Source organism: Enoplosus armatus, chromosome 22, assembly GCF_043641665.1.
Source record: "Enoplosus armatus isolate fEnoArm2 chromosome 22, fEnoArm2.hap1, whole genome shotgun sequence".
NCBI classification, from domain to species: domain Eukaryota; kingdom Metazoa; phylum Chordata; class Actinopteri; order Centrarchiformes; family Enoplosidae; genus Enoplosus; species Enoplosus armatus.
The window spans coordinates 14,645,473-14,933,830 of NC_092201.1; the positions used below are offsets into that span (position 1 = coordinate 14,645,473).

General features: G+C 43.9%; 1 protein-coding gene across 1 annotated transcript; it reads right to left on the reverse strand.

Moving 5' to 3' along the window:
• Positions 1 to 5,602: 5,602 nt before the first annotated feature.
• nav3 (neuron navigator 3) lies at positions 5,603 to 187,876 on the reverse strand. The gene is made up of 40 exons (XM_070929387.1): positions 187,619 to 187,876; positions 132,313 to 132,430; positions 130,007 to 130,059; positions 113,291 to 113,363; positions 106,267 to 106,441; positions 97,941 to 98,009; positions 91,488 to 91,630; positions 89,616 to 89,621; positions 84,116 to 85,250; positions 79,264 to 79,379; positions 71,049 to 71,157; positions 61,858 to 62,268; positions 59,826 to 59,945; positions 42,360 to 42,509; positions 40,182 to 40,444; positions 38,133 to 38,859; positions 36,442 to 36,870; positions 35,529 to 35,570; positions 33,346 to 33,503; positions 32,332 to 32,526; positions 31,758 to 31,810; positions 30,441 to 30,464; positions 28,533 to 28,610; positions 23,256 to 23,339; positions 22,044 to 22,155; positions 20,949 to 21,073; positions 17,662 to 17,828; positions 17,353 to 17,421; positions 15,815 to 15,968; positions 14,049 to 14,235; positions 12,259 to 12,356; positions 12,064 to 12,159; positions 10,995 to 11,163; positions 10,547 to 10,782; positions 10,023 to 10,177; positions 9,769 to 9,840; positions 9,073 to 9,269; positions 8,726 to 8,844; positions 8,075 to 8,278; positions 5,603 to 6,234 (listed from the first exon to the last, which is right to left on the reverse strand). The coding sequence occupies exons 1-40, from the start codon at positions 187,874 to 187,876 to the stop codon at positions 6,115 to 6,117; spliced, it is 7,269 nt and encodes a 2,422-aa protein (XP_070785488.1). The 3' UTR covers positions 5,603 to 6,114.
• Positions 187,877 to 288,358: the final 100,482 nt, after the last annotated feature.

Genomic DNA, 288,358 nt, shown 5'->3' on the forward strand with positions numbered 1-288,358 from the left:
ATTAAAGGAGGATGTTGTGGTCTGGTCAATAGCACTGTATAAGGGCAGGGTGTATCCAAATGTTGTCAGTGGATATATATGCTAATTACCTAACAAAAATGACTCACCTCAGCCTATGTCAGATTTTATGTTTATGATGCAAGACTCAGGTATAGTCACTGGTTAGTTAACTACCTGAGAACAAATACATCATGGAGACGAAGTCACTCACAAGTCAGGGAAGTTGACATGAAAATTTCCATGAAACACTGAATTACAGCTGAAATTATTATTATTATTACATTAATGGGTTGACAGATACTATCTGGCTAATAAATGATTAGTTCGGGTCATTTTCCTTGATGCTTGATCCAGCTTCTCAAATATGGGGATTTGCTGCTTTAGTCTAATATGATGGTAAAGTGAATACATTTACAATGGAATTACCACTGTGGTGACCTCTGCAGTAGCTTGTATCTAACGTTTGAGGCAGGTAACCCCTCATGAAGGGCAACAGTTAGTCGGTGGTTAGACTGCACTTTAGGGATATGAGCTTAACAGCATCATTTATATTAGCTAACATTTCACTTTGCGTTACCAAGACTAGTTTAGCTCAGGAGTTTAGCAACTTCCGTAGCCGCCCTCTCCTCTCCGCCCCAAAAACGTTAGCGAGAAACTTCTCGACTAAACCCCACTTACCTTTTTACGGCACTATGAAATACATGGCGAGGAAAAACGCGACGTCAAAGACCACGAACGCCCAAAAGTCAAACCAGTAGGAGTGTTTCGGTAAAGACACCGAGGCTCCTTTAGATTTAAACATTTTTAAGTCTTCCTCAGACTCCGTCACACCTGGTCCCATCTTTGCTTTGGAAGCAGCCGCGAGCTCACCGGAAGAGAACACACAACGCGTCAAGTAGTCCTTCAAAATAAAAACCGCTAGGTCTCTGAACGTTTCGAAAGCTGTAACTCTTATTTGTTGTTTCTTCCCATTGAATGCAGGACTTTTTGACATATTACATTTAAATTCAATCAACATTTCAGTCTATCCAATCTTGAATTGTCTTAGAATATCAATCATTTGTATTTGGATAATAGCTAAACACTAGATGTCAGAAAGACATCACAAAAAGCATGTTACCCTTTGGGCTCTGGCAGTCGCTGTTTCCCCATCTGACTACACGTGACCATCAGTTGCATGCCATTTAGTGTTATCATAGATGTACTTCATGTCATTAATGTGCAAGTATTGAGGTTTTCTACAGGCAAAATACTGATTTAGCTCACATTTTACATATTACATTATTGCCTATACTTGACATTGTTACCAGGATTATTGTGACAATCACACTGACTGATTTTTAATAACAGCTGCTTAGTTGTGCACTTACGGTAATAATGACAGATGGGTGATGACAGCTCTACAGTCTAGCTGTTTGAGCACAAGGCACTGTAATATGTTGTTTTTTATCTGTATGTATCTACTCTGACCCAAGTTGTTATTTTGATGACTTCCTTCACTTCTACTTGAGTACTTGTTATTATAAAGTAAGAGTGCTTTAAGTACAGTTTTTGGCTACTCTACCCACCTCTGATGCCTTAACCTCCGCTCCATAAACTAGCCAAAAACAGACCACACGAAACGCAGTTCAACCGGACACAGACAAAAGCTCAGCATGTTGTTTGCTCGTGTGACACCAAATACCATTTATTAGGGCTTTACAAAGACTACAAAATCCTCCAGATGAGTTAAATCACTGTCTCTGTCTATTTACATGATATGTTACATACAAATGTACAAAATATAAAACATTTAAGGACAAATGTTTCACCCAAAAAGAAGAAAACTTTCTCTCAAACCAGAGTAAATGCTATGGTTTTCAACTGAGATGTAACTGCAAAGTGTTAAGTGGGAAAAAATGACCAGTTGATCATCAACACTATGGTGTACACTGTTAACGGTGTCAAAGTTCTGCTAGCGCGGGAACTAATGGCCTACATCAGGAGTGTAGAGTAGCTGAGAGGGTGAATCGTGGGAGATCTAAGCTCAGGTTTGATGGGTGTAAGTCTGGGTACGGAGCGACCTGTTACCATGGTAACTACCCCCTTACCATGCAACTACACACCCTTGCAGACGCAAGGCTGGCCTAGTTGGCCAGATATATGTTCGAAGCATCAGAGGCTTGGCTGCAGAGACACGTGTGAAGCTGAACACAGGTAGGATTTGTAGAGGATAGGATTGTCCTGAGGTTGTGACAACATGACTTCTTGGTCTATAATGGGCTTTGACTGACCATTAGCACCTGTTTGTTGTTGGTAAATGTATACAGTACGGTGTCAGGTCAGCTTCGGTGCCTCGGACAGCTGGCAAGCGCAAACGTGGCGGTAAGCTTGGGTTAAAATGTCCAGAGAGGAAGTGCTTCTGAGGAACAACAGGCATTCCTAAAGACGGCGAGGATCCAGAGAATATCATGGCAGGATGGGGGAATACCGGAAAAGTGCCTATTTTTTGTTCTGTGATTTTAGTGAGTTAAAAAACAGTTTCTTACTGTACACCGTATGCCTCCTGCATAGGCAAAACATCCAATCACCACAAGACACACACCTGTTTCTGACAGCGTGTTGAGTTTTTGCATTTCTTTTTTTTTCTCTCTGTTTTCAAAGTACAATAATTTACTCAGCGGGTTAAGCATATTGTAACATCAACAGGGCAGAATGCATCTTTGATTCACTGTGCAAGACTTAAGTATTTACAACCCACCCCGACCTCAAAGTGTGCAAAACCAACCCACTCGTTAAACAAAGAGAGGACAATCAAAATTCAAAATGGCTTCCGTCCAATACACGCATACATAACGTTAAAGGTCTCTTCTCAATGCATCCCCTTTAAAAAGCTTCAAAACATGCTCGTCAGGCTAGAAAACCCAAAACAGTTTGGTTGTGCTCCTGTCGGTTCAAGTGAGCCCAGCTCAACTGGGCATAAAACGACAACTAAAAAATACCCCACCCCTTTTTTAAATGTTTTTACAATATTGGTCAGTTTTAAATTCAAATACAGCATCACCTCTTTTTTACTTTAACTGTCAGAAACAAGAAAGGGCTGTTTGGAGGAAGAGGGAGCGACAAAAAAAAAAACCCAAAAGAGGCTGTTTTTCCGACTACAAGCAGCTTCTTTGACGTAGCAGGAAGCAGATCATCAATCATCCTTCGACATCAACGTCTCTTCTTCTCACTATAGCCAATGGGAGCAGAGGATGCCTCCCAGACATTTGCACATTTAAGGCAGTGAGAAAGCACCAGTGTCGTTTGTTCCCTTATTCGGCATTTGAAAATACTTTGGATTCTTTTCTTTTTTTTTTGGTACCTCATGGGTCCCAGATGGGTGCAGATGCTGAACAAGACGTATCAAATGAGTACTAGAAAGTTCCAAGCAGGACACTGTCGGCTTGCATCATTCAATTCAATATTACTGATATTTTGTTGAACAGTGTCATACTTCTGATTCGTATCTGCATGTGTCACAGGAATTCAGCTATTTGCAATTAAGTGTTCGCTAAGCTCTGCCCCTGTCGAGCTTTCCCTTCTCGCACGCATGCAGCTCACAATGACGTATTTGCCACTCAAAATTCTTAATTTTTGAAACTACAGGTCATTGATTTCAGACAGAGGTTAACAAAAGCAGGCTTCCGGTTTCCAGCTGATAGGCATCAGTTTTGTCGACTGACGTGATAGCTGACAGGTTTTATCAGCTGGGGCTAGCGAGCTAATCGTTAGCTCCATGAGCTGGTTGAAAATGCTCTCCTGCTGACTTTTTAATGTTTCCCGCTGTCTCGTTTTACAACAGTAATCAACAATAATGGATCTTCACTTTGCACTTGATGGCTTATGGCGTAATACCAGGCTAAAGCTTCATGTCTTTCATGTGGAAGTAAAGAAACAGCACTGTTGTTTATATGTATTGTAGCGCGGGAAAAAGTAAGTTCAGGCTGCTATTTACTTCTAACATAACTCTGCTTATGTTTGGCTGCTTAGCTTAAATACTTGTTCATATTTTCAGTATGTTTTCACTCAACGTCCCAAGAGAAAAGGCTTTTAGCATGAGGACTGACCCACGTGTTTGGCTAACACTATCTCAGGGTAACATTGGCGGGGGTTGCTGGAGTGTAAACCTCCCTGAATTCAATAAAGAGCAGGTTTTGGAAGTAGGTAAGTTATCCGATCATGCTAACGCTCGCTAATGTTAGACACTATTTAACTGACTCCTTATACTTTTGCTCTTGTGTTTTTGGTTTTGGAGAGGCTAAAGAAGACACCGCCCTCCAAACTCTTTGAATGCTGAGTATCTCTCGGACTCCATCTCCATGCACGCCACTTTAACACGTGGAGAAGTCCTAGCTTGACAGAAGTGCCGTTCCAAAGTTACGGGTGGCTAATGATTGGACAATCGCTGTTCAAGGGTCAAGCTTAGCGAACAGTCAATCGATGCAGTTCTGTGATGACCCACAGAGGGCGCTGCCTGCGGTTCTACATGCTAAGCTAAAAAAAGTGACAACAGGCTGTTGATGTGTGGAAGAAGGCCAAGAGCAACTTAATCTAACAAGCATGGTCAGCTGTGTATTGTGATGTAGTCTCTGTGTGCGAATGGTTGTGTATGTGTGTGTGTATGTGTGTGTGTGTGTGTGTGCACATTTGGCAGTAAATCAAAGGGAAACATTGGCACTCCATTTTTTTCTTCACAGTAGCAATGTGGCTGGATGACACACAGACAATGCGCTTCCGTTGTGCTTGTTGTTGGCATGCAGGGCAGCGAGGAGCGACTTGGCAGTGCCTGCCACTGAGGAGGCTCAGGGCAGGAGACCAGCACCACGAGGCTCAACTGAGGGATGTGTGCCGTGTATATGTGTGTGTGTGTGTGTGTGTGTGTGTGTGTGTGTGTGTGTTATGAAAATGTAATTATTGTGACCCTGGTTGGGCTGTAGAGGCTTTGTAAATGTCTCAGATCAACCACTTTGGTGCCATCATGGAGGTGCAGAATTGTCTTTATATTCAGAAAAGGCAAAGACACCCAAATGAGGTGACAGGGTGGTGTCCCTTAGCCCTACACTCTACTCTAACATAGTAACTTGTGAGGAGCCAGCTCAGTTAAACAGCTGGTTGTCAGACATTATTGAAGCACAAAAACATTCAGATGGATCTGTGATGAATCTCATTGTGTGCCACAACAGAAAAGCTGTTTACAGCCACTGTTTTCTAAGAGCTGAGAGCCTCCATCATGGCCACCAGAGGGCATTACAACACCTGCAAACACTCACACAATAGGTGGGGTCAGAGATCAGGGCCCCAGGGTGGCATAAATAGTGCCATGCTCAAGGACACTTTGGCAGGCTGGATTGTTGGTCACGTGGGGGCTTGAACCAATTAAAGCCTCTGATTAAAGGACAGTGTCCTCCTGCTGCCTGTGTGTGCGCGTGTGTGTGTATGTGTGAGAAGCACCTCTGTAAACAAGGAAAGACATAAACAACAGAACCTGCCCCCCCACCCCCCTCCCCCTCTGTAAACATCTGAAGATATATCTGGGATTTAAAAAAAAAAAAGAAAGAAAGAAAAATCCAGTTTTGTCACGTCAAACTCTCGGTGTTCTCTTTTTTTCTGACATGCAGATTGACACCCAAAGTTAAAATAATGTTGTGATCTGTGGCTCATCATGGCTGAGCACACATGTGATTCACTCCTTGGAACTTCAGAGGAACTACTGTCCCTTATCAGACATGTCCCGCCTACACATATATGAAAAGTTGTATTCTAAAATGTTATACATCCATTAAAAAAAGGACTAGCTGACCTAACTATTCAACATGTTTAAAATATAACGGATCCAACTTGTATGATTGTTTTATCATTTCGACCACTGAGGACCAAGTTGGCTACTGCTCTTTAAAACATACAATAATTTGATTTAATATTGCACCATTGTTATGTAAAAATAGGTGTTTTTCTTTCAAATGGTTGGTATACCATTTTGGATAATAAAACTTTTCATATATCATACATCTGTGCACTATAAAGGGGTCGGGGGGTCGGGGTCTGGTAGTGACCAAGGGGTTCGGTGTCTCCCAGCAGCAGCTGCTCTTGGTCTCATAGCGCCGACTCCAGCGAGGAGTCCAGCTGGTCGTCGTGGTGACTGGTGCTGTCGCTGTCGCAGCTCTGCGTGCTAGAGTAGTTAGCAGCCTCCTGCAGTCGTAGCAGCATGTTCATCTGAACACGCAAACAAACAAACAAACAAACAAACAAAGAAACGCCTTAATAACAGAGATTGTGGGTGGAAAACAGAAGACATACAGTATAAAGTATGCAAACATCAGAGAATCAAAGTTTTTAGTAGTTCATTTATTTATTTTTATTTTTTCAATTGTGTGTGTGCTATCTGCCTGTATCTATGTTAGAACGCATTTGTATCACTCTGTGAAGCACTTTAAACTTAAACTACTTGTTTGACCGTGTGCTCTACAAATAAACTTGAGCTTGAACCAACTTTGGTAATGGAAATGTAGTTTGTTGCACTGTTGGATTTGGTTGGTTTAGTTTAGTTGTGTAACAAAAGTCGGATGAGAAAAGTCAGAGTTTCGGTATCAAGACATAAAATAGAGACACAATATTAAAGGAAAAATCAAATAGAGACCTCAGAGAACTACTAGTGATATAAGCCTGCAGTCAGTCTCTAAAGCTGGGCATGACTTTTATTCTCACGCTGTACGGATCAACTGACCGGCCCCGATGTGGAGCTCACACTGACCACTGACAGTTCCAAGACTACATCCTCAACAATTACTCTGAGCTGTTGAACGGGCGTCACGGCTCCCCTCAAACAACAACTGATGTATCGAAAGGTTTCCCCGTGCGGTGGGAAAATTCATGACCCAATCTGTACAGTGTCTGCCCGGCTGCCTGATCATGCAGAGCCCTAAAGCGATCACAAGAACTGCGACCTGGAAAAACTGGAACGAATAGTTTGGTCAAGCGGCGAAAGTGACACCTTCATTTCTGAGTGGTTTTAACCGATGACGAGGAACCAAGGCTTTCCTGCACCTTGGGGACTTAAAGACTGGCAGGGACACAAATAAATCCCTCACCAATTCAGCTTAAAGTTTGTGTTCCTCTCTGGTGAACAACTTATGCTCAGCTTTCCAGGTGTAAAGGAATTGCTGGCTCTCAGATGTCAACATTGTAGCTCTCCCTTTGACCTTCCTTCCTGCTCGTATCAGTGAAAGAACACCTAGTGAGTAGACCAACCACCGCACTTAAAAACACCTATTAAGTCCAATGACTCGCAAACTTTGTCTTTATACGTGAACATGTGGTAGAAAGCCCTTTTAAAGCCTTGTGGTAAATCACCGCAATAAAACTGCAGAACGTCTCATCCCTGCAACAGAGCTAATGGTCTAAATAATGCACAAGTGCTGCTGCAGCTGGTGCATTGCTTCAAGTGTTCCTGAAATGAGCCCCGGCACACCTGCGAGCAAACTGGTCTCGCCTGGACGGACACACACACACACACACACACACACACACACACACACACACACACACACTTGCTAAATCAAGCTGGTTGTTTTTGGATGACTACCCTTTAATTCCTCTTGGGCTGCAATAACCCACCAAATGGAAATTAATTATCTCTCTCTTCTCTCTCACTTTGCCTCTCTCTCTCTCTCTCTCTCTCTCTCTCTCTCTCTCTCTCTCTCTCTGTCTCTCTCTCTCTCACCCCTCCCTGAACAGTTCATCCTCCTGTGTATGTGTGTGTTTGTGCTAAGGTTGTGTTCAGGAGCCTATACCACCTAGCTACTTTATTAGCTTCTCTATTTTTCATTTTTAACTTGGAAAAAGCCAAGGCAAGAGTCCTCCCGGGTTTCTATGGAAACAAGCGTCCTTGAATTGAATAACTGTATGAATATTATGTAATGACATATTTGTTTTATTGAATTGAATCATTTGGTTTGGGTGACAGTTCACATGTTGTTAAATGTCCTAAATGAGCCAGAAGCTCCTTAATGTTAGAGAATAACCACCAGAAGGGTTTTGTGTGTGTCTTCCTCACCAGTGGGTCTCCCTCAGTGTCACTCTGAGACACCTGCTTGGACGAGGCCCCCTCCTTGGACGAGCTGTAGCCTTCGTATCCCACGTCCTCCGGCCTCAGTTGGAGCAGGGACTGGCCGTCCTGCTGCAGCGAGGCGGCGTTCCACGGATACGTGTCGTTCACCCACTTGGACGGATCCTCCCACGCTGCCCTTTTGCCGTACAGCTGCGGGTGTGTCAAAGAGTGGAGGAACAGACATGTGTCAAGAAACAACACTCAAAACAGGTATGTTGGCTTTTTTGTGCATTCCCAATAACCAGCACTACGTGGTGGGTTATGTGTACAGGGACTAACAGAGGAGTCCAACCTCGTTCATGTACAGTATGAGCATCTTGTGATGTGCCAAAGAGTGGTGTGAAGTCACATAAAAATCAGAGCGTGGCCATTATCTTCTCAGTCTCATATCATGTAAACAGCTGTGCCAGTCACAGTGGTGCATGAAGAAAATGGCCGACTCAAGTAAAGCACTTGGAAGTATCAAAAGTAAAAGTACCCATTATGTAGAATGCTTTATTTCAAAAGAATTGCTGTGGCAAGAGGAAATTCATAGTGGCTGGTAACTTTAAAAATTGGGATCCAGAGAGTTCATCTTCCAGTGTTGCCAGGACGTACCTGAAGCCCTTCCCTGACGGCCTCCAGCAGGTAGGGCACCAGGGAGTAGTTCCACAGGTCAGTGAACCACACCCGAGAGCCTTCTACATCCATGGGACAGGACAGGAAGAGACGGGGGCCTGTAGGGACAAAAGAGCCCAGATGCTGAGTGTTAATGTAACCATGTAACTCACTTACACTTTGAATTCAAGCAATATTCAATCATATAATAATAATACTCAATATTTGTGTGTTCAGTAGACCGACACAGGCACCAATATTAGACACCATACAGGCTTCAGTATTGGTCGAAGCCGATACACAACAGTGTGTGTGTGTGTGTGTGTGTGTGCGTGCGTGCGACTGACCTATGGTGACATCGGAGGAGCTGTGTGCCTCCAGGAACCCGTTGAGGTGCTGCCAGGTCTTGGGGATCCAGTCGATGATCTTAATCAGGTCATTGCTGCGCATGTTCTTATGGATCTCCGTCTCTATCAGCTTCCGCCGCAGGAAACGGCCCAGGAAACCTTTGACCGGCTCCGTGTGGTTGGTGCACAGCACCCACCTACGACGGGACGGATGATCAATGGCGAAACCCGGAGCAGAGGAGCTACATGATAAATCGGCTCACCATCAAACCAGATGATGATTTCTACCATCAGAGTAAATAATACGTTTTGAGATTACTTCACTTTACTAGAATAGATTCTTATGGCCCCATGATAAGCCTCCCTCTGATGACTTTATATTTGCCAAATCGTCAGCTAGTCAAACATGCCAAGCAGAAGTGATCCTCAAGTCTATTCATTCTCATTTCAGGCTAATTATCCAAGAGATGTAATTACAGCTCTCCCTGTGGAAGAATGCCTTTAGATTACAATCAGTGAGAAATAAACATGCTGACAGAGGGATGAAGTCAAACACATTATCTGGCAGGTGAGACGATGCAAAGCAAATAGGACGACAAGTCATTTCTCTGTGGAACCCATAACGTGTGTGCAGATTGCAAACAACACACTTGAAACTGTCTAGACATTTAAAGTGTTAAAGTGTGTGTCACGAACCTGAAGTTGTGGTGCAGCTCAAGGTTAGGAGAGGAGGAAACTCCCTGGTTCATGGTCCCAATAACATAAGGGCTGGATGGAGACAAAAACACACACAATTATTATGTCCACGGTCACATCCGAGCTGCTTCACAAAATAACTGCTGTTAGGCCAGTGATGATGGACTTAATCTGAGATGCAGACTTATTCTTAAAAAAGGGTTATTTTGACATTGCAGTTATTTTAGTTAAGACTTCAGGCATTCCCGACTCACCATTTGTGGTACTTGCAGTTGAGGAAGCCGTTGAATATGTCGCTGAGGGAGCCAATATGGTGGAGGTTGTCCAGGATGACCACAGTGGGGAGCTCTGTGTCCGTCTCCTCAGAGTTGCACTGCTCTGCCAGGTTGGACAGGTACTGACGCAGGTCCTGGGGAACAAAGCGTTAATGGGTTTTCATTTGGATGCAGTAGTTTGACAAATAATAGTTCGCAGGGAGCAATATGATCCGAGTCCCTACTATCCTTTTATTTACATTAAACATATGCAGTACAAGTAATGACCAATTGGTTTTCCCCCTTTTAAAAAATGAAAGAACAAAATTGACATCTCCTTCTGTGTGCACACATCATGAGAATCTCCTCTGGGTGGTTGGAAGGCATTCTCGGAGATGTAGACTAAATTGAAGTGCTGCAGATAAGGCGAGAGTGAACGCGCCAGCAATGTAAATTCAAAGGACGATCGCTGCCGCAATGCGCCGAACAAGACTAAACTGCCGCGCTTGAATCCCTCTTCCTACCTTGCTGGAATTCTGGTCCACGTTGAAGCTGGCCAGGTTGCGCTCGGTCACCTCCTGCCCCATCTGGCAAATGATGTACCGGGCCAGCTTGGCGGCCAGGAAGGATTTGCCGGTGCCGCTGGGTCCTGAGAGGATGATGCGACGATGCTCCATCAGCAGGTTGAGGTACCGCTGGATGATGGGCTTCGGAATCAGCGTGTCAAACACCAGGCTGTCTATACTGTTCTCCTTCACGCCTAGGAAGAGGACGGAGGGAAGGAGTAGGACCGATAGAAGGAAGAAAAGAGAATCAAAATGAATGTAGTTATATTTTATATCAGACTGTTAAACAAGGCTCAAGTTAATATATACTTTTCTGCTCCAAACCACTTTGCTTGAGAGTCCAAACCTGGTTTCTACATCAGCTGTAATCCTGAAATAGAAACTCCCCGTTTCCTCGCTGCCGTACCTTTGAGGTTGACCTTGATGACGTTGTTGTCGCCCACCAGGTAGCCGCAGGGCAGCAGCTCAGGCACTTCGGAGGCGTGGGAGCGAACCACCTCGCCCATCCTGTAGCAGACGATGCTGTCTGAGCTGAGACCCAGGCTGGTGAGAGGGTCCACCCGAAACACATACTCCTGCGGGGAGGGAGGGGTTAGAGGACAGTGGGAGAAAAAAAGAACTGCACTATTGATCATGCTTTAAATATAGGCTGTGGTTCTTGTTGGACAACAAGTGTGAGTCCGTTAATCTTACAAAACAACTCAGATGCAACTGGTTTGACTTCAAGTTAAAGTGACATCATTTACGCCCAAAGCCCAAACCGGCCTCCAGGTTTTATGATGTTTCTATAATTCGATATCCCTGATGAAAGCAAAACAAAAATGAATAAATGAATATATGTACAGTAATGGAGACAGTAATGTGCAGGAGCCTTTTCATTTTTACTTAGGTTTCCTCCGATGCACCTGTCACATAATCAGCTTTTCAGAGGCTTCTTCAATTTTTTTGGTAAGTATATAATTCTCTTAAGTTTTTGGAAATCCGGCAAATTTCAAAGACAAAATCCATGGGTAGCATGTGGCATACAAAATCCAATTTCAGGCACTCAAGTGGCATAAAACGCCTATAATAAATATGGGCCTCTGTGTGGCTGTGTGGATACGGCATTTGTAATAAGAACGCATTCATTACCCTTCTCTTCTATTCGTTTCATCTCAAAAAGTAGTCACACTAATTCCTATTAAACACCTTTTTAGAATAGGCACATGACAAATCATCTACTCCACATATACAAACATCAGCGCAGAATTATCAAATTCTTGTGGGCACATGAAAATGAGTATCCAGCTAATTAACAACACCGCTTTGTTTGGTTGGTGTAAGAGCTTTTAAAATATTTTGACAAACATGTCTCACGGCAGACATTTTGGCCTGACATTGGCATGACTTACTGATAAATGGAACGCTAATGTTATCAGTTAGTGTCTGTAGTAATAGAAACCTACTCTTTGCCTAAATAACTGATATCTGTTTACCTTGAAGAGGCGTCGGATGACTCCATCCAGCACATCCCACTTGGTTTTCCCACTCACACCTATAGACCCGATCAGGTACTCCTGGCTTTGTTTACCCTGACGAGTTGTCAAAGTCATTAAAACAACAGGAGTCAGAGCAAGTAAGATCGCAGGCAGAAGGAAAACAGAAATAATGTCAAATCTACGCCCACTGACCTTGGTGGTTTTTGGCCCGCTGCTGATGGTAACCACTATTCGCACACTGCGGCCCTCTTTGCGTAGATTGCCCTCGTAGCTGTCATCTAGCAGAATATCTGAAAACAAAACTTTCTGTTAGGAAACACCACCGACTTTAATCTGCCAGAGCCTTGATTCATTAAAAACAAACCCTCACTCTGCCTGCTGGCAAATTACAGCTGGAAATGGACAAACAGACTCCGAAGTAAAAGATAGCTAATGGGTTCCTTTCATGTGATAATGACTTTTACTTTTAATCGATGTTTTCATGCGGAGCGTTTACTAGTGAGTGCACAGAATGCTAATGTAAGAACCACTGTGTGTTAGGAAATTAAATACAATCTAAGGGAGAGAGACGAGAATCCTTTTAGAAGAATGAGTCAAGGTGGGAAATCACAGGTTCATTTGAGGTATTTGTTGAGAGCTGAACATTTAGTCAGTTGGAGGTTTGGGGATTTGCCATGACAGCAGTGGGACAAAATCGCTAAGCAACCAAGGGGAGAGACAGTTCATTAACCTGGCCATGCATGTAAAGATTTGCATTCATTTGGAGTCGTGTCTCCGGCCACCTTGTCCAACATTAACTCTCTTTTAGCTCTATCTTTAGTCTCCACAAACTCCGGAGGAGAATATGTGGCTCTTTAGCTGCTAAATGCTCCACTATGTTCTCCAGCTAGCCGCCAACTTTGCCTGTCTGTCTGTCTATGGTTTGGCACTGGACAGGTAGCGCACAGTGGGCTTCTAAAGTTTTCCCTCTGAAAACAGCAGGCAAAAACAAGGCTATGCCGAGGGGGAACTGCAGCGGCAGGTGAAAATCCTCTGCGGGTTTGTCACGGCGAGCGACAGCTTTCACATGCAAGTAGTCATGTGACCCACTGTTAATCCAGTTGGACTTATTTGTTTCGCTTCCTGCCACCTTTAACCTTTGACAACAATCACAACAACTCCCACCATAGGTCTCTGTTCATTCTGTATTTTTCCCAGACTCCATTTTGGAGAAGGGAAGGGGGTACTTTGCATGCGGCTGGCTTCCCTCAGCTGAGGGCTCTGTGTTGCGGCGATAACGGCCCGCTGGCCCACTCGTCTTCCCACGCGTCATCGCTCTCGGCTCATCCCTCCATCAATTAACGAGGGCAGAAGTCCTCTGAGAGAGCTGCGCCTTCTATGTTAATTACAGGACAAGTGAGAGGGACAAAACTCTTTCACTCCTCAAACGGAGCAGGCCTGGAGAGATTGTCAGCATGTTCATGTGTGTGTGTGTGTGTGTGTCCTGCTGTGTCATGAGCCCTCGCAGTAGAGAGAGCAGCTATTTCATCATTTCATGCGGCTCCTCTGAATCATTTCCCTCCGCAAACACAATTCTCTCATATTTATTGAGGAAAGTATAGAGAGAGCTAATCCAACTTGATGCCACAGGAAAAAAAACTTCACTGCCCTGAGAGCTGCTGCAGACCATAAAGTGTGTCCTACGGCTTAACCAGACATAAGAACATGGCTCTTACAATGCCACACTTGGAGGTTTCATTCTTAATAGCTGAATGCACCTGCCAACAGCTTTGAAAGAAAAAAATGAGTCCTTCGAAAAACAAAAATACTGTTTCTGGGGGTATTCTGCTGAATACTCAACACTCCTGATTGGCCAGTGAAAGCATTCGGAGACGAATTATTTTCACCACTCCCACACTCACTGCTCGTACTTCTCAGAAAAAAACCCCCTGCAGGCTGCGAACGCTGACTTACACAAACACCAGTGCCGACACTGAACTGACCTGACATGATGGTGTCAGTGATGTTGAGGTTGTTGAGCGACAGCCCCAAGGACTGACGCGAGGAGGACGAGGACGTGCTGGAGGTCTCGGAGGGCGGCCGGGCCGTCTTGACGGGCGTGGCCGTCGGCGTGGCGTTGCCGCTGGACTTGAGGCGGTCGTTCTCCGCTTTCAGCGTCTCAATCTCATTCTGTTTATTGACAAAAGAATGGCAGGTGTTAGTGCCAGGTGTAAACAGGGCCAACAGCAGACGGTCATTCTCCTGCATTCAGGCTGGCCACTGTTGTTATTCTGAATCAGTATTATTGGAATTATGTGCTGTAAGCGGCTTTTTGATCTTCAAGGCCCTCTTTGTACTGAAGGGTAAGTCCCAGATAAGGAGCCTTACATGATCCCCAGATCTGAGCGGGGACTATAGGCTTCTGCAGACAAGGAAATCCACATCCACAAAGATCCACTTAACTGAGACATTTATGGTGATGTTCTTTGAACTTGTGCTTCTTTTAAGAATATGAAATGACGCAGCACCTCTGAACATTATACTTTGAACTGATGGGTGGCATACCAATGCAATACATCAATGAGAATTCTATAAATAAATCAAATCCGTGTATTTGCAGGCAGAACACTTCACATTGTATCTTTTTATTCGGCTTCATGGGCAGTTAAACAACTTCATCTCAGCTTTCTGATGTGTGTTCACCTTGACAGCTTATTCGACGACTGAGACAACGACAAGACATTTATTGATTGTCAGTTTTGGAGATGTTACAGCATGCTGGCTCAGTGTGCTTAGTGATAGCTGGAAAGCTAGCCTCCTTGTATCACTCTTCCAAAAAATTCAGACTTTCAGACATGTTCCTGTGTTTACGCTAAGCTAAGCTCACCGGATGCTGACTCCAGCTTCATATTTACCGGACAGACATGAGAGTGGTATCGATCTTCTCATCGAATTTAAATGTCAAACTATTCCATTAATACTGTAAGTAAAACTGATTTCCTTACTGTCATTAATTATTACATTTTCTTTTTTTGTAGTCATCTTTGCTGGGTCTAGAGGTGACTGCGAACATTTATTCCTACTTTAGTTCCTGAGATGAGTTCCTCTGGTTCCATAGTTTCTGGAACTTATGGGTTGAAAAGGGGCTATAAGGTTTTCCTGACCACCCGAGGAGAACGAAGGCCTGAAACAATATCATGAACTACAATCAAATAGCTAACCTGGAACAGTGTTAGGTGTACAGATATAGTATGAGACTCTATGTCAGTGAGTGTGTGTTTGTTTGTGTGTAAGATCAGCTAGTTTGCCCACAGCCCTCCTGGCGCCCCACTGGTGCCCCACTGGTGCCCCACTGGTGCCCTGTCAGCCATCCACTAACCCGCTGAATGCATTGTTAACTTCCTATCTGGTAGCTGTCATTCTGCAGTGCCTTCAGGGAGGAACGCACCACTTTAACACGAATAAATTGGACGGACAGTGAAGTTTTGCTTTGCTGAAAAAAACTGCAGCACAACCAAAGGTATTTCTTTCTCCATGAGATGCAAGAAGCGTATAAGCATGACTGATGGCATGGCCTTCGTGTTTGGCAAACAGAACTAAAGCCAATTTGAATTTGATATTTAGATATGAGTTCTTCACTACCATGATCTCCTGACAAATGGCTAATTCTGCACGCTGCTCCAGTCTGACCCGTGTCAAACTCAAGTAGAGGCCTCCAGGTCGGTCAACACAAGCCTGACCTGCGTTTAGCCGGAGAGTGCGATCTCACCTGCATGCGGTTCATGGCCTCTCGGATCTGGTCCAGGTGGTGGGCGGAGCTAAGCGCCTCGAGGCGGATGTCTGTGAGCTTGAGCTCCTTCTCCCTCAGCTCGTTCTTCAGCTGGAGGACGATTTCAGCCTCAGCTTCGGTGCATTCGCACAGCCTGCAACCGGGATTACACACAGGGAGTGGGGGGGGGGGGGGGGTCACCTCGAGGGTTATACCAAACACTCACACAATCTGAGAGAGAAAAAGAATACACACTTAAAGGAAACAAGAGAGCGGCAGTTCAGAGGGAAGCTGAAGTCGGCGGTGAAAACCGCACAGGCAGGTTCAGCATGGAGGTGAATGGGGAACGGGGACATTTGGGACAGTCGATCCTTCCCATTTACAATACTCCATCATTTGTTTTAGCAATCTGAAGACATGTTCCAGTTGTGATTGCCTCAATACTTGGCTAGCACGACCACTAACAACTACAGTATAAAAGTTGCAGTTATGTTTTTTGGCGTGGGATACACAGTAGGTGCTATGGTCATCATGATTCAGTTATCTTCATGATAGACAGGCAGAGATCTAATACAATAACTAGAATGAGATGCAAGTCAAAAACACAAGAATCTGTCAGCGGACATGTCCACATGCTCTGGCTGCCACACAGCACAGGGGATGTGCACAGTACTTGCATGCTCGTTGCTGGTTTTGGCGAAATGGACACATGTTGTCCCTTTATTCAGCCTCTTCAGCCTATGTTAAGTTTTAAAGATCCAGAAACTCTTTGACATGCTTTTATCTCATCATGCCCGGGTAACTGTAACTGTAGCATTTAACCAGAGTGAACACATCACCCCTGTGTCAGCCTCTTTACACTGGCTCCCTGTATGTTTTAGAATTGATTTTAAGTCATTTTAATAACTTACAAGGTACTAAATGTACTCAGTATAGCTCTGATCTTTTATCCCCGTACGACCCCACTCCCACTTTGAGATCCTCTGGCAGGGGCCTTTTATCTGTTCCAGACTCTCGGCTGAAGACTAAGGGGGACACAGAGCTTTTGAAATAACAGCCCCAAGGCTCTGGAACACCCTCCCTGAGGAAGTACGGCAGGCTGAGTCAGTGGTTTCTTTTAAGATGTACTTTTATTGCACCACCTTCCTCTGATTTCATTGGATTCTAGTTTTTATTCTGTTTATGGGTTGTGCCATTTTTCATTTCTTTATGTGGTTCGTTTTGTACTTTGATTCTTTTATTGCTGTTTTATGTGTTTCTCTGTTATGTTTTATGTGTTCTCTGCTGACTATGTGAAGCACTTTGTAACTTTGTTTTGTTAAGTGCTATATAAATAAAGATATTACTATTATTATCATTTTTATCATTATTACTGCGACTTTTCATGAACTGGACACTTCAGAGGTCTGTGAACCACAGAGATCATCACCTCTGACATGCCGAGGAGTTCGTGGCATTCAGATGCAGAAGAAAGTCACACCAACACACCCCCCACTGCACACACACTCCCTGGGAGCATGCCACACAGCGCCTATTACCGAGATCTGTGCTTGTAGACCACATGACCATTTTGCTTTTTCTTTGGTGTCCAAATGGGGGAGGACTTGCTATCGCAAACGCACTTGCTACAGCAGGTGGAGAGACGTTCAAGAAAAGGATGAGCAGAGAGGTCAGGAAAGAGATAAAAGAATGGTGAGGTGAGGATTAACAGACATTTGTGAAAACAAAACAAAATAACAGTGAAAAGAATTAAACTTAAATATGAAAAAGGAACAAAACAGCTAACTGTATATGCAGAAGGGGAGAGAATTACCTGTGTATATAAGTATATATGTGTAAAAACTCACTCTGTGGTGGAGGGCGAGGAATGCAGGGTGGCGATGCTGCCTTGCCTGTTGTCGTGCTGCAGTTTGGGCGAGGATGGCAGCGAGTCGGTCATCTCCTCCATCTCGTCATGGGCCGACTGGGATTTGGTTTTCTTCTTGCTGAACGCCTGCTTGAAGGAGCTGCGCAACTGCAAGACGGATAACACAAATACGCAGGGACGAAGACGTCAATATCGCCCACCCACAACCTCTACAGTTCAAAGAGATAAGTTCTGGTGACATCACATCCTGCAAAAAATCAGGAAGTCACTCCGTGCTGTTTCCAAGCAACGGTCACTGTCTGGTTTAGGTAAAGAGGGAGGCAAAAAGCAAGGCCGTAAGTAGAGATGGGAATAAAAGAGGGAGAAAGAGGGGACCAGGCTTTTTTAAAATGACCCTATAAATGAGGCTGAACAGGCAATCAAAATGAACAAGGGGGGCAGGAAAAGGAGAAGAGATGAACACGGGGGCAGGGCAGGGGAGGGGAGGGGAGGGTTGCCGTATTCCATGCGGACGTTTCCAGAAAAAGGGAGAGAAGAAGTTGCTCTGAGAGGGGAAGAAGGAACGAATAAGGGAGCGAAGGACGGGAGAATGGGGGAGCAACCACAGCACACATACAGAAGACACACTGGGAGCCACTGACCTGAGCCGGGATGGAGTCAGCCACCTGAAGACGCAAAACACACCCAACGTTAAGCCACACAAACACACACACACTCTCCTGCTCACTTCAACACACCCTTTTTGACACCCTGTGAGAGGAAACACGGGTGTCCACCACTTAAAAAATGACTGCTTGCCCAAAATGCTTACTGGCATGACAAGGAAGCACATTGTTAAATCTTAAAGCTGCACTAATCAATTGTATAAGGTTGCGGTTCTGAACTTAAAAAAAGCTTGTTGGGTACTTCATGCTACAGAACGACATTTTGATTAACTGAGGCAAAGTTATGACTAAGGGGCCGTGCTTGGAAAACAAATGTTTTTTATATGGTAGTTTAGTGCATTTTGTTTACGAGACCTAAAGTACAGTAAGTGGAAGCAAACAAGCTTAGACGGTAATAAACACATAAGAGAAGATGTTGCATGAAATCAACACGCTTAACAGAACACACAAACACACAGTGCTTTCATTTTATTTCACGGTTTCAATATCATCCAGTGCATTGTGGGTAAGGCTTCAGCTCCCCTGCTACCCTGAGCAGGACAAGCAGCTATAGCGAATGGATAGATGGATGGATTTTAACTTCAATGACAGTCCTCATAATTTCCGTTACCATGCATGATGTTTACAGTTACGATGTGTATGCTGAATAGTAACACAACACTTTGTGAGTCTCTGAGCGGACATTTTTGCCACCTTCCACAGGGAGGTCAGAGGTCACGTACTTCAGCAGGTCACATGCTTTCCTGCCTTATTCCAAGGACTCTACCTATTCATTATGCCATCCTTCCTGTGCCACTCTGTTCGCATGATCTGCTGCTTTTCTGCCCGCTCTTCAGGTTACGTCTCAGTGACCTTAGTTCAACTCTATCCATGTGTGCGGCGAGGCAGAATTTATGCAAATGAATAATTAATTGCTTCTTAAATAAGGGATTGATTTGTATTCATGAGCCTGACTTGAATTTTTTTTCTTGGGGGGGGGGGGGCTCACTTAACACGGCAGGCTAGGGTGTCACTCTCTGAACTTTTGGGCTGTTAGCGTGCATTTCATTTCAAGGGCAGGCGTTTTGCATTGCAGCAGAGTCTGAAAACTGGCTCGGGCTCGGCACTCTTTTGGCTGAGACGGAACTTCTAATATGTCATCTGTCTGACTCAGGGGGCCGCAGCAAATAACAGCTCTCCAGCCAGGGACACTGAGCTGCTATTGTAGAGTGAAGCAACGAACAGCGAAATCAGAGAGAAGGGCAGAGGGAGAGGAGAGAGCTTTAATGGTCGGGGATGTGCATTTTTAGATAATTTGGATTTTTGTTCGCCTTGATTTGTGGGTATTTGTGGACATAGTCCTCAGTAGAAAGGGACATACGAGACGGGTGTTGCGTGAAGCAAATGTCCGAGGCTCGATTGCAAAAGTGCATCTTGGACACAGAGCCACCTTCAAACCTTCAAACTTCCCGTTGAGTAACTGAACTCAACTCAAAAGTACTGACAGCAGACTTTTCTACTTGACACAGAGATTCAACCAGCACTTCTCCAACCTCTGGGCAGCTATTACCCTGTTTCCAAACTGAACTTCAGTATCCATGACGTCAGTGGCCACTTTGCGTCTTCCCAACCTAATTTGCATGCTGCCGTGTATGAAATTCTGAGTGTGTCTCAAGCAATAATTGCAGGGTGGTTGACTCCTCTGCCTGACCCTCATGTCAGCCGTCACCGCTGGATGGCACCTCAGCCACTCAACTGACACTGTCTCAGCACGGTAACCTAGCAACGGGGGTATGATGGCAGGCTGGTGAATGCGCTTTCCAGGACTTTGCAGATGACCTACGGGAATCAGAACATACGAACACGCTCCAACCTCAAAATTGTGGATCGTGAAGGTAAGTGACCGGTTTATAATTGGACCAACCAATTATTAACAGGCGGACTCACAAACACCGACTTTAACACCCATTTCACAAGGGATGAAAGATGGAAGGAAGAAGAATGGAAACACAAATCATAGCAATAAAAAAAATGTATTGTCATTTGGTGGAGAAATGATCATACTACTTTTGATTTGGAGGATTAAATAAAGAGGAGTCGCAACCAAACCAAGTCCTCCTGAGTCAAGCTATATGCAGGTACATTCAGAATATTCATTGGATTCTACCTTTACATTTTAGGGACTTGGCTGCAACAGTACAATAAGCTTTATTTCGTAAATCCACAAAAATGTCTTCATCTATGCGAAGAAGACATTTGATCTTTTAATGCAGACATATGGAGTATATTTGAACTAGCTTAACGGCCGCTGAATAATTCATATGAATTTGAATTAGGAGTCTTTCACCACCAAATCCCCCTCCTAAACAATGACTAGAAACCTGAATGAAAAAATATAAATCTCCAGATGTCTGCTGCGACTGAATGGAAAGGTTTGAGATGAGGACACCTGAGCTGCATAACGTGTAGGGTACAAAATGCGGGTAACGGGTAACTGTTTGCCTGTAAGATTTTCTGGCATTTTCTGCAGTTGAGCCCTTAATTTCTGAGATTTCCTTTTTTGTGTTTGTCCACTTTCTTTTCTTTGCAGCTTTTGTCAGTTTCTTCAGTTTCCTCCACCTACCCAGCTCTTCTTCTTCTTCTTTTTGTCTTCGGAGTCCTTGCCCAGGCTGCCCATGCTGGAGTGACTGGCTGCACTGTTGATACTGGACATACTTTCTGACGAGTGCTGCCGTCTAATTCGCAGGTCTGGAAATGACAGAAACAATCTTCTTTAGTGCACTGAAAAGACACACCTGCAATGTTGACGTCGTGTAAATGTTTTAGCTGGTATTACTCTCTCTTTGAAGTTATAATCCTTAACATTTCAGATACTGAGGTTTAATGCTACAGCAACTTTACAACTTACTGCGTTTACAGCGCAGCCAAACAAACTCATGTTATTTTAATAAAGAAGTCACCCACAAATTATTGCAACCGTGATCTGATTTCAGATCTGTTTTCTACACACATTTTGGATGAGTGATTGCTGTCAGTGCTAACCTCTGTGACAAATGTGTCGCATGTCCTGTAAAAGCCAGCCCGTGTTTTGCCGGTTAAACACTTGTAATGTGAACTAGCAGCAGTGGGAAATGTTGGGTTAGCATTAACAGTAACTTGATACAGCTCTGACACCGCTGTAGGAGAGGCAACGGTAAGCAAAGGGGCTGATATCAATGCGATGAAATGATGCTGGATTACATTCATGCATTGTTTCCACTGGCAATTTGTAGCCAGTGCGGGAATGTCAGACTCCGCCACTGACAATTAAAAATAACTGCATAGTGGGATAATTATTGAATGTAAATACATTGAATGTCTTTTGCTGAAAAAAATGTGGGCCGTAAATAGTATGAAAAGGTTTGATTTCATGGAAATCTTAAGAATTGTAACCTCAGTGTTCCGCTATGTTGGGGTCAGCTTGACTTGAAAAAGCAGCTACGAGGAGGTTGGATACAAAATTGATTACACATCTGATTCAGGTTGTTTCTATGACTAATCAGGGCTTCCCAAAACTGACCTATGCAGCACTTCAAGTATGAGGGGTTCAATTCCCCCTGGGGCCAATCAGGCTAAAAAAATGCATCAGCTCATGGAACAGTAAGGCCTTTAAGGCCTCAAAATATCAGATGACTTGAGAGAAGTCTGGTCCAACATCCCCTGCTGGTTTCTTCATTACCTTTGTGGAGGTGGTCAGGGCCATTGAGCGCCACCTGGATGGCGGTCTGGGCGTCTGTATTCTGAGTCTTCAGCGTGTCTATTGTCTCCCTCAACTCAGCCAACTCAGACTCCTGGAGAGAGAGAGAGAGAGAGAGAGAGAGAGAGATCGTTTTTAAACAAAGGATGACGCACCAAAAACTGTTCTTCTTTTGGCCAAATGTGTGGAAACAACACATGCGCTTCGTCACTGGAAACAAATTCAGAAATCTGGCATTGGCATGGCTTTCTCTGGAAGGGAATGAGAGGCAAAAATGAAGGGAGGGTATTATGAAGAACATAGGAGTCTCCCTGTGGACTTGCCCCAACCCCAGCGCCACCTGCTTAGAATAAAAAAAAGCTCTACTCTGTTGAACCAACACGATCAGATAGAGGGAGTCTCCTATTCTGCCTTGCCCGAAAGCCCACTGGGGGCTGCAGATAGGGTTTCTGCTTTAATTAAAAGTTGGGATGGCCTTGTTTAACAAAGACATCCCACCAGATCCCAGTCTGCTTTAATTTACAGAGGATTAAAAAGCTGCCAGGGCTCGTCAGCACTCTGTGTGTGTGTGTGTGGGTGTGTGAACAGAGGGAAGTATTCATAATTTGTGGTAGGGATATATCTTTGAACATATTGCTGCTGCTGTGTGATCAGCGCTTCAGCGCCATTCCAGCATTTCTGAAACCTCCCGTTGGTAAAAAAAAAAGTCAACCTGTAAGAAAATGGAGAAAAATAGAAGGTCTATTGATAGGAGATCAATGCTGGAGGATTTTTGGAGAATACGCTGGTTTTAAATGGATTTTGGGGCCTTAGGTTCATGGCATATGCTGAACGCTTGCATGCACATGCGAAACTGGGAACTTTTACCTGCCTGTAAAGCAAAAAAGATTTGTAGTTTAAGCAAATCAAACGTCTTTGGTTAAGGTTAGAAGTAAAGTTAGAGGAATATTCAACAACTGAAACTTCAACATGAAAGGCCTACGGTGAAAACGAAAATGTCATAAGTCAGAAACTGAACCTTACAGATAGAAATATCCATTAATCCGCAACCGCCAACCTCCACATTGCTACTTTCCACTGAACTATTTCAATGTCAAACCGCTTGCCTGCTTCTAATCATTTCTCCTCCCTGTAATCCCTTTGCCTTGGAGTTCATATACAGTATATTTCAAATTCAGGACTAAGCTCTTGTACCTTTTGTTCCGCGGTCATGGTGAGGCTCTGCAGGCGGCAGGTCATGTTACTCAGGCTCTTCTCAAAGGCCGCCACCAGGTGAGCCTGCACAGAGAGACACAAACACAGTCTTCAGCTTCAGTTGCTGTAATGTTTTTTTCCTTCGGCAAGAGCTACATTAAAATAGTGAAACATGCACACATGTAAAATACTGCTTTAAACTCCATAGATGAATATGGGCGTCTACCCATGGTAAAATAAGCAGCCAAAATGTACAATACAATAAACACAAATCATTGCTTGCCTGTGTGTAAATCAATATTTATGTTGAATGAAAAAAGAAAAGCCCTCCCTTGAAGAAAAAGCCCACACAGAGAATTAATAAGTTGGGCTGCTGGTTGTCGACGATAGCTTTGAAGAAAGTTTTAGCTGGAGCCAAAGACCACTGAGGACCAAAACGTGTGGAGAGTTTGAGTCACTCTCAGATTTCAAGGGCAAGTTCACATCGAGCATGTTGAGAATGGTTTATTTGAAGGAGCGTTAGCAGCTAGCAGCGGTTCGTATGTTGCATCTTATTGCTGTGAATTAACAAGCATTCATTTGAGCGTGCTTCAAAAACGTCTTTCTGGACTAATACCACCAAGAAAACACTCGGTGCTGAGAGAAAGACGTGGATATCACAGAGAGGGCTGCCCTCCCCGGCGTCATCTGTCACCTGAAGATGCAGAGGCGACATGCTGAAGGACGGCAAATGTTCCGTGACGTCACGCCATCTGCTCTGCCCGACCTGGTTTGTGTGTCTGGATTTGTTTGCGCATGTGTTTTTGGAATATATGTTTATGTCTGAATGTCTGGTGAGGCCTTATGTTCATGGTTGTGTGTCCTTGTGCAAACTCTGAGTCTGTAAAATCTGTGTGTGTGTGCGTGTCTGCTGCCAGCTCATCCTCCCATCCTTAGCTAGAGACCCCGAGACACCTGTCAGGCCTGGTGTGTCACAGAGAGGTGGGCAGCATGCCCAGACAGATCAGAAAAAAATGTCTGTTTAACACACACACACACACACACACACACACAGACACACACACACACACAGACACACACACACACACTCATTTGTATTATTATACTTTCGAGGACTTTATTTACAGAATTTAATTTAATTTCTTCCCAAATGTGCAATCTAGCCCCAAAATATTCCTCATCTTTCTATCCTTGTGAGGACATTAGCATCTCATAAATCTAGAACACACACACACACACACACACACACACACAGTAGCACCCTGAGCTGCCTCTTCCACTCTGTGTCCCTGGCTGAAACAGCAAAGGTCTTGACCTTTAGAAATGCCAACTGTTCCAGCTCATCTCTCCAACTCCAAATCTCTGTCCAAGTCCACCTGTGAGCTCCGACTCAACACCCCCGCTGCCCACCTGTCCGCCCCGAAGGAGGCGCTGATCAGACTGTAATGCGTCCCATGGCTGAACCATCTGTCCTGCTCCTGGGGCTCGACACAGGCGGCCACGCTTGGCCCCTGAACCCCTGTTTTTCTGACCATCGTCCTGATCCTGGGGTCTGGGGTAGAGGTTGACGGTGGGCCAAACAAGTGAACTGGACGAGGAGAAGTCATCGGTGTTGGTGTTGCCAGACACTAAAGATACGTACGACATCGTGCTCGGCCGTGTGTTGGAGGAAGACGGGCGACGCACAGTCACGACTACACTGGTCTAAGCCAGCATCTACTGCTGGGCTATATCCTTTAAACACTACAGCAAGAAGGGGAGGGATGAAAGGATGAAAGGGGATGATAAGGAAGAATACAGCCAAAATGAGGGAGGAGGAAAACAGTAAGAAGAAGAGGGAGGGATGGGGAGGGCTGAGCAGGAAGGGAGAGGCGACAAGGTCAGGGTGACACAGTGAAGGGTGAGTAGAAAGAAGAAGGAGATTGAGAGAGGAGGAGGGGTGCCTGTGTGAACTCTTAAACCCGATTTAATGTCAGTCCAGGGAGGAAAATGTTTCCCCTTCACAGGCTGAAGAAAGGAAAATACTGAGTGGTACAATACTTCACCAGTTAGGCAGCATTTGTTCTTCTTAATCCCTTTGATCGGATGTTGGTTTTGCTAATTCCGCACCGTTTTGATCAAATAAAACCAAAAACAAACACGCCGTTAATTGAAATGACGTCTGTGGAATGTACTTAATCCAACATGACGGTCCAGCAGCAAATATGTTTTTAATGCGAGTCATTTTCTATGAGAGCATGCCCAGAATATTGACACAGCCGTAACACTTCATTTAAAATCCAAATTCAATTCAAAATGATAATGATGATTATGTATGTAGCGGCACAACAAATGAGATCAGATGACCTCAATCACTGCAAAAATTCCTCACTCAAAAATGGCTCTGATGAAAACACAGGAGACGAAACGAAAACGCATTCAGCCATTGGAAGTTAACATAACAACACTTGGGCCTGTTCCACAAATCTTTTCCCCCACAAAATACCCTCCATTTCTAACCTTAAAACATATACTTTGACATTATCATAACTACAATTTTGGTGATTTCTATGGTTAAACTTTAAGGACATTTGAAAACATTTGGATGCTTGAAGATAAGGTCAAATATGCATTAAGTTGAAGTCACAACCAAAATGAAACGACCTTTTAGTGTACACACTGAGATATATATATATATATATATATATATATATATATATATATATATACGTATTAAAGAATAAACGGCGAAGGAATTAGTTTTACATAACCTCACATTAAGAAAGCAAGATGTCCTCGAAGACGTTCAAAGTGACTTTAAAAACAAGGCTGTTCTGTCTTCTTCCTGAGAAGCTGACATTTTGAAAATACCTTTTTTTTTTTTAAAGCATTTGTAAGTATGTGTGCCGAAGTTCACGAATATTGTTTAGCCAAATATATACCAATATGTTGGCTCCTGTACAAATGCATGTATTTCCACATGTGTTCAGGAACGTATATGTTTAAGCGATGTCACAGGGAGTGTATAGTTTTGGACCGTGGGTGGACAGCCTGTGAGGACATTTCTATAGACTCGCACTCCCCACTGGGAGGATAAAATGAGCTTACAGCACTGGCAGCCCACCGCGCTGTCATGTAGATACAGTGTGATGCAGCTGCAGTACAGCACAGCCTTTTTTCAAATCCCAAGCCTCTAACATCAGAGTGGGAGCACATATGGGTTCCTGTCGGGCAAGTGTTAGCATATGGCTTGGCACAGTATGGCATGAGACGGGTAGCCTTCTCCACTGCTGTTGCTGATGCTCAGTGACCCTCTTAAGGGCCAGTCAATATCAACAACAGATATGGCGAGACACTATTTTATTCAGATTGTGTCTTGGATTATATCTCTTTTTAAATACTTTTGCTACACAAAACACGAGCTACACGAGCTATACGTATATTACAAAAGATATGTCAATGTCATCAAATGATTTGGCCCCTGCAAAGCGTAAATTATTGTCCTGCCAGTAGCTTTTGAAAGCAGCTAGTATCAAATACTGTACATAATGATGCTGCATCCACTAGCTTCTACTTTACTATAACCACACTGAACTGTAAAGAAAGTGTAAGAATTCTCTGTATTTACAATGTTGTAAAACACTACACATAAAATGTGGGTGCGAACTGCCCGCAACAGCTGCGAGGTTGCTGAAGGATTCAATGGTGGACTTACGGACTTGACACCAGTGACAGTGACTTGTCTCTTCTTTAATTCAAGGCTCTAAAGTGGCTTCATCGCTGGTGTCCGGAGGTGGTGACATGTGTTATGAAGCCTGTAAATGTGGCACACTGTGAAGCACAGACAGAGCTGAGTGAGCGCTGACTCGTGTGTGAGTCACACTAGCTACACCACCAGTCTCTGTATACCAAATACACACCGGTGTTGGGCAAGTTACTGGAAAAATGCAGTCAATTACTCATTACATATTACCCACTGAAAACGTTATTCCATTGCTTTACTAATTCCTCGACAGCAAAAGTAATTTGGTACATCGTCAACAGCTAGCTTGACGTTAGCCCTGATGACTGCACAGGACAGGTCATTACTGAACGTAGGCTTAGCAGTGGCTAATGTTAGCAAGCTAGCTAAAAAGACACAACATGTGAATCGGACAACCTTTGGAGTTAGCAGAGACCAAAGCCATACCAACCCTCCGTCAAACTGGTGTTAAGGCAGCGAACCCCAAAATCGCAGGTCTGGTAAGCTGGCTTCTTTCTAATATTTTTTTCATTTTCAAACTTTCGTAGTCTTCAGCCCCAACCGGCGTTGACTCAAGTGACATCACTTGAGGACATTTATCAGACTCCGTGCAGCTCCCTCTGGAGCCAAAAAAAAGGCTTTATACAACTTTTTTTTCCACATACCCAGCAGTACTCTCCAAGACCTGTAAACAGTTCTTGATGTGTAAAATTGGTTGAGTTCCCCTTTAAGAGCATTGACTGGTGAATTATTCCACTGAGACTTTGCTGTCCATGGGAAGCTCTATGCAGAGTTACAGTACAGCTCGATGTGAGATTTACTGTTAATGCACATGACCAGAACAAACCAAAAGTTGTTTGACTGTCCCTACATAACTCTCATATAAAGTCCTGTCTTCCTCTTCCATTTGTCAACTTTGTGATCAAAGCGTCGGACCGAAGCGAAGACCCCGCCTGCCTCTACGCTTGATCTGGCACTTGGCATTGAGGGTGGTGGTGGTGGTGGTGGTGGTGGGGCTAAGCCGAATCACACACTGGAGTTTGTCAATCTAGCTGCATCTCAGCACAAAGACAGCTCCGTCTGGGGGTTGGAGGTCTCTGTATCTCACTCTGTTCCACCCACGCATGACGCTTTTGAGTCTAGATTCACTTATCCTCATCTCCCTGTTCTCTTTTGGTGCCCGTCTATCTCTATTTGATTCTCCCTGCTTGGTTGAATTCGGGAGAGGCTCCTGTTCTCGCTGAAACCCCACCGGCTGAGACAAAAGCAAAGAGACAATCCTCGCTGTACCGTAGACACACAAATGCACAAAAGAAAACATCCCATCTAAGGAAAAATCACACACACACACACACACACAACAGCAAAACCAAACAAGCAACAGCCTACATAAACGCTTTCAAACACAGAGAAAAGGAATTACTGTGCGTCTGAAAGATTTATATTCCTTCCAGAGCTTCGATAGGCAACGCTTCCCACAAAAGCTCTCTGACAGCAGGTTATCATGCAAATGAGCCGGCTGTTTTGACGGCGTCTTTTGAAATAAACAAACTCACATTGGCAGCCAGCTGAGACGTCAGGGTCGCCACCTTCTCCTGAGAGGCGTCCAGCTCCCGACGCAGCTTTCTGATTTGCTGGTTGGGGAAGAAAGTGTGGAGGTAAACGCAGAGTTAGCGCTCCCAGGAAAAGAAAACAAAGAAAATAAGACTGATTGTAATGCAAAGAGGCGTTGAACTTGCAACTCCTGTGTTGATAACTTTGATGTAAAAACTGTGCTGTTACATGGTAATGCTGTGTAAAAAAGACACTGGGGTGAAGTGTGAACACAAAGTGTGGGGGGATTACCGTGGAATTTAGGACTGTTTGGCCCTTGATTGAAAAGAGAAGAGTAAAAATTAACACTATGTCGCATGCCTCCATCAAACAGCATGTACTACATGACGTGGCTGGAGAGAGAAGTTATCACAAGCCACAGCACCGGTTGTCTCATGGTTAGACTTTGAGCAGCGAAGCAAGAGAAATGGGTAAGTATTTCTGACCGGGGTCAAATAGTATTTGCAAATACCTGATACTGTGTCTTATATAATAAGCGAAGTGCCAGATGTGACAGTTTACCAAAGTGGACAAGTACAAGAAAGGATTTGATTTCTTTCACACTGAGGATCTTCATGCTTAGTTCCAAATTGCTGCCAGTTTTCTGACATATTTAAGGACACATTTCCCTCTTGTTTCCGACACATTTCATTGACAGTTTTGACATGTTAGGAGATGAGATTTTGATTTTTACTCAGTTGAGAATTATTAAAAAACAACAACAACCAATCAAGTCCTTTTTAGGATTTCTTTTGCTTGCTGTTTCTCCTCCTCCATGCCAACACTGCTCAGCCAAGTGGCTGTTGTGTTGGCAAGAAATGTCTCAAGAAAAGGATGACAAATCCAAGTCATGTGTAGGTCACCTGTCTCAGGATGTGAAAGTAGAAAAACATCAATTGTGAGTCAGATTTGAAGGGGAAAAGAACCGGCATTGGGTCCCATGTGGTACTGCACAGTGACTGTAGTCCACCATTGTCAGTTTGCACTTAATGAGCTGTCCTAGATGCTAAACTCCACCCATCTGGCAAGGGTTAAAACAAACACCAAGGTGTATTTGCCAATACTGTTTGATCCAAACTTGAGCTTGAAGCACAAATGAACAAGTACAGAGAAAAAGAAATCAGAAATCAGAAAATCAAAGAAGAATCAGTGATAAACTGAACAGGAATGTTGAACGGAGCCAAACAAAAAAGAGACAAAGGGCAGGGCATGCAATATACATATGTATAGTGTAAGTTTTTGTAATGAGTAAATTATATAAGCCATGTAGCACAGTAAGGTTTTGTGGTTATTCATGTAGTTATGAAGTAAATGCAATAATAAAAAGCAATGCAACATGGGGTTAAACTGCTTTATTGCAGAACTAGCCACCATCACTTTTCTCATACTTATGTACTTTTTGGTTCAAACTTATCATTCATTAGGCCACATCTATCTGAACAAATATCACTGGTTGTGCTTTGATTGACTTAGACAGACTCTCATCGAATACAGATGCAGTGCAACAGAAAGACGCACAAACGTTAAGACGTACAGACACACAAAAGCAGCCAGCAGTCACCTGAAGGGCAGCAAAACATGCGTATGACATGGAGGTTGTTGACGGGAATCCCAGAAAAAGATCAGGCAATTGGGACTGAATAAGAAAAACTCCTTTTTTTTCTTCCTCCAAGCTACCTCTGACGTGCTCATGAGCAAGGCACTTAACCCCACACCCGCATCTGCAGAGCTGCTCAGTGGCCAGCAGTGCAGCGCTGCAGCTACACTGAGCAGCTACAAGGTGTGAATGGATTCTAACTGCTTGAATGTGAAGCAGGAAGGTGGTGAAGAGAAGAAGACATGCAGACAGATGGAATATTACCCATCCTTACCTCTGAGTGTGCTTTCTCCTCCGTCTGGACGGAGAGACGCATACATAACAAAAACAAAACACAAAAGAGATTATTGGCTCTGTGGGTTGTGGTCAATCCAGCGTCTTTGAAAAATGAATTAGAATACGCAGCACGAGAAGCATTTCATTGTCATTGAAGAGACATGATGAAATGGCCAACACATAGACGGAGAGAATTAAACTAAACTCTGGATAAAATGGAAAATGTCTTCGATAACCACAAAACAAACAAATGAATCTGACCTGAGGGAAAACTTTTAAACAATCTCCATAATTCATCCAGGCCTTTTCTCTGCAACTTGTCTCAGGCAGAGGTGGGTGGTAATCGATTAGATTCTCCTTATAACTAATCTGCTGCCTCACTGAACATTAAGACTGGAGTGCCGCCTGTGCTATTAGAAACCCAACACTTGTCCAGTCTTATCTGCCAAAGTTATGTTAGAAGCATGATGGGAAGTTGTATTTTGGTTCTACAGAAACAGGAGGGAGCAGACAGAAATACTGGAAGAGTGCATGTGAGATTTAATGCCACTTGGCATCACTGGGAAGAGCTGAAGGCTTTGATTTAACTCTGTGCTTGTCCCATTGGAAGAATCTGGATGATTTCAGCCTTGAAACGGTCACTCTTCTGTATGCAGCCGTTTTAGATTAGCAAAACACTTTACACCAGCAATCAGTGTTTAAAAGCACAATCTAATGTAGCTCACCGTTGTGTCAGTTTGGGTGCTGTTGGGTGAGATAACAAAATGAGGGAGTGCAACTTAAAACTGATTTTTTTTTGACCACTTGGGGGCAGTGACACAAGCTGTAAACACAACACTGACGCATTCTCGCCTTATAAAGTTGGCGAACTTGTACGCAAACAGTAGCATATTTGCACATTTAGCAGACATTTGGAGTTGTGGTTCTGGCCGCCTGGCTAATAAAAGTCTGATATTTACTCCACTATGTTCACCAGCTAGTCACTAAAACAGCACTGATGAGAGCGGTGGGACTCAACCAAAACGTTAAAGCTGCAGGTAGGAAAACCAAAACAATGAGTGGAAAGTGGCTAAAATACAAAAACAAGAGATGAGCGGAACTGCAAAGGTGGGTTATAATTCTCTGTGCGTTTGTCACTACGAGCAACTCCTTTCACATTACATGTAGTCATTTGATGCATTGTTAATATAAGAATAGTGATTGTTGCAGCTTTAACGATGAGTTTGCACCATGGTTTACTAGTTTTAGATATACAGCACAAACGCTGATTCTGAATAGCTGTAAATTTAGGAAGAAATGCAGGACAGCTACTTACCGCGGAGTACAGTGAAGATGTGCTGGAGACCAGAGACAATGAAGAGCCATGGACTGTAAGCACACATGGAGATTAATGATAAATTACTTGCTATTTGCTACAGACCATACAATATTCTACCTTTTCTAATGAACGGGACCATGTGTCAGTTCGAAAGTCATTTTAATTGCTTTCTTATTTATTCTTGATTGCCCAGCTGACTGAGATTAGCACTTGATAGCTGTGGTAACTCATTCAGATGATGTGAGCTGTGTAAAGCTATAAGAAGCCAGTGAAAAAAAACCAAACAGGATTTGCCCGTTAAAAAGCTGACCTCTATGTGGATGCAATCACAGCCTCTTACATCATCCACAAAAGGATCAAAGCGGAGCGAGCCACCAGCCAAGTCACTCACAGAATGAACACACAGTGAGAGCTCATTAAAGCTGGTATTAAAGTGCTCGATGACTGATGGGACTTTGCTTTGGTGAATGTGGCCCTAAAATTATTTCTAATGGCTTCTTAGTAGGGAGGTCACTTTTGGAACATTCATTTTAAGAGTGTATTTAAGAGCGCGTCCCAGAGTGGGTCCTACCTTCGTCAGTGCTGTCCCTGAAGGAGCCGGAGCGGCTGATGGCCCGTGGTCGATCCTCCAGGGAGGTTGCGCTGCCACCCAGTGGGTGACCCTCTCCGTACAGGTCAAAGGAGTCCTGGGCTGGGATGCTGTTGGAGCGGCTCATGCTGTTGCTGCCTGGTGGCAGGTTATACTGGCTGATGTTAGTGGGGCTCACTGCACGGAGGAAAGAGAAACACCAAAATCAGTGCTGGTAAGTTATATTTTCTCCCTGATATAGCTACATTTGTGCATGTGTAAAATGCATCAGGAAATAATGAACCATTAACAGCTGGATATGGTCGAATAATGTAGCAGATGTGCTAGGATTTTTCTGTAGATTTTTAAATTGAATCATACGGTCCAGTATCATAGAGTTTGTTTCCAAGGCAATGTGTTTACTGTCATTTCCTGTTTCACATACATTATTTTCCACACATTTTAGGAACATACAAACATTTTAAATAAAGAGCTTTAGAAATGTGGTCAAACAATTTCAAATCATGAAAAAGACAAAAAACAAAACAAAAACAAACAGCAGCTATACAGTACATATTATGAAAGAGTAAGACACTAATATTCCCAGCAGAATTGTGATGGATGGAAAACACTTAAAATATATATAAAAAGGTCTGTGTGGCTGCAGATCTGGACCATTTGGCTTGAGGTGCCTTGGTGTTCATCTTTTGTTGGTCCTTGTTGGTTTCTTTGTGTCTGTGATATTTGAATTCAGGCTGCATGTATCAAAGATCTCCTTTGATTGCAGAACTTTCTTTCGCACTCAGTTTGGTTTATTTTTAAATCAGAAGCATTCTGGGCCATTCACGAAGGCTGGTGGCGAGTTGTATAGGCTCTATCTAAAACTCTGGGTTCATATTTACACTGCCTAGTAAAATCACTGAGAGCAAATACAAAAACTGGATATTCACTGCCTGTGGACATACTATAACTCAACTATCTATGTGCTACAATTAGAGATTATTCCTATAGACTTACGCAGGTTGGAGTAGTGGTATTTTCCAGTGGTGTTGCAGGAAGCTCCAGGAGGAGACAGCGGGGACTGGCTGCCTGTGTCCTGGAGGCCACCTGTTGAATGGGACCTCAACCACTCCTTCCCTTCCTCGTGGGACGTCTGTCGGGAGGACGGAGGGTACCTGAATCCCACAAAGACACAGTGAACTCGGGGCTAAAAGAGATACATTTGGAAAATCCAAGCAGTGAAGTTCTGTGGTCATGAGGTGAGTGCAGAGCTGCATAGAAGAAGAAGAAGATGGCAAAGAGCATGCAGCCGCACCACACAGATGTTTACATGCATGCATCTACACACATAGTCACACACACACACACACACACACACACACACACAGCTTTGGCTCGAAGCTGCCAAACACACTGACACTGCCGTTCATCTCTTCTTCCCCCAGCACCAAAGTGGCTCAGCAACAGAAGGCCCCCTTATCGTAGGCATGACAATCGGCCATATTTAATCCTCTGAGGGTGATAATTGAGTTTGCACTCATCCCTTTTCAGCGCCGTCTTCCTTCCAACGCCCCCATTACTACGCTTGTCACATCTGACCCTGCTCCAGTCCCCAGCGCCTGTGCTTCGTATTCTCTCCACCAGGGATTGGGTGTCTAAGAGTGTGTTGGTGTGACACAGCAGCATTCGTGCCTCACTGGAGTTGAAATGGAACAGACTGAAATGTCCAAGGGTCAGTGTTTGACTCAGTGTACTTTAAAATGCCCATAAGCGGGACCAACATGCCTTTTTAATTTCTAAGAAATCTAAGGATCAGGCAACAAATGCTGCCTGGTTTAAGATGTGAACAGAGGGCTGTAAAAATCAATGGTGCATAAAGAAACTGTTGAGAAGTAAACACTGCAGTCTGTACTGAACATCACATCCAACAGGCATAAAGTGTAGAATAGGATCAGATGCTTTGAGCCCAAAAAGAGCATGAGCACCATATGCCATCGAAATGAAAGAATGGTTTGAAACCAGCATGCCCCGTCCAAGCCCTCTGCAGCAGCAGTACTGTATAATTGGCTAGAGAGGTTGTTCCCTGCAGAGGTTGTGCCACTGTGATGAATGGGTTATGGTATTTCTGTCTCAGTCCCTTTAGTCCCCAGCCAAATTCAAAGTATCCATTCTACTTCTCCCCCTCAGCTAACAGAGCAAATGTTATCAGGAGGTTTAGGCCATTTTGGGGGGCTGAGGAAGAACTGCTCTGTCATCTCGAACAGTGCATGAGATGAGAATCGGATGAGGATGCACAAAGAGTAGCAGACACACAGACAGACGGACAAACACATTCCTGCCTGATCATCTGAGGCAGCAGAGTTATAAATGTGATCTGGACTTCAGGATCTGTGGTATGAAATCAGATCCTGAGGCAGGAGAGAGCCATCAGTGACGTCAAAAACGACGACTGACCAAAGCATGTTAAAAGATATAACAGATGAGAATGTGTTTTGCATTTCTCTGCGTAATTTACGGCATAATGCATTCTGCAAAAAAAGTCTTAATCCACAGCTCGTCTGATTTGTGCAGAAATGTGATCCTGCAATGAGAATGCTGCATGAGAGAATCGGAAGATTCAGAAAATCAGTGGTTCCCAACCTTTTTTGTCAGTTGTACATCCACAGCCCTGTCAGATGAACTCTGAAGTCCTCTGACTTCTGTTTATTTCAACCATTTATCCATTTACTTTAACTAGTTGAACTGTTTATCCATTACTCATCAATTACATTATTTAACATTCATTTGGCAGAGTAGCAAGAGCTACATATTTTTTAGCTAAATATTTCAACCATTTATCCGTCACTTTGAGCTGTTTCAGCTTCTCTGCTTGCTTGCTTAGTTACTTCTTCCCTAGGTGTAATATCTTGCTCAATGTGAGGATACATGTTTTATTTCAATTTCAACTTCTATCTTTTGGTTGGTTTGGTTGAGCTTCTTCTTTCCACATATCCTCAAGCAATCGCAGAAGTAGCCCATTGGGGTACAGGTACCCCTGGTTGGGAGTCACTGCTGTAGACGTTGCTACACCATGCAACACGTACAACAACATGGAAAGTACGCTTGAATGATTGTTTTCATGCAAATGTATACTCATGATCTATGTGAGTGAGTAAAAGAAGAAGAGTTGAGAATGGGATCTGGCTGCAGATGTGTTGTACCTCAGTCCCTTTTTGGGAAGCGTGTTTCTGTCAAGAGGCATGCTGTTAAAACACAGAGGATGAGTGAATTAGATGAACACCAGAAAACATCTGTTCTTGTGAAACATGAGAAAATAGACTTTGGTCACATTTTACAAACTCGACTTTTGACACACACATACACAAAGACGTACACAATGGAGGAAAAAAAAAGACATTACTAATGCTTCACAGTACAACGGACAACAAATATAAAACACAGGCAATATTCAAATCAATTGTTTCATTTTTGAGACGTACAGCTGAGCTAGTAAGGGAAAAACAAACTTGTGCCCTGTTTATTCTACGTTCTGTGATGTATTGCATGCACAGTGTGTGGACAAAACAATGGAAACACCCTGATAAAGACTTCTCATGGGAATGAGCATCTGAAATGATCTGAATTCATGACGGTACTTTTTCTGGCATGGCTTTGGGCCCACAACAACTGTTGTCTCGGCTGTGTTAAATGCCTTCAATGGTGATCCCAGAAACAATAAGATTGGTAGCTGGTCAATGCAATAGACTACCTGTGGCAAAGTTGCAGATCAGTGAGTAGTAGAACTATTAGTCATAAGCTAGATGCTGTGGTATAATATAGGGAGACTGCTTCACGTCTGTCCTGGCCAAACTGAACTATATAAATACAGTATGTACTGAATTTAGATTTTTGTACATTTAAAATATTTTTTTTTGATAATACCAAAACCACACCAGACAAAGAAACTTAACTCCAACTAATCTTTGTGCTGGATTGATTTTATTTCGTATTATTATCATTATTATTACTTTGGCTTCCCCTGCATTGTGTGTCTACATCTTAGGGTCTTTTTGTCTCTGTTCTCAAATGAAACAATGAATACGATTCAGCCCAATCGTATTCCCTGTTACTCACCCCTCAGACAGGGTGGACTTGACACTGCCGGTTCGTGTAACCTTGGGCCCATGGTGGCCCAGCGGCAGATCAATGGACTCAGAGCTGGTGTGCAGACTGGTCATGCTTTGGCAGCTCAGTGTGTCCTTGCTGCCAGCTGACGAGCTACAGGCAGGCCAGGGCCGAGCGTTGGAGGGCAGGGAGAGGCCAGAGGCCGGGCTGGAGGCCGGGGACAGGTCAGTGCACAGGTCAGGGGTTTTACCGTACAGCGGGCTGCTGCCACCGCTCAGGCCGCCCGCGCTGCCCAGGCTCCCCGTGCCAGAGGAGGGCGAGTCCAGACTGGCCTGCCTCGCCAGCGTGCCGTGGGGGCTGCCCAATATTGAGGGGCACTTGCCAGAGTCGGGCGTGCCCGGAGAGCTGGGCTTGCTGCTGGCTTTGGTGCCAAACAATCTGGGGGTAGAGAGGTGGGTGCAGTCATTCAGAAATGCTCAAAGGACAAGTGATGAGCATCTGCAAGATCCATACTGGAAAATGAAGGAGTTTGGTATACTTTGGGTTTGAGAAAGTGGATTACATTGAGGTTATCTAATGTGGATTACATATGAAATTGTATTACTGCATTGGTCACACCCATCAGGAAACTCAGGGATCAGTGCAGTAGAGTGAAAAATACCAACTTTAAACCACAGACAAAATACTCAGCATACTTCCCAACACATTTATCCCTCGCAGCAAACTCCACCTCATTTCAGTCGTGCGCTCTCAGTAATTTACATCGACACATCTGCTTTCACAGCTTTGCCTGTTTCAACCCTGTGACTTTAAATAACCTAATCTGTTAGGCCACTCAACTCCGTTTGCCTCCCACATATGCTCAGACAGCCTGCTACTCATATTGTGCCTGTCCCAGTCTGTCATGGCAATCACATAAAATATATAGGTGAAGCTCTCTTGAGGGGAAAAAAAAAAAGAAGCTTGAAGACATGCGGATGAAACGGGTCGGCTTGACAGATCGGATGGGACGGATGTTTGGACACGCCTGCCGAACGTGTGCTTCTAATGAGTCAGGGATCAGCGTGCCGAGAGACTCCTGTCTCCTGTCTGTTCTGATCAAGACTGCTAAGCTGGATTTGCCTGGTCGGAATGAAAAGCCATCAGACCTTCATCTTTGGGGTAAAGATATGTTTCATCTGCAGTGGCTTATCACCTTCCACGGGGAACAATCTATGTAATGGCACCCCTTGGCTGTGCGGCCTAGTAAACTTACTCATCAATTTTCCTATGAAGGAAGCTGAAATATGATTGATTAAGTGTCTTATGTTCATTTTGCGCATCCAAACAGTATTTTATTAGCCTTGGTGAGACTTTACCACCGGATGAAATCGTCAATAAAGGCCCCTATCTGTTACAGGAGTCTGAGGAACAGCTTGCGTCACGAAAACATGGCTGTGCACCACAAACATCAGCTCATCATAATGAATGAGAACACCTTCAAATTCTGAAATAGATGTGTCGATGACATCGTCTGAATCTTTTTTAAAATAAGTTGCAGCTAAAGGCATGTGTGCTGTACTGTAAAAAAAACCCATCCCTCTTTGCTAATAATCAAGGGGCTGAAAAAGTATGCGATGAAATGCTTGATCCACGTAGAAACACACATGGTGAGGGACAAAGACAGAACAGCAGCTGTAGGCATGTTTTGTGTGTCTGACCTGCGGAACGTAGGAGAAGCAATGTCGGGGTACTTGGAGCCCGGCTGCCTGAGGCCGGATTGGCCTGTTGAACTGGAGGTGGGGCTGGACTTGGGGGAGGTGGATAGTCCTGCTGCTGTGTCCTGGTCTGACACCGCCACTTTCTCCTTGTCTGTCTGGTTAATGGTGATGGGGCTGGAGCGGTCTGAGCCCACTTTTCCGTCCCTGCGTTTGGCACCCGCTTGTGTCGCTGCCCCTCCAGCTGACTTGCCGCTGACGTTGGAGTCGATGCTGCTGGAACTGGAGCGATGCCCACTGCGCCCCGCTGCCACCCCACTGGAGGATTTGGCCGGTCTGGGTAGAGAGCGGTACTGCAGGGTCAATTTGGAGCCACTGCAGCTGAGTAGAATGCCGTCATCCTGGGGCTGCGAGCCGTCCAGGCTGGTCTTACGCACACCGCCGATACCTGTGCCTTTGCCGAGGGCAGCTGAGGATTTGGGCGCCTTGCCCAGGGTCGCTGAGCCGCTGGCGAGCGTTGCACCACTGGAGGTGATGAGGGTACCAGTGGGACCCGGGATCTTCTTGTATCCAAAAGAGCCAGTGGTTGGTGGGCGTGCAATGCCAGAGGGAGGTTTCTTACCTTCGTCTCCACTACTCTTCCCAGCATCCGAGGGTGAGCGCTGGATGCTAGCTGAACTCTTGGAAGGCGCCTTGCCCTTCTCTGAGGCCTTGGCATCATCAGTTTTGCCTGTCAATTTGCATAAACACTTATTAACACAATTACAAAAACATTACCCTCAGCAGATTCTTGGCCCAGCACTTGTTGTTATCACCTTTGGGGCCACGGAGCAAGAAAGAAAAAGGTGTGCATTTTGGCCCACAGCCAGACGCCTGCACTGAAAACCAATACTTATCTGCAACAAAACTGCTAAACTTGCTGAGTGGGCAGAACGTTTGAGGGCAGGTATCAGTGAAAAGAATCATCAAATAGTTTTTGGGCAGATGCAACAAATCTGCTGCGACTCATCATGCTCCATTCCAAAACATCTTCTTCCAAAATCAACATTAGTATAAAAGTGAAGGACATTACAGGCCTCTCTCACTGAAGGCATTTTGACAGGTTTAAGTAATACAAGTAATGATGGTTGAATTCCATTTAGCTGCTTCAGTTTCAGGGTCCTGGTGTTGTTCATGCTGGCTTAGTGGCTTACTGGGACACTTGAATAGGACAGAGCCATCGTTAATGTTATTAGTAACACCCCTTTTCCTATTATGACAAGTTAAACGTGACTGCTGTGATTAGAAGGTCGTCTTAATGAATTAGAACTATAAAGGGTCTTATTGTATAGATTATAGAGCTGATAAAAATGTTCCAAAAGATTATTTGCTTTAGGAAATACATCTGTTGGTGTCTGTATGGAGGGTTTAAGTGTTTCATGGTAAGTTTCTAAGTTGTTGGACTAAGCACATAACAGTTGATTTTCAATGCACTGAAAAGGCATTGATGGTTCACAAAGTTAGTCAAACACACGCTGATTTGATAACGTTTTAAAGAGACTGAATGCTTCTTACTGCATGAGAACATGATCATGAGTGCACACTTGTAAATGGAATACAATAAATAAGCTTTAAAGATTATTTTTATCGAAAAAAGGAAAACACAAAGGCACCACAAGTGATCCTTTTTAAAATGAAGCGTGTAGTTGTTTGTACATTCGTATTCATTCATCACCTTGGTTTGCTGACAAGGAAACTGGAGTTTTGAACTCCTGTTTGATCACTAATCTAATTTTGGCACACTTGCATCTTAATATCTCATATCTCATAAATTTCATACATAACAATAATATTTGATCTTCAAGCGTCCCGTACAATGAAAAACACCTTTTCTGTTTGGTACCTTGTGGTTTTGAATATTTTGTTTCACTGCTTTTCTACCCTGATGCATCTTGTGTTGGTTTAAAAAATTACATTTTGGGGCAACCCAATCAACCCCTCCTCACATTGAGTGTCCTACTACAGCCGATTATATCTGTTTAAAGAAACAAAACGACATGTTGCATCTCCTACCTGGTGTTTTGAGGGCAGCAGACGTGCCCTTGGTCCTGGGTGGCGTGATGCCCACCTGGGCCGTCATGCCCCTCCTCCACGAGCCCGTCTGGGACATCTGGGCTAGCGCAGCGGCCTTCTGACCGGCGTCCTCATACTGGCCCTGGGCTTGAGAGGAAGAGGAGGATGAGGAAGGCTTCCAGCGGGAGGAGCCGCTGCTGGGGTCCATGCTCGCGTCCAGCTCCTCCTCCACCTTCTTCAGGTCCTCGGCTCCGGCCCAGCTGCTGCTCACCTCCTGCTCTGCATGCTTGGACCTGCTTCCTCGCTGGGACTGGAGGGTGGTGGGTGTCAAAGGAAGCACATGAAAATATCAATAGATGGTTCAGTGAAATAATGAATCTGTGGTGTCCTGAAATGCACCAGTAGGGGAGTACCTGCTCACCACTACAGTACCATGTAATGAAAGTGCAATGTTGAGGATAAAAAAAAAAACATAAATTGCAACATGAATGCACAATAATTACCAATTTTAAGCAATTCAAATGTCTTTAAAGTTATTTTCTTGGCATACTGAAACCTATTTGGTGGGGGAAAAAAAGTCAAGATATGCTTAATAAAATGGTCAGCAACGATGTAAAATATTGACTATTTGTAGGTAATAGTCTAAAACATGCTGAAGCTCTGATCCGTTATAGCATCACTTAAACACACAGCCACCACAAAGAGATATAAGTCTCTGCACAAACAGAGCAGCAGGGTGTGTGTCTGTGTGTGAAGCCGCAGCTATCTTTGGAATCACCCATGTCCAGATCTCCTCGTTTGGGACGCATGCAAACACACCCACACAAACACACACACACACACACACACACACACACACACAAACACACACGCACACAGCAGTGATAACTAGCCTACCTTGACAGATGGCCAGTCTCCCTAGCAACACCAGAGTCTCTAAAGAGCCCAGTCTGTTGAGTATTTCATGAGGGGCCAAAGATACTTGGCAGAATACAGCAAAAGCCTGTGAGGAGAGCTGAGCAGTGGCCTTCAGTCCACTGTTAATTCCCTCAGCTGTGATTTCAGAGCTCACATACAGACTGGCCTTGAATTCATGCTAAACGAACATGCTTATCACTCGGCATTTGAAGCAACGAATTTAGCCACATCTGGCAATCGAATGTATTTATTTTTTCCATCTTTCAGTGCTCATTTTCTATCAGTTTATGTAACTGCTTTGTATACTGTCCCTTTCATGTTTTTGTGTTGAAGTGGTACTCCAGTGATTTAGTATGGCACTTCCATAAAGTTGAGGGACTCACAAGAGACAGATTATCCTCCCTGCCAAGAAGCCCACTTCTTGTTTGCAATGCAGACTCTTTTTAAAAAAAATGTCTCAAACCCAAACTGAGATTACCCTGTTGACATCATCAGAGTTATTTTTTCAAACTTCGGAAATCTCCCTCTTGAGCCACAGAAGACACTATACAAGCATTTTCACGGGCTGATTAGAGCTCCTTGTGACGAGTAAACTGAACTTCACGTGTAAAATCAGTGAAGTGCCACTTGAAGTAAGACAAAAACGGCAGAAAACAAGTGAAGTGCTCTGAGCTACATGCCAATGCTAGCATGGCAATGCTGATGTTTAGCATATGTAATGCTTACCATGTTCACCATCTTAGTTTAGCATGCTAGCATACCATCTGCTAATTAGCACTAAACCCAGAGTACAACTGAGGCTGATGTGAATGTCAGTTGAAAGTCTGACCTGATGATGGCGCCAGAGGAAAAGTCAGGGGATCACCAAAGTTAATACAGTTTATCCTGAGGGGGGTTTGAATGTATGTATCCAATTTCAATACATCTTATAGTGACGTTAAGTCTGGACCAAAGAGGTGGACCAACAGTCCAGCATGCACCCTTTTCACAGCAGGTAAACACAGGTGTTACCAATGATACTAATTAAGGTTCCGTTCCATTCGGGTCAAACAGAGTCAGGGTTCTGCTATTGTGCATGTCGGAACACTGATAAGGCTGACAATAAAAGGAACAGAGCCTTAATTATTTTTATGAATTAGCCCTGTGTTTAATTACCTGATATACCGTGTCAATATGGCTGCCTTGAAAAAGGTCTATTGCCATCCACACAGCCACGCCACTCCAAATTTGAACAACCCTGAATGACATCAGGAGGGGTACCGAATGGCTGGTGCTCGTGTCCTTACCTGCGCTCCCTTGCTTTTGCGCGACGAGCTGACAGCGGAGTAGGCGGGTGTGTTCAGATCATCGGTGCTGATGTTGTCCAATGTGTCGCTCAGGCCGCTGCTCACCGAGCTGCTGTCGTCCCAACTACAGGAGGAGAGGAATGGGGGGGGGGGGGGGGGGGATAGAGGTTGGTAAGGTCCCAGTGCATTTTTGATGTGGACCCTTCCAGTTTAAGTAGCGTATATATGTAGCAGGTGTAGAAGCAGTTCTTCTGACCTCACACAGAAGTGCTCTCAAGCACACTGCCTGCAATCCATCTGCCATCATCCTCTTCTTACTCTTAATTAAAACTTTGTTCGAAATATCACAGAAGGATGGCAGAAAAAAAAAGAGAATAATGATGTATAATTTTCTCAGTGTCCCATCACCAGACTTGTAGATGATTTGTAATTGCCCAATTTGTCTCTTCAAACAGCTGCGCTCCTTTTTTTAGGGCCCCATTGATCTGTGGGTATTTGAGTTCTTTTTTTGAGTGGAAAAAAAAAAAAGAAAAAGGCATCGGCTCATTAATCGTTAAGCTTCTCATTAGTTCTGAATGTGTGGAGGAATAAAAGGATCTTCATTAGTGCTGTCATTACTCAGCTGTTGTCGGAGGCTGACAGACACCAAGAGCCCCCGTGAATGAGGGTCGTACGGATCGAACGCCGACCATTTCCACACACACACACACACGCACACACACACACACACACACACACACACACACACACTCTGTTTAATTACAACAGAATTACAGCTCCTGCAATATGTTTCTCTAATCTGCAAACCCATTTTCATCTATCAGACACAATACATCACTTCCAATAATAATATATTAGCTCTTCTTCTTTCTCTCTCACACACACACACACACACACACATCCACACGCACACACACGCACACCCACAAAATGACAGCCAACTCCGCAGCTGTGACAGCTCTCATACCCTTGAACAGTATAGACACACACACACAGATACTAATTGGTTTCCATGCCAACATGTCAAGTCTCATCCGCATGGGTGTTTGCCTTCATGTATGTCTGTGTAGTCTGCATGACAAATCTGACTAAACATCCTTAAGAGTTGAATTTAAATCTGGATGGAAAAATGAATGAGCGGTGCAGAGGTGACACTAACAAAATGACTGGCATGCCCATCACTGTGACAGAGAACTCGGAGTTTTATAGAAACAGCCAATTATTTCCTTTGCTGGCATCCAAAAAGGTCTGTCATCAGATGTGAATTTTCAGTCTGACTGATCCCAAACACGGCCTGCTTTTGAGACAATCTTTTATTTTATTTCTTTTTAACTTCCAGAAGCTAATTACATTTTTTTTTTTTCAGCAAGTCAATTCAGGCTCGCCATCTATAATTCATAGCAGACGAGGATGAAACCCGAAGGCAGGCTGAAAATGAGAGAATAATGACTCAAAAAAAAAAGCTCACAAAAGGAGGAAGGGAGGGGAAAGCTGGAGATGTGCGCACGTGTACAATAGCTTAAGATAATGTCTTTATTGATTTTCTAAAGTTTGTTCAGAAAATCAATAACCGAAAGAGTTCTTAGGCTTAAAACACACACGCTGTTCATTCGCTATATTGCACCCTTTTATCAAATGGTTAAACAACCTATGGAAATGTAAAGGACTACTAGAGTCTATAAGCAACAATAAATAGATGGTCTATATTCACCTGACACCTGTATGAGGGTTGTAATGAACGGAGCGCAGAGCAGACACTTTGCAACCCAGTTGTCCACTGGTGCAGTGCGAAGTTGATTCCCTCTTATGTCAGATTTAGAATGAGCAGCATTTATCTGCACGGCCAAAATCTGGACCGGGTCTATGACTCATAACTGCATATAAGTGCAAGGTGCAGGCTTTATTCAGGAGGGAATATTTAGGCTGTATATAATAGGTTCAAGTTATGCAGACTGTTTTAGGCTGAGAAAATAAAACCTCCCATTTCTGGAAGTCTTTGTGTTTAGAAAAGAACAAACCATGAAAAAGAAAAGATGCAGTAGAGAACAGGTAATGGGCCATTGCGCTATTGAATATCGCAAGTCATTTCTTATCTTGCCATCCTTAATCTGTCGCTTTGAGATTTCGGTTTCCTGCAAATCAAAGGAAAAGCGTCTCAGAGATGGCTGTTTAAAGCCCGGAGTAGCTTGACATATAAAGAAGAAATGGCATCCTTGCTGTCAATCTGAGCTTTGCCGTCGTGTGTCTACAGCAGGTGGGGGGGGGGGGGGGGGGTGCTACCGGGTCACCTTGACACATCTGATTTAAAGTTAGCCCTCTGCTCTGCTTTACTTGCTTTCCTTGCCCCAGAAGCGACAGGGGAGTTTGCCCCGCACTCTGCAGCTTCCTCTGAGACCAGCCTTCAGCACATGACAGACAACAAGGGCCAAATTTAATGCTCGCAACAAAATAAATCAGTCCAAAGGGAGTTGGCTGTACTCCAAAACACAGCTTTTGCCCACAGACATACAGAAAGCCCTGTCCCTATGTATAACCATATATATTTGGCGTATAAATATTGTTTCTGAAAGCATGAAAGAGATGTGAGAGAGAGAGGTGAAGGGAGGAAATTTCGGAGAGATCAAAGACGCAGATGGTCTCTCTTACGAGTGCTGATTGCTCCTTATGTCTAATTGCACATCTCAAATATCATCTTTTAAAGTGAGAAAAGGTTCACTTTTCCCACATCACTATTCATTTCCTCCAAACTGAGACAAATTGAACTTGATAACATGGAGTGCTGCACATTTACTTGGGTAATACAAAAAGGGGAACGGTGAAACAGCACTGAGAGGACGGCTGGCCGCGGAGTCTATCATCATAATAGAAGAAAGCAGAGGCAGATGGCTGTGAAGAAGCTCATTGACTTCCAATTCTTATCTAAATATGAGACTAATCTGGCAGTTTCCCGCGACTGCAACACATCGCTGCTTCCTCCTAGGGTGGCCTCTCTAATGCAATATTGGAAATCTTCTTTCTGGAGCATCAGTCTGAACTGTGGATGATGCGATTCAAACTATTTCTTGGGTAATTCTTGCTTAATTAACATAATGAGTCCCAGTGAATAGCTCTTGGAGTTATAATCACAAAGTAAAGATGCTCTTTTGCTTTTGCATTCACTTCCATAAATGTAATTCTTTAAGCAAATTTCTATTAATAAACAAACCGAGTTAGTGTAATGGGACACAATAGAGGGCAAAATACATGCACATGATTGGCTGTGTATATTGTCTTCCCACAGCAACCACTGAGGTGCTATTGAGAAAGGCAATTAAAGGAGCTTTAAGTATTGTATCGTTGCTTTTGGTTTCTAATATATTTATACAAAACAACATATCAGACTTTGTTAGGGATAGAACGATAAAGTCCTGGACTTATTGAGACTGTTGTCTCTGGTGTTTTCACAGTCCAGCAACCTTTATAAAGACGGAGACATTGCATTCAATGTCTGACATTAAAGTTATAATCATGAAGATTTTCAGCCATTCAATGTATTTACATTTTGTAATTCCCTCTCCATATAGTGGTTTTCATTGTTAGTGGCGGGGTACGCCTTACCGGCTGCCTTTAAATTGCCTTCACAGGAAACGATGCAGCGTGTAATCCAAACTGTTGTTAATTGTATGTCATTGACATCAACCTCACTGTTTACTGTTCACTCTCCAACCGGAAAACGTATCAAACTACTTTGTAGTCAATCAAACGTTAAAAAAACGTTAGTTTGTTTGGCTACACTGTTGCTCCTCTGTCGTATTTGCTCAACGAGTGTTTGCTGCAACCAGAACTCTGGGATCTGTACTATTAAACCCCACTTGCTGTTACCACCAGCAACCACAAGTATTGCCACATCAACCAGGATCTATCTTAAAAGTTATGATTTAAAGATATAGACCGATAATCCATTCCATGGCACCAGCTCCCTTTTCCATTTTCATATAGGGAGCACCTTGAAACTCCAATCTCAAACTGGAGAAGGGTCAGAAAATGATTTCTGAAAGCCAGATAGCTCTGCACACAGTGAGGTAAAAATTGAGTCATCAATATTGATCAATGTCCCCATAAACACTGCAGATAGAGCAGGGAAAACCTTTATGATGGCACCCTCAGTGGCCCAGCTGCTCAGCAAACAGTAATGGATAACTGTGTTTGGTCTGTATGAATGGGAAGCTGGGGACTGCTGAAGAAGAGCACCCATGCTCTGAGGATTTTCCTGGTATAAAGGGTTGATGGAAACAAAAAGAACACAGGGCTCCTTCTCCTGAGAGCCCGCTTGACTGTAACTGGCTGAATATTTCATCGGGGCCGACTCCCTGGATCAGCTGCGATTGCTCCAACGGAACAGAACTGTGGCTAACCAAGCTCCTCCCCTCAGACCTGTCAAATGCACGTCACCACATCTCCAAGGGAGGGGGGGGGGGGGGGTTGCATCCTCAGAAATGGCACAGCCGAACTCAATAACCCTACAGCGAGGGTGGGTGAGCCGGACTTTTGTGTCATAACTTCTTAAATTAACAATGAGCAACAATGTACAGAGCAGAACGCCTGAGAGGAGACCGCTGTGGAGGATATTGGCTTCCCTCCCATGTTTCATAAGCGAGGCAGTGAAATGGGCAGATGGCGGGAAACAAGTCATAGTCTCCCCCTCAGAATCCCTCTGAAAACACACTGTATTTCCCTTGGGTCTTCTTGGATGGTTCTGTTCGTTGGACAAACACAACTGTCATGCCTTTGACTGTAATGCCCCACATAGAGCAACCTTGTATCAGTTGGTGTATAGCGGGGCCGGTATGGAATTGTACAATAACTAGAGTGCTATAAAAAGATATGACCTTGAACTATTTTTCAAAACCGTGGACATGTTGGGGAAGTCTCGACAGGCGAAGACTCTCCTCTTCCTTGTCACACGCTGCCTACCAGGTGAGAAGATGCGACTTCACCACCACAGAAAAAGCGTGGATTAAATGAGGATGGAAATGGATGTATACCCTAACACATTTCTTTGCAGATTCTTGCAGCATTTAGCTGCTCCAATGCTATGAATGCACTGCTGTGGCTCCACTCAACCATGCAAACATTATCTCATGCAGTATTCAATACACCAGGTCTTGTTCTTTCAACGGCCCAGAGGAGAAAATGCTATTAACAGCACGAACAAAGGACTAAACCAGTGATTACACTATATCATGGAGATAAATGAGGTTCTGGTTGATACATATTTGGGGGGAATAGTGTTGAAGTCAATGAAGGGGGGATGTCTACAGATGGGAGAATGCAACACTTACTCAGAGGACCTGTTACATCACAAAACACAGGGAAAAGAACTCACATGCAATGGCATTTAAAGCGGGAATATCATTATTATGAAAGTCTTAACTCAGTTTTTATATTTTAGCTTCAGCAAAATGTCTTATAAAACCCACCCAAACCCTGTGCATAAATTGCAAATATATTGGCAAAGACAATCAGGAAAGTTCTCATATGACAGCAATTAAAAGTAAAAAAAAAAAAACACACCTCGTGATTGACTTCCTGTTTCCTCATCCTTTGATCGTCTACAGCTCAATCGGCATTTGTGTACACATAAACTACTCTTTCTCAAAGCTAGCACGGAGAGAGGCTTCTGCTGCTGCTTGATTGACAGTGAATGGGAGGCTGAGCGTGTGGGCTGAGAATTGGATTATTGAATAAATGAACAAACAAGCTTTATTTACAATAGAGATATTACCTCTGAACTAAAGTCCATACCGAGGTATAATGAAAGTCAACTGAAATACCTTCATTGTGTTGGTAATATTAAACCTTTTCATTAGCAATTCATGCCATTCCGTCTCTACCACAAGATTATTTTATTTCTTTACAGGTCTTTATTTATCTGTTTAATGGGCAGCTTGGAGCTTTCACTGGTCGCTCGTGATGTTCATACTGTAGGAACGGAAGTCCACTTAAGTTCATTCATTTTCTATGGACCTTAATCAGTCCTGCATTCTACAGTGACTTTACCATGCCCACGTTATAACAAAGGACAACATCACTAATCACTAACTGTACACATAGCAAGCTAAAGTGCTCAACAAACAAGCAAAGACGTTCTTCCAACCACCATGACGACTACCTGTCACACACCAAACTTCTGCTTCTGGAGTTCCTCTCTCTCCCACACACATGCATACATGCTCTGTAAAGTAAATGGAAAGCGCTCATCCTCATTTGCCTGTACCATAACCCGAGTTAATGCCACTGAGCTCTTGCAATTACACGAGAGAAAACACCAAGGCATCCTCGCAAATGACTCTTCTTCCCATCAGAGCAAACTGGGGAACTGAAACATACACAGCACAGAAGAACAGAAGTTCTGTGTGTGTACAACAGTTTCTAGCTTGGCTGTCAACTCACCTCTTGTGGGATGGACGCTGCCTGTCGTCTTGTCACGGCAGAGTTTTGCTTTGGTCTGCTTTCCTACCGCGCCTCCTACCACAGGAGGCAAAAAAAAACCCCACCTGGCAGAGAAGCTGGAAGCTGTGAGACGCCTGGGAGTCCGGAGAGGAAATGGGTACGAGAGACAAAGGAAGAAAGGACTACCTCACTCTTCCACTTTCACCCCCCTTGCTTGCTGCTCCTGGCTCCCCCTCCCCTCTCTTCATCTCCTCTCCCCTCCTCACCAGGATGTGGGCCCCCGTCAGCCCTCGGAGAGGCAATCAGACGTGCCGTCAGCAGCGGGATAGCAAGGGTTAATTAAAGGAGGATGACAAAGCAGAATCCAGCCGCTTGGCTGGATGGGAGCCGACTGTGCCTCGACTTTGGCGAAAGCCTCTGACTGGAAGTGATCTCATGCATAATACGTGAGATGCTCAGAGAAGTCGGTCCATACAGCCTCGTGTTGGGACATTATTCATGACTCTCAGGCACTGAGAGAGCCTGATGGCGGGCAGTACAGCAAGAAGAGGGATGATGGAGTTGGTTTATTCCTCTTTATTTATCCAGGAAGCTTCCTGAGCATCCTAATTCACAGTCCCATAGCGATGCCCAGTATCACACCTTTATGTGCTGAGGTCTGGTGTCAAAGGACAGTAAATATCACCCGGTTATCCAGAATTTTGTTTTTCTGTTTGCTGCTCATGCTTACCACCCAATCCTTCTTCTTATTGCAATCAAACTTTTGTCTCTGATGCTGGAAATGTATATATTTTTTTCTCAGCGAAGAGCTAAAATGAACTGGATACAGGTTGAATCCCCATTGTGAAATGAGGCAGACAGCACAGCAGGCATTTTCCTTTTATTATCATCATTTCAGGGTGTCGCAGGAAGAGAAAACTCTTTTGCGCTTTGACAAAAAAAAAGTAATCAGACTTGTCATTGACTGTGGAATCCAATTCAGCCCGGCACAACTCAATCACAGAGAGGAGCAGAGTGACCTTGGAGGGACGGGCTGCAGATGTGTCGGTTGCCAAGCAGTGACAGACAAGCAGGACGTGAGCGCTGGTAAAGACGTCCAGGCTTCCTACTGCAATGCAGTCAAAGACGACAACAAAATCTTCAGCCGCTCAGCAGCGAGGGAATTCCAGCCTAGCAGGGGTTTGTTCGAGTCTACGGCAAACTGCTGGCGAATGTGAAAACAAACAGCCCACGTAAGCGCTCACAAGCCTCCGCCGCCGCCGGCCCAACCACCGACCACCGACCACCTCCTCCCCCTCCTGTGGCCTGAAAGGAGATGAACTCACTAAAGCTTATTTTTAACCTCAGGACAAACAAATACATCGTCCTGTAAACAGCATATCTGTATTTTCCTTCAAAAAATTGAGGAAAACCAACACTACTACAATGAAGTCTTGTCTTATTACTTCAGAATATACAAATGCAAGAAAAGGAGATGAGCTTGAAAGCAGAGCTGAAACAATTATTCGATCAAACAATTTCGATAATGGACTAATTGTTTAAATCATTTTTAAAGCAAAAATAACAAAAACTTCACTGGTTCCAGGTTTTCAGATATGAATATTTGCCTTTTCTTACTTTTCTATGGCAGTAAATTCAGCATCTTTGGATTTCATACTGCTAGTCGGACAAAACAAGCAATCTGAGCACGTCATCTCAGGCTCTGGGGCAAATCGTGATTGGACAAACTGTTCACCACGAAAACCGAGCATCATCTGCTGTTCCGGCCACAGGACGTCCTTTATCTTTCTCGGATTCTGGCATTACAACTTGACAGGCAGCAGCAGCAAGGTGGCAGCCCTCCCGAGCTCCTCAGCTGAGGTTTGGATCCCACCACCAGGGATCTTGGCGTGAGTCCACAATTAACGATGAGCAACTGACATCTGGCTGTGGACATAATTAACCGGCTACTGTATGTCTGTCCTGACGACTAAATAAAAGATTGTTGTGAAAGATAAATGGTTAGAAACAGAATGTACGTACTGGATATGGATTCTATTGACATTTTGTTTGGGTCATTACAGGTCTTAATAATAGGTTCCGTGCAGCTTCATAAATGTTCCTCTGCCTTCATTACACCATAACACTCGTCATTTAACAAGATTACACTTTCGTAATCCACCACAGAGTCAGGCTCCATGGCAGTAAAGTGAATTAGCAATGGTAGGAGCTTTGTCGATTCTTATCTTCACAAACTCGTTAGGCTGTCAGATGACGAATGGAGTCATATCCCTGGAAATTTTCAACCAAATGAATTGATGCAGCTGCAGCAGAAGTCGCCCCATAGCCTATTTATCCTAAAATCTATCCTGCATTAGCGCTATACACTGTTGAAGGCATCCTGACTCAATCCATCAGCAGCGCTGCAGACACATCTATCATGAATCCTATTACCTACAGACACATTAGGGTACTGCAATACAAAACTGTAGTGTCTCTACACCAAAGGCTTTTAAGACCACCCCAAGTCACGGCTGCTGGGCGCAATTATTAAAAGAATATGGCAAGAATGATTTCAAATGCAAAATGATTTGTTGATCAAAGTTCTGAGTAGAATGAGACCGACTCTAACATTAAAGGGAAGCAATAAAACAACAAGGGCTAAATGTGATGCTTTAATTTCATGCTTGTTTTTTTTCCCCTTTTTATCGCAACTTGCTGCCCATAACTAAGGAGACGCCTCGACTTTGAAACATGCAGACAATTTAATCTTTTAAATGAATTCCCAATCCAAGCAAACTCTCAGGGGCACAAACTCACTGCATCAACAGTCAAACGGGCTGCAGCTCTCCCCTCTGTAAACACTCGGCCCTTTTAACTAGACCGAACTTACTCGATTAAAAGTTTTAAATCACCAGCATGTTAAGCCTCGAGATGTATTGGAATCACTGCGGGTAATGGAGGGAACCGCTCTTTTTCTAATACAGCACTACATCATGGTGCAGTTAAGATCCACGGGTCACCTTCGAGTCCTCTTCTGACATTACGTCACAGTACTTCTAATGTATCTCTGTGGTGCAACACACAGACGTGCATTTACATGTAGGGTTTTAAGCCTTCAGGGGAACCCACACATAATCCTTAAGATACTTATGATGCATAATTCCAGGTAGAGATGCCTTTAAATCTCACAGAGGCCTTACAGTGTGAGTCACCAACATGCCATCTCTGTTTCCCTTGAATCTTAGAATAAACATGACCTCTGTAAGGCCTGGTCAACACACGTGAATACATTCTTCATGTGTGACCTCTTCGGCTCGCGCAGTATGCACTAGGGAGGGATATAAATCTCTTATTACCCTCTTATGTCACCTTTGTGTCACCTTAAGGCGAGTCATCATTGTGGCATCACCGTCACCATCATCGCCATAAATCACATGCAGTCAGACCTGAGACCTCGGAATGGCCAATTTGCACGAACAGAATGTATAATGCATATAAAGATGTTGTGTGACAGGAAACATGGAGGTAGAGACAGGAACGTCATGCACTGAAGGTTCCTGACTGGTCCCAGATCTGTGGACATTACAGCAGGTTGTTTAATAATCACATTTTTCACATCTCTTTCCTGTTAAAAACCAAAAAGTGATTGGAACACTTGACTTATGGAGGAAAGTTAGGGACTGTATGAAAATGATTAGTGGGGGGAGGGAGGTCAGAAAACGGGGAGGGTCATGGTTTTCTTTTCTTTTTTTGAGGGCAAGTTTTTTTGAGGGGGGAGATCAGGGGATTTTTGAGGGGAGAGTGTTGGAATATCCTTTTAAATCAAAGGGAGGGTCCAAAGAAAACATTTATGACACTGGGGAGGGCTTTGCTTTTAAAAGAATCTAAGCATAGGGTTAAGCCACCCCAAGCCAATATGGCAGGTACTAAGGCTGAAATGACCCATGTGAGCTGATCTAGAACGTAACCATATGGGACCTGTCATCAATCAGAGAGAAACCCAGGCAGGTCTGACCTCACCCAGCATTACCCCTTCAGCCTCGTCACCCTTGGGTCCAACCTGATGAGTCTAGGTGGATACCTATGGGATGTGGGACTGCTGCCGTCTGTGTGTGTGTGTGTGTGTGTGTGTGTCTGTCCTGCAGTCAGAACTAGCCAGTAGATGAACCTTGCTGCACCTTGAACGCCTTTAAGTTGAATCTCTTCTATATTTTAGTATCTTGTGAATTATTATTCAACAGTGGCTGCTAGATGAATTCATAGTCAAGTGGTCTCTTCTTATAAGGCTTCAACACATCAGTATTCTAATATACATATGGACATTTATGTATTAGTGTGGTGAAAACTAACAAAGGATTTCAACTTCAATAGTTTGCGAAACACACTAATTTACTTTCTGGCGAGTTACAGGTGCTCCCATTCAAGAATAGAAAAAGTAGCATCGAGAAATTAGGAATAACAAGTATAATATAACATATAATATCTTGCTTTCAAGGTGTTTGTTGGCTGATTTTGTTTCTGTTTTACCTTTGGACCGAACCAGGCTAGCTGTTTCCTGTCTTTATGCTAAGCTAAACTACCTGGCTGCTGGCTGTAGCTTCATATTTAGCTTCCCACTATGAGTGATATCAATATTCTCATCTAACTCTCAGCATGAAAGCCCATCAGCGTATTTCCCCAAATGAAATTCTAGCATTTGGTGTGGCGTAACTGAAATGTTTATTCGACAGATAAGGGGAGGGATATCCCCCATTTCGGGGAACAATTAGGGGGGTATTTAAGCGTGCACAGTACAAACGTAAAACAGGAGGTTTTCACAAAATAAAACTGAGGTTGTGTGAAAATAAGGACAAAAATGGGCATTCATCTAAGGCTGAATTCAGACCGAAATAGATGCATGATTGCTAGACCGGGTGGCTCACACTTAGTGAAACAGACATTTGAGACTTGGAGGGGAAAATATAACTTCATTCAGTGGGGCAGGATGTCTTTTTATTTCATCACTGCCCATTCTGTAACTACTTGACTTCACTTATTAATTCAGCGAGCACAGTAATTAATGAGCATATCAGCTTCCCCTGGAGGAAATTAAGAGAAATATTCAGATTTATGATAAATACAGAGAGCGGCATCCAGAATGGGAGACACAGTTGAAATGAGAGGAAAACTTAGCTTCCAAAAAATAAAAAAAAGGAAACTTTCCCTTGAGCTTCTGTGAATGAATAGAAACTAATTAGTGTGTTTGTGTGGGCCGCAATGTTTTGAGAGGAAATATATCTGTATGCAAGCACCTGCACAAGTGAGGACGCACATTTGCATGAACACACACACACACACACACAAGAGCCAGACACAGCTGTGTACTCAAAACGGCGATAAAACTTCTTCCAATTAGCATCACAGTTTGCTAAGTTTAGTCTGCGCGCCTGTGTGCTCTTCGTTAAGGTGGAAAGACTGAAAAAAAAGGGCAAACGTCTGAGAGACAGAAAGAGAGACTGACGAGTGCCTGAAAGCTTCAGAAAGCTAGAGAGCAGAAACAGGTGCAACGTGAGAGAGGATATTTTCTTCCTAAGCGGCGCCCCTGGCAGAGATGAACTACACAGAAACTTATATAACGACTGGCTTTGTCAAAAAAAAAACACCCTTCTCTTCCAAATCTCCTCGCTGCTTACGACAGCACTGACGAGCCGTGCGGCTTCACCACGACTGTCACTGCTCTGCGGAGAGTGACAGCCGGGATCCTGCTGCTCAGCAACACACATATGCACACACACACACACACACACACACACACACACACACACACACACTTAAAATGTAGTACAGGACAAGCACACAAACAAGCTCCCTTTTTGTCAAGCATGGACAACAAAACCACAACACATTCACACACACAAACTTGTCTCCAATCCCCCAAAGCTTCAAATAACAAAAAAAAACGCAGAGCCAGCTGCCACAGTCCAGCCCTCAAAGAACAGTGCCACACACACTCACACACGCACACACACACACATACACACACACACACACACACACGAGGCACCAGGATGCTAAAAGCGAGGCCCTGTTACTTATTCATGTCTCTGCTGAGAACGGGAAGCCTGTCGGTGTCAAAACACTCTCCTTGGGCGTCTTTTCTTGACAGTAAAGCCGCGAGCATGCGCTCATCTATGTTGCATGACAGGAGGGTATTTTTAGAGAGGGGCTTTTAGCCGAGGGCTGAATTCTTCATTGTTTTTAATAAATGGACTGATCAGAAGAGGGATGTTGTTGGGCTGCTCTGGGGCAGATGGTCCGTTTCAGGAAATTCTACTGTACACCTCCAAAAGTATGACACTGAGTTTCCTGAATGCTGGTGGTAAAAAGCACAGGCTCTGTGATAAAGACGCTCACATCTACCTTGAGTTCTCATCTTTTTCCCTCTACCTTCCAAGCAAAACCACATCCGAGAACATAATGCATCGCGTCCTGTACAGCGGAGCATGGACACCCACATAGCTGGTCTCATCAAGAAATGGAGACGAGCAGTGTATCTAACACCACCTATAGTCACACCAAGTCACATATAATAGAAGGTTCACTGCGGCAAACACGAGCCCACACTGTTCCGGCCCCAGATGGTCTCTGTCACCTGCTGGCAGCGAGTCTCGATCTGATGAGTCATTTAGATGGATTTCCTCAGGGGCTCTTGTTGGTTTGGGGGTAAAGCTGCCATGGGTGGCAGCCGGGGGAGTCGTTATGGACGGAGAGGAGCGTGAGGCATAATGAGCCTCGTGGGAGCTCGGTTTATGTACACAGACCGACTCCCGCTTTCTGCCTTCCAGGAACTCTCTCTACTGCTGCCAGTGTGCCGGGAGAGCTGGGGAGAGGAGGGATGTGTACTTGCGCAAGTGTGTGTGTGTGTGTGCTTGATTGAGGTGGTGCATTAGAAAGTGTGTGTGTAGTTGCATGTGTTTACTTTGCCAATTATTGCCCATAATGGAAAGGAAATGAAATGGGGGGGGGGGGGGGGGTTAATATTCAGCAATTCTTTCCTTTACTGATAAAACCCCCCCACAATCATTATAGAGTTCTGCTCAGTGAGAACCCAGCTGAACCCCTCTGCCCTGCTCTCTATAACAATGTCTAACTCTATATGCAGCTATGTCAAGTTGCCAGCAGAGAAACAGCTAGACTAGAAAAACGTTTGAAATCAGTAAAAGGCCACTGTAGGCTGTTGATGCACAGTGACATTTCTGTTACACAGTACGACAAATTATGTGTAACACATGTGCGACGTATATCCACACCGATAACCTCACGTGACACCCGCATTATTTCCAAAGCAGCTACACTTGTGTGTGTGTGTGTGTGTGAGAGCAGAAAATGCTTCACTTAACATCAACATTAAAGGCCTGGACATTTCGTAGAAGTTCAACAACTATGCAGGGACAAACATATAGTCAGTGGTGGAGAGTGACACAGTGCTGCACTTCGAGTACAATTTTGAGGTACTTGAGTATTTCCATTTTCTGCTACTTTATACTTCTACTACAATTCTACTCAAAGGCAAATAGTGCTTTTCTTTTACTCCACTACATTTATTTGACAACTTATTTATTTGACATAAAATATGATGTATTGTTATAGGTTAGAATATGATTCACAAGCTAGCAGTGTATAAAGTACTTCAAATTAGCCCCACCTTTACAATATTACACTTATTATACTTATAGGTATGTTTTGAATGCAGGACTTTTACTTAAGTATTTCTACACTGTGGTATTGTTACTTTACTTTAGCAAAAGATGTGAGTACTTTTCCCACCACTGTAGATTTTACAAGAAGACCACAAAGACCTGTTTCTCCACAGCAAAGCACGGGCCGGTTTCACAAAGATATTTCCGGCCGGTCTGTAGTGTTGGGTCAGTCCTGAGTTTGCTCTTAGATTAGTCTAATGTGAGGAAAGGCTGAGTTATTTTGAGCCTACAAAGTTAGCCACCCTACCCCCTTCAGCTAACTCTGAACTAAGAGCCATGTTTCCATGGTAACAATCAGTGACACCTGCTGACCAGTGGCACCAAATGACAAAAAGAGGACACACCAGCGTCGGAATGCAGTGTAGCCACGAGACAGTCGTGGTTGCGTCGTGTGGTTGAGGTTTTTCTGACTGTGAAAATCTCTAATAATAATCTACAACTGAGTGCAACAACTTCATATTCCCTCCCTGAGATATTGAAGGAAATGTACCTTTAAATGAGGCATTCGATAATGAGTACAAAGAAAAACATTAACTTCTACCTTTATCAGGAAATCACTCCTGAATATCGCCAACTGAAGATACATTAGAACTGCCTGTTCAAGAGGCTTTTCCCCTTTAGTCAACTACTTACTGCACTATTCCTTCTAATCCTCCAACGTTTTCTCTTGGGAGCCAATATAAAGCAGCAATTGAGCAGACACGCAAGAAAGAATGTGCTACCTTACAGAAGCATGTGTTGAAAGTGTTCATTCTGGTTAGTTTACAGGGATCATAAAGATGGCTAAATATGAAAGACATGGTTGACATCCTAGAATGCCAGTATGTGCGCATTTGAGGAGAAGAAAAGTTCTTCAAAGTCAGCGAACAGATTGTTTGGACTTGGGCCTTATCCGCTACTCATTTCACTTAAAGCCACGGGGGTTAGGTGGAAGAGAAGACGGATGCTTTGGGATAAAGAAGGAACCAATCATGGAAGGCAGATCCTGTCCTACGGAGGGAGCTAAAGCCGGGTGGAGGTGTGAAGCCCGGTGAGCAATCGCTTCGGAAATGAATTTCCCCCCTGAGCTTTGTCGTATGTCAGCGGGAAGCGACAGCTCAGCCTCTGACAATCACACATGTCGGAGGGAGGCAGGGGGAAAGCATGAAAGCTATGTGTACTTTTGTGTGTGTGTGTGTACATTCATATAGTTTTGTAAGGGGAAAATGGAAGGGAGGAAAACAGGGTTCCAGAGTTCAAATTCTGATCCAATCGGGAGCTTCATCTTAAGGGGAAGCAGGCATCGATATTTCCTCATCGCCCACCCCCGGGGCCCAAAGAGCTAACACAAGGCTTTAGCTGGGAAAAGCTACAATTTTTAGGATTTATGTCAAGGCAAGGTGAGAGACACTTCAGGCAAAATATTCAAATGCAGAGATAAAACACATGCAGGGCGAAGCTAAGGCTTGGCAAACGGAGGAGACGGTTCACAGGGTTCATATTTATTCTTATCCTATGCATCCCCTCGCCTGAGCGTCAAAGTCTGACAGGCCGATCAGCTTGAGACTGACAGGGGGGGCAGGTTAATCGCCTACTCTGAACCTCCGGTTAGGTCTGGCATGTTTTGCCGCTCGGCCGAGCGCAGATATGATCGGACTCGCCCCCGGCTGACCGGCTTGACGAACACAGAAACAGCAGGATCGTCTGGCCTGTGAGGGAATTGGATTATATATGCAGGTAGCGAAAACATCCTGTTTAAATGTGCCTCGTGTAGCCATGCACATTTGACTGATTTGCTTATCCTCGAATAGAATCCTTAAACTGAAGTCCCAGGCATCCACATGACAGTCTTAACATCCAACTACAAATAATGTGGCTAATTTAAAGCATTATAACGAACGCCTGTGTAATTCTTGAGAGCCATATCTGATTGCCTTTCGAGCCTCCCACTCCTCTAAACACTGCCACTCATTAAAGTCTTGGCAGAAGTTGAAGTCGCCACAGTGCATCAGTCGATTCTCAGCAGCCTCTCTGAAGGCCTGTCATCACAGCGTTAGCTTGACAGCTTTAAATCGATAGCACGGCTCTCCTTTTCACCTCATTTAGTCTGGGATGTCCCTGCATCAGGGAGGACGCCCGGACTATCACCTCTGAAGGACATGAAGTTATTTCCTACTTTTTACTCAGGCTTTATGTTTTGTTTTTTGTATGTTGTTTATTTCATGAGAAAACTAGACATGCTTGATGTAAAGCAGACACTGTGTTCCATGTCATCTGTCGCAGTTCGAAAGCTACTAACCCTTTTCAGTACTGAATCCTTTCCCCTCTCTCGCATCTTACCCTCGACAACTCTATATTTTTTCTCTGCTCCTATCTCTTCTCCTGACACCATGTGAATAAAATCAGGCCCTGTTCTGTGGAATGTCAGTGCTCTGTTACAGAGATTAGCGGATATTCACAAAATCCTCTATGCGAGTGTAGGGAGAAAGAAATATTTTGCAATGAAAACAAAAGCACACAGCTTTCACGTTGTCATTAAAAAAACAACAACAAGATGTACAAGCGTTTGATTAGATGAAACACTAATGCTACTTCTCCCTGTATGCAGGCTAAATGAAACGTTAAATGAAAATATAAACGTAGTAGTTAGTAAATGGAAACTACTTTCGGGACGTGGGTAAAGCAAGAGCACGGGGACAGCATGTGTGGCTACCATTAATTAAATTATGCAAATCTCTCACTGAACCTGAGACGATAATCTCTCAAATCTTCACAAAACTAAATCTAATCTCACATTAGCTAGGTAGCGGTCACAAGGTGCTCAGCTCAAATCATTCGGCTCTGAGAGAGTCTGCCTGCAGTTTTCTGCTTGGGAAAGTTGACACGGCTTCAACCTTTCCGCCGTTCTCACCGCAGTGTATACCGCTTTTCTCACGCACATGCATCACTGGCTGCAAAGTCTCGGTCTGCTGGATTTGCCCTTGCACACATCCACCTGGCTTCAGCTGAAAGTGAAAGGCAACAAACAAAAGCCACTGAAGCTAATACTGTCAAACTCATCGCCGGGTGCTCGGGAGAGGAAGACCAGCTAAATAACAAAAACCCAGACGGGAATGGGAAATGTAGACGCTGCATGCAAATTTGGATACTAAACAATGTGTTTTCATGTATCCAGTGTGTCCTTACATGACTCTCAAAACTGTGGAAGCTCAGCTAGACCTGGGTTGCGGTCCACACCCCCTGTTTATCAAACACACATCAGCAAAGCCAGCAGCACCGCGTGATTGATTGACAGACTCCATCCTTACCTGTCGATGTCGCCCTGCACCTCTTTGCTCCCTCTCTGGGATATTTCCCGAGAAGACGCCACGTCTGAGGCTCGGCCTGCGTTCCGCGCATACAGATGGAGGCCACCGTCTGTCAGGTATCTGTGAGAGGAGAACGCATTAGAGGAAGATGATGTCCGACCTCAGTCTGAGTAAATCAGTGTTTTCATTTGTTGATAATCAATGAAAAGCAACAGTTTTTAATTAGAAAATACAGTGACTTGATGGACGTACAGATTAATGAGCACTGTTTAGACTGTGTCTGTGTGTATGTGGCAGTCGGTCAATGGTAGGATTTTGAGGCTACTGCCAGAAAGCTATCAGACACGGCTGATAGGACACGGGGATCATTAGTGTTGAGCTAATTTAGCTAATAATTCAGCTAATCACCTTTCCCTCCCGACGTGTTGTTACATTTTCTGTTCTGACACGTCTTTAATCCTGCGGATGCTTTACTCCATCACTCCTCGCTTAACATCCCCCCCCTCACAGCTTGGCCCCGCCACTCTTTTTTCGGGGGAAATCTTAAGTGCATCGCTGCCAAGTGTTCACGCGTGTTCACGTGTGCGTGGAATGTGAATTGCCTTTTCAACACCCCCCGACACACACTTGCTCAAAGCATTTATTGCTATTGAGTGAATGAAGGTCAGAAGCCCACACACATGTTGTCGTGACGTGACAAACCTATGATGGCCTTGGTGGATGTCAGCAGGCTATTTGTATTAATGTACACAGAAAGACGGGCGAGGCCTTGGTGACTGCATGAATACACAGCTAACTGTGAATTTAGAATGGAATGGAAATGTATCACTGACATTCACAATCCTTCAAAAAAACAAATGGCCTTTAAAGTTGTATTTTAGTCAGTATAAATGATGTAGAAGGCCGGTCGATATTCAGAGTTCGTACAGCTTTTTAAGAGTAAAATTCAAGCACTTTTTCAAGCAATTTCAAGGTAATTAAGCCAAAAATTCTCAGACTCTCAAAGCCTTTATCGTCACGTCTAAATTATTACTATAAATGTTTACAGTTTACAGTATTCCTTTATACAGCAATCAATGCTGATTTAATGCTTGCTGTGACGCCAGGCGACAAACAGATACGACGACGGGATCGTTTCATTTCAAATATTGAAATATTTTTGGTTGGCATGAGCGACTATATATATATGAAACACCAGATTATTTTGAAAATCAAGCATTCTTCAAGGGGTATATTCATACTTGTAATTTTAACCTCTAAAGATTGCATGTAGGAGGGATAACTGGAACTTCATTCTTCGCACAGTACAAAGTAAGATGAGTTCAGGTGGTAGACGATACCCATCTATGACCAAATACTTGCCCTAACCTCAACCAAACCAAATCCTTTGCCAAACTAAAATGCTAACACCAGTTAGCTTTAGATAGTTCGCCAACCTAAACATTAGCTAAAGGGCCTAACAAGGCATAACACACGAAAGATGACTACATTTTATGAGTTGAAAGGTGGAGTTTTTGGCCGCTAGCACCGCTACAGAGTAAGCGTTTTTTATGAGAGGGCGCCAGTTTTGATTGTATCATGCACACACGAGGATTTGCGTGAATGCGTGTGAGCATGTAGGCGACACAATTCACACCTGCAGTCAGGTTTCATGCTTTTCCTCTGATCGTCGGCTGGTGGCAGTAATACGCCAAGAAATGTAGCAATGTGCCAACATAGAGGAAGACTGCTAGCAAGCATGTTTGTTAGACACGTTTGTTAGATACACAGTGTGTTTTGGTGAGTAACATAGCATGTAAACACAACTTTTGTTTACAAGAAAACTTCACAGGGAACCTTTAACTCAGGGTCTATTTTCAGGTATGATCAGCTGAAAAACACAAAATGCTAATTTATCATCTATAAGTCAAACTTTTCAGTTATATATGTGAATATAACTGTAAATTAATAATCTCAAATTATTGATTGGGCCTTCAAAGCAGGAACTCAGAATTAGTAAGTAAGCTAACATGCTTAGTATTAGTCATCCTACCCGCTGGTGATCTCATCCATCCGGCCGTTCTTCCCTAGGATGTCCCCATCACTCATGTACCCTGCCACCTCCATCTGCTTCCCTCCTTCCAGCCCTCCTCCTCCCTTCTCCCCCTGCTCCGCCCCCCTCGCCCCTGCTGCCGCTGCTCCTCGCCTCAGGGGGGCACTGTACACAAACCTGGAGGGGTCCGAGTGCCCGCTGTAGCGCCCTGTGGTGGTGCCAGCACTCGTCGTGCTCGCCCTGGGCGCAGCGTAGCTGCTGGGCATTGAGGGGGCGTCGCCTGCCTGGAGACGCGGGGTTTGCGATTGGCCCAGACGCCAGGCCATAGGGGAGGAGCGTGTGGTGAGGGCTGGTAGACTCCGCCCATTGACCTCAGTGGTTACCGTGGTGTCGAAAGTTGTTTCTAGTGTACTGTGGAGACAGAGGTGTGGAAAAAGAAAATACAGGAATTCATTCTTGATTCTTGAGTCTTGATATGATACAGCAAAAACTGAAAGTATCAGCAACAGTTGCTAACCCTCCGTAAAGGCTCAGTGTAGAAGGTTTTGGGAAAAGTGCCTCTAATGGACCAAAATGACACGTCTCAGACGTTGAAGCCAACATACCAAGTGCACTCCTGTGTGAAGGGCAAATCACTCAGGTGAAAAGATCAGTCATATTTTAGGTAGAGAGCTGTCTACATCAGTTGAGTGCCACTCAAATCACATGCGGTTTCTTCTCACATTGCTGTGTGTGTGTGTGTGTGTGTGTGTGTGTGTGTGTGTGTGTGCGTGTGTGTGTGTGTGCGTGTGACCTTCCTAAAGTGCTGTTTCTTCCAGTGAGTTAACTTGTGAAGGCTCCCATGAGAACATATGTCAGACCATCACAGTGCATCACATAGAGATGGAGAGAGCGAGAGAGAGAGAGAGAGAGAGAGCTACAGGATGTATCCATCCAACTATCAAGTGTGTTTTACAGAAACCTCAGAAAATAAAATCGGAATCAGGTGCATTTCCATCAGCAGGGTTGAAGCAAGTACATAACCATATGAAATGTCAGAAAAAAATAATTTATTAGTTATATTCAACAAAAGCTGTTGAATGAAATTAACTTTGCAATAAGAATATAGAAAAAAGGCTAATGCAAAAACAATTGACATTTTACTGTCTACCATGTCAAAAGGTTTCCAGGCAATCAGGTTTTCTAAGTTGTTATATCACAATTAGCTAATAAATAGTAGGATCAAAATGCATCCAGGGGAAGAGAGATCTTGTGTTTTGCAACAAACAAAAGCAAAATCCTAATTGATTTTCCAATGTTTGCAGCTGCATGATAGAAGTGCAGCAAGTGAGTCAACACCCCTGATACACTCATGGCCTCTCACACACTCCAAGCGCCCTGCAACTTGGCGGATCTGGAGGCAGTGAGCAAAGCATGGCAGCAGTGGCACCTAGCTTGAGCTCTCTCTGCTGGGAAAAAGAGTGCACTGCATTCACATGACGAGACGGAGCAAACCTGACAGGAAACCAGAGAGCTGCTCCGTGTCCTCTCTGTGCGGATAAGTTGCTAATGCGCATTCTAGTCACAAACATCCCTGTGTAAACAAAATGATGCTGTGTTGTATATGAATATATGTATAATGCATATTGCCATGGAAACAAGGCTAACACATACAGCAAAAGTGTAGAAAGGATTAAGGATTCACAGATGCTAGTGCTATTTCCACAATATAAATATTTAATGCACTAAAATGTAGCATTAACGGCATATTCATTCTAATGTAAATACACTCATCGTCTGCCAGCACTGACTTGATGAAGTGACGCAAAATTTACTGCATGTTTGCTGCACAGCTGCTGCAATATTGCCTTTGGAGAATTCTGTTTAGTTTAAAGACATTATTCTAAGGAAAAAGTGTGGCTGATGACGATGATGATGATGATGATGATGATGATGATGATGATGACGACGATGGTTGAAGTGGAGGACAGTAGCTGTGTGGGATGAAACACCTATTTGGATGCCCGTCTATGTATGCCGGCCTTCATTAGGTGACAAAAGCGATGCCATCTTAAAGCAGTGTCTCACACATTAAGCAGTAAGAGAGGTGTGAAAACAGCCTTGTGCCCTGAGAGTGTGTGTGTGTGTGTGTGTGTGTGTGTGTGTGCTGGGTGAGAAAGGGCAGAACGCTGAACCCCTGTGATGCCAAGTGCCAACATGAGAGGGGCAGCGGTGCCAGCCATATTCCCAACACATCTCTGTCAACACCTCCTGGGATCATAACACACACACACACACACACACACACACACACACACACACACACAAGCCCAAAGACACACACGCAGTGACATGTCAAGAGGGCTGGGAATCCGAACGAAACAAACAATCCCAATAAAACAACAATTGCTGATCTGACAAGCGATCGCAGCCGAATATGGAAATACAGAAATCAATTTGCCACGGCATGGAAATCAAAATCATTTAACCGCTCGTACACAATGTAGCGTGCTAAATCAGCTTATCTTTATCTCCAGGCGGCAGAGAGAATAAACGGAGAAAGACAGACAAACGGAGGGAGGATGTGTGCGTGTAGGTGTGTAGATAAAGGAGCGTGCAAACTGAAGGATATGGCTGAGCAGCAAGTACAGGAGAGGTGCTGATATGTTTTACTCGTCATGTGAACACACACATGTTCAATTACAAAAAAAATAAAACATTGTGTCAAGTATTGTGAATGTTATTGTTATTGAAAATGAAGACCACATTTCCCATAAACCCTGCCGCTTTTTCACGATCTTTGCTTCATTACACTATCTGGTACACAGCAGAACCAAAACCAAAATAAATCCTGACAGAGGGAGACTATCTCGTGTTTAGCCAAGAGCTCAGCAGGAGAAGGATCCATGTTGACAGCAGGGGGATTGGTTATTGCTGAGCAATGCTAAATATAAATACACTGGAACTTTCTCTCGCTGCTGCTAATGAGGTCTGAGAGTTTAACGGTTAAACACGTATTGCTTGTGGAGGTTCATACGCTGAAACTGTAATTCCGCAGCACCACTTCAAAGGCTCTCCACAAATGTCATGTATGAGGTTTGGTTGCTCCTGACCGTAGATCAGCGTTTCTAACACAAACATGTGCAATAGCAGCAACAACTAGGTTCTCTGCCAAAATAAACCAATTGGTAGGCTTGGACGAAAATGTAAGACGGAGGTCCAACCTGCCCTTTGAAGGCCAACAGTAGCAGCGACCTTTGAGAGCTCATGAAAAGATTGTAAACCTCCAGTCTACGTTTTTATACTGCTGATGATCATTTAGTAATGACATGAGATTCACGTTTCAAGTCACCACCTCAAAAGTTTGAGTGGTATAAGACTCCAGGCTGTATTTAGTGAGGGGGTCCAGATGCGGTGACTCTTCTTCTTCAGATTAAACTACTGCTGCTCAAGTCACCGTCAGCCATCTGTGAGTTGGTATCAACTTGAGTGCACTCCACACCACAAGGCTGAGTAAAAGGCTGTGTTCACCCATTTCCAACTCCCTATATAACGCACACTTGATACTTTACTCTGTAGTGAGCAGTACATTGAGATTCCAGACACTTAAGAATCAGCATTTTGCATCATGACTTGACAGGTGTAGTGTTGCTTGACTGTGATGTTCACAGGCTGTGGGGTAATAAAAACTTTTCGGCGTACGGAAGTAGATCCAACCTTGCAAAGTGAAGTGATGTGGTCCCTTAGTTTTTTCTTGTAAATGTAACACTTTAATCCCAGAGAATATCCTAGTTTTTTTCTCACCAATTTACGACTTTTCGTTTTTTTCTCAGAATATTACCCCCCTCCTTCGGCTCTGTAATTTCCTGTTTTTTTTTTAACCTACAATGGCTCTACTACGCCATCGTACTTAGACAGCCATTTTGGCATGATGTCAATTTATCTGTAATTTCTCATTTTGCTGTTGGGAAATTGTACCTATATTCAAAGAGCTTTCAAAATTGTTGAGCAATAATATAAAAAAGAAACAACCCCATTGCAATTAAAATTGCATTGAGATTGAGTTGGATGCATGTTCATATTAACATGAAAGTAAAACCAAGAGAATGAATAGAGAATGAATTGCACCACAAATAGCATGTATTCTGTTGTCACGGAAGTCATTTCGAGGTGGGTCACGCGTCATCGTTGGGTATTTGACAGCATAATGTATTCCAGAATCAAGATATCCAATTCATACACTTTGTAACTCAGCAACACATGCCTGGTGGCTTACTCAGTTACTGCTCTCCAGTGCATGTGTCTGTGAGCGTGTGAATCTGTGTATATAAGCCGTACAGTATGTGTGTGTGTGTGTGTGTGTGTGAAAGCAGTAGTGAGGCTGCCTTTGGTACTGGCAGATGTTAAACTCTACCAGGTTGAGAGCTATTCAGAGCAATTGCTCACCGCCATCACAGCGCAGATCTTCAATCTGGACCCTGAGAAAGCGCCCCCGCCCCACCGCCAACGCAACCATCTTTCACACACACACACACACACACACACACACACTCCAGTCAGAACAGCCAAGTCACTTTCCATCCTCCATCATAGACTGAAAACTCATCTTGTCAAGAAGCGCCTCGTCTTACCTTCCTGCAGCTGAATCATGTCACTTTTCCACTCAGTCTGACTGCTCTCACAAGAACATTGTCAGGGACTGAAAAGTGTCTCTGGCTCTGATCCATCATCACTGGTAAGAACTCGTCCTTTTGGTAGTTCAGGACTTTACTGCACTGTGGAAATCATTGCAAATCGCTTGGTATTGAAGCGTCAGCTAAATGTGCATTAAAGAAGGGGGAAAAAAAATGCACACTTGCTTCGGAATCCCGCACATGCTCACAAGTCGGACCAACGGCTATCTCCTCAGTTCCAGAGCAATGAATAATTTAGCCTGCCCCATTCTCTCTGTACTCCAAATGTAAACACAAAATAAACAAACCCAACGGCGCAAAGCTATTATGTTCAAAATGTCATCTGGCGGTTGCTGAATCCCCACGGGACTAGACGGGGATCCCTCAGGCCCGAGCAGACGGGGTGGAGGCGAGAGCGGGGGAGATTTCCCTTTTTCTGCTTGCTGTTTGTCCTTGAAGATCACAGCATCTTTTCACACGTGGAGCTGTTTCTTTCCCCTTCAAATGTCAATCAATACCATATTTCATTGTTGGGATAGAAGAAAGAAACAGCGGGGGGAAATTAAATGTGTTTTTTTTTTTTTGATCAATACAGATCTGTCTGTGGAGGCAACAACGCATCTGGATCATCTGAGGAATGCTGTGGATGTGAATTGAGCTGCCCATGATGGCTGCAGCGTCAAAGCAGCAAGGTCAGTTCAATGGGAAAGGGAGACGGTTTCAGGGCCTCTGAAACTGTAGCTTAACCACATAGGGCTTTTTCAACTGGGTCAGTCATACCAGGTAACGCTAGCTGCCACCGGCTTCCAGGCAATCTGTGGACTGGTCGCAATTTAATAATGATACAAACCTATAGTAGAAAGGGCACCAGACCTGTTATTTGTCACCCAAATGAATGTAGAAATCCCACACAATGGCAATGGCCACACACACACACACACGCACAAGTTGTTCACACTGGTCATGTGACAAGTAACGGCATCCAAATGTAACAGATGTCCCACATTTCACTGGAAATTCTAATAGAAATTGTTCAATTAATTGTAATATTGTCCATTTTAAAGCACTGGTCAATATTCCTACATAGCTATTCTGCTCCATTAGTATTAAAACAGCAAACACACCCTCGATTACAGCAACAACCTGCCCTTCCAGCATATTGTGTAAAAAAAAATGCAGTGGAGGAGTGCGGACTACTCGAGTAGTTAAACATCTGTGTGCGGCGTGCTGTGTGATGCTGGGGGTGACGTTTCTTGTCATCGCTCAACTGTCAGCTATTGATAAAAGGCATAAAAACACCCCCCAAAATACTTCTTCAGTTCCTCAAGCTATAAATCACCGATCAAAATCTGATCAAGTCTCTCTTAGTTCACAGAGTGTCGCATAGAGCTCGATTTCTTCTGAGGTGAATACTTCCACCGGCACATACGGGCTCAATAATAATAATGACGACAACAGTTTGTTCCATCTGTGGCAAGTAGTTAGTCGTTTGTGAAGAAAGAGGAAACTGTGGCGGCTGTGCTACATTTTTGTGGACTACATTTCTATGTCTTGACGGCTCCTGCTGGAAGTCTGAATACTCGGTCCGCGCGAACGGAGCATGAGCGGGTACGGAGAGCACAGGGAAAGATGAATATGACAGTCGTGTCTGCTCGAGCGTAGCAGCGATTAATTACTTAAGGTGCTTGAGCGCTTCATGGCTATTAGAGCCAATTCTTATCAGGGAAGAGATTAGGATGGACCTGGCCAGGCTTCTGTTATGGACAGAATTGGCACGCATACTCTGAGGCTAGCCTTACATTCACAAAATAAACATGTCCGACTCAGGCACACACCCAGGAGCCAACTTCCCCTGTTTTCCATTAAATCAAATGGTTGAAAACTGTGCAGTAGCCCATACACTATTTCACTGGGGCTGCTGCCATCTTAGGCCTAATCACACACACACACACTTGCAGGTGCGCTGTATACGACGCTAACGTGGAGGTAGGATGATGCATTTTGCACACATTTCATGATGACTGTCCTTGTGCGTCTGATGCATTTGAATGAGATTCGTAGTCTCGGATCAAACACCTCACAGCCCGACCCCGTGGGTAATATGCGGTGGTAAGACAATGGCGATGGTATTGATCGTGCCTGGCTGAGACTCCCTCTGAGGGAAAAAAAAGAAGCAGAAAACACACACACACACACATGCACACACGCACAGACTGCCATCTGTCATGGCTGTCGGCAGCTTGGTCACCATCTTCCTCTGCAAATGGGGCAAAACACACAAAATAATAGACTGAGGGAGAAGGAGCGAGACGTGCAGGGAGCCACTGCCTGGGGAGCCGACGTAAACCAATGGTTATCATTTGGTCTTGGCCCGAGCCGCGGTCTCGACGCTGTTAGATTCTGCACGTTCTCCCATGGCTCACAGATGGGACAGTGTTTAAGGTGCTGGTTGTCCATCAACTCCCCGAATGTCATTACATGTGTGCCAGCTGGTGAGGAAGGTGACGCCTGCTTTTTAAATTAAATCCAGGAAACACAGGAGGAGAAGACGGCATGGTAAAAGAGGGAACATCATTAATAATATCTCCCTGTTTGATCAGCGTGATAAACTGCGCAGCGCGAGTCAGGGATATCAACGTCCACGCTGCTTTTATTTTCCAAGGACAAACGGATGCACAAGGAAACTGACTTGGATAATTGGTGCTGAGACATAAAAACTGTGATCACAAAGGAAACTTTTTCACTGGTTTGGTCGTGACATGTGTGGGTCTTCTTCAAAGTGCGTGTCTTTTGTTTTGGCCGTGACGCATTTTGAGGAAGTTAAACATGCCTCAGCTTCTGACTTGCCACGCATTACTTCAGTGTGAAAATAGCCTTTTTGAAAGCAGGCCTACATGCAGCTGCAGCTCTTGGATGAGATGATACAACCCTGGTTGCTCTGGCTCTTCTATTTGAAAAGAGGCTCCTACATTCTGTACATTTTCCATATTTGCTTGTTCCTGTTGGGGGTCATTGACACACTAGAATCTATACCAGCAGGCAACACTACCACATTTGTTTCTTAAAGCTGCTATGACAAATATTTTCACATTTACAATGGATCAAATGACTATGTGTATTGTGAAAGGAGTCAATTATAGGGACCCAAAGAGAATTATCAACAGGCTTTGCAGTTTCCCTCGCGTCTATGGAGCGCTTTAGCATCTTTTAACTCATTGTTTTGGTTTTCCGGCGTGCAACATTATTGTTCTGGTTCACTCTCAACATCATCAGTGTTGTTTCCAGATCCAGGAGGCAGGTGTTTACAGCCTAAAAGCTCAAGAGCATTTAGCAGCTAAAGAGCCAGATATTTCGACAGATTAGTTAGCGGAGAGCAACATACACGCAACTTACATTCGCCAGGTTCATCAACGATAATATGTTACTGCTGCTAACTTACAGCTTGTTGTGCTACCCTCATGTGGCCAGAAAAAACAAACAAATGAATGAAGGTTAGCTAGCTAACACTAAATACATCTACCAAGAATTACATAGCTGGTGAGGGTTTGACTTATATGCTACTTTCAGTGACTTTAACTTAAAACCCACATTTGCTTTTCATTTGTTTCATTTGTTTTCAAGTGACCCAAACAAACCAAATACAGCAGTCCACCTTTCCTTGCACTGTTCAGACAGAAAGTGAACTATAGATGTGACTGGATCACAAGTCTCTTAAAACAGGTGTAGGTGTCTTAAAATAACCACTGGCAGCCAAATCAGTTTTCTCTGCACTTTGATTTAGTCCCGGAACAGTGTTGAAGTGAAGTTGCATGATGCCTGCAGGGAGCCAGGTTGGGGGGGTTGAATCTTTGAAGCAGGCAAATGTTGCAGTAGTGGTCAGACATAACACACAGTAACACTGATCCAATGCCAGTAAAAGTTTAAATAATTAATGAAACCACCTAAGAAGCAGATGGGAGGGCTTTTTTGGGCTGTGAGATATAAACGATCCTCTCTGAGGTGTTACATTACACTGTTGTCTCGGTTAAATAACATGGCGGCTTTAAGCCAGTGCAGAACAATTCACTTCAACCCTGAAACGTTTTAAAAAGTTTTAAAACGGTTTTAAAAATGTATCGTTCTGATTGGTGGGGCTCATTGAAAACTCCTGAGTCCATAAATAAAATGCCAGCGGAGAAGCTACAACAGACTGACTGTAAGAACAAGGAAGTGGTGGCATTAGACTATGTTTTAGGAGTGAATTACAGGGGCTGCTCAATTTTTCATGCACTGTAGCTTCAGCCTTGACAGTTTAGTGAGCTTATGACTGGAGGGTTGATGGATTGAATCCAGGACTGCCTTGGGGAAATGTGGACAGGGGACATAAATGGGAAATAACCATACTCTTGTGTCTGAAAGACTAGAATCCGGGTGTTGTTGTCCCTTTTGCCATATGTACGTAGGCAAACAAACAGCCCAACAAATTCATTGTTTGCATTTTACTTTTCTTAACCAAACACCAGACCATTTCTATAATGGCAGTGCCATCTGTGTGCCTACCTGTGGCTGATCTGTGTCCCCCGTAGACTGGACATGGTTTCTTCCAGGTTCTGCCGCAGGTCAGCGATGTTCTTCACCGTCCTCATGCGTCTTGTCTCGGGATCCTCTCCTGGAGACACACATTGTGATATGATTTACTGAGATGTTTGCACCTGCACACACACAGCAGTCGCCCACATCCACAAAGGCTACACATGCACAAACACACAATATAAGAAGAGATGAGGACATCTGACATGCAGTATTTTACTGGATGTCACTGAACGTCTCAGTAGGGAAACAGAATGATGACCGATCACGATGACAGCCAGCGTGGCTGCACGTCCCTAAACCCCATGTTGACAATTGGGAAGCCATACAATGAATCAGCCTGTCAGGCTGCACCACATGCAGTTCCTTTAGTCTAAAAAAGTAGATACATTATTCTACGCAATGCTGACATTTTTCCTTCAGGCCGATGCAGAAATGTCGTGCCATGACACCACGCGCTCTGTCAGTTAGTTCAGGACACAGTTGTGCCTGCAAAAGAAAACTCTGTCAGAGCTCCTGTGCCTCTCTGTCAGGCATGTCGGAAAGCGCTGCCACTTCAGTCCACCGTCTCCCCACCCCGCCCTACAGCAGCACAAAGCGCGTCGTATGTTCCTCTCAGTGCCTCGTTTACAGCTGAAGCGCTTGTTTCATTCAGGCATTAGGCCTCTTCTGAAGGAGAGCTGCTAACAAGCACAGGGTGGGCAACGCTGCAGAACTGCGGGCTGTGGGCGCACACCAAAGTATCTGCTTGTCTGCTCCAATTAAGCCTTTCTGTTAGCTCGTCAAGCTAGCCTATACCCGCGGGCGGGCACCACAGAATGGGTAATTAACAAGTGGCATTAGACGTAGACATGGATGCCGGTCACACTGCTTTCCAGTTTCAAGGTGCTCTCAGAAGAAAAACTCCACGGTGGAGATGAATGAGCCGGCAGATCTCGCACGACAAGGCGACAATGCGGCGTGATGGCATGATGAGTGCGAGAAGCTGTGCTCTGTCACTGTGTGCTGATTTCAGTGCTCTGAGCAGACATGCTGACAGCGAGCTACAGTGATTACAGCGACTGGGGCAAATGGGGGCAGATGGGAGCAGTGGTAGGTTGGAGGTTTGAAAAGGCCCCCCAAGCGACTCCTGTGGCGCAGCTCAGTGCCAGGAGGTGTTTATATGCCGAAATATCAAGCAGGTCGGTGTTGAAAATGAGCAGAAAAGCTAAGCCAGTTTTCCCTGGATAACTATACAATTGTAAAAAAAAAACTATTTTCAGAGTTGACCTCAAGGCTTTCTGTATACACTGTATACATTTCATTCCCAAAAAAATCCACAGTGTGCAAAATTGTGCTCCGCAGTATGTCTCTGGCATTTCTATCAGTTCTTCTTTTACAGTGAAAAAGAATGATTTGATTTGAACAGACTAACACGACACTGCCAGTATGTAGCTGATCTTGCACACTGACGCTGATCTTCCTGTTTTGGTGTATGCTATGTGACAACGCGCATTGTTGCTCACCAGGTACAATGAGTGTGCAGAAGATTGCCTTGGTGACGCCGACGCTTTGTTCAAGTCTCTTGAAAGGGAATCCTCTTTGTTGCATGATGCGATTTCTGTAGTTGTCACTAACTATCTTGGCCATGTCTGTCCTGTAGACAAGCCTATTTAAATCAAGGTTAAATCAACAAGCACAGGGTCAACTGAACCTCATTTTCATTTACTACAATTGTCTTTCTTTTGAAATGCTTTAAAACTCTCTTGAATGCGCTGAAAATGCAGGGACATCAAGCTAGAAACAGTAGCAGATGGGATGAGATTCATAGGTTAACATTGTCTAAGCACACAAGACTTTGCAATTCCAGAAACCAAATCCAAACACTATAACATCTGCATTTAAAATTTTTTTTCAAAATGAAGTCAAGGCTTCACCTCAATTATACTGTATCGTGCTGTGTAATGACCTCACAGGGTAAAGAGCAGTCTGGTCTAATTGAGGTCATGTTTTGTCTTTGCAGAGCGAACAGGCTGAAGGCCGTGTGAGGTCGAGGTGGTGCCACATGTTCTTAACCTTCTGACCCCCATATCAGATGTCCAGTCTGTGGCAGGTAATTAAAAATGAATGAGGTGCATATGATGAAACTTAAAAAAAGTACACAAAATCACAGTGACAAAACTGTGTTCACGGCCAATGCACAGAAGCTTCTGGATTTATTCTCGTCAGGGTGGAACACATCTGACGCGGCACTGAAACAATCGTGAGAGACGAACAGCTCTCCTGTGGAGCCCAGAATCGTACGCTTTTGTCATTTTTCAGTAGGTTGCAGCTGCTTCAGGAAAGGAGACCCAGCCCAAGAGTGAAATGGGAGATGGATCTCTGTTACCGCAAACTTCTTCTTCCCTTTCTCACGTTTTCCCTGCTCCTCTCCTCTCCTCTCGCCAGGGTCCCTTGGAGAAAGATCCAATTACAATCCCATTATAAAGTGACACGAGGAGATCTGGCCCTGGAGTCTCCATCATGAACGGACACTGCATGCAACATTGAGAAGAAGCCCAAGGCGTGTGTGTGCATTTATTATGTTGTTTTGTGTGTGTGTGTGTGTGTGTGTGTGTGTGTGTGAGCAATTCACTGCGGTAGAGGAGCAGAGGTCTCACCTGCACAGTAGACCAACACTTTACACACACACACACACACACACACACACAAGCCTAATATTCTAATGTTGCGGCTGCTTTTACACATGTGTAGCTGGTGTTACCATTACAGAACAGAAGGTACACACACGCATACGGGGTGCAGAACAAACGCTGCTCGAGGTAGAGTTGATACAACATAATGCAAATGACTGCCGTTTGGGACTGACGCGTTTATACACACACTCCAGCACGCACACACACACACACACACGCAGCACCAGTGGGTGCTGAAGTGCCAGTTCCCTCTCTCTCCCCCTCTCTTTCAATAATGCATGTTAGCTGGTACTGATGCCCCTCGCTCCAGCTGAATACTATTAGGGTACCATCCCAGTCATCTAATTACAATACGCACAAATGCACACACATGCATTGCCAACACACACACACCCTTGTTGCAGCATTTTGTCACAAATCAGCCTTAATAAAGCTTTGGCTGTCAGTCATCGCTATGGCAGCTCTCTCTCCCACACACACACTCATACACACACACACACACACACACACACACACACACACACACACACACACACAGATAGATGTATCCACGCGCAATTTCGTGGCCCTTGTTGCTGAGCGTGTTTCCTAACAGGCACTGCAGCACGTTGAGAGCCTGTTAATACGTATCAACGACAACTGCTCCCCGAGGCTAAAAGCGCAAACTGTCACGACAGCAGCTGGATACTTTGAGGGCCAACTTTGACGGGGTGAAAGGGTTCTTTAAAGATGTAAATGGCTGCTCTACTATCTGGATAGATCTCTAACACACACACACACACACACACACGCATATAAACACACACAGACACGGAGGCATGCATGCACGCAAAAAGAAAGAAAGAGCACCTGTATGTACAGAGTGTAGATAGGCATGCACACACACACACACACACAGGTGTAATAATAAGCTATTGATCACGTTGGCTGTGTGACTCACAGGCAGTGAGGGAGGTGTAAGTAATAAAAGCTGTGCTTTTTCAGTGGGTGAGGTGTTGGTTTTCCATCGTCTATATCTCAAGGTATTTCTTCTTTATGCTGCATCATGCCTCAACCTGCTTAAAGGACATCAGCAATAAGCAGCTTGTTGCCAAAGCTCGCCCTGCTGTGCTGTGCATTTTACTTAGCTTTATCTGCAGAGTCACAATAATCTACTGTCACAACTACGGCAAAAAAACGGAACCTCCCACGTCCCTTTCCTCTCATGTGAAAGCCCGGTTTGCACATGGCAAGCTCTCCCAAGCAAGACTTTCATAGAGCTGCTGTCGAGTAAGTCTGTAAGTCACCTGTGGGTATAGACTCCAGCTGCTAAATTCACGGTACAGCACTTAACAATGCTGCACACACACACACACACACACACACACACACACACACAGTGTGCGGACGCAAGTGACAAAAGGGATGCGTACGGATCTTTTGCCTTGTGTAAATCTTGTGGGTGAGGATGCATTAACAGCATCTGTGAGTGTGTATGAGTTGCATGAGAGTGAGGGAGGGCGTGTGTGTGTCTCACAATTTCCTATCATATAATTTCATATAATGCTAATAGCACGCTCTGAGAAATAAGTTACCCCATCATGAGGATTAAGAAAATAACCAGCTTATTGGAGGCTTTTTCTGCTCTGACATTCCCATGTTCTGCTCAAGTCTGCATTTGGAAACCTTACCAAAACTTTACATTAACATAAGTTCTTACTTCCTCCAATTTGTGGTGTTGTCATAGTAATCCTTTCATGTTGGAGGAATGTAATCCCCAAATGACTTGTTTCTATAGTATGTCACGCCTTCCACATTCATGCTCATTTCCTGGGCTGTGTTGACTTACGTCGGCGAGGTTGCGTATGCAGCACCTGCTCCAGGTCGCCCAGCATGGTGAGGATCACCTCCTTATCCAGCTGAGCCGTTCCCTCGCGAGGACCGCCCCCTGAAACCTCCTCCTCTGCCCAGTACCCGCCATCTTTCTCCTTGCCTCCACGCTTCCCGCCGCCCCTGCCTGCTGCTGGCTCCTCGTCGGAGCGCCCGCTGCTGCCCTCTTCATCTGTCCCCACCTCCTCCCTGGACGTCCGCGCCGGCTCAGTCCGTGGGTGGCCGCTGTATGACGCCCGCTGTGGCCGCCCGCCTGCACCCGTGCATCGCCAAGGGACCGGGATGAGGGAGTGTTCGGACTGAGAGAGCACCTTAGTGAGGGAGAGAGACAGGGATCGGGCTCTGGTGCCCCGTGCACCTCCGCCCCTTGTGACTGCCTCTTTCCTGGGGCTTCCCTGCAGGCTGCCTCCTGCCCGCTGCGTGGGGGATGAGTGTAAGGAAGAGTTCTGAGGTTGTGAAAGACGAGGCGACGGCTCGTCAAGCTCAAAGGAGTAAACCCGCTGCTCGCCGTCGCTGAGCAGGGTCAGGTTTGTGAGCGAGCGCTGCTTGATCCGCAGGTTGAGGTTGTCGGGGAGAGGCTGGGGAGGCCGTCGAGCTGGGCTGCCCCCCTGATACACCGAGAACTCGGCTCCTCTCTTCATCTCTGCTCACAGCTCCCCTCCCTTTTTTTTTCAGCTTACCTTTCCGCCTCTGGTGGCTCAGCGAGTGAAGCTACACATGCGAGCGGATCTACCTGTTTCACATGTTGTCTGCGCTGTCACTGAGAGAGCAGATGGAGGGAAGGAGGAACCGGAGGACGTAGGAGGCAGAGAGATGTGTCCCCGCGTCCCACGCCTCCCGACTGAGGTCCAGGCTTCAGAGGGCTGGAGGAAAAGAAAGCACAGGGCGAGGAGCTGAGCAAAAACCTCCCTCTCAGGCATGTAGGTAGAATCCGGATCCATCCTTGAGCCAGCCCATACTCATGGTCAGACGTTGAGCCAGACACAAACACTTATTTCCTCCACTCCCGTCTCCTGTCCTCATGCTTCCTCCCTGTCTTCTTGGCTCCTTTCTCTTCCTCCACCACAGTCAGGGGCGTGGATGAACGAATCGCTACATCTCCCTTCCCTCACTAGCACGTTCTCTCTGCCTCCTGCGCTCACACTCCCTTTATCTTTGCTCCCTATTAAATGACAGCCTCTTTTCATTCACTCTTATCGCTCTCCCTCCACCTTCTGTCTCTGCTTTAATTACCAGCTCACTGCCACGCTTCTCCTGCCTCCCCTCTGACTCTCTGGCCGTCTCTTCTCTCCTCACAGCGGAGAATGAACGAGTGGTGAAGAGGGCGAACAGGCTCGCATAGCTCTCGGTCTGCTTGTTCATTCCAGCATGCAGCCTGCAGTACTCTCTCTCTCTCTCTCTCTCTCTCTCTCTCTTAGCCCTCCTTCTCTGTGTTTACCTCCCTCCCTTTCTCTTGATGCCTCTCGTTCTTTCACTTTCCGCTCACTTCCCTCCTCTTCCCAGCCCTTATCTGTCCTCCCTCACACTATCCTTCGCCGCCTCTCTTTCTGTCTCTCCATCTTTCCCTCGCAGTGTGACAGTGACTTGTTTGGACAGTGCACCTGTAAGCTTGCAGCCTCTGCTGCGCCATGCCGGCCGCCCGACTTAATTAAACGCTATCTTGAGGAGCTCAAACGGCAAGCCCGCAGCTTATCATGGATCAACAATGAGACCACAGAACCCATCAATCAATGCTCGCTTTATTAGCCCCTGTCGCTATTAGTCACAGCTGTCCTCCACACATGTTTTAATCCTGCTTACCAATAGCTAGTAGGGGCTGGAAGCCTCAGAAAACCATAATCAAAGATCCTAATCATGTCTTTACACTGAGAGTGACGCATCTGCGTATTAGTCTGCTGCTATCCAGTTCACAAAAGCTTAAATCAACATGTGAATAAAGATTTCATATTGTTATATAGCTTTGATGTTTGGATATTGTCACTTTTGACAGTGGTTCGGCCCGTATATGTAAGACGAGTAGGCTTGTCATGTGGTATTTGCGGCATGCGTGACTCATTTCTGCCCCTCTATGGAGAAGGAATTGGAGGGAACAAAGGATGTGAAACGACCATTAAACGTGTGACAACAACAAGGCAAGTGTTTGAAATGGACCCCAAACAAAGGGAATGATCAGCGCTGCAGTCTAATTTTGTCCTTCAAATGATGGGCTTCAGGAAAAGCCGCGACCGAAGCAAAGCGTCTGGAATGTCACTGCCGACCTGACATCCCCAAACCCGTAATCACGCACTGTTGTTTGTGCGCCCTGCGCTTTGTAGGCGGTTTGAACTTGACATCTTATTTTTCATCGAGTTGGCCGTTTGTTTGATTTATCATCCAAGCTGACCTCTTATTATTTGTGTTACTATATAGTTTCAGTCCAAATAAAGATATCCACCATTTGAATCAAGTGGACGTAAAATCCAAACCGTTCCCAGACTTTTTGGAGGGATCCTCAGTAACTAAATCACAGGCAGAAGATTTAGCACCTTAAACAAACCAGACCATTTTCACCATAGATGAATTTCAGACAAATGGGATGCTTGGAGTTGAGACGCTGAAGTCTTCATTTTCAACTGGCACAATCCAATTGAAACAATGGGATTCCTCTCTGCCAGCAGCTTGTGTTTTGATGGTGTGTTGCCTGGTTTAACCTCTCGTCCTGCTCCCTGTCAGGAATTTAAGTTTGTGGTTAGCAACTCCTTCAAACCGGTCAAATGTCCCTCGCTCCTGACCGCTCAGCTGCAGAAGCTCAATTGCGCAGATGTCCACTGACTGTAATTAAAGGACAATAAAGACGCTGGCAGTCTTGCCCTCTTTGCAAACAAACAGCACAATGCACTGTTTAATTTCTCTGCTGCTTTATGGCTTAAAACTCCTCCTATACCCACTTTTTCATGCTCCATTGTTGCTTATGTCCATCCATTCCTCCACCTGAACATGCCACAAATATCTGAACTGCAGGAGCTCTGGATAAAAATATCCATCAAATGGAGGCTGAAAACAATAAACGATGTGCATGTGTCACATGGCTGGCCGCGATGCAGCGCTGGGATTGTAGCAGACGATGTTAGCCTGCAGGGATGTAAACAAAGAGCTGCAGATGCTCCCTGTGTCCGGCTGTCAGCGCTGACCTTTTCCCTTTGCTGCATGAGACCAGCCTGGAACAGGGATCCCCCCGGTAAACACAAATACACACTCACGCGACACCGGTGCATTGTGCTATCCACAGCAGAGGCCTTCAAGACCTCTTCCAATCCTGCAGCTACCCTTTAACAATCCTTCATTAACATCGCAGCAACACTCAGCTGATCGAAAATGTAACAGTCTTAATGTGAGCTAAACCAGCTTTTCTATTTCCTAAAGAGGGTACATGCGTTGTCTGAACGACTCCTCTCACATGCAGAGCAGCGTTGCAGTGGTAGCAGGGTCGACATTGGGTAACATTACATTGCTGAACTGCAGATGAAGGTCAAATTCCTACATGACCAATAATACAAGAGACACATGTTAATGCACAGAGGCACGTGCACACTCACACACCCACAAACAGAGAGAAACATCATACATGCAGAGCCCACGGCGTGTGTGTCGACCTGCTGTACCTGATATCTCCTCCAGGCACTGTTTGGCTGTCTTGCTGTAGACCAGCTCTCCCTTGGTGGGGCTGAGGCAGGGGTCAGCTGGGGCCACCATGGTGCAGTCATTTTCTGAGAATGTCCTAAAGGCACAGAGAAACAAACAACACACAGCAGTTATACAGACAGGCTGAAATATCTGGTAAACTCAGGCTCGACTACAGCCACTACAGTCGTTTCACAACAGCCACGGGGGGTGAGTTTATACTGAGATCGCTGCTGAAAGCTGCTCCAGCATCATGTTCACTCATTCACTGTCAAACAATGCTATGAAAGGATGACACAACATACAAAGGTTAAGGATAAAGATCAAAAAGTCCAACCCACTCCGAATATAACAATAACGGGTATGATGTGGACGGTTTCAGATCAGCTTTTGTTATCATTTGTCATTCTAATAAATCACATAACATTTGTCATGTTTTTAACCATAGAATAATAAAATGTATAAAAGAAGTGGACGTAGCCACCGTGATGTCCCCCATTGGTTCGTGAGCTACCCTTTTGAAGCCTCGAGTTTGGCATTTCTTGCCGCTGCCATCTTGTTTTTTTGGAAGCAGAAGTGACCATATTTGGACGAGAGGGTGGAGTTGGGGATCTGAGAACCCAAAAACAATACGCACGCCTACCTATACCGGAAACTTGACTACCTGGCTCCTGGTTACACCGAGCGAAGTAGCTGCTAACAAAGTTAGCTTGTAAATGTACTTACTGGTAAAATATGAACAGCTGACTTCTAGAGTGTCTTTTAGTTAAACTCAATGCCGCTATCCTGATTGACAGGTCACTGTGGTAGCCGCGCCCTAAAGCACACCCTACTTTATTGGCTATTTCACTCTAAATGGGACCATAATTTACAAAATGAACATCGTGCTGTTTCGAAGAAGACTTGAAACTAATGATTGAGACGATAAACTTATCAGGAAAATATTTACTAAGGTAATAAATCAAGTGCGAAGAAGGGTCATTTTCTCATAGACTTCTATACAATCAGACTTCCTTTTTGCAACCAGTGGAGTCGCCCCCTGCTGGCCGTTAGAAATAATGCGAGTTTAAGGAACTTCCACATTGGCTTCACTTTTCAGACCCGGAGGTTGGTGCTTGTTTTTAACCAGAGCCTGTCCCTAATTCCGTCCTTCAAAACCAAACTATTTAACACAATCTTAACATTCTCATAGTTTTTTCCAAAGATGAAAGTTTCTTCTGTCCCTCTCAATGAGCACCATTTGGTTTTTTTAGTTTAGTAATGGCATCGAAACTACAACCACATTGAACAATGCATTATCACATAAACATAACATATATGCCGGTATTTAAGGGTTAGACAGACCAGTAACTGAGAGATTTTAGTGTTTGATTTAGGACAATGGCCAGAATCTTCCCTCCTTGGGTTCAGTCTGTCGTTTGTGTTTCTGCGATGTTCCACAAGGAAAGAGTTTGAATTTCGGAGTCGTTTCTTTGGTCTCAGTCGCATATTCAACAGATGGACACCTCTAAAGGGAGGAGGGAACCGTCTCTGATGAGAATGTCTTCCGTGAGTGTGTGTGTGTATGAAGCGTGCGTTTGTGTGCATCTGCCTCTCCTCCTCAAACCAGGGCCTCACGCTCCGCTGATTTGTTTGCTGATCTGAAGAAACAGGGATAGTCCACACGCACATGTGACACACAAAAACCACATGTGTACTAACAGTCATAAACAGACAAACAGTGACAAACACACAGTTAAACACAGTGACAGATGATACACATACAAACACAATAATGCACACTCACACAGGAACACACACACACACACACACACACGGTGAAAAGTGTGCATACAAACACTTTTAACCACACACACATAAAAATCCTGAAATACACACAGTAGAACTTGCATACACAACACACACAGACAGATCTAAGCAAAAGCTACTGTATAGTATTCATTCCCTTCCATATATAGACAACACACACACACACACACACACATACACACTCCGGAGAACGCCGCTGCCGCCACCTGCAGAGCTGCAGATAAAAATTGGCTTCCAATTGCGACAGCAGCATCAGCCTGTGACTTCAGATCGTGTGAAAAAGCTTTTTTTTTTTGCAAGCTTCCCTCACCTTGTTCACAAACACATTCACAGATATGCACTGACGCTGTTGCGCACAACAATTTTGGGCCCAAAATAAGAATGCAGATACACGAGGAAAAGGTGACTGCTGCAGTGCCACATGATTATTTACTCAAAATGAATTCTGCTTCTTTTAAAGGGAAGGGTGACCTCACCCATAAGATTCAGGTAAGGCCTGTTTTTAATGAACCGCTGCAATTTTTGAAAAAGCATTTCCATTTGTTGTTTCATCAACAGATAATCTAAAGATGTGGATGTCTCAGTACCCCCCACACTGTTTTAATGGCATGTGATCTTCAGGAAATGCAGTGCAGAAAGACCAATGATAGCTGAGCAACACATTTTAACCTAGTTTATATGCATCACTGTAGTATTTCTATCATTCCTGATTCTGCTCCTGAACTCGAGTCAGCTTAGGTTAAAGGAGCAGAGGAGGACACAGAGGATTTGGTTGATGACATTGCAAAACCTTTGAGCGTGCGTGGGGAGGAGGCACTAATCAATCCTGCACACTATATCTGCAGCAAAGTCCTGCAACCACGCTGGTCTGTGTCAATGACTTAAAGTGGGTGCAGAAAGACAGAGATGCCTAATTGGGCTGAAAGTGACGGCAAATTGCAGCACAGCAGGAGGCCTTTCCACTTACTGTCTGCATGCTGATGGCTGCGGGTGAGGCCCGCTGGTGAGGAGGAACATTTACAGCAAGAGAAAAGGAGGACAGAGGAGGAAGAATCTTTGCACAGAGGAAAAAGGTAGAGGTGGGTGAAATGGATCTGCACCGTACCCCAACGGCAAGAACAAGGTGCTAACACAAGCAGGCGTTTCATACCCTCTTTGGTTAATTGGTCAACAATGAGGACTAGTTTAAATGCAGTATCAATGCAGTAGTGTCTATTTGCACCCGGGTGAGAAAAGTCACATGTCAGCTATTCTGCAAGTTACACCCGGCATGAGAGTTTATCAGTGACGGCCGTGGGGGTTTAGTGTCGACCGCGGTTGTCTATTTTCGGCAGCAGGGGTTTAGTGCGGGTCGCAGACAGGCTTTAGGAAGTCAGGTGATGTCATATAAAGAGAGTCCATGTTGGAACCAGGTTGGGGTGAATGGACGGATGGGTGTGTGTGTGTGGGGCTTTCACCTGGGAGACTGCTGTTCATGTCCTAACCTAATCAAAGGCTTTCTAACACGTGGTTAACATTGTGAAACAGCCGCAGTTTAGGTTCCACCAAATAACACTTCCACCAATAGGTGCAATTAGCAGTGTTAGCTACTGACACGTGGGTGCTAATAGCATCTGCCTCATTATCTAATGTGTGGCCCAGCAACATTTCAAAACAAAATCAGTTCATTTCAATGCAATCCCAGTGATCTGTGGATTCCCCTTTGGTGAACGTAATTGGTGATTTGGTAATCTTAGTGAGCACCAAACCTCTACTATTTTGTAAGGACGTGCGGATGAATTCCGCTGTGCCACTTTCTGATGTGACCAAGTGAAGCCTCTAACAGCCCAACTGTCCATTGACTCTGCTGGCCGGATACTTCAGTTTGAAATGTCAACAATCAGAGGTGGTTGTTAATGTTTGGTCTCTAATGGCCACGAGAAACTGCACTGAAAAGTGAGTAAGAAAACTTCCAGCTTCTCTCCCCAAAGGCAAAATATAAATCAGCTCCCCAAGAAGTGATGGTCTCTTAATAGCTAATGTAGTGTAGCTGTAGTGTTTGTTGCTTGCTTGTTCCACCCCAGCTCCACTCGCTGTGGCCAAATTTGCGATTTCTCGCTCCAATTACAGACAAAAAATGGCAGCAAGTGGTAAACTCAAGAAGCCCAGGCCTCAAAATGTTCCCTCCGAAACCTGTGGGTGACATCACAGATGGTACACTTTCCACACTCAATGTTTTTCTGTTTACTTTTTGCTCTTTGAGTGGGCTGTCTGTGCTTTTACAGTTCCAGTTTTGGTTCCCTTCTTCATAACTGACTATCACTCGCTATCTGCGCAGGACTGATAGCCGCAGCAGTTTTAACTCGCTAAATGTGTGGGATTAAAGTAATGCTAATGCTCGAAAGAGGCATCGGCGAATGTGGCGGGGCCCGACTGTGCACAACGGAGGAGGAGGATGAGAGAGGGAGAGAAGGGGTGAAGGATTAAGTCTTGTTTAATGGGATTCCTAACTCTCTTTCTCTCCGAGCACAAAGGCATCTCAGAGACTTTGGCAGCTCCTCCATTTTTCCCCACTGGATTACCTCTGCTGTTGTAAGAGAAAATCGTCCCTGCTGGGTAGATTTACCCACTTCCTGCACCTCTGATGGCTGTAACGTCAGGGAGCCACGCGTCAGCCGCATGCATCAAAACATCACCGGTTGAATGAAGAGGAGGGAAAGTTTTCCTGAACGCTGCCAGTGTCTGGATTCTCACATCAAAGATGAAACCCAGACAGTTAAATAATAGGCTTTGGCAAGCGGCAGGCAGTGGATGTTAATTTGTTCTGTAATGACTGTGAAGAGATGTGGAGGCGAGAGCAAGATGCACGGTGGGGAGCGACAGCTGATCACTGGGAGTGTTCCAGGAATTGGTTTGTAGTGCATACACACACACACACACACACACACACGCACACACACACTCACACACACACACACACGCACACACACACTCACACACACACACACACACACACACACACACACACACACACACACATCTCACCTGTACATGAAGGGGGCCACAGTGGCAGTATTGGGGTGGTTGTGCTGCTGCTGCTGAGGAAGCTGAACTACTCCATTCCCTCCAAGCGCTCCTCCTCCTCCTACACCACCACCCCCTCCTCCTCCTCCTCCTCCTCCTCCCAGCATCCCACTGGACCCAGACAAGGCAGAGGTGCTGGTGGAGGAGGTCATGCTGGTCCTTTTGCCCTCTGGGCCCCCAATGGAGCGCTGTATGTAGAAACTCCCACCCTGCCCTCCTTTCGTCAGCTTGGCTCTCTCGCCCTCTCCACTCCGCATGTTGCCGCTGCTGTTTAAGGCCGCCTGGCTTTGGCTCTGCGACTGAGTCTGAGGCTTGGACGTGGTGGTGGAGGGGGCTTTAAGTCCTGGTTTAGGGATGCCGCTGGAAGCCGAGCCATCTTTCTTTCCAGATGACGGCTTCCCTCCCTTAGGAATGAGGCTGGCAATTTTGGAGGTCTTCTTGGTGGGGTCAGCATATGACTCGCGCTCCTCTTTGGGTGGAGAACTGTCCTTAGAAGATTTCCCAGACTTGCTTTTCTCCTCTTTGTCTTTAGACGGGGCCATGGACCTGCTGCCATTGGCAGAAGCTTTTGAAAATGAAGAGGAGGGGGAGGAAGAAGAGGAAGTCTTGCTTGGTGCAGTGAGGGACAATGCGGGTGTCTTGGTAGACATGTGCTTGGCCGTAGCACTGCTACTGCCACTGCTGCACACCGAACCCATGGGCGTCAATCCTTCGTCGCCGTACTCCGACAGGTCGTCCTCCTCCTGCAGAGCCATCTCGGCCACAGACGGCGACGCTCGCGAAGCTGATCTAGGGTTAATCAGGCGGAACTTCTCCAGCATGGACCTCTGGGGCCCACCGCCGCCAGCGGACCCTGCTTTTGACCCATCGCTTCCGTGCGGAAGAAGGCCTTCAGAGGCCTGGGGTGAATGGGTGGGAGAGGGTGAGTGCGTGGGGCTAGCCAGCATGGACGAAGTGGCGCTGTGCTTGAGGTTCATGGATTTGCTCCGCCAGGACTTGCCGGCGGTGGGCGAGGGGATGGCAGAGGCCAGCTGCTGCCCGCTGAGGCTGGTGGGGACCGTGCCACCAATACCGCTCCCATTCATCCCGCCGGGTGCTGGGATACCCCTCACCGCTTCTGAACCAGGGGAGAAGAGAGACAGGAAGGACGATTATTAAAAGTGCTCATTTGGTGAATTAAAACATCTACTACGATCCAGCTGTTACATTTACAAATCATTTTTCCAATACATATCTTTGTCACTGACTTCTTTAAAAGGTTCAATGTTATAATGTGCCTTTCTGGACTACTTTGGCCATTATAGACTATTACATATCCATAAACTACATATCCACTTCGGAAACATTAATTACATGGAGTTAAATACAGAGGGTCAAGCATGTGCAGCGTAAATTGCATTATTTTTGTTTTAATTCTGTTATTTATTTTAGAACATGTATCCACAGCAGTAGTATTCACTGAAGACTCTGGCACAGGTAAGGATTTCCTAAGCAAACTGAAACATTTGGAGCAAACCGTCAAGTTCGGATTATGGCAAACTTTCACAGTCTTCCTGGATTTATTTGACATCAGAAAGAGCATTTCCTAAAGTCACAGCTGACTACTCCCCCGTCTTCCTCTAAGGTTTTACACACGTTCAGCTCAAAAGTCAGGCGAAAATGGGAAACTTTCAGAGGATTTCAGTGTTGTGTAAAGTAAAAAAAAATGGAGAGCTTATTCCCAATCGGTGCAATATCAACAGCAGGTTGGGTTAAAAGAAAAGACTGTTAGTACTACACTGGTGTCTCGAAGGAGTTTGCACTCAAGTGTGCTGTACCTTCCTGTTCAGACTTCCTCCCCCTGATTTACGCTTCTGTAGAGGCCTGTCACAACATGTTTGCAGGTGGATAACAGTGGCTATAAGGGACAAGCCACCATGTTGTAGCCGTGACAACAAAAGAGATCACACCAGCTATGTTACCATGGATGGAGAATCTCTTTCTGAAAGGGAACCGTCCAGCCCCGAATTCACTGTTCAGCTTCTTCTGTTTTTGATGATCAATATGTTCTCAGAGTTTGAGGACTTATTCATAATTTACTGTTTGGGGAAGCAACTCTCCCTTACTTTTTACGTCGCTTCTGCCTTTCTGCGAATTATTCTGAGATTGCATTGATTTCACTCGTGTTATACACGTAGACAGGGGGTGTCGTAGCAAGACCAAAGTGAGCTTTTCCACTTGAAAAAGAATGAGCACTGCAGCCTCAACTCAGAAAATGTCTTCTGTGTTGAGGGTGCGGTGGGTGTAGAAATTGGTGTCTGCCTCTGATCCAGGGATTTCTCCCGGTATGACTGTTCAGCATTGGTAGAAAATGGCAGCTCTTGGAGAAAACCCTTGGCCTTTGGGAGACTTGCATCCAAACCAAAATCGCTGAAACTGTTTCCTGCTAAAAAAAAAACCCCAGCCGCTGCTGGAAATATCTGGTCATCTATGTTTAGCCATTTATCTACATTGGCAAGGTACATTACACTGGGTGGATTTTCAGTTAGAATTGTCATTTAAAAGGTACCCTGTGGAGTTTTTGACCTCTTGTAGCACCATTGGAGCGATTATTTTTAGAGTGGGTCCCCACTGAAAACTCCGCAGGGCACCTTTAACTCTTCCTGGAGGCATGCAGAACAGGCATTCACCCACATTTAGTACAAAGGAACGAATGAAAATAAGTCAGTGGCAGCAAAAGTCATTGACATACAGTATAAAGACGACGTGAAATGTCTGTATTGACAGGCTTGAATGCTGAGCTATGATGCATAGCAAAGGTGTTTACACGGTGCTAGGAAAATAAAACATGCTGAGCCAAACCACACACACACACACACACACACAGAGCACATAAATATCTAGCATGCGTGTAAAACAAATGTTTTAGCGTCCACCAGTGAGCGTTGACCTTTACACACACCCCACTCTTCGTGGCTGGTTGATACTCCGACCATCAGTGCTTCTTTTTCCTCCATCTCCTTCACACACACATACAAGATCCACTACCTGACAGATAAGTATAGTATTCAAGGAAGATGGACACAACAGAAGGCAGGCAGGCACAAACAGACAGAAACGCATCTTCTTCTGGGTGTGAGTTTGGGGTCACTTCAAGAGAGGCGGATGAATAAAGGAGAAAAAAAAAAAAAAGAAACAACGATTTAGAGATGGGGTGGGAACAAAGAGAGGAAGAGTGACAGCATGACGTTACGCACCATTAGACTGAATGTCTGTCTGGCTGTCAGTCAGCACAGTGAGCAGGGCTGTGAGTCACCTACTGTCTGCAGTTTAAAGCCCCTTGGTTCAGCTTCAGCTGCGGCCGGGGCCGAGAGACTTTAACCAGCTTACACTTCAACGCTCTCTGAAACCTTAAAACACGCCTGAAAACGCCTCAGCACTCTGTGTCAGAGAAAAAAGTGCAAGGCTGTAACGGAGACCTTTCTTCACATTGTGGTGCATGAAACGGAATGTAGCATCCACCTATAAAATGTCTAATAATGGCCAGGGCATTTATTTACCTGCATATATCTTCCATTTTTCACCATATACACAGGACTCATTAGGACTGCAAGAGAGAAAATCCAAGTTTTCTTATGACTGCATAACTTTGGCCAATCAACAGGTGCAAAACTACAGCTGCTTAACATTTTCATACCGCTCCTCAGGTATTGTTAGTCACCCTCTTTAAGACCTGACCTTTATCTAAAATTGGGCTGCATTTAATTATTGAATATGCCATGAAAAGTGCGGCCAATTAAACCTTTCGTCTTCCTCCAATTCTGAACACTGATTCTACAAAGTCGGGGCTGTTGGTGTAAATGTGATTGCACATGTGTGTGTTTACATCTATGCGTGCGAACATTTTTAATATTCAAACATGCACAAAAAAGTGTGTGCGCCACTTCTCTGAATGTATCTGCGAGTTGTGCGAAAAGCGCCTGTATATGAACATTGTTTCTGCAATGACCTGGCAGACACCCTTCTGTTCTCTTGTAATGAGTTAGCAAGTTAGAAAGCTGAAGAGATAAGTCAGAATACAGAAGGTTCTGATCTCAGACCAGCACAGGAGACCGGCAGAGGTAAAGCTGGGTTAGTTTTAACCAAAAGATCGTCACCAGATAAACTCACAAATCTTCGTGTGTATGTGTGTGTGTCTAGACAGCCATCTGATACTGATATAAACGTGGATGAGAGAGCATCCATTCTTGTGTTTATGTGTGTGTGTGTGTGTGTGTGTGTGTGTGTGTGTGTGTGTGTGTGTGTGAGAGAGTGTCCTCTGTATTACCCCTCATCTTTAGAGATAGTGCACTGGCCCTCAAGGCAGTTTATGAGCGTGAATAAAAGAGGTTACAAGCGTTTGTGTGATTCCGTGTGCGAGTGTGTGCGTGTCTCTGTTTGTGTGTCCAGTCAATTAACCCTGTCTTTAGAGACCCCCCTTCCCCACCCCGGAGACTGTTTCGCAGCGCAACCACACTTTTCACCATGCAGTGACTTGCCGTTGCCATGGCAACAGACTCTTCTTTACCCTTTTTTTATGCCTCGGCGGCCGAGGAAAGAAATGTCACTTCTCTTCTGGGCGGCGGTGGACGCTCTGCCAGCGAATACACACCACACATACACAGGCGATAGACAGCAGCGAGCAGCGTGCACACAGACGCATGCTTGACGTCTGCTGGTCAGTAAAAAGCTGCAGCTAGTTATGCAGTAGTGATATTTTTTTTTCTTCCAAACTCTGCAGCCATTGTTTTGGATGCATTTCAACTTCAGCATGCTCTCCCCATTACATCGCTGTCAGACAGATAATAAATGATCGCCTCGCGAGAGGAAGTCAGCGGCTTCTCCACTCCAGCTTTCACAGAGCTTCACAATTGCCTCCTCATCCTCATTCCCAACAACAAGCAGAGCAATCGCCAACTTCCCAGTCCCATTTTACTCACATCAACAACAAAAAAAACATGCCCTTTGATGCTTCAATGTAGTTGGCTGAAGCTAATTAGATAGTTGCATGGCAACAGGAATGATGCAATGCTCTTCGTGCCCTTTGAGCTCCTGTTCTGTTAGGTCAGAGCTTCACTGGGTGTGAAACAAAACATCCCTCTGATGGCTTCACTTTAACCCCATGAGGCCATTTACATAAAACAAACAAACATAAAAATGACTTTCACACCCATGCGTAGCCCCCTTTGCTTGCAGATCAGACATGGCACCAGTAACACAAAGCTACCATCTATATCTGCTCATGTCACAGAAATATCTGCTCGGATTCATCCAGGAAGTGGGCGGGGCCTACATCGGAAGTTGCTAGAAATCGTCTTGACTGCTGTGTTTTCATTTGTATATGTGTATGTTTAGCTGCCAAAACAACATAATGCTATAACCATGCATCTAAATGAATCGACAAAAGATTTATACTTGAACCCCACCTTCAAAAACATCTTACAAGCATCTTGCAGCTGCACCGCAGAGCAAATCTGGTGGCTGGCTGATGAAAAGCTATTGAGGAAGTCCTGTGCTGAATTATTGAGGAAGAACCTCGCTGAGTATTGAACTTCAAACTATGTACACCTCAGTGTTTTCTTTTTGTTTTTTACACTTTTGAGACGAACATTAGTGCAAAAACACGGATACTGTGTGTATCTGTTCACATCTGACTCATGCCTTTGTATTCGTTTACGTCCCTCGTCACCATGGGCTACACAACTGCAACCTGGAATGATAATATTTGATAACAGATGACAATAAATAAACAAATATATGTGACATATAGAAAAATAAAGGCTCATAAAGATAAAAGGATGTAAGATTAAACGAGACAATGAGTCTATCTGTAAGAAAGAAGAACAGATGTATAAAATGGCTTGTGGGAGACACTTCCTGTATCTGTTTCTGTCTCTTGCGCTCTCTGCTACCTGCTTTTTGCCCAGAAGGTTCTGTCTGCATTGCTGACATTTCCCCACAATTGATTTTTCTTTTTTACTTTAGACCAAAACACTTTTTCATATTCCTTGCAGTGAAGCTCCAACGCCTGGTGTCTTATCTCTGCTGAACTGAAGGTTTGTCTTCTGGCAGGACTCAACTGCACTGTGTGAACGGTCGGGGGGAAAGGACACATACACCCTCCAAAAAGCATTTTCACAAAACGATAAAAAGAAACTGATCGACTGAATCCTTCATAATGAGGTTTTGCTGAAGGACAAACCTGAACAAATGATTGATTTTTAGAGTACAAGACTAATACCATATATCAGTTTCTCAATCATTCCTGCTTCCTCTTTGCTCTCTTTTCAGCTACAAACACTTGATCACACACTCCCCGTCCAACCTCCCACCTCCATCATCTCTCCACATGCCTTCCCTCTTCCTCTCAATGAAGAGTTTGAAGTTTCAGACAAAAATCGGAAGCCTGAGTGCATCATCTTGCGTGAACTTTTTCGGATTGAAGGCAAGAGAGAAAGACAGGTTCAAAACGAGAGAATTTGCTGGAGGCTTTTCTTTTCTTTTCTGCTGCCTGATGCCACTCACTGCACCTTCCCCTGCACCTCCTACTGATCCTCTCTCAACTCCACAGACTACATCCTGTAGTGTTTTCTCCTCAGTGACTGGGCAATGCTTTAAGATTAAAAGCACCATCATAATGGTTTTAATTATTAAAATGACTGTGAGCCAGGGGATAGGTTTTAATCTCTATCACTGTGTGAGCCAATACGTCATGATAAATCTTCCGAATGAGCCAAAGGAAAATCTTTAAGCCATTATAAATACAGCGAGGGAGCCAATAGCAAAGGTGTTAACTGATTAAATCATTGTGAGCTGATATTTTTAAAGAGGCCGTTAAAACTACTGTTTATTTGGGGGATAATCAATTTTGTGTTAAATAAACTGCCATACGCTCTTAACTCTGAGCTACTGCGAGACCCCTTCTCTCAAAAACATAATCACTCTCATTAGCTCCATCATGCTTGGCAGAGCAGCTGCCTGAATTTGCCCCCCCCCCCTACAGTCCTCTCTCAAATGGCTCTTGCCACGCTGTGAACATTTGTCGCCGCCTCCACTTAATGGCAGCCGTTATAACTCACTTGGAATAAAGAACTGGGGATGATTCAGCAGACTGGTTAAGATTGGTGAAGCCAGGGACTGGGCTTCTATCGGGCCCTCGGGTTGTCTGTTTGAGTCAGTGGCGCCACCAAGTGGTTGGGATGGAGAATGTAAAATGGGTGCCCCTACCTACTAGTACCTTCTACCAACTCCATCTGTCTGACACAATCAGTCAGTGCGTATTGCGGCACTAATCATGGTGATATGCCATCCTTACCTCTGTCGTTGCCGCTGGCATACTGAAGAGGCTTGCTCTTGTCGATGCTGTTGAAGCTCTGGCTGCGACGGTTGAGGTTGGATGAGCCCGGGCTCCTGGAGGCCCCGCTGCCTGCAGCAGGTACTCTGGAGGGGCCTGGTAACCTGCGGGGGCCGGTGCAAAAGAGAGAGGTTTGGAAGTTAAGATGACATATTAACATAACGTAAAAAAAAATTGCCTTGAGGTAGAGCTCCTCTGGGGGCAGTTAAATGTCAGTGGGAGGAGCATAAAACGGTTTTTCCTTTGTGACCAGGACATGACAGTATAACTTAGCCAGACACATTGTAATTCTTTGCCTCCACCCACCTGAGATTTAACTTATTTCTGCCTTTAGAGCAGCTTTGCCTCAGACAAGGATTTGAATACATAAAGGCACAGGTTTTTTTTGTTGCAGAAAAATGTATGCTGACAAATGTCCATGCTTTAAAGGATGGGTTGTCTACTCTCATGCTTATGTGTACATTCAAAGAGTGGTTGGTTGCTGTAATTGTTCCTCTTCTCCATACTACCTGTGAAGATCCCTTCCTAAAGCGATCTTAATGTAAGTGAAAGGTAGGGTGAGGGTATTCTCCTAAATTACATTTTTTTTAGCACAAAATTCCCACTTTGTGTTTCTGCTGACAGAGCTGCGGCAGAGGGATGGTAACACAAAGAAGGAATCTGGTGCTAAAAAGACTATAACTTGGTTTGTCAACTCGCCTCAAGAAGGGATCTCTTTGTAGGCAATATGGACGAGAGGAAAAATTATAGTGACCAGAAACTCTTTCAACGTACATGTGGGCATGTGAATATTGTTTTGAGATAGAAAAAGTATGAACCTATTCCTTTAAATTTGAACTCTGGATGGTGGGAAACCTTTGCTGGGAGTGAAAACAAGTCTATGTGGACGAAAGAAGACAGATAAAAGGCCACAGGTTAGACCTTGAGCTGTGCTGTATAAACTCTATACCGTGCAAACAGCGAGGCAGAGAGGGTTTGGCTCACTATAAGTTGAAAGAGTCCTTCCATTGTGTCGTGAATACTGACCCTGGGCTCGGTGTGTGTCAGTGTGTAAGTCGACGAGAGATCAAGAGAGCGCTGTGCCCTCGTGGGGTGAGGATGAAAGGATGAAAGAAGGAGGTGAACTTTGAGTTTTGGTGGAGCTACGTGACAGAATGTAGAAAGACACAAAAGTTTTGCTTCATGACGGGTTGACTGTAGATCTCTCTCAAGGAGAAATGAAGCACTGGAGACATATAAAGGCTCTTTCTTGCGTCCTCCCTCCCTCTCATCCTGCTGGTCTTTATTCATTTCTTTACCTCCACTGACACTGTATAGAGCAACAAAAGCTTACATGCACACCTACCAAGGAGGTTTGCGTTTTCAGTCAGTCACTCTACTCTCTTACACACACAAACACACTTTGGCATTATCTCTTTCTCCCTCTCGACAGAGTCAAAGCTGCCGGTGTCAAATGTTGATTTGCCACGCCGCAGCTGGGGGAATTTCACGACTCCCATGAGGGCACTAAAAGAATTATCTCATCAAAAAGTCTGTTGTTATTGTAGAATAACTTCACATTGCATTTATTTTTATTTTTTTTTGCACTTTGCCAGATGCTTTCACCCATGTGTTGGTTGGTAAGCTAGTTCAAAAACAGATTCGGCGACTGGTGCAAGGATCATGACAAGATTTATGACAACTTGGATCTGTTTCTACCGTTAATCTGAACCATTATGGTGTGATGTGATCTTTATGAACAGATTCCAGAGGTCACGGTCTAGTGGTCCATACCTGGCCTTACAAAACGACATATTTCCCTCACCATCCCCTTAGACTGCTTGTTTACACGTTGTGACTAGACGGCCTCCAGTTTCCGTCCATAGCCTGGGTTGTTGTCGACACTAAGTGGGAAAGAAACCAGAATAGATTCTAACAACTTGGTGGCTTTCTGTGTCCGTGCCTGAAAGCTGTCGTGATGTCCTTTAACAAAGATAATCGATTCGCTGCGCTGAATAAGTCACTCGCGTCTGTATCGCAGATGGAGCCGAGATGTCGGAGGGTTGAAGTTTTTTTACAGGGCGGAATCCTGAAGTGGTCAAAACCCCCAGCGGGAAAAAGAAACAGAACATATTTCATATGTTCCATTTTGTCTTCAAAGCCTTTACTTAATAAGACTAAACAAATAGAAGGACTGATCGACACGCAGTGCTATTCTATTCACACTTATTCTGTATGTGTAGTATTTGGGAAGGGAGCACCACTTGGTCTTTTATTTCCCTGGAGTACCCTTTTAACCCTTTAAGATGTAGTAATGCAGCAGAATTAAAGGCTGGGGACCTGCCTTTTGGCCTTGCACTCATCACTGGATCTGGAATCTATTTCATACCAAAAAACGAGTCCAAATAAAAAACAGTCATTCGAGACAAAGGTCCTGAAACACATACCGCTTTACACGGGGCCTGTTTTACACATTCCACATCTCAGCTGACAGATGCTTTTCATTAAAAGTGTTAAGTATCCCTTTTTTGAGAATCCTGTTTATTATAATGATTTGGTTTAATTTGACACAAGTAATAGCACGGACAAAAAACAATTATCATCTTTTAACACCACTCTTCATTTGCAGACGAGGGCAGCCCGGCTAACTGACATTAGTGAGGCCAATTATGCTTTGAGCTGCAGGGCTTATCAAACTAACTATCCGCAGCATTTTCAGATGCAACAAGAAACACAGGAAGCATACAATAAAAACTCAGCACCTCTACTATTGCAGCGACTTGAAAGGTGCTGTATATAATTGCAAAAATTGAAGTGTACTTGTGGGTGTCTCCCTTGAAAAATAGAGCAAGGCTCAGCGATTAAGCAACCGGCACAGCATGTAGTCAGAGCAAAACTGCCTAATAAGTCAGTCCATGTGCTGAAGCATGCAAACAATGTTTTATCCAGACAATTGTGCAAAAACAAAATGTGCTCAAGTGCAAAAAAAAAAACCCTGACATCTAGAAGCAGTAAATGTGCCACTGTCTACATTCAGTTCCTTTGAATTTCCTAGATCCTAAAACATCAGACTGTACAACTACAGTGGCGACACCAGCAGACTTTACACTGTTTAGAGATGCTGATCCAGGCCTGAGAGCTGAGACTTGGTGCTCTGCCTGAGTGATCGCGCTGAGCTGCAGCTAGAGGTGGTCCTCAGCCCAGAGCTGAGTCTGCCACTCACTGGGCTGAAACAGAGGGACTAGTACATAGCAACCACATAATAGAGAGAGAGAGAGAGAGAGAGAGCATAGAAATGAAAGAAAAAAAAGAGACTTTGAATCATGTTGTTCAAATGAAATCACTCACAACAAAACAGAACTAAAAGAACCTCAACAACCCCTAAACACACACACACATTCGCACACACACACACACACACACACACACACACACACACACGCATGGATAACAGTGGCTATAGGGCCTTTATCTCCCACAGGTACCATCAACAAGGGAAAGAACAGAGCAGAATGAGAGAGACCAAACAATTAAAAGACAGAAAAACCGAGAAGAAATGAAAAAGAACAAAGGAAAGAATTGAGAGGATGGGAGTGAAAGGGAAAGAGATGCAGATAGGGAGATACTGTGGCTGCAAACCCAGACGAGAGAAAATGAGAGATAAACAGTGGGGAAATGAGGGTGAGATTGAGGCAATTCAGATGGAAATCAGAGGTGGTCCCTTTTATCATAAGATTCTTTCATCTTCCAAAATACATGTTTGATAATGCATCAGCAAAATGGAGCTCGAGAGGGAAATACGATGTAAATTCTGGACAATGATTTTTGTTTTAGGACAGACTATAGGAAGCGTGTCTGACACGGAGAGGATCTCCCGCCTGATGCTGAGCTGAAGAAGAGAGGGACTGGATGAGAGCTTCCTATTCATTTCCCCTGCCGATGCATTAAAAAATGGTCAGCAAAAATATATAGTATAGAGTATAGTATCCTTTAAAGGCATCATGTAGCCCGACAGTGCACACAACAGATGGGAACCACATGTGACCTCAGGGGAAGTAAAAGTACCTAACCCTGGTAGCATTAAGGTGCGTTCACACCAGGCCAGTTTATTCACTGACTGTAAGGCTGTTTTAGCTTAGTTTTGGTCAGGTGTCTTCATCAAAGAGAACCACAGGGCGGCTGATCAGGAATAACAGAGAAATGAGTACCAACAAGAGGAAGCAACCAGTTATACACCAATATTATGAGTGTAGAAATGCACAAGAAGCTCTACATTGGCACTCAGCAATCTCCAGTTACTCATTCTTGGAAAGTCAAGCATAAAAAAATGAAATAAGGGCAGCCTTTTGTTTTGGACCTAAGCTCGTGTGTAACTATTCCTTTATTAACTGGTATGAACACCAATAATAAGAGCCCCCCCCCAACCCACTGGGTAGTATGAGTCTAAACAGACCAAATACAAAAATGCAACACAGTGGCCATGTTTCTGCCTCTGTTAAGAACAATGGAAGAACAATCCACATGGGTTGTTGTTGTGGAAGGGAGTGCAGTTCCCTTAGCTCCGGCTAACGGGCAAAATGTCTCATAAAGAGCATAACAAACACTAAAACTCCAGCACCTTGAGGGAAATGCTTTTCACCACATTCAGCGCAGTGTGTGTGTGAGAGAGAGAGAGAGACATCAATTGTTTTCCAATTTTAGAACTGCTAAAACATTCTTGCTTCAGGGATAGGAGAGGAGAGAATTCATGGTGATTAAAAATTACTTTTCAGATGGCAAGAAAGCAATTAAATGTGGTAATCAGGCTTGCATGGATGAGAATCAGATGGCAAACACAGTCACTGCCCACTGACCACCAATACAGGTTTTCTTTGTTTGTGTTATGTGTGTATCTGCATATGTGTGGAGGAATTAAAGAGCTATTTCTGCAAAGCAGCAGCAGTGAGGTTTGCTGTCGGTGATGTGAGAGGGCAGATTACCACCCATGGTGCTGGGGCTGCTGGCTGCAGCATTTTTGCCATTGCTCAGTGGCGGCTGGAGAGGAATTACTTGCCAACATGCTGGTTCCCACTGCCTCTGAGCTGGAACAAATGCTGCAAGCATCAGACAACTGAACTCTGGGGTGTGTACATACAGTATGTGTGCGTAAATTTGTGGGTGAATGTACATAACTGTTATTTGTGTGTATATGTATGTAACCATGAGTGTGAGTGCCTAAATGCTTATGTTTATGGGATGGTAGGAAAGTCAGCAGCCCTACCTGCATGTGTGTGTTTGGCTGTGGTTCCCTGACTGCTAGCTATAGTCTAGAGCTTGGCAACACAAAGAGTGTCACTATAACGCCTGGTAGCTTATTTAGCTGCAGCTTCTTTGCCAAGATGTGTAAAAGGGTTATTCCCAAAGGACACATCACACAGAGCAACACCTCTCAAGCAGCAAAAGCACTGGACTGAGGTCAGAGATTAACAGACTTTAAGTGCAAGTAAACTACTTGTGTGATAACTTTGCAGTGATCCTCAGTTTCCTTTTTTGGGCAAAAGACTCACTGACATGTTTATGCACTGAACTCCCCAGCGGCCGCTGGTCAGTCAAATCATGTGGGCATGACTGGGACGTCTTTTCTCTGGAGTCTCTGAATGTGAAAGTTTTCTTTTCATTTATTCAGCCATGATGGCGCCGTTGTGCAACTTGCAAAATGTTGATTAAAGTTAGTCCTAGTTTTGGTGTGATTCATTACAAATTAGACATGGTCATTTATTCTCATTGTCACAGTCTTGGAACCCAATCCGAACCCAGCCTGCTCAAACATGATTGGTCAATACTACTCGGACTACAAGGGGAAACCAGAACGTTTCCGATACCAAAATCTTGTTCCTTGCCTACAAATTGTGCATTCATATGCAGATTATTAAGTGAACACTCAACATTTACTTACTTATGCAATACTCAGGTAGACTGTCCTGGAGGCAAATTATGTACAAGCACCTTCACAATTATATGTGTGCCTATTTGATTGCACAAGCCTGGATGCTAATGAGTAGAACCACTTCATGAAGCAAAAATAAAACTGCTTGATTAGGATGAACCACCTGCGAAAAGGTAATAGGGAATTGCTTTATTGCTATTATAATTAATATTTAGCACATTAAGTGAGACTGTCTTTTCAGTGAGGCCCATCTGCACCCTGCTGAAGTATCCTCGAGCAAAACACTGAATACTACCAGCTGCTCTCCAGCTGACCCTGACCTTTGACCTCACTGAGGTGGCAACAGAGTATCACAAAAACATGGACAAACGTGTGAAGGCACAGGGTCATGCAAAAAAAAAAAATCACTTAAAAAGTGAATGCTCATCATATAGAGCAACATAGATAGTCCTCAGAATCGGATTTACCAATAAAATACAGGAGGTACATGAAGTATTTGCCATATTTACCTTGTGTTTTTCTTCTGTGGTGACCCTATTCCACTGTGGCCCGGGGGACTTGCATATCGTGCTGTGAGACTGAGGAGAGAGCAGAGAAGATGACGGACAGGCTGTTTAGACAGTTAGAGGAGGAATGAGACCAGCGTCTTGTTGGAATTTTCTTAATTCATGCCTTAATGTAATCATGTGAGTGAGAGGAGTCATTCAGATAGAAGCAGAGAGAGAAAGAAGAAGAGGAGATAACCGGGGAGAGAAAAGAAGAAGCACATAGCACACACTGTCGCACCAGTGCACATTTCTTGGATTTCTAACGTGATGGCTCACACATGTTTATCACCACACGCGTATGACTAAGCCAACAATATCTCTCAATCCATTTATAGGGCCGCTGACATAAAAAAACGGCCCGAAAAAACAACCCACAATCCATTCCGTGGTGGCATCGTTAGAAGACAACCCCATAGCACACAACACACGAGGCAGAGGCGAAGGAAATGCCCACAAGCACCAGTCACAGTTTATACGCCAACACTCACTGTTAGTCATTCTCGGAGACGGGAATCAACGCGGGCTGTTACAAGGCGGGCCTCTCCGCTCATGATTGGCAGGAAGTAGTTAAGCTACTTGTAGAGCGCCTTTATGAACAAAGAGATGCCTTTAATCATCCTACGAGCGCCCTGTAAACAATGAAAAGTCGAGGGCCAGGTGGCAAGGCTGTTGTTTATTCCTGTGTGAACTGTATGACTCGCCAACCATGTGAGCGTTCCTCACTTGTTGTCATAAAAGTGAATGAACAGGGCCTCTATTGAAAGTTAGCCACTCCATCAACTAGAGATTTCTCCTCTTTTTACTAGTAGCTCTAAATGCCTCGGGAAAAGATTGTTTGTGGCTGAGGCTTTATTGCTAAACAAGCAAGTGAAAAATCTACCCGAAGCAGAGGTATAATTTTAGCTTCTGCCAATGAGGAAAGAAAGGTTCCGGACGGACGTTTGGGCCAACTGATAGCCTCAGCTAGCATTACGTTGTCATCAACATATAAGTGAACTTTTCTGCAATTTCTTTTTTTTCACTCTTTCAACAAAGAAAACTACATTTGTCACCAGCAATTATGGACAAAACAACACACAAACAACACAAAAATAGACAAGTATTGAAAAGGCAGTGTTGTGGCCGGCTCTGCTAATAGGTGCTAACGTCATTAGCTTAAGAGCGCTTTTTCAAAAGTTGAGAAGGGACATTAACAAAGAGCTGCTGTTTCCACGGAGCCCCATATTGTTTTTGAAAATCTGTTGTTTACAGAAATGTGAAATGTGTATGCATTAAAGAAAATAATGAAAATGGCCACATGAAAATGGTTGCTAACAAAGTAGTGGATGCTGACAACTCACAGGGAGGATGAAATACAATTGAAGCTACACGGTTTTGGTCACAGTAGCCTGTCATAAGATAAGTTTTTAAATTAAAGAAGCAATTCCAAACAAAAATGCTGAGTGTACTTCCCACATAACATAATAGAGCATTAAATAACTTATAAGTTAGACATGCCAGCAGCAAAGTCCCCCTGCACACAATTCTTTCTTGACCTGCAAATAAATCAGTTCATAGAACAAAGAATTCCAGCTGGTTTGTATTCGTACCTTCCACTGGCTGACCGGAGATAGAAACTAGTTTTCCAGTCAGTTCCTTTCGAGGAGATAGCCACAGAGACACAGCAGCTCAACTGTAAAACTGTCCTCTACAATGAGCAGAGCAGTCGAGCTGCGCTTCAGCTGGAGGACAGAGGAAGCAACAAACACCAGCAGTCTGTTTAGACGTCTTCTTTTCTGACAAAGAGGAACAACTTGTTCTCTGTTTTGTGATTGTGGGCTGCTGGTTTGGCGTTGGTGAGTGAAAGTGGATGGAGACAATAAACTACCTATACTGGGTGGCTGAGTGACGCACTGCAGTCAACACGTCTCATTTTCTGCCTTCGCCTGCTTTTTGGTGTGCAGCTCTCAGCTTTGCATGAAACTGAATATAAATATAACGCATAATATAAAGCTTCGAAATCAGACTTTTACATGTCAACATGGCACGCATTTAGCTGACACTGTGACCCAAAGTGAATAAAAAAAAAAACGAGTTCAGCGGAAAAAGATTACATCCCAGATATACCAACAGAAATCTGCATTATAAGGAGTTCAGTAAGTTCTGGCCATGACTTTTAGAAAAATCTGTTGCAGATTAATATTTTGGCAGCCTCTTATTCATGCATCATGGGTTATGGATAAGTACAATAAAAGGAGAACTGGTGCAGAAGCTTCAGGCCTTGCTGAGGTGATTTTCAGTCAATGTCTTGAATAAATTGAATCATTCTGTAGAATCAAACCGTCCGTAACACTATGACGAGTGCGATATTTAATGCTTTGTTCAGAGAGGCCAAACTGTGACCGACAAGGAGCTTTTAAGGTGGTGAGCAAAATTTTAATTAGCTGTCTAACTCTCTAAAAAGTGTGTCTTCAGGCTCTCCATTGACATTTACTCGTCTGCCTGCCACATACGCGGTCTTTCTCTATTTACATCCCTCCCTCCGGACAATTTGACTCACTTTGAAACGGCCTGTGATGAAGTGCCGAGTCACTGTACATTTCTAATTGACCTTGCAGGTTTTCATGATGCGGCGTTATGCTAATGAGCTTCGGAGCAGGCAGCAGAACGCAGGGGGAGACAAGTTCAGGGCAGTTACCCATTACAGCGGCGAGCACCTTCGTATCAAGTTGTTAATGGACTATATGATACATGACATGTCGGTTAATGATGTCTGGCAGCTGAATATATTCCCCTTTGTTTCCAAAAATCACCACATTTCCTCTCCCAGTAGCATGTTGTGAGCTCTATTAAATACCCTAAATGGCACCTAGCACACAGCCTCGGCAGAGATTAATGGAGCCTCTCGCGCGCTAAATGCTTTCTCAGTGTTTCGATGGAAAAAAGGGTCGAGCTTACATTTGTGCAACACATTGCTCTCTAAGTGAAGCTTTTCGTCCTTTTGCTTCCTTTCTGTCTTTTTTCCCTTTTTGCTCATATCCAGAGTGGGAGTGCAGCGCACGGCTGTCAGCAAGGAGGAACAAGGGTTATTGCTAAAGGCAACAAAGGCCGCAGAAGCCTGAGAGAAGGTAATGTAAGTGCAGCTCATGTGGGAGCAGCCCACAGTTGTATATGACAGAAATCAGGAGTGCTGTGGTGCACATTTTTCCACCACAAGACCCATCCTGACCCCCTCCCCCCCACCCTCCAACTTTATGAAATGTAATGAAACATGAAGGCAATGGTATAGAGTCGCCAGCCTGGAGTGCTTATCCAACCCACAACATTTAAGATCTTTCCAATGTGGAAAAAGAGACACCAGAACACATGAGGGCAGGATTTAGGACTGGGGAAAGGGGATGAGGTGGTGGTGGTGAAAAGGAGAAGGAGAGTGGGGGCAGTCTGTCACTTTTGATCGAAAACAACATACATCAACGGGGCCTCTGTCTAATAGTCCACGACACTGCGGCGCACATGCAAGCGATATTGGATGCCATCGCTGTCCTATTAAATGTGAGTAATATCGGTTTCAGCTTGATTGTAGCCGCAGCGCTGAGGGCAGACGCAAACTGATGGGTTTTAGATCCAAAATGGCGGGCGCTCAGGCACTGAGGCCAGCGTGATGACAGCAGGTAATGAGATGTCACCCGACCTTCGTGTCCAGGAGGGGGGAGGGGTCTGTCCAACGTGGCCCTTTCAAAGCCCAATCAGCACTTCGTGTTGCAACGCTTTGCTTTGAACATTGCTGCTTGGATGCAGACACACACATGAAGTCGCATATCCATCCGTTCATGTCATTTCTCAACAACCAACTACGTGATAAAGGCATAAAATGCCCATTTTAAAACAACCCATGAGAGATCTGGCACCCCTATTGGAAGGACAACATAGTTCATCGTCATCAAAAATGAATCAAGTTTCATTTCAAGTATTTTCGGAGCTGTGACCGCTATGGTTAAGGTTTGGTATGGTTCTCCCTATGAGGTTTTTAGGTGCTATAACAGCAATACACCATTACCAACTTGCTTCTCTGAGACAACAGTCATTGTTTGCACAACTACAAGTGGTCCATGTCCGGAAAAACATAAACGTAGGTCGTTTTAGTGTTTTACAGATTAGGGCAGTCTTCAGTATACAGTAGAAAATGAAATACTGCTATAAAAACACATTTTTAAAATCACATAGAACTAAACTACACATGAAAAGATAGTAAAATTCTCATTCTCATTCTCAAACACTTCATACATTCGGAATTAGTTCAACATACATGCATACAAAATGGGGCTTTTATTGTGTAGTACTCCACTCACCAAACAAGCTGTTAGCAAGAGGAATTAATGACTTCTACTAAAACTTCCTCACTTACAGTATCCCATAACAAACATTAAAATCTATATATATACAGTGTGTATTAACAACCTATAATGAGAGGCTAAACACAAAGCCATGGTGTGTGACAGTCTAGAATAACAAGCCAGTTTACCAGTTCATGATGCCATCCTCTTCATATCAGCATATGTTTTCCAGAAAGATCCAAACTCTGTTGCTTTGAAGTTTCCACACATACACACACACACACACTGCACAAGCTAAAACTGTACCTAGGAGACGAGTCGGGCTTGGCCTGAATGTTGGCTCTCCCATAAGGCAAGCGGCTCTTCCTGTCGCGAGACACGGCGGTAGGCAGGCGTGAGGAGCGCCAGAGCAGGGGGTCAACTTGCTCGCCCCGGGACATGGTGAGTTAAAGAGGGAGGGTTTTTGCTGTGCGCTGCCAGGACCCGGGCCCCCCCTGCCTTCTAGAGCACTGAAAACCTCCCGTGGCTCCGGGCTGTCGCGATCTGCCCAATGGGGAGTTCCCCTCGGACACACACGTCCCATCCCCTACCCCAGAGACACCAGTCAGGCCAGCAGGTGCTGTCTATAGAAAGCTGTGGATGTGTAGTGGGCCAAATGTGTGAGAGTGTGAGAGTGTGTGGGAGCGTGTGTCTCTGTGCAAATCTGTGAGACAGATAATTTGATAATTTAAAAAGCTTAACATTTTTAATTTAAAACGTCCATTCTTCTGGCTTATCTTCTGTTTTATGAAGTTACTCAGACATGCTAAATCTTCAGGGTCGGCTGGAGCTTAGAGAAATTCATCACTGTGTAAAATTAGAATTAGAAAAGATTTTTTATGAATACATTTAATTACATTTCAGTATTTCCAAAGAGGGAGGGATGGGGTGGGGTGGGGGGTCTGCACGCCAGCCTCAAACAAAAATGACAAATCTTCATTTAAAGTCGTTTAAAGTCGATATGGTCCAATATGAAAAGTGCAGAGAAAGCAAACTTCAGACTCTCATCAGTTTGTACAGTGAGCCACTTTACAAACAGTGGACTCTTCAAATAAACTCAATTCTACACAGTCGAGGTGAGTGTACCTCCAGCCTTTTGTTATCAGCTCATTAAAAAAGAAATGAGCAGAAAGGTTTTTTGCCTTTAAACTAAGGACTCTCTCTGCTGTCCAAGTTATGTGCAAACTAGAAAAGTGAACTACTCAACAACAAAACAGATAAAAGAATGCATCATCAAGGATTGTTAACCCCTTAACGTCCAGTATTGCTCTTATATTTGCATTTCAACAACTTTACGGTTGGAAAAATGCTCTTATTCCACGCTGACTGACAGTATCATATATATTCTGTATCAGCTTGTTCCATCTTTACAATGAGTGAAATAGTCAAACCCAGGATGACGTGTTTTTTTATGGCTGCATCATTCCATCAAATTGAAATATTATAGATCATCATCATTTTATGCACTTTTCCCCAAAAAGTCAACGTGACATATTTGATCTTCTTCGTCTTTGGAAACACTGTGATCTCCGCTAGAATTCAAAATAAAGTTCTGTGGGTTTAAATCATGTTTGACTACACAGCACGAGTTTGTAATGACTGCCCTCCCAGTGAGTCAGTTGCATTTAAGAGGTTAAAGCAATTCAGAATCAGAGTTTAGGGTGGATTTATAAATATACAAAGCGCTGAGTCACACTGTATTATAACAGCTTCTCATTAAAACATTATGATGACGATTATGAGCATATTGCTGGCAACATAACGTAGAGCATGGGATGCAACAGTCAGTGGAATTTGATACACGCAGTAGCAAATCCTCCGTGTCTGACGTTTGACCCGTGCTAATTCCCACTTTTCCCAACTTAAGTGATCTATATTGACAGTGGCCTGCCATTGTCAACTAGGCCAAATTACTTTATACCTTTTCCTCACATAATATGTGTGATGAGCAACGTTGTTTCATCCTTTCCTTTTTCTAATTTTTCCACCCTTGGAAATGATCAAATTCATTCTCCACACCTTTCCCGACTGTCTTGAGCCACAGAGAGAGGTTGAATAGCCCAGACGTCCCCAGAAAACTCGCAGAATAATGGCTTACTTTATCACTGACAGACACGGACTGAACCCCTGACCTCCACTGTGGCCTTCAGCGTTTCAGACGTTATTAACTTATCAGCCCGGGGGGAGTGAGGCATTACTGGGGCCGGTGACGGCGGGGGGCAGAGGGTCTATTTGGAAATGAAGCGAGCTTCACTTCACAGAGACAGTCTTTAAAGAAGGAGTTTATATGTTCCTCCTTCTTATTGGTGGAGAAACCTCAAATATCTCATCAAATATCTCTCAACCAACTTGTTGTGTTGTCAGACCTCGTGTTTTATGATGGTGAAAAGTGCAAACCTCCGTAATGGCTTTATCACTGTGCGTGTGTGCGCGTGTGTGTGTGTGTGTGTTTGGTTTGGCATGCTTGCAGGGCTGGACTGATGCAGCCGTGTGCTTCGAACTTCACTGTTTGGTGTGTATGTGTATGAGAGCGTTCTCCACCTGTTGTGGTGGTGGTGGTGGGGGGGGCCGGAGTGTGGGAATGGGAGGCAGCTGTGCCCCTGATAACCCCCCACACATATGCACACACACACACACACACACACACGATACACAGTGACCCCATCACTACTAACTCCTAACTCGTCCAAACAGAGTGAGGCCAAAGCTCTCGACAATATCATCTTACTCACATACCCTCTTCCTCAAGCGCTGAGACTAACTGCTCTTATTGCCCTGATTTTACGCACATACGCTGCCACTGACTCCCTCACACACACACACACACACAGCCAAACAGGCCGGCCATGCAGTAACTTGATCTGGTCAGGGGGAATGCTGCTCATGTGTGGCATGTCAGGCCTTCCCTTAGATGCTCTTCTAAGGGCCTGCTCTGTCTATTTACATCACACAGGGCCTCCTTTGCTTTTACTGCCTTTTACTGCCAACACGTCTACTGTACAATGCATGTCTTCATATTATGTCATGTCATATCATATACTCTTCATATTGTATACCCACAACTACAAAATCAATACATTTATTCAAATACATTATTCACTTTCGGGTAGATTGTTGGATGATAAGATTGATCACTCTCACATCTGTCCGTTAAAAAGAAGGCTACAGCAGCCACTGCAGCCGGTTAGCTTAGCTTAGCATAACTATTGGAAACAGTTGGAAGCAGCTAGCCTGGCTCTAAAGGTAACAAAATCCACCTACCAACACCTTTAACACTCTTTAATTCATGAGTTATATCAACCTTGCTTAATGTAAAAACAAAAGTGTAAAAAAACACTTTATGGGGGGTTATACGCTTTAGTTAATTTAGAAGCTTTACAGGATTTTGTCACCTTCAGACAGAGCCAGGCTAGCTGTTTCATGCTAAGCTAACAGGCTGCTGGCTTTATATTTAACGGACAGATATGAGAGTATCAATCTCCTAATTTATCTGTCAACTAGAGAGCGAATAAGTGTATTTTCCGTACAATCAGAGGCTAGGACAGCATTAAAAATATAAATCTAATGTAACTGCTCTCCTCTGCTGTCAGCCAGCTTGACTCTTCCCTGTCAAAACTTCCTTATGGAGCTGATGCAGCAAAATCCCTAATGAGAAACATTTTCCTTGAAGGCTGTTATTCATTTTCAACACCACTGAGAGGCGGTCATATGCATCAAATTCCTGTTTACAAAAGCTCTAACTGGACCTAATTAAGCATCCAAAAGCGATAAATCAGTAGGCCTCTATTCAAACATGGATCCTAAAAAATAATTGGCCCACTAATTCAAACCAGTGACATTAGCTCGCTTCTGTGACCCCTAGGCTACCTCTGCCCCAAATGAGACATAAACCAACACCAAACTACTGAAGCACAACGATCGGGAGTGTAACGTACCTGGACTGCATCTCTTGCGTCTTGAGGCTGCTGGCGGACGGTGCGGTGCTGCTGGTCTGCTGGCTGAGCTCCACCAGGGACTGGTAGTACTGCTGCTGTTGCTGCTGCTGCTGCTTGTAGCGCGACAGGATGAAGAAGAGACCCAGGATGCTCTTTAGGTTGCCATTCCTGATCTCTGGAGAGACAAAACGCAAGGACGATTTGAGCATCGACTATACGCTGTGGTGCTTAGAGTGCGACTCCACCATCATGTGAAGAGGTGATCCTGCATCCGTGTACCACGACTGCTTACAGCGATATATGGATTTACACAAGTAATTTTTGCAAGTGAAAAGAGTGATGACTTTTAGAACCAAAGCAGTGTCCTGTGACGCTAAAAATGAATATTTTCCAGACCATTTATCATATCTTTCAAACACTGTGAGGTGAACATATGTTGACTTTACAAAAAAAAAACACTTGGGGATACAGCTGTAGAGAAATTATACACTGGCTTTAACTGAAGTAGTTGTTGACATCCTGTATGTAACATGCAGAGTTCTAGCATTTACCGCTTAGTCACTTAATTATATTCAGCATGAAGTAACACTTGGTGTAGGAATAATTTAGGCCGTTGCTTACAAGATGAACCAGTTGTCATAGATCCAGACTAAAGCATCCGCTTCCATACATGAGCTAACACACAGCTGGTTCGTTTAGGAGCGAAGCTCAGCATGGGAACTTCTGGACTGGTGTTTAACTGGAAGTCTGGTGTGAGGGCAAGTCTGAGGCCAAACAGCCAAAAATATACTAAACGGGAACTTCAATTACAGTTCTGCTTTTGCCATGAAATAAGGAACTGATAGTGTATTTACAGGTGCGGTTGGTACAGCGGTGGGATGAAGGTTGAAGTGACACATTTATGTGTATAGATGAATCTAAAATGACTTAAATGGGTGAGATAAAAAGGAAAGATTATGTCAGCTGAGTTGGATTCCACTCATAAACGACAACTAAAATGAAATAAGTAGGAAAAAAACAGCACAGACAAGGGCAAGAGAAAGATAAACCACAATGCTCCAAAATATATACATATTGAAAATGAACTCAAAGGAAATAAGAGTAATGTACGAGAATCAAAGAGATGATATTCCTGTTAGGGGTGTAAGATCTCCAAGAGACTGCAGGCCTGCAGATAAAGTTACCTATTCGATATGCTGAGCTGGCAACAGCAAGAAAGCTCCTAATCAATGAGCAACTTTGTCTGGAGCGTTAATCTTATCCTCAACAGTTCCTGAGTTCATCTCAGACAAAACTCAAACAAATGCATCTCTCACAGACTCCTTCACACGCAGCTGGGCTGGGATTCAGCAGTCACAGAGGACGAAGAATTGATCACTGGGGCTAACGCACCCATTTGTGAAATGGACTTTTCATATCAAACCCTCAGTGAGAGCTGGCACACAGAGGCCCGGGAAGGATAGCGGCGGCTGACGCAGGGCTTTTTTACTCCATTTTTCAATCTGGTGAGGCTCAAACATTCTCCCCCAGCCATCCATGGATATGCTGTTTGGAGACTGTGAAAGTTAGAGAAGATTAATCTCTTGGGGGTGTTTTTCCATTTTCTAACACCCAGAGGCGGTAATTTATACTGGGCCTTAGAGAGAGTCTTAACAGCAGTGGTTTTTTGTGCTTAGGGAGAGACAATGTTGCAGATTCAGCCGACCAAAGAGCCGCTGTGGACTGAAACTTGTGGCAACTATGAAAGTAATAGAAATGATAATGATGAGGACATGAGGAAGAACAAAACTTCACCAATCCCTAAAAGGAAGTTGCCCTGGAGGTCACGGTCAGTTTTAGAACAGCCCATTTGAGTATTTTATTGAGTCCAACTCAAGGAAACTTTAGCAAGGTTCCATGATTACTGGTTTATGCTAATTTATTTGAAAAATAGTTCAGCATCATGCATCACAAAAGCACAATATCAACTGGCCTCAAGGCGGGTGCTGCTGTCCCCTGCTCTTCTCGCCCTGTCTTGATGTCCCAGTGTCAAAATCCACTTTTAAGACCTTTCACGATTTCCGCTTTGCGCTTATATGTTGCAAAATCTTACATTCATGTGTTTGATCATATTGCTACACAACAAATCTTGGGCTAGGTGATGTTGTAGCATGGAAAAACTGTACATACTGAACAACAGACTGAGAGGAACAGGGTGTTCATTGGGGTACTGCAGCTGTTGTAATGTCAAGCCATTACTTGCACAAGAAAGAGCTTGAACAATGGTTCATTGATAATTTATCACCTTATGTATCTTAGAAACCACATTCAAATGCACAGAAGGGATCAAATATCAAACATTTGACCATGCCGTTCTTTTCAATGTCAAATAGCGAATGTGTTTGTTTTGGGTGCCCTATGGTTAGAGAAAGTAAAAAAGTAACACTTTTCTAAAAGTTAGAGTAAGGAGAATACCTGATACCATCTCATGGGAGTTGAGTTGAGTTCAACCATGATAAAACCTGTTTGTCATTGGGGACCTGGGATCATGTCCCATACCGAAGATGTGGTTAGGGTTAGGCAACCAAACAACTGCTTAACGTTAGGTCAAGATTGTGGTCTTGGATGAATATTCAAAAAGTCGACTGCAATCGCATTACATCCCTAATTTTGCAGATATGTTCAATATATATACTTCATCATTATGTGGACATAAAAACGTACTTTGTGTGACATTACATTTCCTACCAAACGCTTTAGCCAATGCAAAGTAGCTGTATATGAATAGAATTTTTAGGAGGGGACAGGGTCGTTCTCAGTAAACTGATGCTTTATTTTGTAATTATTTTGGTGTTGCTGCACGATGTTCGAAACAGAATTATCTGCAGTTGTAAAGCAGGACGTGTGCAGGATTTATGCATGAAAGGGACTTTCAGAAGTTGTGACTGTGCAGCATAAAGTGACTTTCTGCTCAAACTTCAAGAACTGTGCCTGGCAACACAGACAAAAGAGCACCTTATTGACTTTTTCTTCCAAAATGATGGAAGAGAGATATGAGCACTTCAGATGTTTTCTGCTTGACCATCAATTGTCTGCAGCTCAGCCTGTCATCTGGCCAAAGCTCCGTAAGTGTGTCTGCTGGAAGCATATTTGTAAAACTCTCACAAGGTGTCACCTTTTGCTCTCTTTTTCTTATTGAACCCTTTTCGAGTTTTGGCAGAAGTTGTGATGAGAAAAGGACAGCTGGATTCCATGAGAAAGTGATAGGACATTGGGAAAGCTCCCATTAGACATGTTTGTCCGCAATACACAGCCTTTTCATCCACTGAAAACAGGAGGGCTCTTGCCGCTCTAGAGCAGTGTAGAGGATAAGTGTTTCTGCTTGGCCCACGCTCAATGAAAATGTGCCTTTGCTTCTGGAGGCCTTTTAAGTGGTTGACGTGGTTTCATTCAATCTTTTTTTTTTCTTCTTATTTGGAGAGGTTAGTTATTTCATGAGTCACAGAGGACTTGGGAGGAGGTGAAGGAGAGGTTCTAGCATGGCTGAGTAATACAAAGCAGAAGACAAATACTGTGTGAGCATTTGAGGACTATTTGTTCTGTCTTTACCTACTTGATTAACCTTTCTTGGGTTCAATCCCCAGACAATAAATGTCCAGCCAAGGTCCCTCTTTACAACTCCACAGCTGGTAATGTCTTTGGTTCCGCTGTTGCCCGCAGATTCTTTGTGTAAGCTTGGTTTTAATACCTTTGTTTGACTCCCATTTCATTCTGACTTCCCAATTGTTGTTTTGTTTTCTCGCACAGTTCTTATTACACAATCAGCCATTTTCTTTTGCAGCCAGAATAGCCAGCACACTAAACTTTAACTTAAAGCGTTACCCTCGCCCTAGGCCTCACCTTCTGGTCGACGAACAAATGTGTACCCCGTTCTGACCCAGCACAAGTGAGTGTTTAGGTGGACTAATGAAATTAGACCTGTTTGAAAATAAAATTGCACCCACTGAGATCAAGCAGGAGGGACTTTATTGCGGTGGGCAGGTCATACTGTAGGTTGCCCGCTAGCACTATAACCAAGCAGACCCTGTTCTGCTGAGGTCATACCCGGCAGTAGAAAGAGGCTTTAATGACCTGTTGTAAAGACCCCTCACTGTAAACCATTATCAACTGCAGGAAATGTGTGTTTCAGAACTTTGCACCTATTTTTTTAAGGCTGATACCGGTAGACTGAACTTCCTGTGGATAATTATCACATTTCAAGTTGTAAAACCTTTTTTTGGTTGGTTGGTTTTGATTAAATTTCAAGTGTGAGTTTCAGTTTGAGAAAGTGAAACTCACACTGGTTATAAGAGTCTACAGGGGCTAACAAGTGGCTCTGCTGTATTTGTGCAAAGCAGAGCTTGGAGCTAAATGCATGCTCACAATGACAATGCTAACATGCTGATGTTTAGCAGGTATAATGTTTTACATGTTCACCATCTTAGGTTAGAGTGTTAGCATGCTAACATTTGGTAATTAGCACCAAACACAAAGTACAGCTGAGGCTGATGGGACTGTAGTTAGTTCTGCAGGTATGTCTGGACCAAATGTCATGGAAATTCATCCAATAGTTGTTGAGATATTTTAGTCTGGACCAAGCTTGTGGAATGATTGACAGACCAACATTGCCATCCCTAGAGCCGTGCCACCATCCTGATGGCAACATGAAACCAAAGTCATTCGGATTCATCATCTGGAAAACATGAATGTCAGTACAAACTTTCTACCAATCCATCTAGTAGATGTCCCTGGATACGTGAAAGCTTTGACCTGCTGGGTGGTGGTACATGAAGAATCAGGGGATCACCAAAGTCATTAGGATTCATCTTCTGGGGACCATGCATGTCTGTATGAAATTTCATGGCAATATATTCTATAGTTGTTGGGATACATGACTTAAAATATGGTGAAAAGTATGAAAATGTCCTGGATTATATAACACCCTGCCTTTCACTCAAAGCCAGATATCTTCACTGATAGGATCGGCCAAACTGTTTTCATTATGGCCTATAACCTCCCTTAGCGGAAATGTCTGAGGGAGAACCATAACTCTCTTCAACGAGATGAGTTTTTCCGGGACTTTGGTTTATAACCTCCCACCAGAGAGATGCAAGGGGACTTCTAGAGTGGTTATTGCAATAAGTAGGCTCTCCCAGGAACAAGAACCCTGTGCCTGTATGTACATCAAACATTCCACTTTGTTTTATTCCTCACGCCTTGTAAAAAGATAATAAAGACTGCACATGTCAGCCAACAGAATCTGGAAATCCCTGGGCTGATTCAATTAGACATGAGAGGGCAGGCATGGCCATCCAATTCAACTCACAAACACACACAGCACATGTAGTAAGTAAGTCTTAAGAATAAGGCAGACAAAGGCAGGGAGCGGGGGAGAGATGGACTTGGAGTTCGGAGTGATGAAATGCAGCAGCAACAGTGATGGACAGAGTAACCCAATAGCCCATATATTTACAGACCCACTTTAAAATTCCAGGCCTAGTGAGTCACTTTGCTGTTTTTAGTGTTGTAGTTGGGGGGCACTGAATTTAGAGCTGTCGGTCAGTGTGTCAGCCTGTCAGACTATTTCTGCTGCTGGAGAGGTCAAGGGCACACTCACCTCTTAAATGTTTAAAGGGGAGCAGAAACTACATGGGGTCTGGCCAAGCACAGGTCCTAAATAACAGCTGGAGACCCTTTCTGCTGGAATAATTGAGACATGCTTGTACCAGTAGGTATGGGAAAACCTCAATCAGATAGAATGAGTTTAGGTTTTCTTAACCAAATGGTTATCACAATTGTTCTTTTTATGAAATACTGTTGACATGTTGACTTTTACACTGTCATTATTAAACCGAGACTGATGAATGTATGCTGCACTAAGTGAGTATAGGGCAACAACACACCAGTGGTGTACTACATCGGTGCCTGTTGTTGTCTATGAAAGGCTGCACGCTGGTAGCATCAAGATACGAGTACGATACTGAGTTCCCTATTTGTCAGGGTTGACACATGTTAAGGCTACAGAAAATCACATTTTGCCCCTGTCTTGTGAAAACAATGTATCTCCAGTTTTAGTGATTTTTAATTTTTTTCAAACAAAGTGAGGGATTAAGTGAAAATTCGCCTACTTCTTCAGCTAAATATTGGATTATCTAAAAAATGCATCGTCACAAACCTGTAAACTGGGCTGTTGACATTTTGGAAATACATGGATTTCACAGGACAGCAACAATTTGCTCTCCAGGTAGGGACATGCTACAGAAGCTACTGTCCCTTGACTACTTAATGTTCGGCGTGTCAGCCTTGCGCTGCAGGTGTCAAATAGGACAATATTATGTGATGCAATGCTGCGCACCACAGCTGGTGTGTTTTTCCCAGACTGAAGACTTAAAAAAAATGACTGCAGTTGGAGTCATTTACAAAGTTCGAGGGAGTCTTGGGTTCCTCCTGCAGAGTCAAAATTGAGTGTAAAACAAAATCAGAACATAGTGCAATTTTAACACACTGTAATTTTAGCCCTGGCCTTATGAGACAGTTTTAGTTGATCATTTGGCAAGCAGTCATTCAGTACAGAGCGCTGCTGTAGTCAAGGCTGTCATATAAGCCATGTACTGTATACCCCGATGGTCGGGAGGCAAATCCCTCTCTGGAGTTTTTATCCTCCCACAATCCCCTCTGATGCCCTAATGATTGCCTACACTGCCATAGTGAAAGCTTGAGATGGAGAAACTGTGCGCCCCGTCATGATACCAACGTGGTAAATTCCATTGCTGTGAAGTATAATAGTATGCCTTGGAAATAGGTTTTAACTTGTTTTTTTTGAAGATATTTGGTACTCTGAAGACATGGAAAGCTACCCGCAGAGGGTTTGGTTGGTGCTGGAGCCAAATGAATTTTCCAGGTCTAGAGATTAGAAATACAACAGGGAGATCCCCCTTCTGCTGCTCCGCTGATTCAATTGAAAGTTTAATCAGGCCTTGAATTGCGTATTGTTTATTCTTCTTACCTTCTGCTGAGAGCCCTTGTACATTCACTCCTCTGGCGTCCAGGAAACTGAGGCAGGCGTCCACATTCTCGATCTGTCGAGGAGACGGCAGACAGTCAGCACAAAGGACAGACACAGCAAGAATGTGACGATGCTTAACATTCAACGAGCCTAAATGTCTCGGGGCAGAGGGCTCAGAGGACGGGGACGATCTGCGTTATTACCCATAAAGCACATCATTGTGTGGTTATTACCCGACCCCCGCTTGACCCAGGGACCCGGCTGCATGACATACTGACCGCAGTGTATCGCCACCTACACAGCCCGGGGTGCAGCCTGCCTTGGCATGTCACACACGCGCTCATATACATGCACATGGCAGTAATGGGTCCATACAGACTCTACAGGCAATTAAATTCACATCCATGCGCACACCCACACGGGGACACTGTAGACAGGAATAAACACACACAGAAAACAATGTACACACACATTTGCACACAAACAAAGGGTGTGTGGGTCAGCGTGGCCCACTTGATGCCTTTCACAACATAGTCACCGACTGTCCCCTCTGGAAACTGGTGTCTGGTTTACACAGGCCCACTAAGGTTGCAGTTATTAGGGGGATTTTTGCATTCCTTGACAGCGGCTAACGGGTGGCTTCATTAGCATGGTGGCCATCCGCCAACGCCCCTCAGGAGGTCTGTTATGATGAGGTCAAAGGTCAGAGCGCTCTGCTTCAGCGCAGTGTGCCAAGGCCACACAAAGGGCAGGCCCGGGCAACTCAGCCAGACGTCCAGCGGTCAGTGATGATTCATGGGCTGTAACTCCCCTCAGCTCTCTAAAGCCCTCTCTCTCTCTCTGTCTTTATAATGCTCTCTCACTCAGTGTATCTCTTTATGAGCGAGAGGGACACTTGGGAGACTAGAACCCGGATAATGAGTCATATCTGCACACAGGCCGTTTGGATACTTGCTGATTCTTCTCTTACGCCCTCTGAGCTGAACTTGATTGTCCTCAGTGGCGTAATAATGTGTATTTCTGTGACATTTTAATCAACTGAGAGAATTAGCCCTGTCTTAATGGCACAGAAAGCCAGAGAACATGGGAGATTTCAGAAAGTTTGTTTTCTGATGAGCAAAAGTATTTTGTAGTCGTAACAAGCTTCAACATAAACTCTTTGATTGAGATCAATGTTTGCGCTATTTAAGGATATAAATCAATCCGTTTACTTCAGTCTACTGAAGTTTGCTGTGTATGATCTGAGAAGAACCTGATGCAACTGATTCACCGGCAAATTGCTGGAAGGTGAGGTCCTTCACCTATCCTTCAACTATTTTACTATCAAGATAAATCATTTGACATATTTTCTCCCATTCAACATGAGAAATGTCTAACAAATGACATGCACGTCCTCCTTTGACCCTATATATTACGGCAACTGCATAAAGAGAATAGTTATACTGTACATTTGCATGCAATACCTACAATTCTGGCCTGATCCCTGGTAAAACCTCAATTACTGACTGGTGGTCTTGATGTAAAAAGGTCAGTTCAAACTATAATGCATAGTTCACTCTCACTCGTGGTATCGACATGTCTAGAAGACGAAATACACCTGATGAAAACTGTTCTGTGGATTATCCAGAGTTCAGTCAGCCAACTCACGTGGAATAGATTATGTGTGAATATCGAATATGTACAGCGTCGACGTTTGGTGTCGAGACTCTGACCTGGGCAGCGACTGTTTAGATTTGTAATGGTGTTGAAAGGCGCAAACAGATGATGATGACAGAGGTGTCAAATCATTCTACAGGGCAAACAACACATTTTGTCATGTGGTTTGGATGACAGGAAAACAGTGAGCAGAACGCTGATGGCTTAAGTACACCATCGTGCTCGAAAGGGCGCGTTGGATTCATACTGCAGTGAATACGCCATGTGAGCGTAATGGCAGATTGGAGTCGCACCTTTGAGAGCACCTCCCTCCCTGTCACTTTCTCTCCGTAGACTGATAGGTTTACACTGGCAGTCAGCAGGGAGCCCCGTGGGACAAGACGTCACACACACAGAGCTTCTCCATCTGCCTGACATGACTCCCAGCCTCCCAATACCACACACATTCCCACAGCAGGCACCGAACCTCCCTCACATGTGGGCTTCCATATTCTCTTCAAACATGCTGCACACACACACATGGACTGACACATGTGTGCCCCGGTGCGAGCTTGTTTGATTATCCCACACACGCCCTCAGAAGTTTGTATGTGGACATGTGCAGAGCAGTGTTTGTGAAGGCTCATTACTACAGGCTTAATTAGACTGAGCATGAGGATGGTGTGGGGATGTAGGGGTTCTCAAAGTCTGCCAAAATACACAGCCTATAGGCACGGATGATATGCAATCAGCAATATTTGCATGATAACAGCCATTTTCTATCAAGGGACAACTAAATTAAATTGTTGTAGCATTTTGCATCTGTTTCACAGGCAGTTTGTGTGTTCGTGTGTGTTCGTGAGGCTGGTTTAATAGCTGATAAAGACAAAAAGGAGTGAACTCATAAACACAGAGTAAATCTCTTTAGTTGGAGACACATCTCTGTCTTTTAATGTTTTTTAAAGGACAGGCATCGCCAATGAAGCCCGTGCCTTCTTCCTCTAAGCCTTCAAGTGACTCTCCAACCAGAAATTCTGAGGCTTTTAGACGAAACCGCTGTTTGTTTTTAGTCGGCCTAAACTCTAAAAATGACGTAAACAAGCGGAATAATGATTGAAGGCGTTGATGACGGCTGGGGCATTAATGTTCCGCAGGGTTCTGGCGATGTTTAACTGCTAGTTTGGTGGGCGGTTTGGCTTTGTGGCATCCTGTAACAGCTCCCCGAGAAACCAACATCATTTATTTTTCCGACGCAGGCTGGCATCAGACAGATCCACACGAGCCATTAAAAGCAATTTGGAAAAGGGCATTTTGATGAGGCGCACTTCACCCAATCATGAAGTACTTATAACAGGAAAAAGGGAGCGCATTCTGAGGAGTGACAGGAGGGCACATGCTCAGTACGCACTGCGGGAAGGAGACTTGCCACTAAGCCTGGAAGAATAATGAGGGGGAGCTGTTAAGTTTCTGTGATAATCAGTTTCAATTAAGCTATGTTTCATTTACAGAGCCACACTACAAATCAAAATATCACATTCCAACTGACAGCAGAGGGAAGCTTGTACCACGGCTGGGTGACACGAGGCTTGCTTGACTACAAAACCGCATTCCCTGCTTCAACCTGTCTCCTCTAAAATCACTGATGAGTTAACATCAGTACTTTGAGAAAGAGGTAGACATTGAGGGAAAAGATAGAGGAGGATGCCAATTGAATGAACACTCGTCTTGTAACCATTACCCCCCCGTACAGCACACAAGTCTTAGATTGAGATGACTCTATACTGGCAAAGAACGCAAAGCTGTGATAACCTCGTAACCTCTGGTGGCTGAAATGACAAGAAAAGTTCTCCTTGGGCACAGAGCAAACATGCAGCAGCAAGTAATGCCATTCAGACTTGCATGAAATCAGAGTGTTCCTGTTTGTAATTTTGTATCAGAGTCACTGTTCACTCTCCTACAGCTGTATCAGAGCTGTGTTAGGTTACTGCCAATGCTAACCCAACTTTTTCTGCTGCCGCTGCACCAACTTAAAAGCATTCAACAGGCAAAACAGAGGGAGGCTTTTATTGTGAAGCAGTCACAAAATGTATGTGTCACCGAGGTTAGCATTGACAAAAGACAGAGACAAGTCAGTTTCAGCATTTTGTGATCGTTCAGTGAAGTGGGCAGTGGACGGTGTGATGAGAATTTTTTGTCAAATGTCTTCTGGCTGCAAATGGTTAAAGGACCATACCAGTGTTTTTGGAAATTGTAGTTGCTCCACCTACATTTAAATACTTAAACTGCATTAAAGCCCAGTATCTTTGATGACAATGAATTCCACAAAGAAATGAATGGAAATCAATGGCTGCCTGAAAAATCAGGAAAACATTCACATTTCTGAAAACAGCATGGTTTGGTTAACTATGATGTATTGTTTATGTTATTTTAGTGAATTGGCTAAAACATGCAGAATAAATGACAACACAAATGCACAAGAAAAGCTGAGCAGCTGTAAAGTGGCCAGTTGGGGTTCTGCTAGCAGGCAACAACACAAGAATACTGTATGTTGGTTTTAACTAGCCACTTCCAAGTCTTCCATTAAAAGACTAGTGTGAACTCTGTCCTTTTGTACTTTTAAAATTTCATGGAAAAGATCACATGTAATAGAGTTCTTTGTAAAAAAAAAACATGACCCATCTTTGTGCACTTTAAATGTACTGTTGGTAAGCGTTTGGTGAATCTCAGCAGAGTACTTCGGTGTATTTTGATACTCTTTCCACTACAAAGTGAGACTTGGTGAGACACAAAATGAGACACTGGCTACATCTGCATGCTTGCAGCTTAATTTCCTCACGTCCCTCCTCGCCTGTGAAAAGTGTGCTGGGGCATGTTGGGCCTCTCTAAAGGTATCAAGTGACTGGGGCATTATGGCTGGAATTGGAAAGTGTTATCCCGTAGATGCAACTGTCAAATACAAATGGGCCAACACCTTAATTACCACTTCCTACGGGACAGAAAACAACCTCCTTCAAGACAGGACTGGAAAACCAGGCGTTAGCGCTTTACAGCACATGAGCACAGCTCAATAATTGAAGGGTTTTAACCCAAAATGCTGCATATCCACTGGAAAATACATGCCACCTTAAATCCCTGAGTAAGTATTTCAAAAACAGTGAGCTTCACAAACAGAGCCACTTTGTGAGTACGTCTTGGGATGACTCAGTTGACTTCTAGTTTTTCTTTCCAATCTGTTTTGCTTTCAACCCAGTGATTATTTTCTGAAGGCTGGCATCGTTTATTAATTTATTTTACACCCACATGAAAATTGTGCTCAAATCTTGTCCTTGCGGTTGGAACCTGAATCACCAGTGGGGTCAGGGAGAGTCATTAGAGGCTGTGGGTTATTTGTGTTCCTCAAGGAAACCAAAACAGCAAAGAGCTGATTGGCTTTTGTAGCGTCTCCTTAGACTTTTCTTTTGCTTGAGGAAGAAATCAAAGTCTAGTGATGAGTCAGGGGAATCCGAATAAATCAAATCAAAAATCCTTCACGTACAAACCACTGTGTCATCGTTTCAAGCTTCTCTCCCAGCAGATCAAAATCGATACCAGCTAAAGGTAACAAAAAATGAGTTTCGCCTCAGATACCCCTGTATCCCAGTTTGCTTTCTTTCCTCCATTCAGCAGCGCATTTGACAGAATGTTGATGAACACACACTTTTTGTACCTATTAATTCCTCTTGGCACTTGAAACCTAATGAGAGCAGAGCTCATCACTCATGCTGAGGCGACACATAACTTCTATGCTTTTTACAGCCAGAATATACTTTATTAATCATCGCCGTTGAGCTGAGCTGCTTTGAAATCCAAACATTTACATGCAGACGAAGCCAAATCCATCTGCTCACTGCAACTGAGTTGTAGCCCAAAGGTTTTGAAAATAAAAGGCGAGAATTATTTGTGTGCTTTTTCCCATGAATAGCGAAGACCTGAAGGACATGGCAGCTTAGAGGACTTTACACACAATCTGAAGCCACTCAGCCTTCCCTCTCATTGTCTATCACCTCTCCATCAACTCTCCTCTTCAGGCTGGGGGTCTGACACACTGGTTCTCGCCCCAAACACTCCATTGATTCCTCCTTCACCCTGCCCTATTACTCTCAATGCGTCCGAAGCAGACAGCTGCTGACAGACCATGAATCAAAACGGATCAAATGGGACAGAGCTTTGGAGCAGCTGATGGGCAGAGGGGAGGCCGGGTTAAAGGATCCTGTCTCATAATCCAGGGATCATCGCTCAGCATGTCAAAATCCAAAGCAAAGAAACTTTTTTCTCATCTGGCGTCGGCTGAAGAAATGTTTTATGCAATATTGATCACAGTGGCAGTCCCCATAATCCCTTGCCCTGACTGAAATCTTAGCTTAATCTGATATCTGAGGATCTGTCTTTCCTAAAATCTTTGGAAAAGAGGTTATTGCTCATTTTTTGAAACACCATGAGTGTAAACCTCATGCTGGACCTCATACATCCAGATTCATCTGGCCTGCTCAGGCTTACAAAAGTCAGTGTTTGCATTCACAGCAGCCTAAATGTTATGAAACTATACACCATAAAACTTTTTCTTTCTAACGCAAGAAAGAAAGAAAAGCCAAACTAAAATGATTCAATTCAAGTAGCCGAGGCTTCAGAGACAAAACAAGCTCCACGCTGATTTTTATCACATCATACCTCATATTCATGTAAATAAAACAATAATTTTCTTAAAGGATTTTTCTGGCTCTGGCGTTCCAAGCTCTTTGGGAAACTACGGTACTAGCCCAGTCAGCATATAAACACAAATGATGTAGCGTCAACAGGATCTGCATGGAAACACAAGTCTATATCCATGGATGTCTCAATTATATATAGTGGTTTAATTTCAAATGTTTACAGCATCAAATAACTTGGAAGGCCTCCATGTGGCTTCGCGCATCTGCTGCACACATAACATGTGTGTCCACATGTGTCTGTAGGCTGTGTGTGAACGAGTGGCAGCGAGAGAGAGAGAGAGAGTCAAACAAAGATGTTTCATGGATGACAAAGACCCACGAGTCAGCTCATCAATCTCTGGGTTAATCTCTTTAAATCCTATTCCACTGCTCAGATCTCATTATCACTTCTGTTGATGATGCCGTTGCAAAAAAATAGCAAAATGATGCAAAGCACGTGCAAGATTGCCTCTGTTGTTATTTGTCCCCTTTTTTTTCTGTCTCTGTCCCACATCTTTCAAACTCTACGGGACTGTAACAGCAGCTTTAACTTCGGTCTCTCGTCTAAACCACTGAGGTGCAGCTAGAAAAGTTGATGGCTTTGTCAGTAAATATATAACAAACAGCTGAAGGAAGATGTAGAGGCGTCATTAATAATCTTCATACCAGAGTGCAGTGAAGTAAGGAGCAGAGGAGGATGTCTTTTTGGAATGACTCAGCCGTCTTCTGTCTGTTTGTCACGTACACTCTCTGGCCCTGTTTACATCTGGCAGTAACATGCGTCTTGGGTGATCCGATCACAAGAGGACAGCTCCAAGTACGTCACTTCACACCCGTCATTAACATGCGTCTCGAGTGACCACTTATGATCGGATATTACTTCCCCACGGAAATTAAAAGAAGACGTTTGCAAAGACCTTTGTGCACGGGTAAAATCAAAACAACACAGACTGGGTCTATTCTTTGGTGTATTCCTGGCAAACAAAATCGTCCAAATTGACGCACGAGTAACATATCTCGCACAAATGAGAATGTACTTCTGCTTACGCAGAGGACTTAGGGGCATTCACACGTGGTATTAGTGCTGTCCTCTTGTGATCAGATCACCTGAGATGAATTTTGATGCCAGGTGTGAACAGGGCCTGTTACAGTCCTGTTCTGCAGAGGTAAACATCGCCAACATGAGGGATAGCACTACTGTTGACAGGCGGCAAATTCGGCTGTCAGTCCTGTCCGAGGCTGTTTCCTAAAGGGTCAGTGAGGTTAAGCTGCTGACTCTTAAGGCATCTGTTTGCATAACCTGCTGTCCAGCTATGATGCAAGGTGAGAAATACCTCCTCAGCCCCGCTGCTTCCTTTTGGTTTGCAACCTTTTTGTCCAATATCCTGGATAAAAACAAAGCGATGAGACACTTTTGGAGCTGCAAATGCATTCATCTCGTTACTGTAAGGTGACTTTATAATGCACCTTCATAATTTGCTGCAATAGTCTGTAGTCCACTGCAGTCACTGAGCATTTTCATTGTCTGACTGTTTAAATCTGGCTATAGTCCCCCACCCTCTGTGTGTGTCCGATAAAACAGTGCTGCAGATTTTACAGCAGCTTTTCCCAGATGTTAAATGTCACATGCAGTTTCCTCTGCTGCAATGGGTCAGTCAGCAGTGATAAATCAGGTGCGACAGCTATTTGTGTACATTTACATTCCCTGCCCCCATAATTTGCGCCTCTCAACAGTAATGCCAGTAACGTGTAACATGGTGCCGCTTCTCTTCCATGTTACCTGCCCAAAAGCTCAGCGTGAGCCTTTAGTAAGTAAGGACAAACACGGTTGCTGTTTAGCATCTGAAATCATTAGTAAATATCCCCTTTAATATTCATTAGTAAAAAAAGTAATAGGCCAAAGGTTGTGTAAAAGTCTCTTACAAAGCAGTGTGTGAGGGCTGTATCAAGACAAAGCTGGACTCCCCGGAGACCTACTGTGTCCCTTTGGTTTAGTATAAAGCTGGCGTGATAAACAAGAGCATTCTGCGTGGACTTACGGACTGATGTCTGAAGACGGACGTTTTGACAATTGTCCAAGGAGTTAACATTGTTTAGCGCAGCTTAAACTGCAATTTTGGGAGTAAGTGTTAAAAATAAATCTAAGACAAAGTCATGAACTTTGACTTTTTGAACACACAGTTGTTGTTTTCACTTTATAGGGCAGTGCAAACTACAAGCCTCTTTTTGTTCAGGCGGTGAGGAATGAGAGTGACGCTCAGCGATCACTTGCAGCCGTGACACTTGCCATGTCATGCTGCGGGTGGCTGAGGAGGGTGCCAGGCGGGTCGGGTTCACTAAGGGCAGGGAGTTGGGAGAGGGGGGCTAACAGCTAACACGGTGGCTGGCTGTGAATGAGGCCTTTGGCAAATACTGAACAATATCATGGGAGGAAGAGTGACGGAGGATGAAGAAGGAAGATAATTTAGCCTTCGTCGCACGTGCTTAATTCTAAGGCGCAAGGGACAGCGTGAATTTGTGAAAAGATTTAAATTGATTTACACTTTACTACGTACTCCAAAACTGCAAGAGAAGGTTGGGAGTAGTCAAGAGAGGCTGCAGCTGGTGCGTCACAGTCAAACAAACTGAGCTGGATCAAAGGTTACCAGTCCTTCACTGCGCACTTTTAACAAGCCGGCTCTTTGCTCCCTTAACAGAACATCTGTCGATGTCGTTCAGTTATAATGAGTGATTAAAAGCTTCCAATTGAGCTACAAGTGAGCCTGCAACGAGCCCCCGGGTGCTCTGTTTGTGCCGCTAAACTGGCTAACATATGAGAGGGTCAACCTGCGCACCAGAACACACACCTCGAGCAATAAATAAACCAGCACTTGCTGAAGAACAAAGAAAAAGGTGATGAACCCCGAAGAACGTCCACAAGCGTCAGAGAACGAAGAGTGTGAAGAAGGCCGTGATGAGTACATGTACACCATACATTAAAAACCGGATCGCACTCCTTGGTACTGGTTCTAGACATCCCAATTTGGGGCATCAGGCATTCATCATGCGCCCCTTTCAACACCCATTGCACTAATAATAAAACATACTGTCACAAGATATCTGAAAGCAAGACAAATGTGTGTTGGTCCAAACAAGATGCATGGATGCGTTGAAAATTATCTCCTTTCCAATGTGCGGATGAAATATGAAGACGGATAAACACCAAATGTTCCCTTTGAAGCTACACATGCCGAAGATGTGACATCTGCAGTGGACAAACTCAGTCCAGGATCTTGCCTCATTGTGCAGGGGTCTCTGCCTTGGAAAATAAAGGAGTTTGTTTTGTTGCTAAACAAGAAGAGAGAATGAATTATACCCCCTGTATAGCTATAGTTTCAGCAATCTAAACTGGCCATCTGCCCCTGCCCTCTTTAGGCCACTCACTGCCGACTGCTGGGCATGCACAGTGACATCAGGGATGTTTCAGAAGCCCAGAGTTCCCATTATCCATTTGTCGGTGTATTTCCCGACCAACTGACTCTCATAATAGGTGAGTCGTCTGACAGCCAGGGCTGGTATCCTCAAATTAACGACCTGAGGAATAGTGTCACACAGATGCCAGTTGGTTTGGCCTTGCAGGAACCCAGGCCAGGTACTCAAATTAGGAACTGGATCAATTGGAAGCAAAGATTAATAGCGAGCTGGGCTGATGATGAAGCGTCAGGCCGATGAAGATGATACTACTGAGTGGCTCGTGCTGTTTGTCCTCTTGTCTGGCTGGTGTGCAGGCTGCCAACAGATGGGGCCCAGATGAGGCTGGTGGGCTTTTATAGTCTCCAAGAAACCCTAGACTCAATTAGGCATCAAAGGCAGCACACCAAATCCAAACCTGCTTCTATGGCCAAAATACTAAACAGTATGTAACTTTTCTAGTATACGTGGAAATTACTTATCACATTGCTGATGACTCATAGACACTGACAATGTAGTTGTAATGTTAGTTTTTAGCCATGCTAGTGGCATGGCACTAGGGATGGCAATGTGGGTCGACTTTTGCGCAGGCATTCATGTCTCCCTCAGGACCTGCTCAACATCAGCATGTTAACATTGTCATTGTAAGCATGTTAGCATGCTGACGTTAGCATTTAGCTCAAACTGCCACTGTGCATAAGCCGCTAGCATGGCTTTCAACTTAGTGTTGTTTTAGGCTGAACAATCAAATGCACATCAGTGATTGCCTCACTGTTCATTACACCATAACGTGACAGTGTGCCTCTCACTGTGCTTATTTCAGCTTTTTGCTAGTTTGAACTTTTTCTCTCAGTTTAGTACAAAACTAGTGTTGTTTAAAGGTTAATTGCTTCATTCATTGAATCACTTCATTCATTGCATCATGGTTGTTTCATGGTCATTTATTTCTCCTTCATCTTTCTATCATAACATCTAGTAGAGTTTCTTCCTCATCTTGAAAACGCCTTCTGACATCACTACGATGCATTGAAAATGAACCTTACCTCGTCGTGGCAATGCCATGGTGTGTTCCTCCAACAATGCAATGTAACGTAAAACTGATTGATCTTGAAATATGTAGGGCCCTACAATTGTACCACAATCACAAACTGTATCACAATCTCACACAAAGGCTCTCTCAATGGAAATCAACAGCCAAAGAAATGACACTGGATCGGGCGTGAGTACAGCCGATCTAAATATGATCCATGACACACTTAAAAATCCAACTCCACAAATGAAAAGCAACAGTAAAAGAGTTGACTTGCAAATGGTGAGTTGTATGATGTAATCTCTCCTACCCAAACCTGCACAGCCTTCTGCTGACAGATGTTGCATCTCTGCATCTTTGCATTCATGTAAGATTTTTGACAAGTGTTTGTTTTTCCCTCAAATCCTTTGCTGAGGTCGCTAGAAGCTAAACACACACACATACCCAGAAAGTGAAACTGCACAGTCATCCGTATTGCAGGGAAGCGCTCTGTGGTTTGCTAATGATGTCTGTCTATAATGAGGAGGATTAGTGTTGCGAGGCTTTAATATTTTCTGCTGAATGGGCCTCTTCTGCCATCCCCCGCCTGCCGTTCTTGTGTTTGAGCACGATTCTTCTGAGACATGAAAAAAAAAAAAATCCTTCGCCTCATTCAAAAACCTGGGTGCACATCTAATTCCTTTGGATGTCTTTACAATTACAGGAAACTGCACTGTCAGAGGGCGTGAGGTTTTACATGGGAGAGGGATTGCAGAGCGTGCCGTGAGGTGAGTGAGACGTTTGAAGGCTTCACACAAATGCTTAATCCATAGAATGCGTTTATAGTTTAACATCACATGCATTTAGTAGACACTTTTATCCAAAATCCAAAAATGAATAGAGGGTCAAATCTGTCCATTGCAAATATACAAGTAACCAAGAAGGGGGGGAGAAACAAACAAAAAAGACTTTTTGGGGTATGTGACACTCTTCTTCCTCCGATGAACCTAAACCAAACCCGCCTCCCATCACTCTCTAGCCACTGAATCACATCCATGTTGTACATTTTCCATCCCTGCTCTTATCTATTATCGCAACGCTGAAAAACAGTGAAAAGAGACGTATTCAACCCAGTGGAAAGAAACAGAACCAGACTCAAATCTCCACTGAGTTGAAAGCCCCCTCGTACCACACTCCTGTCACTCCTCATTCTCATCATCTTCGCTGGCTTGCTCAGTGGTTGCAGAGGATTCCTTCCGGGACCAAATATGTGGTCGAGGGTACGGTTGTGTAGACAAGCCCCGCTCCCAATTTCAGGAACAAATTCCCAGCAATCATTAGTTCCTACACCAATAAATCCAACCAAAACTATTCCCCCGAAACACACCAGCCGCAAGCTCTATTGGGAAAGAACGGGCATGTTCGCAATTTCGACCAGTCTGACCACTGGGAATGCCAGGCCAAAAGTTGAGGAATCCCATTTGCATTAGATGTTTCACAGGTAATACAGGAAATGCTAAAGAAAAATACTTGTTCTTCCATTACTGCAAGCAACTACTGTGCAGTACAGATATGGACAAACTAGAGGTTTTGTTGCAGATTGCTGCACTTTTGCTCTATCCTCAAGAAAAACAGTAAGAAAAGGATTCTGTCTGCAGCATTATAAATAGTAAAACCAGGGATTTGGGGGATCTAAGAGAGGATCAACAAGCTGTTAGTTAAAGGCTTTAAGTGTAACTATAACTCCCTTTTTATTGCATTATTTTCAGTCTAAATCTAAGGAAAGTTATGGGACAGCCTTTTTAAAAGCTGTGACATTTCAGTCTTCAATTTCACTCAATCAAGTGACCAAAGTCTGACCTTTTAGTATTAATAGAGGATACCTGCACACTATAAATGCAGCTTTTATTATATTATGTAACAGAAGGGAGACCAAAGATCAGACTCTTTTACATATTATTCTTGATGAGAGCAAATTAGAGCAAGTAGAGGAGGGAAAACGGGGAAAAGGTGGCTTTTAATTCATAATTCTACTGTTCTTTGCCGTGCTATCCCATGAGCTCTCTGAGCAGTCAGAGGTGATACCCTTTGGCCTTATAATCATATGGACTAAGTATTCAGGTGCCAGTTGATGGCATGGATTGCTGAGTTCGAATGAACAGTAAATGTAGCAATTACGTAGCTTGATCTGATCAAACGATGGATGCAAGTGGAGCGTTTTCATCATAAAACAGAAGAACTTTAGAAAGAAAAAAAAGGAAGCAAAAGGAATTGGCTGCTGGTGGCAGATGTCCGTGAAAAGCCGTAGCAGATCTTTCCTGGCCATTACTCTTACTGACCATCCACACATCAGCCAAGTTTTTTTTGTTGGATTAGCTCTGCAGGAAGTGATAGGTCTTCAGCTAACTTGTGGATCTCTCGCATTGTGAACACGGGTTTAGACAAAAAGAGTGTATTATGTATGTAGATTAGCAGAAAAGCTTGCAGATGCCGCTGCCGTGCTGGTTTCTGCTCCTCAGCTTCCAGCAGCTGCTTCAGTTGGCCTCTGTCCACTCACTGGACCGGCAGCGACCCACCACTTAGAGAAACAGGCTTGTGACTGCAGGATCACTGTTACAAGTCCCAAATGGGGAGAAATCTGCGCAGAGGAAGTAAATCAGACTCATCTGCCGCTCCACAGACAGCTGCTGCTGCTACTGTGATGTCTCTGGCCAAGGCATTTAAGCTCCAGGTGCTACGTGGCCAGTGGCAGGTTTCCAAAATTCACAGCCCTGGCTGTCGATATTCAGCCAAAAGTTTAAAAAATAGCTTCTCCGGGTGGGGGAAAGGTTGTCAGTAAATAACTAAAGTTTCAGATTGATATCAGTGTTCAAACCCATGGGATAAACAAACCACTTTTGCACTTGGAGAGACCATATGTTCATGTGTCATCACCTTGATCTCTTAGGGTAGTTTGGTTCGTTTGGTCCAGCCAAGGACAAACTACATTATTGCCTTTTACTTCCGGTCCGGTTCGTGTTCACACTGACTTTTCACAAACCAACCAAGAGCTATAAGCATTAGGTCACATGGACTGATTCAGAATTCAGTGATTGGACAGTTTTGGTCACATAACTGTCCAGTTATAAAATCCTGTGGTTGTTTTGCTGTCACACTACAAACAAAGGGCATCATAATCCACTGAAAAGCGGACCGGGACCCTCCTTTTCAGGTCTCGTCCAGGTGTTTAGTATGCACCAGACTTTGATTGACAGCTTTCATACCAGACCAAACCAACTGAACCAAACTGGCAGCAGAGTTTGTTACAACCAAACCTAACAGGCACCCTGAGTCTTCCTCTCTCTATTAAAATGGCATTAAAATGTTTTATCAAACTGGTGTACAGTTCGGAAGGGACGAGTCCTGCACATGTTTCAGGAGCCAACTTTGTGCTGACTAGTTTTGTCTTAAATATCCTGATGCAAACTCTGAGCGAACATATCTTCAAAGCAAATACTTCACAAACCTTCCTTTCACCTTCTACAGTATAAACCTTCATTTTTCCAAACAGTGGTTGTTCTAGTTGGCTACATCTTTGTGGATGTTATCTGTTTCTGTGTGTGTGTGTGTGTGTGTGTGTGTGTGTCAGTTATTTCCTTCCCTTTGCGCCCACGCTATTAGCAACCATACTTCCTCAAACTTCAGATTCCCAAGCTGGCCAGACCCTCTGTCGTCCGAGCAGGTGGTGGATCAATGGGCTTAGTAAGTGACTGAGACAAAGAGGTAGCTGCACACACACACACACACACACACACACACTCAGAGGTCGCTGGCATATCAGGCCACACGCTTGTAGTGCTGCTAGTGACCAGTGTGTCACTCTGGACCGGAATCACTTTATGGGACAAGGAAAATGCACAGTGGTTTCTATTTCCAGATCTGGTTTTGACACACTGAACTCTCACACAGTGACATTAGGGGTTACCAGGATTCACATGACCTTAACGTTTTCTTCCTTCCTGGTTCTTGAATGTTGTTTTTCTAATGGAGTCTGCTTCCATTACACCTGGACTGAAAACAGCCGAACGTGTGAAACCAGTTGTAAAATACACTCTGCTCCATTCCAGTGATGGGACCCTTTTCGAAAGATTCCCTGATTTCCTCCGACGTCCCCAGAGAGTTTATCAAATCTATGGACTTCTCTACTAACCAGCAGAAACATAGAAATACTGACACGTATTAGGACAATGTATATTGTCGAGAGAAAACAATGGGCCAATAAATGCAGAAATGCTAAGCTACACATGCAAACACAGCTTTAGCAAAAGGGCACAAAGACTGACACACAAAAGACACACACTGTCAGGACCAAACACACTCCTCGCCCACAGCGTCTTACTAAGAAAGCGCGCCAAAGCAGCTAAACAGCTTTAGTCACTTTTAATGGCAGGAGGGCAGATGCCAGGGCAAACCAACGCTGCATAAACACTTAGTCAACTCTAGTTAAAGTGAGGGGTAATTATCTCACAGTGACGACAATCAGCGGTTATACAGCCCGTCATCTCATTAACAGGGTGGGGGGGGGGGGGGGACGACACCGCCAGCATTGCTCAGCTGCATGGCAGCCAGAGAGACAGATTATTGAAAATGGCATAGAAAGTCAAATATGTTAGGGTTTGAACTTTGGAGGGCTCTGCCGTGTTCTTTGGTCAAGTGGCAGTGTGGTTACTACAGTCACCACCACCATTCTGGATAGGAAAGACGGTTATGGTTTGTGATTAGAGTCCTTTCTATTGGCTGCTTGAAATCGTGCTCTGAAATTAACATGCAAGAGCAACAAGTGACAGTGAAGCTTTGTACATACACTATAGGCTCAGTCCTCGCCGCATAGTTTTGTGACCACTGTACACCTTCTCTGACTGTGAGCATTCACGTGTACATCAGTAAAAGGTGTTTGTTAAGGTGTGAGGGTGCATGGTAAGTGGTGGGGGAAGTATTCAGATCTTTTATTTAAGTAAAGCTAAGTAAAACCTAGGGGTCGCCCCCCCTCCAAATGTTTAGAGGATAAATCGGAGGCACCGTGAGATGATTAATGGGGCTGAAAAGAAGAAAAAACAAAGTGCTGCTACATAAATCTTTACTTTTCTGTCATCTTCGTTTCTCTGTGAAATGTTGGATAATTCGACCTCTTCGTGCCTCACGCAGTCACTTTAAAAGAAACCATCTGAGAAGTTCAGAGGGGAAACCTCTCTTTGGTGGAACCGCTAACAACTCATAGACCTCTGTGACATGGCACCGTAAGTAGACACTGCTTTGTTAGAAGTCACGAGCCAGAAGGTTGGTAGCCACTGGTTTAACAACTCATTGTATTTTAGAAGCTTACCATATGCATTTTATTATCTAAATCTGAAAAGTAACAGCTGTCAAACAACCGTAGTGGACCTTAGTTCCCCCAGACGTATACGAACATTGAGAAGAAGTAGGGAAGAATGACATCTGGAATTCTGGCTGTGAAATAGTTAGGAATACTTTTTTCCTTCACAGCTCTTAACAGGTGATTGAGGAATTTTTCCCATTTGCATTTTCAGTCGCAGGTTTGTAATAGTGACGGTCAAGAGATGTTAGGGTTATGTGCTGATGTCATTTGCTGTGGAAGAGAGCATCACCTGAATGCTGTAAAATGCAGTGTGATCTCTGCATTAACATACCGGCTGCCTGCAGTCTAACAATTTACGTTCATTGCACTGTTGCTCTCTGTTACCTTTCTGTATGAAACCACAAATGTAAAACTTCACTGCAGCTTAACAGCAGAGCAGTTAAAAGATAAATAGTCCTCATAAACATAATCCTCTCTCATGCGACAGCGCATTAAAGGATGGATGAAGTTGAATATAGAAGTTGGGCTGAGACACTCACCATTTGCGACTGGCTCCGGGGGCTGCCATTGATATCCTCCACCTTCTCATTCGCTGCGTGAGAAAGGAAATGAAGAAACAAGATTTTTACTGTCGTCCCATGCTGAACTTTCACATCCCGACGTCCAATGACTTTTGAGCTCAGGTGCACAAATCCAGCAGGAAAGCTTTGTTGAGGTTAGCGCTGGAGAGGATGTGTGTATGCGCTGCATGCATGAGAGTGTGTTTGTTGAGGTGCAGAGCGACGCAGGAAAGGTCTGGGAAGCAAAGCTGCCTAATTCGTCAGCTGCCGCCAGAGAATTACTGACAGGCCAGCTTGGCCTCATTGTCAGGGAGGGTAAAGTTTCAATCCAACAGAGAGAGAGGGAGGGAGAGAGAGAGAGAGAGAGAGAACAAGAGAGTGAGGAAGTTGGACTGGGGTTGAAAAAAATGAGAGAGATTTAGGGGGATAGGCAGCATCAGCGAGAAAAGCAGCATATGTAATAGAGAAGAAAACGTGTCTGTGTGTGTGTGGTGATAAACAGAGGCAGAGGGAGTCCCAGAAAGAGAGGGGTTCAGTGATGGAGACACAAAGAAAAAGAAAGCGAGAGAGAGAGAGAGAGAGAGAGAGCAAAGACAAGCAGAGGAAGAAAAAGAATGTGAACTGGGAAAGTTACAACAAAAATGTAATCAACTATTTATTATTCATTACTGTGTGATTATTACTGGGTTCAACGAGCAGCCAGTTTGGAGGTATTTACCATTAACAGCTAGCTTAGCCTTCATCCCACGGTTCACACGTGGTTTGAACATAACCGGGTGAATCCTGGATCCAGGCTTATAGCCACTTCTTTAAACTAAACAACAAAATGGCTGTTTGTCATTGCCTTCCAAAACGACGCATATGAGCATTTTCTGGCGTCTCTGTTGGCAGAGCCTACCTCAGTGGATATGACTGAAAAATAATTAACATGACTGTTTTCTTATGTTCCACCTCTACAGTTAGGGTGTGATTACAAAGTACTCGTTTATTGTTAGGGAAAGATTGTAATCATAGTTTAATGAATGGGATAGGATGGTTACAGTGAAAAAGTCAAGTCAATTGTATTTATGTTGCCAAATATCAAAAATCACAAATAGTCGCCCCCACCACCCACCCTCCTACCTCTAACTGCCGTATCAACACATCCCTGTCTGTCCACAAGACCCAATCTTCAATCAACCCCCCGTCCATCATCCTACTCCTCGTGAGACAGCGAAAACTCTGCCCCCTCTTGAAATTACTGATTAGTAACTGTAATGCGATTACTGCCTTTTAATTGTAATCCCTCACACTACTCTTAGCTGAGAAGGATAATCACATTACTAATGTAATGGATTAGTCAGTAATGTGTTACTGCCCGACACTGATTACTGCAAGAGCCAGAAAAAGAGCAGAAAAAGAGATCAGACAGAGAAATGAAAGGCATGAGTGGTGAGAGAGACAGAGAGAGAGAGAGAGAGACCTAGAAAAAGTTCAACTGTGAGGGAGCGAGAGACAGAGAGAGACAGAGAGAGAGAGAGAGACAGAGAGAGACAGACAGACAGACAGACAGACAGACAGACAGACAGACAGAGAGCGAGAGAGAGACAGAGAGACAGAGAGACGAAGAAAAGCAGAGTGCCAGAAAGGAAGAGAGACACTGAGGCATAAAACGGGCGAGAGAGAGGGACAGACAGAAAGAGAACTCTCTCTGGGATCCAATGGGAGACACATGCCTCTGCACCCCTGGGTGTCAGAGCCATAGATCTCTGCTGCTGCAGCTCACCCTGCACCCAAAAACAAGGGAGAGCTGCTGAGATTTGGCCCAAATATCAGACTGAGGAACAGCTCCCCTCTAACTCACCACAACAAAGACCAAACATAGTGTGCGTGTGTGTGTGTGTGTGTGTGCGTGTGTGTGTGTGTGCGTGTGTGTGTGTGTGTGAGTGAGTGTGAGTGTGTGTGAGTGAGTGTGAGTGGGTGGTCGCTTCATCTACCAGACAGAATGAATTATAGACGCACGCAGTGTTTTATTACTGCTGATAACACGCAGATTTATTCATATTTGCTTTATTAATATTTTGCTTCGACACTGAAAATGACACCTGAAGTAAGACATTGTGACTGCTCGTTCTGTCATGATAATCATGCAGATTACACTTGAATGTACTTTGGGTGTCGACTGAATAACTGAGGAGAAACAGAAAGCTGTAGAAAGAAGATGAGAGCTAGATAATAGAATAATAGATACAGCAGTAGATGATAGATGTGTGTGTGTGTGTGTGTGTGTGTGTGTGGACGCCTACCTATGATCTGGATGATCTGTGCCAGCAGGACTCCATCGGTGACGTCCTGGCTCAGGTCCTTGATGAGGCGCTGACAGCCGGACTTGGCCAGGTAGTGATTGGCCCAGTCTGTGTAAATCTGCAACGATACAACAAACATCCTGTCAGCGTGTGTGTGTGAGAGGAACAGAGACAGAGAGAGGGCGTGTGTGTGTGTGTGTGTGTGTGTTTTACAGTTTTTGGGGCAGTAGATTGGCCATTTAGACTTATTTGTTAAGTGATGACAATATATATACAAAACACCAAAACGATCCATGTGTTCACAGCAGATCATTGACTGAAGCAGTCCTAAAACATCAGCATACGACATGTTCGTGACAGGGTGGAATGAGCATTACTAAAATGTTTAGAAAACTTTAGCAGCTAGAAATGAATGATAATTTCATGATGTGATGATCCTCAGCTATGTTCTACTCACACTGGCAACCTATAATCGACTTCTTTTGAAAGCCTGTTAGCTGACGAGAGCTAAATCGGAGAACATGGCAGATGCAGAGATGCAGATTTCATGTGAACCTTCCTTTGCCCTGTGCAGATATATTCCATGTTGCATTTATCCTCAATAGAAAACGACAAAATGATCTGATCTGAACGCAGAGCTATGTTTCCATCCAAGTCCCTCTGTGTGCATTAAAGAAAACCACATTAAAAAGCTGTATGGAAATGGCAAAATTGGATAAAATATAAGTGAAACGTCTTTACAGTGAGTGTTTTTTCTTCAGTTTGTGCACTAAAGTAGAAAAGAGTCAACTCACATGACTCAACAGGACTTTGTGATGTCTATATTTTCTCTTAACATAAGAGTCATTTAAAAGCAAAATCTCATGCCGTTTGTTTTCTTTTCGGAAAGAACAACTTGTTATTTGCCATTTTCTCTCCAGCGTAACGTTGCATTTTTCACCTGGCGCAAGTGCGGTGGCTGCCAAAAAGCATTTCATTCATTAGATACGTTGCCAGGAAGTTAAAATGGAAAGTTTGAGTTCAAATCTCCCAAAAACGACCAGAATTACGCATTTATTGTCAAACAGCACTTGAGAGAAACCACTGAGATACACAGAAAGCAAAGAGAAGTCGGTGCTGATGAGAAGTTCTGACAGAACACAAAACGTACTGGATATAGAAGAGTGTAAAGGAAGGAAAGGTGAGTGTTTGACTTTGCCCCTGAAGGCTACTTGAGCCTTACGGCCATCTCTTCGACCACACAAAACAAGTGCTGACTTCTTCTCCATGCTGCCTGTCCCAACAGCACACTGCTCTGCCTCGCCGTCCTCTAAACGGTTGAAGTGGTAAATGTCCTGCCAGGGAGCGCTGTCCAAACACTCCGGCTCCCTGCTCATCTCCACTGCTCGAACGCAAATATTTCATCAAGCTTTGGCACTCGGGCTCGCACTGAGAACCTCGCTGTTTATCATCCGTCTCCATGGGATTGTAATGATCCCAACACTTGACATTAGATAGATGTTAATATGACAGACTGCACTGACAGGACCCAATGCAGAGACAATGCGCTAGCTTTCAGACATTTGCCGGACATAATTGTACATTTATAAGAAGCATGTAGAAATGAAAATGCCACAAATTCCTTTACAGAGCACGTCAGATAACGCAAATATAGATGCAAAAAAACACGGACTAGAAGACATATTATAGTATAGAAGAAGTATTTGACCAAAAAGCAATCTGAAAACCGAATCTTTCTATGATTTCAAATGAATGAGTCTTAATTAAGATGTTTGCTGTAACCGGTGGACCCACTTTTCCCAACTAACTAAACCGGGCAGAGCAGCATGTCGGATAATCTTCTGTATTGTCACCTAAACCTCTTAGCAGCCGCTTTGTCTTTCATTACAGCCCATAAGCCGACTGATAAGCAACGCTTTGTCCGTCAGGCGACAGACGGGTCTCGACAGCTGCTGCGGTTTCACCGGGCTGCGAAGACGAAAGATGTGAATCACATTTGGCCTCCCACGGACGCAGATATGTCAGGAAATAATCCGATTATTTTGTGTGCAAATGGTTCCTTTTTTCACATGTGAACTTGAGGATCGAAGACGCTACAAAGGCTGGAGGGCTGTCCTCCATCCATGGTTCAAGCATCCCAAGCAGTTTTATACACTGCAAAACCTCACCCATGTAGTTTTAGTCGTCGAATCAACCAAACTTTCTACGATTTCCTGCCAGACCCCTCTCACTAAGATCCAGGCAGCACCTGAGGAATTACAACACGAGTTAGAAAAGAGATCCCACTGTGCGGAGGGTGCGTTTGATACAAATTTCCGCAGACAGCCATGGAGGAACGTCTTTCTTCCTGCCAGGCTCGAAGTGAGATTCTGAAAAATCTGTACCAGCCCATATAAAGTTACTAACTGCTGCACTGCTGCCTGAAACTTTTCTTGTTATCCGCTGATTTAAAAAAAAACAAAAAAAAAAAAAACCAATACAGGCCTTAGCAGCATGAAGGACTTGAGGAAAATCCCCTCAGAAATGTAAGGTCTTCCATGACGGTAGGCCTACCACTTAAAAAGAGTCCCTTAATGTCAAAAATGATGGACTTTTCTGTTGTGGCGTTCACACTTCCTGTCAGCAAACTGTGTCGAACTTAAACATCTTTGTTTTTGGATTTTCTGCAGATGAAGCTTCTATAACTACAGCAGGCCTCTCAGCATCTCGAATGGGAGACATTTCCCAAGGAATTCCCTTAATAAAACTGAACCGTTTCTCATGATGAAATAATCCCGTTTTCCCCTCATTTACCTCACACACCGCACTCAATTAAAAGCATTTCTCTCCCGCTCGGTCCTTTTTCTTGGAAGAGAGACGTTGGCTCCTTTAAAGACGCCGCCTCTCAGAAGTTTGTATCGGTTGTGGTTTCCTTCAGCGGCTTTCTCCGTGATGAGAAGTCGTAAAAGCACGAACGCGAAAAAGAATGAGAGCCGTCGCAGGGAAAACACACATTTACACACAATGCACACATAAAGAGGCATATGCACACAAGTGAACGCGCACAGTCTCTCACTCACACAGACGCACAGAAATGCAAACCGCATCCCATCGGGGGGCAAGTAAACAAACAGGAGAGCGGGAGGATGGAGAAAGTGTGTGTGACAGACAGAAATTAAGAGTGTGTGATGTGGAAAAAGTGATGCAAATATGGCGCTCATGTTTTTGTTTCACAAACGCTACAGACCCCTCGTGGCTCCACACAGATCGGATGTCGTCATGTCTTCACATGCGCCATGGTTTATTCACTAAGTCCATCACGCTTTGTCACATCTCGTTTTCATCGACACACCTCGGCCAAGCATAAAAACTGCGCTTCCACTCGGGACTTTTAATGCGCAAAATTGAAAATGTGCCAAAAAGAACAGGTGGATGGGAAACGCACTTATTGTTTCTGGGAAAACAGAGACGCCTTTCAATCACTGCCTCGACACTTGTGGACGGAGTGAGACAGAAGTGAGGGGAGGGAGGGAGTCATCCAGATACCCAACAGTGAAGTCAATATGGGTGAATTTGTCTCTGCCTTTGCTGCAGCTCCAATAAACACACGTTGCCGGGGCTCTACGCGACCTATCCGGCCTGGAAGGTCGAACAGTATTTGCATTTGATTTGGAGAGTTTGTTTTGTGCTGCATGGAGTAGTAGATTAGCAGTGTTTACCACAGCAAGACAATTCAGCTTAACACAGACTGACGATCACAAGAAAGTAAACTAAAGCGACTTTAAAATCCTGCTCTGTGCAAACACTTGTCTTGCTGACTGGGACAAAGCCTCCGTATACGCGTCTACAATGGATCAAACACGCTGGCTTGGCCTCCAACACCACTCAATCAGTGATCTGTGTGCCTTTGTTTCCTGTAGTTTAAACAGAAGCCCCATGATGAAATAAGTGAGTTAGTTAGCTGCGAGGTTGAGCAGGTTGCTAAGATACAAAGGAACGAAAACGCTACATCCGACTTCTTGGAAAAAAACGGCCTATTTTTATATGCTGTTGTGGAGCAGCAGGTGAGCGTTAAAATGATCTAAAATGATTTTCAACGTTATTTCAATCCCCGCTCACAGGTGCTGGAATTTGAAGGAACCCGCTCACAATAACACTGAGTCACATTCTTTGTGTGTTTTGGCCCGACCTGCCCACTTTGGAGCCGCGTGCGCTAGCCAGTTTCTAGCCAAAGCCCTTCTTTAGTTACTTAATTGCTGTATAAACTGTCTGTACTATTGATTCACACATCTTTGTTTAACGCGGAAATAAAACTGGACTAAAAAACAATTGGCAGTGAGCAGGGTACTGTAGAGCACTGTAAAGCAAGTTAAGTGCCAGCCACATAGACAGCATTGACATGTCGGAAGCTGTTCTGGGTGTGGACAGACATTTTCAGAGCTCCTTTGTCAGCAGATCAGTTTGAAACATTGCAAGGAGAGAAATCAACCGGCAGAGATGAAAGGGGACAAAACAGAGAGCGAGTACAAGTCTGCCTGTTTCTCAGCCCAGCTAAGCTCTAATAGAGAAAGAGGCTTTGAAACATGCTGAAGCTTGAAGGTCTAACTGCGACGTCCTGGGTTCCGACCTGACCTGGGACCTGTGTCACCTGTCACCCCCCGCCTCTCCCTCCCCTCCTCGCACTCTGGTCCCCTCTTCTCTTCTCTCTGAGCTTTCTGACAAAGCACAAACATCAAAGAAGCGGGGTTTTTTTTTTTTGGTTTTGTTAAGAAGCCTGCCTCCTGTCTCTGCGTGAGCGCCGACTCACTGATCCACTCACTTCATGACTCCTCAGTGGCGCTCGGGGGTTCGGTCTGTCAGCCTCCTGCACTCGTGAGCCTCTCCTCCCTGAATCCCAATCGCTTTGGGAAGCACTACGACAGAGGCAAAACATCAGCAATAACGCCACCTTCACTGGTGCTGACTGAGACGACTGACATCATAGAGACACACACATGCTGGATGACACAACACACACACACACACACACACATACACACACACACATACATGCACATACAATCTACAAATTCCCCAGCTACTCATACAAAAGCCATTGAATCCCCCTCCCCTTGCCCACCCTCCTTCCTCCTTCTTTCTTCCGGCAGCCTGTATCAACCAGCAGAAGTCCAGTCTCTGTGGTGATGTTATCCTTATTGTTGGCACATGAAGTATCTTTCTTCTCTTTCCCTCTCTTCCCGTGCCTCTCCACCTGCTCTGCAGACCTCTCCGCTCAGCGCCAGGGATCCCGAACGCCGCTGACAAAGCAGCCAGCCTCTTACCCCAGAGCAGATAAACTGCCTTCAACAGTCCTGATCACAATGCAGTGACTACAGCTACGCAGGTGTTATTGGCAGAGCCTGCAGTGGCGCAGCTCGCCCTCTGGGGGGAGCCGGGCAAAAGGAGAAAGATGAGACGCTGGAGTGAGAGGAGATGGAGCAGAGACGAGGTCCGACCATGCACTGTAATACCCCTGCATATATTAATGTACTTCCATTGAATGGCTGTTAATATATGGGCTCTTTAATCAGGGCATCATTCCAACGCTGTCTACTAAATTAAGAACGTAATTGCATTCATGGGGTTTGAGGATATACACAATCACTTGGAGGACGTTTAGCTGTGTAATGCTGTTTGAAACAGGCCTGCCAGGAGAGACTCGTCTCCTCCGTGACTACACTGGCTCGAAAACCTCGGGTTGGCACTGGTGCCGCTCCCGCATGGGTCCTAAATGTAATTAAACACAACATAAAGCTGCATTAACTAAACGAGCGATGAGCCAACGGAATCGACGGAGCTGCGGTGTGATGGGGGCCTCCGCCATGATTCTCTTGTCTCTGGGTCATGACAGGACAGCCAGGATTAGGATGGCGGCGTTGCTGTCCGGTCAGTTCATGGAGAAGAAGATGGTAGAAAACAAAAATACAGCCACATAAAGTCAGACTCAGCCTCGTTCTGGCTGTGCTGTTCTCTGGGAAGAACCAAAGAAGTCAAAAAAGTCACCAGAATTCTGCCATTTTTTTCTTTCTAATGTGCGAAAGAACAATTATTCCCGCACGGCACAAGAAGAGTGAACAGGTTGGTATCTAATTATATGAATATATTTTATAATATAATTATATTATATATAAATAATGCCTGGCTGCACAACCTTCGCAAATTTCCTTGGCAACAAAGTTCTGTTCTGGAGTTTTGAAGAAGTTTGACTTTTCTAAAAGTGAAGTGAGTGCAACCGGACAGCTGCGCATTCAATAGCAAATTGAAGAGAGAGCTGCAGTGTGAATCCATTTTTGTAGGGCCAGTAGAGGAGATGAATTGCCTAATCCTGGAGATATCCAACTGTGAGCATCTGCTGCTTTCAGCATGTCCACTGAAGAAGAGGTCCGAGTGAAGAGTAAATCCTTTAGGGACAGGCACAACTGTCAGTGTCCAACTACATTATCGAAGCACCTGGAAGCCATTTCCACTTTATAAACCTTTCTGGTGTTTCCTGGGATAAGTCTGACGCATCTCTACTCCCCCTGAAACCATCATTATCTTGTCCTGGGAGCGGAACAGAGAGGCCTCCTTCAAACCCACCTAATCCGGAGGTAATAGCAGCAGGCAGCTTTCCAACGCGGCTTTGCTCCAATCTCACAAACACCCGAGTGGGGAGTTTACGCCGGCAATATACAAATCGTAGGCTCGAAGTTTCCTTGTGGCCTGGCACTAGTGAGGAGGGATCAAAAATAATAACTTCATTTATGTGACAGCGCTCTCCGCAACAATTTCAAGAGGCAGAAATGGACTGCAATCCGGAGGATGCGAATTGGACGAGCGGGGGAGCACCTTTGTTGCCGTGCCAACTGTCAGTCACAGCCAAGTCCGGGTGTGTGGTTTGAGGATTCGGAGGTGAGAGGAGATCCGTCCAGTTGTATTTACAGGAATGATGAAGCAGCTTTGCACGCAGTGACAAAACACATATCAAATGCAACAACAGATGTACACATGTGAGACTAAAAGTGGGCCTTAAGAAAACATGTCAGTTCACTCTAATCTCTCTCTCAAAAGACAGCTCCTTTGACTCCTCAGCCAAAGTCTTACTCAACATTTCCCAAGTGTGCATCACTGTTTGTTTGCCTTCTTTTTTCCAAGGGAAACGGATGAGGCATGCACGTTGCTTTCAAGGTCCTGCTGCATATTCAGCCAGCTGCATACATGTGCACCACTGATGCGTCATTGAGCTGCTCCATCCAAGAGGTTGGACACGTTGGTGCCTTGCTCATGGGCACGAGTAGCTGTGCCGCCAGACAGAAGTGAGTTTTATTTGTTTTCCGAGCTATTCTGGAAGATTCAAAACAGCACTTAAAAACTACCTTCCAGGGCGGCACTGACCAGATGACTTCAGTGCCACCGGCAGATAACAGGAGAGAGGCACACGCGGCTAAACACTGAAAACATCCCGTCATCGCTTTCTCATGCCGCGATCTGCCAAGCCACTCTGTCGTTTCAGGGGGAAATCCTGAGCGGCAAATGACATAATTGCATGGCTGGGAGAGGTTGGACACGAGATCCATGTTGGATGCGCTCGCACACGTCAGTTAGCGCTGATCTCTCGTGTAGCGGCGCGGCGGCAACTGAAGGCCAGAGAGTGAAGAGAGCGAGGAAGAGAGAGAGAGAGAGAGAGAGGATGGTGAAGAAAAAAACAAGACAGAAGAAAAGATCCGGAGAAGAAATGACAGCTCTGCAAACAGCTTGGAGACAGATGAGCACAACGCAATTTCGGGACAGATCAGCAGGCAGGCAGGAATAAAAGACAGACCAGCGTGTTTGTTGACCAATTTGATAAACTGTCAGTGGTTACAAGTGCCAATTACAGACAATTATTCGCCAAAGCAGCAACATTTTAAGGTAGCATGCACTATTACATGTAGCAGCTTTCCATTCTTTTTTTGCCAGGAAAAATGCTAAAATATCTCATATCATTCTGTTTCAAACAGCCAGTCTGGCACATGAAGGACACATCTAAATCACGGCCTTCCACTAAGTATAAAACAACCCAACGACTGGGAATATCAGCATCAACACATCAATTTCCTGCTGACCTCCGACCTGCATGATGAAAACTGCTGCTGGAGGAGAGATTCTCTCTACTGTACCAACAACAAACCAAGATTAGCGGCTGGTTCAAGTTTATAGGATGGAAATCCATCAGATGCTGTGAGGAAGTCGTTGTGTCCAACCTCCAAACACACATCCTAAAACACAAACACCCTTCCTCTCCCTCTGCCAGCAGCCTTGACCCCAAACCAGAAGACGGACAACTGGATTTACACTGTCTCTGGGTCCAACGGTTTGCACAGCTATAAAACGCAGAGGTGAATTGGTGAAAACCAAATTTCAAGTTCAGCTTATCTGATGAGGCAGGAAAAAAAAGGAAATCCACCTTCTGAAACTTTTACACTGTTAAATGCCATGAGTCTGAAATGTACAATGCAGTCCAGGAAGGTTTTGTAAATGACGTACATTGTCTTTGAAGAAAGAATAGTTTTATTCTAGATTCTGCTGCAGTGATGTGGCTATTTCATAAGCGCCTTGAGGTGGTCGAGGACACTCATAGAGGGCTTCACTTTTGTTAAACTGATTATACCATAAAATATTAATCATGAAGTGATTCACAATGTAAAGTTCAAGTTCAAGCATGAGTAACTGTTGAAAATGCCTTTATTTTGGAGGAATGAAGGAATCTGGCAATGTGCTGTCACACCAATGTTTTCAATCTTCCTATGTTTTCTAAATAACTTCATATATATTTTATCAGATGTATGAACTTCAGTCACATATACATATAACATTTTTTTTAATCATTTCATTTTATCACTGTTATTTAATGTCCTCCCCTCCACAGTATGCTTTATTACCGAGATAAAAATACTTGAAATCCCATAAATAAACTAAACCAAAGCAGTGTGCTCAAGCCATCATCTCTGCCCTTAAAGTGCAGACATGTAGACTGCAGCAGATGCTGAAGCAGTCTCACACACACATTGCATCCACGCAGCAAAGGTTTATGAGACTTTTGCGCGCACAGACACAGAAGCAGTATCTCACCTTACCATGGTAACCACAGCATGTGAGGCAGCGTCTGGCTCGCTGGCTCTGTGGCCTGCGAGCCAGACGCTGCCACCGTCGTGCTGGCAAAGGACACGCGCACATACGCGCACACTGGCAGCCGCACACAACCTCGCACAACATTTTGAGCTCTCGGCGCCTCTCACCCCCATTCTGTGCTTCACAAACATCTAAATCTAAAAAAAACAGTTATCATCTCAGATCCTGGCCAGTTGAGATAATGCATGAAAACAAAAAGAAACATGTAGCTCCAGCAGCCATTACGAACAGCCAGCAGATATTTGTGCGACGTTCAGACTCTCAGAGGAGCCTGTGGGGAGCCCCGTGTTAATTAGCTGTTTAGCTGCTAGCTCACAAGATGAGCTCCTTCCACAGGCGTAGATCACCGGACAACACGCTGCATCGCCTCACAGCCCTAATTGAGGGCCTGCGTTGAGCAGCGGATGGCGGCCTTAACAAGCGTCCCGGGGCTTCCGGCTGACTATTCCAGGAGGCCGTGGGGCACTGTAATCATTCCTTCAGACCTCTGTAGGCTCCGCCCACTCCAAAACACACAAATAAATCAGGAGAGGCAAACAGGCCACCGTGTCATTAGCTATCCCTGCTGCAGCGAGAGGCTTTGCCAGAAATATATACAGTCACAGATGCACACGAACAGACCCTTATCATTTCCTCAGAGGGTTCGAATTATTCTCCCAACTGCTTCCAACAAAAACCAAATCAGGAGGACATGATCTGTGTTTGGTGTGACTCACCGCTGGCCTGTACAGATTAGTCACACTTCCTCACAGCATCTGACTGGCTTACTGTTCATTAAATCAAGATGAGTCAGTGGCTGAGTTTGACAAGTGGTGGTTGGTTGAGGGTACAGACAAGGCACTTTCACTCATGGTGGGTGCGGCAGAGTCCCCCTCTGGACAACGACGGTGACGAAATGGATTTTATTTGCGGTAAAATAGCCCTTTTCAAGAAATGCAAATGACAAGGAAAACACAGGGGATTGTAATCGGGCCTGTGCAGATGGGAGGTCACAAGGTTGTAGAGTTTTGTAGACAAATATTCATATTTACAGCCCGAAGCTTCAAGTAAACACGGTGTTCTTGATCTAGATCTTGATCAGGTATCAGGCCCGTTGGATGTATCTGGCCTTTGTTGTTTGTAAAAATCCCATTTATATGCAGTACACAACACATGTCTGTTTGGTTTCAATCGGGCACTGCCATCTGCTTGTTGAGAAACAAATTAATGTAGATCGCTAGATTAATGGGTTTTTGATTGGGTGCCGGCCAGACTGCCAGGAGCCTGGGCCCGGTTTTTATTAACAAGCCGCTCTCTGAGGACGAGGACAGGACAGCGACACCAAGCCCGGCCACTTAGCGAGGCGGTCAGACTGCTAAACTGCTAATTGTTTTTGTACACTATTGACTCTTTGAATATGAGCGAGCAATACGAGCTCATCATCACAATAACACATGATGGTGCTTGAATTGGGGAGGGTGTCATTTGTTTCAAGTGGCTGGCTGTAAAGAGTGAAATCAATCACTGTCTCCTTTGTCATTTTCCCTCTTGCTCTATCAATTACCAGCAAGGAAATAAAGACGGTTTCATGAAATCATCTTGTTTTTATTGTTAAAGAATACTTCCAGGTTAATATCACTTGTATGCTCTTGTTACTTCCATAGGCTTGGCCGTCCTTTCTATTGGTTATTTTAATATTAGCAATTAGGATGTTGGGTTAGTCTGACAGGGCACGGGCAGATCAGAGTGGTTGAAAACAAGTAAAAAGTTTAGCCAGATTATCGAAACCACTTTATTTGGCAAATTGAAAGTGAGCACACCTGTCTGTAGTAATCCCTCATTGCGTAAATTAGTTAGGCTGGGCTGGCGGATTTGTCAATAGGCATGGTGCGTCCCAGGTCAAGGGAAGCAATGCCACAAACATACGGCATTCATTTCTAAATCTTGTTGTTTTTTTTGTAGACCTGCTAGAGTAGTTACTGCTACTACTTGTAGCTTTTGCCAGGCTTGCTTACCATAGCAGGAAGAAGCTAGGAGTTAGGTGACCTTTCACTTTTTCTTAAGAATGTGGTGACGTATGGATTGCATTTCCATAGGGGGGAGCCGGGGATCGAACCCCAAACCCGCTCTACCCTGCTCTACCTCACGTGCGACCGTGCTAACTTGACTTCTGGTATTTTGTTCATTTGCTTCTTTATTATAAGGAAGGATGTGCTAAATATGCCCCAAGTCACTTCACTCCCGCAATTATTAAGTCATCCACAGTCTCTGTGTTTTCTCTAACGTATTTATCAGTGATATGATATGTTAGCCGTAGTTTAGTTTTATTTGAGTTACGTTTTTCAAGGACAAAACAATAGCTGGGAGTATGAGAGAGCTACGATGGCTAACTGCCCCCGGCCACATGTTAAACAGCCCCCTACAAATCAAATTGAGGCATGCACCCCAATCATTTCATGTCATTTTGATCATACATAATCAAAAATAAAATGTAGAACTCTGTCTTCCCTGAAATGAAGTGTTCACAAGTCAGCTGAAAGGTGAGGGGTGAAAAATCCTGTTAAATCCACTCCGGTTCGAAGGGAAGGCTGGGGCAGGCTATGTAGGGATTTTTCAGCCTTGAGACAACATGAAATGTTTTCCACACAGCGATCAGCAGAGGGCTCCACCACACTAAGCCTCGGCCTCTTCATCCAGCAGCAGAATCACCCGAATTTGCCTTTTGAGGAGCTGCCGGCTGCTGAAAAGCAGTCGGGGGTCGGCACGAATGAACTTAATGAGTCATTCAAGGATCATCTGTGAATCACTGTTTGAGAGTGAAAGCCAGAACTGCCGGCCACTTCAAACGCAGAGTGGCTTTGGCTCTTTGGTTAGTAATGAGGCATATTTCCCTGTGTTCTCTGCAGCCACAACCTATAAACCAGATTCCCCCTTGTCCAGACCTTAAAGGAACAGATTACTGACAGTCGGAATGCATGAAATGCCCCTTTAAAGGCTGAAATCCATAAATGTACATGTTTGCAACTTCTGAGTTCTCAGATTGATGAGGTTTATTTACCTTTTTACTTATGACTTCATCAATCTATGCATTACCAGTAAAAGTAAAACGTTCTGAAGCAGAACAAAATGGAATATAACGATATAGGACATTTGAAAAAAAAAGAAGCACATTTCAGGGTAACTCCATCGATTTCAGTCCTTCAGTCCTCAGTTTACTCAAGACTGTGAAAAGAGTTATAATGTCTCCTGTGGTTCTGGAAAAAAAATGTAAAAAATAAACATCATCAACATCATCTGGGGGCATGAAGTTTGAAAGATGGGGGCATTTACCATCCAGGGAGGGTCTAACAAAGAGACTATATTGAGTTGGGAAATGTAGGACCCAGCTGACCCATACCAGGGACTAAAAGTCAGGATATCTCGGCCTGTGCTGCAACAGTGTTGACCCTTCTCTTTTAATCTGTAGAACCCCTTCAACTTCATTATGTCACATTTTTATCCAACTAAATGGAATTTCAAGGGTAGGTGAACAGTGACAGCACAGGGCAGGAAGGGGTTAGACAGTTTTGCTCTACTACAGCAAAACATGTGGCACTCATTTCAAGCAACAACTGTTATGCATACTTAATGATGTTGGTAATCCATGGACATTAAATTGCATTATGAGCTTGCTTAAAAGAAGTCACCACCATTATTTAGGGGAAAAAGTCTACAGTTATTCCAATTTTATGACCGCACCTGGTACATTTAACGCCTGAAACTAACACAATAAGGACTCAAACACACTAGCTTACATCTACAAATCTAATTTTAAACCGTTTTATTTCTTCCATATGTTCTACTCCACAGAGTTAGGTAAATTAGTGATTCTCTCTATACCAGTGACCACATAATACATTTTTTTTTCACGGCTTCTAAGAAGCAAAGGCTGGCTCATCACGCCCCTGTTTTCCCTACTGTTCATGTCCCAGAGCCTGTCTGCACACTATAGACTTCCATGACCTCTGTGCCCTCTGCACACCCATCTACAGTCATTATGTAATTAATGTGCTACCATACTGTAGGTGAACTCAGTGGAGGCAACATGAGGTGTGTGTGTGTGTGTGTGTGTGTGTGTGTGTGTTGTTGAGTGTGAAAGAATCAGGGGGAGATTGCAGTCATGACCTCCAGGGGTTGGGGACTGACTGAACCTCATTGGCTGTCTAATGGTGCTGTCAACAGGGTCAAAGAGGTGGAATGACTTCACTTCACTGAAGCTCTTCCTTCAGAGTTCTTCACAGTCACAACACTAAAACCCATGATGCCCACCATGAGGCATCAGTGGACTCACTGATGTGTCACTTACAATTCCTTGTAACTTTACTAAATTTAACTAGATGGGTATGTTGCCAGAACCCATTTCACAGCCTAAACCACCATCCACCAGTAAATAAACGCTCTTGCACCCAGCTGCCAGTGCATCATGGTTACCAGTCAGCGCTGGGTTGCCAGTTCTGTGCTGGCACCAGTAGAGGGACCTGCAGACCAGACAAAATGGTCTTGACAATTAATTGACTCATTCCAGTGAGAGTGCCAATAATGCCCCATGGTGTTTACTATGGATCCACCAAACCTGAGCCCTCCAACTTATTCAGACATCTGATGTGACTGTGCATGACAGCAGCAGAATTAGCTGCTAATTGCAGGCTTATAATGATCCACTACCTGAGGTTGAAGCAGGATAAATGCTGTCTCCTTGTCTTTGCTATGTCCTAGGTCTATATGCTATATGCCCAGTTTCTGTGACGGGGAATCATTCAAGTCTCTCATTTTATTCGATTAACCGTTGTTTGAATTGAAATTGAAATTAAAAGCTATATTTCACAAAGGAGCAACCTAAAGAGATAAACTGTAACTCATCATCACCTAGAATGAGAAAATAACTCAATGACTACCATTCACCCCAGACTCAACTTCACCTCCAGATGGGGAGTTCCAGTAACAGTCCATCAATGAGTTACACCAACACCGTGTTAAAGAACATGGGTTAAATAACAGTGCGGTTGGCTTGGCTGCTTGTACCCATCAGCCCTGACATTTACTGTAAATGCAGTGTGGATGTGCTTAACATCTGGGGGTGGGGGGGGGTCTGTGACTCGGCCCTGAATCACAGGTGACTGCTGCTGAGTCACAGAGAGTCCAGAGAGTGTGGTTTCACTCGCCCCTGCTGCATCTGTCCTCTCCTTTCACTCGCTAACAGGCTGTGAGTCGCTCATTCTTGCCTTGCGTGTCACTGTTGCCAATAGACTTCTATTTTTCTCCTGTCACTTCTTTCCTCACTTTCTGTTGAGTGAGTGCTCCTTCAAATGTGTTGATTGTTTTTTTTTGTGTTTTGATGACAAAGAGATTTCCAATTGAGGCTATCAATCAAGGACTGCTTCTATTTACTTCTATTTCTGCTAATGTGACTGCTGCTGTTGCCTCCAATGCCACTAGAGCTGTACCTAACAACTATTTATCTTAGGGATTCATCTATTTTTTGGATTCCTCAATTCATCTTTTGGTCTATAAAATGTCAGAAAACAGCGGAAAATGCTGGTTGCTTTATTATATTACAACTAGCAACAGTTTTCTCTATTGTTTTCATTCTTTTTCCCTTTGTCGGGCTGTAATATGCAGCTGTTGCAACAGAGGTTAGAGTTCATTCAGTCTGCGCTCTGTCAGGATTTCCTTCTTTTGCTTTTCTAAAAGAAACAACCTGAGAAGCCGCCTCGGCCAAGTGGGAAGTCGCCCCCGTCTTGACAGATGCACGGAGACTGGGCACAGGCAGAAACACACTTCTGCCAACACTGTGTTTCACATTGATGGCTGGTGACATGAAGCAACAGGAGGGGTCCCCTCCTGCATGTGTCTCCCTGTCTCTGCCACAATATCACACACACACACACACACACACACTCATTACCTTAAACCTCCACTCTTTCAGTCATCACACACAGCTACAAAAACAAAGTCCAGACAAGGGAAAGAGAGAGAGAGAGAGAGAGAGAGAGTGTGTGTGTATTTGTGTGTAAATGTGTGTGTTCAAGAGGAGAAAATGAGGCAAAAGGTAACTGAAGAATGGCTAGTGAGTGTCTACCAAGAGGGAAAAAGTGCATGTGTTATAATGTGTTATAGCATCTCTTTGTGATATTTTTCATGCATTTAAGCTTCATTAGCCCTAGAGTCAAAGTTATATTTTGTGCTTTACAGTAAAATAACATTCTTAAGAAAGGTACAGACTATACTGTGGGAGATTCATGACTTAAAGTGCAGCAAAAAAACACAAAGTTAAAGTTTATTAAAGGTATTTTGAAAACATCTGTAGGAACAGGACTGGGGAGACAGACCTGCTGTCAGACTGGTGTCACGCTGGGGAGGAGAAGCAAATGAAGGAAAACAAAAGGAAACACAGGGAAGCATGAGTGAACCTGCAGGACTTCCAGCTGGGGCGAAAAAAGAAAACACGAACAGCTATTTTTGACCCAAGTCAAGTTGACAAATGGCCTGGACTTTCCAATTCCCCGTGACTTTGTCCCTTACGCTCCTGAGTGCTATTGTCTGGCATTGACATGTGGGAGAGAAAAAAAAACACTCACTCACACACACACACACACACACACACACACACACACACACACACAGTTTTTGCTTCAGGACACTTGGGGCTCAACAGTCACTGCAAGGTCGAGGCAAGCCCTGCCACTTTGCTCACATGCAACTTCCAAGTGCATTCAATGGGGCTCAGCTCGCGGAGGAACGGCTTTGTGCCCTGGAAGAAAAACGCTCTCTCTCCCCTTCAGCCTCGTCTTGTTGGGAGGGGAATTGGAGATGCTGTGTTGAAGGGGAGGCTTCATCACAGCACTTTTTAAAGCTCTTTTTAAACTCAGCATTAACAGCACCCCTCACCTCTGCTGCTGCCCTGTTTAAGCTAGGCGCCTATTAGCGTCCCTAATTACCACATCTTCCAAGGGACAAAGGAGGGAGCGGGGGGGTCTCCACAGATGAGACCCAGGGGCGAGGGACAGTGTGATCAGGTTACAAGAACCCAGCGGCTGACAACATTATTTATGACCCATTCCTAATGGATTTAGAGTGACAGCAGTTTCAGTTCACTGGCAGGGTCAAAGGCAGAGACAACAGAACACTAATGCCCATGAGGGTGACGGACAGCTTTGTAACTGACCCCTCTCGGGTTAAGGGTGGGTGGTGGCGCTCTGAAGACTGAACAAGAGGGAAGAAGGGTCAGGGGAAGCGGTGTGCGGGAAAACTTTTCTTCTCTCCAAGGAGCGAGAGTGACGGAGAGAGATGTGTCTGGGACGAGACAGCGAGCGTTTTTCCAGTCTATTTGCCCTGCGTCTAGACCCAGAGTCAACGGGACAGGCCCAATAAAAAGGCTGGATATTGCAGGGCAGAGACTGGGTTAGACAGAGCGCAAAAACACTGATGAAAGGCTGCAGTGTGGAGTAGCTGAGGACACTGACCTCCAGTGATAGCCATCGAGAAAAACTCCAGTCCTGAATCTTCCAAACACTCTCCACTAGCTCCAGATAAAGCTGAATAGGTTTATTGTAACGTGGGACCATTTTGTCACCGTGCATCTTTTCTGGTTTTGAAGGTGGACTTGAGCGCAAACGCTAGCTACAGTACACTAAACAATCCCCCTCTCTTCCATTAGCCACCATTAAATAGGGCAATTACGAGTCTTAAGCAGCGCAGAGGAAAAAAAAAAAAACTCCACAGTTTCCTGAATCCTTTCCAAGGGATAAATACATAAATTCAACATCAAATTTGGGTGCTGAGGATCAAAGTATACTGTAAGAGTGTTTGATGTAGGCACGGATTGAAATGTGCATATTTTAAAGGAAGTGCAGTGTGTGTATTCTGACGCTGATTAATGTACGTCAGGTTTCGGCCCGGCATTTGATAATCAGTGTCCAGTGATCAAAAGGACGGTCGGACTGTAGCTTTCTGCGCTGTCGAAGAGCGTGACGACGGGCCTCCCCGTTCACTCAACTCGTTCTTTTTCTCCTGGAGATCAGGGAGCTGAGCAAGGCATGAAAACTGTAAGGGTTAGGGGTTCAATTCCCACTGGGGCATGTTAGAATATGTGTGCATTCATTACACTATGAAGAAACGTACAACCTCACAAGAACCAACACTGGCGAGTTCCCAATGCTTCCCGCAGGGTTGGGAAATGACTCCACCCTCTTGAGCTGAAAAAATAAAACTATTTCCATTGGTTAAACTCAAAAAAGCATCGTCATCAAGGCTCTGAAAGGCCAACAGTGTAATGAAGAGAGAAAGTACAAGCACACACCTGCCAGGTCACCATCAGCACAGTTGCGCTCCACACTGATTGATTTGTTTTCCCTTATTTAGCTGAAAAGAAAAAACCCCAAGAGGTCCACAGCTCCGACCAGACACAGACTAAGCAATCTGGCTTCACGCTCCCAGAGTGCACTGCAGCACACGCCGGCGCACTCTGTCTGGAGAGCCCAGGGGTTTACCGTTGTTGTAGATCGATTGTTTGCCTTGCAGAGAGAACAAATGACTGTGTGTGTTGGTGCGGATGTAAAAATGGCTGTTGAAGTGCGGATGTAAGGTTGTTTGTGTGTTGCATTTTCACTGCTTTATAGAAGGTTGTTTTCTTCTAACAACAATCCTTTCTTGCATTTAAAAGAGTGCAGCAGCATCTTGCAGTAAAACACAGGAAATCTATGACAGCTTCATCTGTATATTTGCACGCAGACATGCGTACTTAAGTCGCCCGGCGAAACCTCTGTAGAGAGAGACGCTTCAACATCAATATGCAGCGTAAAACCTTAACGAACTAAAGACCTTGAGGGAGAAACAAAAAATCCATCCCAGAAAAGATGAGGCCTTGAAAAGCGTGTGGGTGAAGTCTCCGTGCATCTCTGTGCTGCTAGCAAAGCCATGAGGAAAGCGTTCTGTCCAACAGGTTTCCACTCACTCAGGCATTAGAGAAAGCCATGACACTGTTCAGTTTACAAATGTGGGAGGCAGATGGAGGGGAGAGATGAAGAGTCAAAAGTGCAGCAAAGAAAAATGGGTGCGAGCCTTTGCTTTTTTTATGGTGGCTAATGTTAGGAAACCTTAGCTAGATATTACAGAGTCCGTTTGCTGACTTTATCACTCTTTCCTTCTTGTGCCACATATGGTGATTCACAGTATACTATATCATACTGTACTAAAACATCAAAAATGAATAAAACAACAATCTGAATTTCCCAGCAGCCCACACAAGCAATGTGAGTAACAGAGGAAAATGAATGAGCGGGGGGATGAGAGGGGAACAGACAGAAGCAGAGATAACAAGAGGAAACAGTGGATCCTTTATCAACACTCTCATCTTCCTGGCCGGAGCAGAGGAGAGATGCTGATAGCGAGTGTTAAGTATCTAGTCAAGTGCCGCTACCAGCAGTGAATAACAAGCAGGTGATCCAGCCACATCTGCAGCCCGCCGGAAGAAGAGTAATGCAGAGGCAGACCAGTAAGTGCCTGTTCTGAAGCAATAACCTGTCTCTCAGAGTAGCCTGCGGTTTAGCAGATAAAGTGTGCTATTCAGAAGTGCTTCAGGAGTAAAAAAAATCATTATCTCAAGTTCATTATTCAATGAAGTGAGAAATATCCAGCTGGTGCAAGTGATATGATTTTGTCTACTTTGAAGCAAAGTTGCTCACCGGCGTTTTTAATACTGTGGACGCTTTCAAATAAACGCAGTATTGCAAAGATGGGAGTGAATGAGTTTATCAGCCCAACCTGCCGTGTTGCAACATAATCTCTGTCTGATAATGGCCTGCCCGGCACGACCGCTTTGATTTGAGGACTGACCTTTTCACTGCAGTCTCAACAGCAAAGCCAATCACCACGTTCTGTCAGCTAAAAACTCTTCTGTGAATACTTCACGGCGGTGTCTATTTTCTTGGGTCAGGTGGTGTTGATTGGCACGGACCAAAACGACTTGCATTAGACAGGGTTAGCCTTTCGGTCCTTCTGACAGGCATATTTTCAAGTTGGCTGTAACGTAGATGACTGTCATTGGTCTGCGAGTTTCAAACTTGGTTTCTCAATAGGTTTTGTTTATTCAGATTCTTGTCAGATCTAGATTTTAGGACCGACTGGTCCATCTTCCAGCAGTCATGCTCAAGGGTGCATTAGCAACCAGCCCAAACTGGGCAACTGCCAGATCTTGAGGGGCCCTGAAAGCCCCAGATTTGTTGTGTGTCAGTTGGTTTATAGTAATTTGACTTGCAATAAGCGCAAATCATAGTATGAACAGGAATAATACAGGGCTAACAGGCCTGGGGATGCTTGAACCAACTACATGTCCACTGTTCCAAATGGCCACACTGCTGAGACACAGTGAATGGTATGAATGGGGATAACAGCGCACACCTTTGGACAGTCTCTCCACAAAGCCATTCACAAGGTTGCACACAAAAAGTGCAGACAACCACAACAGCAAGCGCTGAGCACCAAAGATGCCAACCAAAAAATATGATTGTTGTACTTTGGTGGCACACACTGGGATCTGGGCAGAATGGTGTACAAATTGTTCCTATAATAATACACTGTAGCTTATATCACGCCGTTGCAAAATGCTGCAAAACCCTTTTTGATCTTGTACCATTAGAAGAGCTACTCCATCCCCCCCCCCCCCCCTGCTCTCGACAGCCACTGCTGGCTGTTAATATTCCCCCGCTCTCCTCCCTTATCTCACCCGTCTCCTACTTACTCTTCTGCCTCCACCTCCCCTCCCATTTCTCGCCCATTTTCACCTTCCTCCTCATATTTCCTTGCACATTCATCTTTCGTTACCATTCCATCTTCCCCTGGCTTCTCTTTATCCACTCCGTTTTCCTCCTCCTCATCTTCCCCTAGACGAGTGATCACAAAGCCATGCGTGTACCCCGGTCTCGCCTATGAGACGGAGGGAGATGATGAGAGAATCAGGTGCTTTGTCTGGATGACATAATGTGACTGAATGAGCAAAGGTTCACAGCCGGGCTCTGGCCTCAAAACTCAGAAATATACAATTCTCTGCAACTATTCCTCCATGCCACGATGTTTCCTTCTTATCATTCTCTGTTAGGCCTCTACCCTCGACTTAGTAAGCGCCCTCTCTTCTTCCTTTCCTCATCTTGTCTCGCTCTTTACCTCTTCCTTTGTAGCTAATGTGAATGAAGAACAAATTCTGATAGGGAGTTTTGGTTTCCACAACTCAGAGAATAAGAACGCAACATGAGCCAACAGGGGAGATCCCAGGGTGTGTTTCTGATTTACCTCCCCAATATAATGTGGCCGCCCCAGAGGCCAGGCAAACAACGCTTCTGGGAACCGATAGCGGCTCATTTAATTCACGGATGGATTCTCAATCGAGACCCTCCTCCCCGCTGCAGCTGTAGACTTGACATATAAATATACAGTACAACTTGTGCAATTTCTTGGAGGCTATAATCCAAAGTGCTTTTCAGTATGGAAGGTGGGGATCCCCAACCCCTGTAAATCAGCAAGCAGCTCGGATTTCTCAAAATGAATACCAGCTTTTCCCATAAACCTTTGTTTTAAGGAACAAGAGGGAATATAAGAGCTGATGAGAACCCGTGATAACAGCAAAAATGCATTCTGATCAGGTCAGCTAATATGAGGCTGTGGTTGCAAAAGTGCTGTAAAGCAGAAAAGTGCTATTCAGTGAAAAATGCAGATTAGATGCTGGCGGAGGATGATAAATCGTTTGTGGATAATGTTCTTTGTTGTCATTTTCTGCCAATTCGCTTTTGTAAAACTGACAATTTATTCTTTTATGCTCCAGTTTAAGCAGCAGCTTTAACCATAACTGACAGTGGCTTGGTGGTAGTTCAGCTAAATTCACACTTGAATCATTAAAGGAATAGTGACATTGCACACATTTTCTTTCCAGCTGAGATTTAGATAAGAAAATTGATACGATACCAATCTGGACTGTAGATATGAAGCTATAGGAAGCCGCCTGTTAGCTTAGCTTAGAACAAAAACTGAAAACGTTTTAATGTTTTAATGATTGAGCTTTATAGATGCTGGTAGGCAGATTTTGTTACCTTTAGACAGAGCCAGGCTAGCTGTTTCCAGTCTCATGCTATGCTAAGCTGACCAGCAGCTCGCTCTTGCTACATATTTACCTAATAGACATGAGAGCGGTGTCATACGTCTCATCTAAGCAAATTAGTGTATTTCCCAAAATGTCAAACTATTTCTTCAAAGAATAACGGCATCTGGGCTAATCTTGCTTTCACTACCGACTGCTGGTGGCGACATGCTCTTTCCTAACCCTGCAGTACCGTGTGTACCTCTTTCTTTTCATTTTGAACTTCGATTTTATAAGAACCTTTATGTATCTTGGGGGAAACGTCCCTGTAGAGCAGTTTTTATTCCAGTAAGAAATAACTAACAGCTCGTAAAACGACACTTTCAAAGTATTCTAGCAGTGTCATGCTCGACACGCTGAGCTGCACCGGACACCTGCAGCTGCCCGCATCACAGGTCACCCTCCTGCTTCTGGACCTGAGTGCCTCTTTGTCCGCTGAGGCACCTCACTGCCTTCTGTCGCTGCAGTGTGAACAGCGGCACAATGTGTCAGTGGCTTCGCAAATGCGGGTGGATGTGGGACCATGTGTGTAAGCGTGTGTGTAAGACCGAGTTCCTGCAGTGTCTGGCTTCGCAGCAGTTAATCCTAACAGCCATGGCGTGTGTGCCGGTCACTTGCGATTTAAAGTGAGTGGCTTCATGCGGGCTCAGGCATCGTAGCAGATTATACTATGATGTTGATACAAGACTTTTCATAGCAAAATCGCTGTGATTTGATTGCAGGTACATGATATATTTTTACTTGATCGATCCCAAATTAGAACTGAATTATTACCAAACTAAAGCATTACAAAAGAACAAAATTCCGAACATTTACCATGACATTCTTAATAGTACCCACATATATGTGGACGCGAGAGACACATCTGTTTAAGTTGAATTTCCACTCCTTTGCCCACTCCAAACGAAATTACTTAAGGCTGTTTCTTTTATGAGCTCGTTTTCGTCCTTGTCCTTCTGTTCCTCTCTGTGCCTTTTCCATGCCATCCATCATCCACTGAGGTCACCGCAACCTTTCGACTGAAATATTGTTGGCATCGCAAAAAAAAAAAAAAAAAAAAAAAATCATTCATCAGGGCAAAAATTGAACTGGCTTTGATGGGGATATGAACGAAGGAAAAATTTGCTCTTGCAAAACCTTGACGATTTTTAAAAAAAAAAAGAAAGTGGGCAACCCCCTAATTATCACTAAAACCCAGAATGTTCCACATGGGTTTGAGGCCACGAGACGTCAAGACGTCTCTCTCTTCAAAATGAGACTAAATCATCAAAAAAGACAGTGAGTCATTTTCACCAATAAAAACTGCTCTCCCAAGGCAGGCTTTGTAGATGATACGCTCATCTCGAGTGGTGGGTTTTGAATGTGTGGGCCCCTGAAACCTTAGACCCCAGGCCACTTGGATTTTGTGGTGCGTGTCAATAATCCCCCCCCCCTCCTCCCCCCAACAGGGAGAAAGTGATATTTTGCAGCCATAGGGGAATTGCCCCCATCACCACAAACCTCATCTTACTACCCTAATATACAGGGGATCTTCCAAGAAGTTAGGGGGAGGGGGAGGAGGGCAGAAAGATGAAAAGAGAAATGAAGTGACTTATATCAAATGAAGCAACTTTTCTTCAAAGGCATCTCACAGATCAGTTTGTAAGGACAGAGGGGGAACACAGCCAGCTGGGGCATGTGCACTCACACACATGTTGAGCTCTAATCCCCCCCCCCCCTTTTTATTTTTCAGCAGGGTCAGTGGCTCTGATTGAAGTGGAATTGGATCCACGCTGCTCTATCCGGTGACTGGAAGCAACATCTGGCAGGATTGGTTTTAACCCTGAATGCCCTTTGCCTTCCTGTCTTGCTACAGTAAGAAACAATACTTATGGAATCACTGCTGCTACAAATATTAATACTGCTGCTTCTGCTATTGCCACCATGTCTAATGCTGCTACCGCTACTATTCCCACCATACTTTTGTTACTGCCATTATCAAGCTAACTCCTTCTAATGCAACTGTAATTACTGCTGCTTCTGCTGCTACTACAACTGCTACATTACTACACCCACTACTACGCTCCAACTACCACCACTCCTGGTGTTACCCTGCTTTTACACCAAACGTCCAAGTGCATTTCATGGAGCAAGGCCATTGTTTTCAATAGAGAGCGCGTTGTGCACTGCCCTGATTTTCCACCACGTTTTGTGGCAAGAGTTCCAAATATACAAATCCACGATGAACATCCATTCTGGAATTGACAGGAGACAGACCTTTTTTACGGAGGCAATTTCACTGTAGTGAAGATTTATGCGTCTCTGAATCCCAAGAGTTATGTACAGTAACTCTACTCTCCGACTCTAACAAATATAAAAAACATCAGAGGATGGAGATAGCAGGCTAGCAAATTAATAGTATTGTGGGTTGCATTCAGAATTAGTCTGTAGCATCCTAGTTAACCGGTTAGTAGGAAGGTAATGCTTTTGGTTTGTCCTTTATCCTGAACTCCTTTAAGTATTTATGCATTTGTTGTGAAAGACGGGATATGGGGTTAGCATCTTGAATCTGCAAATCATTCAGTGTTAAGTGGAAAAAAAAGCTGTTATTTAAAAACCTCACAGCCAAACCAGCTCATACGTCACATTTGCTGTACACTGTAATTCCTCACATATGCTTCACAGCATTAGTGCGCTGAGCGCCAGCTTACATTTGTGTCAACATCAGCCTGCAGTCATCAGGTACATCACACCCATGTGACAAAACGCTTCAGCACGTTCATCCAAAGTGCAGGTAAACATGTCGTCTCACATTGTGCCACTTTTCTCAGCACGCCTCTGAACACTGACACTGCCAGGAATGTGTGGAACCTCCAGTTCCTGCAATACCTAACTAGTGGTGGAGGTAGTTCCCACAGCCGGAGTGACCTCCGACTGGTCAGGTAAACACAGACGAGCCCTTCAGGAAACCAAGCCAGCTATTTGGTGAGCACAAGGCATGTCAGTACGTCCTTATCTCGAGAACATGTCCCTTTGAAAACACTGGAACAGGCTCTTCTCGTATTTGGAGTACAAATGCATGAGCACACTCCTCAAATTGCACCTTTAGCAGTAGGGTTTAATCGATATGGGTTTTGGAAGACTATTACTAGGATTAGCATTACGGATCATTTTAAATTAAAGCTGAATGTGTTCTAAGAGAGTGCCACCATCAAGAGACACTAAAGCTCAATAGTCTATACTACACTAGTGACACTCCTGAAATTGGGTAATAATACAAATCCTGGTTTTATCTACTAAAATGATTGATAATCTGTGGTTGATACCTTTTCATCCAAGTCCAATTTTTCACTTCAGCAAATGAAACCATTCTTTGTCGCACGTCTCTACAAGAAAGTCAGCTGCCAGTTTTGTATGGCTCAAGCTCACCGTCCGTCGCTCCGACACAGTCAAGCTGTCAGTCAGAGGTTCTGTCTAAAAGTGTTTCTGAAAGCTTCCTTGAGCTTCCTGCCAGCATGCAGTCCTCAGGGGTCGACCTTCGCCCCTGTCCATTTGTCAAACAAACAAGTAGTAATGCCTTTCTGGGACTGGAAAGGTACCTCACCTTACCCTGAGCCCCGGAGGAATGTGGCAGCCAGCATGTTGGAAGGTTGTGCAACGGTGAGGCACATCAAAAGCTGATATGGTCAATTACTTCTGTAAAGCCCTAAAGACTGAGTGAGAATGAGAATGAGAGTGCTGGGCTTTGCAAAAGGCTAATGTGAGAAGTGACTTACAGACAGTCAATGTCTCAGTGCTAGTATTAGTCACAAGAACAGAATCGTGCAACAAAGGCTGATTGATGATCATTGCATCAATCACAAATAATGAGGAGTGGGGTAGAGAGACAGAGAGATAAAGAGAGGTTATTTTTGTATAAATTGCTTGACTTCTTTCAAGTCTATTGCTTGGCATTTATTTTTCTTGCCTACTATGTTTTAACCTTGTTTGAAGGGCATTGTGGCTCTGAACAACAGTGAATCATTTAAAATATATACTGGTAGTCAGATTCTACTCAATGTTCAATCCAAAACTATCACAAAGAGTTCGTATCTTTCCTCGCTCACTCCCTACTTGATTTGTTCCAAGGTATTTAAGGTAACAAGAGGAGAAAAGAAGAAAGTACAAGCAGCACTCACAAGTCTTTGGGTTTTCTACCCTGTTTGGTAATGTAGCTTAATGACAACTATTCTGGCTGTAGAAGCATTCCTCACTGCGCATAGCTCTTTTTCAGGGTTTGCCATGAAGCTCAAACCCCCAGCTGGCCTGGGTGTGCAGTGACCGGAGGACGGAGCCTCTTCTGGAAAATCCAAGCTCGTATCTGCGCATGACTGACGGGAGCCAGCAAACAAGCCTCTGTGACCACTGGTAAACACAATTAGCATGCCATAAAAGATGAACGGCCTGTCTGTGTGATTGTCAAAAGGAATTATGTGCTGAGAACAAGCTGGAGCGATTTCATCTTTGCAGAGGCAACGCTGTCGAGCAAATTATGGTTTAACAATATTCACCCTGTTTTGGTTTCCCTTCTTTGCATATTGTACAAAGCAGAGGCAGGGGTAAGCATGTTTGTTACACATCATTAACCGCTGTATCATGTTACATTGCCACTAATGCTCTGAGACTAATCTCCTTTCCTCCAATGTCACTGATAAGCTCCCTCTATCTCTTATCTCTTATCTTGACTCCTAAAGAGAATCAAACATATGCCTCCGATCCCCTCTCATTAGGATATCAAAGTCTCAATAAAGGCCGTTTATCTCTTCCCAACCAGACCCAGCTAATTGAATCCAGAGCTAGATAGAGATCTAGTAAGTGTGTCAGTGGATTAGTAGGGCCTGTCACCACGGTAACCCAGGAGGAGGGCTGAAGTTGCTTCCTTGGGTTTGTTGCTTCCAAATGACTCTGCGGTGCATCCTCGCTCAATATCCGCCTGATAACGCTTCCTTCCTGAGGCGGGCGACTCCGCGCCACGATCCCTCATCTCTCTCAATCTGCATCAAGCAGGAAATGAGACCAGATGTAAAACATGACAGTTCACTGACTTGAGACCTCCTTATTGCCAGGCCATTGCCAGCTTGTATATCTGATGAAAGCAAGAAACTTTTAATTTTTTTTTTTTAAAAAAAGGACAAGCCTTGGGTTTGTCTGGTTCTTTTTGAAGCTTTCATATCCTCTTTTTATTTTGTTTTGTTTCCTCCCTTGAATCTCAACTCCCTCTCCTTTTGTTTGTATGCTTTACATTCTTGTTTTCCTTCCTTTTATTTGCTCGTCCATTCTGGATCGGATGATGTGAAAGCAAAGCATCCGCCTCTCTGTAGCGGTTGCTGGCAGCCTCGGTTTGCCAAAGACCTTGAAATGTGGGGAGAGTAACTTTGACTTAAAGTCATGTGGCGTGCCGAGATCAGGACCTTGAAAAATCAGGCTGTTGCGGTGAGACGCAACACGACCGCTCTCGAGCGTTTCTGATCCGGCGGCGGCGCGGCGGCCTTGTCTAGGGTGTTGGCCTTAACTGACCACAACACCAATGTATGGTCAGGGAGATTGTCAACATAAACTGCCCAATGAAGGAAAAATGGCTTCATCCATGTCCTCATTCTTCTTTGGTGACAGTGTGTGAAGGACTGTTTTCCCTTGGGTTTTTGAGTTTCTGTTGGTGGCTTTAATTCATTCTACAACTACCCCAGAACTTCCTGCCTGTATTTGAAAGATATTAGACAGATATTGGAACTGTAAAAGACATGATTTCTTGTGCATCACAGGATTTTTCATGGGAAAAGATTCCAGACACAGGGGGATTTAGACGGCTTTCACGAACTAGGCACATATTGACTCATTGTTGTGTCGTAGCAAATTGGTAGCACATAGCAAAGACGACGCACATATGAGATTGTCACAGATTGATTGGGGGAAAGTCATTTCTCTTCTTCTAATTTTTCAGGCAAAGCCCACGAATCACAAAAAAGACCCTGCAAATCATTGAGGCCCTGATCTTGCCAGTCCTCTCTCTTCCCAACGTTTCCTTTCTCATGAACTCCAACAGTGTCAACTCCTGCTTCTCCCTGGGGCATCTTCCTCGTCTTCCTCCTCCTCCTTTCTCTTGTGAGAAATGGGCTTTTGTATACTCAGAGAGCAATTGTAATACAGGAACTCCTGCTGGCCGAGGCAACCCCTCCTGGATTTCATCTCAGTGCTACTGAGATCTTGACAGTGGAAGTGAATCTTGCGAATGTGCTTAATGGCCGAATGCGGAGGCCCAGAGGGGGCGTGCAAGATAAGGAGGATAAGTTAAGGGCTGATTTGTAGTCTTTAGGCTATAAAGAGGTTTTAATGTAGCACACTGGAAGCATGTTTCATAGATACCCGATTGAGTGTGTATTTCATTTTTCAAACATGCTAAAGAGAGCTAAATAAATAAAAAAAGTGTGCAGCAAGTTCCTTCAGTGATTAATTTTTAAATACTATCTACCCTCAGCTGACATGTCGAGCCGGCAGGTGCAAAATCTGTCTTAACTGGGATGAGTACTCAACAACAAGCCTGGTTTGCTCAGCGCTGAACTGGATACAAGCCTGTAAAATACACTAAGCGGCTACAGTGGGGAGGTGATTTGAAACGAGCCGGGCGGAGCTGGAGCACTTCCAAACAGGTGCTGTTGCGCCGCCATCCCAACAGGAGGCTGTGTGGGCGAGGCAGACAGTGTGTGTGTGTGTGTGTGTGTGTGTGTGTGTGTGTGTGTGTGGTGGGGGCTAGAGGAAAGTTTTTATGGTTATTGTATTATCTTATCCCCTTTGGGACCGGTCCTGATCTGCTGCTTCCTGCTTAGGGGAAAGAGAAGGGACGGAGTCGGAGAGATAAACGTAGCCTAGTCAAAACGATTGCGTGTGTGTGTGTGTGTGTGTGTGTGTGTGTATTTAGATGAGAGAGAAAAGGACAGTGAGAGAGGACAGGAGTTGTGTCTCATATCATTATACTATACGTGAAATTATGGCAGAAACTACTTCAACGACTTACTTTTATCAACTACTTTTATCGTCAAAAAGAACAAAACAATATTACATAATTAACAAGCCCCAATAACTCTGATACATTATGGAATTGTAATTGGGGGTTGCAGCAATGTACACACCTGATACCAGTGCTCTTTTTAATCCTTATTTTGGGGTTATCTGCCGCAGTGAAGGCATGTATTGTTGAGTGGCAGTACTACATGCTTTGTTTACAATAGACATCTTCATGAGTCGACAGCCAGGCTAGAGGCTCTGCCAGGCACAGCAGCGCTTTGGGCTAAATGCTATCGTCAGCATGCTAACACGCTCACAGTCACAACGTTAACATGCTGATGTAAAGCAGGCACAATGTTTACCATGCTCACCATCTTAATGTAGCATGATAGCGTGCTACTATCAACTAGTTAGCACTAATCACAAAATATTTTGCAGATATTTGGTCATCGAAGATTTGAAATCTGACTCGATGGCGGCGCTGAATGAAAAGTGAAGCCAAAGTCACTATGGGGGGCATGAATATCAGAACCAAACGTCAAGGCAAACCATCCAATAGTCAGGTAAAAGGTGAGGGGATCACCAAAGTCACTGTGATTTATCCTCTTGGAACCATGAATGTCTCAACAAAATTTCATGCCTATCCATCTAATAGTTACTGACATATTTCAGTCTGGATCAAAGTGTTGGACTGACTGACAGACCGACATTGCCATCCTCAGAGCCATGCGGCCACCATGGCCAAAAATCACTTCCCTCAAGCACTATCTTTTCTTTTTCGATATGCTTTGTTTTTATCCAACTCAGCCAAAGGTAAGATCTCATAATATTTAACTTTTTTTAGAATTTCTGATGACTCCACTCCAAGTTTTTTTTTTGTTGTTGTTGCACAAACTGAAATAAAAGAGGAGGACGGAAACATGCTTAGAGAGACGGAGAAAGAGCATGCAAAGTTCGCAAAAGGCCGGGTCTGTCTGTGTGTTACAAGATGGGAGTCTGGTCAACAAACACACACTCAGAGAAACACACACTCACACATAAGAGGCGGGTCGTGCAGTCAGGTGGTTTGAGGCGTCAGAAGTGGACTGACAGGTATGGATGGCTTAGTTATTATCAGAGGGCTTCACGTTGAGAGCGCAGGTGGGGATTTCTGAGGAACCCGGGCCGACCACTGGAGGAGACTTCAGAGGAGGAGGCTCGGAGGAGAACGTCAACATTGACAGCTTCCCAAGAACACACACACACACACACACACACACACACACACACACAAGCCATAACCACAAACGCGCTTGCCTTTGAGGTTTTACAGGGTTTCTTTGCTGCCAGCACACTCACACACCAACAATAACTCCAAGTGCCGGGATTGTCTTTGAGGTGTATCTTATTTTGTCTGCTAGCACACACACAAGCGCGCGCACACACACACACACACACACATGATAAATCCAAGTGACACGGTTGTCTTTGTGGAATATCTTATTTCACCTGTTAGCGCACACACTGCTTCAACTGCTATGTTTGCCTTTGTGGCATATCATATTTCGTCTGCTAGCTCTCACACCCACACACACACACACCAAGGTGTCTTAGAGGTATATGATTGTATTTCATCTGTAGGCATACAGGCACACACACACACACACACACACACGCACACAAACTCCAGAGGCTACGGCTGTCTTTGAGATACACCTCCAGACTCTTCTCAGAAAGAGACAAAAAGTCTTTTCTGAGAGTTCGGGGTTGAGAACAGCGACCTGTAAACTCAGGTAGCATCGCAGTGTCACTTCAAACAGAGACGTCAGACAGCTCTCTGTCTGTCAGAGCGAGCAGTGTTCAGACTGAAGCTCCAGAGGAAAGAAAGATACTCACATTGGCACACACACACACACACACACAGGCGATAAGTACAAATTATACAGTTGTTTCGCTTTTCTTTCACAGTTTAAGGCTTTGCTTTTTTCAGCTTCAAGACACGCTCTGACTTCTTTTCTCTTTCTGAATTGTGCAAAAACAGCGGCATGAAAATCTGAACACTAGGAGAGACTTTCATTACGGCCTCGATATTTTGTGTATTTGAATGCGTCTGCAGTGCAATGGCAGTTTACTTTTCTTCCTTCCTCTCTTCCTCCTCTGATAACAGAGCGAGTTAGAAGGTTATCTTTCAGCCAGATCTGACTTGAAAAGATAGTGCAGATGGACATTGCTCACTTCTCGTTGTGTCTGTGTTCCCTGCGAGTCCAGACAGACGTTGGTTGACCGGCCAGACGAGGTCCTCCTGACAGGCGAGTTACTCCTGTCACTTCCTGCTGGCACGGGGCCTCTACCTCGCAACATCAAAGCATGAGCTGAGCTCCCGTATCGCTGGACTGAAGCCACTGATGCAAATCCACCAGCTCCCAGACACACACACACACACACACACACGCATGATAAAGTCTAGATACAGACTGATACTGAAACACACACACACACACACACACACACACAACCAGCTACATTTTGCCAGCATATCTTTATTGTTCAGTGGTGTTGGTAGCTGATGAAGGCGGTGGGAGTCATGCTCCTTTTCACAAGATGACTGAGCAGTACTATCAGCAGCAAAGACCCGGAAAGTTCTACTGTACATTTATGAGACTTCAGAAAAGTACTACAGCTTGCTTTCACAGAAGAAGTCATTGTGCCACTTTTCACTTGCTTCACTGTTTTTTCTCTCCAATTGGACAAGGAATAGTCTTTTTTCTAATCACTTAAGACAAAGCACTAATTTGGCCCACATGTATGCAACTGAAAAGGTCTGTTTGCATTAAAAATCGCTAAATAAATGCATGAAGATTGGTTGCTCTGAAAGACTGCAACGAATGCTTAAGAAAAAATAGTGTCCCTTATGATGAGACAACCTGAAAAAAACAAAACACAATTGCATGACAGGCAACTGAAAGTAAGGGAGAGAAATGCGTCTGTAATCACAGAGAAGTCATATGAAACGGAATTGATCAAAAGCGATAAAATAGACCAAAAACAAAACAAAACAAAGGAGAGAGAAGCAGAAAGTACCTTTTTTTCATTAGAGCAGCCGGTGGAGGAAGATATAAGAGACGAGCAATTTCACAGGCAGAAAAACATGACAACACTACATTAAACAGGATACTTCTCCAGCTACGCCGTAAACTTAGAACTAAATAGGCTGCTATTATCATGATGAAATGCTGAGCTCGTGAATCCCATAAGAATGTGCAAATATTAACCACCAAACAGCACAGATATTGAGACGGGGGGGGGGAAACTAGCTTAATTATACATTTGTGAATTCCTCACTGAGGCACACTAAGGGAGTGTTTAGTTGCCACTGCAACACTGACCAGAGAAGAGCTCAGGTCAGCTGTATCTCACCATTCGTCTGTTTACGCCTTTTGTCCACCAACTGTAAGAGCTTAACATGATAAATGATGACAAAATGAGAGAAGAAAAGGAAAGACATAGACTTAGCCTTAACAAGCAATTACATGACCTGTGTTCTACTGTAATCATCCATTAGGGCTCCTACTTTCCAGTAACAGAGAATTGTGCTTGTCTCCATTTTCTTGCCCTTTCTCCCATCGCCATTTGCCAGCTGGCTCCTCGGGGTCAATGAGTATTTCCTTTCCCTTTAGGATAATGCCGGTTTACTACAACTCGGACAATTTGTAGTTTTACTTATCATGTAATCAGTTATTATAACACTGTACACACCAAAGTGGTTGCTGAGATTCGGACATGAGTCGGATGGGGCAAGAAGCGCAAGCGGCCAGATGATGGGGCGAGTTGTAAACATGCACAGGAAAACTGTGGAAGCACAACTACGGTGAGTACTGTAGGTCAAAGTAGAACCAGGACGTGATTCTGTCAACCTTGACGGAAGTTGGACAGTCAGTTTGGGTAATAATGTCACTGTTCGTCTTTGTGTTCAGATCCACACAAGTTAAGTTAAGCCAGGGGCCTGTTTACAACTCATTTCTGCGTCTGAACGCTGGTGTTTTGTACCCCAGCACGCATCTTTTAAGAAATGTTCCCATGTTCTCAGATCTCAGCAGTTAACTTGGTGAGCACAATGGTGGTATTATTGATAGGAATGATAGTCAAAACTATAAAAGCAAGGCCCAAGTCGTAATAAACTACAATTGCCCTTTAATGTGATGAGGTCATTTCATGTTAAAAAAGGTAAAACTTGACCCCCCACTTTGGAGAGCAGTTAAAGCCAATGCACACACTCAACAGTAAAAGTATTTTCCCTGTTGAAGTTTGATTGCTTAATTTGCATATAAAAGCACACGGCCTTGTGTGTGTAACTTAATATTAGGCATGGATGAGTAATGTTTTATTGCACTATAACCAGCTATTCATTCTCAACCTGGTCTCATCATGTTTGTAAGGCATTTAGTGATTTGAAATATGTTTTCACTATTCTTTTCATTAAATCACATCTGCAAACTAATGTTCCTCGTTGAGAACTGAACTGAACTGTGAAGTGGATTGGACCCGGTCAGAGAGCCAAGTTGAAAGTTGATTTCTCTCCATGCAAAATATCTGCTAACTGGCAATCAAAGTCCTCTTACATTCCCGCTATAAAAACTGACCACTGAAACAATTATGACCGCATCTAAATTAGCCCCACTGCACCCTCCCTAAAAACACAATCCATCAAGTAATGCGAGGGAGGGCTGCGGTCTGCATTTCCTCACTGCTTAATGAAATGCCTGGATACAGTCTGAAACAGCTCCAGCTTCCCAGAGAAAAACTAGAAAAGGCTATCAAAGAGAGGTCACTTTGCTTTGCACAATCTCCTCACATCAGTTGCCTCACAGATGCCAAGATGTCTTCCCCAAATATTCCAATTAAAATGACACAAATCAATACCCCTTGTCTGCGTCTTACTATACAACAGGCCTGTGATAAAAACAAAAACCCTCCACATTCTTGAATGGTCTGCAAAGTCACAGAACATCTGAATACGTGCCATATGCTTTATGATATGGGCTCAAAAGTTAGTCATCGCTGTTGCTGTTTATTATGCTGCTATGAAACTGTTTCCATGTAAGTGCTGTGCGAAATGTGCCTCTGGCTGTGATGACAAAGTCATTTGAGGTGCTGGATTTTGTTAACTAACCCGAAAACTTGGATAATAAGGACGGAACCAGGGTCAGCAAACATCATCCTTGCTGGGGACGTCCTTGAAAACTACAGTAAATCCTAATCAGGTGCAGGGGGAACATATACATTTGTGACAGGGAGAGAAAATACAAACTTACCAGATGGTATGCAACCTTCTTTGCAACTTATGAGGCATGGAAAAACAAGAATCAACAGCCATGCTAATTTTGGCCAGGTACCGTGGTCATCATCTTATTTTGCATTTTAGCATGCTAGCATTTGGTAATTAGCACAAAATGGCTTGATGGGAATGTCTTTAGCTTTGCAGGGATTTTGAAACTTTATCCTGATGGTGGCACTAGATGAAAAGTCCTTATTTCACAGAATAAGTTAAACACTTTGGACTGCTTGTTGATATAGAGGAAAAGTCAGGGGATCTTCACAGTCATTAGGATTCATCCTCCGGGGAACATGAATGTCTACACAAAATGTCATGGCAATCCACCCAAGAGGTATCTGCCACTGGTAGCCAGAAGGTATAAAATTGAGCCAGCTGTTTTAATTAGTGGTTATGGCTTCTGTTCTGACACGTTCAGTCCATTTGTAAGCCATTCAGGACTGTGGTGCGCGGTTTGACAGTCGTGAATCAAGGCAACAGGTGGCCTCACCGTGACAGAGTCAAGCAAAAAAAGACTGTGGGAATGGAGATCACTTTGGAACTCAGAAACTCAGAGATTCCAGCATCCAGCATCCACAGTGCTTACTCTGAACTGCAAAACCTCCTCTTCCTATACTTTGATGGAGATGAGTTGCCTGTGTTGCATTTTAGAAGCTCTACTGGTGCTTTCTACCTAATTTCTAATGACCCTTAATCACCCCCCCCCCCCCCCCCCCAATTAAAAATGTGTTTCAATGTAGAAAAACAGTGATTTCAAAAAATTCTGCATCTTCAGCTTGTGTGTTTACAGCATGTGTGGAGTGTAAGGGCATGAAGCCAATCCTGAACAGACCACCCCTGCATCTGCCTCTCTCTCTCTCTGATTGTCTCTCCTGCTCTCTCGCCCGCTCTTTCAGCACTTCAGAGTTTCTGGTCCACACTTACAGCTTCAGTTCCATGTTTAGCTCACTGAATAGAGCATGGCCTTAAGGCTGCTAATGTTCCAGGCATCTGCCTTCCCAAAATCACAGTGTCTTGTCTATGTGAGTGAGTGTATTTCTTCTAACCATTTGGTCAGGATTTTGGAAATTCTGACTTCTGAAAATGAATAATACAATGGAGCAACCCTCGAAGTGATGATTCACTTCATATGTAGGAAACTTTCTCCACCCCAACTTTCCTCAGATCTCACGTCAACACCTGTAAAGGCAAAACAGCCTTATTTATAACATGTTCATAGTGCTAAAAGTAACTGTATTCCACACAGTTCAGTCAAGCTAGCCAATGTTCCCAAGTGCTATTGGCATAGTATATTAGCGGTGGCGATGGTTAAAGAAATTCTTACAGGCGTCTATGTTTCCCTGCTCGTATTTCTGAACTGGTCCAATAGAACATACAGAGGTTGCAATTACGAGCTACTAGCCGATAATTTCCAGCTTCTGTCTCAAAATGGAAGGCAACAAGGCACAAAACAGAGGTTTCTCTAACAACTGAGGAACAACTCAGGATGAGGGAGCAGCGGCTGGCGGGCAGTGTTGTGGACAGGCAGCGGGTGAGATAACCAGATAACTTGTGCAGTGTTTACAAGGCTCCACACAGGGGTCTGAGGCTCTCAGCAGCTGACCGGTGTAAACAATCCCTGTCAGCTGACCCTGGCCCGTTCAGACACACACACAGGCACAGAGCAGGCGACCACCCTTGAGTTTTTACGATCCTCTGAGCATTCCAGACGTTTGGAAAAGCCCGACGTTTTGTGTTTTTGTGTCTCTGGCGTGAGATGAATTCAAGAAACATTGCTGAAAAGACAGGGCCATTGAATTTTGTAATTTACGACAAAAATATGTTGCACCATAAAAAGTGCCTCTTGGGCCTCGGTGTATTTGCAGTGGGTCGTGAGTAAGATTGGACCTCAATCTGGATTTTTAAAAGTTTTTATTTATCCAGGGAAGGTTGACTTAGCCTGCATGCATTTGCTGCAATGCCTTACTTCATAGACACAATGTTCCACACTTTCATGTCTGGAAGTCGTCATCTGTTAGCTGCTGAGCAGCTCCAGCAGAGAACTTAGAGGTCCAATGCCTTGCTCAATGGCACTTAAGCAGACAAACGCTTTTTCATTCAAATCATCCATCCCATATTGAAACCACAGTGCTTCTGTGACCTCTGGACTGCCTTTTTCTCAAAGCTTCAGTGACCCAATGAGGAGACTGGCTGTGGAAAGTGTGTGCGTGTGCGTGATGATGGTTGTGTGGTGGAAACTGAAGGTGGAGTGGAGGACTAACAGAGAGAGGAAGACAGAAATCTGCTCTTTCACTGCAAAGTTAAAAGCTAAAGAGGAGGGTGTTGACCGCATGCCAGCAAGCCAATATGGAAGAAACGCCAACTCCGAACTGCCTCAGGGTGAGCGTGACTTATCGAAAGCCTGCAAAGAGTATTGACACAGAAAAACGTGCGGACAGTCGGCTTTGCTGATGGAGACTTCATGCGATTTTTTTCCAGTGAGGACAGATGGAGGCTCGCCGCTAAAGAGAACTTACTGGGAAGCCTGTGCAGTCCTGACGCAAGAGGGGCATAATTCCACATGTCACAGAGCATCAATAAATATGTTAAAATATTTAAAACAGATTTCCCCTAATTACACCCCTTCTGACCTCTGGATGCGATATTGCCTCCGGGCCGACCACTTCAGGCTCGTGTTGAAACAACCGCAGATGTAATTCCTCACGCTGGGCGCCCAAGTTCGCTCTGGACGGTGTTATACGGTGTACCACTTGACATGGATGGCAGTGCTCACCGGCTCTGCTGCCACCTCCAAGGCAAACATACTTTTACCCAGTGCGGCGAATGCTCTAGCCCAAAACATTAGCTGAAGTGTCTTATGCTGAGGACAGACAGAGTGCAGCCACTAAGTAAGCTGGCTGCTGTCTCAGATCGGCGTTTGGGCTTGGCAGATTTGAGGACAGCGGTGGAAAATGTACCCATAATTCCCTCCTAATGTTCCCCCCTACCTCTTGATACACCGACTGTCTGCTGACTAAATGACTCATTTAGGCTGAAGTGTCCCTCTTTCCTCTTACCACCTTGTCTCTTCATGGTGGTTACAGCTACAACTAATGCTGACATTACTTGTACAGTTATTATACAGTATATTATACACAACACTGCAAGGATAACAACATTTCACTTTCATGCAAACTAAGAAGAGATTTTAATAATGCATCTTTGATTGTCCTCTCAGTAAGATGAAAAAGGGCCAAAGCTGGGCTATGGTTTGACTTCTGGAATACTGCAGTTGTAAACACCATGCTGCAACACACACACACACACACACAGACACACACACACACACACAAACCCAATCACACTGATCAGTTTTTCCTCCCGTCACTGACTTGAGTCATGTTCCCACTGCTCCATTTGGAACCGTTACCCCTTCACAAGATGAAAAGTTTCAGAGTGCGTGCAGTCTAAGGCCTGTTGCTGCAGCCAAATATTGAAAATGTCAACTTCCTGGCAAGCACTGATCACCTTTAATCATCATATTGTAACGGCACTTTCCCCCTTCAGGCTCGAGCAGAATAACTAGTGTTGGTGAAGCCTTCGTGGCGGTTTGCAGCTGCGATATTAACACGATGCATGCAGCAATACCTTCTGGGCAAACTGTCATGTGTTGCACTGTTGATAAAGCTAAACAATTCCCTGTGTAACTCACTGCCAGGGTTTGGGGTCATGTTCTCACTGGGGCCACCCATGCTAACACAACAGTGTGCTTCCACAGTGCTGCAAGGTGCTGCTTTGACCTTTTACACCGGAACATCTGTGAAAATGTCAGATGTTAAATGGGGTAATCTCTAAATCCTTTGGAATGTTTGCACCTAGCCGTTTGAAGAGTAATTGTGGTTCAAGTTAAGCCGTTGTGGGGCTGTTTGCAGGAGATACTATATATATATATATATATATATATATATGTGGGCTAATATACAGCAAAGTGGTCATTATGTCATGACCACTTTCACGTTGGGGTTTTGACTTAACCAGTCGAAGCTTATTTTGCAATAATGACTGGCTTACTGGACATTAGCCTGCTGATACACAGCTACTGACTAAAGACACTGTCTAATATAAAACTCTTTATTATTTTTTTTTTTTACATGTTAAAATAATTTACAATCTCCCGCAAAAAAATAGCTCAGCAGGATTGCAACATCTGGAGCTAGCACTGTAAAAGGAATGGAACCACTGCAGCATTAGCATGCAAACACAGTATATACATACTTTCAGCAACCTGTTGAGTTTACAGAGGAAGCTAAGCGCTATGATCAAGCATTTGGCTGCTCTGTCTTTCCAAAGTTTGATTGCATAACCTTATTATAAAAACACATACCCTAGAACCATTGGGCCATAAAACCCGTTCGCGAGATGGTGTTGAGCATACTAAGCTGTAAAAATGTCTACATGCTGCTGTGCCAAAGGCAGAGGAACCCTCCCAAAATGGGGTTGAAGTGGGTTGGTATAAAGAGTAAACAACTCTGCTATTAAAGTGTTACAGCCGGGACTTTCAGCGCCAAGTGCTACTCTGGAGTGGAGACCTGGGAAAACAAGGCTCACACATACCCACACATAAAGGCAAACACACATTTCCCTCTCAAAATCTACTCACACTGTATGCACATGCACACATGCAAATGTACACAAAAATGGAATTTCATACACATGCAAATGCACAAACATGTATGTATGCATGTTAATTGGTAGCATGGAGTATATAAAAAGGTACAAGCTGCAGTCCAAGTTCCTTCTAAGACATTTTACAAGGTAGAAAACCTGCTCAACCACAAAGTTTAACTTTCCTGCCAGTTTGAAACACATGCATATATTAAAATAATAGCATCATGCACATTGAGGCCTCACCTGAAATCTATGAAAAGTAACCAAAATAGTAACTGGACAAATGTGAAGCTTTACAAGATTATAAAAAGAAACAGGAACTTTCTTCAGAATCATTTTGGCTTTGTCCCAGCACTCACCCTTAACACTCACGGAGTCACCTTTGGTTAGGAGTGGCCCTCCAAAAAGATATCTAGAATGAGAAGTAGTGACCCAACTCAACTATGAAATGGGGTTAAACTTGTTTCTTGTGCAAATCATCTTGCGCCTGGTATAACGTTACGTCCTTTAGTTTTCATCTTTATACTTGAGCTATTAGCAAGGTGTTGCAGGTAGTCCTCAATGCCAAGTGGAGGTGAAAAAAATTTGGCTTGGAGGGAAAGTCATTTAACAGAGAACGGTTTCATTCTGGGACACCACTAGGGTAAATCTGAAGGGGAAGGGAAGAAATGGGATGCAGCTTTACCATCTCACACCTTAGGTTTTCCATTCCTCCTCACCAACTCTGTTTGGGTCGGGATCAGAGCAAATGACATCCTGTTAAATTTAGCCATGGACCTTTATGTCAAGCGTGTCTTGCAGTTTGTCAGTACCAATTAACCAAGTCAATCCAAGCTGAAAACTCACTGTACCCAATGTATTCCAACTGCCTTAATTCTGAGAGGGAGAGAGGAAATGAGTGCTGGGTGGGAGTGTAGCCGCTGCTGGACTGACCCAGATATCAGTCATCGAAATGGAGGTTTGTTGGATGTGGGAGAGGACATTACCTTTCAACCCTAAGGCCTATCTCTCTCTCACTTTCTCGTGTGTGCTTGGGAAACACTGTATGGGATTGACTAGCAGACAGCCAGAAGGACCCCCGAGACCAGCCCTTCCTCCTCCTGCTCATTCAACACATCTGGGGAGCAACACAGCGATCACGAGGAGAACTCAAACATCCTGGTGAACAGCACAGTCAGCACAAAGAAAGGACCCTACGGCCTTAGTAAATGTAGTCAGTCTGCCTCAGATCTGCTGGTGCACAGCATTAAGGCTTTTCCCCCTGGTGCTTCATACAAATTGCCCCAGCAGATACATGTGTCTATTGCAACGTATGAAGCTCCGTCAAAAATTCATACTGTGTTTTACCCGGAGTGCTTGAGACTGATGCTGCCCTCTGCAGTAGGCATCTGTCTGTGTAAAGCCGACATGATCTTGCAGTATCTGCCAGTGTGCAAGGCAGACTGGCTGAGAAAGACATTTAATCTTTCCCACACTTCTAATACTGTCTGTCCAACGGCTTCTCCCTCTCTCCCTCTCCTCCTCGCTGTGGTCTGGGCTATTGTATAACACATACTGTATATACTACTGCCTGCGCCAGAGGATCCTTACCCCCTAAACGCTGTAACTCAAGCCTCCTCCCCAAGACTAATGGCCCCTGTCAAGCTCAAGGAAATTAATATCAACCAGTGCCGATCTGACGACAGCAAGGGAAGGAGGGGCGATGCTGGTCTCCATACTTCCATAAACCTACTCACACTCCTTCAGACGCTTCTGTGTGATTCACTCTCCATGGATAGACGGATGGATCGATTGGCAGGGAGTAGTTATGATTAAATGTTGGTCAAAAAGGAACATGCTCCAAGTCATTTATGCTCAAGGATCCTTGCAAAATGCAAATTTCCCAAGAAGGGTCACAAAGAAAATTATTTTGCTTTTGGCAGATCACGTGGAGGTGATTTTGAATCTTCCCCACTTACATCTAAGATGTGGACCTCATCGACAAAACTTTCATCAGCTTGGATTTTGAGGTCCAAAATCTATCTCTGTTGGGTATTCTTGACGTAAAGCACCTGGCCCACAATGCACCCACCTCCAAATCCCATCAGATCAGCCTGGCATATGCTCTTAGATGTCCACCCTTAATCCACTTCCTCTCCTTCTTCTTCTCCTCTCACGCCCTTTCATAACTTAATTCAAATGGCTTGACTCTTAACTGTAACCTAGAGAGTAATATTTAAATCATGGTGCAAGGCAGTGTCCCTGACACGCTCTTCTCCGTTCAGGCTCACACTTTTCCTTCCCGCCCTCCAAATTTCCTTCCCCCACATCCTCAACCCCCACCTTCTAGGTATCTTACGTTCAGCTGTTGTCTCCACAAGGCCAAGAAGAGGTAGCCAGATGCAGAGAGTGATTAAGGTTTTAAACCTGAATGACGTGCCTGCATCTGCTTCCAATCCAGAGGCAAGTTAACTCCTACCATCCACATCTTCTTTGAATAAATACTGAATAGTAAAAGAAACAGCGCTGTCACTCACTCTCCCTTCTCTGATACGTCATCCCTCTGCCTGATTGTTTTCAACCCTTTTACTTCCAGGTTCCTCAAGGGTGGGAGAGTCACACACCAGTTAGGGGCGTGGGCAACTCATCTTTTTTGAAGTACCTTGCATCAGCCTCTCCACATGAATCATATCCTCTTGACTCACTCTAATTGCACTCAAGTAATCTTTTCTATCCCTTTCCTTGGCACTTCCCCTTTAAATTATCATTGTCTTCAAATTACCATTCCTTGCTGCCAATCAACTGTGGCTCTAAATACTGCAAAAATGTATAGTTTGTTAAAATTGTTTGTTTTCCAATGGATAAGTACATCACTTAAAATGAAGCGTGGGGCACGCTTGTAGCCTAGAGGTATAAGGTATAACCCATAGGCTGCAATGTCCCTGTTCAAATCCAACTGGGGAACTTTATTGCATGTCATTTCTAAACTCTAAACTCCTGTCATCTCTACTGCTGAATCTCTAATAAAGGCAAAAAATAAATACTAACACAACTAAATTAAGAAAAGCAGCGGACTTGTTGATAGAGTTGGCCAATGTTTACAAAAGCTTTAGGCTAAACTTTGTGAATCCCTTGAAGACATCTGCATTGAAAGTTGCGTAGGCCAAGACAAAGGCCACTTGTCTTACATCTCCAAAGGGGCAGCTGACTTTGGTCGGACAAGCTATTGGCAAGTGGCCCGTAAGCATGCGGACCCTGGTAGCTGCTACAAGGAACCTCTTGTCCTCTCATTACGACTCCAGTAATGAGTCTCTTAAGTCCAAGATGGCTGACGGTCCTTCCTAATCATTAAGGGATTGCGAGGGAAAATGTTTGTTCATTTGCCCAAGCTTTCTGGACCACCGCAAATCTCCCTTATGGGCTAATATGACCTGAACCCTCAACCATCACTAAGGCAATGACTTTCTAATCTTGACAGAGACAAAGATCCTGTGTGTGCGCGCGATTCACCATGTCAGGGGGACCATTACACCACTAAGACGGTTATGAAGAAAAATATAAGAGTTTTAAGAGTGAGTTCTATTCACCAACAACAATAGAGAAGAAACTGTTCCTTGTTTGGCAGGGGAAAAAAGATCACCGATTAACAGGCTCCCATCGGGTGTAAACTTTGGCAATGCCACTGTCCTTTTCGCACATTCATTTCAACAAACCCCCCTGCTTGCTTTAAGTGACAACAATCAAGGCTGCTTAGGTTGGGAAAGGAAATGAGCAGAGCTCCAGAAAGGCCTCGGAGGATGCATCAGCAAAAAACCCAGGGTTGTTAAAAGAGAGTATGAGCTTTCACGTGGGAGCAACAACAACAGCAGCCAGTAAATAAAACCAAACGCCAATGTGTGTCAGGAGACTTATCCTGTGAGAAAAACTTGCTCTGGCCCAAACAGTAGAGCTTTGTTGGCCATGTGGGGAGGCCAGTGGAGGGAGGAGGAGGAGAGAGGGAAAAGAGAAAGCGAAAGGGGGGGTTGGAATTAAACTCCAGCTCCCCATCTCTGGAGACACTGTCAAGGGCCAGTAGTTTATGTTTAACACTCATTAATGGCAGAGTTAACACACTTTATGGGAAAACTTAATACAGTGGAATGGCAGAGGTAATAAGGTTGTGATGTTGAGGTGGAAATGGCTTTTTTTAATGGAGAGGTGCTTTCCACTTTGGTGGAAAAGAGGCCCACCTGCAGCCCAGGGGAGGAGCACTATGAAGACAGCAGAAGGGCAATAGAACAGCTCTGACAATGGAATACAGTAGGCAACTGTGGGATAGATGTAGCTCATTAAGACCTGGCTTTCCAAAACATGGAGTCCAGACCTCACTTATGGTCAGACACTGGAATGGGGTGCACTGAAAAATCGTTTCACATTCATTTTCTTGATCTGCCTGTTTGCGGTGGGTCTGTGTCTAACCCAGCATAAAGTACATTACCATTAAGTGTGATGTATAATCATAACTATCGGTGATTGAGTCTCTCCAATACACTTAATGTACTTATTTAGTCTATAAACTGTGGGAAGCAAAACACTTGAACAAGGTGTGAACATGTAAACCACATACAGAAAGAACTAGGGCCAGGAATCAAGTCCAAACTGTTCTTGCTGTGAGACAGTAACATTAAAAACTCAACTACCAAGCCTCCTACTGCTGAAAAAACTGCTCTGCCATTTATATTACTGTAAAAGACCTCATTTCATTTCATTTTTATTGACACAGACGCTCAGACATAGACATGCACCCACAAGGCTCCAGTTGTAGCTTTGCAACATGCAGTTTCACACTCAATTTACTGTTACAAAAAGGCCATGGACAAATCAAATGCTGCCACAACGCTCTGCAGACAGGCCAGAGGCTGTAGGGGTCACGCACCACTGAGTCAGCCCATGACCTCATGACTACATTAGGATCACTGAGTCTGCCTCGACCTGCATGAGCTTTCCGCAACTGAAAACCTCAGAGAGCTGCCTCTCGGTGTGGACAACGGCACTAGAAAGGCCAGTTGATTGCTGTCTTTCTTTCTTCCTTTATTAGGACCCCCATTAGCACCAGCACAAGCATTGGCTATTCTTCCTGAGATCCACCACACATACAGTCATACACACTTGTACAAACTATAGCCACATGAACACAACAAACTAAACAGCTCATCTCATTGTTACTTGAGATTATTAACATCCAAATAAGAGTATTTGTTCCATCTTCCACGCCTGTCGACAAATACATTTTACAACACTCAAATGAATAATATGACAGGAACCGCAATTCTGAGAAATGTAGCATCTAAATTATCTACACCTGGTGGTCTTCCTTCCATTTACTTGCAACCTCTAATTCTTCACTATTAAATCCTTAATTAGCATTGTGGGGGTTCTATTTCTTGTTTGGTGCATATTGCTCCTCAAATAATTTACCTTATGATGAAAATAATTCAGACAATTAGAAATGTGTACTGGTTTAGTCAAGAATTTCCCTTCCACTTCAAGATATGATTGATTGATTTGGGCTAACGTCCCATTATGCCATTTACTAAATCGTTCTTATTGTTTTATGCTGTTACATAATTCCGTAACCTCCTACAAATGTGCATAACTTGATGTGATAGCTAAAATTTGACTCATTTCCTTACCGTCTGCTCTCAAATTGCTGTATGTTTTTCAATCACTTGTGTATATAACACATTAAATACTTCATATTCTACATATTCCCTATATATGTTTTTAATATCATCTTTAGATGACTAAGAATGTTTTCAATGATCTCCTGAATACTACTCTTGGTCCCGCTTTTGGAGTCTTTGTCTTTCTTACAAGCACCACTAAATTATGATCACTACACTACCACTGGGTTTGATACTGGATTTGAACATAAATGACTAAAATGTTGTACTCACAGGATCAATGCAAGTTCCATTTTTGGACCTTTCTTTCCCTGCAGGCTCTTGTTGGTTTAGCCATGCATTAGCCTGCAGCCTCTCTTTAAGTGCACAGTGTAACATATTCCAGTCGATGTTTAAATATCTTAAAAAAACAAATCTCATTATCAAGATCACACGCTTTCAGACCATTTATCCAACTGAATTAACTTTGCGTTTGGAGGCCTGAAGCAACATACTACCAACAGAGGTTTCAAAATACATTTGCAACCAAAGTGGCTGGTATTTGATTTTGAATATATACTGCTACACCACCCCCATATGTATTCCTGTCTGTCCTATATATACTATACCCCTGAATACACACTGCTGCACCATCAAATGTGTCATCTAAGTGAGTTTCACATGATAATATTTCTCTTATCTCAGGCACTTTATTTCTTAGGCTGCAAATATTTGTATGAGCCTATCTTAACCCTTTCCTCGGCAATCTGGTTGAAATTAAGATGGCGATAATCTGTGTGTTGTAGCGTGTTTTCCCTCCCTTCCATCAGAATGTTCCTCCATGCACCTTGAAAGTAAATCCCTACTTTGCAGTTTAGAATTGAAATCTCTGAGGATTCGAAACATTCTACCATAACCATAGTTTCAATTCAGAAAAGGGAAAAGGTTTTTATAACGAATGGAAGACCTAAAAACTTTCATTCACATAACCATGGGATGTTTCTCAGCCTTTAAAGATGGGGTTTTTTTTGTTGGCTTCTGGCTAAATTTACCACCTGTAGCGGAAGACCTGATGACCTTTTCTAAGACAACGTAAATCTACTTCAGGGGTCAGGTGTTTGACCCATCTGGGGCCACACATGTTAAACAAGCATGTACACATGGTACTGTCAGGCAATTTGAATGAAAATCCCTCACATGGCTCTGCTGCTCAGACTAAACATACAGAAATATATGAGAAAGAGTAATGATTTCCATTTGGCATTTTATTGGCCCTTGCACAAGCCCTCGCATAGACAAAATGCAGAAAATAAGAAAAACCGACATGTCTGGATTGAAAAAAAAAAAAGTGGAAAAATAATGAGAACATAGATGCTGGTTGTGGGTAATGATGAGTCTGAATGTGAGGGCTAACCGCTCCAAAAAAACATGTGTGCTCGCTCTGGTAAGCGCCCTGTAAAAGCTTGTGCCAAGGGAGGGTACAGCAACGAACCACCACCCAGTATCCCACCAGAACCAGCATTTCATCCAGCCATCTGCGCCTGAGGGCTGGTTTGTGTTTTCTATTTATTTATGGCATATATATCCAACAGTCAGCCCCTACAATGTAACCCATGGATGGATGATTGATGTTGTTTTACGGCAGCACTCTGTTTCACATTCAAACTGTTACAAACATTCACACCTGGGAGCTACCATCTGCAACCGCAGGTTTTTTTTTTTTTACTGAGGCGCTTCACTGGAGCAACTGGAGTTGAAGTTGGCAGTGCGAGATGCAAACCTGAGTCATGGCCCGGGTTTAGAACTAGTCCAAGCTGATGCCATCCCCATAAAAAAAGAACTATCCTCCATTTGGTGTTCATCATCAGAAGTGAGAAATATTTGAGTGATGGGGTCCCACATGAACCAAACTTGGTACAGTTTTTAGTTATTTCACATGACGGATCCCTGTATCTCTGAGCTCTCACTGGTTTGAAATAGGCGGGGCTCAGGTGGAAAAAGGCGAAGTCACACACGTCTGTGCACCAATCAGGATTTCGCAATATTTGAACCCAATTCTGAAATGAAATGACAAATGTGGGGTTGCACGCCCTGATGAAGTTTTAAACTCTTAATAAGTAACATATGTGTGCTTTTCCTGAACTTTAAGTTAACTTTTTTTATTTAATGTTATAGAGAAATATATAAGGTTTGAAACCAAGGTTTCAGGGACTTTAAAGGAGTTGATTACACAGTCACAGTGAGGCAAATCACCTTGTTATACCTTAAAAAAACATGTGTAAAATGAAACAGTCCAATCTAGAGCTTATTAATGCTGATCAAGTACCTATTATGACCTATATGGTTTTTAGCATTTCATTACTCAAACATAAACCCAGAAATGTATCCATTTATTTGTAATTTATAAAAAATGGACAAATAGATTTTTATAAAAATCAATATTTCAATAATTGGGGAAGGAAATTACTTTACCATTTGTACTTTGAAGGACTAAGGTGCATAATCAGCAGCATATTTGTGTTTTGACTCTCTTTCTCTTCACTTTCTATGACCAGAAGCATATTCTGTGCGGTGCGTGCTTCATGAGGACCTTGTTTACTCTAAGTTGTGGTGAATGGTGTTTTCTTACAGCAGGAAACAACAATTTAAAAGCACGGGGACATAAAATGTCTTTGCTCATAGGCACACTATGTCTATGAACATTTAACTGTATACATCTGTATAGACGCAGTTACTCCCCGGAGCGCCCCTCTTCTTCCCAGGTGCCTCGGAAGTGCCAAGAAACGCAGTAATCATGTTGATAGCTAGTGATCTACCGCCGCTGTGTAAGCCGTGAGTCAGAAGCACAGAGGCTTGACTCATAACATGAGCAATGATTCTCCCTGCATGCCTAAAAACAGTACACATCCAGAGCCACGGCTCTTGTTAGCATGTGTTTTGGGATGTGTTAGGATGTTTGCTCCCTGCCCATGTTTGGTCGGACACTTGTTGTGTGTTGTGGCTTTCCCCCAGATGTTTCCTTGCAGCTGCCTGGGTCATGGTTAAACAGGCGGCAGAGATAAAGATAAAAAAAGAAAGTGACTGACCAACTAGAGGAGAAGGATAGGGAGAAGAGAGGAGCAGAGAAGAGCAGAGAAGAGTGACCTATTCGTTCAGCAGAGGAAAGGTTATCGGTGACAGCTGGAGAGACAGAACTGGGCCAGGTGTGTGTTAACTCTCTCCTGCTGCTTTTCTCATTATAAATATCACACAGAAAAAAGATAGAATGAGAAAGACGAAAGGCAGAAAGAAAGGTGGAGGAAAGGATGATGGGGGGAAAGGAGGGGAAAAAAAGAATATGACAAAGAGAGAGGGGTGTAGAGGTTAAAGGAAAATACCAGTAAGTGAGTTGGCGGGAGTGGAATACGAGAAAGGCTCCAGTCAGGAGAGACAGAAAAAGGAGGCCAGGGAAGGACTCAGAGAGGAATGCTGGGAATGGGAGAGAGCAGAAAGACAGTGACAGGAGATGGAGTGGAAAAACAAAACAAGAAAGAAGTGCTGGGAAGATGTGAAAAGAAGGGATTGAGGGAGAATAAAGGAAGAAGAGGAGGATAAGAAAACACAGCAGACAGAGAGACTGCTGACAGACAGCTGAAGAGAGACAAATGGAGGAAAATCTGAGGTGGAGGTAAAGACGATCCACCACATACACACTCAATACATCCCCTGTGCGTGTGTGTGTGTGTGTGTGTGTGTGTGTGTGTGTGTTTGCGTAGGTGAGTGTCTCCCCTATTCAGACAGAGTATAGTGTCAGGTTGCCATTAAATTCTTGATAAATTCAGTTTATAAGAACATTTTAGCACTTCATACTGTAACTCTAAAGAGAAGGGAACAAGAAGTGAACGTGGCCCGATTGACCTGCTGGGGGGGCCCCAGGGCAAAAGAGGTACCCATCAGGTACAAGTGCGCATGGCAGACTACACAATGCAGCTTCATTATTGTTTGCCAAGGGAACCCTGAAACCAACCAGAACTCCTATTCTGGATACTGCCTGCGTAATTGTGTATAGTTTATAGTTTGTGATACATTAATTTGATTCATCACTTATGCTTTTAGGAATAAAATACAATTTAAGCATAATATCTTGACAAATTGGGCGTCAAGATCAGGTACAAATGCAGGGGCACCATCTTTAGGGACTTTTTCATTTCAGTTAATATTGTGGTTTGGTGATGCGTATTCCCAAACAAAATGTATTACACGATCAATACAAACTAATACACAACTGTTGGGACTGTTTTTCGAGAGGTGTTGATTCAACTGTATGCTCATTTTGCAGGATGAAGTGAATCAAAACCCCTCTAAAACTGAACATTATAACCTTCATGGAAGTGGGATTTCATGCAGGACTGTTGTATTATACTGCATTAGTGTATGTACTCGTTCAGGTAGTTCCTTTATTACTACAGACTTATAGTTACCGGATCATTTCTTGCCACTTCCGACAAGAAGTGACAGCAAAAGGAGCACAGAGAATTATCAATAGTCACATATCCTGATGAAGTTGTTTTCTTCTCCGTAACATATTATATGTGTGTCATACAAAAAAGTGTGTCTCAGATGCAAGCTCTTTCTGCTTCTCCGTGTTTGCGTTTCTTCTTTTGTGGCATTTACACAACTAACAAGTGAACCGTCCCTCTCTTGGATCATTTAGCAGGCCTACCTTTGAACTAGCAGAAGGCCTGGAGCAAGTGTGTGCGAGCATGTGTGTGTGTGTGTGTGTGTGCTATAGTGCCACACCAGCCTCTGCATGAGAGCAGGGTAACTTTCTTCCACACGTGCACACATTTTCCTGCATCCAATCAGTGCCACGATGCCTCGCACACAAAACGGAGTTAAAAAACATCAGAAGCGACCTCAGAATATGATGAGACAATAACAGGGCAGTGGGAGGCTTCGTTCACTTTCATCTCAGTTATTTGTTGAATTGTGGAGCCGCTGGGCCCGAGAGTGTCGCTGTGGAGGCAAACGTCCAAGTGTCCTTGAGCCAGGCAATGCATTTCTAAAAGCTCTGACTCTGACAGGCAACAGTAGGTCAGAATGGCTCTTATCTTAACTCTAGAAAAAGTGGCAATATTTGCTCATTCATACCTCTGGTAAACAAGAATGGCGTCTCAGCCATCATTCCTCATGAATTAAAGAGGTTTCACCGCTGCACTCATGTACTTGAACTTGTTTTGCTCGGAGTGAACACTGTGACTGTACTTCCAGGGGAGGGTATTTTTAACCGGTGTGGCTGCACTGTAAACACCAGACGCTCTGTGTGTTCTCACTCCAAGATTTAAACACCACGGCCGACAGCAGACTCCCCGCGGCACGAAAGGCAATGAAATACTGTGTGTGAGACAAAAAGCACGGGGAGAGGGAGGGATGGAAGGAGAGAGAGCGCGCTGGAAAGCATAATATTGTCTCAAATATTTTCCCAATTTCGACCCAGAGGTCATTAAGGAATCTCAGCAGTGCGGGGGAATGTTGCACAAGTGGACGGACTAATGCAAAAAAAAAAGCGAGTGAATCGCACCAGAAGTAGTTATTCAGCTGCAACACATGTTAACTGCATCTGATTTTATACATTTCTTGGTTTAATTTGATAATCTTATGGTTCAAAATCACGTGTTGGACCAAAAAATCCCCGTCAGGTCTCCAACTTGGATCAGGCCAAGTGAGCTGGGGTGGACTACCCTGTTAACACATTATTTCTGATTAGCTGAACAGACCGCAGACTGTTGACCTTCATACTGCAAATGCCACTAGAAATTGCAAGGACCAAGTCCTGCAGAGCAGCAGCAAGAACACGGAGGTTATGACAAAAACTGCAGGAGCAAACTTGGCCCGCATCCTCTTGTCGTGCGTGTCAGCGGTTTCAACTGAGGCAATGTTCATGAGATTCTTTACTGAAGTTGAAGACGTTGTGGTTCCCTTTTGAAGATTGCAATATCGAATCAATGAGAGCCTAACAACACACAGTGTTCTTAAAGATCACTCCCCGACGTTGTTGGCTGGAAGAAGGGAAAATAAAGCTGCTCTTCACACCTCCCTCACGACGACAACTTCTCTTCCAGATATGGAGTGCGGCACACGGCGAGTCAGACCACCCATGACTAGGACGCGTTCAGACACCCCCCACAACCCATCCTATTGACACCCCCCCCCCCCTCGCTCCCTCTGTTCTCTCTGTTGTTTCAGCGGTGTCAGAGCCACTCGAGGGGGAAGAGCAAGAGCTGAGTGAGAGCCAGAAAGACAGAGAGAGCGCTCTTTGGCCGCTGACGTGCCGGACAAAACCATAAATGCATCACTGCTAAAACTGTGGTCGACTATGGTTCAGATGACTGACAAAGGATCAAATGTTTCCTATTCATGTTCCTCCTTTACATCACTCCAAATGGGAGGTGATAACAGATGATTATAAGTGACAGTGTTGGCAGTACAAGGGCAACTTTCTGCACAGTCGGTCTAGTTTTATGTACAAAATGCATTTGCACTCTGATGGATGTCTACATGGAAGTTGTGAAAGTATAAGTCTATGTATAATATTATTATTATTGTCATTACTATACATATATAATTATACATAACCTGAATTACTGGGGAGATATCACTCTAAAAAAGCCTGTAAACGGCTTGACTGCTTCAGGGAGTGTTAGCAATAATTGTGTGCATGCAAATGCAGCCACTGCAGTGTGAAAACAATTGCATGCAAACACAAGCAGAAAAAGAGAAGAAAAAGTGAGAGTGATAAAAAAAAAAAAAAAAAGAGAGAGAGATAGAGAAAGAGGACAAGAGAAACAGGCAGTGTCGGGCCCACCCAGGGAAAGAGAAAGAGGGAAGCGGAGGTTTGTTTACATTCTACTCACTCACTCAAACTCACTGGACCCCGACATTATTCCCTGGGGCACTCCACCTTACTTTCCTACTTTGAACCCACCCATGTTGTTGCCTGGAGCATTCGCAGAGTTAGAGCAGGAGATGCACCAAACAAGGAAAATATGCAACAACAGACCCTGATTATTCTCCTCAGTCCACACACACACACACACACACACACACACACACACACACAGAAAGAGGATCAACAGGATGTATTTTGTTCTCTAAGTGGCTGTGTGTGTCTGGCATTCGTTCGCACTTCCGGCAAACACTTGTGTACTTATTCTTGGGGAGCAACATTTCACTGACATCAGAGGCCAGCTAACAGCAGACTGCAGCGGTCACAGCTGGTGTGTACGATGAGCTGCATTTGTAAGATAAAGACGCATTCACCATATACAGTATGACTGCATTCTGTTGACACAAGGGAGGGCATGTCAGGGGAGACGGACAACTTTACAGTAGGTACTTCTGGTAGTGTAAATACCCCATGTGTGTATTTATCCTGCACCCAATTACTTGCAGTACATTACTGAAGGCCATGCAGACGTACAGCTATTGTATTTTCAACAAAACTCTATGTTTGCTGGAACATCGTTACTTTGAAAGTGACACTTACAAAGCAGGTTAGTAAATACATTTAACTCAAATCAGAGGAAGGCATTTGCTGGGACGCATCAAGGAGTGAAGAGACCTGACTTTAGAAAAATCCCATAAGCACCCACACAATTTTTCAAGGATGAATAAAGACGGATCCAATCAACAGTTGGTCTACTATAGATTTAATAAAAAAGGTGTGATGCAATTTTGAGTTCCACCTCAAAAAGAACTCCAAATTGCCCACTAAAATAGTCCCCGAGCTGTGTGATCTGGACAGCAGCCAAAACTCTTGATACACAAGATAATTCCCTATCAGTGGAGGTGGCGCAGACACTTCATTAAAGCACCAGTCGACTCAGATAAGCTCCTCATTCCAGCCCGCCATCCCGCAGCGCCGGAGGCGGTGACTGATGTGAAGTGTCAGCAGAGAGTACAACAGGAAGAGCAAACGTCTCGCCTGCTTCTCGTCCCCATCGTGGAGGGGAGATGGGAGTCCTTGACAGCCCCGAATCATACAGACGGATTAAGACGGGAGGCCTCGGAAGAGCGCAGGTGTTGCGTGCCACCGCTAAAGAAAACTCGAGGCTTACGCTGCCACCTGTTAATGTTTGTGAGAGCTGTGCATAACATTCAACATCAGTCATGTAGAGTAAGTTCGAACGTATAGACACCCAGGCAGCGGATACACAGACAAAAGGTAAACAAAGCCAAGTGATTAGCTGCATCACATTCACAATGATGTGATGCCATCAGGATGTCTTTCCCAGAAGACTCTGCTACTATCTCACAGTACTTGTACAGTAGGTGTCTCTCATTATGGAACATGTTAGTTTGTGGTAAGCTAGCTACCTATTTGTATCCATAGGCTGTACTCTTCAGTTTTAGTACAACATTATCATTGACAGGGTGTTGATTTCACATTAACCAAATTTCCTCATAGTAAAAACACACCAAGATTACCATCTAGAATAATTGGAACTGTCGATATGTTGTCACTTGACAGCTGTAGAACATGTGCAAGTAGCCTTCATGCTAATTGTTAGAATGAAATTGAATCAGTCAAATTAAGGAAATGCCATGCTTCATTTCTGGTGGCCGAATCACGTTCAATCATGTTCAAAAACTCTGATTTGCTCTCAGTAAAAACATGTGTGAGGTAACAAACACCTGTGCACAGACAGGAACACACAAATGCAGACACAACTTGCGGACACTCCTATGAAACTAGGTGCAGTCTATTGTGTAGTCGATCCATGAGGGATTATCTATCACACAACACACACAGACTGTATTAATACAGCTGAGATTAGCTGCTAGTAATTCTGAATGGTGTCCGACATTAACCTTGTCTGGGAAGTTTAATTGTGCCCTTTACACGCCATTGGACACCCTAGTAGCACAATGAGAAGAAGCCACACTTCTTCCAGCACGGCCGCATCTGTTGAATGTGAAACATTTCAATCCAAACACAGTGGAGGGCCTTCAGCGTCAGGCTGAACTGCAGATCGAATTTGTTTGAGCGGAGCTCGTCTTAAGATTCACTTGGACTTCCTCCTCTGCTTTGCCCAAAACAACAGCAGGCCCGCTGTCTTCTGCAAACACCACGCCAAAGAAAAAACAAATCCCTTCTTCCTCTCTGCTTAGCGCTTAACCCCTCTTATTTATTTTTTCTAGCAGCTGTGTCATGTTCATTCTGCAGGCGCAGGAATATAGTCAGGGTACCGTGATGCTGATTCTTGCACTTCTGGCTGCTTATAACGAAGGCGATCTGGGAGTTTCAATCCTGTTTCACTGCTATGCTGACTTGCATGTTGTTCTGTTCGACAGCCACCAATAAAATAACACAGAGGTAATAATAAAGCCGTCATGGGTCAAATACTCTTTTTATTGACCTCTTTATCGACCAGACGTGAAATTTTTCACCACCAAGTAACTGTAATCTTAAAATCAAGAAAACGGTTCCAACTTTGGCAAACAGCACCCAGGTTAGGGTATGTTTAACCTCGGGCAAACAAGCCAACACATGCTGGCACTATTGTATATACGGGGGGTTGGCTGTGCACAAACAAGAATGCACACACACAGTGCGACGCCTGATCCTGCTTGATGAGAGGACTCTAAACTAAACATGGAGAGTTGGTTAATGTGAAGGAGTAATGACAGCATTTACTCCACCTTCTCTGCCTTTTTTTTTCCCTCTGAAAGCCTGGAGAGAAAATCTCTTAAGGAACTACACAACACAATTAGATGGACTAATTACCCCCTCCATACCACCAATTCCTCACCCACACCGACAGGCTGGGGCAGGCAAGAGATTTCTGCCTGCCTATGAGCTTCCCAAGGACAGGGACTATAGTATGGTGCGATGATTGTAAATTTCAGGCAATTTAGCGGATGAATCTATCCATGGGAACACCAGAACGGGCAAGGCAATTACGGCATTTCTGCTACAGAAGAGCTTGAAGATCACGGAGTGCTACATAAATTAAAGTAAGGAAACAAGTTGAGGCGGAAGGCGCCTGTATGAAGGGTTTCATTTTCAGAATGTGATGGGAGATGGATGCTGTCAAATTAGCCTTTAGCTTCTTCAAACTCAGATCTCTCAGTGCCACTTTTAATGGGCCGAGCAGGACATAGGAATCTGAAAGTCAAGCTGAAGTTGCCAGTTCAGCAGCAGGTTAATGATGAACACCCCCACCCCCTCCCTTCGTAGTCACCCTGCCCTGCAGGCAGTTTGGACTCAGTCATGGACACGCTGGGAGGATTTAGAGGCAGGGGAGCGCTGACCCACCCTTTGATGTCTCCTGCCCACGTTTCCTCTAGGTCACGAGGAAAATCAGCAGCTTTGTTCACTATCAAAAAGTCTAAAAAAAAGCCAGAAAGAGAATCAGGGTCAGGGAGTCTTTTCATTTTTTTTCTTTTTGTCTCAGTTGGGAAGCCTTGTAACGGTAGAGAGAGACAGTGTGGGGAGGAAGAGAGATCAACCGGCCAAACAGGAAAGTTTCAGTTTGTGCTTTGACAGTTCTGGATGTGGGACGGGCAGAGCTGCTGCCGAAACTATTTGGCGGGGAGTTTTGAAAGCTCCTTCCTCCTCAGGAACGGGCCGACCCCGCCTTCCCTGCTGCAGCCTGAGAAACTGAGCCAAAGGTTTCTGCAAAAAGGAGAGAACTTGGCACAGCCCGAGCTTAGCATGGCGGACCACTTAACAATGATCTCTGTGCGTCTGTTAAACCGTCTGCAACATTTTGACGCTGTTGGGGGTATTAAGGATATGCTCTGGGAGTGAGGGGGGCAGCACCGGTAATTTATCTGAAATATTACCCTGCATGGGGGACAGAATGGGGAGAAAATTCAGACCATGTTCCCCTAATCTTTGGGGCTTCTCAGGTAGCACCTAATACCCGTGTATTAGATCCCAGGTAGGGATCTTAATAGTCATGACTAAATACTTCAAAACACACAATCGAAACCCTAAACTCTCCTGTCCTGCCAGTAACACACACACACACACACACACACAGACACTGATTAGTAAATTATGTGCAGACTGAATGGGCAGCAGGATGAGGTAATACACTGACAAAGTGATGCATTACTCATATAGTTTCCCCTCTTAGTTGATGACCAAAAAAAAAAGCGACATCATCCCTCCATAGCACACATGACTCACCACCATGTACTCGAACTCCGGTTCAGAGCTAGACAGACACCTGCTCAAACCAAGATGGGGGACGATGGCAGACACTGAGAGAAAGAGAGAGCGAGCCTGACAAAGCCTGACACTGTCGGCTCTTTCATCCCTGCCACCTGTGGAGTATCACTATGCTGCCCGCACGCACAGATGCACTAGACGGATAACCCCGCCAGAGTCTGTCCATCTCTACTAACCTTGCAGATCTTGCTCTCCTCCGCCTCAGCTCGGGACTTCCCTTCAGGCTTCCTGTCCGGCTGGTAGTCAGACTTGATTGACAGCTGGCAGGAGAGCCCCGGGGCGCTCTCACCTGCCCTGACCTCTTGCTGCCTGGCCATGTAACCCTGCGAGGCGGCTGCCCTGACCGCGCTGGGGATGGGGAGAGCAGTGTGCACCGGCTTGGTGCCCACCGCCGAGGGTTGCCTGAGCTTGGAGGCTACGCCAACCACCGGCATGGTACTTCCCAGGCACAAAAATAACAACAACAGGAGTGGGTTAGAGGTCCAAAAAGTACCGTGAGGAAAGGGAAACAAACTGCAGTGATTCCTACTGATGTCTGGCACAGGAAAGGACGGAAAAAAAAACAAAAAAAAAACCTAAAGAAATGAAAAAGAAAAAAAAAAAACAACAGTTGCCTCTCAGGCTGAGAGGAAAGCAACTGCGCTCATTCTGTAGCCTACAGCAAGCAGGACTCACAGAAACTGAGAACGCTTCTCCTTCCTTCCATTCACTCCCTCCTCCTTCTCCTCCCACAAGCAACACTCCTCCCTCCCCTTCCCTCACTCTCTCTCTCTCTCTCTCTCTCTCTCTCTCCCTCACACACTCTTTCTCCCTCTCTCTCTCTCTCTCTCTCTCTCTGTCAGAAGTGTACCACAAAGTCAGCCAAAACAGTTCAAGGGGGCGTGAACTCCTCTGGAAGGTATAACCACCACTCGGCAAAACCGTGATTACTGAGACCTGGCTGTATGTGTGTGTGTGTGTGTGTGTGTGTGTGTGTGTGTGTTCAGTGCTCCCCAACACAACTGTCAAAACAGCTCTCTCTCTCTCTCTCTCTCTCTCTCTCTCTCTCCTCACGCACTGAACACTAGAAATAGATGCACTCTCTGCATCTGCATCTGGAGCTGCCCCTCCCTTTGATGAGAGAAATAGTAAAAACGTGAGAGGGGAAAAAGCCCTAAGAGTTACACAAAATGAGGAAATGACTGTTTGAGAAGAAAAGGAGAATTCCAGTATGAACAGTTGTGGATGGTCTTTGTAAGAAAAAACTGGTGACTGCAAGTTCTGTTGTTGCTCAACTGGTTTCTACTGCTGAGCCTGTTGTTGCAGTGGCTGCTCTTTGCCTTAGATTGTAATGCATTCTGTCTCTCTCACAGGAACTCATTCCTCGCAACACTCACTCTTTCCCTTTCTCTTCCTCATCTAGTGTAAATACATTGGAAAAATATGTGTTATTGACATTGTGATTATATTATTTATGTATACATTTTTAATTAAAACGTAGTAATGAGTAATTATAGTATGCATGCACCGGTTCGTCAGTATGACGTCAAGTATGACTCACTACCAACTCAGCAGGTGCCAAAACACCAATACACATTAATGAATCCTGGAAACTTTCTGTAATGTAAAGGCCTCAGTTTGCTTCAAACAAAGTGCTTCTTGGATCTCTGTGAAAGCGGCAATCACACCAATTTTGCACTGTCCAGAGATGAATAAGTGGGCAGGATTTGAACTTCTCTCTTAAGCTCTCTTGAAACTGCCTCATATACGACTCATTGCATCTTGCCTTCCAGTGTGGGCGTTTGGAATGGGCATAAACACTTTTGCCTTAAGGCATAGCCGGACGGCCTAGCATACTGAACCCTTCATAGTATAATAATTGACAGTGTGGGCGAGGTAGATTTATTTGTATGGCGAGAACGCAAAATCCTTTGTTTAGCATTTAACAAGCTATAATTGGTGTTTATGTCATTTATGAAACTTTTCACGGTGACGGTATCGTTGATTATTGGATATTATTTGCGAGGATTTGCACAGCTGGCAGATGCGGACTGGTGCTAAGCTAGCTTCATTCATTAACAATAGGATCGAATAGAATGTTATGTGTGGTTGTATACGTCAACATTAATGGTTGGTTAAAGTGTGTAAAAGATCTTGTAAAAGTAACTAAATTGGCAATGGTGAAGCAGGAGAAAAGCTACAGCGGAGCAGCTGCTAGAAGTGGCCACAACATTGGTTTCAGGCTGCTTGTCAGTAACAAGAAACACCACCACAGCAAAAAAAAAAAACCAAAACAAAACAAAACAATAAATAAATCAAATAACTTTTGGTTGGTTTCAGCAGGAGTGTATGGCTTTGGGTATAGTTTGTAATATTACAGAAGTATACCTGTGAGAGAGGATTTCTTCAAAGACTACAACTGTATGCAGGATCGGGAACTGTATGTATTCTATCAAATGGTTTGTTGGTTGGTGAGACACAGATGAGCCATACTGCATTTGGACTGCATTAAGCGGACACGATATGACATGTAGCGACTCTTCTTTCCCCCCTTATTCTAAGGGTTCCCTGCTCTTTGCGAGACATAAAAGGAAGTGAAAGTTTTATATGGAAAGGCTCCATCTGGTTCAGTTTAGAGAGGCGAGGAGATGTGCTGGAATCAGAGGGGCACACTGCAGTGTCACGGCAAACCGGAACTTTTTAACACGGCACCGTCCAATAAACAGAGCAGGGGTAAGGGAGGAAAAGCAAACACAAGGCATGTCTCGCAAATCTGACCTTACCGCAAAAATCACAACACCTAAAATGTATCTTCCTCCATCAGGCCTCTACATGTGCCCCTTTTTTGTTTTAGGGCTGAGCCTGAACTCATACAAGACGGTCAAATGTCAAAGAAATATAGAAATCAGTTAAGTCGGACATGATTACTTTACACACCGCTGCTTCCCCTTCTACTCACTTTCATAGTGCCTCAATGCCTTTGACAGTCAATTGCCTTAATAGGGACGCTGCTTCCCCCAGCCCAGAATAGCACCAGCTACTCCAACATGTTTTCAATCATGCACCAGGGCCTATCATGACAAGCCTAAAACAACAGGATACCACGTGAATGAATGGCGCAAGTCCAACTTCGACTTCGACCGCTGCTGCCTGCCGAGCTGCACGGATCGGGGCACATTGGCGGACATCCAACTTCCCAGGACTGTCTGGAACTGTCGGGAAACCTGTCTCTGACGAGGTCCAATCTCTGGGGTGCTGAGTCGAAACAAGCTTACACCAAACCTCAGAGAGTCTTAAGGAAACCTCTCACTTGCCCCTGTGTTTTTGTCGGTTTCTGGAGATAATCACCTTACGCTGCAAAAGAATTGCCCGGTGGGACTGAGAGCGTCTCTGCTGTCTGCAGGTAAAAAGCCCACCACTGTAACACAGCGCTGAGAGTTCCACGTTTAACAACAGCGAAACGTTCCAAAGTCAACATCGGCAAAGCGGATCTCAGGTTCACTTTCATCCGCATGAATCGAGTCGGGCAGGTCAGCGCCCTTATGTTTGGCTACCAGGGCTGACCACTTCTCTAAAAATAGTGTGACAGCCAACTGTGTCACGGTTGAAATGTGAAGAGAGCAGGGTGAGGTGAAGAAATGGAATGGATATCTATGGGAGGATGATGTTGACAAAGGAGATCTTGTGCTCATGCTGTATGCTGAATCGCTCAGCTTTTGTTATCATCTTTCAGTAATATTTCAAAATATGTGGCAGCCAGACTGCAAAGCAATCAGGGGAGCTGCAGTCAAGACCACCTCGATTGAGTCCAAGTCCATTCCAAGGTTAGGCCCTGACGAATTTAAAAACCAAAACAAGACAAAAGAAATAAAACATAACAAATAATTAATTTAAATGTAAAATTAATTACTATGAACAAAGGGCCCCAGATATTTGCAAGAACACAACCAACCAAGAGACTCTGAGTTTACGTGAGCCATTGTTTTCCTGCAAAGATCCCGGAAGTTGCAGCAGCTCTACCTTGGGCATTGCATGCCACTCCGATTTGACACTTTTGCCTCTGTGCTAGTTGGTTTCAACTTGACTCTGTTCTTAAATATCAGGTTCTCACCCATCTACTTCTCCAGAGGAAGATGATTGCCTTTGCCTTCTTCTTGCAATACATTATTCATAAATGGCCTTTGCTAGGTTTGTTGTTTTATCTTTCAAATTTCTTGCCGCCTCCTACTGCCTGATGATGTAAAGCAGCTCAGAACACTGATAATCTGCAGAGAGCCAAAGACCAAACTAAAGTACTACCGCCATATTCATTTGTGTGCATCTGGAAGATGAAGACAAAGGCATTTTCACAAGAATCTGTTGTTAAAATGCCGTTCGTCTTATTTCGGCACAGACATGAAAAAGACTTCACCGCACCTAAATTTAAGCTCCGGTGACTATTCCTGTGTAGCCTGCTCAGCAAAGCTTCCCTATCCTAGGTTTCCGGCAAAAACCACCACTAAATATCTGGTGGAGAGGGAACGCATTCCAGCTGAGGGGAGGCAGAAAGTGGAGGTGGCAGTCAAGGAGGGAGGTTGACACACTTGCTAAGTGCTGCTCTCCACAGGCAGATTCAGCGCCGTGTGTAATTGGGTACACTCAGTCTTTCAAAATGATAGTCTTATCCGTGCTATATGCTGCAGCTTCCGTTTTGCGCTAAAGTATATATTCCCTCAAAATGTTGAGGTTGAGTTTGATGCCACTTTTGTGATGCTCATGTCAATGTTCTGTGGTTTGGTTACTGTTGGGATACTTCTGGGTTATGGAATCAATAATGTCATGTGTTTATTATCTGTTCCAGGCAGTGGGTGGATGGTTGATGTGTGTGTGTGTGTGTGTGTGTGTGTGTGTGGTTTATATGAAAGATACCGCCCGGGGTCACATGACGTCAGCACTGAGGTTGTACCATGGCTGTGAAAACAAACACGCCGGGGTGCTGGAGATAAGAGGGGTCAAACGCCTTCCACCCTCCCGGCATACACACACACACACACACACACACACACACACACACGATCTAAACACATCCCCCAGGGAGGCTGGCTAGATAGTCGCACACCTGGCCCTGTCAACACTCTGAATGCTATCAGTCAACCGCATGTCAGACAACATGGAAAATAAAACAAACACTTGCGCTGGCACACACACACACACACAGACACACACACACACACGCACACAACAAAGAGGTGCCTGAGCATACGGAGGCATGTACAGCGGCTCAGTGAACACAGGCATTTTCCATTAACATACATCAAGCGTGAGCGGGGAGGACATAAACATACATTCACTTTCATCCTCTCTCCGTCTCTCTGGTTCAGGATCCACAGATAGATTCCTGCTCCTCAGTCAACCTCTGGCTTCTCTGCGGTCCACCGCCCACGCAAAAAACACGCATTCAACCCAAAAACATCAGCGCATCATGGGAAATCTCTCATTTCCCACATCCTCTTTCGTTCACATCACATATCTTCATATCCAGTGCTGAATTGCTGCCCATATGAAATGCTTTCGATGACTTTTTATATGTATTCCAGGGTGTAAACCGTGTATTATCAAGATGAAATGACCTCATCTCATTCATACTATTCAGAGAATCAGCGTTATGACAGTAACCTAAAGATATGGGTTTGCAGTCACTCATCATTGAATCATTTATACTCTGATGAGCATGCATGTGGGTAGCGTGCGTGTTCTTGTCGCTTGAACAGTTACTGGCAAGTACTCAAATTCTTCACTGAAGTAAAACAAGTAATACCACAACAGAATAACACTCCTTTCAAAGTTTATGTAATTTCAAAAGTTCACTAGTGAAAGTGTAGAATTATCTGCGGTGAAAAAGTACTGGATGTGATGTATTTTGATAATGCAAATGGTCTACATTAAAAGTCCTGCATTCAAAGTACTTGAAAGTGCAGAAGTATTAGTTGCAAAATGTACTTAAAGTATCCAAAGTAGTGCTTAAAGTACTCAAAAAAGGCTAGTAATACATACTATGCTGTTGTGTTGTTCACCTGTGCATCATAGTTTATGTAAAAATAATGTAAGTTTGCAAAGTAACTTCAGCTGTCAGATGAATGGATTTGGAGTGTAACATTTCCCTCTGAAATGTAAATGTAAGTGGTAAGTAGCAGAAAATGGAAACCCTCAAGAAAAGTACAAGCAGTGTTCCTTTGTACCACTGCACTCTTTATGCATCTTCCCCTCTACAGTGGTCCAAGACGTTGCCAACATTTACTTATGCATTGTCTCACCTACCAATTTACTGACTGATCCACCTAATCAGCAATTCATTCACTAATTCATTTATTCATTCACTCCTCATTTACTACTCACTTAAATTCAATATTCACTCCATATATTTTCCGAAACTCTCATCCCGTCACTCTCCCCGCTCACTCACTTAACATATTTGCTCGGTCACTCAGTCCGGAACCTGAATGTTTCCTCTTGGATTCCCATCTTAACTTCACTTGTTGCTTCACCTTCCTCTCAAGCAATGATATCATAGTCCCCGAGCTCATATTAAAAGTCAAATCATAATACACCACTGCTGGGGTCAGAATTTGGGTCCTGAATTATGTCAAGAATGTTCAGGAATGTCAAGAGAGTCGCTCAACTGTGTTGGAGGAGTGAAAACAAAACAGAACACATCATTCCTGTACTGTGACAAAAGGGGGTGGGGGGGGTGAGGACAACACATCATTTTCAAGCAGCTTCTCCTACATGGTGGGAAGCTTACGACGGCTCTCCAGTTTTTCAACGACAGGCTTATTACAGAGAGAAAATCTACCATATAGAAAGCAATTTTGGAGGAGCAGAGTGCCCCTCAAAGTCAGCCCTTACACATCAGGACATCCGCTCCTTGTCCTGTCAAATACAAACACTCAGCTCACCCTTCCATCACAAAGCCATCGCTTTATAGCCTCCACTGTCAAAACTGTCCTCACCTCCCCCTCAGTAAAATAAAACACTGCACTTTTACACTTGACAAATTGCGAAGGCCAATGACTCTCATTCTTTGCGGCCGAGTCTGCGTAAATCAATCCCATTTACGGCCATCACATTCCTTTCCCCTGTGATTCGCTACGGTCCTCCCCACATCCAACCACACATCTCGATGTTTCCCCTCTTGTGAAAGACTTGTGTCCAAGGAGAATCTTGGATTTCACAGCTGGAGTTGATAAAGTCCTGAAGTTCTGAACGGGACTCTTCCCTCAAAAACAACAAGCAGGAGAGAGGATGTAGGGCTGTCCCGAAGTTTGGGTAAACTACTATAGGCTTATACTTATACTACTTAATATACTCACTTTCAGTCACTCTATATCAGAGCAGATGCCCAGAATCTATGGGAAAAAATGACTTAGGTGGTGCAACTCTCCCCACCCCTCTAAAGCTCAAAGAAGCGTCTTTGAAAGAAGTGACCATGCACATCAATAACTAATTCAATTACAATGCTATTTCGTGCAAATGGAAAGGGATGGGGAAATAATTCAGTTGCATGACTAAGACAAACCCCAAAGAGACAATGTGGCACCATCCTCCATTGCTTCAGAGTCATCCCAAGCCAAATACAATACCAAACTGATATGACAAGAATGTCGGAGCACTTATTCCCATTGTTGGTGAATTTTAGTTTTTGCATGACAGGTCAATCCCAACAACAACAACAAAGTGATACAAACAAAGTGTCCTTTTGTGGGGAAATAGTTTTACTATGAGTAATGGGTATCTTTGGGTATTGTTACCCCTTTGCAAACAAAGACATTGCATGACTGACAACAAACCAGTATCCAGGTTTTGAGTTTTATACTGGTTTTGGTCATATTTGGGTTATGACACTTGGTTATTCAGCTCCCTTTATACATGATTCTGACAGTATCCAGGTTTCTGATTGGCTGGTCATTTGTACCGACTGACTTATTGTTTTATCCATTGTCATAGCATGAAGAGCATCACCAACTTGAGAGTCTTTGCAAAGTTGCATCCAATGCTTTCTCTATATGGCATTTATTGTGGTGGCTCACCCCAAATACATTTTTAATTTTTAAAATGGCTTTATTTGTTTGTCCCTTCAAAAGTCTGCAGGGAAATGCAGCTGAAAATGTGGATTGATTGTACAGTCAGCTGGAAAAGTGCATTCATATGTGACAATATACGCTGGCTCTGCCTAAAATGTCAGAATATGAGTCCATCAATCACCACAAACAAGTACTCATCCTGTGGGAAACACTACTTACACCTGGTTGTTATGCCAGACTTCCAGTCCACAAACTCTCCATTGCAGCATATAGCAGTTATAAAAACTTTTTATACCCTCTCAACCAGCCCCCAAGGTTTCTGTACGGATGTGTTATGATGCGCTGAAAACTAAACCAATCTGAAAGCTGATGTTGAAATGTTGAAAAACAGCCACCGTGAGGAGACGAACTCAACTCAAGGGTCATGGCCATTCAGCTCGTCAGGGGACAGACTGCAGGAAACGCTGCATCAACCAGCAGGAAGCCCATCTCAACAGTCCTCTCCACATTTACCATACTGTATTCAGAGTGATGGCAAGTTTTATTGTGGGGGTCTCAATGCAATTGCAATCATTCAATTAAAGCTTTTCATTTGGCCTTCATATTGCTTTGAAAAGTAGGTAAATCCTCTTAGCAGATCTAATGAAACACATGAACTTTGCTCCCATGATAATAGAAAATGACTCCCACTAATATATTATCACTACAGTCAATACCTTTATAATATCAGCAAAGGCAGTCTGGTTGAACCGACAAGTGTTCCTTATCCCTTGAGTAACTAGATTAAGCCTCATTACTTTCGAAAGCGTGCTAAGGCACATGCGGCTTTTAACCTCCATCCCCTGTGCAGTAAATAGGGAGAGCTTGTTGTTTGCTCATCTGATAAACACATATTGGTGTCATCTGTGGCTGGCCCGGGGTTGCCTTGGCTCGCCCTCATTAGCGCTGAGGCTCATATAACGGCCGCTTTAACGCCGTCTGAGGGCGGCGTCTGATTAAAGAAGAGGGTTAAAAGCTGCCCGCCGGCCTCCAGCCATACCCCTGGATGCTGGCATGCTGTCAACAGGTCCAGATGTGAGCGTTATGCTGCGCAGATGCACCTATGGGCTCTCATATGTGAAGTACAGCACATACAGAAATGTGTCCACTTACATGAAGAGGAACAACATTGCATGATAACACACACACACACACATACACACCAAAAACAAAAGCAGACTGAACCAGTCTGCATTCACTGTGCAACATCTCATTATGTTTAATGTCTGCTCAACAGCACTAGCTTGTTAAAGATGCCTTCAAACACAGCCTGTGGCGCTGTACTGTACATGCTCACTGTCTTGTAAACTACACACAGTCGTTACATAAGTTTCGAAGAAAAAGCAGCTGGCGGGCGTCTCTGCTCTGTTTTGATTTATGGTGCGACGAGGAGGGGTAGAGGAGAGCGAGGACAGTCATCTAATTGGTACACTCTGACCCACGGAGCAACAATTCAGGGGTTTTCTGAAGTCCACCTCCACAGCTGAGCCGGCATGAGCAGGAAGTGTGTCTACCTATGACTGTGTATGTGTGCGTGACAGCACGGCGGTGGGAGTTCCTCTCCTCTGACACAAATGTGTCGGCTGCACATCCTGTTGACTGGGAGCATGTTGGAGCAGACATGGGCCCCCTGCTTCAAGACTGCTGTACCTGCTGTACAATTTTTATATTCTTTACATTGCTCTGTAATGATTTGTGTAAACAGAATCTTCATTCCCCTGACATGGGATATGTAAAATCAATGTGATAACTATGGGTTTTAATTGAGAGTTTTTTCTCTAAATGCTGAATAAATAGTAAATAAATGCTGTTGGAAACGAAATAGTTATAGAAAACGATCATTTCAGTCATGGTGACGTTTTGGACGTTTTCATACCTGTTTCCTGTGGGCATGTTTTGAGAGTGTGGCCCATGTTGAGCTGCTTGTGGCTACCAATGTGAGGCTGGAGTTACATCGACAGTGCTGAACAACAACAAGAAACAACATCTTCATGGTTTTCTGCAAAAATCATGATAGTTCAAATATGTACAGTATGTGTGTAGTAAGAGCTGTTTAATATTAAATATATAAGTGGTATCATCGCTAATGTCTACGATCTCTGCATTGAAAGAGAGAGTCTCTATATCTCTGTGTGTCTGTGCGTGTGTGTATGTATGTACTTGAACAGCTATCTTTGTGAGAACCAATTTCAGTTTTAGACCAAGGGAGTGAGGACATTTTTGGAAAGTGAGGACCGCTCCTCACTTTCAGACAGACCTTCAAAGGGCTTTTTGAGGGTTCAGATGTGGTTTTATGGCTCAGGTTAGGTTAGGGTGGGGTTAGGCATTTAGTTGGTTAAGGGTTAAGGGTTAGGGTAAGGGACTAGGGAATGCATTATGTCAATGAAGGTCCTCACAAGTATATAAGTACAAGATTGTCTGTGTGTGTGTGTGTGTGTGTGTGTGTGTGTGTGTGTGTGAGTGAGTGAGTGAGTGAGTGAGTGAGTGAGTGAGAGAGAGAGAGAGAGAGAGAGAGAGAGAGAGAGAGAGTAGATGTAATGTGAACAGAGAATGAGGGGTAAAGAAAAGAAGATAGCGGTCTGTAAAGAGTGTTTACTCCTGTATACGTGGGTGAGGGTGTGTGTGTATCTTGGGGTGGTCCGGCAAGTGTGTTTACACTTAAGGCTCTTTTCGGTGTTTTCAGCGTGTCTGATGACAGCCAAGCTTAACGGTGCTCTGTCTTGCATGGACCCTGGTTATTACAGGATTCCCTTACAGTTCAATGGCAACACACAGTTTCTGTGTCTGAACCAGGTTAAACGAACACGACTTGTGTGACTGGCCAGTATGGAGAGCAAAAGATTAGATGGATTGGATTATATGTTTGAAAGATCTAGAGTAAGTTAAATTGAGCTTGTGAAAAGCGAGCAGTAACAGCACAGTAATCAAGAAAGTCAAGAATGTTACAACTGACAATTATACCACACTGAACTTTAAAATCCCCCCAATAAGATAAATACACTATTGAAAATGCAGTTACCTATAATATTGGAGATGTAATATGTTGGTAACATATAACATAAACAGGAGATGTTGTTTAAGCAGAAATCTAGTGAAAAAGAATGAAATGTCTAAGTCTAAAACTGAACAACAACAACGTACAGAAACTGTGACATGCAGCGAGTAGTATCAGCCAAACCTTCAGATTAGTCATTTCTAAGCTGTTGTATTTGGCGGTATGCAGCAATTTGAGACTAACATGAACTCAGCGAGTGAACTTAATTGTTTCTCCTGTTGCAGGAAGGTGGAAGGGGTGAGGGTTTGACTGGAAGCTGGAGTCCATTTGGGAAAGTCTTGGATCGAAGGGGGAACCAACAGTACTCATGTTATACTCTCATGGAAGGCACTTTGGTTCCAGCCATCTGTTCCAGATGAGTTTTGGATTGTCTTATTGTGAGACATGTCCCACCTCCTGCATCTGTCCTGTGTTCAGAGGTTAACGATTTCATTCTGCATTTTCACTTTATTGTTTGCCATACACTGAAACCAAATGAATGTATTGTTACACCAACAAGTTCAAAGCGCCACCTGGAAACTGGTGGTGTTAATAGGCAGCTGTTGACTAGCTCTAAGACTTACTGTCAGCTGTCAGATTTCTGTTGCCTAGGGAACAGGCAGGAAATGATCATTTCACTCATCGGTCTCTACAGATTCATTCAGTTCTTTTTTTTTTTGGGTGAAAAATCACAACTACAAAATGAGGCACATTCATGCACACAGAATCATCTTTTACACACATGGCATAAAGCCTCTGTATAGGTGTCCAGGTCACAGAAGGTTAGGATGAAGCTGGGAAAGATTGGGAAGGAAATGAAGGAGTAATGCTTTGACTTCCCTTGTGAACCACCTGCCTGACATCGGTTACTTGCATCGCCCAGATGTAACCGCGTGTTACAGTGTTTCGGGTCGGCTCTAGGCCATTTTCTTTTGGCGAAAAGTTTTGGGCTTCAGTCGGTTTGGTTATTTTCAAATATAATTCATTTAGAATTGTTGCTCTGGCTGTCTCTGATCGTGCATGTCATGTGTTCCAAGTAGATACATGATGCCCAGTCAGAAGAAAGAAAGAGGCCGGATGCGGCCACTATGTTGCATTAGCCTGGCGAACCAACTCTACTGAGCCTCTGATCTTTTCAGAACCCGGTGTGTTGACACAGGTCCTGCAGCTCAAAAGATAGAGCATGAAACCAAAAGCTTAATGGACCCGTTCCCTGTGGGGTGCAGTAGGTTGAACACCGGGGCCAACAGTCCTAAGAATTTATACGCTCACAGTGCAAGATTCTTCTTCTTCAATGACAGCTACAACTTGCTCTTAAACACACTTCATGTCACAATAAGAATAAAGCTTCTGTAGAATCACCCCAAATCCTCCAATTACGGGACAGGGGAGCATATGGTAACAATACCTGGAAGTGACGGGTTATATAGGTACATCTGTCATGTAATAGACTAGGAGAACTGTCTGAGAAGAGGTGCACATACAGTAAAACACAAAAACAAGAGACAGAACTGTACAAACTACAACTGACATGGCTATGTAGCAAGGCATGGTTCTGAACGTGTCACTGATCTGATGTTTAGCGTAACCAAAAAGGACAACGAATCAAATGTGCATGTGGAGGCCAGTAGTTAGTCATAAGAAACCAGGTCTGGGTATCATGAAATCCTTCTCTGAACTCTGTGTTGGGGTGGGGGAGCAGTAGCAGTGGAGAAGTCATTTAGTCAAAGTGATATAGCAGTGGGGAACTCATGATTTAGAAGCTGGCGCTACAATGTCCCAACAATCACGTCCCGAACGCTACTGTGGACAACCACTGGCAAGAGTCAGTATCGACACTTTTCCTTTACACAGATCCGGCAGCCACTTACATGTAAAAGTCATTTGCAGTACAGTTACTGGTACCATGATGTGATTAAAGGGCTAAATTGACTTTGAAATCATACCCCAGAGTAACACAGACTTTATTTTTGTCTTGTAGCAGTGGAAGTAAATCAAACTGAGGAGGAAAGAGCGAGTTGCAGAGCTGCCAAAAACTCCTAATTCCTTCCTACTTCCTTTTATTGGCTCTATGCCTCCAGACAAACAGGCGAAATAGAAATCGCCATGTGCAGATCTGCCGGTTTGGCTCTGGCACGGTTTATACTTTGATTACTGCGGGAGTTCTTTTCAGGGAGGACATAGCTGAGGGTGCAGTCGGCTGGCTCGCATCCAGTCTCAGGTTGCGATGGGCAAGAATATACTAATGCAATTAAGTTAACACAAGCAGACTTTAGTCAGTTTCCAGTGAAGTTGCATCAACAATTGTGGGTTCTGGGCCCCTTTTAGTTACCTCTTTATTCAAATTCTTCCTTTAGATCAGACAAAGAGAGGATGAAAGGAAAGACGTGATAGTGGTTATTGGTAGATCACCGCCACATGTAACAGTTTCCAAAGTCTTTTGATTATCCAACTGACAGCGGCAATAATTCACTGATACTTTTACCTCACCTTGACCCTCCTTAGTGGATGTGAAGAGCAGCATTTTCCTCTCTTATCTAAACTTTTGGATAGCAGGAAAAAGAGCATACATATCACTATAATCGTTCAGTACGTTGAGGATGAAGCTTTGGCCTCTCTGTGGCTGCATTCAGACTTTCTGAAAGAGCTGAACATGTGGCGAAGTGCTGAGAGCCTCTAGCATGAAGCCCATTTCTCTTGCTAAAATCGCTCTGATGAAAACCAAACGGGGGCTGAGAGAGGCCAAGGGCCTGCCAGCCAGGCAGCCAGTCAGTCAGTAAACCCCCCTCACCCCCCGCTACCCACCCCCTCACCACCACATGCGCATTGTCCAATTAAGGTCTTCTACTCCCCGCTCTGTGCCCAGGCAGACTGCCACAGGCTGCCAAGCCCCAAACAGTCTGGTCAGGGGAGTTAATCTCGCTCTCTGGGCCTGACAGGCCATGGTGTGTGATGCTGCCTGCTCTGACACTTCATCATCAGTGGGTGGGCATTGGCGCGTGGGCACAGGGCTATAAAAGGCCTGGAGGAGTCAGATCTATGCCCCCCTACCTCTTCCACCACTGTGTTTGGACCAACTGCCAGTCTGAGCAGAGTGTGTGGAAGTGTTTGTGTGTGTGTGTGCCCTGGAGCGAGGTGGCTAGACTTTACACTTGCTGCAGGATTGTGAGCAGTGTTATAACATATTGCAGACTCCTGCCAGTGAACCATAACACTAAGCCGTAACTTCACTTTAAATGAAATGTCGCTCTGCTGTGAAAATGGCTACGGCTAACAGGCTGGTGAGACGGCAGCTGCATAATGTAACTGGGACAAGGCTGCTCTTAAACTTTTTATTGAGTTACCTGTGCAAAGCAATTCTGCAGAGAGAGCCAAGACACAGCACAGCACAGGTAAGTCAACTCAACAATACACTTTGTCATGGACGCAAAAAACATTCATTATCAAAATTACCCAAAATGCCTTAAGCTATTATCATGAAAGTTTATTTCTTGGTATGAAGAGGTGCGGCGTAGGGGTGTGAATGGTAACAGTTAAAAGAACACGACATTTCCAAAAATACATATTTGCTTTTTTGCCAAATGTTAGATGTGAAGATCAATACCACTCACACATCTGTCCGTTCAATTAGAAGCTGAAGCCAGCAGCCGGCTAGCTTAGCTTAGCGCAAAGACTGGAAATAGGGGGAGCTAGCAGCTACCTTGGATGTGACCGAAGGCAACAAAATCCACCTACCAGCACCTCTAAAGATCACAAATCAGCGTGTTGTATCTCGTTTGTTTGATCCTTTCAAAAAAACGACCTGTTAAAACAGCAAGGCATGGTTTTGAGGTGGGTTATGTGCAGGACTATTTCTTTGCCAGGCGCAGAGACTTCCTGCAGTTTCCTGCAAGTTTCCTAGCAATCTCACAGTGACTCTCTTTAACTTTATGAAAGTACAAGACAGAATCGCTGAAATATCCCTTTAATGCCTTGACTTAGCCATGCTAGAAACTTATGACCACCCCCTCCTCAATAAAAGAAAAATAATGTAGCTAGTTGCTACCAGGTGGTGGTTTTTTGTTTATTATAACTAAAATTCTTGCAGAATTCTTAAACTTTAGATGCAGTCCTCTCAAAACGAACAGCTGACTGTAACAAATGTTATACATGTTTTCATGCTTTATTGCCATGCCAATAACCTCCATGCTGACAGCAATAGAAACAGCAGTGCAGCAGTTTAGCAGGAAAAGCGTTGCTCACTTGCAGTGATTGATACCGCTGCAGGGCTGACCTGAGGGAACAAATCACTCTGTCATTCTTTCAACAGACCAAATGCACACGCTATCTCAACATCAGTGGACTGGGGCCCAGTCAAAGTGCACTATTTGCAGATTACTTTGCAGCCATATAGAAAATTAGCCTGTCTGAAGAGCTAGACGATGATGATAGAGTGACCTGACGAGGAGTCAGCTTTGCCTACATGCCACTGCAACTAACAACTTCTGCTCTCTTGAACCAAGAGTATATCTCCACCTGATTTTGTAGCGGAAATATGAAAAGGTCTGGTCAATTTCTTGCAGTCAAAAAGACACAAGCTCTTTTCTGTGGCACCTGATTTTGGAAGTTTTGTACCCCTGACCTGTTTAGGATGGAAAGGAAGGATCAGTAGTCTCAGGTTTGGTTTGAGCCCTACACCGGCTCCAGGCTTGACTAGTCAATGAGACTAAGAGAAGCCTTCCTGTAGCCTGACAAACACATTCAGCGTAGCTCTGTGTTATCTCATCCCGTTGCTGTAAATCTTTGAGATGCCGTCAGATGCAGCATTGATCTCTATCTGCCCATTTGGTTCGCAGAGTTTCCTAAAAACCCTCTGAGAAACCAGAAACGAGCTGGAGCGGCCAAGACCGGCCTGGAGCAGAAACACAGGATGAAAGCCAGCCACAGGCTCGCTCCTCTAACTTCTCGGGTACTGCTGTCTTTTTGTATCTATCAAGGGAAACGGCAATGCACTGCAGGAAAGAGTTTTCCAGAAGTGACAGTGGTTACTGGTACGTCACAGTCGGGCGCTAACGTTTCCTACAGTCACTGTTAGTAGATCAACAACAGAGATGACAAGTATTCACATGTGTGTGGATGCACACACAGATATTAATGTTATAATCTTCCATTAGTAACATTCATGCCCTAACCTTTAACTACAGGCTTGGATTCCACATGGCCTGAGGAAGTCATTACTGGACTGCTAGCTGTCTCTAACCAAAGCTGATTTTATCTTTTCATATGCAGGGGGATGGTGGAACAGGTTCTTCTCTCAGGTTTTTCTCTAAATCTAAAGTTAAGAGAGGTTGCTGTGGGGAGGTGACTTTGTCCAGAAGACAGAAGCATCGGAACTAAGTGGTGGTCGAGCCCAGTGGCTGCTGCGCTCCGGTGCTGAGCTCCATTTTCCACCCAAACAAATAACGTCACAGCACCTGTCAGAACAAATAGCGCAGAGCTGAGAGAGAGAGCAGTGTGGCCTAATATAGTACATAACACTTTATATAACTACTCTGCACACTTAATAAAGGAGAAATTGAGGGAATCAGTGGGGCATAAACAGTGTAGTTACTCTAGAAAGGGAAAGAAAAGAAGATGCAAATCAGGTATGATTCAAGATGAGGTGATAAATAACCGAGCCTCCTCAACTGCATGAAAAATCTATGCATCCATCCATCCATCCATCCATCCATCAATCCTTTATCTTAAACCTGCTTAGCTTGACTGGCTGAGTTCACACCTAGCGTACACCTAGTACAGGTCACAGGCCCGACACATACAGAACATTTACACTTTTATGGTCTCAAAGTCACCTAGGCCAGTGGATCCTTGCTGCGAGTCAACAGTGCTAACCACTACGCCACTTTGTCACCCAATAATGAATGCAACTTCCAAGAAATCATTAGTGTAACAAATAGTAGGTCTATTCTACTGCGGGAATACAGAAGTCTGTAACCTGGTGCGTCCAATAACCTGACAAAAGTCATGTGCTGTTTGGTAGGCGAGTGCGGTTGCAGGACCTGACAAATGCGTTAAGTGGGGCTCACATTGATTTTCTTTCACGTTTGTATGTAATGGTTTTCAAACGTCTGTGTCATTTAATTAATGGAAGGGCTCCATTCACAGTAGGAGGTCAATGGCAAACTGGTTCCAGCTCTCCGGTGCTGGGTCGACTGTCAGTGCCACTTTTCTCTCTGCTCCGTACCGTCGAATCAGCATGCTGCTTTACTCTTACTTGGATCAGGGTCTGGGAGACGCGGGTGAAGAACCTGGTGGGGGAGGAGACTGCAGGATGCAGCACAATCATTTCTGAACTGTTTTCTTTTTCTTCAAGAGAAAATGAAGTAAAGCCATGTAGTGTTTGGTCACGCAGCCCTGTCACATAGTAGGAAAATAAATAGCTCAAATGTTACATGATCTTGAAAATAACTACATGTATGCTAACCAAACCTAATGGGAAATGTAATTAAGCTAGTAGTGTACTTCTCAAGACATACATGTCAAAGACTCTGAATCAGAATATCGTCTGTGTATTAGCGTCTGCTTAGCTTAACGCCTAGCTTAATGTCCTGCTTTATTAATTGCGTGTTTCACGCAAGCCGTTGGATTCCTTCCCCCCTTGAGAGTACCTTGGAACGTGGAATTTATTACCACCTCCTGAGCGGTGCCAAAATCTTGGTTCAGGGACACACCGCCAAAATGGGTGGAGAACAGTGGGAAAAGCAGAACCTATGACATCTTCAGGCTAATATTACCTGCACATATAAAAGACAGCTGCTGCAACATTGTATAAAACACAGAGCAAGTTGACAATAAAACAGAGTCTAAATCATCCATTTTATCAACAGCTTTCTTCTGCTTCACGTAAATGGGAGACGTATTAAACTGTGCTTTTGTCATGATGTGTGAAATTCATAATTAGAATTCAGGCAGTGCTATTGAGCCTGCCAGACTGTGAGGAGATAAATTGAAGCCCCGGCTGAATGTAGGTAAGGAGAATCTGAGTTGGTGATGAGCGGCTCTGTAGATTATTGAGTTTTCTGGAGTGGAATAAAGTGCTTCACATGGTAGTTTATGAAAGTGAAACATCCTCGGAGCTGAGTCACGGTTAGGCCTGAGTGACTGTTCAATGACTTGTAAAGGAAGTGTGTTTGCGAGCGAGATTCCGAGGAGGGATTTTGTGTGTTTGTGCGGATGTTCAAATGTATTTACGTCTACATTTGTGCAAGTGTAAGGACTTTTTTTTTTTTGGGGGGGGGGGGTGACTTATGAGTTCATAACCTTTGATGGCTTTGTAATGACTGCACTGCCACGGAAAAGGAAAACCAGAGCTGAATCCAAGCAGCGGTGGAGAGAGGGAGTCACATCCTCCCATAATTCATGAAGAAACATTTGTTGTGTTACCCACTTTGAGACCCAGGATAAACATTCATCACCAGACCTTTGTCAAATTGAATATAATCTGTCTTCGGCATAAAGAAGAGGGGTTTTACTTCTGCAAATATTTCCCAGAGGCAGAGCTACAGTAGGAGCAGGAATAATCTCATTGGCTGGGTGGAGCTCATTGGCTTTGTCCCTTCTCTCATTAGAGTTACCTCTCTGTAAGGTACGTGATTGGCTAATAGAGGACAGAAGGATGGCGTAACGTCCCAGTATGGAGAGTAAACAGAGGCTGCAGCATCCCGCCTGCCCAGCTGGAGAGCGCTCCCACGACTACTGGACTGTGAAATTACCACAAACACGACAAGAGGAAAAAGAAGGGAAAAAAAAGAAAGAAAAAAGCATATTTCTCTGCCTCTGTATCAAGGGCCAAGAATGTCAAGTTCACAAACAACCCCCCCCCCCACACACACACACACACACACACACATTCTGCAGCTAGAGATTGGGGCATTAGCCGTTCTGTGGTTTCTGCAAAAGGGACAGAAAACAAATAAACTCCCTGGCCCTTGAAAAAAAAAAATTGTTAGAGAGGGCCAATTAGAAAACACAACTCGAGCTTGATGGACATGCCAGAGGTGGGAAGGTGTGAGGGAATATCTGGCAGTCGGGAGCTGTCAATCACAATTTAACAAAATAAATAAATACACAAGCGAGATAATGCAGTTTGTCATTAAGCAGAGCTGTGTGTAACAAACTGCCAGCCCGAAGACTGACACACAAGCTGTAATTAAATGCACATAAGGATTTTTATTCCCTCTCCTGGGGGCTTTTAACACTGTTGTTTTTTCTTCGCGCTCCAAGACATATTCTCTGCACGCCCACTTGAGCGTGAGGTCAGGCGGTGAGAGAGGCCAGGTTTGGCTGAGCGCTCGCTGGGAAACCATCTCTCTCCTCATGGCTAATACCCACAGGAGCCACTGTGCACATCCACTGTGAAATGGGCCTAATAGCACAGATGAGGGTGAAGGGGGGGGGGGGGGGGGGGCATGTGGATAAGAAGAGTGAACGCTATTGGCCTGAAGCAGCGGGCGATAGGCTTCCGAATATTTGCAAAAATGAGTCTGGAGCACACCTACTCATTATGGTAATAGCCAGCTCTTAAAGGCTGACGTATGGACAAATGGCTGTGGTGAAACAGCGCCGGGACGGGCGAAGGTCACGGAGTACGTCTGCAGGATCAAGGAATCTTCTGCGTGTCCTGGTATGACCTCTTTATTCCGTAGCAGTCATTTTGGTTTCCCTCTCCTATTTCATGTGTCCCACAGAACAATTTTCGCAAATCACCTCGTTTCCAGGGAATTACGTTTCCACTAATTTTGTTTACCTGAGCGGGTTGAGCCTGGCAGCGTGTCTTCAGTCATGAATAAGAATTAAATCAGCTTCCTTTCGTCAAGTCTTCCATCTTTCTCATCATTGCAGAAACCAAAAAGGGCGATCCTTACAACGACGGTGGGTGTGGCGATGGCGCGGCTAAATCCAAGGCCCAGCTGTGCCCAAATCATCAAAATCAGAGTTCAGAATGTTTTCCGTGTTTTGCAAGATGAAGGCTCTAAATCCCAGATAAGTAAGTTCCTATTAATATATTATGTACATGATTTTTTTGTCATTATTTATTTGATTCAAATGACTTAAATGGAACTGCAACTAACAATTATTTTCATCATTGAATAATGCTGATAATCGATCCTGTTTAATCGATTAAACATAAACAGTGAAAAGTGCGTATCACAATATTCTAGAGCCCAAGGTGACATCAAATCAAACGTGACCCACAATCCAAAACCCAAAAATATTCAACTAACTATGATATCGATAAATCGATTTTCAAAATAGTTGCCGACACTTAACAAATGAGTTGTCGTCAATTGCTTTTCTGTCAATGAATCGTTTCAGAACTAGTTGTAATGCAACTCATATCTGGATTGTTTCATTTTCATAATGCACAAAAAAAAAAGAATGCTTTTCCAAAACTACCAAAATCAGATGCCACAAAAAGAGAGCTTGCGTCTTTTTGACTTGACCTGCAGGAAATTGACCGGACCTTTTCACATTGTGGCTACAAATCAGGAGAACAAACACAAGGGAGGCTAATGAAGGCTACCAATCGTTTTTGACCGTGATCTGAAATGAAGTAATTAATGTGGCTTAACGATAGTGAAGAATGCTCCACCCGGCACCACTCTATGTGACAGCTGGGGGCAGAAGCAGAAACTGTCACACACAAGTTGAGAATCAACACCATCTGGGACGCTCCCAGAAGTTACGAGTCGGGCACAAACTGAGCAGACTTGAAATGACAGTCGGTGCTGCAGCGCTGTGGGCCTGAAGTGCAGGCTGCATGGAAACACACAACTCTCTCGGGTCCACGTTAGCGGCTCTCAGTGGCCTGCCGAGGTGTCGCAGAGAAGTGAGAGCTGCTGCTCGGGGGGCTCGAAGCCAGGGGCCGTCCAGAGGGACCCGCAGTGAAGTCCACACATCAAAGTAGTGCTGCCGTAAGCTGCTTTTTTTTCTTTCTTTTTGAAAGCACTGTCTGCATAGACTGTCCTCCTGCTCCATGCGCTGTGCGGTTTCTGTTCTCCGCTACTCTCTCACTTCTTTTCCCTCCCTTTCTATTTGAGAAAAGCAAGCAGAGAGAAGGAGAGGGGAGAACGTGAGGTAGGAAACAGAAGCTTCAGCAGGGCACAGCAGCGGATCAATGAACGTGTCCATCTTTGGTCTTAATAAGCTAATGTTCTGAAAACATTTTCATCCTTTCATATATCAATAATGGTAAAAGTGAAAAGACACTCATCTTCATATTCACACCAGACAAAGTGAATTCTCTCAAGATCAGCAGCAGGAAAATGATTTGACTGCTAGGTAGAAGTCATTAACAAAACCCAATTTAGAGAGCAAGTGTAAAGAATAAGGTTCAGATTTTACAGACTGACTGAAATGTGTCAATAGCACTGATTATTCCGGAATCTGATTATTTGATCAGACAGTTTCTGATTTAAAATCATATCTAAAACCATCATTTTGAACATTTCAGACTGCATTTTGTTTGAGACAAAGTTAGATACCCACGCCTAGATTTGACACATTGGTTTAACCTTGGCCCTTTGGTCAGGCAGGAACCTCCTCCATGCCGACAGTGGACCGCATTTCACATACACGCAGGCTGTATTCCACTAGCAGCACGCACTGATTTGCAAACAAAAGCAAAATATGCTGTATGTCAAAACACAGCTAGATGTCGTACTGATTCCAGAAAAAAACTCCAGCATGCATCGGACCGGTCTACCTCGCCTACTGTGACCCACAATGCAAAGCGCTGGCGGTGGATTGCCATTAACGTTACGTAGACTTTCACGTATTCCACCTCAGCAGTCCACCAAAATGTGTTTCTGAACACATTTGAACCCAGTTACTGAATCTTCACCCATACTAGATCCTCAAGGCCTCCTTTAAAAGTTTGTTCTGACTTTCGTACGGCAGGGGTCAGAATACCTGCATGATTATCACTGCCGCTTTCCAAACCGAGCATGCTGCAGAATGAATACATACTGGTTACTACTATTTACCGCATTTGCCAGTAGTATGTAGTAAGCGGTTCCAAATACAGCCATGGTCAAACTCTAGACCACAGAGGAGAAGGAGAAGTTAAAGATAAAAACTCACTTTTATTTGTAACTTTCCTTGTGTTCATTATACACAAATAGCAGAGGAATGCTTGGATGAATCTTTTGAAATGTGGTCTGAGCATCCAAAGTCTGAAGTCCTATTAATATATTTGCATCAGTAGGCGCAAAACTATGTGAATTACTTAGCAAAATTCACAATATTTAATAATACACAAAATGTAACATAAATGCCAACATTTATACTCTCTAATACTCTCTTTGATACCTGAGCTGAAAAGGCCTGAGCTGAGGTCTATCCTAAAAACAAAGTATAAATAAGAAAAATCAATACAAATTAAAGTCAAATGAAAAAAAAAAGTGAAAACATCACAACTGCACTCGCTTATGTTTCCATCATGTCCCAGAAGGGGGCGGGTGTCGCAGAGAGAGTGATGAGGGGGGAGTAAATGGATTAGTCTCAACTGGATGCTTTCGGATCATCATGGAATTCATTATTGTGGAAGCTATTCTCATGAAGACAAAAAAAAAAGAAAGACATCATATATGTCATTTCTCCTACAGCATGTCTGACGGTGATTATAGCCTATGATGTGGTTCACTGGTTACGCAACTTATTTCTAAGCTAGTCGTGTGAGTGTGTGTGAGTGAGTGTGTGTGTGTGTGTGTGTGTCGGCGAGGATCTACAGTAATGAGCCAAAAAACAAATTAGGGAGTAATTTTGATGCCTTGCTGCATTCGCCACTTTCCCCGCTCATTTACATTTCTATCACACACAAAGAAAAGTTTGGGTTTTTTCTCTCGGCCTCTGAGCAAAGTAATTACCGTTGACTGGGCGGGGGGGGGCAATGACCTTTCTGTAGCGGCGCAGAGTAGAGCTGCGTTTCACTGTCTCCTACAGCTGATGTGTTTTCTGTTATCTCATTGTGGATGGTTTAAAGGACGACGTGGCCACATTTGAAATGAATAAATCACTCAGTCATGAAACTCATTATACTGCATGCATGAGGAGAGTGTGTGTGTGTGTGTGTGTGTGTGTGTGTGTGTGTGTGTGTGTGTGTGTGTGTAAGCATACTGTGATTGTGTGTGTTGTGGTGGTTTGGCCCCTGACTCTGGATTCTGCCTAGAGATTGGAATATGCTCTTTGACAGGAGCTGCCTGGTCACTAGCCACCACCTGGTTTACTGCTGGAAATAATTCAGAAATTCAAATATACATTGCATCAAGGTTGAATTGATTCATTCCCAAAAGGGGCAATAAACATGAAAGGTAAGTTTTGATCAGTTTCAAGTCAAACAGTCCTCTCTGCACACAGACACGCATGCATACACAGAGTGGAATTGATAAAAAACAGACAACTCCACACACATGCTCAAAATAATACCAGCAATAATTCACCCTCGCAAAGCTCTGTCCCAATTTTTAAGGTCAAAGGTCATGGTTCAGATTTGACGTCAACAAAAATATACTCGTGAATGCTTTTAAATGATAGACAGGTCTTGCTTTTGCTCCTCAGCAAATCTGTCAGAGCAGGAGACAAAGCTTTAAGTGATTTTACTTGTTCTCTGGCTCTGTCCGGGACGCTCCGCTCGAAGTATCTTATAATGAGCAGTTGGCCAACTTGTATATGATTCTGATTATGGTGCTTGGACGCCGCTCTGTGTTTTTGCTGTTTATCCCGGCCAAAGCCCGAGTGTGCCAGCTCAAATAATGTCCACTCTGGTTGAATAACGCAGCATGAGAAAGTCCAGCATTTCAGCCCGCCAATGACTGATGTTTCTCCTGCGGCTCTTTTTTTCTCTTCCTTTGGCCCTGAGCCTTCTGAAATGTACATTTTTACATTTTGAGTGTTCGGCTGACGGGCTCCCTCAGAGTGGCTTGCAATAATTAGAGCCGACTAAATTAAAAGGAGAATTACGGTTTATTACAACCTGACTGTTATTTCTGTAGTTTTGAAGAATACTTGAGCGTCTAGGCTCTGACCTCGTCACTCCACGCAAGGAAACACCAAGCTCAGGACAGCAGGGAGTGGGGAGTGACGACAAGGCCGTGTTCGCCCAGTCAGCAGCGCTGCGTGAAGACAAGCTGCAGCCCACTAATTCATGTGAAAGGAACCACTGTTCTAACGCATGAAGAGGGATCTGGCGGAAAAAACAACAACAAAACAAACGCAGGGTCGTCCTGAAAAAAAGTTGAACTTGGCTCCAATTTCGCCACAACACAGTGTCATCTGACAAAGCTGCGTCGGCCAATCAAACACATGCAGGAGCGCGTTCCTGGTGGATTGTTTAATGTAATGTGAACACTGGTTTTCTACTGTTCTGAAATGATTGCTGTATTCCGTATTGTATTGCATTTCATGTCGGTACTGGAAACCACACACCCCCACCATAGACTCAGGGCCTATAGGTGGATGCTGGGGTGGAGGTGGGGCTTTTAAAATGCTATATGAACAGCAGCAGAGGCAGTAGCAGCAGTAACAGCCAGTGTTAGCATAGCTTGCAGATGTTTCTGGAACTAGCTTGTAGGCTTTGCTTCAGTTATGCAGTGGTGGAAGAAGCACTCAGACTACTTAAGTAAAAGTACCAATACAACAGTGTAGAAATACTCTATTACAAGGAAAAGTCCTGCATTCAAATGTTACTAGTATTAGCAGCAAAATGTACTCAAAGTAAATAATTTATATAACTGGATTGTAATTATTGAGACATTCAGGTGTAAGCATCACTTTAATGTTGCAGCTGGTAAAGGTGGGGCTCATTTCAACTACTTTATATACTGCTGGGTAGTTTAATAATAATACATCATCATTTATTAGCTGATTATATTTTGTATCAATAATCTGAATCTGCAAAGTAACTAGTAACTACAGCTGTCAAATATATGTAGTGGAGTAAAAAGTACAATATTTCCCTCTGGAATGCAGTGGAGTAGAGGTGTAAAGTACTTCAAAATTGTACTTAAGTGCAGTACTTGAGTAAATGTACTTTGTACTGTATTTATGTCACTGTGGCTGAGATTTGGGAACATGTTGGCATCTCTACAACATATTGCAAGAAAACACGACTACGATAAGTAATGAGATTGAAGTTGATTTGTTTATAAAGTGTATGTAGTTGTTACAGGGATGATGGCCAAAACTATGACAATTAGGCCAGAGTTGTAATAAAACAGAACTATCCTTTAAGATCAGAGCCGGCTTGAATAAATAATCTCACTTAATCATCAGGAAGTTTCAAAGCAGCCAGGTACAGCCAGGAGTAAAACGTTTCACCTCGGCTCTAGAAGACCAGTGTTGAAAAAATGAGAGTTAACCGAAAGGTAGAAGGTTATTCACGGTGAGGAGCAAATTAAGGCAAGCACAGGAGGAGAATGTGGAGGGGAGAGATATGATTCAGCAGTGAGAGGGTGATGTGAGGAACAGCATAAAGTTTTCAGCCATTCTCCCAGACACACACACACACACACACACACACACTCATCTACCAATCAAGCAAGGGTGGGAGATACCACACACATACGGCTCTCTCACAGGCTTCTAGCATCGTATTAACACATGACTGAGGCGATTTTTTTCCCTGCAATCCTAAAAATAACACATTGCGTAACACTTTCTCTCCCTCCTGCTCCTTTTCTCTAATATTCTGCTGTCACTCTCCCTCGCTCTGGCTCTTTAGCCAGTTGTCTCTGATGCAGAGACTGTAGGTGGGATGTGTTACTTATTTGCGTTAGGCCAAGCTGGACAGGACAGGTTACTGAGGACAGAGTGTTGGCTAGACTGAGAGAAAAAAACATATTGAGAGTTATCTGAGTATATCCAGTGACCAGAAAGGAAGACATTAAAGTGAATACAAACTGAGTTACTGCAACCTGGCCATTGGGACTGGTGGGCAATCCTGATAAGACAGGCCATGTCAGTGTCATGTGGAGACAGAGCAACACTTCCTGCTACACTGCAGCCAGAAGAACCAAGTTCTTTACCAAAGCTGAACTCAAATGCCAAGAATTCCACATAGTTTCATACCACACCAAATTAAACATTTCCTTGGGGGAAAGTCTGACATTATTACCATGGCAGCAGCAAAATATGACAGAGCATGTCACCGCCTGAGGGACAATACATGAAACTGCACTGAGCTCCTTCAAAATCAGACCCTTTTGATTTCTTACTTTCACTGCTATTGTGACTTTATGGCCACTTGGGGACAGCACAACAAGTTGTGCAAAAACCATTGATTGATTGACATATTGTCACTTTTTTAAGTCGATATTGCAGATGTTCTAGCAAACAGTTGCTTCTTTACACATCCAGTAGACACAGCGAAACATTAGGATTTAGTATTTGGAGTCATGTTTCTGCCCACCTGATGAATGTAAGTCCAATATTCACTCTCCTTTTTAGCTCTGTGTTGGTCTCCACCGAATGCCGAGAAAAAGGCATCTGGCTCTTTAGACTATGTTCACCAGCTAAACGCTAACTTTGTCTGTTTACCGTTTGGTTGTTTCGGGTCTTTCAACATCAGGTGTCCTTGATGGCTCTTCTCCTCCCTATTCCGCTGAGAGCTTTTAGAGTGATTGCCCTGCAGATCCCCTCCAGCCAACCTCGACGTGCCCATGTACACTTAGCCCTCCAGCCCTGCTTTCGGCAGTCGATGACAAGGTCTTTGTACGTGGCCCGCTTCCTCGTCCCCCCACTGCAATGTCAGTTCTAAAAGGACGATGCTTTTTGGTCGCCTCTGAGACCAGGAAGATATCTAGCCTCAGGGGGGTTGTGACAATGTGCCGTGGAAACATTGGCTGCTTCTCCAGGTCCACAGAAACCTGCCAGTCCTGCGGGCCGCCAGGATTCCTGTAGGCTCTTGGTGACCGTGCAGAAGTTCTTTTGTTGTCAACATCTGCCTGTTGCTGCTGAAAATGAGACTTAAAGACCTGTTTTCTTTCTATGGTGTAGTCTAGTCTATGTTATATATTGTATATTAAGTTATATAGTGCATATATAGTAAAGCATTTGTTGTTGTTTTTTACATTCGAAATGATTATACTTACATTTAAACCTTGAGCAACCCGCTTTGGCTATGCTGTAGTCATTTATGGCCATGCTAATAATGCAATGTTACGAAATGCTTCTACGGTGCCTTCAGGGCCAAAGAGGAAATAGAGTGTGTGTGTTGCATTTGAGTCAGTGAGTGTGTATTCATGTGAGCACACACGCCTTCATGCTTGTTTTAGTCAGTAAGCAGTAAGTGTGTGGCTTTTAAGTGTGTGCGTGTGTGTTCAAAGTGTGGAGTAGTCACACCAGCAGCACTGATTAGCGCAGAGGAAGTCAGACCGATATGCACGGAGAGGTGGCTGAGAGAGACATCGACACCACACAGCTGTGAAGAGAGAGAGAGTTGCCGGTCGTGAGGCAGAGGGAGAGGGAGGGAGAGAAAGATGAGATTTTAAATGAAAGAGGACAGTGAAGACACAAATAAAGAATGAGAGAGAGGGGTTAATGGACAAGTCAGTGGGGCTTTACAGGGCCAGCACAGTCACTTCAGAGAAAGAGAGAGTCAATGGGGATTTATCAGCGTAACGGAGAGAGGGAGAGACATGATAGAGACAGAGATAGAAATACGACAGGCACTGAGCTGTTAGCATTATAGCACTTGCCAGTGAGACAGTGAGAGTGATCATTAGTCACATGCGGAGAAAGTGACAAAGGGATGCATAAAGGATAAACCCTCCTATCTGCTGGAGCTTGGTGCTTTTTAAAATAAATCTTGAAGTTACATTATTAAGCCTTTAACTCGATACGATCCATTTTTACATTTACTGTTATATTAGAGGAGGGAAAGAAGAGGGAACAAGTGAGGGAAGCGAGAGGAGGCGGAATTGAGACGGCAGATGGAGCGATGGGGTGCAGAGGCAGCTCCACTCAGTGAAGTGAAAAAGACGGAGTGCAAGAACAATGGAGGTCAGACACCCCGGGTCTGTCTGAACGGAGAAAGTGGAGAAATTAGTTTGGGGTGATTTGAGCGACTGCAGTAAGAGTGACAGGACGTGCCGCACCACAGAGGAAGACAAGTCACCCTTCCATTGGTCCACTACACATGTCCTTCTTGTGCTAGTGACCTTCACACATGTGGTAGTTTAATAATAGCATTTCCCACAGTAAATGGGAAAAGCAAACACATGCATACTCTTTGTATGCTTCTTGATTCAGTGACATGCTGGACTAGTGGCCAGGTAGCCTAGCTTTGCTGAATTCCTGGATGTCTATGAGATAAGAAAATTCAAATGTACACAAACTACATGCTACAAATGACACATTTGTAAAGTTAACAATATCACTATTAACAAAAAAGTCTGATCCACTCATTTTACTTGTGTGCACAGCCATGGGGTTCCAAGCACAGCCATGCAAAAGACATCTATGAATTTGTCTGACTCTGGTTTAGTAGGAACCCCTCCCCCCTTAAATACTAACGTTAGCAGATCTTTAGCAGGTATACTGCACTGTTTACCATGGCCACCATCTTGGTTTCAATTCATCCTGAGGGGGACATGATGGACAAATCTTATGGCAATCAATTCAACAGATGTCAAGACAAAACCACGGATGTCAACCTCAACAAAGTCAGTAGGTTTCATCCTCCGAGGACCATGAATGTCTGTACATCCAAATCCATCCAATAGTTAAGATATTTTAATCTGGACCAAAGTGGTGGACCAACTGACAGACCAACTGACAGACCCACAGACCAGACTTGCCATCCCTAGAGCCTCGGAATAACAACTTGTGCACAGGAAGTGACGGAACAGAGAACAGACTAGATAGCATGAGCAATGTTAGCCAGCATGTATGAATAGACAAAGAAAAGAGCGTCACCTACGTAAACAATTAATCCAAAACGTAATCGAAGAGGTCAGAGTACAACATGCCACTTAGCACTTACAACCACAGTGAGGTGTTACCGCATTGATCTGAAAGGCCTCAGCAGAAGGCTGAGAAGAGCTTTAAGCGAACGCAGGTGTATGACTGGAAAAAGCTGATAGCTGTAAGTGATTCATGGCACATTTATCCACTGATGAAACAAAAGCTGCTCTCTCTAACCGGCACATAGCTGTTGGGGTACTTCCCTTCTTATATGTTAGTGACCTGATATGGAAATCAAAGGGGCAACTCAAGGTCGAACCGCTGTTCTCTGCTGCCCCCCCGTCCCTCTACAAGATGACTGTTTCAGTGGGGGTTTCATTTTTTTAACCTCAAGACAGCTTTACCCTTGTGCCTGGTGGGTGGTTTTCATTTGTTTCCATCTGTTTTATGTGGCTTTCATTGAAATTACAAAGATCCCCCAGAAATCACATTCCTCTCTTTGAGCCAACTAAAGTCCTGCACTCCCCATACTCTGGCTTTCACTTATTGATTTCAGTTTTCCCGTTGTTTTCCCCCTCTCTTTTCCACCCACTCCTACCTTTCGTTTACCTTTCATGATTACTCTATCATATGTTCTCAAGGTGCAGACTCGAGCTCTTAGACTCCGACAGTAACTGCTAATGTCGGTTATTGTATACTGCCCCGTGGCACTCATTGTGCATTTATCTGGAGAGAATGCGTTGAACGGCTAAAATGTGACCAGAAAACGATTTGCTTCTACCTGGCACTCTCTCTTCATCTCCTCCGCTCGTTCTATCTGTCACCGTCTGCGGTTGTTTGAGAAAAGACACAGCATCGCAGCCCGACTCACTGGCTCTCAGCGATTTTCTAAGACTGGATGATTGGGGCACAACCCGCTCATCAATCACCAGGCCTCGGTCAGAGACATTCCTGCTGTAAATATTAGGTGATTCAATATTACTCTGCCCTCATTATCCGCTATTAGGCTGGGAAGGAACACACAAATTCTGACTCTGTGGCCCCCAAAATCCTGTCTGGGCCCTAGATGAGGAAGTAATCACTCCACTCGACATCGTCTGAACGTTTTCAATACAAGTGAGGGCAGCTAACCGCCAAAACCGCACCAGAATGAAAAGGAACAAGTAATGGGCAAAGTCATTTGAGTTTGATAGTTGCTTTCAGCTGTTCTTATGCCTTTGTACCATCCAAAGGCAGCGGAATCATTAGATGAGACACACTCCCTCCACATTTAAAATATATATATATTTGTATGAGTACATGGTTCGAATTACGGGTGGGATTGAGGGTGTCTGACCCGACTAATTAAGACTTGGACCCCCCCAAAAGAGGTAAAAACAAGAGGTCAGGGGGTTGAAACATCATCATTGCAGTGGCTCGCGCTCATTAAAGTCTTGTTGTGCAATCCAATGGAGACGCCGTAGGTTAATGTTAGTAACTAGCTAGCTCAACTGGCTTCAATAGCTACACTTTACTTTCCTACTTTCACAGTTTCTGAATTAGAGATTATGTCGAGTGTCTACGGATGAACACTGGCTCTTCTGCTCTAGAATACTTGTGTATGGTGACCCCTGACTACGTACGTGCCCCATGAGCTGGTGTAATGGATTTGATGTATCATCATCTACTGAATGCAGACATGACGTCACGTTGCTCCCACACTACAAACATTTTTCAGTCAAGATCGGTGTAGTCGAGTTCAGATCAGGTCATATCAAATGAACTGAACCGAGACAGAAGCAGCTATGAGATAGAGTACTTGGTTGGTGGTGCAGTAGGAATGACTTGCAATATACTTAGAGATGCCCACAGCCACCAAACAAACACACACACACACACACACACACCGAAGAGGACATGTTTAGGGGTTGTTCATCGGAGTGTAATGACTTTGCTGGCCCCCGGTGCTTTCTGAATCCTCACATTAATATTCATGACAAATTGCGGCTGGTCACACCCCCACCGTGTGTGTATGTGTGGGTATGCTCCAGAGAGTAGGCTAAACGCACCCAAACATGCAGCAATTACTTCTTGCTCCATCTTTGAGAGGAACTTCAGATTTTCCAACTTGAAGTATGTAATATTCAACATTCAATTTGAGTCCCAGTGCTAGAGGAGGATCAGGCAGCGGGGGCTCGCAGTCATATTGGAGGATAGTTGCAGGATCAGTGCAGCATGGGGTCAGGGTGAGGGATTAATACTACTACTGCGGTTTCACACACAAACACAAACACACATGACCCATTATTCTCCAAATGCTGCTGCGCACTTCCTTTCCAACAACATATCCGCGGATTTACAGAGCAGACCTTGAGAACATGTAGCTGATTGTGTTTTTATTACGTTTGGACATAATGGGAGATTTGGTACAGGAAGGAGCGTATAGCTATTTCCATACAATAGCACAGTGAAGCACTGAATCAGACTCACTGTAAGCAAAGGGAAGCGGGAGATCCAAGCAAAACAAACTCAATCTCATTCTTGTATGCACAGTGATTTTGTGCAGGTTTCATAAACACTTCTCGTCTACACACCACAGCACTCATTTTCATCACATTAAAATCCTAGTGCAATTAGACGGATCATTAAAAAAAGCCACTCCAGGAAAAGACTAAATGCTGTGTGAGGCGCATTTAGCTGACAGAATTGATCATGAAACCCTCAAGCAAGCAGACAAACTAAGAAAAAAAGCTCATCCACATTCACTGAAGTTGCAGTGAGAATAGACAAAATCAACATACATCTCCTCAGTGTTTAACATTGTGCTTCGCAGATCGAGCATCCTGTCGTGATTCTGTTTGCAGCTTACCTGCTTGGCGTGCAGATCTGCCTTGGAGGGCATGTTAGGGCTGGCAGCAGGGGTCACGGGGGCACTACGGCTGCCCCCGGCCAACACCGCGCGCACAGATGTCAGCCACTTCATGATGGTAAGGCGTGGGGAGGGGGTTTCGCTCTGACGTAACCCCAGAAAAAAAGTGTCCGGAAAGGGGATGCAAGAGTCAAATGGAGCCTGGAGACGGATGGAGAGAACCACGCGGAGGGACGCAGAGTCCAGAGGGTACTTCAGGGTCTAAGAGGCATCATGGAGGCTTGCGTGAGGGGTGTGACTGGTCTGCTGCCGCCTCACACAGTCCATTCAGTCCTCACTGATCCCCCGAACACACACACACACACACACACACACACACACATTTACACACATACGTAGTGTTACACACTGACACAGATCCAACAGGCAAGCTTGCACAGAGCATACAAGCATACAAACACACACTAATCCTACAAGCATGCACACACCGATACACGCACACACCACCCCACCCACTACCCTAGTGACTCACAATCCTTCCCCCCATCACTCTATCCCCATCTGTCACTTTCCCCGTTTCCCCCGTCTCTCCAGCCACGTTACTTTAACCCTGACTTGCATTCTGCTCCCCCCACCAACACACACACACAGACATACACACACACTCATACACCTCCCGCTGTGTCTCATAGCCATCAGACACAGCAGAGATGGATGGCTGGCATTAGTCCATCATTAGTGCCTCATGCAGGCCGAGATTTATGTCCGTCTGTCCGTCTGTAATGGAATGAGTGATGGACAGATGGAGGGGTGGAGGGATGCACACACAGAATTACTGCTGATCAATTTATGGTTGGATGGAAAGATTTACATACAGTATATACTGTAGATTTATATATGGTGGGATGAGAAGGATGGTGACCTCTGACCCCGGATGTCACCATGTAGGACTACCAGAGGCCTTGGGGCAATTGAACCAGTTCTTATTGATTTAGGATTTAGGGAGTGGTTAGTCCAATATATATGAAGATTTTCATTCCAAAATGTATGCTACCTGGACTTACAGCTGAAGAAATAACACAAAAATCACAATGTTAAATTCATTTTATTGTAAAAACAAAAGTCTAGTTTAGTGTGTTACCGAACCACTGCAACGTTTCTGGGTGTCTAACCCCAAACCAACTGTCAAACAGTGGAATAGTGTGAACTGGTCACTTTGATGCTTGTGCAAGTACATGTGAGTCCCAAACAAAGCATTGACCCAGTCATCAGAACATTGCACCATAACGTCACTATTGCCAACTTGATTTTCTCAGAATGCAACTGGTCAACATCCATACAGTAAAATTGGACAAGCTGCCCTTCACAAGCACGCAACTGAGGATATGAATCAAGTCGCTGATTTGTCCTGCTTTAGCTGTAACACTAGAGGAGTGGGGGGGGGGGGGTTCTCATGACTCGGTGCATGGCTGCATCAGTGATGCGGCTTCATCACAGTAACCGCAATAATGGTAAAAAATGTTCTTAAAGATGTTCAGGGTTTTATACAGCACTTGCAAATGCATGTGTACAGTATAAGTAGATCTCTTGCCAAGGACCACATATGTACAAGAGTAGAAGCAGGAGGAAACATGAAAAATAGCCCTCTGGTTTACATAAGATTTGGTATAAGAAGCAATGGGAATAATCGGAACAAATGGAATGCATGTTGGCCAGATTACTTGGAGTTAACTGTGCACTTTTTTAAGTCAATATGGCTTTGGCCCTTATGAAAACCACAAGACAGTGCTTCATGTTTTTGAAGTGACAATCCTGCAGATCATAACAGCAGCACATGGTAACAAATATCACAGTGTTGTACATTTTGAAAGCGGATAATCCCCTGCAGGGCTTTACAAGGGGTTGGGCGGTATTATTGCTGGCTGGAAGACACCCTCCAAACGAAAACATGGAGGGGGGAAAAGTGTGTGGCTGCGTGCATCTGATTGTAGATGTGTGTGCTAGTGTGTGTCCACCTCGGCCTCATGCCCTGGCTGGGAGGGACATGGCCATATGTGGAGGCCAGGCGTCCGTCTCTGCTGGTGTCTGTGCGATACTGGTGAGGATATGGCCAAAGCTTCGACTTAATTCATCTCTTAATCCCCTGTCTCAGTGTGGCATTGCATATGGCGCGGCGTGGCCCTGGGTGTGACAGAAACGTTGCAATTGACTGCACCTTCAGTCTCAAGACAAAAGCGAGGTTTGTGAAAGAGGAAGGAGAATTAATACATCGAGGCGGATACAGAGATCGGAAGTGACAAGCATAGCCTACTTTTGATGACTGGTGAATCATGACTGAGTGTGTGCATATCCATCTTTGTGTGTGTCTGTATAAGATAGTGTGTGCGCATGTGTCTATCTCCAAACAAGGAACTCTGCCTCTGGGGAAGCATCAACTCTGTTTAATCTCTGACTGCGAGACATTTCCAGTAACAAACACTGAATCATGCAAAACATGTCACTGAGCCAGGGTACAGCCTCATCTGCGTACAGCACTCTGCTTTCATGCCTTGATTCGTAATGAAACATCCCTGTTGCTGTAATGACTTCAATATTACACTGGGAAGGATACAATTAAACCTCGGATGAAGCAAAACCCAACAATGCCTCTGACATGAATACAGCCAGAGGCAGAGCAGAGTGGTGTGCCTGCTTCGATGGGCGGTGGAATGGGAAATAAAAGCAGTGTCAGTTGTGGTTTGTAAATTAAGATATTATAATAATGAATGGAGACTCAAAAGCACACATGTTGCACATCTGATTAAGAGTCACAGGTTCTTCAACACCCCCAAAAAATAATAGCAAATAAAATATTTTGATGAAATTGGTTATAATGCTTATATCATATACTCATATATACTATATTACAATGATAGTCTAATAAAATAATTAGAAATACTATGTAAATTACTGTATTATAGATGGAGAGGACTGTGTGTTTTCAGCCCTGAGTAGTGTCTGCATCTTTTGAGCAGCCTGTACGTAGCCTGTCAGGCGAAACCAAGGGCGAAAATATAAAGGTAACACCTGATGCTTGCTGCATCTTTAAACATAAAGAGCACTGTCCTTTACTGCCCCAACTGAAAATCAAAATAAATCTGATTACTTTTCCATAAAAACATGCCAAGGATGCAGTTGTAGGGTTCTCAGCCCCGAGCAGTGTCTGCAGTTTCAGGGTAGCCTGTATGCATCATGAGAGGCAAAACAAAGGGCAAAAAAGTAACATATATGACCTGATACTAACTGATAGAATCTCTAATACAAAGGATGAAATTTGTAATTGTATATTGTATGTTATTATTGTATTATTTATACATAGTCAAATCAAAATAGAAATGTACTTATTCTTTTCCGCAAAAACATGCAGAGGATGTTTCTGTATTTTTTCAGAGTCATGTCTGCAGGGTTAAGACAGTCTGAAAGACAAAGGCAGAAATCCATTCCCTGCTCCTAAAGCTTATTGCTGTAATAAGGGAGTGTATTAACAGTTTTTTCAACTCAGAGTTTCATCTGGATTATGATGGACATTTAAAAGGAAACTTTTGAAAAAAATGTCAGTGAGTAAATCAAACTAGAACTGTAGACGGGGGGCTGCAAATATAGGTGAAGGAGACATTATGTCCTTGACAGTCACTGTAGGAACAGCGCTGCAGGGTTTCTGCAATTCAAAACGTTAATCAAAGTGGTAGTTGGACTTATCTTAAGAGGTGATTGTATACACCTTCCAAATCTAAGGAGCTTTAGCTCTTAACAAAGCACAGCCTGCAGCTAAATTATGACTACAACACACTGAAAACTGCATTTCATCTTTTATGAAAAACACTATCAGCCACCCCAAAGCCGGACGACAGAAGAAAGATCCACAACTTTGTTCCACATTTATAAACATCAAGCTTCAATGTAAACCACACTCCCTGCCACAACAGGGGGTGAGGAGGATGATAGAAGGGGGAAGGACACTGAGGTAACGACAGGCACTCACACAAGGAACAAATGGGTTTTATAAATGATCTTTTATCTCAATGTTTTGGGAATGATGGCCTTTCATGTTAAGCCTGTAAAGCAAATTTAGCTGAAATTGAGAGAGAAAGATGCAGAGAAAGAGGAGGAAGGGAGAAAGGGCGGAGTTACAACCGTTTGAACGGCGAGCTTTGGAAATCGTCCACATTCCTCCCTGCTCCCACATCCCTCCCACATTTTCAGCGCTCACTCGGCGCTGAAATGCCCCAGTGGAGACGGCTGCTTTCATCCGGCTCCAAGCGGCCCGGGAGAAAATCAAGAGGGCTGTAAATGTCTCGGCGTGAGAGAGGCATTAAAACTAATTCCCTGAAGACAGAAAAGGGCTTTTCCAAAGCAGGCGGGACAGCACTCCAAACCCTACCCGAACCCTACATACGGCGACAGTCGCCAGCTTCGCAGGGAGAGATGGCTGAACCACATCTCTTGCTGCACCTGTGATTCAAAGGCCTTTAGCTAATCCAAAACTTTGCTTATATGGTACAGAAGTGAATTTTGTTTGCATTGTTCAACAACCATGGTATTACCTGCACAAATACCTCTCCAAAAAAAAAATCAAGACTGGGAGCAAAATTCCTCTCAGGTGGCCACGGCAGTAAAGCGTATCCTCGATGCACACTGTTGCTATTAGTACCTGTCAGGCTGTGATGCAGCCACACTGCAGCACTAAGGAGCTGAGGAGAAGCAAAGAGAACAAAGTCAGGAAATCCCAGAGGGCACTGGGATATAGAGAGCTGTTAGTCTGCCTCAATGCCCAGTTTCCCTTCTTGTGAGGTCCCTGTGCTTGTTGTTTCCTTTGTTGAGGCTGTTTTCACTCTCACTGTAGAAGTAAAGTTAGATGTTGCTTGTGCTGTTCCTCACTGCAGCTGACGTTCTCCTAAAACACGTACACTTTTGTCTTGTGTCTGTCTGTCTGTGTTTCAGAGAGACATCACCTGCGTACCATAGTCTGCACTGCAGAGTAAACAGCATCTCGCTCTAACAGAGCTCATTTCCCGATTCCTTTAATGCGCGATGAAACAACTGTCACCTGAAGTAAAGTGCAACCCGCCGTGTCTTCCTCATGTTCCAACCAACAAGCCTACTGTATATTTTAGGCTGAAATGGAGTGATAAACAACCCTCGCCTTAGCAAGCAGCGCGACTGGCTGAAAGTAAGGCAGCACAGGTGGGACTAATTGGAGGACGACATACAGCAGGGTCAGGACAGGCCACTGTTTTACTGCACATGAATATTGATACGCTGAAGTAGAAGAAGGCTTCCAATAGAACATGAAAAAAATAAGTAGCGACTTTGATGAGACAACTTCATTCTGAGCAGAGAGGACTGGTGTTGCGGCACTGCAGTGCAGCTTGGCTGGAGTTTTGGACGTCCTCTCTCATCCTCTGCCAAAGGATCCAGGGGCCAGCGGGGACTTGAGACGTTTTTGGAGGGCCCTTTTTTTCCCCCTGCAACAGCTTTTTTGGAATGAGGCAGATGTAAACAATTACTGAGCAAAACGCTTATGACGGGGAGGAAACAGAGGAGGGATTAGCTGAGTTTCATCTCCAGAGTTTTGGCATTAATTGACACACAAGGAAAAGCAGAGACGCTTTTTTAAATTAGAGGGAAAAGGACCTCCTCCCCCTTTTCACATATCCCCTTCAACTTCACAGCCCACAGATTCTGGCTTGGTCAGAACATGACTGCTGAGCTTTGAGACCCCCCCCCCCAATGAAAACAGTCAGAATCAGCGGTTTCTCTTCACATGGGGGATTGTGTCAATCAAAGGGGGGAAAGAACTGAGGACTGCGTTGAGAATGTCACAGATGAAAAACTTTGCATTTGTGGAAAAACACGGCGGTTCCAGTAGGACAGGTCTGATGATTTCCCGACTTGATCCAACAGTAAATCCTTCTTCTGCCTCTCTCTGATGAGAGGGATTGAAAAAAAGGCCTGCACTGAGGGCACAGAGAGAGAAAATGAGAGAAGTGAAAAGGAAGGAGTAGGAGGAACGGAGAAGGAAAGGTGAGAAAGAAGGGGGAAAAGAGAGGAACTTCAGGGACAAATGGAAATGTTACATCTCAAAATATGCATAGCTGTGGATATCAAAATCATTCATAATACAATATTCATACAGCAACACACCTTTGGGATCAGTGCAAACCTGAAGGTTAGATAAACAGGCTGGTTGCCAGCAGGTTGCCAGTTACACCAGCAAAACGCTGTGGGTGTACAGGGCAGCTCGCTGTAGCTGTGAAATAGAAGAAGTGCCTTCCCTGATTTATACATAACTTGGTCAACATTCCCTGAATACACAGAAATTATAAAAACACAAAAAACACAGATTTCTTTCATCTCCTTAAGTGGTTGCTGCGCACAACACGCTCCCAGAATAGATTTTGGGTAACGACTCCCCACGCTGCCTGAATAATTTATCCCTACTTTTCCCTAGAATAAGGCTGGGAAGTTTCGGCCCAAAATAAAATCTCTAGTAAACACGAGCTCTTTCATATGTGTGTTTAAAAAAAGAGAATAAATGGGCATTACAGGGTAGAAAGGCTCCCTGGCATTTTGGCAACCAGATGTCTGGCTTATGACACGATAGGGAGAAGGAAGCTAGGAAGGAGGTCACAAGGTACACTCGTGGACAGCAGATATTACGAGTGGGCCTCTGAAATGTCAGACACCGTATGTTTTGTACTCTAGGTGTGTGTTGGCAGGGCTTTGAAAAACCTACAAGAGATGAAGGAAGCATGCCAGAATTTCTCGCATTCACAAACACAGAGACAAAAGCCACACCAACCTACAAAAGCGCACAGACTCACAGTTGGAGCTGTAGGCAACTCGGAGAGAGGCAACAGAAAGAGGTGTTGTGTCAAAACAGAAGATGAACAACACTACTGCATTGTTTCACTGCCAACTTGGACTGGTGCCACGTGTCTTTCTAACACCCGTAATGCTTTGACAGTAAATCTTGTCCAATTGTGAAGGCAACATCTCGTCAAACAGGTCTGCTCTCTCGTCGCATTGCGGAAATTACCCCCCCCCCACCCCCCGCCAAAGAAAATGCATTGCGAAATTCAGCTGGAACGCAGCGAACATGAAACGGCTTCCTCTGTGATTGAAACGTGATAAGAGTGGGAAACTAATCGAGTTTCAGGTTCAAAAGTTCAGATTCATATCTGACAAGAGTTTATCCAAGTGGAGCGCTCCACCAGTATCAAGGGTGCCGCTGACCTTTGTGGAGGGGGGAAAATAGAAAAGGGACAATAAGAACCTAAATTCAAGGAGAAAATTTAGACTTGGGCCAAATCTTTGCCTCTGAAATTGAATATGTAAATTGTTTCTTTCCTCTTCATTGTCTCTTGCAGCAAACATTACATTTCCAAAATAGTTTTATTCTTCCATTATCATTTTGTCATTTAAATGTTGGTATCCAATTGAGTTGTGTCTTTGGTTGTCATCTACTTAAGAGTGTGTATGTTTTTTTTTATCTCCTCTGCACAAAGTATCTTCATAGTCAATATTTTTTATATCACTTTGAGGTGGACTGGGTTGTGGAGGCTCTGCATGCTTGACTGGTTTTTCCATGTAGTACAGCACAGGGATTAGACAACCGCGCATTACAACTTAATTAATCACTGTGCAGCCTGACCATTCAATTATTGTTCAGCTTGTCTCTTCATCCACCTGTTTGTCCCAGAAGCATCTGTGTCCTTGTCTGATTGGTTGTTGTTTGTTTTTTTTAAGTTGACGTGCATGCTCTAGTCGGCAATGCTCTGTCAGAAAACGGGAACAATAATCACTCTTAAAGGCACAATGAGTAGGATTTTGCTAAAGAACAATGTATAGACAACAAAAAGAATCCCTCTCAATCATCGCTTATGTCTGTATCTGCAGAGACCCTGCCTGCATTTTCTTAGTTTGCTGTGTTCGGGGCGTTTCCGGGCGTCAACCTTTGGGCAGTGGGGTGTAGCCCCCAGCCAATAACAGCGCGCATTGTGTGAGGGCGGGAAAACGTAGCCACCAGGTGCCAGATTGTACGTATGGACCCAAGAGGAACCTACGACAATGGCGGACACAGTGGCGAAAAAACGATCCGTGTTTACAAGCCACAACTGACAAATCCTACTCATTCTGCCTTTAAAGTTTATTACTGTCTGTGAAAATAACAACGAGGGATAATGAGGGCAAAAAATTTTCAAATAATGACATGAATGAATGCAACTCTTGTCACCCACAAACCACCATATGTGATTAGTTGGAAACGTATGACCCGGGGCTCTTTCCAGCGTGTTGTGGGTGAGTGGTTTTTTTTTTGTTTTGTTTTTTATCAGATAATGGCTGAATATGCAGCCTCAAGCAGCAGTAATAGTTGGCACCATGCAAGAAGCCAACAACAGAACAAAGAAATGCCAAAACAGAACTCAAAGCAATGTCAAAAACAAAATGTAACAATAACCGATGGGCGAAAGCTGAACTGTTGAGTGACAGAGGGAGGAAAACAGAACCACCTTCTTCTGAAAGGCCCATTGGCAGTTTAAAATAAATGTACAGTATTCTATTTTGCTAAAATGTAATGCAACTGTATTATTTCATTGCTCCTGAAAGTGTCAAAAACTGCACAAAAATGCAAAGGGTTGTTTCTCACACTGAATGACCCCCTTCACATTAGGGAATATTATGGACAATGGGCAACTGCACTTTAATGCTTGCCTTGCTCAAAAAAACTTTCTAAACAAGATTTTTCAAGCCTCTTCAGAAAGGTTTGAAGCACCTCTGTAACCCGTAAACTACTAATCCCTTATTTGAACATTTAAAGTTGGACATGTTACCTTTCACTTCTATTTCTGGCAATGTCTAGGGCCCACAAAGCAGCCGCAGAGAACCAGTCAAGGGTTAGGTGCCCAAACCCCCAAATGTCTCAAGTAAGGACTCAAACCCCCAACTGTTCCAAGACTGAGGGACATTCTCAACCTTTCGTCACAACCATCCTGAGGGATTTACCAGTCATCTTTGATCACTCAGGCCCTCTTCTGTAACATCATACCACAAAGGCACACAGGTCTCATACTGGCAGGCGGAATGGTTTTTCCATTGCACAGACACAAACAGACACCAATATAGCCTCATACACAAGCATGTGTGGTCCTGAGTTGACTTCCTTTGTGTGTTGCTGTTTTCCTTCGAGGTAAAGCAAGCGTCCGCGGGAGTGAATGAGTTTTTAAGTGGCTCTGGTGACTTTGTGGGACAAACAAGCTGCAAGGTCCTGCCCCAGCACCCAAAACCTCAGACTGAGCTCCACACACGGCAAGAATTTGAGTGGATGAGAGAGTGTCTGAGTCAGCACATGCATTTTGTTTTGGATGGGACTCTTTGGTACGTGTGCGAGTGCACCAAGGCTTAATCAAGCCATTGTTCCTGGACCGACCGTTGAGGTTTCCCACTGTGGATATCAGCAGAGCAGCAGAAATATATTATCTATATTCCAAACATAATTTTTTCTGTTTCCCCTGCTGACATGAGGAACAAAATCCTCACCATTTACTTAATTAGAGGGGTGAGTTTTCACTCACGCATTGTGTCTCTGAAACGTTCAGGCAGCTCTGAGCGCAGGCAGCTGCCAATCGGTAATGAAGAACAAAAGCGGCACATCTGCTGTGGCTTTGGCGAGAGAGCACCAAGACGGCCTCAAAGCAAACTCCAACCTTTTATAAGAACCATAAAAAGACCGCACTCGGTGCTGGGATAGAAAACAAGAGGGGAAAAAAATCATAATAATAATCTGGGTAAACAAAATCTGCTGGCTGTACAGAAACATGGTCAGATGGAAAGTCGACGGTGCTCAGAGGCAACTAGAGGACATCTATCGACGGGGCTAATCCATGGGAACGTAGGACTCGTAATTCCTCCAATTGAGGAAACTGGACACCATCATTATATCTGCCATATCTGCAGCTCTGGAAAAAAGGCATGCAAACTAGACTAAAGTCTTGGCATTTGAAAGCTCCAACGTGTCAGGCAGATATCGAGGGATGAGCAAATCCCATGAGTTACAGCACATGAGGGATTTTCTTGGAGATGTGGGTTTGGCCTATCAGAAGAGTTGGAAGGCTGTGACAGGATGCTGCCCATACAGCAAGAGTGATATTGAGGGATCAACAAACACAAAACAAAACTGTTAGGTTAATAGTTAGGTTAGGTAGGGAGAGAAATAGATAGGGATAAGGTTTGGCTCTTTGGAGACTAAAACAATCAGGGTCAAACAAGTGAGAACAAGAGTCTAACAGACGGCCATGTCTTCTGCTTCAACTTGACAGGCTTGACAAGAACAAACAATTTACATCAAAACCACTGTGCTTAAGTTACAAAAACCTGTCCAAATGTGGGAACTAAGGCAAGCATCTGTTGTTTTGCAACGCTGCTTGGTGGTTTTTCTTATTTGTATTGAGATAGTGTAAAATTTTAGACTGAGGTCAAGCTCAGAATTTTGGTATCACAGCGAAACTGTTGTGAAAGCTTCCCAGCTGTGGGCTGGAGCCATCAGCTCAACACCATAGTTTAGGGCTGCTGATTGGAATGGCATTAAAGCACCATTCGCAGGGACATGTCTGGGAAACAGGAAAGCTCCATCCATCACCTCCCGATGAAGACGTTCACAGGAAACGCGTGGTCAATCTGCATTTTTCCACTGTCAGCAGTCATCTGCTCACATAATATGTACTGGACTCCTTCAATACTCTTTCTTCTGCTATGTCAAAGATGTGGTGATGAAGCTGCTACCTTCTGTTTTTGATCCACATCCCCTGGGTGGCCAAAGGTCAGGACCAGCCACAGAGCACCACCCGTGGAGGTGGTTCACATTTAGTGTCTTAGCCAAGGACACATGAGCAGGGCAGTTTGTGGGCCAATAGCAGAAAAGTTTTCAACACATTCAACAGTTTCACATTTAAAAAGAGGCATTGCTGAATTTAGTTTACGGCTTGGCGGTTAGACAGACGCCTCTTAACCTGTAGGCTGGAAGTTTGATCCCCAACTGAGCCCTAAAACATTGCACATTTCTGAATCCAGTTTTGTTCCTTAAGTGAAATCGTACACAGCAGGATGGTGCAGTGGTTAGCACTGTCGCTTCACAGCAAGAAGGTTCGAACCCACCCGATGGCTGGGGCCTTTCTCTCACATTTCTTCACTGAAATGTACTAAATGTCATTTAAAATATGATATGCATGCTCTTTGCTCATTATGGGTATGATGCTTTTGTGATGGGTAGGCAGTGTGAAGCAGCATACCAATAATCACTGGAGAGAACATCCTCAAAGGTATTAAGGCTTTTCTTCCACAGTCACAACTGTTTCAACAATGAAATGTTTTCTGCTAAGTAGTGTGCATACATGAGAACAAAAACAGTATAAAAGCATGACTAATTGAGCTTCATGGGAATTATCAACACAGTTGGAACTAATCTGTGACCAGACTGTTTGGTTGGGAATAACTAGTGTATAAAATACATTAGTACATGCCATAACAAGTAAGTTGTAGCAATTATGTGCGACCAAAGTATTTGCTGCGTCATATAAAAGTTAGGCCTCAGTAATTTGCCGAACAATCGTGTTTGGCAGTTGAAAGAAGCACACAGCCTCACTGGGAAAACTACCACCACCCAAACAGTCCTTCTTGTTAAGACAGGGCACAATGTGAAAGGTTTTGGTTTTGGCAGAGCAGCAGGCGAGGCTGAGAGCTGGAAAGCAGAGCTGAATCCCGGCACGCCGCCGCCTCCATCCTCATGCTGCGTTAGGGGAACAACAGGCCTGCAGCAGCAAAATCCTATCCCCATGTCGGAGAAGCACTCCATCCCTCATTCGTGCTTAAAATGGGATACCACAGTCCATTCCCTCCCAGAATGACATGCTAATGCCGCACAAGGCTGAGCTGCTGCTGTTATCTGGTGTCACTAACACTGGGTAATGCTTGTGCAGGCTATACAGCATGCTAGGTTAGTCTCCTCACAGAGACCTTGTAACTTGCAAAGGCTGCAGGGTAGAAGAGTTACCTTCTACATCAATCCACGATAACACTGTTTACTTCTTCCTCAAAGCATCCAAAATGACCTACGAGCACAGCAAACTGTTTACCCACTATGAAAACATTGCATGAAGGAGACTGTGGCTGTTAAAGGCATTCTCATGGGGAATAACAGGGTGTAGGTGTTGACTTTCAATAGTGAACACCAAATGTAATTGCAAAAATAATTCAAAGACGCTTTCTATTGTAAGTTGAGTTTGCGTTGGCAGTCATGGAGGCTTTGAAAAAGTATCTTAAAAAAAAAGCATCTTTCTCACAGCCAGGAAATGGCTGCCTCTGGAACACCTCTTTGGTTTTTGGATGCATACAAACTAGCTCTTTGTACCCTATTTTCATTGGTCTTGAATTATAACAACAACGCACTTTTGAGCTTAAAGTTTGAAAGACCGATAAGTTTGATGAAACTGACTCGCAAAAAAAATGCCTGAACTTAACCAAAGCCTTTGGTTGCATAAATGTAACCCTAAGCAATTTGTTTTACTTGACTGCCACATATCGATAAAAAAATGTGATAAATCTCAGTTGATACAATTATGTCTGGGTCAGGATTTGGTGGGTTAAGGGTCACATTGTCTGAACAAAAGGTTAGGCACCAAATTGGCAAGCGGCAGTGAATATCTACTGTCAACTTCTGTCCATCAAACTAGTGTTCTCAATGCTTGTCAAATCATAGCGATGTCAAATAATCCTTTCATAAGGTTCACATGATTCATGTCGACAAAAGGCAGTCTGCTTGTACGAGTTCAAGCTCATCCACACGGACTGACTGCTGTATGACACACGCTGAGACAACATCTATGGATTAGCTGACAAGCACAAATCAATTAGTTTGACTGAAAGTGAATCCCCCACTGATGTAGTGGAGACTTTTTCTGGGGGCACGGAAAGAGTTCTTGGTTATGACTGTCAATAGTCAATGACCCAGAGAGCCACACTGTACCTGTGCATACATTTCATTAGCAGTGTCAGGTAGTGGATTTGCTATGCCATGCTATAAATGACAAATACAAGGAAGGTCTGAATGCCATTCACAAATGCATAGATCACATTCAGTTTCAAAAACACTACACACAAGCAGAGTTTTCCAAAACCCCCAAACTGCCTCTGCCTACCTGAGAGGCAGCATACAACCCTCCGTCTCTTTCACTAATAACTCCAGTAAACAAGTTCAATAATTCAGCAGCTGCAGCTGGTACCTGCTGAGTCCCAGGACAAACAGCAGGAAAAAGAAATAACAAGCGCATTATTGATGCTGTAATATTTCATCTCAGGGAACACCTGAGATGTGAGAGCATGCTGGTCGGGAGACTTTCTAACATGGGGGCGTCAAACTCGAGCGTTTGAGATCACTGGATCACTTTGGTCGGCATGTTTAGAGTTTAGATTTTAAATCAGTGATGAGAACGAGCAGTCTGATTGACGTTTACACCCTCTGTTCACAGATATGATGTGCAGGGAGAGAAGACAGGTTGTGTTTTTTGGCCCATATTTGTTTACATTTCGGAAAATTGGCCCCGTTAAAAGAATGTGGAATAAGCTATTAGCAGTTCCTATTTCACAACGGTTAAAATGCAGAGTAATGCAGTGAATATTGAATTCCCTACCTCCCCCTGTCTCGTTAATCCTGTCCGAATGGGGCTTTAGTCATTCTGCTTCCTGTCTCTTGCTCTCCCTATATTTACTCTTGTCCTGTGTGTATCACTCACTCAGCTGCCACACTGCCCACATGTTTCAGCATTTACAGTTGCTTGTTGCTTTCATGGTGATGTTGAATGGGAGGACTGGAGGAGAGGGAGAGAGGACTGTGACCCTAAGGTGCCTTGAAAATGGACCATCTGGGCTTCATTTATAACTTATTTCTTCAAAAATACTTAACCGGCACCCCTGAAGACCACCTATTATCTGTGGCTTATTACTTGCTCATTTTCCGACTGTATGTCACTGGGCTACTTTGCTGATCTGCTGTTTGGACCTGGTTGGCTTTGGTCTTAATAAAGGGCCATCAAAACGTCAACAAAACACTGACCAGAGTCCTTCCTGCTTGGGCTGGTTGTGCAACAACAGAGGAAAAGGCTGACCAGAGAAAAAGAAGAAGAAGCAAAATAAGTTGTTTTTCTTTTAGTTTTCCTTGAATTCAAGAAAGACTCTTTTTCATTAGTCCCTTGGGCATTTTCAGACCCAGAGCTTAAGAAAATGCCATAATTGAACTACTATAAATTTTTACAAGAGTGGGAATTCTGATCAAACACTGGCTTCGCTTTTGAGCAAAACTGTGCGACTGCCCTATTTTTAAACGTGTCACAGCCTGTCTACCTGCAGTCCTCTCAGGGAACCAGCGCCACATACCAACAATGCACCTGAGTAATTATGTTAAATAGTGTATTTGGACCAACAAAAAGAGCCTTCTCCACCTCATCACTAAATCAATTACAATACCAAAGCCCGATCTGGCAGCAAAGCCAGACACCATGATTAGCCAAATTAAAAGACATTGAAGAGGTTATTAAAAGAGCGAGCTGGGGAATTAGTGAGGAAAGAATGGAGCATATTCTTTCATCATATTTTCTCATTAGTGCCGTCACTTCTTTTGGGTTTTTTTTCCTCCTTCAAATCAAATAAATGTGTTCAAGCAAACTATCTCTAACAAAGTGATTTACGTCCCCTGAAAATATATTGAAAATAGGGAAAAATCCATCCCGGAAATGCCATTTTATTATTTATTCACTAAGGACCTATAACTAGGTGTAACTGTCTTAGAGACATGTTTCATTGAGATTTTTATTGTAGCATATGTTTCTGTCATAAATCTATGATAGAGTTCATACTGTCGGTCAAATTATTAAAAATGTAATATAAATAAGATGTTAAAAAGGGGGAACACTACTAAAGAAAATGTGTCTAAAATACACAACTTTAAAATGTTAAAAATGTAGAGCTCTTTAAGTGAGCAAAGTGAGTAAATGTGTTTTATTTTGAAGGGCTTCACCGTAGCATTATGGGTAAGCATCCAACATGGATACAGAGGAAAGATATGACAATACAGCTAACCCTAACCCTACTTTCAAATGAATTTGTTATTTGCTTTTCCTACTGTGACATGCCACATCATCTTCTGTTGGAAAAGGCTTACCGTCATAACTCCTGCTTGGAGTCAGGGTCACTCTTTAAGGTCAGAGAGACACACACATTAAGAGTAACCCAGATAAACAGAAATCGATTTACAGGGGGGGAGATATGCAGGTAGAGAAGTTCTGGTCAGTCGACTCAGTTCTTTTCCTTCTTTGGAGACATAGAGGCTGGTATGGGCACAAGTAGTCTGAAAGAGTTGTTCATCTCAATGTGCTTTTTAATCTTTAGCTACAATATTAAGTCAACATGAAAGGCTGCAAATGAGTTTAAATAATACGATGTTGTCAATTTGCCAATAGCTGCTCCAATCAATACATTTATGTCAACAATTAAAAGGAATGACACATGATTTGAGAGGTGTCACTGGTCCCTTGTGCATATCTAGAATCCCTCTCATGTCCAATTAGAGCCACCAGCATGTCCCCAGGAGAGGACAGACGCAGGGTGGGAGATGGGATGCTATGATGGCTACCACTGTAAGTGTTACACTTAAACTGTCATCTCACAGACTCCGTGGTTAGCCTGTTGACGCTAAGACGCTCACTGCTGTCACTTCCTCTGACATTCTCTGCGGTGCCGTCATTAGGCAGCGACATTACTCAGACCAGCACAGGAGGAGCCCGCGATCCTGCACTTGAGCTCAGAGAGAAAACTGGCTGGATTAACGGGATCAGGGGGGACTGAGAAGCCGTCTGAACAGGCTGTTTGATGAAGGATGGCAGAGCTAACAAACTGCTGCAGGTGGATGATCACTGATTTATAAAAACATGGTTCAGAGCTTTGACAACACACTTCAAAGCAGGACTGCATGATATTGCCTATGGCTTCCTCGGATGTTTTGGTGGTAAATATCCACAATGGTCAGTTTTTATCAGTTATCAAAACTACATTATTTAGCTCACTTTGGCATCTAATTTGTCTTCTTTTCACATATCCCAAGGCCTGTCTGCTGGTGAAAAGGCCTGTGCAGGAATCAAATCTAACTCTGCTCTTACAAAACCATGCCTGTGCGCTTCCACAGGTTGACTGAGTAGCGCTCCAATCTTCTGTTGTCGTCAATAAACTACCATGTCCTTGGTACATCATCGCTTCGGGCAACTGTCTGTTGCCCCAAGCTGCCCCAGTCTCAAAGAAAAACAAACCAGAGTAACAAGGTATTGGTTTAGGGGCTGCAAACACTTGTATACACACAGATATGCACACACCAACAGATGCCTTACAAAATAAACAAGAGTTCGACATTGTCTGCACTCAGACTGTCAGATGATAAACACATGCACACAGAAAATAGAAACAAATCTACCGGCAAAGACGGATAAATAAAGATATGCAGCTCTTTCCCTGTCTTCTTCTGTGTTTCCCTCACACACACACACACACACACGCACACCAGACTGTTTTACATTCAGGGCTCAACCAGTTGTTTGCACTGAGCCTGCTGTAAGTGAGCCAGAGCCAGACTGCCACACGCTTCCAGGGTAACAATGGCGGCCAGCCCGGTGGGGTGGTTGAAGGGGGAGATGTGAAGCCCCCCACCAGCCTGCAGCCGCCCTGAGGTCTCTGGCATTATGTAACAAGTTGGCATCGAGGTCCAAATGTGCATTTATGGATAGCCAAGGCCTAGCATCACCTCGTGACTGCTCAGAGAGATGAAAGAATAATATGCAGTGAGTGGCGTTTGGCCCTGCAGCCCTGGCTTCAATAAAAAGAGAAAGACTGCCCCATTAACATACAAGCATTTTCTCTCAGACTCTTAACCATGCTGAAAGAAATGGCTGCCATGGGGTTTACCCATTCCCAGCAGTCAAAGTCACTAAGGGATGGGAAACAGTGCAAGAGGCACACGAATTTGCTTGAGGCAGAAGAAAGAGTGCTTCCCTCAAATATACTGTACGTGTAGGAAAAAATAATTAATACAAAAGTGGTGACCAATTACAATGGCCGATGATATCTTTGTAACACCCACCATAAACACTAGTTCTCACTGCGGAGATTCATATCTGGCAGGTTGCGTACAGTGGAGTTTTTCTCACAGCTGCCTGCTGTGGCTGAAAACGACACTCTCAGAGCGGTGACGACACGGAACCAAAACATTAACGTTTCAGGCTGAAAAAACAACAAAAGTGCTGAAAGATGCTAAAAAAAAAAAAGCTCAGTAGAGAAAGAAAGAAGTCAGGAAGGCTGCCAATCGATACCGGTACACTGGCTACGACTGTTGCCCTAGTTGCATTTGTCATGCTGGTTGTTCTATTATTCAGCTCAAGCCATCAAACTCAAACTTTTTAACAAGCTGTCTTTTGAAATGTAGAGCTATACCTGCAGAAAGAAAGTAAGGAGAGTTTGTGGTATTTCTAGTTATTCCCTTGGTTTTGTTACATTTCATTAAATACTTTCAGGAGTCAAAGTCTCTCTGGCTCACACACTGCGGCCACACACACACACACACACACACACACACACACACACACACACACGCACACTCGCCCTGACCTACATACTGCACTGGCCATTCTTTGTTCGTCATGGCCGGCAGCAAACTGTGAAGCTCCAAATCAACTCACGCTGCAGCAGTCCGGCTCGTCTCGTTCATAAAAAGATCTCACCGTGCTTTACCTGAAACACTCACGCGCACGGGAGCCTCATAAATGACTGCACCTGCCACACGGAACTCTCTCGGTGGGACTCATCTCTGGTCAGGACTAGTTCCACAACACCTCCCACACCTGTTTAGGTGACCGAGTGTTAAGTTTACTATCATGTAAAACAAAGACAATCAGCAAATCCTAACAACTGTGGTCCAAGTTATGATGTAGATGATGTAGTATAATTTCTATGTTGATCAATGAATCAATTACTCGCTACTGCTCAAATTTAATTCCTTATTATATGTATTTTGTGTATTGTGTGTGTGTGTGTGTGTGTGTATTAATGAGACATTCTGATCTTACACGTTCACCAGTATCATAAGACTTTTATCAGCCACACGACACTAAACAATACTATTTTCTCAAAGCTTTTCAACCACTGACCTTACAGAACGTTTATTTTCTCTTCTTTTGGACTGTGGCTCCAGAAATGCAGCTGTGACTTTTGTCACATGTGCACCAAATGGAAGAGGCCTGCAACTCATTTAGATCCTGACCCATATTTTTGGTATTTCAAAAGACTTTGATTTATTTCCATATTTTATGCAAGGATTCTTGATTATATCAGATGAAGCGTTTTGTGTAAACAATGAAGCCGATTCTGTCAAAATTCCAAATGCGCAGATGGATTTTATCTTCAAGAATGTTGCTATTAGAGTATTCACTACCAGCTGTTATTGTTAAAGAAGTTGTCATTTTTAAATTTAGTCTCCGAAAAATGAACTTTTGTTTTTGATCCATGGGAAATTGGCATGCTTTTCTTTATGCATTTTAACCGCGCAAGAAGCTCCCTGAGGGCTGCCGTTTTTCATTTTTGACCTATACACAGAAAACACACAAAGGCTCTTCATGCTTGTCAGGGCTGAACCTCGGTCCTACTACATGCTGGTCATTTGATGGCCAAAGAGAAACATTTAATTCTTTTAAAATCCATTGATAATCCATCCAGAAGGCATACAAAGAAAGTGGAGATGTGTGTTCTTACCCCTCCGCTGCTGATGGCTTAGTGCAAGAAGGTTAACTGAAATCACAGCATTATGTCAAACAACACAAAACCCCTTTGATCTATACACACAGAGTGTAACTGTCCCCCAGCCAAGCTGACCACTGCCCCTTCTCTACACCCCCCTCTTGTGGTTACATGATGTTTGAGGTCAGGTTGGCAGTGCGTGCATGGCTGGAGATAAGCTCCCCTCCTCCACGGTATAAACTAAATCATTGAAGTGATCCATGGACTGCTGTATAGCCTGGTCCTGTGGCTCACCTGCAGGGTTTAATCCCAGTGGAGCTGCACACACTGAAGCTACCGTAAGTCATTCGTCATATGTCATGTAATCGTTTTTGAGGTTTTCAGTCTTGGTACAATCTTATGTGTGTCTTTTTGGCTGCTGGACAATGTCACATTTGGAAAAAAAAAACAAATGTAGCTTTTCTCTTAAATTTCAATCATTACCAAGATTTGATCGTTTTGTCCAATATTTAAGAAATAACATGTACCACCAATGAAGGATTAATGTAGGGGTTCACCTACCACTATCTGTACACACATTGGAGAAGACAAATGAAAACCAGCACAAACACACACCATTATAAAAAAAACTGATTACAGGGCTTAGGAGCTCCGTCCCTGAGAAAACAGCTTCAGGGCTGCTGGCCTTCTCTCGCTCAGCTTCCTCTTACACAGCCAGATAGCAGAGTCCCCCCCCCCCACGCAAAAAGAAAAAAGCAGCCAGAGGTGCAGAGGGAGAATATTTGTTCGACGGAGAGGAACGGTCGGGGAAATTAACTTGACATAGGTGAAGAGGAAGTGTCAAAACAGAATTAATGTTGCACCCCAAAGCTTAAAGGCGAGATAATAGAAGACATGAGGAGCAGACTCAAAGTTTGACCTTAAACTTTATACAGGAGGGGCAATAAAATGTTATGGGCCAGGTTCTTGGCTGTGATTTTGTACAAATGTAGCATTTGTTAGTCTCACTTTCATCAAGTAAGGTTGGTGCTGCATTTTGGCTTGATTTGCAAGATAGGGCTGGGGCGATTTAAACTAAAATTGATATCTTTCACACATGGTGACAAATTAAAAGAACAAACCAACATGAAGTGTCTCACGAATTCTCAGGATTCTCTGAAGTCTGCCGGAGGGAATGAACAGTATTCTTCCAAAAGATATTCCCTCATTCTGTGTTTTGATGATGGTGGTGGACAGCACTGCCTCACCTGTTGCTCGGAAAATCTCCCATAGGTGCTGAGTTTGGTTGAGAGGTTTCACGTCATTTTCATACTCATGGAAACATCTGCATTTGTTATGTTTCTCCACTCATTTACATTTGCAAGAACTGTGCCCCACTGCTATGGTTTGAGTCTAGACCGGCTCTATATGTAAAGTGTCATCAGATAACTTTTGTTGTGATTTGGCGCAATATAAATAAAACTGAATTGAATTGAAACAATAACACAGCATAATAATGTTATACGGATATGACACCAATATCACATTATCATGGAGCCCTGGTGTGACACCTTTACTGACAAGAGTTACAAGAGGTACAAGAAATGCCCTTGAGTGTAGAGTCACAGTTTGATCCAAATGTGAACTGAAGTTTGATGTTCAAGAAACATGTAATATGATATAGTAGGAAACACATATATTGTACAGTATTGTAACACATTATTTTCTATGATATCACATCCAAGACATAAGTAAAATGCTGATGCTCATCAAACCTTAAGCCTGGACAGGAATTGTCTCTTGTCTCTTCACATTTCCTCAACAGGCTCAATCCAGGATCATCTGGATTATGCTATAAAAACCCATTCTAAATCACAATATAAAAACCTATTCTGAATCACAATCTTGTATTTTGTCCCAGCTTACATTGCCAATATCAGTAACAAGTGTGGGCGAGGAGATAATCCTTCATTCTCCAGGATCCCGGGCAGGACGACAGCGCCAGGGACATGGATCGCTGCTCGCTGAGTGGCATGCGTGTGGTGAGAGTGCCACAAACACACACACACACACACAATCACACGGACAAACATGCATGTACAGTGAGTAAATACTTATTGAAGGTTTTATCTCCCTGCTACTTCATTCTGGCACACCTCACTGAATTAGCTTACAGTTCAAGGCTCATCCCATCCCACTGGAGATAATAAACCTGAATCTCCAATTTAATTTCCTACCTATCTTTGTTTTTTTGTTCTGCGTTCCCCTGTGCATCTATCTCTTTTTGTCCCGCTTCCAATCCAATTAACTAACTGAAAGTTCAAGCAGTGAATACTAATAAATGCTGCTAAAAGAATGACTAATTTGATTTGGATCAAAAACAAACAAGCTCCTGATAGAGCCAAGCTCATCGTTTTTCACTCCATTCATTCCGACCAGATCAGATCGGTATCAGAGCTCCGGGGGTGCGGGGGGCCTCGGCGGCTTGTGTTTGCGGCGAAGCTCGTGTGTTATCTCATCAGTTCAAACAGGCTGAACACAGCAGCGTGTCTCATTTCAACATGAGGCTGATAAAGATCAGCACACTGGTGGCATGTTGGTCCTCCCCAATCTGACCGCACAGACTCATTCCAAAATGTACACACATGAACCACAACCAGTGGCAGTGCGTACACACACATGTCTACACACACCCTGAGGCAGCGGCTTTTGACAGAGGGCACCTTGAACGAAAACCTCAGTGAGTCACTGTCAAAAGAGAAACACAAACAACTCGTAAAATACACCACCAATTTTCTTTGTTATTCACCTGAATGCAAATAAAAGTGTCATCAAGACAGTAGCACCTGCCCTCTAATGTCATGTTTCACTCGTCTAATACATGTGTTTAGCAATACAACAGATTGAACGGGCCTCCAATTCCAAAAAGGCGGTGATTATGCACGAAAAAACAGAAGCGCGGGCCTCCCGTCCAGGCCCCTTTGATTAATAGCGTCCGTGTCTGGCATGGTTCAGTGCCGATTGGATTTACAACGGCGTAATTGATGGGTGAACTCCTACTGTGAGACAAACGTCAAGACAGGATTTCCTCCCGAGCTGCAAGCGTGAAGATTCCCAGCGTGCGAGGACGGAGAGAAGTCGTACGGAATAAGAGCCAAACCATCTGCTGGTAAAATGAGCGGAAGAATTGTGGAGATTTGTGAGAGGTGAATCTCAGGTCCCCCTTCCTCTGAGCGGCTCTGAGATTGGAATACAGATTGAAGACGGAGCCGAGTTGGTTTTATGGAGGACAATGGCTCCATAGAGTGTGAACAAAGAGTCTTTCACACACCTGAATGTGTGCGTTGAGTTGAGGTGAGATCATAAATTAGTAGATAGGAGAGGAACATAGGTGAGGATTGAAGGACAAGGGGTTGGGTGAAGGGAAGGGGGTCTAATAGGGGCAATGAAGGAGAGAATGAGGGGAAAAAAAGAGAGGGTTGTGTTTGCCTGTAGGGTCTCGTTGACACAATCCGATAGCAGCAGGCGGGGTAACTTGTGCGGACAGAGAACACCCTGAGGGTCTGACATGTGTTCCTACTGAGAACACTGTGTTCAGGTGAAAAAATGCTGTGTAAAAAAACAAATACAAGGCGATGCACAGATAGCACCTAATGCACCGTGCTATAGCCACATGCTAAGTTCTAACAGTCTTAAGAAGCCTGAATTTGCATTCCGCCCTGTTGATGTCGGTTTTACAGGTTTTTTGATCCAGTGGGCTTCATGGTTTAATGTTTTACTACTTTAGGTCATGTACTCTGTTGTTTTCTGATGAAGAAATCCTTCCCTTGGCAATGCAGCCTGCTGCTTTGGAGTGTGAGTTGTAAATTAAATGGTGAGTTCTTCCAATTGCAAGCTTGCATGCAAATTATGAGTGATGCTTGTAGCTACACACTTTGGAATTGTGTGCTTTAATGCTTCCAAGTTATACAATGACCGACCAGCCCAGTAACCAAAGGAATTAAGTCAATTTTGGACAATTTCACACCTCTCAATTAACTCCAGAGCCAACGTTCAATGCCACTGCAGGAAGTATCCTATAGGTAGCAAGACAGAATGTAAGGGGGGCCTGTGGAGGTTGGGGTCATGGATGGGCATGTAGCACATCTGATTTTAATGCAAGAGAGTTGTCATCCCATCGACGACCACCAAGTAATGTTCACCTTTTTACGAACTGTAATCACAATCTTTCCTAAACCAACTGTTTTAGTTGCCTCGTCCCTGCCTTACGTTCACAGAAGTTGATATGCCATAACCACAATCTTTCTGTAACCTCAACCATACTGCTGCCATGTGCAGATATTGCAGAATTTTAAGAATGTTGGAACTGGATGTGAAAAAGAACGTCACAGAACGGGTTTCGCTGATTCATCCGATACTGATGTTCTTGTGTGGTATTAGGGTTGGACTGATGCAAAGATTTTGGGTTCAACTTATATAATGTATAGTTGTACCAGAGTACTGTCCAATTTCATGCTTAATTCATACAGAATGAACTGGAAAGAAAAGTCTGGTCATAGACTCCCATAAATTACCTGCAGTGGCCTGCAGTCACGTAGGTTTGACAACTCAATGAAGAAAGCATGACCAGAGAAGAAAGTAAACACTTGGCATGGTAATACATTTTTGCTCCAGGCCCAAGTTAATGCCTAAACATGAATGCTATCCAAGTCCTCTTTTACCAAGATAGCTGCATGGTTGGCACCAGTGGGACCAACACTCCCTGTTCCTGGCCGTATTGCCATGTTCAAACCACAAAGGACCACACAATTGTGATTCCTGTTCCTTCATCAACCAAGTCCAAAAAAAACCCACTTTGGTCTAATTCTGCACTGTTTTCTGTTGTAAGCAACAATGAAATACTATAAGGAATGGTGGTCTATTAGGTTTTTATAAGACAGCAGATCTGTTTTGATATACAAATTTTGTTCTAATGGAAAGCATAAAAAATGTCAACAGTATTAAAGTGAAGTATAAGCAAGAGAAATGCATGAAGGGGGACTTGTAAAACTGCTACTACTTTATGAATGGAGCTTTCTTGGACATTTCCTCCATTATGGGAATACCTGTCAGGATACGTTTCTAGGAGAGCTGCTGTTTTTCATTTTGTTCCGAGCGGAGGACAGATTCTTTCCGACAGGTTCTGGTCCACAGGGACGCCTCTCTCTCTCAGATGGCAAACAGCTGATTTAGGCCTGTCTAGGACTGTTTGTTACCAATGGTTACAAGGTGCCAACTCCTTGGAAGTGTGACCAGAATTGTGGAATTTGGGACATTTTTCTCTTTCTTCCTCTGATTCATGTGCCCTGGCAGGTTTTTCAAATTACACTGCCAAAGAGAGAAAAGATCAGGGGTAGCTGTGATAACTCTGCAGTCAGTTCTTAGGTTGTCACTCCTGTAACCTGGTGCCATGTAACCCATGCTCACCATCCTCAATAACACTCCCAGACAGGTCGAAAATGGCTGCACTCTGACTGTCTGGACTCTGTTAATCCAACAATTTATTTTTAACAGAGCAGAGGGTTTTTTCCAGACCTGCATTTGATCCCAATGCTGGAGGTAAACATTAAGCCAGACTGCTGTATGCTGGTAAGCCTCAATAACCTGTGTACCTTAATGCAGCCTACAGGGCTAGGAACCCCATGTAAAGATGCATAAGACACATACCCCAGTTTGATAGAGGTTTGGTCACAGAGGCCTCTATCTGAGACCATTTCTGTTGGTTAAAGGAAATTTTGCTCATTTTCAAATGTATCAGTGTACCTTTAAAGACGTGCCTATCACACTTGTAAATTTTCTTTATATTTCATAACACCAAATCTTGCACCTGATGCAGGATGAACCAAGCTGTACAACAAAGACTAACCTTAAGACTTTGTTTGGCCTCCAAGACTTCTTAATTATTTTGTCCGTAAGATAAAACTAGAAACTGAAACCACAAAAAAGTTGGATGAGGTCGCCAGGTGTAAGATCTAGTATAGTAGTATTTGTATTAGTATTTGGTTTCAGATTTGTTCTGGTCAGTTGTCAAGTTTACTTCGTCCAAAAATGGGCGTACAAAACTTCAAATCAAAGTCAAATAATCCTCCCGAGCACAAGGCAGCACAAAACAAAGTAAGAATTGTGAAGGTGAGAAATGACAGCAAAGCTGGTCTCAGGTGTTCGACATAATGGCATTTGTTGCATCACAATTGTACATTTCAACATCAACACTAATTACGTCAAGGTCAGAACAGCAGGGATCAAAGAGCAATGCAATCACTCCGGTTCTCAGATGACCAAAGATTGTGAATGCCCCTCCGTCCTCTTGGAAACACGGCGGCTCTCAGCCAGCACAACCCGAAATAAAATAACATTGGAGACTGAAATGAAAGAACAAAGGATAGAAATGCACAGAGGGAAGGGGAGAGAATTATCAAGCATAGGTTTTGTTCTGTGTGAAGAGTGACAGGATACCAGAGAACAAAGCGTAAGGAGAAGTGTGAGGAGAGGAGAGGCGGGGAGGAACAGAGATGGAGTGAAACTAAGACAGAAGCTATGTTTCCATTCAACTGTCGGACACATTTTACATAAACGTTTCACATTTTTTTATTGTCGTGGGAAATAAAATCAAAATTGTTCCCATCTACCTAGATGGAAAACACCAGGAAGCAAACATCTTAAAACGAACCAAAACAATCTGAAAAAGCCGGAATCACTCATGCCCGGATATACCATGCTTTTACTGAGATTTAAAAACAGAGAAATGCGTTTAGGAATTTGCTAAAGTTTCAACTAACTGTCATGCAACGGCTCACATGAAAAAAATGAGACAAAAAAAATAGTTTTGAAGCAGTGATAGTGGTTTTCCTGCAGTTCAGAGGTACAGTACAGTCTATCATAGATTTGGCAAAGTTTCCGGTCTACCATTCCACGGGCGACCCTAACCCTGAACACAGCCCAGGCCACCTTCAGGGCTGGGAGGGCAGGAGAGGTAGGGAGGTAACCAGTGTGAGACCACAAGAGGCCACAGCGAGAGGTAAAAAGAGACGGATCGGGGTTTCATGTGAGGGAAAACACAAGCAGGGAGTGCTGGGTGGTAGAGAGAGGCAGAGAGACAAATAGAGGGGCCCGGGAGAGAGAGGGGCATGAATGGCCGCCATTTCCAGTGAGAGTGAAGTGAACCAGAGCAGAACAAGTGTAGGTCAAAGCCAGACAGGGAAGCAAATCCCCTGTCCGTGTGAACATACAACACTTGACATAGTTTGAGGGCTGAATTACACACACACACACACAAACCGACAAGCAGGGAGATCACGGCCACCGAATAAAAAGACTGGATTGTACACCACTGCTGGCAAAACTTGAGCGGAATAATAAAACTTGTGAGTCAAGCGTCTCTATAGCATTGTTCCTCCAGCCGTGGCATGAAAAACACCCTGAGTGCTTGTGCTGCGGGGGAGACTGAGTGAAACTTGAACGGGGAGCATAAGCAGCGGCTCAGCGGGGGCGGGGGCGGTGGCGTGTGGGTTCGGAAGCCGGGTCTTTAACGAGGTGTCGAACTGATCGGCTCGACACCGCCCAATCTGATACACCCACCCCGCCCGACCTCTGCGTGGCCTGTGAGAGCAGCACCCAGGACGAATCACCGGGGGTTCATCAAACAGAGGCCGCAGTCCTGCCAAAGCTGCTAGCAGCCCATTATCGGCCTGGAATTAGAACGTTTGTCTCCTGCCAAAGCCTTTTAATATCAACAGCTCATGTTTTAAATGAAAGGATTTCACTGACACGCTTATGTGAATCAGAATCAGCTTTACTGGCCAGGTATGTGCACACATACAAGGAATTTTACTTTTTTTTGTTGTTGCTCTCAATGTACATACACAGAAATAGACATAAAAAACGAGGACAACAGGCTCAACAACGTAAACATACACTTTAAACTACTATGTGCAGACATAAATATACAAATAGTATAAGTGCTGTGACCCATATAGGCATTAAAGTATTACTCACATTACAGTACTTTCTTGGTAAGTAGTAATTTAACGCATTCGTTGTCACTTTCTTTGATTTCTCTGATAGCTCAGTTGGGATTTTTTTTAGCCTCTTGAGGCTGCAGTGGTTAGTTTTGGTCTTTGATCTTAGTTTTGGCAGAGGCAGAGAAATCCTGAAGTCCCTAGTATGGGTCAATCTCTAAAAACGTTTCAAGTGTCCAGAGCCGAGATAACCCTGATGACATCAACAAGGTTATTTTTTTGCCAAACTGTAAAGCTGACCACTCTCTACTCTCAACTCTAAAGCCACACAAGACATTATACAGCTGTCGTCATAGGCTGAGTAGGACTCCGCATGACGAGTGGATTGAACATCATGTGTAAAATTTAAACCCCACTAACCTGCAACTCATTTTTTTTCAACAAAGAGAACAAGCAGAAACACAATATAGATGATGCTGTTGGATACAGGTGGATTAAGATCAGTCTTTTCAACCTTAAAGCTACTTAAGGAGAAGTAAAAACTGGATGTTTAAAGGTTGGAACACATTGAAAATAGAAGAAACAAAGAAACATTCCCTGTACATACATAAATAATATATGTTCACAGTAAAGTCTGTGGAATATCTTGTGTAAAAGAGTTTTGTGAAAGACGCGCTCATGTTGAGTTTGTCCAAAAAAGGCAGTTTGTAATCCTTTGAGCAACATAAACAAATCTCTATTTAACCCTGTTGTATTTGGGAGGCAAAAGAAGTTTGAATATCTCCAAAATCTGCCACATAAACCCCAAAACTACACAGCTTCTGCTACTAGGAGTAAGTGATAAATACGTTTTAGTAATTTGGCTGAACTGACCCTTTAAATACAGTTCCTGACTCTTTCAGAGCCTCATGAAGCCTCGTCTACCTCAACCTAAACTTACCTGCAGAGTAACCCCAGACGTGTAATAGCCCCACCCATCAACAGATGGCAGTGTTCTGTCTGTGATGGTGAGGGGAAGAGAGGCAGCTGAGATCACAGCAGACCCCTGCAAAGAGGGAGGCTGCTGTAATCACGGATCTAACCTTGGGAGGCGATTGTTAGGCTGCAAATGAGCCGCTGAGGTAGAGATCGGGGCGGAGCTGTGCCTTCTCCCCACAGAACAGGAGATTAACATCCTTTTACATTTATATTACAGGCGTTTAGCGGATGCTTTCATCCTCTGTGACAAGAGTAGTAGGATAAGCTTCAGCTGCTGGTTCACCAACTAATAGGAAAACCATCACACTCAGACAGTGGTGAGCAGTTGGCTGATGAGCAGATTGTGTAAGTCATCTACTTGATGATTTGTCCGTGCCTCATATTTAATCTATTCATGAGTGCAGGCAGGAAAAAAATGACCTCGTTAACATCTCCGCGTACTGCTAGTGGAGGAGAGAGGACAAACGTGAGATGAGAGAGGGAAAGAAGGGGCTTGAGGAAAGAGGTGGGAGGATGAAGAGGTAGGGGCCAGGGAAAAAAAGGGGGAGGAAATGGGAGCAGAAGAGAGCGAAAGAGACAGAGAGGGAAGCGAGAAGGAGGATGCGGCAGATTGGGAATGCCAGGGAAAAGGTCAGCTGCCTCTTCAGCACTTCCCCTTGATAAACTGAGGGAAACGGTGGCCTGGATAAATCCTCTTTTGTCTTATTTACTGAGATGTCGAGCATTTCATCGCTGGCTCTATAAATGGGCACCTGTGGGATAGGAGCAGTCGGGCTGAACTGGAGAGGATGAACAGTGGTGTGTGGAGAGCTGGTGCGTCTGCTATAGTGCTTCAGCTGTGGTTTCCAATCCAGATTTTAGGGTTATCTGCAGGTGACAGGCAGTCAAATGTAGGACTGTTTTGTTTTGTTTTTTTTAGATCTTGTTAATGATACTTTTCAATTTATGACCATACGTAACTCAACAGCTGAAACAGCAAGGTCCCGGTTGTGGTGGAGAGTTACATTACATTTATTTAGCCGACATTATCCAAAGCGACTTACAATAAGTGTATCAACTAGTATCAACTTCATCAAATATGCTGAACTGCTTCAAGAGCTAGATTTAGACAGAGGACGAGTAGTTTCTTTATAGGTCGAGGTGCAGTATGATTGATTTCAATGGTCTGTATTTTTTTTTCTTACACGGGTACAGATTCAGTGATAGAGTCAGGATAATGTATAGCTAATTTGCAGAAATTTTATGGATAATTTATGCAGTTTTTTTCCCACATTTTCTGGGATATTAACATTTGTGGGTGTGGCGCTTTTATTCACAAGGATTCTCGGTACAAGACAATACTCTAAAGGACAAAAGGATAATAAAGGTAATTCACCATGTGTACAGCATTTGTTCTTTTGTGGCATTTAAGCTAATTTAAATCAATTACTGACCAGACTTAATTTCTCTGCATTTCTTTATCCTCCTTCACGATTCACTGCTGCTCAAACAAACATGACCTCCTATTATCACCAGCACCCACTCACCACATACTGAAAGCTGATAGTAAATATTTGGGTTGGCCAGTACGATAACATAATGCTGAAAAATGCTTATGATAGGGTCTCCTAGTGGCTCAGCTGCCCGGTGCCAAAACCACACAGTTAAACCTTGGCGCAAAAAAAAAAAAAAAAAGGCTTACACTAAGCTTTCGAAGAGCTTTTCCGCTGACTTTCCATTTCTGAACAATTTCATAATTATCAACTGTCATAAAAGGTGAGAAAGGGCCTGAGAAGGAGACATTTCCTGCTCATCTCTGCTGTGACTGCACGCTAATAAGCATGGTCAACAAATGACCTCATCAATCAAAACACACCATTAACCAAACAAGCTGGTGTCTGTGTTTCAGTATGTCATGTTGTGTGAATTGACAGGAATTAAAGTGGAAGACAGTTCCTTGATTGAAGCTCCCTGATGTCCGTATGATGCACCAGAATAAAACTTTGAATATGTGTTGATAAAAATATCCTTTTTGACAGCAAAGAAAATTCCCTAATTTCAGCAGAATAGTGAGAGAGTTCAAATTCTTCTGGGAAAGCAAAACCAGTCGCCACCTACACTAACCAGAAGCAAGACAGATCTCTCTATTCAGGCCTATTTCCTGAATTGTTTTAACTGGGGGTACACTGAGCACAGACCTGCCATTCAGCCATGCTGATCCCCCTACCAGGAGGCTCAGAGTGACCTCACTTATTCCCAGTTCATGCTGTCTGAAATGGGATTAGCATTTTCGCACAGCCAGTATAATGTCTGGAAGATTCCACTAGGCGTGTGTGCGCTGGGATATAGCACTACAGTAACACTTAACCAATGCTAAGGCATACATCCTCATACATACATCACGTATCGTAAAATAATCTCTAGTTGCTCCTGTTAATCCTCCACGTGAAGGGTATCATAAATATAATACACACACACACACACACACTGCTAATGAAAAGGAGAGGAAAGGGTTAAAAGTGCACCTTTTATGTAATTAACCCTGAGAGGTGAGCTGGTGTAATGGAGCTGTCCGAATGTAACCCATGTCGCTAATGAGACGTTCAACTGCGCTGTAACAACAGGGTCACAGCCAGCTGACCTCACCTGTCGCCAAGGAGACGCACAAGATTATGAATGCAAAGTATGAGAAAAATTCCACTCCCCTCCCACAGCGAGGTGTCTCACGACATGCTGGGTCAGAGGTCAGAGGTTACAATAGCCAAAGAACTACTCTGTTTCAGACTGCCGGCTAAATCCTGGTGCGCTACGTTTGTCCTGAAGGCATTACAGAGAGGGAGAACGAGGAGGAAAAGGACAGATAGAGTTTGAAGTAATAAAGAGTTTTCCAGTCCGGTCAGATGTGAGCCTGTGGCTGCACCGCCGCTGCTCCTCCTCTGGCTGCTGTGGTCAGATGCTATTAAGGACACATAAGAGAGACGGATGGCCGCTGACAGGCTGAGGAAAGACCCAAGCAAATTTCTCTTGGTTTCCTTTGACGTCTTGGTGTTTTAGGAAGGTGGTGGTGGAGGCAACAGGGAGGAGGGGGTGGAGGGGTTTACACGGGTAGAATTTACGCTGTGGTCCCGAGTTCATGACCCCCCCATCTCAACAAGCAGGTCTTTGTGTTGCCTCTAATTTGACAGGCCCGGTGATTTCCCCCTACTGTTTGGCCGCTTTTCTTTTTCTGCTGTTATTTCAGTAGTACTATTTCAACAGGGAGCCAAGAAAACACATAGTTAACTTGTCCAGATTATGAGGCTTTCACAGCTACTATCATGAAAAAAGGCAGAAAATTGTGAAAAGTGCAGTTTGATTAAGATTGCAGAGAGCCGCCTGGTAAGAGAGAAGAGAAATTCAGCATGTATAATTTATAGCAGCTCCATGCCATTGGGGAAAAAAAACTCAAATAGCATACCAATTAAGTTATTTTCTCTGGTTTTTGGAGGCCCAATGATTATTTGGGATAGAGGAGGCGTAGGGAGGCCTGTTGTGGTTTGGCCTGGAGGCCCACATTAGGCCCGAGGCATGGAGATCCTCTCCTTTGGTCCTCGTGACCGCTCACGTCTCGGGTTACTCTGTGTAGAGCTGCCTCGCTTATTCCGAGACTTGCTTTACCGTCTGTTTGTTTGTGTTTCTGAGTGAGTGTGTGTGTGTGTGTGTGTGTGTGTGAGAGTTTGAGCTTGTTTGAGTATCTTTAAATGAGTATGTGCAAAGTGCTGAGACAGATGTACAGTTTTCTGTCCAAACAAAGCTTTGCAGCACGTGCCCATCAATTAGTACTTAGGAGTCCATTCCATTGCCTGTTTAACTTGAGACTGACAGCTACTGACACCAAACCTGATACATCTGGATAGTCCAGATGTGGTAAAACCCAACTGCATGATAGCCTGAACAAATCAAAGGCTTAGGAATGATCTCCAACAGGTACTCCATCGTGTTCTGAGGGGATTCAATACAATCATATTTTACATTTTAGTCATTCCTGCTCTGGATCAGTGTCCTAAAGGGTTGATGCCGTTCTTGGGCACTTGAAATGATTGTGAAAGACAAAAAGTGCAGCACAAATGACAGAAATTAGGACTGAGGAGAAAAATAGTCCAATTAGAACGTCAGGATATCACAGGACAGATCAGCTAAGTGGTGAAAGAACACAGAGGACAGTCTGCTAGTTAGAGCTGGACCGTGGCCTGGAGGCATGGCACCAAGGCTACCTTAGCAGCTGCGCGAACCCGCACCCACGTTTTGAATTGGACACGAGCAGAGGGACAGATATATACGCTTTTTGTTTCCAGTCCTTCTGCTCAAGTTTCAACCTGCTCGCTTCCGTTTTTTCCTGGAAAAAGACTTGCCTTGGGAGAAAGCGACAGACTGCCACCCCACGTGACTCTTGGCACCGCTGTTTTGGCGGCTGGCACTGCCAATCTGTGCCCCGTCACGGGACCCACCTTGAGAAAGAAGCCACCCGCTGTGTGGCACAGATGGGATACCACTGAGCTGGCATACTACTTCAGTTCATTGATTCAGGTTGACCTCGTGATATTTTTTACAATAGAAGGGGAATGAAACTATAATTCATTCATAAGAAATCTTTCACACTGACAACACATTATACTGAAGCTCTACAGTTCTTTTCTGCTGCCAGCAGTGAGAACAAATGGCCCGTTGAGACTACACTACCTTGAATCTGTAATGAACTGCATACAGAATAAGTACAGTACAACTTAGGACAGATGCATTTGAAGAAACTACTGTGCCGCAGCTACAAGTTTCTCATTGCTGCAGGGAGAATCGATTCGAGATCTGCGTGACGTCACGTACAGGATGGAGGTTGTTTATTCCCCTCCGATGCAGTTATTTTTGGGACACAGGCGTTTCACACACAAGGTGCCTGAGTTCATATTGCACAAAGCTGCTGGGAGCCAAAACAGGACGAAGCTTCTCCTTTTCCAAAAAAACAGATGCCAAAAAAGAAATGATGGGAGCACTACATGGGGCGGATTCTGACAAAGAGGTGATCTCGATAAATCAGAGATGGACTCAGCGTGAAGTGATAGCTGGGAACAAGAATTTCCAATTTTAACCCAAAAGTGTCTAGCATCGTGTTGGCTGATGACGGCAGCGAATGATAAAGAAAATATTGCCTCGAGCAACATCTTGAGGAGCCCGTGAGGGAGGCAGTTAGTCCACCTGAGCTCAGTGGCCAGCAGCATGACTTAGCAGCTACTTGATATGAATGAGCATAACAGCATGAATGTGAAGCATAAATCTGCGTCCAAAAAAATACATCAATATGTTCAGACACAAAGAGCTGGCCAAACCTCTGTACAGCGGCAACATCTGAACTTCTGGGAATGGTTAGCAAAGATCCAAAATGCATTTGGATTCAATTTGCACGTCACCTTCTGTTTAAACACCACTGAAAGCTCTTTTTTTTTCAAGGGATGAGGTGAATAATGAATCAAAGTGAAATTTAAATTCAGGAGGAGCATCGGGCTATTTTTGCACTGGCCTAACAGGGATACATGATGCAGCCACAAGCGCCGAAAAGTAAGACCTGAATGACAGAGGAGCTTTAAGAGAATCCCAAAGCATATATCCATCAGTATCAGTATCCCTTCATTCCTGAGAGGAGGAAAACTCCAGGTTTCCCCAATGTCAGGTATTCAAGGATGAGGAATGGTGTATCAGGATTTCATTTCACTCTAATTTGGTTTTCTGTTTAAGATTTTCCTATATAAACTACTGTAAATTGTTCCCTTAACTGAGAACACAAAGACAGAAGTTCACCTCGAGATATTTAATCTGTGGTGGGGATAATAACTGCTGGGAGCGTAGATCTCTCCAATGTCAGGAAAGAAAAAAAGCAGTAGGTTCAACTGGTCACCAATAGAGTGTGTCCATTATCTACGCCCACTTTGCACGGCGAGACAAAAAAATAATAGGAACGACTGAACGCTTTACGCTGCTTTTCCGAGGGGGAAAGGAGGCAAAAAGAAGTGGGAGGTCAGAGGGAGTGAGCTGCAGGAAACGCCCGACCGCAGCTCCGTCCTCCCCCTGATTTATCCCCCCTCTCCTTTCTGCAGGGCTATTAAGGGTAAGACAATATTTTCATATTGTTTTATTAAACACTATGTGGCCTTATTTATTGCTGTCTCCCCAGACAGCTATAGAATACCTGCAGCAGCAGTTTGCACAGCCCCTGACTGGACTGAAAAGGCCCATTGAAGCTCCATTACATGAAATATGGAGCTGTCAGAGAGTGTGCCCCCACATCCCCCACCCCTCCAACACACACAAAGAGGGACACTGCACGCAACTGTGAATGTGTTTTAGATAAATGACCAAATGTGATTCTTAGCGATGTGTTATATTGTCTTTCTTTCCATGAGTGTGTTGTGTCAGGTTACAAGTGTGTTTTTGTAGCCCCAGTGTGTGTGCCTATATATGTCACCGCATGCCTTTTTCTACCAATTTACTATATTATTGTCTGTCAGTGGAGAATGTGTTTGTGCACATGTGGCCCCGTGTTAGTAATTGTGTCATTTAGTCACTGAGACTCTTAGGTGGCTTGATGCTCCCAGTAGCAGCTTTGTTTAGATGGCCCTAACCACTGCAAGCTAACAGGGTGCCAACCGTTCTCTGCAGTTCTGAGCATCAACCAGGCGTGTCAGCATGAATCATAAACTTCTCATCCCTCACACTGCCTCTGGACACCCTCACAAACACATACGAATTAACATCCTGATGTGCCATGGCCAAAACAATCTGTGGCCACCCAGGACCTTCATTTTCAACACAACATCTGGCAGTTGATGGAGCCTAACATCAGGCAATAGTGTACCTGCTTCTCTGCAGCCTGTTCAGATCATTTTGACCTTGCTGGCTAAGGTGGAGCACAGAGCCAAGGGTGGCACTGGGATGCATCAATTGGCGCTGATACTGACCTAACTGTAAATGAAATGGGTTAGACGTGATGATCCATATTAATCCCATTATAAAATTCCATGTTTCCGCTATCAATAACATTCATTCAGGCGGGCTGCAGATTTAATTTTCAGCACTACAGCAATCCATGGCCTCATGTTACCTTATGTTATAATATGCAATTGCAATGAGGAGATGTGTTCTGGTTTAAAATCTGATAAGAATAAGACACAGGAATCAGATCGGGAGTCAACATCGTCACATAACATGAGTTGAGCTACTGCAATCGATACGAGGAGATAAGTTGAATCAGTGCATCGCAACTAAAGTTATCATGTCAAAACAGCAGCTCTTGAAGGAAAGAATTTCTAAAAATTGGATGTGGAGGACAATCAAATCACATGATGAAGTAAACGTGACTTTAAATTAAAGGAAAAACCAATATAAAGTGCTATTAAGGTGCTGTTTCACCTCCAGCCCCCAGAACAGATTCAGCACTCCCTACGTGATGCTGAAAAATCAAGGCAAAGACTCTTTGACCTTCAGATAACTCTGATCCAATCTGTCAATCTATCAATTGTGAGTGTCATTTTAGCCTGTCATCCCATCATGCCAAGACATGTTGGAGACCTTTGGCAGACCCTTGGACTCATGTCAGCCTCAAGGCACTGAATTGAATCCCACAAAAGATCTTGCAAAAAAAAAAAAGACAAGACCAAGACAAGATGTGCAATTGGAACAAAATTATAACCCATAAAGATATAGTATATGATATCACAACAGATGGTTTGGATTGATATCTGAATGTTTAGAAGTGAAAAAAAATAAATTCCTCCTTAGAGGCTTAAAATGCCACAATGGAAACATGTGTGGGTCCCAGTGGGAATCAAACCTCTAACCCTGGCAGAGTTAAAAAATGGGTTTTATAGACATAAAAGACCAATTGCACACTTTTAAAGTGAGGAAGAGATTGAGAGCTAATAGTGTGCAGACCACATTCCCTGTGTTAAAGGACTATGTCAGCCAGCTGAATCAACAGGAGTGTTTGACTGTTGTTCTGATGAGACAGCTACAGTAAAACAACTCTCTATATATGTGTTTGAATGTGTATGTATTTGTGTGTGTTTGTTACGAGCGAATATACCATTCACAGCAGCAGCGTGAGAGGCTTTGGAGAGCTCATATCAGATCAAAGAACAGAGACGGACAGACAACTGTGTGTAAGAAAAAAGAGAGTAAAACTAGCACACACTACTACACAGTACATCGCCAGGTTCTAGACCGAGATAGAATAACTCTAAATATAAATGCAGTCTCTCCCTGTGTCTTTCTTGCATACACACTCATCTTCACATGCACACACAAACTCCCAAACTCTGTGATGTAAATGTCTACAGTGTTTGACACTGTGAGATTAGCTTTGATGTGATGGTAAAGAAGAGTGAGCGATAAAGGGGGAGCACGAGAGAGACTAGTACGATGCAATGGCGGTTAGTGGGGTTGAAGTGGGGAGGTCTCACTTTGGTCCTGTCTCTACAGATCAAGAGACGCAGACGGCAGACCAACCAGGGGAAGCAATGACCCTGTCAGAACCACTAACTCTCATCCGGTCAAAGGCTGGAGAAAGAAACACTTGTACGTGGAAAATCAACTCCTCTGTGACAGGAGGTAACAGAGTTTCAAAGAGCCATGTTTGAGCCATGTTAACACTTTATAATGCCACGAGCAATTGAAGTGAAGGCCAATTTAACAGCTGAAACTGTGCTTGCTAATGCTAATGGAGGTTGTGAAACACACAGCAGGAAAGAAGAGTCATTACATGGTGAAGAAAGAAGTCCTATAGAGACATATTTAAACATTACAGAAAATGAAAGAATGCTTTCAATCACTGCTTCAGTCTATAAGGACCAATTAGTCTTCAGTGCAGGAAATAGTACTTGGACTAGACTTGGAAGATGAGAGTTGGTTTTGTTTTTCCATCTACCAGCTGTCTAATCCTCTGTCTTTCTGTCCATGTGTCGGTCTAGCTATCGTTGCAGCTCTCTTTTCTATCTTCTATGTCTGCTTGTGTCTTTTTCTGTTGCTCACACACATCCTCTATACGGCACACATGACCACACACAAACACACACACACACAAATAAATGCCAAGGCAGCTCACCTTCATGCTGCCCACAGGTGATGTGCACATGATATTTTGTCAAACTTAGAGCCGAAGAAAGTCATCACAAACTCCTTCTGACAGAAGCAGCCAGTCCCACGGCGCACCATCCGATACACTACACTGAATCACGTAGCAATTTTCTATACTCAGTATACCAGTCTGCACAACACTCCTCTGTGATTGCAGCAAAGGCTGCAAAGTATTGGTTGTCAGCTGGCATGTTGCATGTGGTCATGGTAAATCATGCAGGTTTGTGTATGTTGCTACCTGGTTCTGCATCGCTAGAAAAGAAGAGCAGGCACCAACAGTGTTAGATTCAGTGGTTTCATTTTGTTCTTCATGTGGCATCTGCTATTTCTTCTTTTATGATGTTAGTAACATTAACCTTCAAAATGGCAGTTTTAGAAGACACCCTTTCGTTTTCAATGAAAATGTTTTGAATCCAACCCCTAACCCAAGGCCATTGCAAATGTGAGATGCATCACCAATAGCTGTGAATATTTACCTTGAGAGCAAACCTAACCATCTCAAGAATAAAAGTCTTCAGATCCAGTTGCACCTAGAGGCTGCAATGTCCATTTCTTTCCATGGTGAGAAAGTGTTGGATCCTTTACTAGCTGTGGGGTTAAAAATGGAAAGTTTGTCCTGACAGTGGCTCTAAATGAAAGGGTTCATCCACTGGGACACAAGAGTGGGCTTACCAATTTAATGTCATCATTAGGTTGCTCTGGTCTAAGCTATTGGAGATTTTGTGTCTTGACATTTTGACCTTAGGGATATGATGGGTTATCACAATTGAAGCTATTAATTCTCTGGGGATTATAAATGTGCTTGTGTGAATTGGCAATTTACCCATTAGATTTTCAGAATTCATGAGTACAAATGGAGAGTTGTCAGGATAGTAGCACTGGAGAAAAGGGGCAACCAAAATTATAGGGAATTATCCTGTGGGGATCCTGAATATCACACTAAATTACCACTACTACTACAGTAGTTGATGAGATACCTTGCTGTAAACCAAGGTCCTAATACTGATTCTGATTCTTCATCTCTGGGTATCTGGCAATACTGATTCCTGAGCCAATACCAGTGTTCTGTTTTCCCAAATTTGAAAGAACTCAATTAGAATCCTTCTCAGTGAGTCCATGGATTGCTGTGGCACTAAAAACTGAGTCAGTGGCCCGCTGTGACCGAATTAAGGTAACTGTTAGTGGAAGCACTGAATTCTTATCATGACACTGAAAAAGAAACTATTTAATATGGATCAGTCACATCATGGCCAACTCCCAATCCGCTTAATAAGGTTAGCATTGGCACCAATACCAATCTGGCATATTGGTTCTGTGCATCTCTAACATTGCCGAACTCAATGACTGACCGACAGACCAAATGACTGACCAACCAAATGTACCAGCCATTGTACTTGCAAGGACTTGCTCCATAAATTCTCAGATCAACCTTAATCCTTTTCACTCTTGAGGGTATTCCTTTAATTATCCTGACTTTTATTGAGTCATTCCGACACTTGGACCTCACAAGCACTTGGCAAGAAGAGACATTTGCACAAATGCAGATCAACAGCTGACTGGCTACTATGGCACTAATCCTATATCTCACAGAGGAGTAACTACTCCTATGCATTTACTAATATATGTGACAAGGTAATTAAGAGTAAGGGAGGGAGTCTATTCACTGCTGCAGCACGCTTTAACCTTGACAAGCTCTGTTGCTAATGAACTGCACTGAGGAGAAGACTAACGACTTCTTACTACCAGTCTTGGTATCATTCCAAAAATCCACTTTCAAACTACACTGCATACTCAAGGTCTTCTTTCTAAATCGGCAGAATCCGGGATTGAGTCTGGCTTAAGGTTTGCTCCCAGGGTAAAAAGAGGAATTCATCAGAGCACCCGATGGAGTGAGGACTCCCCCGTGATAATCAATGACATTTGACTTGCGGGGGATGAAGTTTCAGCTGGTGAAGATGGGACAGTCAGGCAAAAGGAGGGATTTATGCTTATTGATTGGTGAAAGGTTCGGCTACAGGTCAGCTCGGGGTACCTGGGGAAAATCTGATAAAGCTACATGTTACATGAACTACAGCCTGGCAGAGGTGTTTCATCATTGTGCTTTTAAGAGGTAAGCTTGATCAGTTCAGCCAAGGCTCAGATGCAATTTCTCAAAGCTTTAACTGCTTCAATGTGGATGTCACTGAATGGATTGACAGGAAGAAGAGACAAGGAGAATCCTTAAAACTTTTAAAGTTCTTGGAAACCTTTCTACTGTAGAGAAACTTGCAATGAATATAATTAACCAAACATTTATCTATCGCCTTATAGTACCACAAGTACATGAAAAATAAATGAATTTCTTTCATGAGTGGCCCCAGGGGGAGACCCTCCCCAAACACTGGTGTTTGTTTGTTAAGGTTAGCGTCTCTTCTGGTAGCAGCATCCAACTCAGACAGTGACACTACATTTAACGCACATAATAATTTATGCTATAATAATCTGCAAAAGGTAATTGCTTGATACTTGGGTTTATATCTGGAAGAATGCAATATAGCAGTATGTTTGTAAGAGATATGCAACCTATCCATGCAAAGTACGCCAGGATAGGCTCCAGCCCTCCGCACCCCTGCACGGGATAAGCCTAGAAAATTGATGGATGGATGAAAGAAATTAGACTTGCATTTACATTAACATGCCCTAATAAAATTGCATGAATGTGCAAAACTCTAGGTGTGCTAATTGGGTTATGCAAATAGTGATTAAAAGCTTAATTAAGTAATTTAGTCAGACTAGGTTTTACATAGGTGGGAAATTACCTTAATCCAATTATAATCAAATTATTGGTGTGCATGTAAACACAAATGATTGCAATGGCTTCAATTTACTTTTCTTTAGAAATACACCTGTGCTTTCACATAAGAAAATATAAAGTACATGGGGTGGCCACAATATGATTGTAGCAAGACCCAATCTAATACAAAATAGAAAAATACAAAGGGAAGGTTATGATGCCCAATTTGTTCAGACTTACACTGTTTAATTAAACTGTACGGTCATTTGTAGGCCCTTTTCTAACCTTACCTTATATAAAACACCCAGAGTGAGGCCTCAGTGGAAGTATCACCTCTTTGAAACAGAAAAATAAGCTTCATAAAGATAATTTACTTCATATTGCAGGGCTGGTGTATTGGATTGCTATCATTGTGTCCATCACCAATACAGTACATGTGTGATCAAATAGTCGGTACACTTGCCACAGGACTGACTGTTGTGCTAGAGGCATGTCATTTTCCCCAAAGTGCCAAAGTAGGCCCATTTTCCAGGTGAGCTCCACTGAACAGCGTGAAAGGTCTCCTGATTACTCACATGGGTGACTTTCTGCCTCCAGCATGCTGCTGTGCTAAACATGACCCCTTCACCTCCCATTCAGCATCAACATGTTTCACCTGCCAACTCTGCTTACGAGCAGAAAATTCCCTCTTGCTGATCTTTGCTGCATGATTTGAATGAAATCTCTTGTGTTTTTGTTGTTCAGCAGTAGTAGCAGGAACAGTAAAAGCATCTGAGGATAAACAGCTGAAGAAAACACGCGGAACCATGAACCCCCACATATTCACCAAATTCCTCAACCCCCACCTCTCCCTCCCCGTCATGAATTTTAATCACCTTATAAGCATGACATTAACCTTTTCGTACTGCAAGCAGCCGTCACAACCTCTCATGTGTGACCTGTGATCTATCCTGTCGGTGGTTAATTTGGGGTGGCAGAGGGTGGTCCCCTGCTGAGGGGTGGGGGTGAACAACCAGCCGTGAGACATGTCCCTTGGCGCCCACCTGGAGATTAAACGCTGAAGCAAAATACAGACGGAAAGCAGAAGGATGGCCCTGACATGCTTGAAATAACATGACCTGCGCTACACTCCAAATACCTTGGAGAAATAGATTGCGTCACTGGTGGCGCGCTAACAACCGTAGCATCCTGCTCAGGCACAGCAGGCTTGACTGTACAATCTGAAACGCCTCAAGAGCATCAAGTAAATTCAGCAAATGAGCTTATCTGGAGCGTCTTAGTTATTGTAATGCCGGGCGACAAAATAAACTCCAATTCCAAGATCACAACAGCAGCAAGGAGCGCAAAGGTTCAGATTTATAATCCTCTCACAATATTAACAAAGTAGAAGGTAGAACAAAATAGAGGGATTATTTAAGAGACCAAAGCCAGCAAAACAAAAAGGAGCATGTAAAAGTCAACAAAATGGAAGGTGGGGTATAATTCAGCTGAGAGAGGATGGACTGAATTACTTCTTCAGAGTTTTTGATGAAAACCTGGGAGTGTAGTAACAAGGTCACTCCCTTCAGGGTTTAAACAATCAAACCCACAGAGGAATACAGGCCAGGAAGCCGATTCATTGCCTCTGTATTAAAACTCATCTAAACTTTTCTTGTTCTGCGATAGAGGTCGGATGTAACTGCTGCTCAAAAAGCCCATGGGAAACGAATGCCGACTGGTGGGTGATGATGAGCCCAATTGAATGCAGATTATACTAATTGCACTGCAGTGGGGTGGATTAATCAATGTTTCAGAGACTTGAGGTAAAAAGGTGAAAGCTGAATGTTTTGCAAGTGATAATGAGCTCCAGGGAAACTGCTTCGCCATTTCAGCTTCATCAGCATAACAATCAAATGTTCCACCATGAGTAATGAATTTGAGTTTGTCTCAGTAACATTGGTGCAAGAACATTCTATGACAGAGAGAGACTCAAATGCACAGTCAGACGCAGTGCAACAGTTTACATTTTGTAGTTCTGAGTTCTTGAAATGTCAACTGAAGAATGTATGGTATCAAAACACTTGATATACACGCTCATCATTCACACACAGAGAGCAGAGAGAAGTAGTTTCACTGTGGGCAAAGTTTGAATATGGATCATAAACTGTGCCAGTAGTGACCATCTGGTGCACACAGTGTGTTTAACCTCCTCCCACCTGCTTGTCCATGTTGACTCTTCTCTGCAAGGTGTCTCACTGTAAGCTAAAACTGGTTTTGGACCTTCATTAGTGATATCTCTGTGAGTGATGTTTAATCTGGTTACTCTTCGTGCACTAATGTGATCCCCCATCCTTTCTACTGCATTCTGGGCAAAAGACAGAACACTATTTTGAAGAATCAGGACCCAAAAAATGGACAAAGCTTGAAGGAACACAAGAAGATGCTGACCAACACAGAACACTGCATCAACAAAAACTAGGGAATCAACACATCACTGTTAACAATTGACAGGTGGAAGATACACCGATTGGAGCAGAAAATGGCTCAACTCTCTTCTGTGAAGCCTGCCACCAGTTTCCAACAATGGGAAAGAAATATGGCAAAAAAATGGCTTACACTGAAACCAAAAACTAATGCCACAGATTAATTAAGTATTTGCCTATATAAAATGCAAATGTATTATTTTGTAGCTCACCAAAATCCCCACTCAAAGCCGACAAAATACCACCAAAGACTGTCTGTACCCCTCATGACAATCCGTCCAATAGGCATAGAGACGTTTCAGTCAAAACGAAGTAAGTCAACCTCATGGTGAAAAGTTAAGGGATCACCAAAGCCAGTAGGACTTGTGCACGGGGGACCATGAATGTCTGCACAAAATTTCATAACAAGCCATCCAGTAGATGTTCAGATATTTCAGTCCAGGTGGACCTAAAAACCGCTCAACAGACCAACAATGCCATCCCTTGAGCCGTGCCACCAGCATGGCTAAAAATATCTTCGGAGAAAAAGTAATAGTTTCACTGATCTGCACCTGCGGTTTTGAAAGAGCAGAGACAAAAACTCAGGTAGAAACACTCTGGAGCCCAGAAGAGCTGCCTGGTTGCCAAGTTCATCTGTGTTGTGTTTCAGCAGAGATAAAAGTGAATAACCCACAGCCTAATGGAAAGGCTGTGTTTCCTGAAAGGTTGCATCACTTCCACAGACACTGTCGTCCTCAAGCTGCTGTATGAGGACAGAGCAAAGACTCCTACTGACCTTGCACACATGACTTCATAAATACTCTGCACCTTTGATCAAACTGGAAAAGTATGAGTGTCCAGATTCGCGCTCGCATGCCAAGTAACAGAAGCGGGGGCAATATATCACTGCCTATCATGTCACTGTAGCCTTTTAGGAGAGGCATATGAGCCCTTTGATATCGCTGTGTGGAAAATACATTGCTACTTTGATCCTACAAGGTCACTAACCCACAAGTCCCCCAGCATGTGCATCATTCAATTGCAGTTGCCCGAAGCTGAATAAGTAGGCGTCATCATGCATTATTAAACAATAGTAGTCTATCAAACCTTGCTGGGTCCCCCGAGAAACTTTCTGACTTGTCCAACATGTAAAAGAGAAGCAGGTAACAGTATATTAAGAGGGGGAAGGATAGGAGGCTGACAGATCTTATCTTGGGTGTCGGCAACTGATGGCACTCAGCATATGATAGCGCTTTAAGGTATAGCCACAAGGCTTAGTGTTAAATGACCCCAGACATAACAACGAATCATTTCTCCAGTGCTATAGGACAGGAAGGATTTCAGAAAAAAGGTTTAAAGATAACATTAGATGAAATCATGGTTGAATATCATAGATCATTTAACCATGGTGCTGGCCATTTGTTTTTTGGCTTTTCCCTGTACATAGAAATGTGTATAAATGTGTCTATACCATCTTAAGCTGAACAAAATGTTAGTTATGGCTGTTTTATGACTTGTACTCTACAATTACACCCAGCAGATTAAAGAGCAAGACACAGTACATTATTGCTCCGATACAAGACAAGCTTGCCTGAGTTACGGGACAATAGAGTGCAAACTGAGACAAAATAACGCTCAAAGGTCAGTGCCAAGTGACAGCACACAAGCGTCAGATTGCAAAAAGATCTAATCACCAGATGCCCTTTCAGGAGCAAAATAAAGCAGCACAGACAGCAGGGATGGGTTGACTGACTCCGTTACAATAACTGCACAAGATAAATAGCTGTTTGACACCAGCATTTTCAAACCATGTGGCACTACCTCCTGAATGGACACCGACCTAGATGATGATTAATGTCTAGACTCTAGACAGAGTATCTCTAGACTCTGGAGATACTCTGACAAGCTTGGAAAAAGTGGAGAGAGTTAATGATCAAAGACTTCCCTCTACTGTCCTGAAGCAGCTGTATTCATCTTAGAATACAAAATCAGTTCAACAACAAAATAAAATAGAAAGAACCATTACATTACATTGGTTTCCTCATTGTACCCATTCACTCACCTGTTCCACTGTGAATGTTTATGAGGATAAAATGGAATCTATTCCAAGCTTTGAGGTCATACATATCATGGCAAAACTATGGAAAAACTATGCAAGGGCAGAAAATTGAGGTTATTCCATGACACAGCAAGTGCTTATTTTTATGTAAAATAAATGTAATCTTTTACAGCCATGAGAGGTCCTGACATTCTCCGTTGAATATGTAACATTTCTGCATAAAAAAAACAACCCAACCAGTTACGGATTTTGTTGAGTTGTGTACTTACATTACCCCAAATGTTTCCAACAATGTGAAAACCCAGAGAAATAGATAATTTTATTCAAGGTAACGGTGCGTTTCATTTGGTCGCCTGTCAATGGCGTGATATCCCCTTTATCCCCTCTAGTTGCTGTAACTTCTGGGGAAACACCAGATGAATGTATGTGGCGAATTCAATCGTTATCAAAACAATCATACCAACAATAACTTCATGAGCATGTTGAACGCCACATAACGTGAGCTACAGTAGCTGTATGTAGTCGACTCATCTAATGGTAAGTTAGCAAGTTAACATTACATTAGCTCACGTTACTGTGGTGGAAAGCGGCAGAAATGACATACTGCGCGTTTAGATAAAGAGAGAAACATATTCCACTAACATCCTCTGCAAATTCCTGAACAGCAGTCTAATTCTCCATCGGCTAGTTGTTTGCCAGCCCTTACAATCATTGACTACCTCTTATCTCCCTGTAATGAGCTTCTTTGGCCTGCTCTGCAGTCAATTCATCAGAACTACAAGGCCCTACGTGAGGGGGCCTTATCATGCCAGTCAGCTCAGTATTGGATATTTTCCCTAATTAAATTGAAGCCAGCTTGGCAGGTGTCCGTATAATGACAGACCAGGGGCTCACACTTATTTCCACCATGCTGGGGAAGCAATGACTCATGAGGTTTCACTATTTGCATAATGAGTGTCGATTTGTGGACAGGAAAAGTGAGACAGGCCCCTGAGAGTGGCCAGAACAAGACGCTGAAGACGGCAGGTGAGAAAAGGGTACATAGTGATAAGGGGGGGGGGCACAGTGTACCACTGCAGACTACCAGCAGTAGATGGTAATTGGACTGAACAAGTGCCAAGCGTAATTTTAGCGGGAGAGGAAGACAGGCGTGGTGATGCTCGACTGTGGGGCTGCGGGACTGTTGCAACAACCTGACTGACAACCCATTTGCAGATCCATTATCCCGCCTGTCAGTCTGCGAATGAGGCAAAATGTCACTGCCGCGCTTCTGTGACCTCCAGTGATCCGGTCCCTGTGTCAGGGCTAGGTGGCTGATAGTGATGTTGGAGCTACTCCTATTACAGACCTTATACTGTAAGTGTGGGGTGGAACGAGTAGAACACAATACTGTCACTTTAAAGACATTTTAGTAGGTTAAAGGTGTCCTCTTTTTACTTCTTCATTAGCGCCTATTTCAGAAAACACAAACAAACCAGTTTAGAGTTCCAGTTAAATGGTGTAACTCTACCATACCACCAATAATGTGCAAACACTCCAACATTTAACGATAACAAGGAGGTTTTCCTGTTTTTAAAAGAATCTCTTCCTAGAGAATCCCCTAACTTTATGGAAAATCGCCAAAGTGCACTTTTAATTTCCATGTCTGGGCTTATAAAACCTCCATTCTGCTAAACAGACGACAGAATACATGAAGCAGTGCTTTTCAGTGGGGGGAGGTTGAAATCAAAACCTAACTGCAGATTCATGGCACATTGTTTGCCACCCCTGGGATAGGGTTTAGCCTTAAGGCCTGGGACTTATGCACACTTAAAATGGTGAGTTTGTTCTTCATGGCCACAATAGATAACCATCACAGTAGTTACAACTGCAACTTTGCAGTTTATCTACCACATTCTAGTGCAGGCTGCAATTAATTAGCTGTGGTTGGGTGGGAAAGTGCAGGCACAGAGACATGAGAAATCTCCCCCATTTATTCAGTGTGAATCTTAATTGCCTGCTTGTTTAGAAATCATTAATGGCAGAGCCTCAGAGTACTGAAACAGGCCGGCTCATGAGATTGTACCCCTGCAGAACAACACAGAGACCCAACGTGTCTCCAAAATAATGAGGGGGAAACCAACATTAACACAGCTCCTTCTCCCTTGTTCATCTTTATAATTTTTGTCATTAATCAATATTGACTGGCTAACAAGGCAACTAATTTATTTCCGTGTGAAATTAAGTGCTTGTCTCCTCTTCTAATCCATTTTGTTTAAAAAAAACAAAAAAAACAAAACCCTGTTAACTTTTGCAATCACGGAAAGATTTAGTGATTCTCTAAATAGTTGAATAGCTGAGTTTGCTCCATCTATTTTTGGCAGAGAGACAAAGCCACACTACACAACAATTACAAAGAAACAGGGAGATTCATTCCCTCTCCAGACAAAAACACTTGTAGATTGAGTGTGGGTGCGCACCACACACATGCAGGGCTGCGCAGAAACACACACATCAAAACGGCACACACTCATCACTTCCTTTCCAAAAATACATTTCGTGTTAGTGTCGTGATTCTCGGAAGGCTCAGCAGTTACTGATAGCTGCATGTTAGTGCTGTAGACGGCAGAGGACAATAACACTGCTGGTGGACTGATTAACTGACTTTCAATGCACAACAGAACTGACAGTCACAGCCCTGTGATGCAGCAGCCTCGGGGCAGTGTGAGGCTGTATGGTTAGCCTAGCAGCGAAAGGTGTGTGTGCGGAAAGTGGCTGCAAAAGCCTGAGCCAACAGTCAAGGTCATACATGCTCCTGAATTAATGGAGACTGGATTTAGCTTTAAACAAGGGAGCATTACTACTGCTACTATTGTTCAAGTTTATCTTTTTTTTTGCATTATGCTTCCATTCTGAATGTGGCCACACACACAAGTGTTTTTCTTTAAACCAATCACTTGGTCGACTTGGGCGGCGCTAAGCCCAGGATGGTGAATAGGATAGTGTCTGGAGGGAACTTTAGGTGGAACATTTGCAGGTGGGGAGAAAGAAAACGCCACATAAAATAGTAAAAAGTAAAAAGTGTGTCTACCCACCCTGACCACCTGGGGCGGTCAGGAAGTCTAAGATCCAGGCACACGGGGGGGTGTTCAGTCCCGTCTTTTGCATCTCTCTTTTGAATTGTGTTGTTACATTTTATTTGTGAATTCATTGTGAATCTTTTGCTCTACTGATTTTCATTTGATCTTTGTTTTGACGGACTAATTCATTTTTAAAGGCTTTTATTGCTTTTAATGCCTCTTTTGTCCGGTAGAATCTCAATGAATGTACTGCTTTATAACCACCTCCAAGGCTCTTTGGGACTTTTACAACTCTGGGAAGCAATAAAAATGGGTAGAGAAAAAGACTGAATGGAACAATTGACATTTTAGAATGAACTTGTTAAACTATACATTTTCACACAATTATCATGTCCGTGTGCGTACGTATGCCCTCTGTTCTCACTAGGACTTGCTTGCTGGCAGAGTTGACTGTGCATCTGAATATTTCTCAGCTTTCAGAAATGTGCTCTCTAACTCTCTCCTCCCAATTCTCGGGGAAAAGACCGCATCCACCGCAGCAGAGATCAGCAGAAAGATACTGCAGCTCGGTCTCCGTCTTGTTTTTTTTTTTCTGTCTTTGTCTTCACCCCCAGCTCATCTTCCCTCTGCACTCGATGGGTGGGAGGCAGAGATGTTCAAACCATTAGTCTGTTCTTAGTCACACTGTAAAATTGATTGCAAACCGAGAGGAATTAGGGGAAACTGAAATTACATCATTACAACGTTTATCTGGGAGGCATTTCTATGGCTGAGTAATTCCGATTCACTTTAGGAGATCTCTGTGATACACAATCACTGCCTACACCAGGACTTGCCGAGGAAATGTAAAATGAGTTATCCCTCAGGGGGTGTTGACATGCAACAAAGGTCGCCAGCTGGATTCGAACCAGCACTCCGAACCAATGACTTTTCAAAGCACAGCAGTAAGAGACAAAATCCCCTCTAATAGATCTTGCTCCCATCATTTGAATTGGAAAGGTTATACTTTAAATATAGAGCAATAATATTATTCTGTATGATGACCACAGAGAACATACAATATGGACACTACGCTGTTGAGCAGGTTGATGTTGCAGGGGCAAACACTGACAAAAAGAAGTCAGCAGGGTCAAGAAAGACAAGCAGTCAGATGATGTATTTAACAAAACTGCAGATTAGCAAAACGTACTTCGAAGACAAAACAAAACAGCCATGAAACTGTAACCTCCATCACAGTTTACAGACCGACTTCCTGCTTCAATTAGGACCTATTGTACTTGCCATAGTTGTGTGCACACACTTGTCCTGTGCAATAAGGGATTGTAGCATGTGATCATCTGACTGCTCATATTGATTTGCTTTGTTGTAGCAATGCCGCCGTGTTCTCAGATCTCAGCAGTTATTTTGGTAAGCAGAATTTTATCTCAACTAAAAACAAACAATGTCCGAAACTACAAAGATAAGATCCAATTGTAATAAACAAGAATTTTCCTTCAAGAGGCATTCACATAGACACTCATGTTCAAAGACATCATGCAAAATATTACTGTGTAGAAAGAAATGCTGCTCTACATGTCTGAAGGTCATTGAGGAGCAACAACTCAACATTGCAGATAGCAACAATTAATGTAGTCTCCAAAAGCGCCATGGCGTGCTATAGTTTATCAGAGATACTGTCAACCAGTTACTTATTCATCCCAATATGAAACCTATGGTACTTTTCGTGGCCTTTGCAACACACATACTGAAGCTGTTGTTTCCCATTGTAGGGCAGCATTCATCCCAGATAATACAAAGTGGCATTTAAGAGCTATTTTGTGGACAGCGGCTGTAGAACAGACCTCACGGAACTCTTCCAATCTTTTTTTTTTTTTGCTGGACAAATGAGAACAAACTGCAGACGGACACAAAGAACATCAAGAATCGCCTCTCATATGGTGAACAGGACGGCAACTCGTGGAGTAAATTGGATGCTCATTAAAGGCAAAATCAATGGGAAAGGTCAAGGACAGTGCAGTGCAAGTATCCCAATACAAATGACTACAATTTAATATCTCTTTCCGACTGTGTATGTGTGAGAGTGTGTGTGCATGATCCCACTCACACACACAAAAACAACTAGCTCAAGATTGCTGCAGTTCTTCTCGTGGTATTACATAACCTCTAGGTTAGGATCTAAAGGACGAGGTGCAGAGTTGAGAACAAAGAGGAGGGAGAAGTGCTCGCTGAGGCGGGCTGCACAAACAGTGAACCCTGCTGCCAAGGTGACACCGCGTCTCTCACCACCTCTTTGCCCTGCTGAGCCTTCTAACCTGCTGACAAGGTGCCAAAACCCAGCGCCGGGCTCTCTCCTCACGCCGACTGATGTTGAGGAGCTGCTCGACATGTCAAATCCCATCATTTTTATCTGTTACATCCTCGCCATACCAGTCACACAGAGAAAGATAGAAGCACTTCACCCCTTCAAAAAATCATCTCTCTTAGCAACCAATCCCAAAAGCAAACAAGAGCTATTTTTTCCAGTGATGGTCTGAGTTGCTGGAAGGCAATTTGCCTTTTTGTTCTCAAAGAGGATGTCATCAAGATCAACACTTGCCATGATTGCCTAACACTATAAGAATGCATTTATGTTACGATGGGTTACAGTTACGATGAGGCAGATGAGGTAAACCTCAAACCTCCAGTTGTCTGCTTCGAGGCAGGTGGGATACACACGGAGGCTTACCAGAAGTTTTCTAACTCCTGCAGAGACCTTCAATAATTCCCCGCACGTTCCCCATGAAGTTACTGCACACAGATGCAACGCTAAACCCAAACACTGCAAAAACAACAGGGCAAAGGTTACATCACCGGTGAGGATAGCAGCAGAAAACTGCAGAGAGATCGATGGCAACGTGTAAAATACAGCTTCTTGTTGAAAGCATTTGTTCCGAGTTAGCCTCGGGGTAACGGCCATGACTGGCACAAAAGTTAAACTTTCCACAACTTCGTTTTCTGACGAGCTTGAATTCGAGGGGAATTTTTTGCAAGCACAGTACAAGCAGCTAGACGTTTCTTATGGATGAGGGGTTTATGAGGCAACGCAAACTTGCCAGTGTTTTGTGTATCTAAGACAAAAAACAGGACTGCAGGGCTGCAAATTACTGCACACACTCACTATCTTGTAATGTTAGTCTCTACAGTGTCACCTCCTGAAGAGCCTGACCTCTAGTCAGAAATTAATCTGGTGCGAGGACAAACAACCTTGGGATTTTAAATATGAACACAGTCTAAACCCTCATGACCCGGAGCACATTAAGCAGTCACCACCAAAGTCTAAGCACTGACATTACTGACACGAAAAGTCAGGTGGAACGATGAACTTGAGCACGACCGACTTGTTTTAATAGTCTGAACACACACAGTTCCCGCGCACCTTGGTGGCCTTTCTAAATGTAATTAAGCTCTAAATTTATTCATTGACTTGAGTGTGAAGAAATGCAAAGGACATAGAAGGTTGAATGTGGAAGGTAAGAATGAGCATGGAGGGGGAGATAATTCTCAAAAGAACCTGAGACAAAGGTTACGATTGAATGAGAGCTGAAACAGAGACAGTGAGGTGTGTGTGTGTGTGTGTGTGTGTGTGTGTGTGTGTCTTCTATTAGAAGTGTGAGGAGTACGGCCTTGGATTATATAGAGCGAGGCTTAACGTCACTCCACAGTCAAGGGATCAGTGTGAAATTGCAAAGGTGTGCCACTGTAATTTGCACTGCTGTGGGGTGTGAAATTTTCACCAGATACCACATGAAGACTGCTGGGGCTGGCCAGTTTGTCTACTCTACTGGCTGGATCTTTTCCATTTAGGGTGCACCGAATGTTTGGAGCAGTTAATTAAAACAACCAGATTAAATACATGAACAATTACATGAACAATGTACCATATTCTCTACCAAAAGCTTTCTTGCTGGAAACATTGGTCGGCAGACTAGACGTAAAACCGTTCTATCTTAGTATAGTCTCGCATAGTCAGACCAGATCTCCACACTTCGGGTGTCATTCTGGGATAGGGGTAAACATTCTCTGGCTTGTTTGTATTTCTTTAAACCAATCACAATCGTCTTGGGCGGCGCTCAGCCCAGGATGCAGCGACGGTGCAGGGGAGGAGAATGCTGACAGAAATGGTCGGCCAATGGCAGACTTATCCCAACCGCCTACATCCTGTAATCTTAGTAACACTTGTTGCTGTAAAAAGCACATATGTTCTTTTTTGAGACGCTCATTATCTCATCTTACTGTCTGTTGTACTAAAATATTTGTATAGTGTTGTTACATCATCCTGTTTAAACCCACCAGTTACTTTATCATTTAACAGATGCTAGTTTATGAGTTGTATGTACATTATTGACAGTACAAATAGTTTTTAATAGAATAAATTCAATTATGTCTATCACTGTGTTGGCAGCCATTGCTACTGTTCTACTGTGGAACTTATAAGCAAAATGTAGATTAGAACAAGTTGAAAATATTTTTCACCTTCGTGACAATCGAGGCTAAACTTCCCGCAAGGTCCTTGCTGCCACCTTAACCACACTAAACTCATAACTAAACTTAACCATCTCCCTAACCAAAGAGAGACAGACCATTACCCAACTTAACTGGTCACATTGCTTTCATCACAGTGTATTCGTATTTCTAGTGTCTCTGTTTAACGCAGCTTTTCTAACCAGGTGCCATTTAAAGTGGAGTGGCTCCAAATGGCAGCGCTGAGATGCCAGAAAATGTCTCCTCTTTGAACAGAACCTCTGGTGTGTATCGTTACCAGTGAGAAAGTTATCTGACGAGACTGCAGGAAATGATTCCAACAAGCGCGGCTTTATGTGGAGACAGATGTGAGCGTTTCATGCGGCGGCTACTCATGTTTAACAAAATGTCTCCAGATCCAGCTATTCATGCGTTGTGTAAAAAATGACAGCAAATGGTGGCAAAGAAAGCAGGCAATTTCAACATGTGTCCATCACATGGAGGCACACATTCTTTAACTCCCATGGGAAGATGAGGGGTTTTGTTTACAGGCTGTGGTTTACTTGTAAGTGGACAGTTTGAGCCTAAACAAACGAAAAAGGAAAAGTAAACCTTTCCAGTCTCTTTTGTTCAGGCCAAATAAAACTATTTGCAGGTGTGAGTGCATCCTCCAAATGTATTCACTGGTGAAAAACAACTAATCCGATCGAACTTTGTAACCCAGCAGCCACTGCAGCTGGTTCTCTTGAAGCTTTGTTTACTTCCCCGGTCTGTATTTTTCCCTTTTCCTGTCTTCTGCTATCGTTTGCTTTCTCTTTTCCTGAGCTGCCTTTGCATTTGTCCTTGCAGAAGTCGAGTGGCTCTCTGTGCCTCTCTGCCAAAACGCAGGTGACACAGCGGACGCCTGCAGGAGAAGGATAATGAGGTGCCCTGCCAGTCCAAAACCTGGTTCCTCATCTGGCCTCTGCAGCAGGGGACTGCAGAGAAGGGAAAAGGACCGTCGCACCTGTCGCCAACCACTGATATTAAACATGCAACAGCGGGTTAGTGATACAAAGGCCCTTGTGGAAGTCACTTTTGTTTTATTGTGGATTGTGTTGTTAAACTACTGCTGCACTTCTGACAAACCTGAAACAGTTTTAGAGATTTAGAGATTGCAGAGATTTACAAGACTATCATGGAGGAGACACATATATTTGCTGGCTTAATGACTCTGAAAACGAAATGAACTCATATATTCTATCTCTTTTAAAATGTGAACTTTTCTTTTTCTTTTTTATGTAATTTATTCTATGTAATGTCCTGTCTTTTATCTGCACCCTGAGTCTGAAATATAGTTTGATTGATTGATTGACTATGGAAAGTGTATCTGATAACCATCCCTGCCAGTCAACAAGATTGACATCCTGTTTAGCATACGCATTTCCCTGCCAGCAATACAACAGTGCCACTAATGATGTTATGATGTGAACATTCATTCTCTAACAGTTCAATATCACCTCGTTCAGATGGACTCTGGTGTGATTTATTTTTCTGCATCCAGGTACAGATGAAGCTTTCATTTTGCCAAATGTTTAGGCACACTGCTACAAATCGCATGTGTGACAGTACCCGGATCAGAATTTTCCAGGTCGACTCAGAGTCGCCAGGTTTTACTGAATGCCTCTGCTTTTCTATATGCTGTGGTAGCACCCCTGGGCACTCCTCAGTATAGTCTGCCTCTCCACAAGTGGCCTCAGCTCACCATCCCCACTTTTACTTTATGTTGGACCGGCAATTTTAGATAGTACTTACGGTTTTAGATTTTGTATCAAGGCCTTTTTAGCTAAATTTATTTATTTATTTATATTTATTTATTCATTTTATTCCCCTTATTGGTTTCATTAACTTTTCTTTGTCTATTAATAATCTTTTCCCAGCAGCTCCAGTCCCTTTGATTTGATTATTTTGACGTCAATAAATTTGGTTTATTTTGAGAACACGTCTGTGTGCCTGACCTTGCATTTTCAAACAAAAATGTTTTTGAGAGTATTTCCTGGGGTGCAATTCCCCAGGTGGCGTAGTCGGTCCCATTCACCCCCTATTGCCCTTGCCACATATAGAGAGACCAAATCAATGCTAACTTGCTAATAAACACAAATGAAAGATAAACATGAAGATAAAATGTGCTTTTGCAGGCCATGACACAGCTAAGCATTAGGTTTTGAATCTTTAGTATTAGCGTTTGTCTTGGCATGTGTCAGTCACCACACTCTCTGACAGCAGGTGAGCGTTATTCAACTCTTCCAGCTGACTGCAGGTCTGTCACCCGCCACGGGAGAGCACGCTGAGAAGTGGGTCACTGTCAACGCCGTCTGTCTCCCACACATATGCTCTGTCAGCACCGTGTCTACCCCCAGGAAATGCACGGCAACGAGACAGAGAACTAAGGAGACAGTTGTCAAAGTGTGCAAAAAAATCACCGCAGTTGTTTTTTTGCCGAGGTGCAGCAAGAACACAAGTGTGTCACTTCCACCATTGTCATGTTTCCCCATGATGGACTGCTCCAGCAGCGAGTGGAAACACTTCTGATGATCCGGAGGCTGGTGAGTGAGGCCGGCCGGATGATGGTCAATACTCGGGTGATGAAGCGAGACTGCGGTACTCCTACTCCTACTACTAATTTCCAAGACGAAAAAACTGACCCCTGGATCAATGCTGGGAGGCCCGGTTCACCCACATGGCTGCAGAGAGGTCGTGCTGGATTAAAGGCGACAGTGTGGTCTTGCTTGAGCACGACTGTTGGACCTGAACAAAGGGCGAGTAAATCGATGGTAATCAGCAATCTGGAGACATTTTTGAGAACTCCTGGCTAATGCACTGCTGCACTGGTGTTTTACACTTGAACCTCGTGCCCTTAGCAAATAACATTTACCTTCGGGGCATCTGGCTGACACTTTCATGCCGAGTGACATACAAATAGACAGCCAGCATGGGTTAGTTACCCTGCTGAAGGGCACGTGTTCTCTTAGTGAGCAGAAGGGGTCCTTCTGCATGTAAAGAAGCACTGCCTTCTCCTCTAACAGGGGTCATTTCATGGCTTATTGCCTCACTTTTGTCTCCTCTTGCAACCAGGAACGCGAGCCATTTACTCGGCTGATATAACACAACAACAAACAGCAGTAATGGCGCAGCAAATGAAATGAATTTGAAAACATCTTCGTACTCGGTCAGGCAGTTTTTTGTTTTTTTTTGCATTTCCTCAGAGCCATCGTGTTTACATCCCTATGCTCAACAAGTACACCATAACAGATACTTGCCATTAGATGGATAGTTATATGGAAAGTGGACAAGTTTTTTTTGCATAGGTAGGCCACATGGGAATCATTGCGAGACGCGGTGATTTGGACAATTCAGCACACATTTTGTTCAGAATCTGTTGAATAATGCAGTGCTGTGGTTGTGGAGATGAGATTATTCTGTTGTTATTGTCACCACATGTGGTTGGTTTTGTTCCTCCGCCAAGCATTGTTTGTGTTGTGTACTGTGTGCTGCTGAGAAACCAGGCAAAATGGGTCAGGAGAAACTCCATTGTTTCTTTCAGAAACTTCAGAGATCAAGTATTCTCGGGTAACAGCAACATACTATTCACCCTATGGGCTACACTGTGCAGGCTTAATGCTTAATGATTCATAGGCCGTCTGTTAGCGCTGTGAAAGGTATATCTGTTAAATTAAAGAGCGCAGTCATAATTCTGTTAAACTCATCCCCCGCTGTGCTTCCTCTGATGTGGCTAGCGCTCCACCTTTATAGAAAAAAGTTAGCCATTAAATCCAATCAAACAAGGCTTCAAAAAATGGAAACTATTTCCAGAATGTTCCTCTCAGCAGATCGTCTACATTATGTATCCTCTGCGGCTCTGAAGCCACTGTTGGAAAGCTTCTGAAATGCGCTCTTCCTCCTGCGTTTCCCATTTTACAGTCTGTCAAGCATTTGCAGTCTGGTATCTGCATAGAGGTTATTGACCTGGGAAAGATACAAAGAAAACTGACAGAGGTTCTTTTTTTCCATGCAACAGCTGCCCATTGTCATTTCCATAATGGATACACTATATCTCCTAAAACACATCTGTTGTGGAAACCATTTGATAATAAAGTTAGTGCACCATTTTATTTCACTTTCATTCTTTCTTGTTCGCCAGAAGTAATGACAGAGTTTATTAACATTGTTAGCCGGGGGGGAGTGGAAAGACATTCGTGGGATAGACTCCCAAGTCTTCTGTCAAAGACAGTAACAACAAGTCATTCATATCGTTTCCAAAAGTTTCCTTCTTAGTTGTCACCTTTTCCCCCTCATTCCATTGTCACATCTCCTACTTTCAGTTTGGTTTCAGAAAGAGCTCTCTCCATTCGTGTCTCAGACTATTCTCCAAGGAGCATCCATCTTCCACAGTTCCCCTGGTGTCTGCCTTATGAAAAGTCACTACCCTGTTGAACTCTCAATGACACTCTAAATCACGCTCACGTATTAATCTCGCCCTGTCTGTGTTGTCAGCGTAATGCAGTGGTGGTTTCCTTTAAAAAAAAAAAAAACTGCAGCCCAGGATTTTCACTTTTCTTCGCTTCCCTCTCGCATGTCTTTGAGAAGCGAGCCATTACTAAAATGCAGCCAGATGTTGGATGTGTCTGAGGTACCATTCTCGCTTGACTGAGGCAAAACTCTACTCCAAGCTGTACTGGCATGCCGTGTGAGAGGGAAGTGGTTCTATTTAGCCTGAATAACCAGGCTTTAGTGGTAGATGAGCGGTGGTGGAGAAATCTCCGAGGTTGCCAATACACAAAGCAATTACTGTACACACATCTGTTGCTGTGGACTACCTGTCAGACTGGTAGATCTGTTCACCAGTGAACCAGCCATTCTTGGTCCTGATCCTCAGGACACGGAGCTGGGATTCAATAGGTTCTAAATTAGCACATTATCTTTCCTTCATGTCTTCCCTACTGATGAAGTAGTAAAGTGAAGTAAAGCAGTGAGACCCTCTGGTCCTCAGCAAGAGACAAAGGGCAAGGGATCAACTCAAGCTGAAATAAAGCGCCCCCAGTGATCAACAGAAGGATGCGTTGCCATGACAAACTTGTTCACTGGCTGTACAGAGTCTCCAATGTCAGTCGCCCTTCATTTTCTTTAATAATGGTGGATGCTTCTAACATCTTTAAAAGCCTATATTTTTACTACCATCGACAGTTACAGCTGCAGAGATCTCTTCCACAGTATGTCTACAATATGGACAACAGATGCAACCAAATGTGGGGTCAGAATGGTTGCCCCTGGCATGATTCATTTTTAATCGTGTGCAGGATAGTAAAAGTGACAATGGTCCACCTCATTAAGTGATCATGAAGTCGAGGCCACAGGGCCAGTTCACAGGCCGTCCACGCACTATGAAAATAACAAATGATGCTGAGAGTCAGCCAACACGGTGCAGGGGCTAAATTAGAAAATCACATCCAATTAAGACTTCCAACTGAGGCGACAGGTTCCCCTGGGTATCGGGGCAATGAGATGACAATGTCACAGAATGAAGAATAAACAGAGCAGCACGGTGGATCTGATTATATCTGCTATCAAGGACAGACCTTCCATTTCTTTTGACTTTCATACTATGACTGATTATCCATGACTTATTTGATTGTCACTGCTTCAGTCTCATCTTAATCAAAGACTATCTACCTTTCTCTGATATGTAAAAGAAAAATTCTGGCCTGTACTCATCTTCTCATTTCTTCCTCCTCACTAACATCATACAAGCTAACCTTTCCCGGGCTCATTTCCGGGATTTTACAGTATGGATAAAACCAGTCATGGTTTCACCTGTACTTTCTTGAAAGGGACTTAATAGAACTGAACTGTTAATATGTACGTTTATTACACACTTGGACCTACGTACAGTGGCCTCATCTCTTCTATTCACGAAAAACAAACTGATCAATACTCCTTGGAGCATCTTGTTCTAAATGTTTCAGGGGACGATTTTTCACACCACACCATACACCTCTAGGACAAAGACAATCAGACAAGTCATGGAGGAGGAATTGCCTCCTAAACAAGCAGGTATAGAAACCCGGGATGGTGAAGAAAATTACACACTAGAAAAGGTTTTTCATTACATTCAAAGCAAATCCTTTTGTTCCCCACTGAAATTAAATCTAAACAGCAGTACATGAACTCATTCAATTCATGATTACCATTATCAAATAAATACATCTCCATATTCATGTGGGACATTAGGATGATTTCCATAATCAGACAAGAGCATCATCAAGAACAACTGGCCGCCTCTGGCAGCTTTGATGCAGCATTTTTCATTGCAAGACATCAGTGCAGATTTAGCAGGAATTCTGTTGGATTATTTACAGCACAAACCAGGATGTGGGTGCTCTTCTTTGAGAGTAAAAGGACCCAAGACTTTCAGAGACTGTTGTAGACAACTACAGTAAAAGGTTAAAAAAAATAAATAAAAAAAATAAGCACTCATAAGAGCTCATCCTAGGGCCCAGACACTCTTATGCTTAATAATCACCCTGTGAATTTCACCACTTGTGCAAAAAAGCAGCGAAAGAGATGTGAACTGCTTCCAAAAACATGCACCATAGAGCCCAGATCTGGACGGGGGTCCTAGAAATGCCAGTGGCTACAGATATTAACAGTGACAGAGCTGTTGTTGAACTGCTTTCAGGAGGCCCTGGTTAGCACGCCCACCTCACTTATGTCCCTGAGGTAGCTGAAGATTAAATCAAAATCTTATACTACTGTACGTCTTTCATGCTCTGTATCCCTCTCAGCTTTGTTCATGTCTCGGTAAAACTGAACAAAGAAAGACTAAGGGGAGTGAGGTATCTGCTTTCTCCACCCTAATCTCTCTAAATCCATACAGGAACTCCCCAAGAGCAGCTTAAGCTGACTCAATGAGAATCAAGTTATAAATCAGTTTCGTACAATCACTTGCTCTTCTGTAATGACATTTGATTCATTTACTGGATTTCTTATTCATTATTAAATAAGTGAGAATAACATATAAATGCTTTGCTTTGACCATTTCCAATGCAGACAAAAATCCACAGCATCATCATGTCAGACTGACTGAAACAGAACCACACTCTCCCTCTGCCAAGAGGCCCGCAAATAACACCAGAATTAGAGATGAGAACCATCGCTTTCTTCCAGACAGCGTGTTTATCTGAAGGGGCAGAGAGAGCGTTTTCATCCAAGGCCAAGCTCTGGTCTCTGTGATCAGTCGGCCATGTTGCGGAGGAAATGCTTATTATGTGGTTGTGCGCGGGCCATGTTTGTTGTGACCTTGAGGGCTCTTCCCATGGCGCAATGGGGATCGGCGAAATGAGAAGAGCGGCCGCAGGAACCGCCCCGGGAAAGAAAGAAAAAGTGTTTTGAACAAACTGTACATTTTCTCTCCCGTGGTCTGGTCGAGCCTATACAAACACTTTCCCAATGTCACAGGATTTTGACACATATTACGCTGCGTCTCCATCTGTCTGGCTACATCTTAATCTTCTTTCCTTTTTATTCCTTCCTGTCCATCTCAAGCCTGCTTTTTCTACCACTAAGCCACAAGATTTCTGTTTGCTTTCTCTATGCATGTTACCACGAAGAATTTCAAAGCCAAGGGAGCCTCTGCAGCTATTCCATCAATAGCTTAGTCACATGTACAGCACATGTACTGTATGTGCACACAGTCTACTCTGTTAAAGCTATACATAAACTCAACATAAGAAGCCACACACTTCCTCCTTGCAAGCTTCCTCCTTGGAATAAAGCAGACGCTTTACTGCAATCAGAAGATAGACCAGAAATACTCCATCAATCGGAGGGCGAGAGGAGCTCTTCACACTGCTGCTGTGTGAAGTGTGCGAAGAGAGGCTGAGAGCTTCAGATGTGCAGCTTGTTATAGCCAAGACTCCCTGCAGCAGCTAGTCATGGTCATGTGCTGTGCTGTTTGTGCAAACATGTTAAATTTATCCACCTGTAGCCAACCAGCCCGGCCTGATAACCGGCCACCCAACTAATATTGATGTAAATGTGATGTGGGAACGTTCATATAAAAATACATACTGCACTGTGCAAGACAAACAAAATGCCCAAACATTGCATCAAAACAAGAAAACGCAATAAACATGCTGCAGTGATCTAAACTGACAGTACAGTTAAGCTGCTATGCTGCCACATACAGCACATTTTAACAGGCCATAAAGTAAGTAAGTTTGGTGCTGCAAAAAAATGCCAATACCTGAAATGTCACGACACAAAGGTTCTGCTTTCATAACATGAGGACCAATCTGTTGCCTTCACTTCTCACAATGAGCCACTCAAAGTCAATATTAGAGGCGTTCTTCACCTGTCAGCCTGTTAAATGGAGCCCATGCATTTCTTTACCCTCCTACCACTTCTCCAACATGTTTATTCAACGTGCAGGTATATACAAGTTTCAGGAGAAAAAAGAAAAAAAACAGAAAAAAATGTCTGTCAATATGTCATAACCATAAAGGGGAAGGGAAGGCTCTCTTTATGTCTTTTTCATTTGAAAATTCATTCTTTTTCCTGTTGACACCGGAATAACAGATTTCTAAAGGCAGAAAAAAAAAAATTAAATAAAAAAATGGCACGAAGAGGGTTAGGGTTAGTGATTTAGTCTATTTAGTGACTCTTTCCAAGCTATACAGAGACAATGATTGTAGCACTTTAACTTTGACGTTGTGAGGGAAAGTTTAAGTGCAACCAGCTGGAAACTCAGTTCTACAATATGCTTATTTGTTTCTATTGTTTTACATTGACGGGCTGGAACAGGGGCTCAGTGGTTAACACTTTCACAGCAATTAGGTCCTGGGTCTGAACCTGACCCTACAAGGTGGGGCCTTTCTGGGAGGAGTTTCTCATCTACAGGCAATTTTTAGAGTTTCCAAATAGCCTTAGGTCTGGGAGGACAATACGTTACAGGCTCCAGGGCCTGTGACCCTGCACAGGATGAGTGAAAGGACAGATTGATGAATAGCACTCAAGAAAGGAACCGTTGCAGGATAGATCCATTTGCAACTAATGCACACATCACATGATACAAGACCAGACTGAGTAAGACATAAAAAGTAAGCCAACAACCGTAAAAGGAAGGTCTAACAAATATGAAGCATAACAACTCTATCAAAATGTCTTTCAAGACGTGATTTAAAAACTGAAACTTTCACCAGGTTACATGTGCATAATCACAGTTAATTAGAGATGACTGAAGATGCAAGGGAGTGTGAGGGTGTTTGGCATAGCGAGACGTCATCACCGTCGTTATCTGGCTGATTGTATAGAGTCACACTAGCCACCCTCCTGGCTCAGACATAATAAATCTACAGTCGGAGCTTGCAACGTCTCCAAAGACTGGCCAAAGCTGATGAGTCATATTCAGTTACTGCCATGGACTCGCAACACAACAAAGCCTGAGGTGTACAAGAACAGCAGTGCTACTACAGAGCACACGAGGAATAATGTAAACATCCTTCCTTGTATGATGACCTTGTGATTAAAGCGCTAAACCTGAAAGTGAATCTGTGTAGGAGGCACTGTTCTATAAAACACTTTAACATAAGAGGCTCGTCAGACATCTAAATACAACAAATTGAACAGGAATGCTACCTAAAAAAGTATGATTTTGTTATTTCCAAGAACAATTTTAGAACTGTTTCCCCTGTAAATGAAGTGCGTGATGCTAATCTTAAAAAGGTAGAAATGTCAGCACATCGCCAGGAAATAAATCAAAAGCCACAGAAACTAATGCTTACACTGTCTTTTGTGGTTATGTTATACTATATGAAAGGCAAAAAAACTGCTGTTTTAGAATTATAATAATGAACTGCAGTTTACCAGCAGATACTATACTCTTGCAGTAGCAGCCCTTGAAGAAATGTTATGCCCAGGCTATTTGGAAAATATATCATATTATTTCATTTGTTTCTGCAAAACATGGGCTGCAACAGCTTTCTCTGTATAATTTTGTTCACAAGTAAGAAATAAAATTTAATTTGGAGTGAAATATTATTCTGTAATGCACAGATTGGCACTGTGGGAACATAATAAAGAGGCTCTGCACAGTGCCAGTAAACGTAACGTAAAATGCATTAGTAAAGATTGTGCATTAGAGATAAAACCTTTTAGTTTTGTGTCTGATCTGTGTTGTAGCCTGTTATCTGCTGTTTCATATTTAAAGTGTTTGGGAGCATTTAAGCATTGCAGTTTTGCATATTAATCACTTTGCCTAATTAAATCTTGCCGATATGGAAGTTAAGCAGTAGCAACTTGACACTTGCCAGGCCAGATGCAACAAGTTGGGAGGGAAGATGACAAAGAAATTGCGGTGTTAATGCGTGGGAAAGACGCGCACTATTTCTAGAGATAAATCTTCGATGAGATGAAATTAGCTCCATTCAGCAGAGCAGATCAGAGAGTCACACTGCAGAGAACATCTGTCAGTATCACCTTGCCTCTCAGTTCAGTTTCCATGAACAAGTCTCATGCTCGCTTTAATGGCTTTCTGTCAGGATGATCGGATTTGGAAGACAAGCAACCGGCTCAGTTAATTCAGCTCTTATTACAGGAAATCACCAAATAATATGTCGCGCAGGCAAACAGTGTTTAATCAGAGAAGAGAAAGAGCCAGGAGCTTGATGCAGTGCAGAATACAAAGCTGTGAGATGCTTCCTCATTCCGTGTGCAAATTAAACAAGCTAACCGCAGTGGGGATAAATCAGTCTCTGGTTATTTTGCTCTTGAATTCTAGCACTTACAAGTAGCACCCAGAGGACATAACCCTACCACTCGATGCACAACACACCGGTGGAATAAATGCAACACTGCTCCCATGTTCCATCATGTGGCTGGTACAAGCCTGCATCAGTCATGAGTGAGTGTCTCGCAACCCCCCCCAGCACTGTGGCCCCTCTTAGGAACCCAGCTGTTGCGATAATCCTGTTATCTGCCACTAAAGGTGCAGGGGGGGGGGGGGGGGGGGGGGTCATACAGCCTGAATGTTGATGCAGACACGCCAGAGGACCCAGATAATACAGCACACCTCACCTGCCTCCATGTGTGTCAGGTTAACCCTCACAGCTACAGACTAGATCTAAGCAAATCCGTTTTGGATGCAATCCAAACACACTCGCATGTATTCAGGTGCACTCACGCAGGCATTGTTATCGCTGACAGCTTGCTTCTTCATGAGATCCTACTCCACACTCAAGGGGTAAATCATTACATGCCAACATGCTGTGAGTTGAGCATGCATGATGTATGAAACATCAACATATGTATGTGAAACTCACCCATGCGCATAGGATGAGAACAATACCAACTCCATGCAAAATCAAATTATCAGGCAGTGGAATAGAGCAGAGCACACTGCAGAGACACTTCAAGACAAAACTCACTGTGATGTCAAGTGTTTCCCTTTGTAGCTCTAACACTGCCACTGTTAAGGGCACAGTTCCTGCTGCTGCCACAACCACTGAATATAGATACATCAAAGGGTACTTTTAAGGCAAGTTTTGAATAAAGGCCTCCATCAAACGCTGTATTTTGTATTCAAAGTTTGGATTTTTTTTTTTTGTTCAGTTGAACCGTTAGAAGCCGTCACGTTAACTTTGCATCATGCTTTCCACATTGTGTACTTTGACTACAGTCGGAGACATGGCACAAGTCTCAAGTCATGAGGTGATTACCATTTATATAGCTCACACTACCGGTTTCAAAGTAGATCCCTTGTTCACACCCGTGCAGGGATGATGGGATTCCATTTGAACATCTTGCAACCCTGTCTGTGGCCTTGTCGTCTTATACGACAAGGTGATATTTCAGGATATTGGACAGCGAAGGACCTCATGTGGAAAGGATTTCAGAGGTGGTTTATGGCAGACGTACACATTCGTGTACATGCTTGCATGTAGACGCCCTCCATCTGAATTCCCCGTCTGACTGTAACCATGTCCAAAAGCTGTCTGATTTAAGACCGGGTCCTAATAGATGCAGCTCCATAGCGGTGCCTGTAGGATCAATGTTGAAACTTGAGTCAACAGAAGTGGCAGTCTCATCTCAGTAACATGCGGCACATGATAAGGAGAGCATGCTATTAACTACACCCGGGGGAATCACCCTTCTTGATGGTACCCCAGGATTCTTTGAGATTACCAGTCGGTGCTACTTGGCTTGACCCAGTTGTGTAAGTCACCTGGGTGGGTAAAGCAGCCCTTGGGGGGGGGGGGGGGTATATCAACGTATATCAGCTTGCCCCGATGTACGATGTTTTATGCGAGTGTCCCAGAGGTGGCCAGAGCAGAGTTAGCATGAACCATTTAGTCACAATGGCCACATTTTTGGGAAATACACCAGTTTGAAATGTACCAGAATTTTCATTTAACAGAAACCCAGAGAGGTGGGCCAGTTTGTGGTAATGTTGAAGACATGGCCTGATCCAATGTATATTTATGCAGATCTATTGGTACAAGGACACATCTAGCAGCAAATCAATTGGTTATAGCTGTTAAATTGTTGTGACTTTTAATGTTTTGGGTATGAAAATTTGATATGGGGTTTTACATTTCAAATTGAGCCAGCACACACTCAGAACTCCAGGATTCCTTCTGATACAGGATTTGTGGCAGGCTTGTACAGTATGTTTCTGGTGTGCTGGCTTGACAACAGACTCTTTAATTATACCCCAAAATACCACCAATGTGGCATGAACAAGGCGCAAAACAGGCGAGTGAAAAAATAGCTCCGGGGTGCGCTTCAGGAACGAACAACAGATTCTGCATCTATTACAAATGCGTATTAGTGTTCTACCCTCCAAAATAAACAGTTTATGTTTCATTTATGTAAGTTTGAAGAGGTTTTGGTAACTTTGGGAAATTCTGGGGCAAGTTTAACAGTTTTAAAGCAAATTATGGAATCTTTGTTTTGCACATCTTGTCTTTAATTCCCACTGTTTATTCATATTTCAGCATGAGGTAACTTGTCAGTTACAACATGATGTCCTGGCGGTCTGGAGACAGAAAGACAAGCTGACTGTCTCACAGCTTCAAACACTGCTTGATGTGTGACTTCCCCACCCAGCTGTGATTCAGGCTCAAGATGGCTTCATCTGTTGCACACTGTATCTGTGTCGCTGTGGCGATGCGGGGTGCAAATGGAGTGGCTCGCCGGCTTCCCAGCAGTGTCACAGGGTTCAGTTCTCTCCCTGCCTGGACTCTCGTTCTCTTCCCTGACTCAGTTTTTCCACTCTTGCCCATCACGTCCCACTCTGTCTCCCTCAGTCTTCCGTTGGTGTCATTTGGTTCTCCCCTCTCCGTCTAACTCTCTCTGGCACCTCTGTCTCTCTCCCTTTCCTCTTTCTTTATCTCTCTCTCCCTCACTCCCTGTGTGACCTGCACACTCACATCGCTTTGCCTCTGAGGCTTGTTTCCGTGAATGCCACGCTTGTGACGCTGTCCTGTTTTGACATGTTTTCCCTCCGACTTTATTCAGTGGTCTCAACCCACTAATTCCTCTTGGAATGAGCTGTTGATGTAACATCTCGGGCCAATCGTGTGTGTGTGTGTGTGTGTGTGTATGTGTACATGTATATGAGGGTTGGGGTGGGGATGTCACCACACTATTACCAAGAGTACTGACATGTAGAAAGAGCTGTATGAAGAAGTGTCAATCTAGCAAGAATCCTTTCTGGCTACTATCATCTATGGAAAACATGGTGTGGATGTTCTGCCACACTAAGCAAGATTTTATCTAACAAATCTAAAAGTTTGAAGCTCTGTCAGCAGCCCCAAGAGGCAACTGTGTTCATTACACCCCACAATATAAAAGTGTCGCTGCATCAAATACCATGTGCTTTACAGGGTTTATCATCTTGGGATCATGTATGCACCAGCATACACAAAGACAGAAATAATAAAACATGCACCAAGCTCGTGATTTATTTATTTATATGTTATACATGTAAGCAACCAGCTGAGCAAACCGTGATCACAGGGGAGCTTTCAAATCTCCATGACCTGCACTACTGTCTAAGACGGATATTGCTTTTCAAGTTGGTAATGACAAAATTGGTGCATATTTAGAAAGCACTTTCCATCAACAATGAAGACAAAAGCACAGTTGGACAACCTCACTTTAAGATGCTTTTTGTTGTAGGTAAATTCAGGCCCACTGATTTATTTTGCAATTCAACATTTATTACATGCTTTCATGATGATCTATAGGTCGCCAAACATGGCCTTTCGCAGTTGTGCACAGTGTGGGGGCCATCTGCATACGAACCTGCCAGGTAAATTATTTAGTCAACATATGCTGCGTGTTCTCACCAACTGCCATATGCATCCTCTGTTCTGACATCAGCGCAATGATACGATGGTATGCATGAAATCCCAGTAATACAAACCAATCCGGTATTAAATTATTCACTCATATTTCACCAGCAAGCCCCGGGAGCTTGAGAACAGTCCATCACATATGAGAGTCTGCAGGGGATCCAGTTAATTCTTACACAATCCAGTGATGGCTCCCTCCCAGTGGGCAAGCTTTAATACATGGTTAAAGCATGAAAATGATGCATATGCAAAACAACAGCTTTGTAGGGATGTACTACTTGAAATGGTAAAGATAAACTCCATTAAAAGTCTGCCAGCACACCAAGAAAGCTCTCAGGTAATTGGCTGATGAGAATACTTCCTGGAGGTGCCTTAGCAACACAGCTGCCGCCCCTGCCTGACCATCCCCAACCAATCACTATGAGCACATTTTCCCTCGGGGTCAGGTGAGCAGTCCAGTCGTAATCACTGCTTCCTCAGTCAGGGGGGATGAACATGAAAATGAGAAGCACCATCCATCTGGGGGAAAAGACGGTGAATAAGAGGGGGAGGAGAAGAGAGAGAGAGGCGTGCTAGGGAAAGAAGAGGAGAGAGTAGGAGGGGAAGATAAAGACTCCCAGGGTGACGGAAGGAGGAGCGCAGGCCAAATGCGGCTTTCTTCAGCTTGAGTTTATAACTTTTGGATTTGTAAATTTTGGACATTTGACACAAAGATCCTACAAATAATCTCCCTCTGGGTAATCACCTGGGTAGACTACAAACTGCTCACATACCAGACTGCATTTTTACAACATTTCTGTGATGTTAAAGCCTCACTGATCACGACGTATTTAAATCTGGACTCCCGTCAGACCTGCAAAGATGGTCAGCTGTGAGACAAAATCAAACGCAAATCCAACTGGAGCCTGGAGAACAAATCTAATCTTACCTGCCCAATCAAAGAGCTGAACACTGCCAACAGACCCCTCACAGGATCAGGTCAAAACGTTGCTAAATCAGCTTTTTCGCTTTCTTGATGCAAGTTAGAGGGAACCATAGAGAGTGGGATCTACCGCCCCCACCCCCCCGCCAACCCCCATTCAGTACAAACTGAAAGGTCACATTATAAATCACTGTAAGAGACAGAGCATTACACCATCTACATCCTTACAAATGTGTGTTGTAAGTACAGCATTTCTCTTCTGCTGCATTCAACTATCAAGGCTGACAGAGTGGAGTCAGTATGAGACTTTGGGGACGAGACATAACCCATCAAGTCAGGCAATTACAGCACACATCCCAGTGTAACCACAGATACATTGCCAGGAATATTAAAAACCTTCCAAGAAGCTCTTTTTGCTCAAAACCATTTGTCTCCTAGCTGAAGGCAACAGTTACGACGGGGAGGAAGAGCTTATCTCTTGGCATGACACACATCGTCTAACCAAAATGGTAGCCAAAGTGAGCCAAATCAATTCCCTTACCAGATGAATATTTGATGTCACTCTTTGCTCAGTTCCAATCTCAGCTTCAAGGGAGGGTCCCTTCACCTAGAAATCAGCTTCCATTTTGTAGTAAAGAATATGCTCCTCAAAACATGGCCTTGTTTTGTTTGCTGACCTTTATTCATGCGATCGCTCCACACGGTGTAGAGGTCTGCAAGTGTTTCGAAAAAGAGACTAAACACTGATACAAATAGTTTTATTTGTTCAGAGCTTTGCAATCGCTCAGAATCTATCAAAAATCACACACCTCCCTTGTACCTTCTCTAAAAGGGTATAAAATGTTGTTGCTTGGCAGCACAAGCAGCAACACGTCTCTGTGTGGCCTTAAAGCATAATAAAAAAAAAAAAAGAGCACTCCCAGATGGCACTCAGGTCTAAAAGGAGAAAAAAAATAATATAGCACCATCATCTTTTTTATGAGATCCTAATAGTACTACAAATGTCAGACCTTATGTATTACTGCACATTGGCTGCACTCAGATGTTCCCTGGGCTTCGCCTGGACAATCATTACGCTTATCAAAAGCACTTCATTAGAGGAATCAGGTCAGAGGCAGAGAGAGGCGGTGTGTGTTTGTATCTATTATCTGTGTTTCACTCTGTGTATGCATTTTAGTAGGTGTGTATGTCTCAGTCTATGTGGAGGTGACTATACAGGAATAGAAATAGTTCTTATGTGTGTGTTCTTGTTCTTCTAGTGTGGTAAGTATCAATTATGTGCATCTATTGCCATTTTTGTATATAAAGTATATATACAGTGTGTGTTGCCCAGAAAGACAGAGACCAGTGCTGCTGTCCTCAAATCCCACATTCTGCAGACTGACGTCCACGTTCTCCCCATCGATCCAGCCACCGCCGCCACAGATGAATCTCACCCCGCGGGTCACAGCGCTGCATTCAGACTCAAAACTAGCGTGCGCTAAGCTCCCCATTATCTGTCCAAGCTCTGTCCTCCATGGCAGAATGGCGGACCATTAGCACACATGATATTGCTTTACAGAAAAACTATTTGTCTCCTTTTTATGGGTATTATTCCCTTCCTATTCCCAGAGTGGTTAACATAAAAAGCATCTCAAACAGAGAGTAAATATGTATTCCCAGGGGCGGGGGGTGGAGGGGGATGGGGCGGCCTGCCCACCGCCATGCCACATGAGCTGAGATGAAAGACTGGAGCAGAAACTCCACCTTTCTTCCCCCCCCCCCGTCTTTATAAATAGCTATTAGGAGATATGGAGCAAAGGAGCTACTGGGAATTCAGACAACAGTAGCAATTGGACCAACATGTTCTCCTTTTTGTAAAGAGAACAACAAACCAGGCGATAAACAAACTTTCATGCCTTGGCTTCCACATACAT

Bases quoted from the DNA above. Each gene is read 5' to 3' on its own strand.
- nav3 (XM_070929387.1), bottom strand. From the start codon at position 187,876: ATGCCGGTGGTTGGCGTAGCCTCCAAGCTCAGGCAACCCTCGGCGGTG. The intron at 32,527-33,345 runs GTAAGTCTATAG...TCCTCCGTGCAG, and splicing joins ATACCACTACTCCAACCTGC to TGAGCCCCACTAACATCAGC. The intron at 31,811-32,331 runs GTAGGACCCACT...GTGTGCTTACAG, and splicing joins CAGGGACAGCACTGACGAAG to TCCATGGCTCTTCATTGTCT.